We start from the raw sequence: 288,358 nt of genomic DNA, 5'->3' as shown, positions 1-288,358 counted from the left end.
AGTACGTCAAGGCTGTATATTGTCACCCTGCTTATTTACCTAAATGCAGAGTACATCATGTGAAGTGCTGGACTGGTTGAAGCACAAGCTGGAATCAAGATTACAGGAAAAATATCAACAACCTCAGATATGCGTATGATACCACTTTAAGGGCACAAAGTGAAGAGGACTAAAGAGCCTCTTGATGAAGGTGAAGGAGGAGAATGAAAAGCTGGCTTAAAACTCAACGTTCAAAAAACTAAGATCATGGCATCTGGTCCTATCACTTCATGGCAAATAGACGGGGAAAACGTGGAAACAGTGTCAGATTTCTTTTTCTTGCACTCTGAAATCACTGTGGATGGTGACTACAGCCATGAAATGAAAAGACACTTGCTCCTTGGAAGAATATCTATGACAAACCTAGACAATGTATTTAAAAAGCAGAAACATCACTTTGCCTACAAAGATCCATATAGTCAAAGCTATGGTTTTTCCAGTAGTCGTGTGTGATGTGAGAATTGGACCATAAGGAAAGCTGAGTGCCGAAGAATTGATGCCTTCAAACTGTGGTGCTGAAGAAGACTCTTGAGAGTCCCTTGGACTGCAAGGAGATCAAACCAGTCAATCCTAAAGGAAATCAACCCTGAATATACATTGAAAGGACTGATGCTAAAGCTGAAGATCCAATACTTTGGCCACTGAATGCAAAGAGCTGACTCATTGGAAAAGACCCTGATGCTTGGAAAAATTGAGGGCAAGAGGAGAAGCGGGGAGACAGAAGCTTAGATGGTTGGATGGCATCACTGACTGAATGGACATGAGTTTGGGCAAACTCAGGGAGACAGTGATGGGGTCGCATAGAGTCAGACATGACTTATCAATTGAACAACAGCAACAAAACACAGAGAGGGACTCTGGCTTTATGGGCAAAGTACTAAAGTAGATGTTCAGCCTCTGATTTGAGTATTGAGATACTAATTTTGTGCTATCTTGATACCCAACCTTAGGCCATTGTTTGATAACTCCACGGCTAGGTTTGTCCAACAAAATTGGAGATAACTGTCTATACCTTCTCTTTGTCAGCAAGGAATGGTTCGAGGTATAGTGATTTTTGTTGTAAAAAAATGGCCTTTGCTAAATGTAGGGTCATATTATTTTTATGAGCTAGAGAATCACTTGGGAACATATAGCTGACAAGGTTAAATCATCTCATTTATTTAAAGGCAATCTTCTTTCTTTTTTATTTATTAAATTATGAAAGTATGATAACATATTTACAGGAGACTTGGAAAGTACAGAACAAAGTTATAAATAGTTCCACTATTTATTACAATTATTTTTAAGCAGATAAATTAAGATTTTTAGTTGTAATTTTGATATCAAGCTCTCAAAAATTAATAGAATGAATAGACAGAAAGGTAGAAGGATATAGTAGACCTGGAAAGCACTATGAACTAATTCAACATAATTAAGATTTATACAATTTTCACACAAGAGCAGGATACAAATTCTATTCAAGTTCCCATAGACTGTAAACCGTGAGACACTGGAACATATCCAGGTACATAAAATAGGATGTGAAACTTTCATGATCTAAAGGTATTGAAATTACAGTCTGTTCTCTTATCACTGTGGAATTATGTTAGAAATCAGTATCAAAATGTATTTTAAAATAAACCACATATTTTCAAGTACAATGGGACATTTACTGTGAGAGTAAATTATCTCACTTTTTATATCAAAATTGAGATCTCTGAGAGTTCTTGAAGAGGGATGTTAATTTTTAATTTAACAGGGAACCACTGATGATCTAGGGGGCTTCCCTGGTGGCTCAGTGGTAAAGAATCCACCTACTAATGCAGGAGATATGGGTTCAATCCCTATGTCAGGATGATTCCCCTGGAGAAGGAAATGGCAACCCACTTCAATGTTCTTGCCTGGGAAATCCATTGGACAGAGGAGATTGGCGGGCTATAGTCATGGAGTTACAAGAGCCGGACTTGACTTAGTGACTAAACACACACACACACATTAATGATCTATTACCTTTTCCTTGTTGTTGCCATTAAACATCTGTTTTTCTGCCTCTAGATAGGATTTCTTAGAGTGTATAATTTGCTTTTCTGGACAAGTTGTGATTTCTACTCTTGTGAAACTGAGCTTCTCAGTTCTTGTTCAGTGTTTCCCCTTGTTAAGTTGATTCTTAATCAACTGTAAAACTGTGGGACTGCTAAGAATGGAAAGAATGGTGGAAGTGGTGGTTGTAAATCTTCTATCATATCTAGATTTTATAATGATTGGATCTTGAGCAAGAAGAAGGAGTCATAGAAGCTTTATGGGATCAACTGGATGTTTCTCCTGGCATCCAAGAGCGTTGAGCTGTTACCTGTAAGAGGGAAAGAACGTAAATAGATAATAAAGAGAAGAACTTGAGAGTCTATTAGACAGACTCAAATTTCTGTCTACGCCTGGGAGGTCTGATCTCTCTGCCCCATTCCCTCGTGTCTCTCTATCCCATAATTCTCAAACCAATTTCTAATCCATACTTCTCCATAGAGTCCCAACCCAGAGATATCCAGCTGTGGGTTGTCCCATAGTAACCTTATCCATGTCCCAAACTGGACTTAAGAACTTTCTCTACCTCATGCTATTCTTTCCCTTGTATTTTAGTCTCTCAGTTCAATCAACCGTCTCAATACCCAAGCTTAAATATCTGTAGCCATGTTTAACAATTTCTTCTCCTTGACCCTGCAACATTCATTCAGTAGACATTTACTTACCATTTACTACAAACGTTAGAAAGCATCACTACGAACAAAGCTAGTGGAGGTGATGGAATTCCAGTTGAGCTATTTCAAATCCTGAAAGATGATGCTGTGAAAGTGCTGCACTCAATATGCCAGCAAATCTGGAAAACGCAGCAGTGGCCACAGGACTGGAAAAGGTCAGTTTTCATTCCAATCCCAAAGAAAGGCAATGCCAAAGAATGCTCAAACTACCACACAATTGCACTCATCTCACTCGCTAGTAAAGTAATGCTCAAAATTCTCCAAGTCAGGCTTCAGCAATACATGAACCATGAACTTCCAGATGTTCAAGCTGGTTTTAGAAAAGGCAGAGGAACCAAATTGCCAACATCCGCTGGATCATCGAAAAAGCAAGAAAGTTCCAAAGGCCAAAGCCTTTCACTGTGAGGATCATAACAAACTGTGGAAAATTCTGAAAGAGATGGGAATACCAGAGCACCTGACTGGCCTCTTGAGAAATTTGTATGCAGGTCAGGAAGCAACAGTTAGAAATGGACATGGAACAACAGACTGGTTCCAAATAGGAAAAGGAGTACGTAAAGGCTGTACATTGTCACCCTGCTTATTTAACTTATATGTAAAATACATCATGAGAAACGCTGGACTGGAAGAAGCACAAGCTGGAATCAAGATTGCCGGGAGAAATATCAATAACCTCAGATATGCAGATGACACCACCCTTATGGCAGAAAGCAAAGAAGAACTAAAAAGCCTCTTGATGAAAGTGAAAGTGGAGAGTGAAAAACTTGGCTTAAAGCTCAACATTCAGAAAACTAAGATCATGGCATCTGGTCCCATCACTTCATGGCAAATAGATGGGGAAACAGTGTCAGACTATTTTTTTGGGCTCCAAAATCACTGCAGATGGTGATTGCAGCCATGAAATTAAAAGACGCTTACTCCTTGGAAGGAAAGTTATGACCAACCTAGATAGCATATTCAAAAATGGAGACATTACTTTGCCAACAAAGGTCCGTCTAGTCAAGGCTATGGTTTTTCCAGTAGTCATGTATGGATGTGAGAGTTGGACTGTGAAGAAAACTGAGCACTGAAGAATTGGTGCTTTTGAACTGTGGTGTTGGAGAAGACTCTTGCGAGTCCCTTGGACTGCAAGGAAATCCAGCCAATCCATTCTAAAGGAGATCAGTTCTGGGTGTTCTTTGGAAGGAATGATGCTAAAGCTGAAACTCCAGTACTTTGGCCACCTCATGCGAAGAGTTGACTCATTGGAAAAGACTCTGATGCTGGGAGGGATTGGGGGCAGGAGGAGAAGGGGACAACAGAGGATGAGATGGCTTGATGGCATCACCGACTCAATGGATGTGAGTTTGAGTGAACACCGGGAGTTGGTGATGGACAGGGAGGCCTGGTGTGCTATAGTTCATGGGGTCACAAAGAGTTGGACACGACTGAGTGACTGAACTGAACTGAGCTGACTGGGCTTCCCAGGTGGCACTAGTGGTAAAAACCCCGCCTGCCAGTGAAGGAGGCTAAGAGATGCAGGTTCAATCCTTGAGTTGGGACGATCCCCTGGAGGAGGGAATGGCAACTCACTCCAGTATTCTTGCCTGGAGCATCCCATGGATAGGGTCACAAAGAGTCTGACATGACTGAAGTGACTTAGCAGGCATGCACGAACCATTGCTAGACATTATACCTTAATAGAAAAGACAAAAGATGATTAAAGACATGACCGGAATATAAGCAGCTCAGTTCAGCTAAAGCAGCAAACAGGCAAACACAAAACAGTCAGATACAAGTCCTTTTTGTTCTGTTTCTTAAATAATTCTGTCTCTTAAATAATTCCCTCTCCATTCTCACTGCCAGTACTTAAGCTCAGACCTTTTATTTGGCCTGGATTACTGTAATTATCTGGCATAGTTCCTTCTTTTCTGCTCCTATTCTGGAAATACCCTACTCCAAGAGTAATTGTTTTAAAGACACAATCTGCCTCAGCACACACACCTTTCCATTTTTACCTCCCAGCATTCCACATATCACTCTAGACACTGTGTGTGTGCGCTAATCGCTTCAGTTGTGTCCGACTCTTTGCAATCCTATGGACTATAGCCTACCAGGTTCCTCTGTCCATGGGATTGTCCAGGCGAGAATACTGTAGTGGGTTTCCATGTCCTCCACCAGGGGATCTTCCTGACCCAAGGATTGAACCCGCTTCTCCTGCACTGCAGGGGATTCTTTACAACTGAGCCACCAGGGAAACCCCACTCTAGACACTATCCCTCACCTAATTTTAGTCATAAGAACTTTTGTGGCCTTGAGAATACTATTTCTATGCCTAGAATTCCCTTCTGTACATAGTGGATTTCTATTTGTCTGGTTTATGTCCATTCCCCCATGAAATATTTCTCAACTATTTAGACAGGACTTAATGCCCCCAGAGAACTCTTTATACCTCCATTTATACCATCAGTTATGCTACACTTTTTTTTTGATTCATATTGTTATTATTGTTTTGTACTTTTTTTTTTTTTTTGTATTTTCTTACTGGCCTGTGCCCTCCAGCCATCTCATCCTCTGTCATCCCCTTCTCCTCCTGCCCCCAATCCCTCCAGCATCAGAGTCTTTTCCAATGAGTCAACTCTTCGCATGAAGTGGCCAAAGTACTGGAGTTTCAGCTTTAGCATCATTCCTTCCAAAGAAATCCCAGGGCTGATCTCCTTCAGAAAGGACTGGCTGGATCTCCTAGCAGTCCAAGACACTTGCAAGAGTCTTCTCCAACACCACAGTTCAAAAGCATCAATTCTTCGGCACTCAGCCTTCTTCACATCCAACTCTCACATCCATACATGACCACAGGAAAAACCATAGCCTTGACTAGACGAACCTTTTTTGGCAAAGTAATGTCTCTGCTTTTGAATGTGCTATCTAGATTGACATAACTTTCCTTCCAAGGAGTAAGCGTCTTTTAATTTCATGGCTGCAATCACCATCTGCAGTGATTTTGGAGCCCAAAAAAGTAAAGTCTGACACTGTTTCCCCTGTTTCCCCATCTATTTCCCATGAAGTGATGGGACCGGATGCCATGATCTTAGTTTTCTGAATGTTGAGCTTTAAGCCAACTTTTTCACTCTCCACTTTCACTTTCATCAAGAGGCTTTTGAGTTCCTCTTCACTTTCTGCCATAAGGGTGGTGTCCTCTGCATATCTGAGGTTATTGATATTTCTCCTGGAAATCTTGATTCCAGTTTGTGTTTCTTCCAGTCTAGCGTTTCTGAGTCTGAGTGAACTCCGGGAGTTAGTGATAGACAGGGAGGCCTGGTGTCCTGTGATTCATGGGGTCGCAAAGAGTCGGACACGACTGAGTGACTGAACTGAACTGAACCCTCATTAAAGGAATATATCTTGCTCCTATTTCAGTCCCCAGCAGCTAAATTAATAACTTGAATAGAGCAAGTGCTCACAAATGTTAGAAATGTGAATGGCTTTTTATGAAGCATGGATGTGAATGAACCATGTGCATGGTTCTATACTAAGATTTGGAACTGGGAAATACTGACTTCTCAGACACTGGGTTCTGGAGTTGTCTTCTGGCTGGGATAAGGTCACCATTACTCTGAGCTTCCTTCTACCCTCCCACAAATGGAAAATATAGCGGAGTCCAGTTTTCAATAGGAAGAGCCAACTGCTGACGCCTCATGTGCATCATTTAATATAGTCCCAACAGCCCTTTGAGGGAGAGGTTCTTATTTTCATTCTACAGGGAATAGAAGCTCATGGAGTTAAGGGGGTTATTCAAGATCCTACAGCAACTAAGGGCTGAGATGGGTTTTGAACCCATCTCGCGGAAGCTGCATTTTTTGCAACATTCTATACTGCTACAAATTATAGGTTGTGGTTTGAGTACTTGATAATTGTTACTACATTGGGGTAATAAGATTATCATGTAAATGTCATTGGAAAGCAAAAATTTTAAATGTTGAACAGTCCTTTTAAAAAATTTTTACTGGAGTATAGCTGATTTACAAGGTTATATTCATTTCAGGTATGCAGCAAAGTGAGACAATTATACATATACATAAATGCACTCTTTTTTAAGATTCTTTTCCATATAGGTCAGTACAAAGTATTGAGTAGAGTATTATTGTGCTAAATAGCAGGTCCTACTTTTTAGTTATTTATTTTTGGCTGTACCATGCAGCATGTAGGGTAGGATCTTAGTTCCCCAACCAGGGATTGAACCCACACCCCCTGCAGTGGTAGCACAGCCTCTAATAGTATACAGTCCTTGAATATGTATTGTGAGTCCCAGTGAGCTGCACAATTTGGCTTATACATATTTAAGATTTTTGCATTGAGAACATAAGTGAAATTTGCCTGTAGTTTCTTTTTGTGTCAGTCTTTGTCAGATGTTGGTGTTGATTTTGTGCTGGTTTTGACTGGTAATAAATTGACAGTTATTTGGTGAATTACTATCCTGTAGAGTCTCAATCTGGGAAATTAAAGATTTCTAAATTTGGGTATCTATATCACACAGTTATTTCAGCTCATGCTCTAAATTGCAAGCAATAATTCTGGATTACAGAGAATTCAGGTGATAGAGTAATGCCCTTGTTTGCCACATTTATAGACCCTAGTTGAGTTCCTCTACCATCAGATAGAATATCAGTAGTTATTTTTCATGTTTTAAGTGATATAGGTAAGCCATCATTATTAACTAGGAAATGAAGATTGATAATGAAGGCGTGAAGAGCAAATGAAGTATTAAACTCTCAGGATGCTAGACTCGGCAGAACATTAGGGATCATCTAGTCCAGCCTCATTCTACAAAATGAGGCTGACAGAGAAAGGCAGGGACGCATCTGACGTAGCTACATCAGAGCCAGGCCTTATCATTAGAATAATGCTTGTATTACTAAGTTCCCTTTGTAAATCTAGAAATAGTTTACAACAATCTGGGTGTATTAGTAGAGAAGCGTACTTGTTTTCTTAAAGTAAATTAACTTTTTGTTGTTACATTTCCTCATGCCTTGGTGACTTCATCTATAGATGTCAAAAAGTTAACAGTTTTTATACTCTATGTAGGAACAAAATTCCATTCTATGGATGTAACCAGACCTACTCTCCTATTGATTGATATTTAAGTTGTGTTCAATTTTTAAAATTGTAAACAATGCATATGGTGAACTTTTTAAATTTTAGAATTTTAAAATGTTAGCTTACAGCTGGTTCATTGATCATCTGATCATTTATGAAGCATTCATTCCATGCCTGGTACTGTACTTCTTTTTCTTTTAACAACATCAACAACTAGCAGGACAAGCTCTGCCTGTCAGTTGATAAGATGAAGATGGGATTTCTAGATACACTGCTGAACCCATAATAACCTTCCTCATAAGAGCTATCATTTAAGAGAGTCTTCTCTGTATTGCCACTGTGCCAGAAATTTTATAAGTGTTTATACATAGATCAGGTCAGTTCAGTCGCTCAGTCGTGTCTGACTCTTTGTGACCCCATGGACTACAGCACGCCAGGCTTCCCTGCCCATCACCAACTTCCAGAGTTTACTCAAACTCATGTCCACTGAGTCAGTGATGCCCTCCAACCATCTCATCTTCTGTCGTCCCCTTTTCCTCCTGCCTTCAATCTTTCCCAGCATCAGGGTCTTTTCTAATGAGTCAGTTCGTTGCATCAGGTAGCCCAAGTATTGGAGTTTCAGCTTTAGCATCAGTCCTTCCAATGAATAGTCAGGACTGATTTCCTTTAGGATGGACTGGTTGGATCTCCTTGCAGTCCAAGGGACTCTCACAAGTCTTCTCCAACACCACAGTTCAAAAGGATCAATTCCTTGGCACTCAGCTTTCTTTATGATCCAACTCTCACATCCATACATGACTACTGGATAAACCATAGCTTTAAATAGATGGACCTTTGTTGGCATGTCTCTGCCAACAAAGTAATGTCTCTGCTTTTTAATATGCTGTCTAGGTTGGTCATAACTTTTCTTCCAAGTAGCAAGCATCTTTTAATTTCATGGCTGCAGTTACCATCTGCAGTGATTTTGGAGCCCCCCCCCCCCCCAAAATAAACTCTCTCACCATTTCCATTGTTTCCCCATCTATTTGCCTTGAAGTGATGGGACCAGATGCCATGATCTTCGTTTTCTGAATGTTGAGCTTTAAGCCAACTTTTTCACTCTCCTCTTTCCCGTTCATCAAGAGGCTCTTTAGTTCTTCTTTGCTTTCTGCCATAAGGGTGGTATCATCTGCATATCTGAGGTTATTGACATTTCTCCTGGCAATCTTGATTCCAGCTTGTGCTTCATCCAGCCCAGTGTTTCTCATGATGTATTCTGCATATAAGTTAAATAAGCAGAGTGACAATATACAGCCTTGATGTACTCCTTTCTCAATCTGGAACCAGTCTGTTGTTCCATGTCCAGTTCTGTGTTGCTTCTTGACCTGCATACAGATTTCTCAGGAGGCAGGTAAGTAGTATTCTCATTGTACACATGAAGAAATTGAGTTCTAGAGAGTAAGTTCTGCAAGGACATATAATGAATATGTGGTAGAAATGAGTTCATTGATTCATTCACAAGTTTTCTCTTGTTTTATTTTTCTGGGAGGGCCCACTAAGTACCAGTCATTATTATAGAATCACATTGAGAAGTACAATGGTAAGTAAACCAGATATGGCACTTACACTCTGGCTGGCAGACAACAAATAAGTAAATAAATGTAGACATATATAGTGCATCAAATTGTGACAAGTGCTATGAAGGAAATGATTGAGTGCAATGGCAGAGAGTACTGGGGGCAGGGTGAGGAAGACAGCTGTTTTAGATTGGGTGGTCAGAGAGGCCTTTCAAAGGAGCTGACATTTAGCTGAAACCATGAAAAGTGTAGGGGGAGTTCTTTCAGCAGGGGCCGCAGCTGGTTTGAAAGCCAGTGATGGGAAAAATCTTGGCATACTCTGCTGTGGCTGCAGGGAAGCTGGCAAGGTCAGTGTGGCCCAGGATGAGTGCAGAGAGAAGGCAGCTTTGATGCTACAGAATTCCCTGACCATGGGTAGGAACATCCATTCTATTTGCCATGGAACGGGACTGCCATCACAGGTTTAAGCAGGAGGTGAAATGGTCTTATTTATATTTTTAAAGAAACACTTTGACTTTTCTGTGAAGAAAGGTTAGAGAGAGGAAAATTGAAGTCCTGAGATAAGTAAGGAAGACATAGCAATAATCAGGTGAGAGATGACCAGAGCCTGGGCTTCTTCGGTGGCTGTATTAAGGTTGCAGAGGAGGGAAGGTAGACCCGCTTGTTTCCCAGTGATGTAAATGGCAGGGCTTTGTGAACTTAGAATCTGCCCCTTCCAGTGCCACAGAAACTGCAACTCACTGGCTGAGAATGGAGAGACCTTATGGAAGATTCTTATTTCTGGAATCTTTTAAACCCTCTATGTTGGCTTCTGAAAGTTGAATACTCTTTTTTTTCAAAGGACTTGCAAATGTCTTTGTCAGTTTCACCACCCACGTTTGTGATGCATTGGGAAAACATTTCTGCAAACCAGGGCTGTTGCTCACACTGACTCCTGACTTCATGCATTTTGCAAATGCACAGCTTAGTAAATGTGACTTCCTGCTGTTTGTGGTTTACAACACTGCAAGGGATGACTCAGTTCAGTTCAGTCGTTCAGTCGTGTCCAACTCTTTGCAATCCCATGGACTGCAGGACGCCAGGTCTCCCTGTCCATCACCAACTCCTGGAGTTTACTCAAACTCATGTTCATTGAGTCAATGATGCCATCCAACCGTCTCATTCTCGGTCATCCCCTTCTCCTCCCACCTTCAATTTTTCCCAGCATCAGGGTCTTTTCCAATGAGTCAGCTCTTTACATCAGATGGCTGAAGTATTGGAGTTTCAGCTTCAACATCAGTCCGTCCAAGGAATTTTCAGGACTGATCTCCTTTAGGATGGACTGGCTGAATCTCCTTGCCATCCGAGGGACTCTCAAGAGTCTTCTCCAATACCACAGTTCAAAAGCATCAACTCTTCTGTGCTCAGCTTTCTTTATAGTCCAACTCTTACATCCATATGTGACTACTGGAAAAACCATAGCCTTGACTAGATGGACCTTTGTTGGCAAAGTAATGTCTCTGCTTTTTAATATGCTGTCTAGGTTGGTCATAACTTTTCTTCCAAGGAGCAAGTGTCTTTTAATTTCATGGCTGCAGTCACCATCTGCAGTGATTTTGGAGCCCCCCAAAATAAAGTATGTCACTGTTTCCATTGTTTCCCCATCTATTTGCCATGAAGTGATGGGACCAGGTGACATACATGACCTTAGTTTTCTGAATGTTGAGTTTTGAGCCAACTTTTTCACTCTCCTCTTTCACTTTTATCAAGAGGCTCTTTAGTTCTTTGCTTTCTGCCATAAGGGTGGTGTCATCTGCATATCTGAGGTTATTGATATTTCTCATGGCAATCTTGATTCCAGCTTGTGCTTCATCCAGCCCAGCATTTCTCATAATATCCTCTGCATATAAGTTAAATAAGCAGGATGACAATATATAGCCTTGATGTACTCCTTTTCTGATTTGGAACCAGTCTGTTGTTCCATGTCCAGTTCTAACTGTTGCTTCTTGACCTGCATACAGATTTCTCAGGAGGCAGGCCAGGTGGTCTGGTATTCCCATCTCTTTAAGAATTTTCTACAGTTTATTGTGATCCACACTGTCAAAGTCAAAGGCTTTGGCATAGTCAATAAAGCAGAAATAGATGCTTTTCTGTAACTCTCTGAGACAAAAACTGATAATCATCTCTTAATTTAAGTTACAAAGAACTGGGTGGCAAAAGGAGTGAAGAAGGAACCCCTAAATGCTTTGGATGAATTATTGGATTTATAGTTTAAATGCCTAAGGTTACATTTCTTTTTTCTTTTTAAATATGCTTTTGAAAATTATTTTCCCCTTTTCTCAAAAACAATGAATATTTATTACCAGAAAATAGGAAACTACAAAGAAGAAGACATAATTCCACTTACCCAGTGATATCCCACTTACTCAGTGACATCCCCTGTAATCTTTTAGTGTACATGAAGGTGACTTTTAAATAATCAATTTGTTTTATTTTTACTAATATTAAAAATCAATCATGCTCATTTTAGCCAATCTAAAAAATATAGAAAATTACAAATAAGAAGGTAATTTGCTATCCAAGGGTGGACATTGGTAACATTTGAACATGTTTTCAGGTCTTTTTAGTGTGCATGTTTTATATAATTGATATAGCATCTATTTTCCACTTAATGTTACAATCAAATAATTTTTCTGTGTTATTACAAGCTCTTCATAATGATTGCATTTAGTCATTACATAAAACTACAATCTTATTTGCTACTATGTGCCTTGAATTTCTAACTACAAGGAGATCCAACCAGTCCATTCTAATGGAGATTAGTCCTGAGTATTCACTGGAAGGACTGATGCTGAAGCTGAAGCTCCAATACTTTGGCCATCTGATGCGAAGAACTTACTCATTTGAAAAGACCCTGATGCTGGGAAAGATTAAGGTGGGAGGAGAAGATGATGACAGAGGATGAGATGGTTGGATGGCATCACTGACTCAATGGATATGAGTTTGAGTGGACTCCGGGAGTTGGTGATGGACAGGGAGGCCTGGTGTGCTGCAGTCCATGGGGTCGCAAAGAGTTGGACACAACTGAGCGACTGAACTGAACTGGAATATATGAAATAAAAATAATACCAACCTCACTGGATTATTGTGAAAATCAAATGAGTTAGATGAGTTGAAGAGCACAGACCTTGATGTGTGGTTAATATTTAAACAGCATTAGGAGAAGGCAATGGCTCCCCACTCCAGTGCTCTTGCCTGGAAAATCCCATGGATGGAGGAGCCTGGTAGGCTGCAGTCCATGGGATTGCTAAGAGTCAGACATGAATGAGTGACTTCACTTTCACTTTTCACTTTTCACTTTCATGCATTGGAGAAGGAAATGGCAACCCACTCCAGTGTTCTTGCCTGGAGAATCCCAGGGACGGGGGAGCCTGGTGGGCTGCCGTCTATGGGGTTGCACAGAGTCGGACATGACTGAAGCGACTTAGCAGCAGCAGCAGCAGCAGCAGCAGCAGCAGCTATCATCAATTCCTTCCTATGAATTTAGTCTACTTCATTTTTTTCATTGCTTTATGCAAATCCTTAGTGAAAATCTTATCTACAGAGCTCTTTATGTATAGATTATTTCCATTTCTTTTAGAGTTAATCCCCAGAAGTGAATTTACTGGGTCAGAGGGGGTGCATAATGTTAAGAAATTTAACACTGTGTGTGCAAGTGTCCCTACAGGATATGTTGAATGTATTGAGATTTGATTTGTGTTACAAGGGGCTGTCTTTTTGGCAATTGCCATGTGTAGGTGGGTGGTGTCACAGGAGATGACCCATGGGGTTAATATTCTGGATTTAGAACACTATTGACTCTTAATTGCAACGTAGAGGAGAGGGAGAAATGTTGTCCTAACTGAGTGAAGCAGAACCACCTAGGGAGCTTTTTAAAAATTTAATTCTGTCTTCCCTCTTTTCAGCATCTTTATGGACCCGCCATGGCAGCATGGGTTGTGCCTTTTCCTTCCGAAAAACATCTCACTATCCTCTCTTTCTAAATCACTGATAAAATAACCACTTTGCAGATAGAAGTATATCATTTCCTTTACGTGTGTTGGACAGGGGAAAATTCTGAGAAACAATCAGTGGTTTAGGAGACGGCAAGTAGTGGTTAGGACTCGGTCTTTAGCAAAAGCAGAGATTGCATCTGTCAACTTGGAGAGAGATGGCTTGATACATCCCTGTGGCTGTCTGTAGTTGTTCACAGCTTTATTCCGGAGCCCACTAGGAGACTATCTGCTGAATTTAACGTGTGTGGTGTTTAAGGCGGCTGAAAGAAAAGTGAAAATGAAAGTCGCTCAGTTGTGTCCGACTCTTTGAGACCCCATGGACTGTATAGTCCATGGAATTCTCCAGGCCAGAGTACTGGAGTGGGTGGCCTTTCCTTTCTCCAGAGGATTTCCTGACCTAGGGATTGAACCCAGGTTTCCCACATTGCAGGTGGATTCTTTACCATCTAAGCCACAAGGGAAGCTAAGGAGGCTATGGCACTGCAATTATCTTTTCATTCTGCTCTGAGATCAGTTTTCAGGCCCTAGGCTGTTCCCTTTATCCTACACCTCTACATGGTGGACTCCTTATCAAAGCCACTGTTCCTCCTCTTCCTCAGCTAGCCAGCCTATTGATAACACATAGCTTTTAAGTTTCCCCTTTCTAGGCTGTTTGAGTGGGGCTATTTAGCTTGTCCCAGCCCGAAGTCTAGCCAAACAGACTCTTCCATCTTCTTGTCCACAATGATTGGTTCAGGGGTGGCACAACTCAAACTGGAGGCTATTTTCTTGGAGCTATCAGGAAAGACAGAAGAGTCTTCCTCTGAGGTGCTGGCTGTATGGATGATGTAAGTGCCAGCTGCTGGAAGTCATTGTGAAGCTTTCTACTGTAGAAGAGAATGAGACCGTATGCAAAGAGAAGCAAAGGGAAAGATGGGAGGAGAGGTGGGGAGCTCAAGGACATTGTCTGAACTCCTGGTTTTAGTTGTAAAAGCTAAAGTTTTCTTTTAATACTTTTAACCCTCTTCATGCATTTTGCCCACTCCCCATCTCTCACCTCTGGCAACCACCAATCTGTTCTCTGCATCTATGAGCTTGGGTTTTTTCCTGTTTGTTTCTTATTTTAATTTTACATATATGTGAGATCATATGGTATTTGACTTTCTCTGTCTGACTTATTTCATTTACCATAATACTCTCAAGGTCCATTTGTATTGTCCCAAATGGCAAGATTTAATTTTTTTTTATGCCTGAATAGTATTCCATTGTATATACATACCCCATTTTCTTTATCCATTCATTCATTCATGGACACTTGGGTTGTTTTGTATCTTAAATATTATAAATAAAGCTACAATGAACATGGGGTGCAGATATCTTTTCCAGGTAGTACTTTCATCTTCTTTGGATAAATACCTAGAAATGGAGATGCTGAATCATATGGTGGTTCTATTTTTAATTTTTTGAGGGGCCTCCATACTGTATTTTATAGTTTGCATCCCACTAACAATGAACAATGGTTTCCTTTTCTTCACATCCTAAACAACACTTGCTGTTTCTTGTCTTTTTGATAATTGCCACTCTTATGTGAGACGATATCTCATTGTGGTTTTGATTTGTATTTCCCTGCTAATTAGTGATGTTGGGCATCTTTTCATGTACCTGTTGACCATCTGTATGTCTGCGTTATTTTTACATCTTGATGAGTAAATAATATTCACACTTATAATTCCTTGCAGGTTTGGACACAGGTAGCTGGAAATTGTAAGTGCTCAACAAATATTTGGGTATTAAGTATTAAATAAATGAATGAATGAGTCAGTGGCATAGTATCCTTAAGCAATTTCAGAGTCAGAGTTTTAAAGGTTAAATCATTAACCAGGAATGGACCGGGGAGGTTGATCCATGGCATTTAATGATTGCCTGTTGAGAGTTACAGATAGAATCAGAATCAGGTAAATTGAAATAAAAAGTTCCAGCTAGTGCCAGAATGGCTCAGAACTGCTTCTACTGTGCATCAGAGCAGCATTTCTAGAAACCTGGCACTTCTGTCATTGTCAGGACTGAATCTTAGGAACATTCCTATTTGTACCATAGTCTCTGTCCCCTCTTTGGTCTTTCAACTGTCCTGGGAGGCACTAACTGACAGAAGTGAGAGTCCCAGGACATTCAAACCATAAAGCTCTTCAGAGATCACAGCTGGTAAAAAAGATACGGACATATGCTGATGAGGGTACGAAGGCCCAGAAAGGTGGATTAACCTGCCCAAGGTTACACAGCTGGGCAAGAACTCGGCATGAACCTACATGCGATAAGGCTCCTGCCTTTCTACTGGTGGTTTCAAGATCTGTGCATACTCATCACCTGAAGGAGCAGTTGTGCTGCAGACCCGTTAACCTGAAGTTTTGGAGAACGTAAAGCTCTCCATTTGGTTTCAATAGTAACAGGTTTTGGAACCACTGCTGTATCTTGTGTTTTGCTCTTAAATTTCCAAGATCCTTTGTGACATCAACTTAAAGTGTGAGACTCAGTTCTAATTTGAGTAATGACCTGATTTAGGGACACTTGGTTTTCCTGTGCTTTGCACTTAGGCAAATAGATCATGGAAACATTTTATTACTTATAAGCAACCTCATATCCAATATCTCAAGTGTCCTCCCAACAATATTATATTACCCCTGTATTTCCCCAAAGAAACAAATACTCAGAGAGGGAAAATCACTTGTTTGAGATCATTGTGACAGTAGATAGCAGTTTGAGCCCAGCTCTCTCACTTCAAATGATAGATTGTTCCACACTTTTTTTTTAATGGTACTTATTTTTTTTTTAAATAGGTGCATCATGCAGAAGGTAAAAATCCAAGAGTGAAAAGCAAAGTAAGACCCCCCCACCTACCCTAACCTTAGTCTGTTGTCTGCCCAGTTTTTCTCTCTGAACACACCATTGTTACCAGTTTCCAGTGTGGGATTTCAGAGATTGTCTATGCATTTTGAAATTCATGGATATGTGTTTGTTTAGCTCCACCCTCATAAATGGTAGCTTAAAATGCACGCACAGCACCTTGATCGGTTTTTTTTTTTAAACAATATATTTCACCTTGGTATACACAGAGCTGCCTTATTCTTATTAAATATTGCATAGAATCCATTGTCTGTATCTCATGCTATTTGGCCAGTTTCAGTTTGAATAATGTATATGTTTTTAATGAGTTTTTAGTATCACAAACAATGCTGCAGTAAATATCATTATATACATATCATTTCAACATGTGGTAGTACAACTGTGAGCTAAATTATTAGAAATAATTTTCCCAGTAAAAGGATATGTGTACATTTTGAGTTTTGACAGATCTTGTCAAATTACCCTACACAGAGGTTGTGCTGTTTTGTCCTGCCTATAGCATTGTATGAAAGTGCATATTTTTCCACACTCTCGTCTAGAGTGAGTTATTAGTCTCTCAATCTTTGCCAATCTGATGGGTGAAAAAAATAGTAACTCAGTTGAATTTTAATTTGCCCAAAAGTACTTTTAAAAAGCTTTAGGGGATTGAACTACAGAGTGAGATTGTGAAATTCAGTGTACTTGAGCTATACTTTACTTCCATTTTGGGGAAACAGCTAATATAGTCCTTTTCTTTAAACTTTAGAACGATCTCTGAAATTTGGAATTTTGCAACCTTAACAGTTCCCTGGGCTCCCCTGGTCACAGCTGATAAATGTTAATTCTAAAAGGCCAAAACATGTGTAACCCTAATAAGTCCCTAAAGTCCATTCTATCCAGTTACATGTAAAGAAGAAACAAGTGTCCTTCTAAATGGAGCTATTAAAAATGAATTCTATTTTTATTCAAATCTGTTAAGGAATATTGAAGAGGTTCCAATTCCTAGCGTTGAATTGTACTTCTCAAAAAAAATTCCTCAAGCCCAATTCTCTTCCACCCTAAATCTGCTCTGGAGTCTCTCACATCCCATTCCTCCTTTATCCTCAGCTCCATCTTCTCCTCTTCCTCCATCTCCTCCTAGTTGTGATAAGAAAAAGACCATCCATACACATAATATGAGGTGTACCCTCTTAATAACTTTTAACAGTGTTTGTTGCTGTTTAGTTGCTAAGTCTGACTGTTTTGAGACCCCATGGACTGTAGCCCGCCAGGCTCCTCTCCCCTCTGAGAGAGGGATTTCTCAGGCAAGAATCCTGGAGTGTGTTGCCATTTTCTTCTCCAGTGGATCTTTGCAACCCAGGGATTGAACCCACATCTCCTGCATCAGCAGGTGGATTCTTTACTGCTGAGCCACCAGGGAAGGCCTTTTAAGAGTATAGTACATTATTAACTAATTAATAGTGTTAATTATTACCATTAGGCATAATGTTGTACAGCAGATCTCTAGAACTTTTTCATCTTATGTAACTCAAACTTTATACACACTGAACAGCAGCTACCCACCTCCCCTGCCCCCAGTCCCTGTCAATCACCGTTCTATCCTCTTCTATGACTCTGACTACTTTAGATACTTCATATAAGTGAAATCAAGTATTTGTCCTTCAATGATTCGCTTATTTCACTTAACATGATGTCCTCAGGGTCTGTTTTCCTCTATTTCCCCTCTTTCCACTATATCCCAGCTTTTGGGTAATTCAACTTGATATCTTGTTAGGTCCTGTCTCTGCTTCTAAGTCATATGTATCTACCCGTTCTACAGATTCTGCATCTCAAAACACAGGAATTGGCCAACCCAGGAGAAAGGGGGAAACTAAATGGAAAAGCACACAGATTCTTTTATACAAAGAGAAGATTATAAAGCTCACACACTTACTGAATTTTGTTAGAGACACTAATAGATATCTTAGACAGAAGAGTTAAAACTAGAGTTTTGACTGGGGAAATGTAATTAGTTCAATTAAGATGAGGTCACACTGCTTTGGGTTGTCCCTAAATCCAATGACTTGGTGTCCTTGTAAGTGAAGACACACAGAGAAAAAGACCATTGGACGATGGAGTTAGAGACTGGAGTGATGCAGCTGTTAGCCAAGGAATGCTAAGGATTGCCAGAAACTATCAGATGCTAGGAGAGAAGCATGGAGTGGATTCTTCCTCAGCTTCTGGGGGAACCAACCCTGCTGACACCTTAATTTTGGACTTTTGATCTCCTGAACTGTGAGAAAATAAATTCCTAGTGTTTTAAGCCGCTTGGTTTGTGGTAGTTTGATATAGTGGTCCTAGGAAATTAAAACACTGGGCAAGAACCAGTTTAGCTTAGAAATAACAATTGGAGTTAGAATTTTGAAAGTTTCATTAATTTATTCAACAGAATATCTCTTTCAGTAGAAGAATGGTAGCATCAGTATACCTTACACAGTGGTATTACATTCTCTTTTTAACAGTGTTAATAGGATATTCACTGCAACACTGCTTTTAATAGAAAACATTGAAGAAGCATCGAAGACTAATTATATAATTATAAGGAGCAGGAAAATCAGTTACAACGCATTCATACTGTAGAATAATAACCAAGCTAAAAAATTCACGCCTTTGAAAAGCTTTAATGGCATGAAAAATTGCTCATTTTGAGTTGAAAATAAGATATGGGAGTTGTCAGAACTCATCACATTGTACATGTTATATGTATGCATTTCAGTGACTATGTCACACACTGAATGTATCTTAGAAAAACTCTATAAATATATTGAACTCTAGTCAATAGATTTGCTTTTTGTAGTAGCATGAGTTAGCAATTCTGAAACTATGTATCTTAGGTTTAAGCAAGTGAATAGATATACTGAGGATATGGAAGCTAGTTTTTTCACTTGAAAAAGGTAGTTACAGGTGTGAATAGGTGGAATTTCAGAATATTCTCTGAAGTGTTGGGTTGAAACTGGAGGTGTTAGTTTCAATTAATGTTTTTTAGTATATACTTTTAAAATATATTATGTATAGAAAGATGAATATAGAAGAATCATAATTATATAGGTATAGAAATAATTATATATACATAGATAATTTTTAGCTCTGTCTTCTGAGAGGGCCTAGGAGAAATGACTCAGTAATAAAAGTGAGCACACCTCGCACACAAAACTTGGTATCTAAATATCACTTTCCAATGAAAGGAACTGAGACTCCTTGGAAAAATAGCTGGTTCCAAGAGTGGGTTGGGAAACACAAGATAAGTCTGGATCATCTTGTGTAAGAAAGAAAGGAATTTCTTAAAGAACAGCAAGAACATTTCAAAAGAATGCAGAAACCAGCTTGAAAAGCTCTTACTCAGTAAATATGGGACAATTTGTGCATAAAAATAAATAGTGATAGTAATGGATTATAACTTGTTAAATAAAATCTATGAGGCCATATTTTTATCAATAAAGGAATAAATGAATAAATAAAAAATGAGAAAGGAGGAGAGTTCTTTCAGTAGAATACTGACAAATATAGAAAAGAGTGATGGAGACAGAAAACCATTAATGAGTGCTAAAATTAGTGGATGAATGAGGTTCACTAGGAGGTTTAATGAAGAATGGAATGTTTATGTAGTTTCAAATTATCTCCTCATAAATCACTTATTAATTTTAAAGGCAAATAGCCATGTTAGAGTGGCGACAAATTAGCAGACTCTACTTTAACTAAGTGATCAAAGTTAACAAAACAATATTATTTGTCTACTGGTGAGATGCACTGAGAAGGACACAGCATTACTTTGGTGGTATTCCTGCCAAAAAGGCAAAATCTGAATCTGATCAGACAAACCCAAATCAAAGGACATTGTACAAAATAATTGGCTTGTACTCTTCAAAAATGTCAAGGGCAAGAAACACACACACAAAACAGTGAGGAACTGTTCCAAATGAAAGGAGATTGGAAATTGTGAGAATTAAATGCACCTAAGATTTGCTTTTAGACCAAGAGAAAACAATCTATAGAGGACATTTATGGGACAACTGATGAAATTTGAATAAAGATTGTGGACTGTGAATTGCATCAATGTTAAATTTCCGAGTTTTGATAGTTGTACTGTGGTTATTATACAAGAGAATCAATGACCTTATTCTTAGGGAATATGCACTGATTTCTCCAACTTACTCTCAAATGGTTTATATCAAAAGCATGAATACACATACATACATCTGATAAAACAGATGAATCACATGTATTGATGAATCTGGGTAGAGTATATGAGTATTCTTTTTGTTTTATTTTTAACAACATTTTTGTAGGGGACATTTGAAATTATGCTAAAATAAAAAGTTATAAAAATAAGGTACAAACCCCTGTGTAGTATAATCATAAGTTTGAAAGATTAAAACTTTAAAACATATTTATTTACCTTATTTATATACATAGGAACTGGAGAGAAATACAATAAAATATTGTCAATGGTTATATCCTCTTTTAATTTTTAAGGGTTATTATAAAGTTTCTTATTTATATTCAAAATGTTCTGTTTTCTTACTACACTTGGAATAAAGTCCAATGACTTTAAAAGTCCATTGACTTCTTCAGGGGGAGGTATTGTCTATCACTACATCTAAATAGCTACTCTCCTTTTCCCCATCACTTCCTATTCTCCTTTTCTGGGTTAGTGGTGTCAGCTCCGTTTAATGGCAGAATGTTGGAAACAAGCATACAGTCTCTAGGAAGGATTATATATATTATAATACAGCCATTGTCATAACTACCAGGCAATCTACACTCTGGAAAATCTTTTCTATGTGTTTTTTCCAAAAAAAAAAAAAAGAGCTTGGCTGTCCTGCTTCCTGGCTTGTGGTCAAGCTACCAGAATAAATTCCTTTCTTCTTCTAGTTTCTTCCCTTACCTTTTGAGCAACTGGACATAGCCAAAAAAATCCAGAGTTCAATTCCTATTGTTTCTTTGCTTCTTCAGTTCAGTTCAGTTCAGTCATTCAGTCACGTCTGACTCTTAGCGACCTCGTGGACTGCAGCACACCACGCTTCCCTGTTCATCACCAATTTCTGGAGTTTACTCAAATTCATGTTCATCAAGTCGGTGATGCCATCCAACAATCTCATCCTCTGTCATCCCCTTCTCCTCCCTTCTATCTTTCCCAGCATCAGGGTCTTTTCAAATGAGTCAGTTTTTCGCATCAGGTGCCCAAAGTATTGGAATTTCAGCTTCAGTATCAGTTCTGCCAATGAATATTCAGGACTGATTTCCTTTAGGATGGACTGGTTGTATCTCCTTGCAGTCCAAGGGACTCTCAAGAGTCTTCTGCAACACCACGGTGAAAAAACATCAGTTCTTCAGCGCTCAGCTTTCTTTATAGTCCAACTCTCACATCTATACATGACTACTGGAAAAACATTAGCTTGGACTATATGAACCTTTGCTGCAAAGTAATGTATCTGCCTTTTATTATGCTATCTAGGTTGGTCATAGCTTTTCTTCCAAGGAGCAAGTGTCTTTTAATTTCCTGGCTGCAGTCACCATCTGCAGTGATTTTGGAGCCCAAAAAATAACATCTGTCACTGTTTCCACTGTTTCCCCATCTATTTGCCATGAAGTGAGAGGACTGGATGCCATGATCTTCATTTTTTGAATGTTGAGTTTTAAGGCAGCCTTTTCACTCCCCTCTTTCAATTTCATCTAGTGGCTCTTCAGTTCCTCTTCTCTTTCTGCCATAAGGGTGGTGTCATCTGCATATCTGTGGTTATTGATATTTCTCCTGCAATCTTGATTCCAGATTGTGCTTCATCCAGCCCAGCATTTCTGCATTCAGATGGTAACTTTGCTTCCTAGCCTACAACTTTAGTCAACTTTCAAGTAATTCAGACTTTGAACTGTTGTTTTTCCATCCATAAAGTAGGAAAAATAGTAGTGCTTCATGACATTGTACAGGAGGCAGGGATCAAGACCATCCCCAAGGAAGAGAAGTGCAACAAGGCCAAATGGTTGTCTGAGGAGGCCTTACAAATAGCTGTGAAGAGAAGAGAAGTAAAAGGCAAAGGAGAAAAAGAAAGCTATACCCAATTGAATGCAGAGTTCCAAAGAATAGCCAGGAGAGATAAGAAAGCCTTCCACAGAGATCAATGCAAAGAAATAGAGGAAAACAATAGAATGAGAAAAACTAGAGATATCTTCAAGAAAATTAGATATAGCAAGGGGACTTTTCATGCAAAGATGGACACAATAAAGGACAGAAATGGTATGGACCTAACAGAAGCAGAAGATATTAAGAAGAGGTGGCAAGAATACACAGAAGAACTATACAAAAAAGATCTTCACAATTTAATCATGATGGTGTGATCACTGACCTAGAGTCAGACATCCTGGAGACTGAAGTCGAGTGGACCTTAGGAAGCATCATTATGAACAAAGCTAGTGGAGGTGATGGAATTCCAGTTGAGCTATTTCAAATCCTGAAAGATGATGCTGTGAAAGTGCTGCACTCAGTATGCCAGCAAATTTGGAAAACTCAGCAGTGGCCACAGGACTGGAAAAGGTCAGTTTTCATTCCAATCCCAAAGAAGGACAATGCCAAAGAATGCTCAAACTACCACACAATTGCACTCATCTCACACGCTAGTAAAGTAATGCTCAAAATTCTCCAAGACAGGCTTCAACAGTATGTGAACCATGAACTTCCAGATGTTCAAGCTGGATTTAGAAAAGGCAGAGGAACCAGAGATCAAATTGCCAACATTCCCTGGATCATGGAAAAAGCAAGAGAGTTCCAGAAAAACATCCACTTCTGCTTTATTGACTATCCAAAGCCTTTGACTGTGTGTGTGGACCACAATAAACTGTGAAAAATTCTTCAAGGGATGGGAATATCAGACCACCTAACCTGCCTCTTGAGAAATCTATGTGCAGATCAGGAAGCTACAGTTAGAACTGGACATGGAACAACAGACTGGTTCCAAATCGGGAAAGGAGTATGTCAAGGCTGTATATTGTCACCCTGCTTATTTAACTTATATGCAGGGTACATCATGAGAAACGCTGGGCTGGATGAATCACAAGTTGGAATCAAGATTGCCGGGAGAAATATCAATAACCTCAGATATTGATGACACCACCATTATGGCAGCAAGCAAAGAAGAACTAAAGAGCCTGTTGATGAAAGTGAAAGAGGAGAGTGAAAAAGTTGGCTCAAAACTCAGCATTCAGAAAACTAAGGTCATGGCATCTGGTCCCATCACTTCATGGCAAATAGATGGGGAAACAGTGGAAACAGTGACAGATTTTATTTTGGGGGCTCCAAAATCCCTGCAGATGGTGACTGCAGCCATGAAATTAAAAGATGCTTGTTCCTTGGAAGAAAAGTTATGATCAACTTTTTAAATAGCATATTAAAAGACAGAGACATTGCTTTGCAGTAAAGGTCCATATAGTCCAAGCTAATGTTTTTCCAGTAGTCATGTATAGATGTGAGAGTTGGACTATAAAGAAAGCTGAGTGCCGAAGAATTGATGCTTTTGAACTGTGGTGTTGGAGAAGACTCTTGAGAGTCCCTTGGACTGCAAGGAGATCCAACCAGTCCATCCTAAAGAGAATCAGTCCTGAATATTCATTGGAAGGACTGATGCTGAAGCTGAAACTCCAATACTTTGGCCACCTGATGCGAAGAACTGATTCATTTGAAAAAACCCTGATGCTGGGAAAGATAGAAGGTGGGAGGAGAAGGGGATGACAGAGGATGAGATGGTTGGATGGCATCACCAACTCAATGGACATGAGTTTGAGTAAACTCCAGGAGTTGATGATGAACAGGGAGGCCTGGTGTGCTGCAGTCCATGGGGTCGCAAAGAGTGAGACACAACTGAGCTACTGAATTGAACTGAATTGAACTGAGGGGTTATTGTAGGATATAGGGTCCAGATGCTGCAAAACCTTAAGGAAAGCACCCACTTCACTGTGAGGGTTAAACGTCATTCTCTTGAAGATTCTTGTTTGCCCCTTTTTGTGCTGTCCTGGGGGGCCCCCAGGCAGAACTAGCTGCTTACTTCTCCATGCTCCAGTTGCTTTTTATTCTTTTTCTTTTGAGAGCATTTACCAGGTTGGGTTGAGATTTTTCTTTTTAGAAGTTTCACTTCCCTGGCTGAGCTGAGAGCTTTCTCATGAGCACCAGTGTGCCAGTTTTATCTCTGCATCCATAGTGCCTGGCACAGAATCTGACGAACTGCAGAGCACATTACATGCCTATAGAAAGTGGGGAATTCCAGTTTTAGCTGTGTTTCTCCCACGAAATCTTTTGATCCTGTAAATAGGAGTAATTTTTGCATCTGGTGAGAACTGAGCGCTCTGAACGCCTTCTGCCTTGTTGTTGTTGTTCAGTTGCCCAATTGTGTTCAATTCTTTGTGACCCCATGGACTGCAGAACGCCAGACTTCCCTGTCTTTCACCGTTTCCTGGAGCTTGCTCAAACATGTGTCCATTTAGTCGGTGATGCCATCCAACCATCTCGTCCTCTGTCATACCCTTCTCCTCCTGCCTTCAGTCTTTCCCAGCATCAGGGCTTTGAATTGTAGTTATCTGTCAGCATTTTTTCTTTTTAATTTACCCTCCCACTCCCTCATGCAGGGCCCCAGTCACGTGATTGCTGAAACTGCATCTTGTTCATCTTTGAAATCTGAGCAGTGTCTGGCCTATGCATTCCATCATTTGTTTAAGATACAGTTCCTGAGCAAGGAGCAAGGGGTATGACTCAAGCATTTGATGTACAATACAGTTCTTGCCTTTTTTACATAAGCCTGCTCAGCAAACCACTTCCCCATTGCACAATGAATTGGAGGGTGGGGCTGCCTTCAATGTTAAAATCAGTCAGGGTTACCAGAAGTCTTTTATCTACCTCTGACTAGAAAGCATTAATTCACAACTTACTTCAAATCAAGGCCTATCTCTTTTACCAAGAATGTCAGAGTAAGAATCTGAATCATTATACATGTGCAAAAAACAATGCAAACTCTGAGCAGGACAAGGATTGTTGGAACTGATGGGAAGATAAAATCCAGAATAAATGATTGGATTATAGTTCCCATGGTCACAGAATCTTTAAAAAAAGTTTTCTGACCTTTGCCTCTATTATGTTCCACTACTGCATATGGCTATTCAAGATTAATTGCACTGGTTGGCATTACATTATATTAAACTTATACTGTAGATATATGACAGTTGAATAGAAGTTTTGCCAGAGTCCCGTACCAACTTGGTGAGTTTTTTTATTTGCTGAACAAATGTCTACTGAGCTTATATCATATGCCAGCTCTATTTTAGAAATGGCTGATAGAGAGATAAACAGGACAGACCCTGCCCTTGCTCTCATTTGTTTTTTTCTTTTTTTGCTATTAAATAATCCATGTTGACTCTATTTATCCTGGTCACTAAACTCGCAAAATTGCTGTGGGGAATGGAGAAAATGTTTATATAGCATTCAGATGTTTTGATAGGCACCATGTACTATGTAAGAACTCTATGTGATTAGTCTCCAGCAGAATATTAATGTGTTAAAAATCAACCATGAAATTACATTTCTAAGGTCCTTTTGCTTTTGACTTTAATATTTCTTAATAGTCAAGTCCACTGATTTTCATTTGATTATCGGTTTTTAAAATTAAACTTGTTTGCACCATTTAACAGAGAAATAGTGTTTTGATTCCTCTTGGAATATAAATGCTCCATTCTGAGTAATGTTTTGTAGAGTTGTTTTTCTTTAATATCCATATTTCCTCCTCAATCTCACAGAACATTAGAACTAGGAGGAAATGTGAGTATCATCTAATCTAATGCTGGTTAAACATTTTCATTCTTTTCATAATATTTGAAAGTGCTTCTTTTCTGAAGACTCAAGGTCTGGAAAATTTTTGCCTGCCAAACTGTATTTCATTATTAATTACCAATATTTCATTTTTCTCACTTTCATTAAAGATGTTACTGCTAATCATAACTTGCAATTAGTGTGAGGCAGTTGGAATTATGGCAGGTGGCTATTGATTCTGGAGCCCAAATTACTTGGGTTTGAATCTTCGTTCCACCATTCACTAGCTGAGCAACCTTGAGCAAATTTCTTAACTCTCTGTGCCTCCGTTTCCACATCTGTACGTGAATGATAATGATGTACGTACTTCATATTGAGTTGTGAAGATTTCTGCATTATTGCAGCCCAAACAAAGAAAAGCCCCCTTTACTGTCTTGTCAAACCAAAAGAGGCTTCTTTTAATATTAGATTTCTAATAAAATATTATTTTATTTCTAATAAAATAAAATATTAGAAATATTTTAGCTTGTGAATACTCATTACTATAGCTTTTAAGACTCCAGTGAGTTTCTAAGGAATTTCTATTTGAGAATAAACTTCTCTTTGAGGATGACAAACTTGAAATTTAGAGAAGTGAGGTTCTTGAGGACTCCCAGCTAGTCAGGGTTAGACCAGCCCTAGAACCTGGAACTTTAAGTTGGAGAATTGTGCATTTATCAGGCTAATTAGAAGCCTGTTCATAAAGGTCACAGATCCTCCCAGATCATGAGATGTGGAATAGACATATGATGGGAACATTAGAAGCACTTACTATCAGGAATTCTGTGCCCACTGACAGAAACCAAGCATTGGAAAGAATTCCAAGTATTGGAAAGAATTCCAAGTATTGGAAAGAAACCAAGTATTGGAAAGAAGACATCTATAAGGAATGTCTCCCTTATTTGGAGATTCCAAATTATCATATATCACTGAAGAATACAACTTCCTCCAGAAAATGCATTATAGAATAACCGAGGAGTTGAAGTAACTCCATAAAGACCTTATTTAGTCTGCAAATATTTTCCAGGCAAGAATACTGGAGTGGGTTGCCATTCCTTCTCTACAGGATCTTCCTGACTCAAGGATCAAATCCATATCTCTTGCATCTCCTGCATTGGCAGGGTGATTCTTTACCACTGTGCCTCCTGGGAAACCCCTATAAATACTAGACTTTTAAAATAGATTCTGTCACAGAAACAAAGTTGACTCCATACGCTGATATCATTACTAAAACAAAGCAAACTATGAGCTTACATGAATGTACAAAAATTCAGTAATGATGATGGATGCCAGTGACCACTGCTGCCTGGTAAAGGGCTGATGGATGTAACATGATCAGAAGTGGCTACACTGCAGGATGAAGGCCCTACATAGAGCTCCCACACTGCCCTCAGCTAGACCTACTGGGTGCTAAGTGAGCTTCTCAGTCAGTCTCAACAGTTTCCCAGTCCTGTCTCAGCCTACATGACAACAATTACTTGTCATGAATTTTCTGGGAAGCACCTGAGTAGTAGAGATCTGGGAATGATAAACCCAAGAATGCCTAAGCACTATTCTCAGGGCTGGTTAATATTTGTATAAGCTTCTGAGGGGACTGTAAATGGATACACGCTTTGGGGAGGACAATTTAATATTTAATTATTATAAGTTTTAAAATTGTTCACTTTCTTTTATCAGTAAATCCACATCTATCAATCTATTATATGTATTAGGGACACATGGACAAAGAGATACTTAGAGCTACCTAGCAGTGTTACACAATAGCAAAACAGGAAATAATCTCAATGGTCATCAACAGGAAACTGATTAAAAAATTATTGTGCATTTATACAATGAGAAAATACACAGCCATTACAAATGATACTTTAGGATAAAATTTATTGATGTGGGAAAATACTTAGGATATGAAAGTGAAAGTAGCTCAGTCGTGTCTGACTCTTTGTGACCCCATGGACTGTATGGTTCATGGAATTCTCCAGGCCAGAATACTGGAGTGGGTAGCCTCTCCCTTCTCCAGGGGACCTTCCCATCCCAGGGAGAACTCAGGTCTCCTGCATTGCAGGTGGATTCTTTAACAGCTGAGCCACAAGGGAAGCCCAAGAATACTGGAGTGGGTAGCTTATCCCTTCTTCAGCAGATCTTGCCAGGAATCAAACTGGGGTCTCCTGCATTGCAGGAGGATTCTTTACCAACTGAGCTATCAAGGAAACCCTATAACATGGAATAAAAAAATAAGAATACAAATTTATACCATGTACATATGATCCCATTTATATGAAAAAAAATTATGTCTTCATATAGAAGGAAGATTGAAATGAAATACACCAAAATATAAACAATGGTATATTTTAGAGGTGGGTTATAAGTAATTTTAATTTTTCTGTATATTGTATGGTTTCTACAATAAGTATGTAGTACCTTTTAAATCAACTATCTTTATTGAATAGTACATGGATATATTTACAAAATTAAATATGGAATGGAAAGAAATCCAGACACTTAGTTCCTCTTTGCAGAAAACAACAATATCAACAGTTTCTCCTGTATTATTCCAGAGATTCTATAGGGTAGGAGTTGTGTGTAGTGTATGTGTATGTGTGTGTCTTCACATTCACTCATTCACAAATGGAAGAATACTACAAAAACTGTCTTATACTTCACTTCTTTTACATAGCGATACATTTTAGAGGTCATTCCACACTAGTAAATATACATCTGTCCAATTCTTCTTTTTTTTTTTCCTTTTAACTGGCTATCTTGCATGGCTTGTAGGATTTTAGTTTTCTAGTCAGGGCTGAACCCAGGTCCTGGCAGTGAAAGTACGAGTCCCAACTACCATGCTACCAGGAAACTACCCAATTCTTTTTAATAGCTGCAAAATATTCCCTAGAATGAACAAAACATAATTGGTTTAATCGAGTCTCCATTTATGGGCATTTAGTTGTTTATTATCTTTCACTATTATGCACAATGCTACTATAAACAGCCTTGTCTATGTGTCTTTAAGCACAGGTACAGGTATCAGTTCAGTTCATTCACTTAGTCGTGTCCGAGTCTTTGCGACCTCATGGACTGCAGCGGGCCAGGCCTCTGTCCATCACCAACTCCTGGAGTTCACTCAAACTAATGTCCATCGAGCCAGGGAGACCATCTAACCATCTCATCCTCTGTCATCCCCTTCTCCTCCTGCCTTCAATCTTTCCCAGCATCAGGGTCTTTTCAAATGAGTCAGCTCTTCGCATCAGGTGCCCAAAGTATTGGAGTTTCAGCTTTAGTTTACATCTGTCACCATTCAGTTGATCTCCTTTACCCAGTGAATATTCAGGACTGATTTCCTTTAGGATGAACTGGTTGGATTGCCTTGCAGTCCAAGGGACTCTCAAGAGTCTTCTCCAACACCACAGTTCAAAAGCATCAATTCTTTGACACTCAGCTTTCTTTATAGTTCAACTCTCACATCCATACATGACTACTGGAAAAACCATAGCCTTGACTAGATGGACCTTTGTAGACAAAGTAATGTCTCTGTTTTTTAACATGCTGTCTAGGTTGGTCATAAATTTCCTTCCAAGGAGGAAGCATCTTTTAATTTCATGGCTGCAATCACCATCTGCAGTGATTTTGGAGCCCCCCAAAATAAAGTAAGCCACTGTTTCCACTGTTTCCCCATCTATTTCCCATGAAGTGATGGGACCAGATGCCATGATCTTAGTTTTCTGAATGTTGAGTTTTGAGCCAACTTTTTCACTCTCCTCTTTCACTTTCACCAAGAGGCTCTTTAGATCTTCTTCACTTTCTGCCATGAGGGTGGTGTCATCTGCATATCTGAGGTTATTGATATTTCTTCTGGCAATCTTGATTCCAGCTTGTGCTTCATCCAGCCCAGTGTTTCTCATGATGTACTCTGCATATAAGTTAAAATAAGCAGGGTGACAATATACAGCCTTGATGTACTCCTTTTCCTATTTGGAACCAGTCTGTTGTTCCATGTCCAGTTCTAACTGTTGCTTCTACAGGTATATCTACAATGAATTTCTTGATATAGAATCATTGAGTCAAAGGCTTATACACAGGAAAAATACATACTCAAATTTTGAACATTTATTTAGTGATCATAGCACATGATCAAGAAACACAAGTTTTGAAAAATCTAAATAACCCTAAATTCTTCTCACTTAAAAATATGATTACTTTATTTATCATGATGTATTTCCCCAGTGTCCATATTAGTAGTGGGCATGCAGAATAGTTGGGGGCATCAACAGGAGATCAACACAACTACACCAACTCAACCTTTCTATGCACAAAAAAGTTAATTTATAAGTATACTCGTGTTACCTAGCTATTGATTCTAAGATTCCTTACTCCTTATCTAATACACATATATGTTGAGAAAGGTAAGCAAACAAATTCATCATTTCCCCTAAATAATAAAAATAGGCACAGTATTATCCTTTAATAAAATGTGCTTACTTCCTTTAAAAAATATGCTTAACATACAACAAAATAAATAAAATGTTTAGCAAAAAAACTGTTAAATTCAGTTCAATTTTTGGCAAAGAACTAAATAATACTTTCTTTGTTCTCAAGTATGTATTTTCCTTAATTGGACTTTGTTATTGGATTGTGATTGGCAATTGTGCTTAAATTTTGACAAATGTCATTGTTTTTTAAAATTTTATTTTATATTGAGATAACTTTGGTTTATAACATTATATATTTCATGTTAGAACCTTCTATTTCTACTTCTGTATATACTACAATGTGAAAAGTGAAAGAAAGTGTTAGTCGCTCAGTTGTGTCTGCCTCTTTGAGGCCCCATGGACATGCCAGGCTCTTCTGTCCATGGAATTCTCCAGGGAAGAATACTGGAGTGGCTAGCCATTCCCTTCTCCAGGGGATCTTCCCAGTATCCTGCATTGCAGGCAGATTCTTTACCATTTGAGCCACCAGGGAAGCCCACTACAATGTGCTCACCAACCAAAAATTTTAGTTTACATTTATCACCATTCATTTGATCTCCTTTACCCATTCCCCATCCCCATAGACCTTCCCCTCTGGTAACCTCTATTCTGCTGTTTATATCTGCGTGTTTTTGTTTCCTTTGGTTTGTTCATTTATCTTGGATTCATTTGTTTTTTATATTCCACATATGGGTGAAATCATATGGTATTTGTCTTCCTCTGTCTGAGTTCAGTTCAGTTCAGTTGCTCAGACTTCACTCAGACTCACATCCATCGAGTCAGTGATGCCATCCAGCCATCTCATCCTCTGTCGTCCCCTTCTCTTCCTGCCCCCAATCCCTCCCAGCATTAGAGTCTTTTCCAATGAGTCAACTCTTCACATGAGGTGGCCAAAGTACTGGAGTTTCAGCTTTAGCATCATTCCCTCCAAAGAAATCCCAGGGCTGATCTCCTTCAGAATGGACTGGTTGGATCTCCTTGCAGTCCAAGGGTCTCTCAAGAGTCTTCTCCAACACCACAGTTCAAAAGCATCAATTCTTCGGCACTCAGCTTTCTTCACAGTCCAACTCTCACATCCATACATGACCACTAGAAAATCCATAGCCTTGACTAGACGGACCTTTGTTGGCAAAGTAATGTCTCTGCTTTTGAATATGCTATCTAGGTTGGTCATAACTTTTCTTCCAAGGAGTAACCTCACTTATTATTAGTATTTTTATTTATTTATTTATTTTAATCGGAGGCTAATTACTTTACAATATTGTAGTGGTTTTTGCCATACTTTGACATGAATCCACCACAGGTGTACATATGTTCCCCATCCTGAACCACCCTCCCTTCTCCCTCCCCATCCCATCCCTCAGGGTCATCCCAGTGCACCAGCCCTGAGCACCCTGTCTCAAGCATCGAACCTGAACTGGCAATCTATTTCACATATGATAATATACATGATTCAATGCTATCCTCTCAAATCATCCCACCCTCACCTTCTCCCAGAGAAGAGTCCAAAAGTCTATTCTTTACATCTGTGTCCCTTTTGCTGTCCTGCATATAGGGTCATTGTTACCATCTTTCTAAATTCCATATATATGTGTTAATATACTGTATTAGTGTTTTTCTTTCTGACTTACTTCACTCTGTATAATAGGCTCCAGTTTCATCCACCTCATTAGAACTGATTCAAATGCATTCTTTTTAATAGCTGAGTAATATTCCATTGTGTATATGTACCACAGCTTTCTTATCCATTCATCTCCCGATGGACATCTAGGTTGCCTCTGTGTCCTGGCTATTCTAAACAGTGCTGCAATGAACATTGGGGTACACGTGTCTCTTTCAATTCTGGTTTCCTCGGTGTGTATGCCCAGCAGTGGGATTGCTGGGTCGTATGGCAGTTCTATTTCCAGTTTTTAAAGGAATCTCCACACTGTTCTCCATATTGGCTGTACTAGTTTGCATTCCCACCAACAGTTTAAGAGAGTTCCATTTTCTCTGCACCCTCTCCAGCATTTGTTTGTAGACTTTTTGATAGCAGCTGTTCTGATTGGTGTGAGACGATACCTCATTGTGGTTTTGATTTGCATTTCTTTGATAATGAGTGATGCTGAGCATCTTTTCATGTGTTTGTTAGCCATCAGTATGTCTTCTTTGGAGAATTGTCTGTTTAGTTCTTTGGCCCATTTTTGATTGGGTCGTTTATTTTTCTGGAATTGAGCTGCAGGAGCTGCTTGTATATTTTTGAGATTAGTTCTTTGTCAGTTGCTTCACTTGCTATTATTTTCTCCCATTCTGAAGACTGTCTTTTCACCTTGCTTATAGTTTCCTTCATTGTGCAAAAGCTTTTAAGTTTAATTAGGTCCTATTTGTTTATTTTTGCTTTTATTTCCATACTCTGGGAGGTGAGTCATAGAGGATCCTGCTGTGATTTATGTCGGGGAGTGTTTTGCCTATGTTCTCCTCTAGGAGTTTTATAGTTTCTGGTCTTACATTTAGACCTTTAATCCATTTTGAGTTTATTTTTGTGTATGGTGTTAGAAATGTTCTAGTTTCATTCTTTTACAAGTGGTTGACCAGTTTTTCCCAGCACCACTTGTTAAAGAGATTGTCTTTTCTCCATTGTATATTCTTGCCTCTTTTGTCAAAGATAAGGTGTCCATAGGTTATGGATTTATATCTGGGCTTTCTATTTTGTTCCTTTGATCTATTTTTCTGTCTTTGTTCCAATACCATACTGTCTTGATGACTGTAGCTTTGTAGTATAGCCTGAAGTCAGGCAGGTTGATTTCTCTAGTTCCATTCTTCTTTCTCAAGATTGCTTTGGCTATTCGAGGTTTTTTGTATTTCCATACAAATTGTGAAATTATTTTTTCTAGTTCTCTGAAGAATACCATTGGTAACTTGATAGGGATTGCATTGAATCTATAGATTGCTTTGGGTAGTATACTCATTTTCACTATATTGATTGTTCTGATCCATGAACATGGTATATTTCTCCATCTATTTGTGTCATCTTTGATTTCTTTCATCAGTGTTTTATAGTTTTTTATATATAGTTCTTTTGTTTCTTTAGGTAGATTTATTCCTAAGTATTTTATTCTTTTCATTGCAATGGTGAATGAAATTGTTTCCTTAATTTCTCTTTCTGTTCTCTCATTATTAATGTATTGGAATGCAAGGAATTTCTCTTTGTTAATTTTATATCCTGCAACTTTACTATATTCATTGATTAGCTCTAGCAATTTTCTGGTGGAGTCTTCAGGGTTTTCTATGTAGAAGATTATGTCATCTGCAAACAAGTGAGAGTTTTACTTCTTCTTTTCCAATCTGGATTCCTTTTATTTCTTTTTCTTCTTTGATTGATGCGGCTAAAACTTCCAAAACTATGTTGAATAGTGGTGGTGAGAGTGGGCACCCTTGTTTTGTTCCTGACTTTACGGGAAATGTTTTCAATTTTTCACCATTGAAGATAATGTTTGCTGTAGGTTTATCATATATGGCTTTTATTATGTTGAGGTATGGTCCTTCTCTGCCTGCTTTCTGGAGGGTTTTTTTTTTTTTTTATCATAAATGGATGTTGAATTTTGTCAAAGGCTTTCTATGCATCTATTGAGATAATCATATGGTTTTTATCTTTCAATTTGTTAATGTGGTGTATCACATTGATTGATTTGTGAATATTGAAGAATCCTTGCATCCCTGAGATAAAGCCCACTTGGTTATGATGTATGATCTTTTTAATATGTTGTTGGATTCTGTTTGCTAGAATTTTAAGGATTTTCATATCCATGTTCATCAGTGATATTGGCCTGTAGTTTTCTTTTTTTGTGGCATCTTTGTCTGGTTTTGGTCTTAGGGTGATGGTGCCCTCATAGAATGAGTTTGGAAGTTTACCTTCCTCTGCAATTTTCTGGAAGAGTTGAGTGTTAACTCTTCTCTAAATTTTTGGTAGAATTCAGCTGTGAAGCCATCTGGTTCTGGGCTTTTGTTTGTTGGAAGATTTCTGATTACAGTTTTGATTTCTGTGCTTGTGATGGGTCTGTTAAGATTTTCTGTTTCTTCCTGGTTTAGTTTTGGGATGTTATACTTTTCTAAGAATTTTTCCATTTTATTGACATATAGTTGCTGATAGTAGTCTCTTATGATCCTTTGTATTTCTGTGGAGTTACCTCACTTAGCATAATGCTTTCAAGGTCCATCCATGTTGTTACAAATGGCAAGATTTCATCTCTGTTTATGACTTGGTAGTATTCTATTGTACATATATATCACATCTTTTTTATCCATTTATCTGTTGATGGGCACTTAGGTTGTTTTCATTTCTTCATTTTTGTAAATGATGCTGTGAGGAATGTAAGGGTGCATATATCTTTTCAAATTTGTGTTTCTGTATTCTTTGGATAAATACTGAGAAGTGGATAGTTCTAGTCTTAATTTTTTGAGGCATCTCCATACTGTTTTTCATAGTGGGTGCACACTTTACATTTCTAGCAATAGCATATGAGGGTTCCCTTTTCTCCACATCCACACCAACAGTTATTTCTTGCCTTTTTGTTAAGAGCCATTCTGACAGGTGTGAGGTGATATCTCATTGTGGTTTCATTTGCTTTTCCCTAAAAATTAGTGATGTTGAATTCCTTTACATGTGTCTCTTGGTGATCTGTATGTTGTCTCTGGAAAAATGTCTATTCAGCTCCTCTGCTCCAAATGTCATTTTTTACAGATTTCCTTATTCAGATTTACTTATTTCTGAGATATTGACTTCTAGTTTCAAAACACTCCCTGTTTTGGCAGCAGGTAGCATAATGCCAAACATATACCAGAGGTAACTGATAATTAGAAAGGAACCTAAAGATCGATTAATCCAAACTTCTAAGTTTGTAAGTTCAGAAACTGAAGCTCAGAGAAAGGAAATGACTTAGTTCAGGCTGCATGTTGTGTTAGAAGTAGAAACGGGGTTGGACCCTAGTCACCTGTTTCCCTTTCTTGAAATGACTGACTGCTGGTTCTCACAGATTTACATTAAGCCCCTGAAATGGGTTTAGCTTGGATTAAAACTTCTTGTTTCTTTTTTATAGCATTGACAGTTTTTATTCCCAGTGACAATTAACTCTGGGGGGAAAAAAAAAAACAACTTTGGGAATTAAAATTTTTTGTATACTCTCTACAGTGTATTCAAGTGTGAAGTGGGACAAAGAGCAGAACAGGTTAGATTTGGATCTATATGGGGAAATTCCTTGACACTTGAGCATTTTGGATTATTTAGGAAATGCCTCAGAGACTTGGCTTTCCTCTGTATTGTTGTTCTTGGAATTGCCATGAGGCCAGGGAAAGAAATGGGGCTCACACTAATTATTTACAACAACTTTCCAGGGGGACCAGATTTTATCCTTGGTGAACAGATTGTAAGATCCCAGTCCTTCTTCCTCTTCACCCTAAGGAGGCTGGGCTCTGACAGGTTACCCTGTCTCAAGGGAGCGGTGGAAGTCTCAAGGCGAGACAGTGACACAGAAGGGTAATTACAGTCTTTAGACAGAATAGGGTTATGCTTAACTAACAGAGTTGCTTGGTTCCCAAGGGGTCAACACTTGCACAACTTTTTCTACAGATTAAAAGGAAGAAAGCAGACATTTCTAAATCTAGGAGGATGTTTGGAAGTCTTTCTTGGGCCTCTAATTTTAAGAGGGCTGTGTGGTTAAATGCAAATGAATGAGCTCAGCCCTTTTGAACTCTGACCTTCCAGGAAGCAGAAGAAAACCATTTTATAGACAAGGAAACAGGCATGAAGGGGAGGTGACCAGGCAAGGCCACAGAGCTGGTAAGCAAGTCAAGCCTTAGCCATAAAATCTTAGCGGCTACTTTTGCTTCCACAATGACCAAGATGCATTTCCTAGTGTTTTCTTTCTTAAAATCTAGAGAATCAAAGAAAGCATTCAGTATAGTCACAGTAGGATTCTGCCTTGTTTTTGTTTTATTGTTTTTTGCCAAAAGGTGTAAACCCATTTTGTTTTTTCCATATCTGAGGCAAAATGGACTCCAACCTTCATGTCTCTGCCAAAGCCTACCTCCTGGTGAATGTCTCATTCCCCCCTGTGCTAGGTTTCTCCCCTTTTAAACCTTCAGATCATTCTGTGTTTACAAACTCTATATTTATATTAGGTCTGCTCTGGATTTTCGGGGTCTGGCATCCAGTAAAGGCTCAATAAATGCTGGCTGTAATGAATTCAGGCTGCCCTGAGTGGAGCAGTGGCACAATGAGCACTGTGAGACAGCAGAGTTCTCATGGATCCCATGATGCTTCTTCCTCTTGCAGCCACTGGAGCCAAGTGACATATCCATAGCCCCATATGGGAGAGGTAGATAGGCTCTAGGCTCAGGCACAGGAGGCACTTGCTTAGCTCCTCTACTGTTAATGGGCAGGACAACCCTGCTCCTCCATGCTCTATGCTGCCTGGAAATCTTCCAGCCTATAATCCTTCTTAGATTTCAAGTGTACAGCTTTCAGTTCCTCTTCCCTTTAGAGGGCTAGGCTTGGCTTTTGGGACAACATGCCCCATATTCTCTCTGAATAAAATAAAATTAATAGCCTTTGCCCAATATCACTTGCAACTTATCAATTCCTCCTTTTAAATATATATATTATTAAATTTTCTTGCTATTTTTAAAATTGGGCTTCCCTGGTGGCTCAGACAGAAAAGAATCTGACTGCAATGTGGGAGACCTGGGTTTGATCCCTGGATTGGGAAGATCCCTTAGAGGAGGGCACGACAACCCATTCCAGCCTGGAAAATCCCTGTGGACAGAGGAACCTGGCAGGCTATAGTCCATGGAGTCACAAAGAGTTGGACATGACTGAACGACTAAGCACACACACCTTTAAAATTACCCTGTGGGGTAATTTGCACCCATTTTACATATAGGAAAGTCAAGGATTGCTGAGGTAAACTAATGTGCTGAAATATGCACCCCAGTAAGAACAGGGACTCAAACCTGAAACACTTGACTCCAAATCTCATGTTTTCCCCACTTGGGAAGAAGGACCATATCTCATGCACTTTGTAATCTGTGTAAGCTTCATAAAAAGGCCTATCCCTTACTGAATGGAATGAAAGGCCTTTCCTATTGATAGAAGCCAGCTGCACAAATCATACCTAAGAAGCACCCTGAATTGTGGACCAGGGCTTGACTATATCCATTTTCTGTATATCTACTGCTAACCTTCTGGGGCCAGTAAACCTTTCACCAATGGTTCAAAAAGAAGAATTTCAAATTGTAACAGGTCTATAAACCTTATCAGTGAGCTTGAGGCTGAGAAACTGTTTTCCTAAAATATTTGCACCTCACATTGAAATTCTTCCACTCCTTATACTTTGATTTATTCTTCCTTCTTTATTAACTCATTTGGTAAATATTTATTGTTTACTATGTGCCAGGTACAACTCAAGGCACTTCATCGCACCTCATCCTTCACCTTCATTCATTCATTCCTCTCTTAAGTCACGTATTAATGGTGTAAAAGGCACAGGTTTTCATTTGCTGTACATTTTATTGAACTACCTCCGGGATAATTAGGAAAGAAAGAAATTTAGCAGCAGTTTTCCCAACCAGCCCCAAGTACCTGCCCCACTGGGTGAGGAGGGACAATCAGGGTCAAATGCATACAGCAGTAAGAAAAGTTGAGTTTCAGCCATGCCTTTTACAGATTATGTGATGTCAGGAAACCATTTACCATCTCAAGAGTCTCAGTTTTATCCTGTGCAAAATGGGGATTACTGTGTAGATCTGTGGAGGATCATATGGGAATTTAAGTAAAAGTGTCTATTCTAGCAAACGGCTCACTGTGGCCAATGTTCTCAGCACATGAGCTGATGATGTCAGTCCCCAAGCAGCTTTCTTCCTGCCAACACCAGCAGGCAGGCGGTTCAGAGGCATCTTGACAACATCGGGCAGCACATGATCTCCCCTAGTCACCTCGGGGAGGCTGCGATGCAGGGTTATGTTAGGGCAAAACACAGTCCAATCACAGCCTTTGTCTTTATCAGCCTGAGCAGCAGCGCAGTCTTGGAGCACAAGGCGGTGACATTCCAATTCCCTGACTGAACACTTAAGGAAGGGGGTTCTTGGAAAGAGATGAGGGTGGGAGGGGGCTGACTGGCAGATCTGCAGCCTTTTCTGCTCCCCTTGCACTTCCCTTTTTAGCCGTTGCCTGTTTCCCAGGCCTCTTGTGGAGAGGAGCTGAGCTGCTATCATTTTTCTGATTCTGAGGCAGGTGGGGGTAGGAGGAGTGTGATTTGTTTCCATGCTCTTCCCTGGGAGATGCACTTTTGAGCTGACAGGAAATACAATGGTTTCCACATGCATGGAGGTTGGCCAATTCCCAGATGGACTCAGAATGGAATTTTCAGGAAAGCAAGGCATTCTTGCCCTTTGAAGCCCCCATCCTGTTTTCCACCTGTGTGTACAGCAGTGTGGGTGCTCAGGCTCAGTATGTATGCTGAATGAAAGCAAGAGTTCTCATCTGGGAAGAGTCACAGGAAAACAGTCCCTTCACCTACTGCCAGACACTATTGCAATTTCCCTCTGGTCTAGTCTGGGGTTGAAAATGTGTTCAGTCAGTTATAAACTCACCCAGTAAACACGATTTTCAACAAACCACGAACAGTGCACTCTGTCCTTGCCCTGGATGAGCTGCTGCTGCTGCTGCTGCTATGTCGCTTCAGTCGTGTCCAGCTCTGTGCAACCCCATGGAGAGCAGCCCACCAGGCTCCTCTGTCCACGGGATTCTCTAGTCAAGAATACTGGAATGGGTTGTCATGTCCTTCTTCCACTGGATGAGCTAACAAGACATATATCTGCTAGAAGGGGTGGGAGGGTCACTTTATACTTCTGTAATGGAAACATCAGTGGAAACCTCCAATGATGAAAACATCTTTGTCTTCCTCATGCCTGGTCAGCTCATCCCATAAAACTTGAAGCTCTCACATAGGTCTCTGGGACAGTGGGTGGGGGAACCTGACCTTGAGGTTTTTATCCCTCTGAAATGGGACACATGATCTCAACTCTGCTGGTCTCTGTGTGATCACAGGAAAAAAAAAATTAAGTCAGTTTCCCCATATGCAAAAGGGAAAGAGTATTAGTTTCATACTTTTCAGGTAAGGATGGAACCAGGAGGGTGCCTTGTAAAATGCTCTAACACATTGGTTATTAGCACTATGGCAAAAAAACCTCACTGCAAACTAGTGACCATTTGTGGAAACTACCCTTTAATGATTGGATGGCCTTGAGCAAATTACAAAAACTCGCTGCACCTCAGTTTCCTCTTTTGTAAATAGGAAGCTACCTTGTATGTTGGAATACAAGAATGAAGATAACACCCAGCACGGTGTCCACCACATGCATGGCGCTCAGGCGGTGGTTTTCTCCCCTGCACCATGCCTGGAACTCATTTCCCCATGCAAGACTGAGTGACAAGCATTTTCCAAATCTGCTCGATGCCCGGCCGCCCAGCTGCCTCTTGAGCCGCTCCCTGCCACCCCCGCAGCTCCATGACGTGCAGACTTGGAGAAATCTGCGACGGAGGGAAGCAGCTACCAGGCCCGCGCCCGCCCGCCTGCCAGCACACGAGCGCCGGGGCAGCCGCCCGGAGCAGCGTCTGCTAGTTACCTTTCACCTAGTTCGCCCGGCTAGCCGCGCTGGGTAACTCGAGGGCAAACGCGGAACCCAGTGCGCCTGCGCACAGCTCGCTCCCAGTCGCAGTGGGGTGGCCAGAGCGTTTATTTTCTGTTGGTTTCCGTTCCCTTCTGAAATGAAGGGTATGGGCTTTGCTGATGTGCGCTAATATCTGGGTCTGTAAGGGGCTAGGCACAATCTCAGACTAGGGAGGGGGATGGTGGCGACCGAGGCCCCCTGAGCCGTCACCCTTCGTGCATCTCCCCGCCTCGGCGGACTCCTCTTAATTTCTCATCCACCTCCTATCAGATATCTTCACGTTCCACCTTCTTCTACAGCTGGCCCCGATTCAGCTCTGTCCTCTCAGTTCATCGTTTTTCTCAAAACGCGGTTAGGAAAGGAGTCCTGAGCTTCTGAATGGAGCACACGCCCGCGGAAAAGCCACATAGGCACAAAGTTAATGTTCCCAGTTCTGTCAGGGAGGGGCCCGAACCTAACAACAGGTTTGAAGTGAAAAGGAACACATTCTTTTTTTTCCCCACTTCTCAAATGGCTATGTTGAAGACGGCCGAGGCCGCCGCGAGTCTCGGGGTTACTACCGGGCACCGGGCGGGGCGTGCGCGGCGCTGGGGGAGGGAAAGACTTCGAGCTCAGAAACCGCAGTCGCAGAAATGCTTTTAATCATCTAAGGAGGTTTTCAGTTCCCAATCACACAATCTCGTCGACGATTCTCAGGGGGTCTTTGTTGTCTCTTCTGCTTCAGGGATCCTCCTTCTCTGACATCCCACCGACTTAGGAGCAGGGAACATGATCTAGGATATAAAATAAGAATCAGATGTGTGCAAAAAAAAAAAAAGTTTCTTTTCTTCCTGTGGTCTGATCCCCTTGCTTCCTTCCTCTGGTTCCTGTAGTTTGGTACAACCCCAAAAGAGTGAAGGCCAACCAGGGTTTGTCCAGGCTCTGCCACCGACCGGAATGATTTAAAATAAGCTCGTTTCTGTCCCCAGAATGGGTATCTTCTCGTGTAAGATGTAAGGGTTAGCCCTCATGGTCCCCCTGGCCCTACATCATTAAAGTTTAGGTGAGGAGTCCTAAGATTTTCAATTCCCTAATGTCACGTGTCCTCCATTTCAGATAGGACCAGCAGGGAATGCTGTTAAAGAGAATTACCGTGAGAGTTACAAGGTTGTTCCATGACTGGACATTTTGAGGTTTTCTAGGTTTCTTAAAAGGTTGTGCAACTGTCAAAAGACATTACATTTAAGGTTAAGTACATAGATCATTTCCTCTATGTACTAATAGTCATGAGAGCACCTCCCCCTAATTATCTTTCTTTGACTCTGCCTTTGACTCCAGCACTGTGTACAATGCAGCCAGTTTATTCTCTTACTGAATAAAAGAAAATTTGTGACTAGCAGGGATATGTGTGTGTGTGTGTGCTCAGTTGTGTCTGACTCTTGGTGACCCCATGAACTGTAACCTGCCAGGCTTCTCTGTCCTTTGAATTTTTCAGGAAAGAATATTGGACTGGGTCGCCATTTCCTCCTCTAGCGAATCATCCCAGCCCAAGTACCAAACCAGTGTCTCCTGCATTGACAGGCAGATTCTTTACCACTGTGCCACTTGGGAAGCCCCAGAGGGGTCTTTTGCTTTCGTTTTAATGTGAATAGATTTTTAAAACTCATGAGCTGATAAATGTATCACATGAAAAAAAAAGTGAAGGCAGAACATAGAGAAACCATTAAAACAGTGTTAATCTGATAAACCCTAAATGAGTCTATACATTTTAACAGAGATTAGTATAAAGTCCAGCACTCAGTTTAAAAAAAAATTACTGACATACTTTATGTGGAGGATGGAAATAAAGTACCAATAAGTATATAGCTCCTTTATATCTCTACGTTATGTAATCCCTATAAAAATACTGTGAGTTAAATGTGTACAAAGTAATGGTTTCCATTTTGCAAAGGAAGAAATAGACTAAGAGAGGTTGAACATCTGGCCCAAGGTCACACAATTAGCATGTGATAAAGCGAAATCTGGGGTTCCTAAGACCAGGCCTTCTACTTTAGGAGTGTGTGTGTGTGTTTATACGTGTGTATTCAGGCACACATGGAGGTGGCGATGTGGAGAAGTGCTGAGAACAGATTTGATTGGAGATAGACAAGAGGATTGGCATTTATAATTATTATTATTACAGCTGATATTTATTGAACTTTACAATGTTCCAGGTAATGTGTTAGCACCTTTCATGCATGAATTCATTAATTCTTTTAACAGCCTTATAAGGTGGGTAATATTATTGTCTCTTTTTGAGCAACCAAGGAAACTGGGACCTAAAAAAGAGAGTTGCCCAAGCTCTCACAGGAAGTGGTGAAGCAAGGATTCACCTTGGGACTGATTCCAAAGCTCAAGGAGGTCCTTTGTTCTATGGGTTTCTCTTGGCTGAAAACGCGGGATGAATCAGCAATGAATGTGGATTCAAGTAGCCAAAGGGACCCCAGGTTGTGTGACTAGAAATCCAGGGTAAAGAATGAAGTGAGGGGTCCTTCTCTCCTGTGTGGTGGTCATAGGTTACCTGAAAGGCTGAGCTCAGATCTGGGCACCATCTATGAAGACATGGACACTTACCATAAGATGACAGTCAGGAGCTTAGGGTTTATCCAAGATGAAGGGCCTGTAGAGGAGCTGCATTTGGCTTCTCTGACCTTGGCCACCACCTTGGTACATTCTACATCCCCAAGGCCAAGTGCAATATAGAGGCAATGTGGTGTAGTGACAACTGCAAGGGATTCTGAGTTAAACTCACATAGTTTTGACTCTGTTTATCTCCTCCAAGCTAGGTCATTTTTAGTGTATTCCTTAACTTCTCTGAGCCTCAGTTTTCCCAGTTATAAAGTGAGGAGAATCAGACCTACCTTGTAGCATTGCTAAGAGAATTTACTGAGATACTGTATGCTTAGTAACCATCCTCTTGCTGTTTCCCACCTCCATACAAACACAGAGCAAGGATGAGTTTAATCTTTGGCCAATAATTTAACGAAGTCCTTATAAAGGATGATTTCCCATCTTTAGCAAGGTATTTATGTGACTTGTCTTTGAGGGTTAGTCAGGTTTTTTTTTTTTTTTTTTAAGTAGTGGACTGGAAAGAATGTAATAGATTTGTCTGTGTAATGGAACAAGAAGAAATTGGAGTCTCAGGCAATCTGAAGGGAGGGACTGAGGAGGATAGTATGGAAAGGGAAGAGAGAGGAGGATTAAAGATGCTGACAGAAGGCTGAATCCTAATATGTGGATGTGGTCAAAGGCCGTTTAAAGAATAGGGATGACTGATATTAAATTTAAAATTGATTGGGTGTTGTAACATAACCTTCCCTTTCCCTGAAATTTCAGTAAAGTTTGCTACATATGAGAACACTTTGATAAATTTTGTGTGTATATTAGATTGAGTTAAACATTTAAACTTATATGCAGAGTACATCATGAGAAATGCTGGACTGGATGAAGCACAAGCTGGAATCAAGATTGCCGGGAGAAATATCAATAACCTCAGATATGCAAATGACACCACCCTTACGGCAGAAAACAAAGAAGAACTAAAGAGCCTCTTGATGAAAGTGAAAGAGGAGAGTTAAACAGTTGGCTCAAAATTCAACATTCAGAAAACTAAGATCATGGCATCTGGTCCCATCACTTCAATGCAAATAGATGGGGAAACAGTGACAGACTTTATTTTTGGGGGCTCCAAAATCACTGCAGATGGTGACCGCAGCCATGAAATTAAAAGACGCTTGCTCCTTGGAAGGAAAGTTATGACCAATCTAGATAGCATATTAGAAAGCAGAGACATTACTTTGCCAACAAAGGTTTGTCTAGTCAAAGCTATGGTTTTTCCAGTAGTCATATATGGATGTGAGAGTTGGACTATAAAGAAAGCTGAGTGCTGAAGAATTGATGCTTTTGAACTGTGGTGTTGGAGAAGACTCTTGAGAGTCCCTTGGACTGCAAGGAGATACAACCAGTCCATCCTAAAGGAAATCAGTCCTGAATATTCATTGGAAGGACTGATGCTGAACTGCAACTCCAATGCTTTGGCCACCTGATGCGAAGAACTGACCCATTTGAAAAGACTCTGATGTTGGGAAAGATTGAAGGTGGGAGGAGAAGGGGATGACAGAAGATGAGATGGTTGGATGGCATCACCGACTCAATGGACATGAGTCTGAGTAAACTCTGGGAGTTGGTGATGGACAGGGAGGCCTGGCGTGCTGCAGTCCATGGGGTCACAAAGAGTTGGACATGACTCAGTGACTGAACTGAACTGAAACATTTGGGAGACACAATGTACAGATGAAAACAGTCCTCAAAAAGAATAATTCTGAAGAAGCTGGTATTTAGAGCCTAAGCTAATCAAGAAATATGAGGTACCCTTGGAAATTGAAGGAGGTATCCAAGTATGTTTAGCTGTACTTGGCTTTACTTTGTACTGCCAAACTGAGGCAAGGCTGCTCCCTCTCCTTTTCATGTAAACCCAATATTAAGCTTATTGACCACTGGTAATAGAAGAGGTTCCCTCAGACCAGGAAGTTATTAGAGGAGGAAGTGGAGAAGTTGCTTCAAGTCTGGAGGCTCTCTGCCTACAGATGAAGAAGCGTATATTGTTATGGTTAAGGAATACCCATCCCTGGGTCCTTTGTTCCCTGTGTTGGAAATTCTCTTAAGGAGAAGGTAATTTGCAATAAATGAGTGCTCTCCAAACACTGGCTGAAATGTCCTGAAGGAGGTAGAAGTAAGAGAGGCTTTTGAGGGATGAGATGCTTGGGATGACTACAGAGGGCAGCCTAGTGAGTATAGGGAGACAGGTGAGAGGGTGCTGCAGGAGGTGTGAACTGCAGGGAAACAGGGACACCAAGAACACAGGGTCCTCCAGAGCCCGGGGAAGCTGTAGCATGGCTGCTGGCACGATTGCACTGCTCTGTCCCACTCGAAGCACCTGGCCGCATTGCAGGTTCTCCAGGCAACCTCAAGTGGGCTTGGAAGGCCTTTGAGAATTGTCAAGGGCCATGGAATTGACCTGGAGCAAAAAACATTATTGAAACCTAGGAAATGCTTGGCAGAGATGGGTGCCCCCCATCCCAAAGCCTTTGGTGGAAACTGTAGCTGTAAACTGACATTTATTGGAGGAGCCAGAGAAAGGTAGTATGGTAAGACAGACCCTTGTATGGATACTGCTATTAGTTACTTTCTCTAAACCTCAATTTTCTCAAGTATAAAATGACATTTACCTCACAGGGTTATTTATAAGATAAAATGCGACATTGCAGGTGAGCATGTTTTGAAATATAAATAAACTACAGAAATGTTATTCCTATTGCTGAGAAGCCATTATTAGGGCATTATTCATAATTAGTCATCTCAATTTCCAGCTACATTTCAGTAGTGAATATCTAACCTCACTCCAAAGGAGAAATCAGTAGCATCAGCTGGTTCACTATCTTTTATTTCATAATTAGTTACACTGAATCTTTCCACTGTGCTGCAATACAAAGAGAGAGATGAGGTGAGCCAGCTGGCCACTGGGGAAAGTGCTTTCTCATCTATTAAAGTATCTTCCTCATCCATTAAAAGGTTTACCTGTGATTGGATGCTTTTTTCATTTGCTCCCTCCCTTTCTTCCTTTGGCAAGTCTCTTTATCCTTCAGTCAAATTATAAATAATTTCCCAGATGCAGACAACGTTCTCTTGAGTCCTTCTCCACCCATCCCATCAACCCTCCTTTAAGTACTGATGCATTTTCCCCTCTCACATTCTGGCAACTTCATCTCCCAAATAGAGATATTTAATAGCCATTCTGCTCTATAACAAAAAATCGATATACTAAAGGAAAATATAGATTTCCAGGGTGGAACAAAAAGGTTCTAGGAAGCAGAACATCTGTCACCTTCATAAGTTGTGCCAAAGATGCTCATGAGACAATCTCAGAGTTTGTTGGCATTTTCCCTTCTTTTACTTCATGAACATTTAAGGTAAAGAGCTGTGATGACTTGTTTTGTATTCATTTGACAGATTCAGAATTACAAAATACACTTGTGGGAAATACAGGAATTTAAAAATATACAACTTGGAAGCATCAGTCATAAACGCAGCATCATCAGAAGGCAAATTAATTGTACCCAGTGTGTAAAGACTGGGGGCCTGAGGAAGATGGAGTATACTTTTTTTTTTTAATTAAAGTTGATATGAAGTCTATAAACTGATAAACATTAAAAACAGTTAATGTAGGTTATTGTATTCCTACTTTAGTGACCACCTAAACCTGCTATTGCTTTAACTTCTACCTCATTCCATCCATAACCAGACTTAATAATAGCTGTAATTGTTGAACATTTGTTTTCTTCCAAGTGTTGGGCTTATTTACATACTTGATCACATTTGATCCTCATATTACCCAATGAAGTCTTATTTCTCTCAATCTTGAGAATGAGGAAGTGCAAGCAAGGGGATGTTAAAGAATTTCTCCAGCATTACCATTCTCATGAGCAGCAGAGCTGGCAAGAGGACTTGGCTTGTCTGGCTCCAAAGTCCCTGCTCTGCAGCATTTATTTAGAATTCCTTCCTTTGTTGCTGACACAATAGCTTCAATTTCCCACTCCATATCTATACTCCTCATTCCAATAAGCTACTTTTGTAATACTGCTGTCTTTTTGAACAAACCCAATCATAATTATAATAATAACAATATTAGTTACACAGGAAGTTCTACTATATTCCTATTATGGGGCTAAACTCCCATACAGTTAAATTCAGGTCTGGTGAACCCCCTCACTCCTGTCCCTTCTTCATTATCATCAAATGTAAGAAAACCAGGGGAAAAAATGAAAAAAAAAAATTAGACTGAGAATCAAAGACCTAGACTCCCTTAGTTGCAAAATTAAAATAACAACCACTTTCTGTGTTCTTCACAGGGTAATTGTGAGGAATAAATTAGATAATGCATATAATAGTGCTTTGGAAACTGGCCTGGTCTCTACAAAGTATTTCTGTATGCTATGTTAATGTCTAGCTTTGTGACCTTGACAAGTCAACAGCTCCCAAACTCAGTTTCATTACCTCCAATGGGAATCAAAGTTCCTACCACTCAGGGGTGTTACAAGGATTAAGAGCTGCGTGATTCACAGTACACGGCATTTGAATCTGTATTTCACTGTAACTCTTTTAAAGTGTGTTTTCAAGGCCACGTTCTTTCCAAGTTTCTCAAGCATCTCTTCTCTTCCCCTTCCTCATTCTCCTTTGCTGACAGTCTCTCCTACTCACATCCCTGAGTCATCTGAACCTTCAGCTCTCTAGCCTGTCTCCACATTCACTTCCACTGGGGGCTTTCCACCTTATGGGAGCCAAGCCACCACTTTATCACTTCTAGTTCATGTCCTATGCTACAAGTCTCCCCAGTTTCTGACCTTTCTTTGACATCTTTTAGCTCAGTGCTGGGCAGAAAGTTAAAATGCAGATTCTGATTCACAGGGCTGGAGTGGGGCCTGAATTTGCATTTCTAACAGTCTTCAGGTGACATTAATGCTGCTAGCCTGAGGACTGTACTTTGAAGAGCAAAAATCTAGCCTGTGAGCGACACCCAGAAATCACCTGACCAGCACGGCTCATCTTGCAGGCTTCACAGCAGCTTCCAGAGTCTTTTCAGCTGGACTTTATCCATTCTACCCCTTTCTCCCTGTGACAGGGCCTCCCCTCCCCATCTTTAGTGGGTACCTGGCCACGGAATAAAGACAACATGTCCAAGTCTCCCTTCCAGCTATGAATGGCCATGGGACTACACTCTGGATGTGAGCAGAAACATTTTGTGATACTTTCAGGAAGAATTCTTAAAGGGAGAGGACGTATCCCCTTCTCCCTTTCCTCCTTCCTGTTGGTTGCAGTGTAGTCATGGTGGCCGAAGCTCAACAGTCACCTTAGTTTGTGAGGCAGGTGTGACATGCCAAGCATAGCAAAGCGACAGCAGAGAATGAGCCTGAGTTCCGGGTGTCACGGAGAGCTGCACCCACTCTGCATTGACTGCCTCCAGACTCCTTCCCTGTGAGCAGGAAATGCAAGTCCTGCATTACTGATGTTTAGATTCTTCATTGTTCACAGTTTAGTCCTAATTATCAGGTCCTGCTCACCACTGAACTCCTCTCCTTGCTTGTGTGGAGGGGTGGCAACTGATGTGCTCCACCCGAGCCTCTGAGAAGTACAGTGTTTCAGTCCACCTCCATGCCCTCCATGAGTCACATCTCCAGCCCAGAGGTCTTCCTTATTTCCCTAAACTTGTTTTCTCATCCAAACCCTGTGCCAATGGTCCTCATCTGGTGTCTTTTTTGAGATACAGACTGTTGGGCCTGGGCCAGGAGTTTCTGGTACTAGGGGAGGGGCCCCCAGCAATCTGTATTTTAACATATACCTTCAGTGATTTTGGTGCAGAGCATTTGTGGGCCACATGTTGAGAAACACTGCCCAACTTTTATTTTATTTTGCTAATTTATAACATTATGAAACATTTCAATCCCATACAGAAAAACAAAATGAATATAATGAATACCTACAACAGAGTTTTGTCAAATTTTATTTAACTGTTGTAAAGTATTTCATACTTTTACAAACCTAAATTTATTCTTCTGTTGATGGACATTTAGGTTTTTATCAAATTTTGGCTGTTACAAATAATTCTGGAATGAATGAACATTCTTAAATATAGCTCCTTATGTATACTTGGGGGAATTTAAAATTTAAATCTTATAACCACCTCAAGAGGCTGCCTGAAGGCATAGTAATCTCCACGAAACCTTTTTAGCATCTTCCTCCCATTGTTCTTAATACTACTCACCATTTCCTTTCTCTGCATCATGCACTTAAGTGTCTCTGTAATTCATGTTAAAAACAACTGGCATGGTGGATATTGCTAGTTCCTGTTTCATATCCATTCACCCTCTTTTCATTATTACCAGAACATCAGTTTGTTTGGGATGGCAGCATGCCCAGTTTTTGAAAAAACAAACACATTACTCTCTATCTCCCACGCAGCTGCTTCGGGGGTAGAGTTGGGGTGAGGGTAAAGTGAGGCTACTTGGGGATCTGCTGGGGAGTCTTCTGAGCAGTTACTGAAAAGTCTTGTTTTCTTGATACCTGTGCTGTTCCCTTTCTCTTCTTCCTCCCCTTCTTCCTTCTCCTTCTTTTTGTCTAAAACAAGGGTGAGACGCTGGAGGTAGGCCCCCTGCCTTGACCCATATGTGGATTCTGGTGAAGCAAAAAGACAGAGGGAGTCTGAGTGCTTGATGGCATTACGGAGCCTCCATACAACCCCAAGTGCTCACAAGAGAAAGAAACCTGTATTTGATTAATCCTTTTGTACTCAACTTTCTGTTCCATGCAGGCAAAACAATCCCTATCTGCTACTAAGAATTTCACTTTACTTCTTTGTGTTTGCCCTATCTTTCTCTCAGTCTGTTATGGACTGGAGCTTTCCCTTCCATCACAATAGATTCTAGGAGTGTGCCGGTCTGAATATAGGTCATGATAGGTGAATGGTTTTGGCTAATTAACTAAAATGTGATCTTTAAAAATGGTAAATTCCAGGCAATTTGAGGGTATCTTGAAACCGTTTCATTGAATAATTCAGATTCTCTGCCACAAGAGATTCTTAACTTTAATCTGACTCTTACGAAATAGCTCTGGTCAACAAGTGAGTTCTTACAGCTGAAGTACTGATTTAAACATTGTCTTCATAAACTTAAATTTCTGTGTGCTTAAGTAAAGAGATGGGAATACCAGACCACCTGACCTGCCTCTTGAGAAACCTATATGCAGGTCAGGAAGCAACAGTTAGAACTGGACATGGAACAACAGACTGGTTCCAAATTGGAAAAGGAGTACATCAAGGCTGTATATTGTCACCCTGCTTATTTAACTTATATGCAGAGTACATCATGAGAAATGCTGGGCTGGAAGTAGCACAAGCTGGAATCAAGATTGCCAAGAGAAATATCAATAACCTCAGATATGCAGATGACGCCACCCTTATGGCAGAAAGTGAAGAGGAGCTAAAGAGCCTCTTGATGAGAGTGAAAGAGGAGAGTGAAAAAGCTGGCTTAAAGCTCAACATTCAGAAAACTAAGATCATGGCATCTGGTCCCATCACTTCATGGGAAATAGATGGGGAAACAGTGGAAACAGTGTCAGACTTTATTTTTGGGGGCTCCAAAATCACTGCAGATGGTGACTGCAGCCATGAAATTAAAAGACGCTTACTCCTTGGAAGGAAAGTTATGACCAATCTAGATAGTATATTCAAAAGCAGAGATATTACTTTGCCAACAAAGGTCCGTCTAGTCAAGGCTATGGTTTCTCCAATGGTCATGTATGGATGTGAGAGTTGGACTGTGAAGAAAGCTGAGCACAGAAGAATTGATGCTTTTGAACTGTGATGTTGGAGAAGACTCTTGAGAGTCCTTTGGACTGCAGGGAGATCCAACCACTCCATCTTAAAGGAGATCAATACTGAGTGTTCATTGGAAGGAATGATGCTAAAACTGAAACTCCAATACTTTGGCCACCTCATGTGAAGAGTTGACTCATTGGAAAAGACTCTGATGCTGGGAGGGGTTGGGGGCAGGAGGAGAAGGGGACAACAGAAGATGAGATGGCTGGATGGCATCACCGACTGGATGGACATGAGTTTGAGTGAACTCTGGGAGTTGGTGATGGACAGGGAGGCCTGGCGTGCTGCAATTCACGGGGTCGCAAAGAGTCGGACACGACTGAGCGACTGAATTGAACTGAACTGAAATTTTAAGTAGTAACATAAACCCTAACACTTAGAAAAAGATCTAATATAATAATCACTTATTTCCTTCAAAATTAGGATTCACTTTTCAGGTTAGAAATTCAAATGATATGGAAAGAGGTTTTGATAGTTCTGCTGAAACATATCGATATCTAGACAGATTGTGCCATTTTGAATGGTGTGCATAGTGTCCATTGACATTTCATTTGGGTCCTATCAGCATCTTCCCAATAAGTGCACACTCACTTTTCTGCTTGGCTTCAGTAATGCCAAGCTACCTCACAGGAAGGCTCTGCAGAAATAGTAAGGAATATGATTGTCATGCACTTTAAAAATATAAAGTGCTACCACAAGGCACTAAGCAATGATATGGCACCATTTGTCTGAAACATATCGTTCAATGCAACTCTAGAAAAGGTACTAAAGTCATAAAATAGTCATCTAGCTATGTTCAATGGACAATCAAAGCTAAAACAATCTGGATTGTTTTGGAAAACTTTAATTTTTCATTTTTAATTGTTACTTTTAAAAATGTATCTTTATTTATTTGATTGCACCGGGTCTTAGTTGCGGCATGTGGGATCTAGTTCCCTGACCAAGGATCAAATCCTAGCCCCCAGCATTGGGAGTGTGAGTCTTAGCCACTGGACCACCAGGGAAGCCCTAACTTTTCCTTTTAATGATGTTTTGGCATCATCTTACCTCTGATTTAAACAATAATTCATGTGAGAATGTAAGGTTCATACTTACAGTAAGTCATTTGAATGAATTATACTCATAAATGAATTAATAGTTTAAAATTGGTAATAGGTACAGATGAATTGTTACTTAAGGAAATTTAAAAAAATTGCAATTCATCTTAAAAAACAGAATCTCCCTCCAAATAAGGCATTCTTTGTTTTTCTAGTAACACAGTTCATTCATTAGTTGTACAAAGAGTTAGACGACTACTTCCATCCAGGCTTGGGGACAGGAACTAGGGAGAAGTGTTATGGGGATAAATGGGGCACAACATCTGTGAAAACACCTGGTACTCTCTTGGTTGCTACTCAAGAGAACCAATAACAAAGGGGCCTCAGGGTAATAGAGGAGGCATCTAGAATAAGGAGAAGATGGGAAAGATGCCATGGTCTGTTCTGATAAGGGCTTTGAAATGGAAAATGGGAATGTGAGGATTGCTCCTTATAACAGTGGGCAAATCACTGCAGTGCCTGAGGCCAGGGAGGGCTACCACTCAATGGATTGAGGATTTGTGATAATGAATCAAACATGAACTTCTACCATGTGTAGGTTACAAACATGTTTGCCAGTGAACACCTACCCTGATCAAGAGGGCTTTAAACTGACCCTCGTTGGGGAGGGGGAAATGCCCAGATCAACCTGTTAAGCAAGTAACCATGAAGTAATACACAGTCCTGAGAGAAGAAAATAGGTGTGGGAGTTGCCTAATGAGTCACATGAAAGAATAATAGCGGAGGGAGTTGGAAACAATACTTAGAACTTCAGATATCCATATACCAATAGAATGTGCATAGGTAATAAATAACATGCAATGGACATGATAACAGGACAGTAAATCAAGTGTCTCAAGGTGCCTTGAGCTGTCCCTATTGCATCAGATATAAGAACTTCTCTGATACCAAATGTGAGTCATTTATTAATAGCATGGTGCCTAACACAGAGTTGGTTATATAGAAAAATTAGCTTGAACCCTAATTCAACCCTTATAGAACCCTTTTAAATTCTTGATCTTCTCTTCACCCCTACTTCCATCTCAGTAAATACACCATAATCCATCCAGTTTTGCAAGCCCAGAAATCCAGCACCCTTCTAACTTTTAAAAGCATACACCACATCTTGTTGACTTTACCTGATACATATGCCATCAGGTCATTTCTGTCTCTCTACTTTAGTACATCACCACCATCTCTGGGTCTATTCCAATAGTTTCTCAGCGAGTCTCCCCAGGTATACTCTTAACCCCATTCCCATCTATTCCTTACCATGCAGTCAGGGCCTTTGTTTTAACGAAAAATCCATTCATGCCTTCTCTTATGTTTCCACTGTTTTTCCATCCACAGTTTCCCATCACTTAGGGTAAAAAAGACAAAAGGCTAGACTTTAATATAGCTGACAGTGTCTGTGTGTTCTAGCTTCTGCTCGCCTCTCCAGTCACATCTCTCTGTCCTTGCCTACCAACTTTTAGTTCTTAAAATATGCCAGGCTCCTTCTTTCCTTAAGATCTGTGAAGACATTACTTTGCCTAAAATGCTTTCCTCTGTCATCTTTGCCTCATTCACTCTTATATCAGTTTACCTATTGATTTTCTCTTAGAAAGTCTTCCCTTACTAACGGGTAAGGGAGTTTTCCTAGAACACATACTTGTAGCATTTTCATCACAGTTTGGAACTAGTTTTTGTAAAAGTATTTCTTTAATGGCTGTTTCTCCAACAAGACTTATAAAAACATGAAGAGCAGGGACTATGTCTGCTTTGCACACTGTTGTAGCCCTGCTGCTGCTGCTGCTGCTGCTAAGTTGCGTCAGTGGTGTCTGACTCTGTGCGACCCCACAGACGGCAGCCCACCAGCTCCCCTGTCCCTGGGATTCTTCAGGCAAGAATATTGGAGTGGGCTGCTATTTCCTTCTCCAGTTGTAGCCCTAAGAGCTAGCAAAATGCCAAGCAAATGGTGAATACTCTGTATTTGATAAATAAACAAAGCATCTATACATCAGTGTCTCTTTTGCTGTCTCATATACAGGGTTATTGTTACCATCTTTCTAAATTCCACATATATGTGTTAGTATACTGTATTGGTGTTTTTCTTTCTGGCTTACTTCACTCTGTATAATAGGCTCCAGTTTCATCCACCTCACTAGAACTGATTCAAATGTATTCTTTTTAATGGCTGAGTAATACTCCATTGTGTATATGTACCATAGATGCTTGGGGCTGGTGCACTGGGACGACCCAGAGGGATGGTATGGGGAGGGAGGAGGGTTCAGGATGGGGAACCCATGTATACCTGTGGTGGATTCATTTCGATATATGGCAAAACCAATACAATATTGTAAAGTTAAAAATAAAATAAAATTTAAAAAAATAATAAAAGTGATAATACATAAAAAAAGTAAAAAACAAACAAAAAACAAAGCATCTATGATATACATCAGATTTAAATATTAAATTAAAAGTTATTGTACAGGATGTTGATAGAGTGAATACTATGAGGTGATAAATAAAGCACCTATGATATACATCAGATTTAAATATTAAATTAAAAGTTATTGTACAGGATGTTGATAGAGTGAATACTATGTAGTTGATAAATACAGCATCTATGATATACATCAGATTTAAATATTAGATTAAAAATTATGGAACAGGACTGTGTGTTTTGGGGCAGGTAAGCAAGGAGTAGATGAGAACTCCCTACTTTGAACTCAATTTTGCTACGAATCTAAAACTACTCTTTAAAAAGTCTATTAAAATTTTTTAGGCTACTATGCAAAATTTCAAATGTATACAAAATTAGAGAGAATGAATGGATCCCCATGGACCAGCCAACTTAAAGGTGACTAGTGAAATAATTTATTTTTAAATTGGCTTCAATTTTACAACTGACATAAAAATCGAATGATTTACATTTATATATTCTGTGGAAATGATAAATCATAATTTTTAAAAAACATAATATAAGCCTTCACATTTGGGACTTTTCAGTCCCGAAAGGGTCCTAGTGCACTCTCACAGCTCTCTAATTTCACAGGGCACATAGCACTGGCTACTTCACTCTGTCATTTGGACATCAGAACGCACTGGTCCCCACAAGAGCATTTGAAACCAACACAAAAACACTAATTCATTTCAATGACCACTCAACCTCACACTTCAGCAGTTTTAGACAAAAGTAAGACAATTAATAATCACTGTGAGTTACACACAAACACACACACACACACACACAGCTTTGAAAACACAATAAAATACTTACAGTTCCTTGAATGTGTTGGGCTGCTTCCCATCCCCAGGTCTTTGTACTTGCTGTACCTCTGCCTAGGTAATGCCCCTTGCTTCATCAGTAGACTTCCACTTATCCTTCGGTTCTCAATTTGTGACTCCTCCCCTGAGGAGCCATTGCTAATCTTCATACTTCCCCTCTGACATCAATGGCCTTCTCTGTGTTCCATGTTGTCTCTTGCTAACCTCTGACCCTGCACTTGATTTAATTTGCTATCTTTCCAGTTGTCTGTAAGCTATGTGAGAACAGAACCAATGAACTGTATAGAGAAGCATTACAATGTAGGAATTAAGCAACAACATGTAAGTTTCAGAGTTTATGAAATATGGCTTCAAGTTATGATCCCAGCAACTATTGGCTTTGAAACCTTAGGCAACTAAGCTGAGCCCCAGCTTCTGTCCCATTTTAAGTGATGATCCTAATAACTACATCACAGAATTGGAACAGGGTTATGAGAGATTATAAATATAAAGCACTTAGAAGAATGAGTACCACAGACATAGTTAATGCTCAGTGAAAATATGTTGAAAGAAAGAAAGAAAAAGAAGAGGAAAAAGAAAAGGAAAGAGAGGAAGGAAGAGGAATGAAAGCCCATGCGAAAAAGCAAATGGATGAAAAATCCCCACAATTGATAATGGTTTCTAATATTGAGGATTGCTCTTCTCTATTTAGTTATGGTGAAATTATAGGGACTTTAATGTTTTGAAGTTGAATTTCTTCCAGTCCCCTCTGTCTTTTTGTGAAGAAAAACATTCCTTTTAATTCTTTTTAAGCCATTGCCCTGAGGGGGAGTGCACGGATCTGCCTTTCCATGTGTTCTTATCGGCTGATATGATTTTCATCCTTCAGCTGTTCTTTTGTGTCCTTTGAAAAGTGAAAGTGAAAGTGAAAGTGAAGTCGTGTCCGACTCTTTGCAACCACATGGACACCAGGCTCCTCTGTCCATGGGATTTTCTAGGCAAGAGTACTGGAGTGGGTTGCCATTTCCTTCTTCAGGGAACTGGGAACTGGGATCGAACCCAGGTCTCCCACATTGTAGACAGACGCTTTACTGTCTGAGCCACCAGGGAAGTCTTTTTGATGGGCTTCATATGCTTTATTGGGCTTCCCTGATAGCTCGGTTGGTACAGAATCCACCTGCAATGCAGGAGACCCCGGTTTGATTCCTGGGTTGGGAAGATGTGCCGGAGAAGGGATAGGCCACCCACTCCAGTCTTCTTGGGCTTCCTATGTGGCTCAGCTGGTAAAGAATCCGCCTGCAATGCAGGAGACTTGGGTTCTATCCCTGGATTGGGAAGATCCCCTGGAGAAGGGAAAGGCTACCCACTCCAGGATTCTGGCCAGGAGAATTCCTTGGACTGTATATCCATGGGGTTTAAAGAGTTGAACACAACTGAGTGACTTTCACTTTCATTTTCATATACTTTATTAACCTGAAAATTAGATTTACTGAGCATCTACTAGTAAAGAGAATTACAGCTAACATAATATTGAAACAACATGTTCTTTTCAACTCTGCTTTCCCATCACCCAGGAGTTGGCAACGTTATGTGTGAGGTGAAGTGGTGAGTTAGATGACCCAATGTGTGTAGGTCATATACTTAGTCATCTTGTGGCTGGAACAGAGCCTCTGAATGACAGGTACTTTTATCTTTCTCAGAAAAGCTCAATTTTGAGCTCCTGCTATATGTCCAGCATTGCAGTAGATACCGCAGTGGATAATAAGGGAAGTAAGACCCAACTCTTGCCTTCAAGGAGTTGACTCTTGAGTAGACATGCAGATAAGTGCAAGCTAAAGAAAATACCACAGGAGAAACACAAGAAAGTGCTCGAGATTCCAAAGAAGGAAAAGGGTATATCAGATTGGAGATATTACAAAAAACTTTATTTGCTCATCTATTCACCCATTCAGTGGAAAATACTTACTAAGTGCCTATTATAAGCCAGGGACTAAGGTTTTTCCAGTAGTCATGTATGGATGTGAGAGTTGGACTGTGAAGAAAGCTGAGCACTGAAGAATTGATGCTTTTGAACTGTGGTGTTGGAGAAGACTCTTGAGAGTCCCTTGGACTGCAAGGAGATACAACCAGTCCATTCTGAAGGAGATCAGCTCTGGGATTTCTTTGGAAGGAATGATGCTAACGCTGAAACTCCAGTACTTTGGCCACCTCATGCAAAGAGTTGACTCATTGGAAAAGACCTTGATGCTGGGAGGGATTAGGGGCAGGAGGAGAAGGGGACGACAGAGGATGAGATGGCTGGATGACATCACTGACTCGATGGACATGAGTTTGAGTGAACTCAGGGAGTTGGTGATGGACAAGGAGGCCTGGCGTGCTGTGATTCATGGGGTCACAAAGAGTCAGACACGACTGAGTGACTGAACTGAATTGAACTGAAGGTAGCTATTGAGAATAAACGATAAATGACCCAATATTCCTAACCTCAAAGAGTGGGAGGGATACATATTAAAGTGGGAGGGATACATATGTAAGTAAACTAAACCATTAGTCCATTCATTCATTTATTCAACATTTATTGAAGTGTCTGTTAAGTTCTAGGCTCGAGGATGAAATAAACATGATCCCTCTGGTAAAAAGAACCCATAATATAGTTCAGGTGATAGGTGTAGTAAAAAAAAAAATTCAGTAGAATGTGTTAGGTGCCATGTTAATCATGAAGTCACATAAGGGTGAAGGTACAGTTAATTCTTTCTGGGGTCAGGGAAGTCTGAGGGGAACAGAGTGGAGTGGATATTAGAGGATGAAGGACTTTGCCAGGTAGTTGTAAAGATAGAGAAGGGCATGTGAGGCAGGTTGTATGACACAGCTGGAGTAAGAAGCAAGAGTCGAGATGTGTTGGAGATGGAGACCAGACTGTGGAGGACTTTGCAGTCCTGGAGCTAGAGGAATGGAATGTCAAGGAACTTGTTAGGAGACCAAAAAGATAAAAGTATTCAATTAGGAAGAAACAGCATTACTCAGGAAGAAATGCTTCTTCTTGGATTTTAACTGGTGCAAATAATGGAGAGAAGGAATTCCAAGAAGAGAAAACCACTTAAGCCAAAGGTAGAAAGCTCACACGTACATACAACTGAAGAGAGTAGAGAAACCTGTGGAAGCAGCTTTTCCTGTGTGTCTAACCTCAGTTCACGCCACGTGTCTGGTCCTGACTCTGACCATTGTACAAAAGAACACAGCAGGGATATCCCCCATTCACTCCTCTCTCTTCTTCAAGGTTCAGTCTTGTGGATTCAGAGGGGTTTTTTTGAAGTTAAGAGACTAAATTTGTTTTCAAGGTAGCCAGATCACATGGCTTGAGAGCCCTGTGACAAAAAGGTCCCTGAGGCTCCAATGCAGAGTGACCACTGGGCCTGACTCCTCCTTCCAGACTGACCTAAACCAAGGCCTCTGCCCTGCGTTGGGGGCTGGAAGGGTTGAAAAGGAACATGCCTGTTTTCTCCTTCTGAGTTTGGAAGTGACTGAGAAATAAGACCAGGAGGCAGACCACTGGATATCAAAATATCATTTTTGTTTATTAATAAAGCTGACCTGAACAATGTGGCCTGACCTGCAGCCAGATGGGTTCCTGAAATGCCCCTCCTGATCTGTGCTTACCCTGCAAAGCTGGTTTAGCCACGCTCACATGACAGACATGAATGCAGGTGTTCTGTGTACAGGCTAGCTCTAAAAGAACACACATAGAGGGAAAAGGCAGGGGCAGATTCACCAGTTGCTAAGTCATCCCTTCCCTTGGGAGTAGGGAGAAACCAGAGAGTTCCTCCATACTTTTCCACTTCGGGGAAGTGACTTTGAAATTCTCTTCTTTCTGTGGAAAAGCAGAGAATAACTATGGACCCCACCCCCCATCCCACCACACACACACTCACACTAACTTTTTTTACCCTTCATTGCCTCCTAGGATTTTTATTTTTTAGTGCCCAACTAAGCACTTATATTTACTTCTAAGTGGGAAAGATGTCTCTCAAATCTGCAAACTCCTTAAAGTCAGAAAGCATCATTTGGTGTTTTTTGTTTTTTTAAATCTCTTCCCTCTCACAGAGACTAGGAAGAAAGAGGGAAGTGAGGGAGGAAAGGAGGGAGAGAGGAGAAAGTGAAGGTGGGAGAGAAGAGTAGCCCTAGGCTGTGGTGACTGAAGTGACTGGCTCCTCAGCTTTTCCTAGCTCCAGCTGGCCCCCAGGCTTTCTGCCCCCACAGCTGGAGGCATAGTCTTCTGCTGCAGGCTTTGGGACCAATCCAGAGGACTGTGACTCCTGACCTAGTCACAGGTCACCTTGTACCTAGAATGGGTCCCCTGCTGCCTGCAATTCAGTCCCTGTCAAATAAATGTCTTGCTTAAATTCTGATTATTCCAATTGGCCCTTCAGGAGGTTGAGTTTTCTAACAGAACTTTCAGTCATATGGCAGAACCTTGTTTCTGGACTCCTGTGCTGCCTCTCTGGTCTGATTCCTGCCCCTGGAAGGGTGATGCCCTAGCACCCCCTTCCCTCTTTCCAAGCTCCCCCTTCTTGATGAGCCCTTCCCTATCCATTTGTACTAATCTCAGCAAGTCTTGCTAGTTTTTGAGCTCCCACCTTTCCTCTCTGATTTGGCTTCTTTGTTGTCCCTAGAGTCTGATCTCATTGAACAAGCACAGTAGCACTAACACACAACCAAATTAGGGCTGTCATTCGAAGGAGTCACCTGGGAAGGCTGCATCACATGTCTAGTCCAGGGATGATGCTATTTGTTCTACTCTGTATGTGGGGACACTGAGGCTCTGGGAGCTTTCAAATCCATCAAGGTCACACATCAAATTAGAGGAGCAGCTGAAACCTGCCCTCTGCTCTCCTTCCACGTGATTTTCCTTCAGAGGAGCTTACAGGTCCCAGAAGAAGTGATCTCATAACTGTACAGCAGTAGTTGTTAATCTTTTTTAAATCATGAAGTCCTTGAGGAATCTGATAGAACCTAAGACATGATCTCTCAGGAAAATACACATCCACTCAAAACATCCACTTTCCAGGATGAGACCCTATAAACAAAAAAACACCTTCTCCCAAATTTCAACAACTATTATGCAGCATGACTCTCTTTCTCATCTTATAGACTTTCATCCAAAGTGACTTCTGGCTGTTCCCAAATATCAAATCCCTGAAGGAACGAGATGTTCCAGTGCTGAGGAGGTGCAAAACAATGTGCTGTAAACTCAAAAGGCATTTCCACAAAGAGCATTCCAAAGATGTTTGAAGAAAGCCAGGGTCCCTGGAAAGCATGGTTTCTCCAGATGACCACCTGGAAGAGGGTAGCCTCTGTGTTTCGGTCCTGTTTGGCTCTTAAACATTATCAGCTTTCCCTGTTAGGCAAAGCTCATAGAGAGGCTTTGGTGTGAAAACTTCCTATCTGCTAAGTCAATGAGGGGCATTTCCAAAGCTTAGCAGATACTGCCTCCTCCATGCAGGCTTCAGGGGCCTCTCCAGGCAGTTTCATGCTGCTTCTTTCCAAATGTTGTATAAATCTGCATCTCTACTCGCATCTGCACTTTTGTTAACAGACTTGGAGCACAGACCTAAAAGGCTTGTGCTTTCGACGGATTCACACATGTCATCACTGGACCTTTTCTAAGAGACCACCATCATGTTAGCACTGCAGACACCATGGTGAACAAAAGTGTTGCAGACTCTCAAGAAAAGCAGGCAAACAAGACATAGTGTGATTAATACTTTCCTAAGGGAAATATAGGGTGCTTTATGGTCCAACCTGTCCCTGGGGAGGGGCACATTTTAAGCTATAATGTGATGCATATCTTTTCAGAGCCCAGCACAAAGTATGTGTTCAATCTTAAACATTTCCCTCAGCAAACTTCCCTCCTCTGTGTTTGCTGGAGGGCTTACTCCTTGAGGGCAACTGCTCACTAATTTAAGAGTGACTTTTGTCAACCAGAGCTTGATCATTCTGAAAGGCAACTTGCATCAAGTTTAGCTGGTTACCTCCTCTAACTGTTTGTGAGACAACTGTGAAGTGGTGGGAAAAGCAGTGGATTTAGAACTCCTGGAGGCTGTAGTCCTGAGGCTTTGTCATCAGTTACATTCGAGAGTTCGTGAGTTCCTGGGTCACTCAGTGTCTGTCCGTATACAGTACTGATGTCCCTTTCCAGAACAAAGAAAGCTCTGGAAGCCCTTTTCAAACTTAAGCGCTTAATCTATCTATCCATCTATCTAATCTATCACCTAGCTTGTTCCAGCCTTGCAGGAGGAAAGTTTCAGAGAACTGCCCAAGGGTATTGCTTTGTGGGGCCTGTGGCTCAAGCCTTTTGCTGCCTCACATGACCTGGATTTGGCAAGAAAGGGGCACTTTGAATTCCAGGCGGGCTAAAAGGCCTTGGCTGAGAAGCTCGAACAGATTTCACAACATAGCGGGAAAGGTTTCCCAAGGAGAGATAGGAGAGGGCGGGGATGTGTGTGCGGCTGCAATTCTGCAAACTGTATAAGGGTAGTGGGAGAGTCCTGAAAGGCAGGATGAGGTAGGGGAAGAAAATCGGGCAGCTTTCATCATCTCCTGGTTAACAAATGCGGCCCACAAGCCACACCATCTCAAACTGGTCTTGGGCTAGTGTCCTACCAATGTCCCCCACCCTGCAACGCGCCGGGAGAGGTGAAGGTGGAGCAAGGCCAGCTTGCGCATGCGCGCCGCTGCCGCCTAGCACTCGACAGAACCTATAGCCTCTCCTTTTATCTCCGGTTGTGTCTCAGAGCACAAAATCCACAGCACCTTCAGAGTCTGTAGGCGGCGGGACGCGGTGGAGGGAGGAAAAAGCCTGTCAAGAAGGGCTAGGGCCTGGAACTACAGCTCCCAGCAGACACCGGACAGGCCACGCCTCTTGTGGGCGGGCTAGAGCCCCGCCCCCCTCTCCTCCTACCCCCGCGACTCGGCTTAAAGCGGCAAAACCACGTCGCCGCAACTGCTGCGAGACGGCCCTGCGCTCTTTATCCCAAACTGGGCAGCGTGGGAAGCGGTAGTGTTTTTTCATTTTGCATCTAAAGAAACAACGCAAAACAAAATAACTGTAGTTCTAGCATATTTAGAGGTTCCTCTCAGATTCAGCATCTTGTTCCTACTTCACAAATCCTGAATTGTCGATTTAGCAAATGAGAACCTAAAAGATAGCTCGTGTGTTAAATTTCTGTAAGATAAATTATTTTCCCAATTATGTGGGAGCAACTTTATTTTCTTTTCTAGTTTGAAAATGGCAGTGGCTGATGTCTAGTCTCACTTTATTTATTTATTTTTTTTGTAAAGACTCAGCACAATCAGTAATACAGGAATCTGTTAAATCCTGCAGTAAATCATCTTGAAAAAGTGAAAGCTTATTTGTTGATTTGATGAATGTTCTACTTGATTTTCTAAGTTTTAACTTTTGTAATGAAGTGTTTTTAAAATGCAGCATACTTGAATTATGTTTTAAGGTGTAGATTTTAAAATCTATTTTTAATTGTAACCTGATTTTTTTTAATAGGATGTGGAGTGAGGTTTAAAACTGCTACTCTTTGCTTCCTGCTATAGGGAAGCGAAAAGTGATGACAGTTAGATGGCATGAATAGTTACCAGAATAGTGCTACTGGGGTCCAAGGTCCTCATGGCTATACTGGGTTTCTTGAACAAAAGTTTCTTGTATTGAGAACTGACTTAATTTTACTGTGTTACAGCAATAAAATTTAAGAACTTTCCTTTTGTCTTCCTACCTCAAGTTCTAACCCTGATTTCTCACAGTCACTAATAAGCCACCTCCAAATGCCAACAATGAACTTTTGTTTTTTGCAAACAAAAACTTTTTAAAGGCCTCAAAGGGAATCAATTCAGAACTTGAATGCAGAAGAGTTTTCTGGGGGTTGGGGGATGTCTCAACTTGAGCCTGCTGAGGTTTATGACTATGTATGCTGCCAGTCTGTGTAGTGTGGCATTTGAGGACAATGTGAAATTGACCAACTTTGCCAAAAATTAATAATTTGTATAATTTTTGTTTGTTCTTTGTGTTGGGGGGGACCTCAGTAATAGGCATACTGAAAACTGGAAATAATAGTTGGCGTATAGTGATTTTTTAAAAGATTAGAGAGTAGCTATTGTGCTCTAAACAAACCCTCCATACATTCTGAAACATTAAATAGGGGAGAAAGCAATACTCATGATATTTGGTAATATTTAAAATTTTCCCAAACCTCAAATGTTCTCTTTATAGTCATGAACAGAACATGTTTTCTGGCTATCAGCTCTTCAATTAAACATTCAGTTTATCAAGTCTTAGCCAACACAGTAAGACAAAAAAGAATAAGATCTAAAACAATGTTTTTGTGAACAAGAAAATTTCAAGAGAACCTGCAAAGTATTAACACTTTTTAGAAAAAGCAGCTGGAAATAAGGGCAATATACAGTAATCAATTTATTCCCATCACTGTCAACAAAGGACAAGCTTCAGTTTGACAAAAGATGCCACTAACAAGAGCAACAAACCTAGAATAAATCTGAAAAATGATGTGCAGTATTTTAATGAAAGGAAATATAATGTTTTATTGAAAAACATTAAGAAAATATTTAAATAAATGGATGGATACATTGTATTCATGGATGAAAGGACTCTATTTTATAAAGCTATTAATTCTTCACAAATCTATACATTGAATGTAACCCAAATCAAATTCGTATTCCATTTTCAGTGTATTCATCTTTACATACACAAATATTTAGTGAATTTAGAATTATGTGTGTGACTTAACAAGATTATTCTAAAATGTGTGTGGAAGATCAATGGTTCATGAATTAGCAAATTTTTTAAGAATAAGGTGGGGCCTTAATACATATTAAGACTATAGTCATTAGATAATGTGGTATTGTTGCTGGAATAGGCAAATAGAGAACAGATCAGGGCCTGGGCATATAGAAGAACTTATGTGATAGGTCACTGGGAGAAGATGTTCTATTCAATAAATGAACATATGTCTCTCAACATATTAATTAATAAATAAATACATTCTGATGAAATCTTAAATGTAAAAAGGAAAACTAAAAATTTAGATGTTCTCCTATGTATCTTTATTAACTTGGTCTTTGAAAGGATTTCTTAAACAAGCTACATACAGTTAAAACCATGAAGGAAAACATAGGTAAATCTGACTATATTTAAAATAAGTAAGAGGGAATTCCCTGGAGGTACAGTGGTTAAAACAGGCTTTCACTGCTGTGGATCTGGTTTTGAACTAATATCCCATAAGGGAACTAAGATCCCATAAGTCACATGGAGCAGCCAAAAATAAAAATAAAAGCAAATAAAGAAACAAATGAAACTTTGTACATTAGAAAACACAAGTGAAAAGGCAAGGTGCACACTTGGAAGGCATTTACAACTCAGAGGTGTAAGATTAGCATTCAGAACATTTAACTACTAGAAATCACTTAAAGACAATTGATACAATGTAATGATACAATATAATAGTGAATGAAGATATGGCAATTTCTAGAAAAGGAAAACAGAATGGCTAATAGTGAGAAGATGCTCAGCTTTCCTGGTAATCAAGGAAATTATAATAAAAACAACAAGAAGACATCATTTCATGTTTATCTGATTGGAAAAATTAATAAGACCAATAATATCCAATGTTGTCAAAAGTGTTGGGCAACAGGTACTCTCGTCTACGGCTGACGTTAGTATAAATTGGTTGAGTTTGACAGTATCATGAAAAGTCAAGGTTACAAAACAATTCCACATTGGATATATATTCTAGAGAAACTCTTGTACATACGCATAAAATAACATGTTGGAAAATATTCATTCATGATGATGATAGCCCCAAATAGAGTACAATGAAAATGTCCCTCAAGAGAGGAATGGATAAGTAAACCAAATTTAATGGACTACTATAAGGCAGTGAAAATGAATGACTTACAACTGCATTGTCAACATGTATAGAAAACATAATTAGTGCAAGAACAAGAAGTTATAGAATGATGTATATGATGTCAATCTGTTACCACTTAACATAAAGTTTGGAACATATAATACAATACTAGTTATTGATTATGGATACTTTCATATGTACAGAAAGTATAAAAAGCATACATGGGATTAAGAAACACTAAATTCAAGAAGAAGGAAGTAAAATTGGAAGTAACTTCAAATGTGTCTATAACATATTTCCTTATTTCTTGAAATTTTCCACCAAAATAAGAAATGGAAAAGATGGACTGGCCTATTTGCTGAACTGAAGTTACATTTTCAGATAACTTTCTGAGTTTCCTTTATAATTCACAGTGAGCCATCACTCTCTCTGTAGGATCCCTTGGCACTGAGGACTAAGGCGTGTTGGAGTCTTGCTGACGGCCGTCTGCCCAGCTTTCTGTCTCCACATTTCTACAATGCAATGAAACTAGTGGAGATAACATGCTTAGCTGGCGTTGAAGAATTTAAATCTGGCTGAGAATTCTTATTCTAAGAGTAGGAAGGGTGCAGGCTGAGAGCGTGGCTCTTTACTGCTGATCTCTGGTGGATGCCGATAAAAGCTGCAGTTTTAAGCACTTAAACACCTCATCTCTCTGTAGGCATCTTCCAATCAAAATGGGTAAATTAATCCATTGGAATCCCAGATGCTAGTGGGATTGCAGCTGAGCCAAATTCTTAAACGAGGGTCTCTTCATGCCTTCCCTTTTCTTCCACTGGTTTTAAGTTTTAGAAAAGGTGCTTTTGGGGATAGGCAAAATGAGTTCAGTTGCTCAGTTGTGTGCAACTCTTTGTGACCCCATGGACTGCACCACGCCAGGCTTCTCTGTCCAATACCAACTCCCGGAGCTTCCTCAAACTCATGCCCATGAAGTCTGTGATGCCATCCAACCATCTCATCCTCTGTTGTCCCCTCTCCTCTTGCCTTCAGCCTTTCCCAGCATCAGGGTCTTTTCCAATGAGGCAAAATGAGTGAAGGTGGTCAAAAGGTACAAACTTTCAGTTATAACATGAATAAGTCCTAAGGGTGTAATATACAGCACAGTGATTATAGCTAATTCTATTGTGTTGTTTATTTGAAGGTTGCTAAGAGTAGATCTTTAAACTTCTCATCACATAGTTACAGAAAAAATTCTGTAACTATGTATGATGATGAACTTACTTGTGGTGATCATTTTGCCACATATACATATCATCATGGTGTACACCTGAATTAATATAATGTTATATGGCAACTATATCTAATTTAAAAAAAAAGAAAAGGTGCCTTTAGAATCATTTTAAAAGGTTTGAAATGGTGAGAAATCCATGTTCACAGAGCATAATATACCTTGCTTTACTGAAGATACTTAATTGTGAAAATTTAATTTGGCTGAAAATTTTTAATTCTTGCTTTCTTATTATTTAGGCAGCACAAGTCACAATCATTGGCTACTGAAAAGTGTATCCAGTCTTTTTCTCCCTAAAACAAGAGCATTTGGAATGAACACTTAGTAGGACATATTGGCTCTTTACCACCTTTACCTTTATGCCTTGACTCACAGGTCCTCCTGGATTCTCGAGTGATGTAAATGACCTTGGAATGCTTTTATATTTATCAGCAAAGACATCTTATTAATTAGACACCCACATTGGCACCCGCACTGATACAATGCTCTATTGAGCACCTGACAGATAAGTTTTTAAAGGACAGCCTTTGCCTCAAAGGCTTAAACTCAAGTAGTGCCAGTTGTATAGGCAGTTGGGTCTTCATCTTTGGCTACACTGTTCACCCCTTTCCCTCCAGATTGTTGGAGCTGTTTGAGTCCAGGACTATAGGGTCTCCACCACCTTCATGAGCCACGCAGTGGGTATTCACTACAGGCTTTGGCTGAAGGTGGTAGCAAAGAGTTTCTCTGTCTTTAGGAAAAGTCTAATATGCCTTTGCCATGGGCAGATGGCTTTTTAACTTCTCAGCTGTTTGTTTTTCTTTTTAATTTTTTTGTACTTAATTTTTTCTAATTAATTTTTAAAGATGACAGACAATATTATATTAGTGATTTGACATTTGTATACATTACAAATTGACTATCGCAAGTCTAGTAACCATCTGTCACCATATAAAGTTAGTGTTAATACAATATTATTGACTACATCCCTATGCTGTACACGACATCCCCATGACTTATTTATTTCCTAACTGAAAGTTTGTACCTCCTTCACCTGTTTTGCCCTCTCCCACCTTCTCAGCTAGTTTTAATCACATGGTTTTCTATGGGCAAAAAGCTAGCTGTAACTTGTTTCAATAGACTTTCACCCCAGAGAGGGGAAGTGTGTATGTATGCACATGTGCGTGCTCAGTTGTGTCCCAACTATTTGAGACTCCATGGACTGAGCCTGCCAGGCTCCTCTGTCTATGGGATTTTCCAAGCAAGAATATTGGAGCAGTTTGCCATGTCCTGCTTCAGGGTATCTTACTGACCCAGGGATCAAACCTGTGTCTCTTTGGTCTCCTGAATTGGCAGGCGGATTCTTTACCAATTGCAACCACCTGGGAAGCTTGTTTCGTTAGAGTTGCATGTAGGAAAGGGGAAGTAGTTCATTTTAGCCCACAGTATAGAGCTCTACCAATCAAAAATCCCAAAGGCAGTACTGGGAGCTGATAACACCCACTCACATACATACTTGAATTCATTTTTTATGGTTTTTTTTTTTTTCCTGTAAGGGCTTCCCTTGTGGCTCAGCTGGTAAAGAATCTGCTTGCAATGTGGGAGACCTGGGTTCTGTCACTGGGTTGGGAAGATCCCCTGGAGAAGGGACAAGCTACCCACTCCAGTATTCTGGCCTGGAGAATTCCATGGACTGTATAGTCCATGGGGCTGCAGAAAGTTGGACACAACTCTTTTTCCTGTAAGGGGTGAAGCCAAAAGCATTCACCTGTGTAAACATGATAAAGTTCTAGTATCATACAACTGAAATAAATAGCAGCAGTTTAGAGAAAGAAGTTCCTGGTTAATAGAGATGTGATCAACACAGTTTAATGAGAGGATTCAATTTCCACCAAGACAGGAGAGTGATGGTCTTAAGAGTGGGTTTCTATCTTCTAGCTTATTACATTAGTTAATCAATTTACAGCCCAGGCTGCCTCTTTCTTGATGAGGATGGCTTTCACAGTTTCAGACTCTTAGGAGATTTAGGAGAAGGACTTAGCACTCTCAAAGAGGTCATGTGGGGGGACTTTCTAATTTGAAAGAATAGGAAGTCAGGCAACTGATACTGAGGGTCATGGTGACTTGTGCAGCCATGTGTGTGGATAGAGGGGGCCTGTCAACAAACTGCACCAGATGCCTCATCATCTTCCCAGGGAGATGTTAGAATGTGGTTGTTTCTCTATTTTCTATTTTTTTGCTGGTGGAATATAAAGTATTATTAATCATCAGATGCGAACTATTCACATGCATAGTAGAATCCTAGGTGAATGGGGGTGGGGAGAACTTATGTCTTTGGTTTCATTCTCCCATTTAGAGAGCTAGGAAATTAAATGTGCTTCACAACATGACCATTTCTGGTTTACAAGCAATCCATCCACATGATATAAGAAAGAACTCTTTCCTTCTTTCTTTCCATTTTTTTCTTTCCCCTACTTCCCTTCCATTTTCCTTCTCATTCACCTAATCATCATCCATCACCCATCTATCCACCCACCCAATATTTACTGAGTACTTTCTATGTGCCAAGCTCCTTAGACTAGTAGCTCTGATCCGGGAATAGAGAGAGTGGAGGCCTGTTCAAGGGCAGGGCAGTTGGGATAGAGAGTAGAGCAGAAAAGTGAGGGAGTTGACAAGACATGAGACCCAGCAGGAGGTGAAGGATGATGATGATGGAGAAGTCAAAGACAGCTCCTCATTGGAGGTTCTTTCTCCTCCCATTTTGCAGAGTTCTACAGTCTCTGCCAGGAACTCTGGAACTTGCGTGCCACCTGAAACAAACAAAATATGGTAAGTACTGCAGTCTTTCTACGTATAATTTATAGTACTTAGACTTGCTGCCTCCAAGTTCTGCTGGGCAAGGTTTCACTTGATATGCTACCACATAGTGACTGTGTATTGCCTTACATTATTAAGAGTTATAAGAAGCTTACATGGCTGAAAAGTATAAACTTTAAATAAAATTTTGAACCCCCAAACTCATATAAGAAAAACTAGTGAAATATTACAGAACAATTGGATAGTTCAGGAGACCAACTAAAGACTGAGAACATTGATGGCAGAGAAAAGGTATTGGAAATGAAATGTAAAAATTTGCTGGGACTAGTCAGATAGAAATCCTGAGGGCAAATCATTAATGACGATGGAAAAGTAGTAAATATTCTTATTACAAAGACTCTTCAATGCAGGAGTTAAAAATATACTCTAAAGATGATCGTGGTAGGAGGATTTCTCTGGCCTCTCTGTTTGAGACATTGACTCTATCACAAGAGCCTTTACAGGAGACACAGGCAGAGCTCAGAGAGTATGCACAGGAGGACAGCTCTGTACTGACATCTCTGTGTGGCTGTATCTAATCACAAACAACCATATGTTGCTCTCTCAAGAGCCTGATTACTGAACTCATTAAGTGCATCTAAGAACATAATTGTTAATTTTGCTTATAATGAAATGTATGAATAAATAAGTGCATTAATACTATAGTAAAATCTATTAAAATATGTTGGCTGGTGAAGGTGCAAAGCACCAGAGGAGGACAGGGAAGGGAGAATATTCACCTGGGAAAGGTTGTGCCCCGGGATGTGGCACAGACATTGATGCTTGCCAAAGAGTGTTGACATTCTCCCCCTGCATGTTCTACTTCCTAAGGCAGACATGTCTTCTAGAGTAATTTTAGAATGATTTCTAGTAAATAAAAACAAAAATACCTAGAAAGGGGAATGCAGCTAACAGAAGTGGATGGTAAATCACTAGAATTCCAACCCAGCAGTCTTCTTTCTGCTTCATACAGCAACTTAAACTTCTACGTCATCTGTTTTTATACTCATCTAAATGCACTCATTTTAGTGTTCAGTTCTATAGGTTCTGAAAAATGGCCTGAGCCATGCAACCTCATCAAAGTTAAGATGCAGAACTGTTCTGTCACCCCTCGGAATAGCCTGTACTTCCCCCTTGTAGTCAACTGTTCCTCCCATCTTTAACCCTGGAAACCAGTGATCTTGTCTCTGTCTCTTCAGTCTTTTCCAGAATGACATGCAAGTGGAATTATATAGCAGCATAGCAACTTTTAAATTAAGGGTTTTAAAGCGAAGTGAGTGAGCAAGAACAAAACCAGAGCCTATTCCCTGAATATTCTAGTCAAATAAAATTTACTGTGCCAGACTCCTCACACCTTTCTAATATCCCTCAAAATATTTTTCCTGATTAAAGCAACTTTTATTTTTCTTTCTCTGGGTCCTAACCCTCCGTTGCTTAAGAATTTTGGGGGTAGCTTTGCAAGTGTTTTCTGTTTGGTGATGATCATGAGTCTGACTCTACAGAGGAGACTTGCTTGGCAATATTTTTTCTGGGAGAGATGCATTGTTTTTCTAGAAATTTTATAAAATCTGAACTAAAGAGAAGAATTTATTTCAAGGAGTTCAATTAGGATTTCCCTGAAAGAGAACAGACAGCTAGAGTGTGGGAAGTACAGTGAAGCACATAAAAATGAGAAAAACTCTAAGCATCCTCTTTTATAAAGGTCAACCTCATACATAAAGGAACATAAAATTCCTGAAACATAAAACAGGGAGGCATATAAAGGAAAGCAACACCTGTGGGTTTGTTGGGATGCATGCAAATGCCATGAGGCAGACAAGCCAGCTCTAGGTGCAGCAGGAATTCATTGCCTAACTCTCTTTCGCCCCTTCTACTCTTGCTCTTCGTGACCCAGAACATATTAACTATAAAAACAGATAGTAGGAGAGCTGGATTTTACCTTTAATTTCCCTTGGCTATTATTGGTTTTCTAACAATGGGTTTGGGGATATGGATTTGTTTTGTTCCATTCCATGAAGTATGGGATTGATAATGCTGCCTGTCAGGGATAAGGATGGGGTGAAATACAGGCTGCTTTCTGCCTCCTTCTCCTTCACTGGTAGTATTTATTGTGCATTCACTCTGGACTAGGATAGTTGCTGTTTGGCTGGTGCTATCTTAGTATAGTTAACTTCTTCCTATTATGTCACCGTGCTTTCCCATCCAGTTGTTAAATCATTGTATCAAATCACTGTGTATGCCTGCTGGTTTGGGGTCCGCCACTGTGCTTGTCACCAGTATTAGAGGACTAGTCAAGGGGGGCTGACAGTAAACAGCTCCCCTTAAAAATTATATAAACAGAAGGGTGGAGACAGTGGCATCGTAAGCTATGGGGACAGCATATGCATGAGATCTTGTATTTTCCTCAACTCTCAATTTGTGATAAAATCAAGGTCCTGGAAAGACATTAATATTTTTGTTTGCAAATACATTATATCCAAAGTCTTACCCAAATATGTTACGATTTGTTAATAAAAATAAAATTCAATTCTGTATGCAATAAATCTAACTTTTATATAAGAAAAAGTAAATTCATGAAAATGATGGGTTTGATACACAATCTCTGGCGTCAGATGGTGAAACAGATGGTTTGTAAGCACATAGCAAGGAAAACAGCATGGGTTTACTAAGAGCAAGTCATGCTGAACTAACCTTGTTTCCCATTATGATTTTGATAGGGTTGACACTGATATAAAAAAGAAATTCCTTAGAATCAGTGTATCTTGATTTCAGTAAGGTTAAAATAGTCCTTGAGGATAAGATGGAGAAAACGCACCGAAATGGTAATGCAGTCGATTTGTCACTATTTAAACAAGTGGTTTATGGACCAGGACAACCTTGAGGGAGGTCTACAGTGGTATGTCAGGGGACTCTAATTGTTCCTTCATTTTATCAATAACCTGAAAGAAATCTGCACATTTTTGAGAGATACTGAATACAATGAATATCAAAATCAAGTTTTTTTAAGAAGAAAAAAAGCAGATTGGAACTATACCCCAAACTAATAAAAGATTTTTAATAAAGACAGATGTAAAGTCCTAAATCTGTGCCTTAAAAAAATGTACACATATAGAAGGGGGTAATCGACTTCTTGTTAGTTCATGAAGAGAAGACATGGATATTTAAATCAATTTCAAAAGTCAGTCAGTCAGTCGGTCAGTTCAGTCAGTCAGTTCAGTCGCTCAGTCGTGTCCAACTCTTTGTGACCCCATGAACCACAGCACACCAGGCCTCCCTGTCCATCACCAACTCCCAGAATCCACCCAAACCCATGTCCATCAAGTTGGTGATGCCATCCAACCATCTCATTCTCTGTTGTCCCCTTCTCCTCCTGCCCTCAATCTTTCCCAGCATCAGGGTCTTTTCAGATGAGTCAGCTCTTCACATCAGATGGCCAAAGGATTAGAGTTTCAGCTTCAACATCAGTCCTTCCAATGAACACCCAGGACTGATCTCCTTTAGGATGGACTGGTGTGCGACGCAAGAGTGGCAGCTGCGTGGCACAGGAGCGGTGGAGAGGAGCTACCCAGCATCCAAGGTCAGGAGCAGCATCCAAGGTCAGGTGTGACAGCCCTGAGGAAATACCCCACGTCCAAGGTAAGAGAAACCCAAGTAAGATGGTAGGTGCTAAGAGAGGGCATCAGAGGGCAGACAGACTGAAACCACAATCACAGACAACTAGCCAATCTAATCACATGGACCACAGGCTTGTCTAACTCAATGAAACTAAGCCATGCCATGTGGGGCCACCCAAGACGGAAGGGTCATGGTGGAGAGGTCTGACAGAATGTGGTCCACTGGAGAAGGGAACAGCAAACCACTTCAGTATTCTTGCCTTGAGAACCCCATGAACAGTATGAAAAGGCAAAAAATAGGACACTGAAAGATGAACTCCCCAGGTTGGTAGGTGCCCAATATGCTACTGGAGATCAGTGGAGAAATAACCCCAGAAAGAATTAAAGGATTTCAAAAGTAATGTGAGTCAACTGTATAAAATGGGCGCTGAATAATAGAATAGTATCTGTATCAGATGAAAATGGTCATCCCACTGTAGTTTCTGTTGCTCACATCCATCAGTAGAATTGTTTCTAGAACCACATGTCTGATTTTAGGAAAGACATTAACAAAGTGAAGCCATTTCTGAAAATCTGACTGTGTTGATTTGAGTCTGAAGATTCCATCATGGGACAAATAGGGGGGAAGGAACAGCATGTACTGAATGTCTAGTTAGAGCATAAGAAAGAAGATGAAAAGGTTGGAGGTAAACAGGAGGATGAAATAAGAATAGGTTAGCTTCCTAGGGGTTTAAACAATTAGTAAATGTGTAGGAAATGGCCCCAGAACACAAGTTATCTGGGATAAGGAAAGAGTCAAGTAGGGCATTCTACCCCTCTCTTGTTCTGAATAAGGGTGAGGAGTGTGTGCGTGTGTACTTATGTGTGTGTCTGTGTAGGTTCAGATAAGTAGGGAGCTAGGTGGTGATCAAAGAGTATGTCCTGGATCATGGAAAAAGCAAGAGAGTTCCAGAAAAACATCTATTTCTGCTTTATTGACTATGCCAAAGCCTTTGAATGTGTGGATCACAATAAACGTGGAAAATTCTGAAAGAGATGGGAATACCAGACCACCTGACCTGCCTCTTGAGAAATTTGTATGCAGGTCAGGAAGCAACAGTTAGAACTGGACATGGAACAACAGACTGGTTCCAAATAGGAAAAGGAGTACATCAAGGCTGTATATTGTCACCCTGTTTATTTAATTTCTATGCAGAGTACATCATGAGAAACGCTGGACTGAAAGAAACACAAACTGGAATCAAGATTGCCGGGAGAAATATCAATAACCTCAGATATGCAGATGATACCACCCTTATGGCAGAAAGTGAAGAGGAACTAAAAAGCCTCTTGATGAAGGTGAAAGTGGAGAGTGAAAAAGTTGGCTTAAAGCTCAACATTCAGAAAACGAAGATCATGGCATCCGGTCCCATCACTTCACGGGAAATAGATGGAGAAACAGTGGAAACAGTGTCAGACTTTATTTTTCTGGGCTCCAAAATCACTGCAGATGGTGACTGCAGCCATGAAATTAATAGACGCTTACTCCTTGAAAGGAAAGTTATGACCAACCTAGATAGTATATTCTAAAGCAGAGACGTTACTTTGCCAACAAAGGTCCGTCTAGTCAAGGCTATGGTTTCTCCAATGGTCATGTATGGATGTGAGAGTTGGACTGTGAAGAAGGCTGAGCACCAAAGAATTGATGCTTTTGAACTGTGGTGTCGGAGAAGACTCTTGAGAGTCCCTTGGACTGCAAGGGGATCCAACCAGTCCATTCTGAAGGAGATCAGCCCTGGGATTTCTTTGGAAGGAATGATGCTGAAGCTGAAACTCCAGTACTTTGGCCACCTCATGCGAAGAGTTGACTCATTGGAAAAGACTCTGATGCTAGGAGGGATTGGGGGCAAGAGGAGAAGGGGACGACAGAGGATGAGATGGCTGGATGGCATCACTGACTCGATGGACATGAGTCTGAGTGAACTCTGGGAGTTGGTGATGGACAGGGAGGCCTGGCGTGCTGTGATTCATGGGGTCACAAAGAGTCGGACATGACTGAGCGACTGGTCTGATCTGATCTGATCTGAACAAAATGACACAGACTGGGTGGCTTATAAACAACAGAAATTTATTTCTCACAGTTTTGGAAGCTAAAAGTTTGCAATCAGGGTGCCAGCATGGATAGGTTTTGGTGAGGGCCCTTGGCCAAATTGCAGACTGCTGTCTTTTAGTGTATTCTCCCATGGCAGAGAGAGGATGAGAGAATTCTCTGGAATCCCTTTCATAAGTATGGTATAGAGAGGGCTGCACTGTCATGACTTAATTACCTCCCAGAGGTCCTACCTCCTAACACCACCACTTTTAGGGTTAGGATTTCAACATGTTTTGGGGTGGGGGTAGACACAGACATAGTAGCATGTGCTCCTTCTCCCCCTTACTCCCACCATGCCTTCCCCCAGGGCAGTCCAGTTTGTCCTTATCATTCCATGTTCACTGTTGTCGCTAATTTAGTGCCAAGCCTCATTGTAGGAACTGGAGACACAAGGTTGAATAAATCCATTTTCTACATAAATTGAGCTCACAGTCTGGAGGGGACAAATGGGCATTGTGCCTACAAGTCGGCCCGCTGAGAACTGAGAAATGAAGTTAGGAATCTAGAGTCACTCAGTCATCAGTCCAGTGACTAAGTGTCATCTGCACAGACTTTCATAGCCGAAGGGGATTTTGGACATCTGCTTAGTGTGTTGTTTTCAGACAGTGCCTCGTGGAATCTTTGGGCTCTTGTGAAGCTTTCTTAGGGGTTGCTATGTACAAGTGTGTGCTAAGTCACTTCAGTTGCGTCTGACTCTTTGCAACCCTATGGAATGTAGCCCACCAGGCTCCTCTGTCCACAGGATTCTCCAGACAAGAATGATAGAGTGGGTTGCCATGCCCTTTCCCCTACTTGTAAGGGGGAGATCAAATCAGAAGATGTCAGAGATCCTCCTTTACTCACATTTTAAGCAGAGCAGTTCTACTTCTGTTTTATTTGTTCATTATACACAGATGAATTAACTTGAAGAAAGGGTACTGGTACTGCTAAGCATTTAACCATACTCTAAGGCCATGCAGGGGAAGAGAGAACAGTGGCCAAAAGGTATTAGAATTTGTTTGATGCAATTCAAATGTTTTAGTTTTATACCTATTATGTGTTTATAAAGACTATTCATTCAGTGACTATTGAAATACCTGATAAGCTATGATCCCATGTGCTTCTAAAATCATCCTAAGATTTTCCTTTAGAAGTTTAGCTTTTTCATAGGACTTCAGACTCCCTGAGGGCAAGACTTTGCCCTATCCATTTCTGTTTCTCAAATGAATAACATTGTGCCTGATACTTATGGGTGTTCCCAATGTTTCCTGAATGTATAAGGAAGGAATTAAATTACTGTATTAATTGGACCCAGAACAGATCTTCTAACCGGTTATGGAAAAATAAAACTCTGAAACCTCATTCAATTTTAAATAACCTAATAAGCTGAAAAAACATATATACATACACATTATACTGCATTAGTAATAACTATAGCAATCATCGGAGAAGGCAGTGGCACCCTATTCCAGTACTCTTGCCTGGATCATCCCATGGATGGAGAAGCCTGGTGGGCTACAGTCCATGGGGTCGCTAAGAGTCAAACACAACTAAGCGACTTCACTTTTCACTTTCATGCATTGGAGAAGGAAATGGCAACCCACTCCAGTGTTCTTGCCTGGAGAATCCCAGGGACGGGGGAGCCTGGTGGGCTGCTGTCTCTGCGGTCGCACAGAGTTGGACACGACTGAAGCGACTTAGCAGCAGCATAGCAATCAAATTACATATTGATTGGTGTCGGAGAAGACTGAACATTTGGTTCTGAAGCAGTGTCTTTTCTTTCATCTGTGAGCACTCAGTCTCCCATCCCTTCCTCGTGAATCCTGAAATCTAAGTTATAAATAATGACAGAATTCTGCCAAAGATATTTCTCACAGGAGGGATATGTAACTTCCTTTCCTGTTATGCACTGACTTGCTAAACAGCTACGCGTGTGAATTCCAATTAACAACAGCTTTTGTTCTTTCTGGTCAGACTTTCAGGCAAATATAAAATCTTCAGGATTCCTGTAGCCATTTCTGAGTGTAGGCTGGAAGCATTCAGACCCATCCAGAGGTACTTGGTAACCAGCTGATACATGACTATCTGACTTGGGTTTGGCCAGACCGAAGCCTGGACACTGGTTTGCCTCAGAGAAGGTGCATGCTGGGTGTGCAATGAACAAAACACTACTAGATAGTGTGTGGAGAGGGTGCTTTTCTCAGTTTTACCAAAAGTGTTAACCTGTAAAGCTGGCTAGTACTGCATACCTGCCCCCCCCCAACACTGACGTATTCATTGAAAGAATCTTTAGTAAAGAATGGAAACCAAGGTTTTATGTAGACCAAGAAGGGGAGGATTATGTTCTCAGCAGGGAGTTGACAAGCAGTAGCTATGAATTATCCCAGGAAAACCAGGGAAGTCTCCTGAAGATATGGGAGTGATTAAGGGCCCTGCTTTTGATTGACAATTCATAACTCTTAAATTTCCTATGGTCCTTTAAGGCACCCCTCTTATCTAGAGTAAATGAAGTAACTTTAACAAATTGTTCCTTAGACTTACATTTGGTGACCATGACTTTATAGGAGAATGTAATTTTCCTCATTCTGGATAACTGAGACAAACCTTGTAGTCAAGTGTAGCCGGGGCATATTGCTTCTTCCCTTATGAATGTGAAATGGTGCGGGAAGCAGAAACCCACTTTTAGACATGAGATTTATGTCAGTGGTACTTGTTTTCCTCAAAAGAATCCCATCTCAAAGATGGCCTCCATCTTGTCAATGAAGTCCATCCTCTGAAATTGCTTTTCAGAAGGTGGATCCATATCTTATTCTTCCATCCACATTCCTTACATACAGAGCACGCATCATATGACAGGTTGTGCAGATACATTAGTTAACTGGCCACTGCCCTTATCTTCAAGAGTTACTGGGAAGAGGCACAAGTGTTTCTAGTATATATTACTGCCCAAGAAACTACCCAAACCTAATGCTGAAAACAAAATCAGCGATTTATTTTGCTCACATATCCCTAATTTTGGCAGAGAGCAGAGCATGAGCTCATCTCTGTTCCACATCTTTTGGGGAAATTTAAAGGGGCAGGGATCACATGAAGGCTTGCTTCACTAACCTGTCTGGAAGTTGATGCTGGCTGTAGGCTAACGTCCTAGCTGTGGCTATGGCTATAACACTGCAGTATGACCCATCAGTATATTCCTCCCACTTCTTCACTGTGTGGTGATCAAGGTCCAAGAATGAGGAACCCAAGAGAAACCAGCATAAATTGCATTTTCTGGCCTTGCTTAAAAAGTCACACAGCATCACTTCCAGTGCATTCCATTCCTCTGGGCAAAATCTCACTCTTGTTCAATAAGAGGAGAATTAGACTCCACCTCTGGATAGGACAATTGTCAATATGCAAACATGGTTTAAAACTACAATAAGAAAATAGAAAGTTACCATGAAATGGGAAAGTAGAAAGGGTAAGCACTGGGCTTGGGTAAAACCTAGGGTTAATTCAGTGGTGGGGAGCAGAAAAGACTTCCTAAAATAAATTATATAAACCTCACTCCTGGGGAGTTAGTTGAGATTAGTCAGGAGAATGGGATAGCATGATGGGAAGAGCGGTACATGTAGAGGAAAGTAATAATAATAGTAATAAAAACTGAGCAAGCTGGCATAGCTACAAGTAGTTTGGGAGAACCAGATGTAAAGTATGAGAAAGACTGACATGGTATGAAGCTGAAGAGGTGGCTACAAAAGCCCTTGTAAATAATTTTATGGGTTTGGACTTTATCCTGCAGTCAAATGAAGGAGTCATTGAAGTGTTTTAAGTAGGGAATGATATGATCAGATTTGTAGTTTATTAAAAAAAAAAAAAAAACCCACTCAGCTGTAGTGCAGAGAGCTTATCATAGAGGAGAGCTTGGGGTAAGCAGGCAGTAGATAACTAGTTCAAAGGCTGCTGGAGTATCCAAATAAGAGATGATCATGGAGTAGGTTAAAGTCATGGTGGGGGTGGGAAGAAAACGCAAAGCCAGGAGGTCTGAAGAGTTAGAATTAAAGGGACTTGGTGATTAATGGTTAGTTGTTGGGAGAGAGAGAAAGGAGTCAAGGGTAAGAATAAAACTTTTGCCTTGCATAAGCAGGTGATATCATTCACTCTTTTATGGGACATGAGGAACAGTTTTGGGAGATAGGCTTATGGGATGCTGATGAATTTTCTTTTGAATTTGGTGTGAATGTGGGACATTCAAGTGGGACTGTTCATTGGGCTGTTGGATATGTGAATAGAACTTATACAGAAAGACTGGGCTTTGAAAAAAAGATTCAAGAGTCATCAGCATACTGAATTTGTAAATGGCAATTGCAGACTTGGGTGAACAGAATCAAAAGAAAGCAAAAAAGAAACCTGAATTGCACCAGTTTTTGAAAGAATGGGGAAGAGGAAGAGAACCCCACAAAATGGATGATAAAATAAGTTAAGCAAGTTGCCAGATAGCCAGGAAGTGTGGCATCATGGAAACCAAGGGAAGAATGTTTCAAGAATAGTGAACAATAATAGAGGCTGTAGAGAAGTCAAGTAGCTTGAGAGTTACAGAGGCCCCTGGGTGACTAAGACAACTGGGCCCCTGACATCCTCTTTTTCTCCTGTACCTTTTATGAGGTTAATCTCAGAGCAATGGGGTGTCCCATGTAACTGTGAAAATCAACTGATAAGTAATATGGAATGTAACTGAAGGTTTTGTGGGCAAGTGGGGATGTAGTTATACACTACCTACTGAAAAGATGAAAATCTTTACCCATCTCTGTTCTTTCTCCAAAATTTCTCTTCCTTTATCTCTTTTCTTTGTGCACAAGCCTCTTTCTCTAGCTTCTTCAGTACCACCATCCTCCAATATTTTATTTCTTTTCTTATCTTGTTCACTCTCCCCTTTGCACTTTGTAGGGCCATTAGTAATAAACAGTTTTAGAAGTAGAACAGTTATGTTTAGCAACCTGGAGTTTCAAAACTAACTAGGCCAAGAACAATTTTAGTGTAGTGATGGGGATGGAAGGCACATTATAGGTGTTAAAAATAAGTTAGACTTCTTGTTAAACATGTTAGACCAACCATATACTTTTATCTCCATTCCCTTTTCAAACCTCACTAAAATGACAGTTACGGCTTCCAGGAAAATGGGCTCTTCAGATCCCCTGCTCTCAGGAGCATAACTCACCAGTGGCCTTAGTTGCTACCACTGCCTTGATGTCAAGACCACACTTTCTGTGAGCTGTTCCTGATGGTACATGGTAGGGTTATTAGGGTAAGTAGGATTGGAGAAGAACCTGATGCTGGGAAGGACTGAAGGCAGAAGGAGAAGAGGACATCATAGGATGAGATGGCTGGATGACATAACTGATGCAATGGACATCAACTTGGGCAAACTCCAGGAGACGGTGAGGGACAGGGATGCCTGCTGTGCTGCAGTCCATGGGTGACTGAACAACAAAGGGTTACTAATACAACCTCATACTATGATGCTTCCCTGGTGGCTCAGATGGTAAAGAATCCACCTGCAATGCAGGAGACATGGGTTCGATCCCTGGGTTGGGAAGATCCCCTGGAGGAGGGCCTGGCAGCCCACTTCAGTATTCTTGCCTGGAGAATCCATGGACAGAGGAGCCTGGTGGGCTACCATCCATCGGGCCGCAAAGAGTTGGACACAACTGAGTGACTAAGCACAACAGTGCAACCTCATTACTACGAGACTCCTCCAGTGGCAGGATACTGGTTTGACGGCTCCTCCCTGGCCTGATCAAATCTTTCTTAGAACCACAATGTAGTTCTATATTCTTCCTACACAATCCTCAATTCTTTCCCTCCTTTTTCCTGCAGACATCCAAATTTCATGGCAGTTGGAAGCCTCTGCTGCCCCCCTTTCCTCGAAATAAACCTCTTGTATGTATAAGCCAATCTTGACATCTGCTTCTCAAAGGACCCAAACTAACACAATTGTAAATTTAGAAAGGTGGAAATTCACAAGGAAAAGGAGATAAGATGACAGAAGGAGAGAAAAATTTGCAAAATTCAGCAAAATCAGCAAAAATTTGCAAAAATCTGCAAAATTCTGAAAGATGGAAAGTTGGTAGATGAGAGTTAACAGTCTTACCAAGGAGAAACCTAGGTACCAACAGAGGGGCTGGCCAACCAGATGGGAGCTGACATGAGTGGCAGTCTTCAAAAGGCTGAAGAATTAGAGGCATAAAGCACTGGGGTAAGGCTGAAAATATGAAGAAATAGGTTGAAAAGTCTGCACAAAGAGCAGTTGGCCACCAGATTCCTTCTTTCATGACTAGAATGAACTACCTCTCCTGTAAGGAGACTGAAGATGCCAGTCTTGGGAACACCAGACACAGTGGGAGGGTGATTAATTGCAAGTCTATGAGCTGGTGTGAACTCCCCCAGTCTCTAACAACTGGCAGCCTTCTCCTTAAGAAAGGATCTCAGAACGTCTATAGCCATAGTAATTAATATACCTCCCAGATGGGAAATTAAAGACCTTTTCTCTGGTCTACCCCAAAGAAAATAAGTGATATCATCTTTTGGAGTACCCCCAACACAATCACCATCGACAGGTACAATCATCATATAGTGAAATCCACCAGTCCATATACTGACTCTCTAAAAGACATAGACAGACAAACAGAAAAGATAAAAGCAAGTCAAAGGAAAAAGAGAAACAAGACAGTGGCTGGAGAAACATTTATGGATAAACCTTTTAGTTACTACGTTCAGAGAAATGAGTTGTTTTGTAACCATGAAACAAAAATAAAACTCTATAACAAAGAAACGGTCAGAAAATACACAAAATATAAAAAATATGAAGGCAAAAAATTTAAGTAGACAGTTCAATGAATAAAATTGTGGAAATATCCATTAAAGTAACACAAAATGTCAATGAGATTAAAATGGGGGAAAAAAAGCAAAAATATGGGAAGATCAGTCCAAGAAGTTCAAATCTGAGTAAAAGCAGCTTCCAGAAAAAGAGCAAAAAAGAAAGAAAAGAAATAAGGAGGAGGAGGATATGGGCATTATCAAATAGGAGATAATGTTCCAGAATTGAAGTCTATGTCTCCAGGATAAAAGGGCCATATGAACGGCCAACACAATGAATTAAAAAAAACCCGTACCAAGGAACATTTTTGTGAAATCTCAGAACATTGTCTCAAAGAGAAGCTCTAAAATCTTCCAGTGGGAGAAGGGGAGGAGAAAGAAAAAGATACCAATCATACACAAGGCATTAGGAACCAGAATGCCATCTAACATCTCAATGGCAACCCCAGACTTCAGAAAACCATAAAAGCAATCTTTCCACATTTTTAGGAAAAATGTTTTCTAATCTTAAATGCTATACTCAGTTAAACTACCAATAAAATTTGTCTGAAATAAAGTTATATAAGATCCTTAAAAAGGTACTTTTGATGCAAGTTTTTTCAAGAAGCTCCTGAAGGATATACTCCACCAAAAAGTGAATAAACCAAGAAAGAGGTAACCAAGTGTAACCTAACCCAATACAGGAAAGATGTGAGTCTCTGTGTTTAGACCTCTAGTTAACTCACACATAAGACACATCAGAAGACTCCCTCTGCTACCCACAACTTAGACTCCCCTTTGTCCAGTTACAGCACTGAAAATTTGAGACCCTACTTCTTACACAATTCTTTTTTTAATGTCTAAATCCCTTACTATCAATCCACTATTATAATGACCTGGTCCAATAATTTCCTTAGTTATCAATAATCTATTAACTCATTCATTTATTAAGTGCCCACTGTAGTATAGTTGAATTTGAAGAGAAACAATGGGGAAAAAATAAGTGTGAACAATTATTTTCTTTTCTTTGTGTTTCTTTTTGTTAAGCCTTCCTTTCCCTGAGGTCAAGGTCTAGTTTGAAAGAGGAACAAAAAAATGTAGATAAAGGGATTTCTCCCACTCTGAATTTTGTATAAGATAGGTATAAGCACACATATCCTTTGAGATAAATATGGAACCCACTACATGTGCCAAAGTCCTGAAGAATGGGACTTTAAAAATGACCTTTCTTCTATGGAAACTATGAAGACCCAAGTGATGCTGCAAGTCGTGTTAATTTTCTAAAGCTCATATATTTGAAATCCTGTACCTCTAAGTGCAGAATATTTTTGCCTTCAACCTGCTTTGGGTTTGAGAGATTATCTGAGTTATAGGTGGCCCAAATATTTAACACTATTGGGGTCTGCACATGAACTTCATAATTTTTATGTGTTTTTAAGAAGCTGCTGGTACTTGTAAGGCATGTTGCAGATGCAACTGATGCCATGCTTCTATCCCCTCTGTCCACCCATGCTCACCGATTCCTGCTGAAGAGAATTTCCACAACATAGACAGATTCCCACCCAAGCACCTGGTTCTTTTTTCTCTGTGTAGGGGCTTTCTTGGCACCATGAAGGGCTTACAGAGCCTCAAACTGGCTCAGCCCAGAAGTCCAGGGGCATCAGTATCCATGGGGCACAGGGCAATTCTCAAGCAATGGGAGATGGAAATCAGTGGATAAAACCAGTCTTCCCTTCCACTCATGGAATAATTCTGGGCAGGGCTATCTCTGCTTTCGCATGATAAGAGCAAAATTTGCCACCACAAAATGTGTCTCTTTGGCATGAGATTTATATTAGGTTGGTTGTTTTTAGGAAATACAGACGATATAGGAAATTTTGTTTTGTTTTTTGTTTACCTCCCCCTTAACTGACTAAAAGAATTCAGATAAAAGTCCTGGTTCCAGGAAGAGCACTAGCGCCAGAGATATCTACAAAGAATATGGGCCACATGTGGTAGGGCTTTGAGAAACAAAATCCTCTACATTGTCCCATTGTCCCTGAGTGGCATAAAAGCATATGTTTACCAAACATTTGTTTTTCACATCTTCCTTTAAATTGTTTTTCTCCGCTTTGAAGTCCCAGCCTCCTACCCTCTTCTCCTGTCAGATGGCATGTAAATTCAATTGCCTAACTTGTCCTTCAGAGAAGGCAATGGCACCCCACTCCAGTACCCTTGCCTGGAAAATCCCATGGATGGAGGAGCCTGGTAGGCTGCAGTCCATGGGGTTGCTAAGAGTCGGACACGACTAAGCGACTTCACTTTCTCTTTTCACTTTCATGCATTGGAGAAGGAAATGGCAACCCACTCCAATGTTCTTGCCTGGAGAATCCCAGGGACGGGGGAGCCTGGTGGGCTGCCGTCTTTGGGGTCACACAGAGTCGGACACAACTGAAGTGACTTAGCATAGCATAGCAACTTGTCCTTGGATCTCAAATTCTCATGGAGTTCCCATATGTACATACATTTGGTTTTTCTCCTATTAATCCATCTTATGTCAATTTAGTTGTTAGGCCAGCCAGAAGGACCCAGAAAGGTATAAGAAAAGTTTTTCTCCCCAATAGTTGGCATAGTTGGCAGGATTAACTTTGTTTACTGACACTACTTGCTCTGAGGCTATTACTGCTAAGAGATTCAGCCGACATATAATAAGATTCTTACCACATCAGTCTCCCAAATCTCTGCCTTCAGGGTCTATTGAAAGCCATAATGGTTAAGAGTCCTTTATTTTCTTTTTCTAAATTTAGCTTAGCAGGAGAAAACATTTGTAGAACTAGTTCCTTAAGTCACAGCGACCCTGGTGAAAGTTTGGTTAATGACTACTCTTGATTTTTATTGATACTTTTCATCCCAAAGATGGTCACTGCTTTTCTTTGTGTGTTGTGCTGTTTGTCTTGTTCTGTATGTTGAGATCTTAGCTTTATGACCAGTGGGAGTACTCTGATCTCCACCAGCTGAAAGGTACATGTTCCAGCATGTATTTGGTGGTCATTGTAGTGGACTGAGATTCCAAACAGCTGTAGCCAGTTTGTTAGAAGCATAGTTAACAACCTGGGCTTGCAACTTGTGTCTCTTTGCTCCATGGTGCTAGCTCTCAGTGGGAATTTGTCATAAGTCCAATAAGGGACCTTGTCTTGTCAACCTTTGTTGTCTTATTAGTGCTGGAAGAGTCAAATAGCACCTACCTGCTGCCACAGACTAGTGGGTTTGTGACTGGAGATGTCTTATATTCTTCTGGGAAACTAGAGATACCATCTGCACTGCACCGTTCTTAGTTCATGTGACAACATGGTCTTTGCTTTTTTAGACTAATTCTGGGAGTGAACTTTCTGGATCTTTAAAGGACTGCATCTTTTGCACTCTCGTGTGGGATGCCTCTTGCATCTTTGTTTAAACTATAAAAAGATTTATTAGTTTGAGTCACTATTTCAGAGGTCCTATAACTCATCAATAGCTGTTATATAAGATGATTATATAAGACAATTGTTTACAATGAGAGGTCTCTAATTTTTTTTCTTTCAAATATAGCCAAACCATTGGGTCCATCATCTGGCCATTGATGAGTTATGGACTTCCCTGATGGCTCAGGCAGTAAAATGTCTGCCTACAATGCGGGAGACTCAGGTTCAATCCCTGGGTTGGGAAGATCTGCTGGAGAAGGAAATGGCAACCCACTCCAGTAGTCTTGCCTGGAAAATCCCATGGAGGGTGGAACCTGGTAGGCTATAGTCCATGGGGTCGCAAAGAGTGGCCAGATGATGGATCCAATGGTTTGGCTATATTTGAAAGAAAAAAAAATTAGAGACCTCTCATTGTGAACAATTGTCTTATATAATCATCTTATATAACAGCTAGCCTAAGGGACATCCTTAATAAGGTAAAAGGACAGAAATTAGAATTAAAGTAAAAGTTTACTTAGACCTGTTCCTATTTGCCTTCAGATATTTGCAGATACTATGAAAAATCAGAACACTGGAATTACAATTGTCCTGCACTTAAGAATAAGAAGGAAAAGGAACAAGAGGAACTGTTTGGAAATTGGGCAGATAAAAATAATTTTAAATGTCTAAGAACTATGGTTTAGTTCTACCAAAAAAAAAAAAAGATGGCCAGACAAAAATGTGGGTTCCACCCTGTTTGTAGCTGGATATAGCTGAACAGAAAATGTGAGTTAAACCCCAGTTGCAACTAGGGCCTTACCAAACTGCAGCCAGCCCTCAAGGAAATTACAACCTAGAATTACAATGGCCATTTTGAGGAACATTCCAATTAGATAAGATCATTTAAAGAGCGCACTTAAAAGCAAGGGCTCCCGAATCAAACAAAGAGAAAAGGATCCCTATTTTAATTGGTATGCAGGAAACTTCAAAAGGTTTCTAAATTCCAAAATAGCTTTGTTGAAAGATTCGTTATAAAAGGCAGAAAACAAAATAGATGGCCACTGGTCTGACTGAACTCATGACCACAGCTGATATTCAGAGCCTACTAAGAAAGTTTTACACCTCATCCCCTAAGTTCAGTTCAGCTCAGTTCAGTCACTCAGTCATGTCTGACTTTGTGCGACCTTATGGACTGCAGCACACCAGACTTCCCTGTCCATCACCAACTCCCAGAGCTTGCTCACACTCCTGTCCATTGGTTCAGTGATGCCATCCAACCATCTCATCCTCTGTCGTCCCCTTCTCCTCCTGCTTTCAATCTTTCCCAGCATCAGGGTCTTTTCCAGTGAGTCAGTTCTTCCCATCAGGTGGCCAAAGTACTGGAGTTTCAGCTTCAGCATCAGTCCTCCCAATGAATATTCAGGACTGATTTCCTTTAGGATAGACTAGTTGGATCCCCTAAGTTAAATGCACCCAAAGAGAAAGAAAAGCATTACAACATAAGTGGATAGATTTGTCCTTTCTCAAGCAACTCAAAAAGGCTTTTAAGTATTCTGGTTTTAGGAAACCAAAGCCTTTCCTGAAGAACCTACATTTCTTCCCTGTGCCTCTGAGATGTAAATGTTCTACAAACTTCAGGGAGGTATATTCTCTTTTTTTCCTTCTTGGCCATGCTGCACAGTTTGCAGGATCTTAGTTCCTTTACCAGACTCTGAACTCATGCCCCTTGCAGATTCCTAATCATTGGACCATCAGGGAATGCCTAGGGAAGTGATTCTTTTTTAAAATTTATTTATTTTTAATTGGAAGATATTTGCTTTACAATATTGTGTTGGTTTCTACCATACATCAACATGAATCAAATGTTTTTCAAGTTCTTGTGATCTAGGATTAATCTTTAGAAAATAAAAGCAAGTTTATTGATTTCATGAAAACAAGCATGTCTTTAGCATTACCAGTGCTTTGTTACTTTTATTCTACTTAGATTTACTAAAAGTCAAATAAATTCATGTTATGTCGATTACAAAATTTGTCAGCCAGAAAAAAAAGCTTGTGTTGATGGTTGACTTTGTTTAATGTCTCAGGAAGTATTTTTTTCTGTAGGTAATATAAATATAATCATCTAGAATAAATAAAATTAAATAGCTATAAATAGGATCAATGTTTTAAATAATAATTACATATCATTGCATATATACTTTAAAATAGCTTCCAAAATTTTTTTGGTTACTAGAAACTTTAGTGTTCTGCTAAGTTGAGTTAAATTAAGAAACTTAATGAGTTAAGTTCCTTGAATATCTAAATCACTTCCAAATAAGATAAAATACTGAAACATTAATTGCTGAATAAGTCTAAGTTTACCTACTTTTGATCTCTTATTAGAGAGGAACTAAAGATGTTTATTTTCAAATTGGCCACAAAACGGGGCCAATTTGAAAACATTGCTATGAGGAAACATATGTTTTTAGAAATTTCTAAATGTATTCATACATTTGTCAATAAAAAGAATGCTGGTATATTCGCAATTGTTACATCTTAGTTTTTTATTATAAATTAAGGTTTCTAAGGGTTAAGTATTCTAGTACATGATTAAAGCTACTAGAAATGATGCGGTAAGCAATTCTGCATACATGGAAAGTAGAATATATTTTGGGGTAAGAAAAAGTGTGAGATATGGAGATACTTTCTTTGTTGGGTGATATGAAAGTGAGTTTGTCCTAAAACTGATTATTTCTAAATGGAAAAGAAAACAAGGGACAAACTAAAGTAGGCACAGAAAGTTGTAGAAGGTTTGAGGAAAAAGGAGTATTTGGAAAGAAATTGTATGTGTGGTCAGGACTAGATAAGATTGGAATGAATTTATTTAAGTAAATGAATGTTAATATCAGAGGTAATCGAGTGCAAAATTAGAATTGGGTTTTCTCTGTTAAAAGGATAAAGTGTTCTTGAACTATTGGTCTGCTCCCGATAAGAAATGTAAAAGGTTTTTCTTTATTTTTAAAAACAGCCAGCCTAGAAAACAAGGATACTATGCTTTGTCAAATAATTTCCTGTGTTTTCTGTCTTCATCAAGTCTTTGATTACTTAAGTAAACCAAGTCTTCTTGATATGAAGAGTAAGTTTGCTTAGAACTATGTAACTTTCTGTATTTGCCTATAAAATCTTAGTATGATTAAGTGGATAACTAAATATTTTTCACAGTCATCTATGATTCTATTTGACCAACTGTTTTAAAACCTTTTGATGTTTTTGACAGACTTCCCAAAACCAAATTCTAAATGAAGTTATTTTTGATCTCAGATTAACTTTGAAATTTTTAAGACTTTTCCTGGAACATTGTGAAATATGTGTTTTCTCTCTTTATAAAAAGGGAGAAGTTAAGCTAATTAATCTTATTTGGTATGTTAAATTACATGGGAACCATTGTCAAATAAGAAGTAATACTAAACCTTCTGTATGTTACATCTGTATTATAAGTGTTTCAAAAATTATGGGAAATTACTAAAAATCCAGTGTGTCCTGGTGTAATGTTGTCTTCATAAATTCAGTTATCTTAAAATGTTGTACATCACAAAAATAACTACACTTCCTTATCAAATGAACTCTAACAATAGGCATTTAAGGTCTTTTATAATGTATAGCGATCTTCTTCAGCGATCAATGCAAAGAAATAGAGGAAAACAACAGAATGGGAAAGACTAGGGATCTCTTCAAGAAAATCAGAGATACCAAAGGAACATTTCATGCACAGATGGGCTCGATAAAGGACAGAAATGGTATGGACCTAACAGAAGCAGAAGATATTAAGAAGAGATGGCAAGAATACACAGAAGAACTGTACAAAAAAGATCTTCACGACCCAGATAATCACAATGGTGTGATCACTGACCTAGAGCCAGACATCCTGGAATGTGAAGTCAAGTGGGCCTTAGAAAGCATCACTACGAACAAAGCTAGTGGAGGTGATGGAATTCCAGTTGAGCTATTCCAAATCCTGAAAGATGATGCTGTGAAAGTGCTGCACTCAATATGCCAGCAAATTTGGAAAACTCAGCAGTGGCCACAGGACTGGAAGAGGTCAGTTTTCATTCCAATCCCAAAGAAAGCCAGTGCCAAAGAATGCTCAAACTACCGCATAATTGCACTCATCTCACACGCTAGTAAAGTAATGCTCAAAATTCTCCAAGCCAGGCTTCAGCAATATGTGAACCGTGAACTTCCTGATGTTCAAGCTCGTTTTAGAAAAGGCAGAGGAACCAGAGATCAAATTGCCAACATCCGCTGGATCATGGAAAAAGCAAGAGAGTTCCAGAAAAGCATCTATTTCTGCTTTATTGACTATGCCAAAGCCTTTGACTGTGTGGATCACAATAAACTGTGGACAATTCTGAAAGAGATGGGAATACCAGACCAACTGATCTGCCTCTTGAGAAATTTGTATGCAGGTCAGGAAGCAACAGTTAGAACTGGACATGGAACAACAGACTGGTTCCAAATAGGAAAAGGAGTACATCAAGGCTGTATATTGTCACCCTGTTTATTTAACTTATATGCAGAGTACATCATGAGAAACGCTGGACGGAAGAAACACAAGCTGGAATCAAGATTGCCGGGAGAAATATCAATAACCTCAGATATGCAGATGACACCACCCTTATGGCAGAAAGTGAAGAGGAACTCAAAAGCCTCTTGATGAAGGTGAAAGTGGAGAGTGAAAAAGCTGGCTTAAAGCTCAACATTCAGAAAACAAAGATCATGGCATCCGGTCCCATCACTTCATAGGAAATAGATGGAGGAACAGTGGAAACAGTGTCAGACTTTATTTTTCTGGGCTCCAAAATCACTACAGATGGTGACTGCAACCATGAAATTAAAAGACGCTTACTCCTTGGAAGGAAAGTTATGACCAACCTAAATAGCATATTCAAAAGCAGAGACATTACTTTGCCAACAAGGTTCATCTAGTCAAGGCTATGGTTTTTCCTGTGGTCATGTATGGTTATGAGAGTTGGACTGTGAAGAAGGCTAAGCGCTGAAGAATTGATGCTTTTGAACTGTGGTGTTGGAGAAGACTCTTGAGAGTCCCTTTGACTGCAAGGAGATCCAACCAGTCCATTCTGAAGGAGATCAGCCCTGGGATTTCTTTGGAAGGAATGATGCTAAAGCTGAAACTCCAGTACTTTGGCCACCTCATGCGAAGAGTTGACTCATTGGAAAAGACCTTGATGCTGGGAGGGATTGGGGGCAAGAGGAGAAGGGGGCGACAGAGGATGAGATGGCTGAATGGCATCACCGACTCAATGGACGTGAGTCTGAGTGAACTCTGGGAGTTTGTGATGGACAGGGAGGCCTGGCGTGCTGGGGTTCATGGGGTCGCAAAGAGTCTGACACGACTGAGCGACTGATCTGATCTGATCTCTGATAATGTATAGACGACTTCCCTTGTGGCTCAGACAGTAAAAGCGGCTGCCTACAATGCAGGAGACCCGGGTTCGATCCCTGGGTTGGGACGATCCCCTGGAGAAGGAAATGGCAATCCATTCCAGTACTAATGCCTGGAAAATCCCATGGACGGAGGAGCCGGGTAGACTACAGCCCATGGGGTCACAAAGAGTCACAGCTGAGCGACTTCATTTTCACTTTCACTATAATCTATAGACAGGAGTCATTTTACTCTTATGCTTTTGCAAATACACTTCATCTTCAAACAGATTCATGGAGAGGACTTCTCACACATATTCCAGAATACAAGTTTCTGATAAACTTTCAGATTTTTAAAAATTAATTAATTAATTTTATTTTTGGTTTTATTGCTATGAGGGGGGAGGGCTTTCTCTAGTTGCAGAGAGTGGGGGCTGCTCCCTAGCTGTGGTGCACGGGCTTCTCGTGGCGGCTTCTCGTGTTGCAGAGTACAGGCTGTGACTGAGCACACGGGCTTCGGTAGTGGCAGCATGCACACTCAGGTGTTGTGGCACACAGGCTTAGTTGCTGCACAAAATGTGGAGTCTTCCCTGACCAGGGATCAAATCTGAGTCCTCTGTGGATTCTATACCACCAGGGAAGTCTAAACTTTCAGATTGTACCACTGACCTGGGTAAGAATTTACGGAATCCTAATGGAGAAATTGATAACTTCATAAATCTGATAATAAAAGATCAAGATCAATAATAATTACATGGGACTAAAGGAACTGATAAAGATGATTATAATTTTTTTGCAGTTTCTTTTTATTTGAAACATTGCTGATTTTTAAAAATATTTTGTTTTCCAAATATAAAGAAGCCTTTCCTCTTAAGCTAACTATAAAGAAGCTAACTATGACCTAGAGTAATTTGGTAAACTATATCTTTATAAGTAGGATAGAAACATCTATCTTTTTCTCCCTACCTGATTCCTCCAGAATTCAGAAACTCTCCATGAGTATTCTTATTTTCATGGCAATGTCGTTATTTGCATAAGTTCAATAAGAGTCTGTTCTTCTTGAAATAGGACACAATAAGAAACATTGGTTGTATTGCCAGGGCTTTGACTGCAATGTCCTATTTGAGAGAGCATGCTTAGACTCAGATATTACCAGACAGCCTTAAGGAACTAAAGTTGGCTTTATGAAGCCAAGTAAAAGCCCCTTGGAAAAACAGCCTAGTTCCTTGCTTAGGGTTCTCAGCAGTCTCACCAGGTGAGTAAAGAAGGTTACTTCTGGGAGGTGCAGGAACTGCAAGCTGTTTTGAGCATCTCAAGAAGAGAGAAATTCATCCAAATCTATAGGTAGTGCAGGTAAGTCTAGTGGCAAATTCTTGACTTGGCTTCCTAGCATTGCTGTTGTTCCATCACTAAGGCATGTGCAATGTGAAATTCCTTTGAAAAATTCCAGCAAATGTAAAAGTCTATATGACCAATGACTATTATTCCTTCACTTTTGTAAATGACTAGGCCATGTGCATTGAAGCTAGACCTATTTTTGCAAACAAATTAGTCTTAATTTGGCTGTCATTTTAGAGAGAAAAATTATGTTTCAGTGATACATTTGTGGATATTAAATTCTAATATTGTCTATTGTCTTTGAGGTTTGTTTTCTACATGTGAACTGTTCTAGATCATGAGGATTATTCTAGTTGTCTCATATTTGGCTATAAATTTCCAAGTTAATGTTCCCAATTTCTCCCATCCTTTTGACTTGAAATCACTGAGAACTAAAATGGCCCTTTTCCTGAAGTCCTACAAACTGAAGCTAGTCAAAGCTATAAACTTCAGAGAAATCATCACAACACTTCATGCTTATTGTTATTTTTATTATAATATAGTTGCTTTACAATGTGTTAGTTTCTGCTGTATAGCAAGGTGAATCAATTATACATATACATACATCCACTAGTTTTTAGATTTCCTTCCCGTTTAGGTCACCATGGATCATTGAGTAGAGTTCCCTGCGCTACACAGCAAGTTCTCATTTCTTGCCTATTTTATACATTATAGTGTATATATGTCAATCCCAGTCTCCCAATTCATCCCATTACCCACCCCACCCTTGGGAACCATAAGTTAGTTCTCTACATCTGTGACTTTATTTCTGTTTTGTAAATAGGTTCATTTGTACCACTTTTCTATATCTAGATATTTTTCTCTTTCTGACTTCATGTATGACAATCTCTGGGTCCATCCACATCTCTGCAAATGACACTATTTCATTCATTTTTATTGCTGAGTAATATTCGTGTATATACGTACCACATCTTCTTTATCCATTCCTCTGTTGATGGACATTTAGGTTGCTTCCCTGCCCTGGTTGTTGTAAATAACTCTTCATGTTTAGACAATTTTCTTTGTGCCTGTTGCTGTGTGAATCAGTTAGCATGTTTACCAGTATGCCTGATAACATCATTAGAGACATTCAATCAATCTACAAACCAGGGAAATCTGATTGTCACTGCCTGCCCTCATTTCATCTAAATGCTTTGAACTGGACATCTAGAAATCTTCTCAACTGGTTGCCTTCAGAAGTTTGAAAATAAGATTATGGTCTGCTCCAAACACTAACCATTGTTTTTTCTTTTGTTTCCACAGAAATGCCCCTAATTAAATACCCAATTGCTTCTCCCATAGGCCTATCTTGGGGAACCTCACTGCATCACGGTCTCCTGAAATGAGTTTAACTGAACTAACTTATTTTCAGGACTAAGAGACTGATTCATTAAGATGAAACAGTCTACCAATTCAACTTCTGGACTGGGAAACTTCTTGGGGAACTTGCAGTGGTGGGACTATAGGGGAAGAAAATATCCTTCCCCACTCCTAAGATGTGTCTCTTTGACAGGAGGATTATTTTAGGATGATTGTTTAAAGAAACAGAATACTGGAAAAGTCATTGTTTTTGCCTCCCTCTTAACCACCTGAAAGAATTTAGATAAAGGAACCAATCCAGACAGGGAACTACCAATAGAGATATCTACAAATATGAGCTCAGGATTACAGGGGGAACTTGACGGGGCCTGGAGGGCAAAGTCTTCTTTGTGTCCTATTGTCTGCGTGGCAGAGCAAACATTTGTTTACAAACATTTGTTTTCCCCATCTTCCTGTAAATCATCTTCCTTCTCTCTCAAGCCCCAAACCTCTACCTGCTTCTCTTCCTCTCAGATGGCATGTAAGTCTTGATTGCCTAACTTGTTCTTGGGCCTTATATTCTTAAGGAGTTCCTGTACGTACATTCATTTGGGTTTTCTCCTGTTAATTTGTCTTATGTCAATTTACTTATAGGTCATCCAGAGGAACCTAGAAGAGTGGAGGGAAAATATTCCTCTTCAATAAGAGTGATTGCTCTTCTTGAATTTTGCACCTTGACTGCCTCATTCATTCCTCCCAGGTCCTGGTTCTGATTCTGAGGCAAGTTCCTCATAGTTTTTGAGAGGGTTTTCAGCAGAACTGAGCCCTCATAGCTCACAGTTAATAACCTACTTATTAACATACCTTTTACTGTTTTTCCTCTTTTCTTTGTCATCATACTTTCTCACTGGTGCACTCTGGGATTGCCTTTCACCCATTTTCTCCTCAGCTTCTACTCCTGAGGGAATGTAAGGTAAGACAAGCATCTCTTAAAATGGCGTTTCTTCTCCCCACCCCCAATCCACCAGTGATTTATTTAAGCTTATGATCAGCTCGTGGTATCATTCCATTAGCTGTAGAGGTTTATCTTCTCTGAGACAGATCTGGGGCTCAGATGTTCTGGTGCTCAGGGTTAGGCAATTACATCCTTTCAAAGACCTCATTGTACAAGTTCAGACACATACGTGTGGGCACTTTTGTTTTGGGGTGATTGAGGAAGGAGATGTTGAATGTTGTTGCTCCTGTTTTGTTTCTGGTGGAGAGGCGTGAGGGAAGATAAAGACCATGAAAGGATAAGAAAGCAAGAATTGGCTGGATAATTGCTTCAGACTTTCCCTTCACTTTGGCCTATGGCTGAGGGCCTGGCTGTGAGCCCCTGTGGGACTGATGCCAGAGCAAGTAACAGAGTCCTTGTTCAGACAGACTGGAAGCTTGGGGTACACACAGTCCTGCTTTAGGACAAAGGTGGCCAAAGGCAGCACACATTGAGCCACACATGCCCTGGCCCTCCTTTCCCACTTCAGCCGCACCCCAGTCCCCCCAGACCACAGTGTTCATTCTGGATCAGAGGTCAGTCTGCAGAAATAGAACCAGTGGAACATCAGGCAAGATCCAGGGCAGGGCAGCTGGACTAACCGAGAGCCTATATCTCCCATAAAGAGCTGGTGCACTGCAGTCTGTCTATGAGCAGGACAAAGCAAAGGACCTTTTGGGAGGGGGTTAAATTCCTGAATGAGCGGGTAGAGGAATGGGACTGACAAAGTTTAGGAGACTTTGTCCATATGACCTAGTTTGTACTCACAGGCAGGTGAAACCTGGGCTATTTAGCTAAATGATGTTTGCTATAAGTTTGCTGGCATTCACATGACTTAATCAACCTGTCCAGCAAAAAGCCCTTGAGTCAATTATCCTGGGCTCTAGCCCTGTCACCGATAATAACCTTGGGCAAGTCACTTGACTTCTCTGTGCTTCAGATTCCTTCATCTTATAATGACCTCATTGGGAAAGATGAATGCTGAGGTTCTTTTAAATATTAAGAAAACCAGAGTTCTTTCTCCAGAAATTCCTAGTGATCACACAGAGTCCTAGAGAATGTCACACCATGTGGCTCCTGTCTTGGAGTTCAGAAGTGGCCCGTGAACCTGGGATCCTCTTTCTCTTACAGTGCTCTTGGATAAAATGTCAGGTTATGGCCAGATATGGTGGAATTGAAAGGGAATGTCAGCTGCAGCTTTTGTGAATGTCTACTTTGGGACTTTATTTTAAATGTTTAAGAGACAACTCTTAAATTGATATTTTATTGTCTTTGGGACACCAAGCCTTTATTAAGTTCATTGTAAATCATACATTTGAGCATGAAATATAGGTTGCCAAGGTGGCAACTAACTGCACCCATTTGTGGTTAGCATCACTACAAACAAAGCTAGTGGAGGGGATGAAATTCCAGCTGAGCTATTTCAAATCCTAAAAGATGGTGCTGTGAAAGTGCTGCACTCAATATGCCAGCAAATTTGGAAAACTCAGCAGTGGCCACAGGCCTGGAAAAGGTCAGTTTTCATTCAAATCCCAAAGAAAGGCAATTTCAACGAATGTTCAAACTACTGCACAATTGCACTTATCTCACACTCTAGCAAAGTAATGCTCAAAATTCTCCAAGGCAGGCTTCAATAGTACATGAACTGAGAACTTCCAGATATTCAAGCTGGATTTAAAAAAGGCAGAGGAACCAGAGATCAAATTGCCAACATCCATTGGATCATAGAAAAAGCAAAGAAGTTCCAGAAAAACATCTACTTCTGCTTTATTCACTACGCCAAAGCCTTTGACTGTGTGGATCACAACAAACTGGAAAATTCTTCAAGAGATGGGAACACCAGACTACCTGACCTGCCTCCTGAGAAATCTGTATGCAGGTCAGGAAGCAACAGTTAAAACTGGACATGTAACAACAGACTGGTTCCAAATTGGGAAAGGAGTCCTTCAAGGCTGTATATTGTCACCCTGTTTATTTAACTAAATGCAAAGTACATTATGCAAAATGCCTGGCTAGATGAAGCACAAGCTGGAATCAAGATTGCCGGGAGAAATATCAATAACCTCAGATGTGCAGATGACACCACCCTTATAGCAGAAAGTGAAGAGTAACTAAAGAGTTTCTTGATGAAAGTGAAAGAGGAGAGTGAAAAAGCTGTTTTAAAACTCAACATTCAGAAAACTAAGATCATGGCATCCAGTCCCATCACTTCATGGCAAATAGATGGGGAAACAATGGAAACAGTGACAGATTTTATTTTGGGGGGCTCCAAAATCACTGCAGATGGTGAGTGCAGCGATGAAATTAAAAGATGCTTGCTCCTTCGAAGAAAAGCTATGACCAACCTAGACAGCATATTAAAAAGCAGAGATATTACTTTGCTGACAAAGGTCTGTCTAGTCAAAGCTTTTTTCCAGTAGTCGTTTATGGATGTGAGAGTTGGACCATAAAGAAAGCTGAGTGCCAAAGAACTGATGCCTTTGAACTGTGGTGTTGGAGAAGACTCTTGAGAGTCCCTTGGACTGCAAGGAGATCCAACCAGTTCATCCTAAAGGAAATCAGTCCTGGGTGTTCATTGGAAGGACTGATGTTGAAGCTGAAACTCCAATACTTTGGCCACCTGATGTGAAGAACTGACTCATATGAAAAGATTCTGGGAAAGATTGAAGGCGGGAGGATAAGGGGTCGACAGAGGATGAGATGGTTGGATGGCATCACCGACTCAACAGACATGAGTGTGAACAAGCTCTGGGAGTTGGTGATGGACAGGGAAGTCTGGCATCCATGGGTCGCAAAGAGTTGGACACGACTGAGCAACTGAACTGAACTGAACTGAACTGGAACAAACTAAAAAATGCTTCTTACAGCTATCTGCTTATGCCCTGATAGACTGATTTCTATCCCGTGCTTATAACTGACACCGTTTTTATTATTTTCACTCCCTACAGAGTTGGCCACCTGTTGTTTCAGAAAGTTAAATGTCTTGCCTCCAGTGTAGTTATTACAGCATGGTGTCATTGCTTTTGAAAGTAGAAAGTCCACCTCCCCCATGCCATAATCTGGGGGCCCTAGGCTGAGACTTCTCCAAGTGAGCAGCCTCTCCTTGCCCAGGTTTTGATCTGGGTGGTACAGCTGAACTGGCTGTGAGCTGTCCATTCATTTCTTATTAGCAGCCAGGCTGGACAGTGATCAAACAAGACCAGTCTGACGATACAACAGACTGCTCTGTTTCAGAAGTATTTTTTAAGAAAGGATGTTGTCCTGAGGCTGCCCAGCATGGATGCTGAAAGCAAACAAAAATCACATGTGGTCTAATCAGAGGATCAGTGGGAAGGCACAAGATGAAAAAGAAACTTTTTAAAAGCATATTACTAGTTTCTGAATATGCCAATACAACCTAATAACCCAGTAATATCTAATACTTATTGAATGCTGACTATTTATCAGCTATGTTCCAAGTATCTCAATGTATGTTAACTCATTAATCCTTAGCACAAACCAGGGCAGGTACTATTGTTTTCCTCACTTCATAAATGACAAAACCCAGCCACAGAAATGGAAAATAACTTGACCAGCCAGCTGCTGAAGGGTCAAAACTGGGATTTGAAAGCAGACCACTTAGTTTCAATGTTCACACTAATGGCTATACTTCAAGAACAGGAATGTTTTTGTCTGTTTCGCAAATGTAGAAAGGAATGTTCATTTTAACTATTTCAGGCCAAATTAGAAGTGGAGGAGATATAAGGAAGAAAACATGTTTTTTCTTTTGTATTTATATGGGATGATGGCAGTGAACTAAGTGTGGTAATCATTTCACAGTATGTGTAAGTCAAGTCATTATGTCACGTGTTAGTCACTCAGTTGTGACTTTTGTGGTGTCACGTGTTAGTCACTCAGCTGTGTCCGACTCTTTGTGACCCCATGGACTATAGACTGCCAGGCTTCTCTGTCTATGGAATTTCCCAGGAAAGAATACTGGAGTGGGTTGCTATTCCCTTCTCCAGGGTATTTTCCCTACTCAGGGATCGAACCTGAGTCTCCTGCATTGCAGGCAGATTCTTTACCATCTGAGCCACCAGGGATACACCTTAAACGTACACAATGGTGCATGTCAGTTATATTTTAATAAAACCGAAAGAACGAAGAAAAATAGAGGAAGAGAGTTGAACCAAGCGAAGGCTCCAGTGAACCAAGCCTTGTGGCAGAGCGTCTCAGCCCTCCCGAGCTGGTCTTGTCCAGCCTCTGGGCCTTGTGTGCTGCCACCCGAGCTGCGTGACTTTCCTGAGCTCCGGCCATGATAGGAGACTGTCTGTACCCATCTTGATTTGTTCAACTCCCGGTAATTTTATGCCTTTATACACCCTCCCTAGAAAGCTTTTCTTCCATCTATGCTTGGTGAAATTGTCAGCTTTTTAGACTCAGGTCAAATGTTTTAACTCCTTTTTGAAACTTTCTCAGACTTTTCATAGTAGCACCAAGTACCCAAGTGGTACTAAAGAACTTGCCTGCCAATTCAGGAGACATGAGAGATGTGGGTTCAATCCTTGGGTTTGGAAGATTCCCCGGAAGAGGGCATGGCAACCCATTGTAGTGCACTTGCCTGGAGACTTCCAGTGACAGAGGAGCCTGGTGGACTACAGTGCATAGTGTTGCAAAGGGTTGCACATGATTGAAGTGACTTAGCACACAGACTTTTTATCCTGGGCTGTTGCTTGTTTGTGCTTCCTCATCACCTGGCTTATCCCTTTGTCAAAGCTTGTTAAAAAACAAAAGTTCAACTGAGTAATTGTGAAGATCTAATTGATTTTATTGGGCAGTTCATGAATGGGGTCGCATCCCATCTAGCAAGTAGATGGGCACTCTGAGGGGGTTATACAGAATAGAAGGCTTTTATAGAAAGAAGGGTGGGGCAAGGGAGCTATTAGCAAAAGGAAAGAAAGATTTATTTTTTTGGATAGGAAATCTTTTTGGTGGGATGTGGAAAGGGAACAGCAGATTTTATCATGCAGACTGACTCTTCTTGTCTTAGGTGTAGAGAGGGTGTAGATTACTTCATTGGCGCTGAATAGAAAACTTCAGATGGGTTGATTGAGTACATTTCTGGTGTAAGTTGAAACTGCAATTAGGTTAGATGTTAAATCTAGGTTTGGTACCATGGGCACAAGTAACACCATTTGGGCCTATGTTTTTTATTGTTGTTTGGTTTTGGTTCTTTATTAACAGTTTGTTTCAGGTAATGTTGAAATTGTTTTCTCTCTCCTTACTAAACTGCTTCAAAGAGCTTAGTGGGCTCCTTCAAATCATGGTAGCATCTAGCAAAATGTGTGCTATAAATGTTTCCTGAAAAAAAAGTCTAAAGGAAGTATTTCTATAAGCAAATAGGGTAGGGGATCCCCAGAGAAAGAGAATCAGGCATGACTTTCTTTACGTAAGATAAGCCAATTTTGGCCTAAGCCATTTTGTGATCTAAACCTGGCCAAAGTGTTTGCCCTTGAACTAGTCTCAATAAATCTTAAGGGAAATGAAGGAATACGGGAACAAAGGAAAAATAGTCAAGAAACCAGAATTTAGCAATAAAACAGAACCCTAGATGGCTCAGATGGTAAAGAATCTGCCTGCAGTGCAGGAGACCCAGGTTTAATCCCTGGGTCAGGAAGATCCCCTGGAGGAGGAAATGGCTACTCACTCCAGTATTCTTGCCTGGAGAATTCCACGGACGGGCTATAGTCCATGGGGTCGCAAAGCGTTAGACACAACTGAGTGACTAACATTCTCTCTCACTCTAATTCCTCCTCAAAGGACATACATCAGAATCTGATACACATTTTTGAGTTCTGCAGGAACTAAGGTTCCCACCTGAGTGGAGACTGGTAACTACATGTTGAGATCCTAGACTGGTCAGAACCTGAGGAATAATGATGCTGATCTATTCTGACCCTCCTGACTTCAGTCAACTAAAGCTTGTACTATGTCTACCTTCGCCCCAGTTCTAAGCTGAAGTGTCCTCTGTCCAAACCCCTTCATGAAGGTGCATGTACCATTAGCTTAAAACTTCCCCAGTTCTGCCATGGGAAAGATCCCTGCTGTTCTCCTTATTTGCTGCAAGTAATAAATCCATCTTCACTTTTCTGGCTTGACACCCACTAAGAGGTGAACCCAGTTTTCAGGTAACATTCCCATCATTAGATAACAATGGGCATTCAGAGATTCTGTCTTCAGGCTTATGTAAAGAACTTAATTTTTGGTTCTGATTATCCTAATAATTTTGTCAATCCTTTCACTTATTTTGGCTTGTTTGCATAAATTATTGACATTTTATAAATATTTGACTCTTTGATAACATACAAATTAAGCAGTGACTCTAATGATGGTAATGTTGATGATAAAGCATATATATATGTATGTATATATATACACACACACACAAGTAACACCCTTATTTTCAGGATCAGCTGTAACACCCTCCCTTTTCATTTTACCAGGTAGGCAGGTATTCAGGTAAAACCTGTTGGAAGATATGCTGTTCCTATCCTGGACTTGACAGGAGTTTGGAATTTTTGACATAACTAATGAGCCTTGGAGGTTCTTAGAGTCTTTAAAGAGAGATTTGAGCATAATTTATAAAATGTAGAGAAACCATTGCTTGATTTTACTAAAGAGTGAAAATGACAATTGATTATAATTTCTGCCTTTGCTTGAAGTATAGCTCTACTGTTTTCCTAAACAGTTGCTGATCTTATCAAGGACGCTTGGCTCCTTGTGACTCAGGCCCCTCAACTTCGTTTATCTTTCCTTCTCCTCCATCAGAGAGTTACCATCTCCTGCTGCAATGCTTTCATAGTTGGTCATCTGCTTTGCTGCAGATCCTTAAGACTCCTTCTTCAATCATAGTTTTTCTTTACTATGTTCAGTTTACTCTATTGTATATTAATATTTTTCTCTTCTATAGTTTGTTTCCTTAGTTCTCCCCAACACTGGACCCCCTGCCTTGGAACCATCTTTGTGTTTATCCTTCAGATCACCTTTAAGGCCATCTCTGCTTAGCTCAGTGTTAATCCTATTTAGTCACTAAAACTGTTCTTTGAGGTATGTAGCATCTAAATCAGGACTTCTAGTCATTAACTCTTGATTTAATTTAAAAGGTTATTTTCTTTTTCTTGGGGTTGGGGTTTTTTTGGGGAAGGAGATGGAATTTTTAGCAAAGTTTCACCAGGAAGAGCCTGTCTCCACTCTCACCTCTGTCCTTCTCCAATCAGAACAATCTCCTTACCCATGAAATGTCTTGGCTGTTTTACTTTAAAGCCCAGCAGAACATTTTACGTAATGTTTTGGTGTGGCTGTAGAAAATTGATCCCTGCTGATAGAGAAATATTTTTGAAAAAAAGCTTTCATTTTCAAACAATGAGTGTAAACTGGCTGCCCTGACCTTTACCCCACTTCTGAGCCTCTCCCCACAGAGCTGGGGTGAAGGAGACTGGGTGAAAATAAATTAAATGTTTAGTAATTTATGTGAGTGTTTGAAGAAATTTTATTGACTATTTCTATAATCTTGAAATGTAGAAAGAATCTGTAAACATCAGAGCCAAAAACTCTAAAGGAAAAGATTTATAGACTTAACAAAGTTAAAAAAAAGATGACAATCTTGGAAAAGTATTTGTAATATGAGTAGCATTTGAGCAGTTAAAACACTTGGTTTACAAGAGTTTAACAAAGAAGAAAAGGATGAACACTAGGATACAAAAATGTCAATAAATATATGAAAAGATGTTCAATCTTATTAGTAATAAAAGAAAATATAAATCAAAACAATAATAAATTAGATTGGATTTAATTTTAACACTGATAAAAATGTTGATAAAAGGATGAAGAACTAGGCATATTCATACCAATATACACCTATTAGAAAGTCTAAAGTAAAAAATTCTGACATTATCTAGTGCTTCCCCTCCTAATACAGTGTAATATATACATTTAAAATGGTATAATCAAAATGTCCGTAACATATTACTTGGTGAAAATAATTTCCAAATTATTAGTAATATGCAAATATATCAGTTTAGTCAGTTCAGTCACTTAGTCATGTCTGACTATTTGTGACTCCATGGACTGCAGCACGCCAGGCCTCCCTCTCCTGGAGTTTACTCAAACTCATGTCCATTGAGTTGGTGATGCCATCCACCCATCTTATCCTCTGTTGTCCCCTTCTCTTCCCACCTTCAATCTTTCCCTGCACCAGGGTCTTTTCCAATGAGTCAGTTCTTCCACATTAGGTGGCCACAGTATTGGAGTTTCAGCTTCAGCATCAGTCCTTCCAATGAACATTCAGGACTGATTTCCTTTAGGATGGTTGGCTCTCCTTGCAGTCCAAGGGACTCTCAAGAGTCTTCTCCAACACCACAGTTCAAAAGCATCAATTCTTCGGCATTCAGCTTTCTTTATAGTCCAACTCTCACATCCATACATGACTACTGGAAAAACCAAAGCTTTGACTAAACAGACTTTCGTTGGAAAAGTATTGTCTCTTCTTTTTAATATGCTGTTTAGGTTGGTCCTAACTTTTCTTTTCTTCCAAGGAGCAAGCATCTTTTAATTTCATGGCTGCAATCACCATCTGCAGTGATTTTGGAACCCCCCAAAATAAAGACTGTCACTATTTCCACTGTTTCCCCATCTATTTGTCATGAATTGATGGGACCAGATGCCATGACCTTAGTTTTCTGAACGTGAGTTTTAAACCAACTTTTTCACTTTCCTCTTTTACTTTCATCATGAGGCTCTTTAGTTCTTTCTGCCATAAGGGTGGTGTCAAATATATGTTTGACATATGTGTGTGTGTGTGTGTGTGTGTGTATGTGTGTGTGTGTGTGTGTGTGTGCATGTGCACTCAGTCATGTCTGACTCTTTGCAAACCATAGACTGTAGCCTGCCAGGCTTCTCTGTCCATGGAATTTTCCAGGGAAGTATACTAGAGTGGGTGGCCATTTGCTACTTCAATGTTTATATAAAGTATGTTTATGTAAAAATCATTTACAAATAATATATTTGGCATGAAACTGTTTTTCAAAATGAGAAATATTGGGTTGGTCAAAAAGTTCATTTGCATTTTTCTATAATATCTTACAGAAAAACCCAAATGAAGTTTCTGGCCAACCCATTGTATTCCAAATACACATTTATTCACTGAAAAAATATCTGGAAGAATGTACACCAGGCACATTGACAGAAGTCATCTCTGGGTAGTGGGATTATAGTGATTCTCTCTTCTTTGTACCTTTTTCATAGTCTTTTAATCTTTATACTTTTTATAGCCTGAACATTTGACTATGAGCATGTATTATGTACTTTTAACATTTATTTTGACTTTTACAAAAACCCATGCAAAGGTTTAAGGTTTTAGTTTTAGACCATGACAAAATTTTCCCAAGTCAAAGCAGACATATTCAAACATTACATACTCCACAAAAGTATCCTGACCAAATCTACTGTAAAAGAGAGAGCATTTGGCTGTTTATTGCTAGGACTGCTGACACTAGCAATATTATTTCCACTGTTGAACTTTTCACCCTCCAGATATGTGTGGGTCACTAAAACACTTCCTCATCTTGAGAAGTTGTCTTTGATATTTGAAATGTAATTCTTAGACTCAAGGACCATAACCTTAAGGTGTTTATATGGTTAAAAACCAAATAATGCATCTTGTTTAGTATAAAGTATGATTCTATGTATATGGTGATTGGGAAGATAAAACGGAAAGATTATCTGTTACTAAATTTAGAAATTATGTCCTGATAGATTGATGGTTGATTTAAATATAACTTCTTGTCAAGCATCTGTTTTTAGAATTGAATTACTATGACTCTACAGTTTCCTTGAAGTCTCATAGTCTCAAATTTCTGTTTGCCTTTGTATGGTTTTAAGAAAATGAAGAGTGAAAATGCACATTTAATTTTCATTGTATCATATTTTATGTGACACACTGTAGTCATTTCATAGAAATATAAGGTGACAAACAAATTGCCCAAGAAATAATTGTCATTACCTCATTGAATCTTAAGTCATTCAGAACCATGTCCCACATACTGAAGACTCGTTTGGGAATGCTTTTGTTTCCCCAGCTGCCCTCTTCTCCAGCTTTGCCTTATTGACCACCTCCAGTGGAGTGCTGACTATTTTTCATCTTGCTTTCTATGTTTATCTCCAGGGTTTAATTCAATAAACAAAGTGGCCTGGATCAAACTCTGGGCTCTCACGGGTTTGGAATGTGTTCTTTGGTCTCAGTTTTAGTTACCAAAAGGGAGTGTTGTTTCTGACCTCTTTGACTCTTCCCTGCTGATTTTACTAGGCCTTTGATACTAGTAAAGGGTGAGATTTTTGAGGAGGTGGTCTTGCTTTTGTTAGAGATGGTACTGCCTTTTATTGCTTTGTGACTCAAGTTGTGTTCAGTTACAATCACAAAGGTGTTAAAAAATCAAATTAAAAGTAGCAAAAGTAGAAACCAAGGTTTTGATCTTTAAGGAAACAAGTGACTCATTATTGATGCAAAGATAGCAAATAAGAACCCTCATCTAGCTTTCATTTTGCCAAGCTTTAGGTCATTCATTGCCGACTACACTGACAAGCTCCACCACTTCTCCCAACACATTCTCAGGGTGTACAGGGGACTAGCCTCTCCCCTCTATCATACTCCCCCAGGAACTTCCAGGTCAAAGGGCCACAAACTCAGAAGACTATAGGAGCTGGGCAGGTAGTGCAGAAGAGTAAATAAGACTGTTTAAGAAAAACAGGAATTAGTGGGGATTTGGCCAAGGTAGAGATAGCATGTTCCACCTAGAGACACTTCTTTTTTTTTTTTTTTGGACAGAGAGCCTTTTTTTTTTTTGAAGATTTATTTATTTAATTTTTGACTGTGCTGGGTCTTTGTTGCTACACGCAGTCTTTCTCCAGTTGCAGCAAGCAGGGGCTACTCTTCATTGCAGTGCTCGGGCTTCTTACTGCAGTGGCTTATCTTGTTGTGGAGCCCGGGCTCTAGGCATGTGGGCTTCAGTAGTTGGGGCACATGGGCTCAGTAGCTGTGGTGCACGGATTTAGTTGCTCCATGGCATGTGGGATCTTCCCAGACCAGGGATCTAACATAATAAATGCCTGCATTGGCAGGCAGATCCTTAAGCCCTAGACCATTGGGGAAGTCCTCGAGAAAACCTTTTCTCACAATCAGCCAGTTGTTGCTATGTGGGAATAGGCCTTGGGTGATCAGAGCTTCCACCTTTTCAACAGAAGCAAGAAATAAAGATTTTTGTGTGACATTTCCAATCTCATCAACCATTTCCAATGAAATACCAGCACACTTTAGCCCAAACCATGTGTCTAAGAGCTGGATGTGACTATGGGCTGCCAGTGTGCAACTTCTGATAAAAACTAAAGTGTATAAACTTCGGGCGTCCAAAATTAGGGTACTCATGGAGGCTGTTCCGAGGTCAGGACCAGCACAGATACAATCCCAGCAGTGAACAAGAGTAACATGGGACTTGGAGGCACAAATCAGTGGTACTTCGGTGGTACTGCTGTGTGCTAGTGGACAGGGCTATTGGATGCTGAAAATTAGAGCCTAATTGGCTTTTTTAGATCCCAGTGGAAGCCCCCAGGGCTTTTAGGCAGTTCTGGGGGAGGGAGGAGAAGATGGAAATCTCAAGAAAAAGATACTGGACTTCCTGCTAATAGGCAAGTGGGGATTTGAGTGATTAAATAAAAGATGAAAAAGAGATATGATCGTATTTGAACTGTAAGCTGGGAAAGTAGTTTATACTGGTTAATCTAATTGAAAACATCAATTTAAAAATCCACAGATTGGAATTTTGGAAAGAAGTCATATTTATGACGTTATTATTGGACATTGCAGAAAGTTATATTGTTATTTGAAATAATAATAGTGCAATATAATAAATGGTATTAATAATAACAACAGGTGTGTTTTATTAATTTATTTTCACCTTGGAGCATGTGGGATCTTAGTTCGGACCAGGGATCAAACCTCGTGCCCCCTGCAGTGGAAGCAGGGAGTCCTAACCACTGGACTGCCAGGGAATTCCCAATAATAGTTGTCTTTTTTTGAGCTCTTACCATGTACCAGGCACAGTACAAGCACTTCACATGTACTAACTCACCAAATACCCATAGAAGCCGTAAGAGGTAGGTTCTACTATTATTATCTACCATTGACAGATAAGTAAACTGAGACACAGAGAAGTGAAGTAACATTCCCAAGGACACACAGACACATTAGACAAACAAGGAGTTTTCACTTAGCACTGTACTCCTGTTGCTGCTAAGTCACTTCAGTCGTGTCCGACTCTGTGTGACCCCATAGATGGCAGCCCACCAGGCTCCCCCGTCCCTGGGATTCTTCAGGCAAGAATACTGGAGTGAGTTGCCATTTCCTTCTCCAATGCATGAAAGTGAAAAGTGAAAGGGAAGTCGCTCAGTCGTGTCTGACTCTTAGCAACCCCATGGACTGCAGCCTACCAGGCTCCTCCATCCATGGGATTTTCCAGGCAAGAGTACTGGAGTGGGGTGCCATTGCCTTCTCCGACTAGGTTTGGTTTAAAATCCTCTCACTTTCACTTTTCACTTTCATGCATTGGAGAAGGAAATGGCAACCCACTCCAGTACTCTTGCCTGGAGAATCCCAGGGACGGGGTAGCCTGGTGGGCTGCCTTCTATGGGGTCACACAGAGTCGAACACGACTGAAGCGACTTAGCAGCAGCAGCAGTAGGAGCACTTATTTATAAAGATACTCACCAAAAAGTTCTGTCTTAACCATTTCATCTTTTGGTATTCTCTTCTGTTCTTCATTACTGAGTGTACATTCTTCTAAAATACATTAGAGTTTACTGTTTCCATACGGTAATTTATGGTTTGCCTTTCTGCAGTTGTAAACTATCTCCTCACTGCTAATCTACAGACTCCGTCTTTAATGCCATTTTCCTTAGGTAAAAAATAGCATATACTTATCCTAGAAATTTTGTAAAATACAGACACATATGACAAAATTTCTCCTAATTCCACCATCCACAGGAAATTGCTGTTAACCTTTAGGTGACATTCTTTCCATTTGTTTCTATGCACATATATATTCAATAAAAAAGACTGCAAATATACTACCATTTTTACAGACTATAAATCATATATACACATAACTATTAGCTTTGCTTTTTTCAGTTAACATTTGTCACACGCCATTTCCCATATCTCTACGTTTGAAAACATTATTTTTATTTGTAATGGCTATACAGGATTCTATCATATGAGTTTACCAGAATTTATTTTAGAATCTTTTAACCATTAGATGATTAACTATTTTAAAAATACTCACTCATGGGGATCGTCCCTGGTAGTCCGGGAGCTAAGACTCTGCACTCCCAATGCAAGGGGCTAGGGTTCAATCTTTGATCAGGGAACTAGATCCCACATGCACAACTAAGAGTTGGCATGCCACAACTATGATTCTGCATGCTGCAAATACAAAGGTCCAATATGCCACAACAAAGATTGAATATCCCAAGTTCTGCAAGTAAGACCAAGTGCAGACAAATAAATCAATATTTTAAAAAAAATGCTCACTTCTGGAGAAAACATAGTGACAAACATAAGTCTCTAACTGGATTTTTGGACATTTCCCTAGGGTAAATTCCTCCAAGTAAAATTAATGGGTCAGTAGTTCTTCACATATGTTGCTACACTGCCTGTCAGAATGTTGGGCCAATTCACATGCCATCCTCAGTTTTTATGATCTTCACTTTTGCAGCACTTTCCTATTTCCTTAACCTCTGAGTTTATTTCCTTATTTGTCAGAACTGGACCCTCCACTGAGCTTTCTTCTCTCATCCTAGCAGTGTGCTGAGGGCCTCCCATCTCCAGCAGTAAGTAGACAGATGTGGGGACTTCCTGCTGCTGAGCTCTGTAGGGCAAAAGAGTCAATCCAGAGGAACCAGCTTTAGACTCAGCTCTGTGGGAAGCCCTAGGCATCTGGGAATGGAGCTCATCCCCCACTAACTTACATACTGTGGATAATTCTGCAAGGGGAGGGTTTTGGGACAAGTAACTGGGCTAAGAAATTGCTCAGATTTCACTGGACATCAGTCACTGGAAGCATGGCAACAAAGAAGGGAAATGAAGGTCTGCTTCCATGGCTGGTCACAGCACAACATCTGGACAGTGTTGTCTTTGAAGAGGCACAAACATTCCTTCTGTCTAAACAACCTCAGAAGCTATGAAAGGCACTGGTGCAAGGACAAGTCAAACCAACACAAGACCACCAAGGGGACAATAAAGGGAAGACCTTTCACTCCTAAAAGGACTGTCTTCAAAATGCTGAAGTGGAAAAAGAGGCTTGCCTCTCCAGCAGCGCAAAAGAGAACGGTAATCTGGAACATTTCCTAGGATTTCTTTGTTTTTTAATGACTTATTCTCTTATTAATATGTCAGAGAGAAAAAATGCTCCTGGCTAAGAAATAATGGCCCCTAATCCCAGTAATCACAGCCAGCAAAATGGATTCTTACGTGTCAAAAAAGCACTCTGAATGAGGAGAGAAGAATACAAATACATCACTTCTGTTATAAAAAATGCTTGATTTCTTTTAATCCCCAGAGTCCAATTCTTTTCTTTTCAAATTTAAGGATATTGTCTGCACTATTAATTAAGGGTTCAGTTCATTTCAGTCCTTCAGTCGTGTCTGACTCTGCAACCCCATGAACCGCGGCCAGGCCTCCCTGTCCATCACCAACTGCCGGAGTCTACCCAAACCCATGTCCATTGAGTTGGTGATGGCATCTACCCATCTCATCCTTTGTCATCTCCTTTTCCTCCTGCCCTCAATCTTTCCCAGCATCAGGGTCTTTTCAAATGAGTCAGCTCTTTGCATCAGGTGGCCAGAGTATTGGAGTTTCAGCTTCAACATCAGTCCTTCCAATGAACACCCAGGACTGATCTCCTTTAGGATGGACTGGTTGGATCTCCTTGCAGTCCAAGGGACTCTCAAGGGTCTTCTCCAACACCACAGTTCAAAAGCATAAATTCTTCTGTGCTCAGCTTTCTTTATAGTCCAACTCTCACATCCATGCATGACAACAGGAGAAACCATAGCCTTGACTAGACGGACCTTTGTTGACAAAGTAATGTCTCTGCTTTTTAATATGCTGTCTAGGTTGGTCATAACTTTCCTTCCAAGGAGTAAGTGTCTTTTAATTTCATGGCTGCAGTCACCATCTGCAGTGATTTTGGAGCCCCCCAAAATAAAGTCTGACATTGTTTCCACTGTTTCCCCATCTATTTGCCATGAAGTGATGGGACCAGATGCCATGATCTTAGTTTTCTGAATGTTGATTTTTGAGCCAACTTTTTCACTCTCCTCTTTCACTTTCATCAGGAGGGTAGTTACCTATTGAGTACTTAAAAAAATATCTATCTATAGTATTTCTCTCTTTCTCTTTTATCTACTCTCTACTCCATATATTTTTTATCTAATGAATTCTAATCCTCTCTCTTCTCTGTCCCTTTTGTCTCCTGCTTCTTGAAAAATAGCACAGCAGAGTTAGTTATTTAATCCCATCTCTCTCCTTCAATAATCTTATACAGGAGGCCAGGGATGGAGATGAGAAGAAAGATTTTCAAGTAAGGGAACTATATGAGATACAGTGTTTGTGGAGTGGGGAGTGGGCAAAAGGAAGAAAGGAATGGGGAGATGGAGAAGATCCAAAGGCCTTCTGTGTAATGTTTGCAAAAGTCTTTGTAGGTTTTCTAAAGGAACTTTGAGGGATTGCTTCTTCGTAAGCAATGGAGAACCATAGGAAGTTTTTTGGAGGGGAGATTTGATTAGATACTTTTTGGCTTTGTGTTGATTTGATTAGATTTTTCCCTTCAAGCAAAAATTACTCAATCGTGGTAGGAAAGATAAATAGGAAGAAGAAGAAACTAAAGGCAGGGATAACAATTTGGAGGTTACCCAGAACTTTGGTGTGATTTTAGACAAGTGAGGATGAAGAGGACAGGGCAGATTAAAGAGATATTTAGGAGATTCAATTGGCTTGGGTGCTTTTTAGAATGAGAAGAAAAAGATGGGGACACAGAGAGGAAAAGCCAAACAAGTATGACTATAATTTTCCACAGTCAATATGTGGATCCATCATTGAATGAAATTAAAACACAAGATGCATATGGAGAAGGGAGATTTGAAAGGAAGATTAAAAAATTGGTTTGAGATTTAGTTGCAGAATATCTTGTTTAGTGTTGTGCTGGTAAATGTTAAAACTGGCTTTCAAAAAAAAAAAAAAAAGAAAGAAAGAAAAGAAAAAAGAGAGAGAGACTGAAAGACAGGAAGAAAGGAAAGCCCTGATTGTATCAGATTTCAGTGGTGTTAATATTCCCATGATGGGCTGATTGTAAGTTCACTCTATGAAAGTTACTTATTGCAGAGTTGGGAAGAGATATACATACACAGTAACCAATTACGAGCTGGAATGAGCGCACCACTGGTCTTGCTGGATGCTCCATGCTGTATGGGGGGTGCAGGGGGCACCGTCTCAGAGAACAGCAAAGAGATGAGAGCTGGGGATACCCAGTTTACCTGAAGCCAAGGGAGTGGATTGTGTTTAAAAAAAAAGAGAGAGAGAGAAAACCAGTATTAGAGACATTATATAAGGACAGAGAAAGTCAGGGAAAGAGTTATGAAAGAGGCAGGAGAGTCAGAAGAGAACCAGATTCAGGAAATTCAAGAGAAGAACTAGATTCAGGACTGAAGATGTGGTCATTAGTGTTGAATAGCAGAGATCAGGTAGCCCGGGGACTTAAAGGAGGTCATCAGCATTACCCATTCAGTGGTCTTTCTATGCTTGAGGTATTTTCTATTTTTCTACATGAAAGTACTTTATATGATAAGAATGAAAGCACATATACCACTCTCTCTCTTTTTGAGAAAGTCATTAATGGATCTGGAAAGTGGTGGGGGCCAGAGTTTGCCTGAAATGGGCTGGAGACTGAATAAAAGAGAGGGATTACCGAAGAAATTTTTTCAGCAGTTTGGCTCTTAAAAGCAGGAGAGCTTGAAGGGAGAAAGGTTAGAAGGATGGCTTTTAAAAAGAATTATAGTTCATTGATCAACTGGTAAATCAGGGGAATATATCTCTCTATAATCCAGACTAACTGGTTCATCTTAATGACAAGCAGAACAAACTCAGGACCAGAAGCAGTAATGGTTTTGAATCTTGCATGTGTCAATAAGAGTCACATTAATAAAGAAGGGTATTGCACTGGTCTGATTATGTTAAACTTGTAATATTGAAAGCTTATGCAACACCTGGTTTAGTCTACAAATAATGGTGATTCCTTTTCTTTTTTTTTTTTTTACTATCTTTAGCTTGAAAATTTGCTACTAACCATGTATTGGAATTAAACTGACTCAAATATGAACTGTAGGTCCTTTAATTCCACTTTACATAAAAGAAGAATTGTCTTTTTTTCTTCGTTAATTTTGAGGCACCTGTCATTCTTCAGGAATTCTCAAAAAGCCCAGCTATCAGGTCTTCTTAATTGTAACAAGTTCTGCTAAGGAAATTATTTTTAGAATACTTTCTGTTTTATTCTTCATTGACTTCCGATAATACTCTTTTTTTCCCCCAGAGTTTCCAGGAATCAAACAGCATGGTATGCATACCAAAAATACATGTGTGGTGAAAATAATTTATATTTTAAATAATTTTTACATGCACATTTATGTGGGGGTTTCCCTAGTAGCTCAGCTGGTAAAGAATCCTCCTGCAATGTGGGAGACCTGGATTCAATCCCTGGGTTGGGAAGATCTCCTGGACAAGGGCATGGCAATGCACTCCAGTATTCCTGCCTGGAGAATCCCCATGGACAGAGGAGCCTGGCAGGTTACAGGCTATGGGGTTTGCAAAGAGTTGGACATGACTGAGTGACTAAGCACACTTATGTGAACCAGCTAACGAGTGTTATATACCAAAGCAATTTCCAAGCAAAGCCTTTTGGGTAATTCCTAATTTAAAAGGTCTCAATAGAATGATAATCTATAGAGCCATGACCTCTACCAGGGTCTCTAAGACCACAGCTACCTGAATTCTGTAATTAGAAGATGCCAGAGTCATGTCAGAGTAGAACTTCAAGACACTCAGGCTGCACTGACAGAATCATCTTCGCCAGAGATAGCAACGAAGAAGGGCCATTCTGCTTGTTTGGAAAGAGTCACCTAGGGTGGAGACCCAGAGTGCTGGTGTCGGTGTTAGCAGGAACTGAAGGACTTGGGGGGAAGCTTACTGAAGCATACTCAGGAACAAATTGACCTGTGACATTTGAGGGAGAGAAATTCACACTTTTATACTCCCCCAAGGGACACATTCTTTTAACCTCTAACTTTTGAAATTCAGCATATTTTTTCATATGAACCTATCATACTCACAAAGTGTGGGCTTGATGAAGGCAGAATTAGGTGCTTGTGTCCCTTGGCCAAATCACTTAGTCTTTTTGGGGATTTAGGCTCTTTTATTGGTAGAAACGAACACATCTGATAAGCTTATTTCAGACATTACAGTGTGTACTGAGATGAGCAGATTCTTGATATCATAGGTTGTTCTCAGTTATAAATGATTACATTTGACTTTGGGGCCATCAGTTCAGTTCAGTTCAGTCACTCAGTCGTGTCCAACTCTTTGTGACCCCATGAATCGCAGCATGCCAGGCTTCCCTGTCCATCACCAACTCCCAGACTTCACTGAAACTCACGTCCATCAAGTCAGTGATGCCATCCAGCCATCTCATCCTCTGTTGTCCCCTTTTCCTCCTGCCCCCAATCCCTCCCAGCATCAGAGTCTTTTCCAATGAGTCAACTCTTCACGTGAGGTGACCAAAGTACTGGAGTTTCAGCTTTAGCATCATTTCTTCCAAAGAACACCCAGAGCTGATCTCCTTCAGAATGGACTGGTTGGATCTCCTTGCAGTCTAAGGGACTCTCAAGAGTCTTCTCCAACACCACAGTTCAAAAGCATCAATTCTTCGGTGCTCAGTTTTCTTCACAGTCCAACTCTCACATCCATACATGACCACTGAAAAAACCATAGCCTTGACTAGACGAACCTTTGTTGGCAAAGTAATGTCTCTGCTTTTTAATATGCTATCTAGGTTGGTCATAACTTTCCTTCCAAGGAGTAAGCGTCTTTTAATTTCATGGCTGCAGTCACCACTTGCAGTGATTTTGGAGCCCAAAGAAATAAAATCGGACACTGTTTCCACTGTTTCCCCATCTATTTGCCATGAAGTGATGGGACCAGATGCCATGATCTTCGTTTTCTGAATGTTGAGCTTTAAGCCATAGGCCTGTGTATTTAGAATCAATGGCTTTCTTCTCTGGTGCTTTCATCTCCTTCTTGGCCCCATCTCCTTTCTCCAACAGCCTATCCTTGTCTCATGTGTATAGGACTTACTGTCAGTCATTCCCCAGGAAAACAACCTGAGGGGTTACTTTAGTAGGGTGCTCTTGGAAACTATAGCCTTCAGTTTCAGAAACTGATTCAGAAATGATTCTGGTGGTGGGATTTTAAGCACCGTGATAGGTAGGTGGTGGGGTGGGGTGGGACAGGGGATGGAGAGTCAGAGAGTCATAATCACTTCCACAAATCACACTTGGAGTCATAACACATCCTCCAGGAGCTTTCCTTTATATCTAGAGGTCAGAGAGATTACTTTGAACTCTTTGCTAGACTTGGAATTTTAAAATTTTGGCATGGAAAATTCTTTATAGGCCATAATTGGTACCAGAAAATGACATTAATAGGCAGCTATCAATAGGCTCTTAATTTTACAGAGCCATTCTTCCCAAGAGCTCAAATGAACAAAATTTACTTTCAGAAAACTTCATTGAGTCAGGGAGAGCATTTGTATAGTCTCTTTTGTGGATATAGAAATGGAGGCAGTTAGTTAGTGGATCATGTGGTTGTCAGATTTGACCCTGGAACCTAGGGACCAGGGTCTCCTCTTGTGGGCCCTGGGCTTCAGAAGGTTTGATTGACTCTGGCCCACCTCAAACTTCATCCCTTCCTAAGGATGAATGGTCCACAGGACCCAGGGTCCAGGTCACCAAGTTATGAGTAGCTGAGACCCCAGAATTGTCCTAAGGCCCTTAAATGCTCTTCCAGGTCCTGCATGGGGCTCCTCACTGGATCCATCCTTAGTGTTGACAGAACCACTGACATGTGGACCTGCATTTAAATCATGGTCTGGAGGGGCTTGTGCAGCTGGGGGTCCAGATGCACACCTGCAGGTTCTTCTGGAATATGATGGAACTGAGGATGGGAAGCAAAGTTGTCCAGGAGCCTGCTCTCCTGCTCTACCACTTTCTTGTTAAAACTCAAGTCAAACCTAAGGAGTCTGGTCGTGAATCCACCCTTCCCAGTTGCTCCAAAGGTATCTCTGTCAAGTAGGAGGAACTTATTTTCCAGTTTGTTAGCTTTATTTATGAGTTAAATATTAAGAGTTAAAGTATGTGGGCCTCCATTTGTACACTTGCTTCTGTTCCTCAAATGTTATGGGCCCTCTTGCTCTTGACTGTCAAGGCCAAAGCCAGAGGAAGAATCTGGAGAACTGGAATGGTTATGTAATTTTACAAGACTGCGATTCTCTAGCCGTAATTTGCGAACCGGTACAAACCAAAATACAAGCCCACGTGTATTTATCTATTACTGCTGACTGAAATGGTGAAAATAAAAAGGAAATTAGTCCACATTGCTCGGTTTTCTGTGGCCTCCCTCCTTCTCCTAGTTTGCCAAGGGAAGGAGCAAGACAGTTTTCAGGGGTCCTCCTGGGACTTGGGAGGCCCCAAATTGGGAACCCCAAAGGCTCTTGAATTCCAAAGTCAGAGTTTGCAGTGGAAAACAAAACCAGCCAATTGTCCAGAGGACTGTCCATCTTCTCCCCACTCTGGGCATTTAAAGGAAAAAAAAGACTAAAGGGTTGGCATCCTTCGGGGTTTTAGCCTCTCTTTCTCTTCCCCTTTCCTCTCCTCTCTCCGCCCCCGAGTCCCTCCAGCTGAGTAAATTAACAAAGGAAACAAAACTTGCTGAAAGAACTAGTTTAGAGAAAGCGATTTTCACTCGTGCTGTTGGCTGCCCTGAACCTGGATGAGAGTCTCTGGAGGGCACAGCCACAAGACCGGCGTTTGCCCCTGTTCCTGCGCTGGCGGGCCGGGCTGGGGCGAGGGGCGCGGACCTACGCCGGGGGTAGGCCGGCTGCACCCCACTGGCGCCCTCCGCCCCCAGCCCCGCGCGCCGCTGGACGTCGCCCGTTTAAGGGGCGGGACGCGGCTCCACGTGCTTTCTACTGAGTGACTGAACTACATAAACAGAGGCCGGGAAGGGGGCGGGGAAGGAGGGAGAGAACAGGCTTTGACCGATAGTAACCCCAGCGCTCAGCGCCGCCGAATCTATAAAAGGAACTAGTCGCGGCAAAACCCCGGTAATTCCGAGGCAGAGTGAGTGCTGCCGGGGCCGGCAGAGACGCGCCGACACCTCTCTCTCCTCGGGCCCAGGTGGGCAGAACAGGGTGCGCCGTGCAACCAGCGGCGCCACAGCCAATTTCTCGGGGCGCTTTGCTCCCTTTACCCCACTTCTTTCCCGAAGGGTTTTTCAAGGGGTTGGGGAAAGAGCCACAAACACAAAAGTGGAAAACAGGTAAGAGTCTCTTGAGCGACTTGGACGTTATTGTTTCGTTTCGGGCCGAGGGGACTTTGGGAAGCTCTGGGTTTCGGGGACTTTAGTCCGAACCCCCACATCCCCACCTCCTGCAGCACAAACAGGGGCTCGTAAATGTGGAGAGGACGTCCTAGGAGGAGCTCTGGCGACCCAAAGACGGGACATCGCTGCGCTCAGGGTTCGCCCGCGGTGGAGCTCGGGGAGCATCTCTGGGCGCGCGGAGACCCGAGCGTAGTAGCTGGGGCGCAGTGGAATCGGGGGCTTCTGGTGGTGCTGGAGGCGCTGCTGCCGGAGTAGGGAGAGTGGCAGGTCTGGCACTGAGCTATTCCCTTTGTTTGGAAGCGCCTGAGTCGGTTGGAACCCTCTCTGGCTGCGGGTCGGCTGGCGCCCACCGGGAAAAATGCCAGCCGTCAGAATCCCCTCTGTTCCTAAGGAGCTAGTCCGGGTTGGGCTCTGATCTGGGAATAGGTCCCCCGCGCCCCCGGACTGGAGCAGCGCTTTCTGGCTCACCAAGAATGCGAGTGGGAGGTGTCCCAAACAGAGTCCTTAGCGCTAGTGGTCTTTTGAGGCCTCGGGGGCTTTGTTTGGTCAGGGGTTCCTGTTCCATAGTCTCCATACGCTTCCAGGAGCTACTGTCTCTGACGCTGTGGGAGGCTGGGGATGGGGGTGGGGGAGACGGGCAGGGCGGAGGGACGAGAGTTTTGTTTCTTTAACAAACGTTAGAAGGGGGGTCTGCGGAAACCAGGAGCTGAGGTGACCATTCCCCTGCCCACCCCCCACCCCCCCATCTTCCTGCCCTTTGCTGCGTGTCTCTTGGAGCAGCTTCAGACAGGGCACGGATGGGGAAGCTAGGGCGAGACGGTGCAGCAGAATGACCGAGAGTAACCCCGGCGCGCGGTGCAGAGCTCGCAGCTCCGCGGGCGGGCTGTGCTTCGTGGTGGGGGGAGGGAGGGCTGGGCGCCGGCTGCTGGTAGCCACCGAGTGGGGTGGGAACTGATCTACAGCGCCTCCTGGCCGGGTGGCCTGGGAATCGGCTCCTTGACCAGAGTGAGCCCAGGCTGTAAGAGGCTTTGTCGCCTGCTAGGGTTCCGACCGAGATCCGGTGAAGACGGGTGGTTGTAAACTGGGAGGAAACCTGGGGGATCAGGCGAAAGGGCTTCTGCTTGTGTTTTAGAATGCTTCCCAACTCCCAGAGAGTTGCTAAATGGAAGGTTCTTGGGGCGTGGGCCAGTGCTAGGGTTGTGTGTAGGTACCTGTTTTTCAGCACTCAAAGAAGGAAATAAACAAGATAAAAGAAAAGATAAAACAAGATAAAAGAAAACAGAGAGAGGGAGAGAGAAGGAAAAAGGGAGAGAAAGAAATGTAGCACTGGAAATAATTGGCCCTTGTCTTTTGCAAAAGCGATACCATCAGCTTTTAAAACCAGGACTTTTCGGTGAAACAAGGAAGTGAGTGCGTGGTATATACATTCATATAATAGACGATAAATTTGATATTAAAAAATTCCTTGGTGATAAAAATCAGCAAGTCACTTCCTAAGGACCGGTTCCCACCTCCCATCAAAGAACACCTCATAAAATTTTGCAAGTTCAAAAGCAGAGTTTTAATGGTCCTTTAAACAGTAGTGTGGGATTTCGATCTTTTCAGACAAAATTTAAAACTCAACTAAAGAAGTACTTAGTTTTTTATCTCCCCTTTTATTTCAGCCCATTTTCCTCATACTTACTACGAAATTAATGGAGGCTTTCTGTTGTTCATGTCATTCTCTTGAGACACTTAGCCTAAATCAAAGAAAGTGTGAGAGCAAAGGGAGAAGGTTCTGGAGTAGAACCTCTTCTGGTGGTAAATAATTTTCAAGTACAAAGTTTTCCTTGTCAGCCTGTTCCCCAAGTACTCCTTTTTAAAACAAAACAAAACAAAACAAAACTTTTAATTTTACTTTTAAGTATAACTGATTAATAATATTTGATAGTTTCAGGTGACAACAAAGGAACTTAGTCACACATACATGTATCCATTCCCAAATGCTCTTTTTATAGGAGCTTTAATGCTTTATGCATTGAGTTAATTCATGATAGAGTTTTGGGAAAACATTAGATACACAGAGCACACTCGTATTTTCTTGAGAAAAAGCGGTAGAATCAGAGTGACAGCCTTCGATGACCACAGTTCAAGGGGTAAGACTTGCTACTGCAGTCAGAGTAATTCTTGAGCCCCCTTGCAAGGACCAGCCTGGTGTTCCAGAATGATGTATCTGATGGTGAAATGGACACTTGTGATATGTGTCTCCCCTTCAGATGAGCATTTAAAATCTCAGCTCTCAATTTACATCTAAATAGAGGCCTATAATGAACCCTGGACACCTTTTGACTTAGGGCATATTTACAGTTCATGTAAGACTAGCTTAGATTGGAAAAGGGTGATTAGAGTTTGATGGTTTCCAACCTCTGCTCTTAATGCTTACGTTAAAAAGTCTTAATGCTTACATTATTAAAAATGAATGAAACCAAATGAAACTCAGTGACACAGTTTTTTATCTTCTGTAGTATTTATCTTATTAAAAATTTTTTTAGGGGCTCTTCCTTCCCATAAGCTAAGTTGCTTATGCTATATTCCGCATGATTGTAAATTGTTAATATCTTTGTATTTTTATTTTCAGCTCCTAAAAAATTAAATGGACATTGCCTTAGATTTCTTAATAACCTCTTCCTTAATTCCTAAACCTCTGACAGTCTAGAAAATTCCAATAGACATGTTGTTTTAGCACTTCTAAAATACTCTAAATTCCAAATACATTTTATTTACCATCTAGATGGTAAAGAAATAATGGAAATTTAATGCTCTTTATGATTAATTACCTCCATATTAAATTTTAAAGATCTTGCTGAAAATTTGTTTTAATTTAACTGTTCTGGAGGAGGGCTTACACTAAAACTGAAACTGTCTTCATATCTGCATGTGGAAATTATCATAAGTGTGGAAGTTACTGCAATATTTATTTAATAGACACTGTTAAATAGCACCAGGTGCCAAATACTATTACAAATGCTTTTCAAATACTATTTTAATTTTAACCACAAATCCACCTGTTATCCCTATTTTGCAGACTAATAAACAGAGAGAGTTTCTGGCCACACACCTTGCAACTGGCAGAGCTAAGTTTTGAACCTATCCAGTGAGCCCCAGAGTTCTTTGACTCCCACACTAAGCAGTGAGGTGGTACAGTTTCAGTTGCTGTGGTCACAGGACTTTGCGAGGATGCTCGCTGAGTTCTGGTAGATATATCTGCTCTAGTCCTTCACGGAATCTACAGCCTGTATGTTATTTCCCTTGTTGCTGTGAGTGGGCCAGACAAATTCTCTTTAGCGTGTTGGGACATTGATTGCATAGGGATTGCAACACCATGGAAAGGACAGACAGTAAAATTTGCTCAACTTTAGCTCTTGGTTTAAAATAAAAAATTTACTGTTGTTTCAGTCAAATATTTGTAAGTCTATAATGATGTCCAAATCTTTCCCCATGTAATACATAAAAAGTGGATAGACAGTTTGGTTGTAAAAGGATAAGGAACAAAAGAAAAAGGGAAGGGAACTGTTAGCTTAGCTGTCAATCTTTGGCGAATTTTTAAAATTGCTTATTGTACAATATGATTTCTGTTTGTTTTATCCTTCAATATGTCAGAGACCTTCTGAAATAACCTGTTTTTCTGTTACTGACATTACTGTCTAGAAATCAAATTTAGCTCTTTTCTTATGGCATCTTTCTCTGAGCAAATACATTTTCAAAGTCAGCTTAAATAAAGGTGAGACAGAATGGGAAACTTCTTATTAAATTGGTGTAGCACCTTAGACATAAACTCTTAGAAAAGATTTTTCTTGGTAAAAAGTTATGCTTATTATTGATTTACCTTATGCTGGGTGTTTCAAGCATTTTACACATAATAATTTAGTTCACTCTGTTGAGAACCGCATAAGGTGGATTCTGTTATTATTTTCATTTTACAGACAGGGAAACTGAGGTGTAGACAGGGTAAGTAGCCTGACCATGGAGTTTGTAAGTAAGTAGTGAAGCTGAGGTTGCATTCCAGGCAGTCTGGTTTCCATGAATTTACCAATAATAGGATAAGGGCTTTGTTAAAATATTGAATTTTGACAAATGAAATACTCGCTAAAGGCAAAGAATCAGTCTCACTTTTCATTTGGGTATTTTACGACTGAAAATAGTTCCCTGGATAGGTAAGCAGCACAGATGTTGTTAGAGAGGCACATTTTAGAAATATCTGAAGTCAGAGTAAGAAAATCTTGTATGTAAAATTGTTTTCAGGTAGAGCCTTTGGTTATTCTGCATTCTGTTGAGACAGTAAGCTGTTTTAAAGCAAAGAGCATTTACTCCGAGGAGCATCAGACTTGGTTCCTAAAACAAAAGAAAACTTGAAATCCTGTCTTTTTCCATTTTGAAAATTTACCCTAAGACCTGATTTAAATGCCATCCTTCTCATAAGCTCTCCTGGATTCACACCTTCCTGCCAACACTGAGTTAAAATTAATTATCCCTTTCTGTTTTGCTCCCATAGGGTTGGATCATAGCACTATTCATGTCATGGGATTAATTGCATGGTTTTGTTTTTTTTTTTTTGGTTATAGTTAACATTTGTCTTGTTCTTGAGTGTATGCTTCTCTAGGAGGAGGTCTAGGATTCTTCTAGGGTTAAGGTCCTAGAATCCTAGAGAATCCTAATTCTCTAGGATTAAGGTCCCAGTCCTTAATTTACTCTCCTTGATATGGAAGGGGATTCAATAAATGCTATCTTGAATAAGTCAAAGAGAATGGGAAGCTAATGTTGGTTTTCTATATTCTGAAAGATGAATTAAAATGATGTGATAATCACAGAAAAGCATTAGAAGTAGAATTATATGAGAACTAACTAATTAAGGTTGGGTTTATGATAGGTTGAGAAATATTAGTGTGTACTTAGACCAGCTTACTTTTTGTAGAACAAACAATTCTGATTCCACTCAGTTTCATTTCTCTTTTTTGAGGCAGCTGTGTTTTGAGAAAGTGTTCTAGTCTGTTACATTTCACATTAAACTACATTTATTTGCACATTAATTTATTTCTAAAAAAATAAGAAAGAGATAATTCACTAAGTAATTTAGAATTTAATTACTTAAAAATCAAAATAACCTTTTATGTATAGAATCTTTTCTTTTATTCATTCTTCATGTGTGTGTGGGTCTGTATGCATATATGTGTATTTGTTTAGAATTGCAACATTTTCTATGCTAAATCCAACTTCTAAGAAGCATTTGGAAGTCAAAACATTTTATTTGGCTACTCTTGAAGTCAAAATGTTTTATGATAACTGGTGTTTAGCACCAGACACTTTTTGGGAAGAATTTTGTATATATAAAACCAATCAGTGGTTATTATTTATTGGGACAGTATTCTGGACTACATGGAGAATATGCTGAAAGCTATGGATTCCCTTTTCATAAAAAATATACACAGGCATGTACACTCCAAATTTTACATATAATTACATACAATTTGATGTAATTATATTCTATGTGTAATTCCAGAAACCCACTAAGCAGTCATGTGGCCCTGGGCTAGTCATTTTACTTTTCTAAGATTTAATTTCTTGATGAAAGAGGCTGAGTACATGACTTTTGAAGAGCCATTCAAGCTTTTGTATTCTCTAGATGTGTGTTCTTGCCTGGAGAATCCCAGGGACGGAGCAGCCTGTTGGGCTGCCGTCTATGGGGTCACACAGAGTCGGACACAACTGAGGTGACTTAGCAGCAGCAGATGTGTATTTAGGAAAAAGAGGGATTCTTTGATAGGAGCTGCCCAGAGAAACGTCCTGAGGGACATTCTCAGTATTAGTGTAAGAGATTGTGTGGGTTTTGAGAGGTAGAATGGAAATACCCATGGAATACATAGGAGTGTTTTGATGATTGTGATGACGGAAGAAAAGAAGATGGTGGGAGGAGAGGAAGAAGAAGTGAGATGGGGTTGGAATTACTTATTTATCCACATTAGGTGGATGAAGACTTGATTCATAGAACCCAAAGAAGAATTTTATCTTAAATGCAAAGGAAAAAGTGGTTGGTGATCTCAGTAAGTTTCAATGGAGCAAACATGATGGAATGAGACATGATGAGACATTTGTCTCATTTCCGACTCACCATCTGGAGATTCTCTCTGAAAGAAAATATTCATTTGGACTCTCCATTCTGGGCATTTCCATTTTGAGTGTAGATTTTGTTTTTTATAGTGCAATCCTATTAAGCCAATATATAATAGAAAGCTAACTGACTTTTGAGATATGTTCATCCTCCAAGAAAGGATGAGAAATAGACTAACCTTATAAGGATATTTCTAAATATCTCAGAAGACTCTCACTGGGTGCAGATGGGCAAGACACAAAGTTTTCTAAAGCATTGCTTTGAGTTAGTTGTTTCAAAGATCATAACAAATTAGGACTGGAAGGAACCAGAAGGGAAAAAAAGGAGCAAGAGGTTTCATGATTGAAACAGACATGGGAAGAGGGAAGGAACTGCTAAGAAGTTGTTTGGGTTTCATATCCCTGTTTACTTTTGCGTTGCAAAATTTCTGTAGGATGCCAGGTTGGGAATAGTTTTTGTCAAGAGTCAAACCAAGCTTGTTTTTTGGAAGAAGCAAGTCCTCAAGGGTATGGCAGCTTGAATTTGATTGGATCTGGTATTTAGATGGTCCACGTTTGACATAAAGGTAACACTAATGGAAGCAGCAGCTTTCCTTGGAAAGGCAGAGAGGATGAAAAGGCCCAGAATAATGGCTTTTAGACTGATCTGTAGACTCTTCTCCACTCCCCGATGCAAGGCTTTGGGATGGAAGTGGCAGTTTACTTCAGCTGGAGTGAGGTGTGATTTCTGGTATTGGAAGGAAAGAAGAGGAAGATACCATATTTTTAAAATGTGTGTGTGTGTATCTATTTGTTTATGGCTAATATACAAAAAATACCATTAAACTGAAATTCATTCCTTTAGCAAATATTTTTTGAACACCATGTAGAGTACTAGGTGTTGAACAAATGTCAGAAGACATTAAGGATCTGACACCATAGTAATCTTGGCATTCAAGGCTCTTCCAAATAAGACTCTGGTTTGGATAGCTTTGTCCTGGACCGTACGAGGCATCCACTGCACCGTGTTTTCTCACTGGTGATGAGCACATAGTCTGGCTCAGTAACTGTTAACTGACTCCCTCTGTGGGTTTTCTTCTTTTCTCTGATTTCTACTTTAAGAACCCCTTCATGCTTTCTCTGAGCTTATTGTTCTGGAATCTTACATCCATCCTTCGTGGTTGATGGATCTTGTTTACACTGTACCTTCTCCTCTGATTCCTCACTGACAACATTTTGCCCCTTGACCGCAGGTAGATGAGCACAGTGTGGGCTGGGCCTTCCCCTCCATTACCTCATTTACTCCTCACTAGAACCTGGAGACAGGCAGCATGTAAACCCCTCAGATTCTTTCAATGGACTCACACTTTTATAGTTATCAACACATATATTTTTAAAAAGTTAACCTTATATTGGTTCTCTAAATTGAAAACTGATGTCAGTTGTCTGAAATAAAAGGTAGTTTTAAAAATAATTAGAATGAAAATGAATTGTTTTTTAAAGCCTGTCTATAAAATAAGCTTTTTTTGGGCTCCAAAAATCACTGCAGATGGTGACTGCAGCCATGAAATTAAAAGACGCTTACTCCTTGGAAGGAAAGTTATGACCAACCTAGATAGCATATTAAAAAGCAGAGACATTACTTTGCCACCAAAGGTCCGTCTAGTCAAAGCTATGGTTTTTCCAGTAGTCAGGTATGGATGTGAGAGTTGGACTATAAAGAAAGCTGAGCACTGAAGAATTGATGCTTTTGAACTGTGGTGTTGGAGAAGACTCTTGAGAGTCCCTTGGACTGCAAGGAGATCCAACCAGTCCATTCTGAAGGAGATCAGCCCTGGGATTTCTTTGGAGGGAATGATGCTAAAGCTGAAACTCCAGTACTTTGGCCATCTCATGCGAAGAGTTGACTCATTGGAAAATACTCTGATGCTGGGAGGGATTGGGGGCAAGAGGAGAAGGGGACGACAGAGGATGAGATGGCTGGATGGCATCACTGACTCGATGGACGTGAGTCTCAGTGAATTCTGGGAGTTGGTGATGGACAGGGAGGCCTGGCATGCTGCGATTCATGGGGATGCAAAGAGTCAGATATGACTAAGCGACTGATCTGATCTGATAAAATAAGCTTGCTTTCTAAAGGCACTGACTCTGAAACTTGTTCTTACTTTGTTAAAAAAGGGAAATTAAGCACATGTTATAGAAGCATTGAAAAGAAGATCAAACAGAAACTTTCTCCTTAATACAGTTTTTACAAATCTAAAGTGCTGAAAAGAACATTTTCTCATTGTGTGATTGAGTGTTTAATACTGTGCCTGACCATCCCCTAAAATCTTCTAAGTGGAATTTAAATATTGCTTAAATTCATCTCATAAACTTTCCTGCAATCGGGGAAATATTGAGGCTGCCGCGTTTTTCTGATGGTACACCTGATACAGAGACTAGTTAAATAATTTGTTCCTGGTTCACGTACTTCAGTAATGGCAGAGCTGGGGGTTCAAACTTGAGTCTGAAACTCAAGCTGCAGGCAGTTTTCTTAGACTCAGAAGATCTTTTTTTAAATTTTAAAGTCTTTATTGAATTTGTTACAATTTGGTTTTGGTTTTCTGGTGGCCAGGCATGTGGGATCTTAGCTTCCCAACCAGGGATCGAACCTGCACCCCCTGCATTGGAAGGTGGTCTTAACCACTGGACTACTAAGGAAGTCCCCAGAAGATCTTCTACTCCAGTCTCCTTATATTCTGTGGCTCAGAGTGGTAGAATGGCTCACCTAAATTCATTCCCTAGCAGTCAGTAACAGGAATTTAAAATCTTAACTTTTTGCTTCTTTAATCCAAGCTTCTTGCTACTGTATCAGAATTTAGGGTGGTATTTACAGTGTCCCTTTAGGAGAAAAAAAATTCAGTCTATAGGTCTGTCCTTTCAGCTTACAGTGGACACTGAATCTTTAATATTGAACTGGCCTCATTTATTCTATTGGTCCAATTTGAATCTTAATGGGTTTTTCAACTGGATTTTCTTTTTCTCTCAAATAAACACTGCTCTTTGGCTGTAAGTTCAAATCAAGGAAAGGCCCACAAAAGTCCCGAAGGTTGAGTCTTTCCCTGGGACCATTTTCTTCATGCAAAAGTAGAAAAACCTTGTGCTAATTTTGGCTGTTTAGGATTAATTGTGATTACCAGCAGTTTTTTAGCTTTTTAGTTTTCTTTTAACTTTAATGGTTGTGTTAATTATAGGAAGTACCTCGAGTTCAAGATAAGGAAAGCCTTTGGTCAAGTTGTGTTTCTTCAGTTGCCAGTCCTGTTACAGGACTTGCAAATTTAGTGGAATTAGTGCCATTTCCCCATTTCCAACTCTAGTCCCATTTCACATGGTCTCAGCATGGCTTTCTCCTTGGCTGTCTGACACTAGGTTCCAATGGCCTCCATTGAGGGGAGTGGATGTCCCCCTGGAGGCTGCAAGGACCAGCAAGGCACACTGTCCTCAGGTGGAACTCCACTGGGAACTCCATGCTCAAGTGATGTAGACACTTAGCATACAGTCGCTTGGGAGATGAGAGTGTGTGCATTTTAAAATGCCACTGTCAACTGCAGTTGATAAAAGAGGCTAGCAGGAGTTCTACCCAATAGTTTAGTTGCATCTTTCCTTGAGCATTTTGTTATCTGGCACATAAAATGTTTGATTTGTGAAGATCTTAATGACAGTAGCACTTTCAAGAAGAAGTACTCAGAATCATGATAACATTGAAATAATTCAGATCAATTTCCACTGGGAACATCCTTCCAGACCTCAAATAATGGAGCTCATGTTGCCAGTATTTTTTCTTTTTAAAAGCTAACATCCTTCATTTTTTGTTTTTCAGGTCAACTTGTGATCTTATTCCTCTGTAATTTAGCAAGGCAGTCAACAAAGTGGCTTGTTAGTTCAAGAGAAGGAGTTCAGTTTTGAAGTTGGGAGGGCAGGTTCGACCCTGTGCCTCTGTGCCTGTCCTGGAGCTCCAACTACATCCTCACCTAGCTGGTCAGCTGGTTCTCACTGGGTTGCATCTTGGACACATGAGGCACCTTGGACAAATGATCTGTGCTAGCACTATCTCAAGAGCTGGTTGGTGAAAGGGGAGGTTCTGGACAAGATTGCCGGGTTTGGTCACATGTGAGCTAGAACTGGGAAAGAGCCACAGGTGAGATTACTTGTTTTGGCAAAAGTAAAAGGAATAAAGTGTTGAGGTTGAAAAATAGTATACAGGTTTTGATAAGCTTCATTGAGTGAGTTCTTGACTTGAGCCTATGAGTTTAGAGTTTGAGGCTCCTGACCAATGTTGACAGTTTTGTATTCATGGTTGAACCCCTAGGGGAGGTGTTCTTGTTAGTTGGCATGTTTACAGGGGACTGGAGCCTCAGTCTGGGCAAATTACAGATTCTCCTTTGCTCACAAGAAGTACATGAAAATGAACGCCCTTACCAACAAATTTGAGTGACTTTGGGGAAGACCAAATTAGATGCAGTCCTGTTTAATCTGAATTGCTTTGAACGCAGCTGGAAAATTTGTCATGAGAAAAAGTTGATTCAGTTGACTTGGAACTCCAAATTTTACCTTGCATAATCAGTTAACTAACCAATATTTGTAACGTCAACCAATGCCTCCTGTGTGTCAGGATATAAACTCAAATTCCTTCAAGGGCTACCTGAGCTTGTCCTTTATGACATTTCTGATTTGCTACCGTGGTGAACCTGCTTTAACTAATTTTTCTCATCCCTGAGGTCTGACTTCAGAAGGCTTCACTCCACAAATGTGTACAAGCACCAAGTGGCTCTGGGCTCAGTGTGGCGTAGGACAGTAAGATGTTGAGATGGTCGCTTGCAGCCTGACTTACTGTGTAGCAGGGACCGTCGGAGTACTTAGTACACTGGAGGAGATGGTGGGAGAGCTGAAGAGATGAAGGAATAGATATAAGGCCCAGATCACAAATAGGTAATTGACCTGGAAGCTGGAGGAAGTAGTCTGGAGAACAAAACTGAGTGAGGTGCTGAAGACATGGAGGAAGGCAGCCTATGTGGAACAGAAGAGCTGACTGCTCCCAGAGCAGAAGAATAGTATACATATGTGGTAGGGGTCCCCAAATCGGGGGAGTTATGGTAAGACACTGGTAGAAATGGTACCAGGATACCAGCAAAACCCTTTCACATCTCCCACAGATCTGGGCATGCAGAAAGTTCCAGTGTGTTTTGGAAAGTCCATTGGGGAAATAGTCCCTTCTGTGGACAGAGAAGGAAGAAGAGAGATTGCTTTAATATTAATAAACTGCCCACTCTGTGCCCCACCCAAGTGCTTTGGGGAAGCCCAGGTAGCTCAGTGGTAAAGAATTCACCTGCCAATACAGGAGACGCAGGAGACATGGGTTCGGGAAGATCCCTTGGAGGAGGAAACGACAGCCCACTCTAGTATTCTTGCCTGGAAAATCTCATGGACAGAGGAGCCTGGTGGGCTAGAGTTCATGGGGTCCCAAAGAGTCGGAGATGACTTAACACACACGCTGAGTACTTTACACTGTGAAGTCAGCTGCACTAATCATAGCTGCCATTTACTGGATACTTCTTTTGTCCCAAATAATGTTTTATATACATTATTTGTTCTATTTTATGGAGAGAATGCAGGGACTCAATGCCTAGGGTCCCTGAGCTGGTGAGTAGCAGAGTCAGTATTCAAACCCCACTTTCTCTGACTCCAAAACCTCCCTTCTGTCTACCAGGCTATTTAATCCATGAAAATAATTAAGGACATCTGGGGAAGCTTGCTGCACGGCGACATAGGTCTACAGGAAGGGGAAGGCAGTGAAGGGATTTGGGTTTGTCTGTCCCCAAGTCCTTTGAGCACTTTCATAAAAATAAACTTTTTAGGCTGGGAGAAGTTTGAACATCTGAAGATGTTGACCCTTCCAAGATGTAAAGCAAACAAAATGGTTTTTGCTGATATAGTCACTAAGCCTTTTATCCTAAAATGCTCTTGGAAAGCCCTCGTCCAACAACAGGGAACATTATCCAGTCAAAGTTTTCTGCAAATAAAGGATTGCTCATGGAGGCAGACTTGCGTGTGTTTCTGTGTCACTCAGGGTGTTTGTCACTTTTATAGTTCCTTCCCCGAGGACCCTCTAACTTTGGCATTATGATTGTGGTTGAGAAAAAAGTGTTTTCTACGTCATGTAATGTTGACAGGTATTTCATTTCTAGGGGAAAGGTTCCTTTTTCCTATATGCTACACACCTGCAACCAGGGAAAAAAGCAAATAGTTGTATTGTTTGCTGAAGTCTTCTTTTCAGGGTTGCTCTGTGTTTGTTTAGTGGAAATCAGCAGCATAAGAAGGGCTGTCTCTAACATTTTGTCAGAATTTCTCCATAATTCTACAATGATGAAACAAGAACTTGAGGACAGGATGGATTTGCTTTCAGAAACTCTGGTTGTCAGTTTTGGAAGTTCTGAGACTGTTTTAGCTGCTAGCAACTGGACTGTTGAGAGTGATAAATAGGATCTTTGGTTGTCCAAATATCAGCAACATGATAGAAATAGATTTAAACTTTTTGAATCCCCTTTAAAATAGAATTGTTGACAGCATGAGGATTGTGCTTCTCAAAGGCTCATTATGGATTTGTACAATATTCAGGTATTTCTTCTAACTTTTCAGTTTTTGTGTATTCCTGTCATAGCCCTCATTTTGAAAATTAGCCATTAGCAAATACTTTCATCCAGGAAATTGAATATATGTTCCAGGGTGAAACAAGAATGTGCAGTTATATATAAACTTACTGTCACTAATAATCAAGTTATGATACATTCGGTACTTAAAATTCCCCTTGAGTTACAAATTGTTATAATTAATAAAATTCATTAGATCTATATATTTTTAAGATATTTATTTATTTGGCCGTACTTGGTCTTAGTTGCGATATGTGAGATTGAGTTCTCTGACCACAGATCCTACCTGGGCCCCCTGCATCGGGAATGTAGGATCTTACCCACTGGACCACCAGGAAAGTACTGAATCTGTATTTTTAAAACAGGTCTTGTGATAGCAGAGCCTCTTCTAGAATGACAGGAATCTTCTAGAATGATAGAATCACTTCCTTTTATCTGTGACTTTTATCTTGGAGGATTTCTTACATCATTTTTTCTCTTTAAATTTGAGTATTAAGATGTTATGGTATAAGTAGGAACGCAGTTTCAGGGGTCACCAAGTACCAGCCCATGACCTTTCTGCAGGCCTCTAAGGGCTTAGTGGCAGCTAAGGACAGTTTCCCTGAGTCGTGAGTCTACAGTGTGTCTGGAGAGTGCGAGGGGATAGAATTTAAGGATTAGCATGAATGGCCTATGGGTAGAGAGCTCGGTGACAACTGGAGGCCAGAAAAGAAACTAAGGCAGTTAAAATAACTTCAGGCTTAATAAAGTTGATGGCTATCTTGGGAGAAATCATGGGGAGACTTTCCAAGTCACCTTCTTCCACCACGGCAGGCATGCCCTGTCATCCATCAGCCACGGGTGCAAAGAGCCTGTTCCAGCCTGGTTTTAACCTCACTATCATTTTCCATAAATGTGGCTACTGATCTGGAGACATACACTCAGAGAGGCAATTAAAAAACAGACCTTTTCCAAAGAAGCATGCTCTGGTGGTCTTACAGGTTTCTTATCTTCAATTCTACAGAAAGCTCTACATCTCTCTGGAGATGAGATGCAGCAGTACCTGTGATCCTTGAATTTGCATCAGCATCTGAGGAAGAGGTCATTAGTTGAGCTTTAGTGCCAACACATTTACTACAGTTCGTATGTTATATAGTTATATTCTGCCTTAAATCTACCTCTTGCTTTTGTTACTGGCTAGTCATTTATTGGCATAGGATATCCAGAAACAGTTTCATCAGGAGAGATTTCAACTTCTGTCTCACTTCTGGAAACTATAGGGAAATTTATCTAACAAAGAAGAACACACACATACTTATTTATTACTTTGTTTAGAGAAAGAGCTATCATAAAACCACTGTTTTTGAAAAATGAAAGTCAGTTGCTGGCTGCATATTCTGTGTATATGAGCTATTTGGGTAGAACTGATAGGAAAAGTGTGTTCAGAAGAATAAACAGAGTTGTAGGAGGAATGCAGTAGTGGGAAGCTAGGAGCAGTTGTTGACAAAGTTATTTCTGGAGAAACCTGGAGGCCAGTTCCAACTCTTGGGGGTGAGTCTGGGCAGGCCCCTTGCTTTTGGTGGGCCTTGGCTTCTCTGTAAGATTGGGGTGTGGTGGGAGTGGGTCTCCAAAGCTGCAATGACCTCTTTCTATCAGCTTGGGATTGGCCTTGTGCAAGCTTGTCCTCTTCTGCTTCGAGGGGCCGACTTCTCAGCTCCAGTGAGAAGTGGCAGTTGTGTGGTTCCCAGTGGAGACTGGCCTTTCTTGGAGTGAGCAGGTAGGAGGTTCCCTGCCCCCCTTAGATGGAAGCTCAGCCTATGTGCTTGCAGCGCTCTTGTAGGAAGGAAAAAGACCAACCAACCCTTTGTTACTGCACAAACTGAGTTTTGGATGGTAGTGAAAACATGTGTGGTTTTTTTCCTTACTGCATTTCTGTAGACAGATTTAATGTTTTGGAAGGGTAGAAGGCAGTCACGGGATATAGTTCCTGTTTTCCTTTTGACATCAGTCAGTGGGAAAAAATCTTCCCACCTTGTCTTTTTAGCGTGTCTGCTTCTTTCTCTTCCTTTCTTCTTCTCTCATCTCTCTTTGAAACTTACGTGTGAATTCAAAAGGGCTGAACATTTTGGTGAGGATGGGAGTTGGAGGAGCAGTGCAGTAGCTGCTGACTGGGGTCATCATTGCCCCCTTGGCACCAGGCTTCCTGTGAACCTCTATTTTTTCTTTTGCCACAATTGCTGAGTCTGCCTGGCAGTTCATATTTTGATTTAGGGAAAAGTTAAAAGAATTCACAATCCCAGCTGTCACTCGGTGACCCCTTTGCCAGTAGCATATGGCACATTCTCATTTCACTAACCTAAAGAAAAGAATTACCCACCTATCATTACTCTCTTTGCTCTGCTTTATTTTTCTTCATTATTCTTATCACCCACTGCCTTAACAACAATCCTACTGTTATTTGTCAGGTCTTCTTCCACCTTGCTAGAAGTTCCGTGAGAACACTTTTGTTCATTGCTGAATCTCCAATGTCTGGGACAGCACCTGCACATAATAGGTATTCAATAAATATTTGCTGTGGCTAATGGAAGCTATTGGAGAAGGAATTGGCAACCCACTCCAGTGTTTTTGCCTGGAGAATCCCAGGGACGGGGGAGCCTGGTGGGCTGCTGTCTATGGGGTCGCACAGAGTTGGACACTACTGAAGCCACTTAGTAGTAGTAGTAGTAGTAATGGAAACCTTGCAGAGTTAAGGCTGCAGTTTGTGGAATGAACAGGAGTTGAAGATTTTAGTCATCATTTACTTTCCTAGAGAATCACACAATACTCAAGCTTTACACCATACAGTTCTTATTTCTTCCAAGGCATGATTTGACTTGTGGAATATGTTAATTATTATCATAGAACACATTTTTTTGGGGGGAGGGGGAGGAGATCATTGACATATAATTTACATGTGGTTAAATTTAGCCTTTTTTACAGGTATAGTTTGAAGAGTTTTGATACATCCGTGTGGTATATGTATAACCACTGCCACAACCATGGTGTGGAATATATCTATCACTCAGTGCTTCTGACAGTCTGTCCTCTCCCCTACCCACTGGCAACCAGGGATCTGATTTCTGCCCCCATTGTTTCACCTTTCCAGAATGTCATATAAGTAGATTCATATAGTATGTAGTCTTTTGTGTCTGACTTTTTTCCCTTAGCATAAGGCTTTTGAGATTTCTCCCATGCTGTTGAACGTATTAGTAGTGTGGTCCTTTTTTATTGCTGAGTAGTATTCCATTTTCAGAGAAGGCAATGGCACCCCTCTCCAGTACTCTTGCCTGGAAAGTCCTATGGACAGAGGAGCCTGATAGGCTGCAGTCCATGGGGTCGCTGAGGGTCGGACACGACTGAGCGACTTCACTTTCACTTTTCACTTTCATGCATTGGAGAAGGAAATGGCAACCCACTCCAGTGTTCTTGCCTGGAGAATCCCAGGGACGGGGGAGCCTGGTGGGCTGCTGTCTCAGGGGTCGCACAGAGTCGGACACGACTGAAGTGACTTAGCAGCAGTAGCAATATTCCATTTTAATTTATTCACTGATTTATGGATCTTTGGATTGCTTCCAGTTTGGACTATTCTGTGTAAGACTTCTATGGATGTTCACATACAGCTCTTTGTGTGAACGAATGCCATCATTTCTTTCAGGCAAATACCTAGGACAGGATGGTTGGGCTGTATCATAAGTCTGTGTGTAATTTTACAAGAAACCACCAGAGTATTTCACAAAGTGGCTGTTCCATTTTCATTTCTACAAGCAGTATATGATAGTGCCAGTTGCTACTCATACTTTAAAATTTAAAAACTTGTAGTAGTTCCAATGGGTATGTAGTGGTATCTCATTGTGGTTTTAATTTTCATTTCTATGCAGCTAATAATTGCTTATTTGAGAAGGTCATGGTTTAGCAGGCTGTGGTATTCTCTAGGTATTTAATAATTTTAAAATACCAGTGGCATTTGAAGTGAAAATTTCTTTTAAAAAATTGGCCAAAGATCTAATTGGTCACTTCCATGAGGTCATACTGTACAAAAAAGGTTGGGGTGTGGACACTATGTCAAATTTTGGCCACGGGTGATTCACCTGGGTGACTGATGTGGAGACCAGAAGAGGACATGCCTAGGACTTGGCATGAAGGTGGGGAAAAGCAGGTTTCTTGGCTCCTCTGGCCTTGGGAGGGCCTGCTCCATCCTTAGCTAAACCGGTGTTTGTGGGAAGCCAACCTAGATTCAGTGCCACTTTCCTGGATATCCCAGGAGTCACCAGCAACCCTCGCGGCTGTCCCCAGTGTGTGATGAACATAGAGCCCCCTCCCTGCGGACAATTTGTCTTAATCAGTTAATCAAGCTTGAGAAATCGGTTACCACAGGCCCAGGAGTGCCACCACCCTTCCATCCTGAATCCCTATTTCTCATGTCCATCTCTTAGTTAATTAATTAAGCAAATAGTCCCTGAAGGCTTACTGTATGCCTTATACTGTTTTGCATGTTGGGGAAAACTGCGATGAAGAGAAATTATCCCGTGGACTCAGAAAGTGGCAAAAACGATGCAAGGGAAAACAGAGGCTGCTGTGAGTGCATCTCGGAGGGGTTTTTAACCAGATGTCTGTGCAGGGGAGGTATCAGGACAGGATCCTACGGTTGAGGAAGATTCAGCCTGGCTGACAGTTCTGGAAGCAGCAGTTTAGGACAGGGAACATGCAAGAGGCCCAGTGGTGGGAAAGAGGGCTGCCCATTTGGAGCCATGAGTAGTTTTCTGGGGCTTGGTTTAGAAAGTGGGGAGTGGTGAGAGAGGAGGCTGGAGTCATTGGGGAGACCAGCTAAACCAAGGTGAGGACTGCACTTTATCCCCAGGGCAGTGGAGTGCTGACAAAGGCAGTTTTAAGTGGGAGAGTGGCTTGTTTGGAGCTTTGGTTTAGTGGCATCACTTTGGTTTCTCTGTGATAAATGGATGGAGGGGGCAAGACAGGAGGCAGGGAGTTCAGGGAAGTGGCTGTTGTGGTCGTCAGGAGCCGGAAGAGGGTGGCCTATTGACTGGCCATGACTGTGAAGTGGGACGCTTTCCAACCAGTAACTGGAAATGTGCACAGGGGCAGAAATGAGTGTGCTACTAGCTTTGAAGCATTGAGAAATCTAGTCAATACATAGTACGGCCTTCTTTTTGGTTTTGGTTTGTTTGTTTGCTTCCTTGGAAAACTGATGTAGAAATGTCCCTTTGGCCCCAGTTACCTGAGAAGAGGATTTGGGCATTGCCAAAACCTCCTCTTTGGATAAAATTGCTCCCAGCAGTGGTCACCATGTTCTGAGGTGGGAGGAGGGAATTATGCAAGAGGCCCAGGGCTATGCCAAGGTGGGTAGGAAAGCGGGGCAGGTACCCAGCGAAGCCGGAGCGATACCTTCCACCGCTGCATAGGCTACTTTTGCTGACGTCTCTGCGTGTCTCCTGGAGGGTCTCTGAAGCCAGGATCTGTGTCTGGAAATGCAGAAACCCCGCTTTAGGAAAACACTCTCCAGAAAGCTTCCTCCTGGCCGTTCTCGTCTCGCGCCCATTCTGCAGAGGTGTGTCTTCTTTTCTTCTGAGATTCTCCACTCAGATTTAGGGGATTCTGTGTCCTGGTTTGAGCCTGAGGGTCTTTAACACTAGGCCATTCTGATTTCAACCTGGATTCAGTGCCACTTTCCTGGATATCCCAGGAGTCACCAGCAACCCTCACGGCTGTCCCCAGTGTGTGGTGATCATAGAGCCCCCTTCCTGCAGACAACTTGCCTTAATCAGTTAATCAAGCTTGAGAAATCGGTTACCACAGGCCCAGGAGTGCCACCACCCTACTTCGCCCCTCCTACCTTGTCAGAAACCCATGATGGGTTTGCTAAAAAATGCTGCTGTTGCTAAAAATAATGGAGTAGAAAAGAATGTTTGGACAGGAGATAACCATTTCTCTGTAAGAGGTAGGGATGGACCAGAGAAAGAAGAGTGGGGAGGAGGGAGCTCATTTCTTTGCCACTTACAGTGTGCTGTGTACTTTGCTGGGGAACTTATATGTTTATTTATATTGTCTCATTGACGATTGAATATCCATTGAATATCCTGCAAGGTAGGTATTGTCACCCCCATTTTACACTGAGGAAATTGATACTCAGAGGGCATAAAGTTTTGGCTAAGGGCATGTAGTTAAGAAGCTGGGCCTAATTCCTGTCTAAGCTGTCTTTCTTTTTTAAATTATACACTTATGTTCCAACCTCCTCATTGTTACCTTGGGGACCTGAAAAGATGCGTGTAGCTTCTAAATCAACTAAGTGATTCCTGGAGAGCACCTTTTGCATCTGGAAAATCTAGCTAATTATTTATTTCAGTGTTTCTGGGATGCAAGCCCTGTCCCAGGCCACTTACAAAATGATTTAGGATTATAAGCACGGAGCTCACAACCAAATTCTGGCTCTCAGTGCTCAGAGAGACCAGTGGCCATCTTTAAATAACAAACTGTGGATGGATACAGTGCTAGTTTAATTATTTTTAGTGAGAAATTTTGGGGGGAAGAGCATTTGTGTCCATCTACAGGTTTGCTGAGCAAGTGATAAAAGAAAGGTCCTAAGGCTTGACTCTTTCAGAGGAATCCCTGATTTGTTGGCTTATCAATGAGTGAATTAAAATATATACTAGTAGAGTCAGTGATTCTTTTCAGACACTGTAGACTGCTTACATTCCCTTTTCTTTTGTAGAAGTTTTTAATCCAAGTCCTTGTGGTGTGGGGGCCAAGAGGGCAAAGTCCTGCTAGAGGTTGACCTTTGCGTTGAGGTCCCTTTGGACTCACAGACTTTTAGTCCAGTCCTTAATTTTGTATCCACAAGCGGACACTACATTCTTAGCCCTTTCTGCTGTTTGTTCCTCCTGCCTAATCTCCCATCCCCACCTCCATTCCTCCAGAGACCACAATGATTAAATGAGCCATTTTAGAGGTAAAGTTGGTTTCTTATTTCTGCTAAAAGTTCCTGGCTGTGAAGTGGTATCAGGGCTTAGCTTTGACCTATGTATCCCTCCCTTCTTCCAGTTTCTATTTTCTGCCTTTTCCCTAGCTTTAATTTTACTGTGACTACTGGGATTACTCCAGCATTAAATAAGTACTGTTGTTGAGGGGCAGCTGGGACACACAGAAAGTTGTATCCCCTGTATATGAGAGCCTCCCCTTCCCCCAGCATGGCAAAACAGTCCTCCAAGGAGGCATCTGTGACACCTGGCGAGGAGTAGGTGGGCCCTGCATGCAGGTGCAGGTGGAGCAAGGCCAGAAGTGTGCATATGTCCAGACAGTGGGAACTTGTCAGTTTCACGGGCGATGCTCTCTGCCTGCCTTGGCTGCCTTGTTTTACTCCATGGGATATTGGTTTCTCTCCACACACATAGAATACTAGGGGTTGTCCTCCTCACTTGGGAGCTGGGTGTCTATGGCATTTCCTTGGTGTGTACTCACAGTCATCTAAGACACGCTGTGATGTTTCAGATTAGGAAACTTTCTATCAGTGGTGCCATTTATCATTGGAAGGACTCAACTTTGTGGCGAGATGAAAATGTAGTCTGCAGCAAATTTCAGACAATAGTGTTAAGTCACTCCAGGTTCAAGGCAAAATTTATAAATGCTGCTGACATTTTCTGAGAAGGAAGGCATTTTCTTAGAGAAGGGAGGCAGGTCTCTGGGATTCCAGTATGCCATTTGCAGCTCTGATGTTTTGGGCACATAAGATTGATCACTTAGGTCTGCCTTCAATTTTTCATTTTTTTCAAGTTTTCATTCCCAGTGGTCACATCAGTGGAGCTCAAGTGATTTGGATAATAATGACTTACTCACAGGCTAACGCCAGAATAGCTCCAGCATCCCTATTTAGCAGAGACCCAAGGCTGGAAGTCGGGGACTCATGCCTTATGGAGAGGCAGTCATGAGACAGAACTGGGTGTTGAAGGCTCAGGTGAGGGGGCTGGTGCAACAGCCCTCACTGGCGTATGGCTTTGCAGCAAAAACTAACATCCCCTCTTGCTTTATCTTTCAGTTAATGACCAGCCACAGCGTCCCTGCTGTGAGCTCCAGCCACTTCCTTCCCGGGCTCCCGAGCCTCACGCAGGCTGCTGTGGTGCTGGCTGAGGTAACATGGCTTACTGGCCTCAGCTGAGATTGCTGCTGTGGAAGAACCTCACTTTCAGAAGAAGACAAACAGTAAGCCTGGGTTTCTCCGGGAGTGAAGAAGGGGGTGGGAAAGAGATTCTTATTTATTTATTTTTTTTAATTTACTTATTTTAATTGGAGGATAATTCTTTTACAGTATTGTTCTTCTTGGTTTTCTTAAGGTGATTGAATGTGTCTGGCCCTGGTGGACCCAGGACTGGGTGGGGTCCTGATTTAGCTAGCCCTGTCTCTTATCATAGGAGGCAGATTTGCAACCAGGTGGCGATCATAGCTTTGGTTTGTGCTAGTGCCCAGGCCTAAGTTCAGACCCCTGGAACCTGGCACACATGCCCCTTGGCCATCTTACTCCTAACTTTTGCTGCAGCCCTGGGGGCTGCTTGGCTCTTCAAGAGCTCCTAATGGTCTGGGTGGTGGAGTTGAAGTGAGTTCATGGCCCAGCTCTTAGAGGTCAGAGACTGAATCTTTTAGTATGGACTTCCCCCTTTCAGCTTGGACTGTGAGCCTGGAGGAATACAAAACGGATTTGTTTTATTTCTGCGGAGGGTACTATGCCATTCACTTCTGGATGAGACAGTGATCTTTTCAAGAACCCTGAGAATACCATCTCTGCTGCTGCTGCTGCTGCTAAGTCGCTTCAGTCATGTCTGACTCTGTGCGACCCTGAGACGGCAGCCCACCAGGCTCCCCCATCCCTGGGATTCTCCAGGCAAGAACGCTGGAGTGGGTTGCCATTTCCTTCAATGCATGAAAGTGAAAAGTGAAAGTGAAGTTGCTCAGTCGTGTCTGACTCTTCGAGACCCCATGGACTGCAGCCTACCAGGCTCTTCCGTCCATGGGATTTTCCAGGCAAGAGTACTGGAGTGGGGTGCCATTGCCTTCTCCGATACCATCTTTAACACTCGGTAAATGATATTTTTCTGTGAGAAGGTACAAACTATAAGGCCCGGAGATTTCTCTGAAGCTCTGATATCAGCTCTTAGCTTCTTCCTCCCTGAACACCCCTAGAGATCCTGTCTGGTCTCCTGCGTTTAGCCACACCTCTCTATAGTTGACTTCTAAATGTCTGTTTCCTGCCCTGCGTTTTTTCCTGAATTCAAAGCCTATATCCCCTTTTGGCTGTCCTCATGAAGTGTAACACATCTGCAACAGAAATGACCATCCTCTTTAGACTCAAAGAGCCATAAGGGATCTTGGAGATAACTTAATTCACTGTTTCTGAAACTAGACTAATGCCGGCCCTTCTTTAAAAGAACAAATATGTCAAAGTCCCCTCATGTTCACTAAACATTTTTTATTATAATGTTACGTGAATATGTACGTATGTGAAACTAGATATAAGCCCCTTATTCATATAGACTGTCATGGAAACATATGACCTATACAGACTTATAAATTAAGTGCAAACAAAACTGCAGAACCAGTACAGTTCAAATTAACACTGTTAATGTAGTAAGGCGACTGACACTGTTTGAAGCCATATTTGACACTGTTTGAAGGCAACAGTGTGACTATGGTAGTGAACACTTATTTGTTTGAGTTTGGACAGTATATTACCATACACTTTTCCAATGATTTTGGAATTTTTCCAAGTCAGTTTTCCAATGACTTTCCAATTTTTCCAGCGACTTTCATTGGTTATCATTTGCTTTCATTTGGTCCAGTCTCATCATTCACAAATTGCTTCTGCATCTGTGCCTTTCTCATTGGTCTACTGCAATTATATTGGTGCTAAAGTGAAGTTGCTCAGTTATGTCCGACTCTTTGCAACCCCACAGACTGTAACCTACCAGGCTCCTCTGTCCATGGGATTTTCCAGGCAAGAATACTGGAGTGGGTTGCCATTTTCTTCTCCAGGGGATCTTCCCAACCCAGGGATCGAACCCGGGTCTCCCGCATTGTAGGCAGACGTGTTTACCATCTGAGCCACCAGGGAATATTGGTGCTAACACAATGGCAAACACAAATAGAAACTTAGACTCGTGATCTTGTGCCAGATCTTGGTTGTAAAGTAGGCATTCAGAAAATCCAGGTATGTTTATTCATATTTCCTTAGATAACCATTGAAATGAAAACACAAAGTGTTGAAAATTCTGACAGAGAACTCATATAATCCCTCATGAAATTATATATATTATTTGTATATATATACTAGTTTGAGAAACACTGACTTTTCAGTCCCTTATATTATATGTAGGGAGCTGAATCCCAAGGTCACTTAATGAGACAGTAGGAACTAGAATTTATGCATCCTATATGTCTTGATAATAATAATAATGATATTAAAATATAACAGTATATAATATATATATAGTATAAATATAATAAAAGCAAACACTTAGATTGCACTTCCATGTACTAGCCACTAAAGTGAATTGTTAACTAGATTAATCCTTTTAAGATCCACAAAGTACTGTTGTTTCCTTATAACACAATATGCTATTGTGTTATAACTGGGGAACTTAAATCACAGAGAGAATATAAGTAATTTGTCTGAGGTTCACACTGCTAGTCAGGGGCATATGTAGTGTTCAGTTCTAAATAATCTGACTCTAGAGTTGGTTCTCTAAATCACTATGTCAGATTGCTCTTCAGTGGTATTATTATTTTTTCTACCTTCAGTCTCAACATCTTGAAGTTTCTGACCTCTTCCTTACCTTTGTCCCCGCCTCCCACAGCTGTGCCCAGGCCCTGGTGTATTCATTTCCTAATCTCATTTCTTAGCTACTCTGTGGTCCCTTGTCTCTTCTTATCATGTTGGCAGCAGCCCATGTGATGGGGAACTGTCTTTGCTGTGCTGTGTCTGTTAGCCAGTGAGTAGTGGAAAGAACTGTATCATCTTAGTAAGGCAAGGTCTCAAGCCCAAACCTGTCATTTTACAGATAAAGCGGGGAAGGGATTTCCCCACAGTCAACTAATGAATCCGGAGCACAGGGTCCCAGAACAGAACTTGGGATTGGGCCATCCAGACTGGGCTAGTGTGTGTTAGTCTTGCTGCTTCTTGCTCAATATTGCTTATCCGTTTAAAAAGAGCCACAATTAGAGAGATAGGCAGGCTTCATAAAAGGCAATTTTTGGCCCTGTGGCAGAGTTCTTATTGAAGGGGAAGTAAGACATAGCATCCTGACACAGAAGGACTTTTTTAGATATACACCTACCGTCTGCCAGCTTGTCTGCCTTACCTCCCTTCCTGATGTCTACAGGAAATGTGTTTTGCCGAACTAGAAAAAAAAGGTGGTTTATTTCAGGTTGCAGAAGTTTAGGTTGTCAGGGTTGGAAAGATCTGACCTGACCCTTGTACAGTTGATGGGAATGGGGTTTCAGCTGTGGGGCAGGGGGTCCAGAGTGGATCAGTCATGGAAGTAGCACCAGATTCAATTTCCTGATGGCCCTAGAGGCACAAGTTCTTTTGAGCAGGCTTTGCCTTATCTGCACAGGAGGTTTAATACCTATGGATCTCAAGTGCTGGCTGTAGCTATTTCCCAGTCCAAATAGCTTGGATCTATAGATATATTGATTGTAGACAGTGAAACCTGTTTAGGGTCTTGGTTCCACATTGTTAGCTCAGGACATGCCCTGCCCTGTAGGCAGGGGAAGGAGTTAGCAGCTCCATGACAGTTCTCACCTACAGTGTACAGAATCCTTGCTTAATTTTCCCCTTCAGAGATCCTGGATGTACTGGCTTGGCTCCATAGCCTGGCACTGGGGATATGCTTAACGAGCGTTTGCTCAGTGAGGGGTGAATGTGTTAAATGGGCCATTAGTTTATAGGTCTTGAGGAGGCGCCCCTGCTAGAGGGGCCGCACGTGCAGGGAGACAGGAAGATGTAGGAGCTGGGTGCTGAATAGTAGACCCCAGCGCCACCTTCTTGAAAGGTGGCCATTTGCTCGTTCACTCTGTGTCCTCATTTGCTAATGAATTTGGGGGACCTCTTTTCTTGTGCCCCCATTATGCAGACTCATGGGGACCATCAGCCAGGGATAGCTTTCCGCTGCTCCTGCTGCTCCTGTTAGGCAAAGAATACATTGAAAATGAGTTGCATAAGTGGGGTGCAAAGCTCAGTTTGGGTCCAAAGTAACAGTTAACTTGTGTGGGTGGTGGTCAGTGAGCACAAACAGGGCTTGGGACAGGAAAGGTGAGGGGCTTCGGAGTTCTCCGGATCCCCATCTGGTTTTAGGCTGAGCCAGAGACAAGGTCCCTGTGGAACAGATGGGACAGAATATGGCCGTATGGCCTTTCTTTTTTGCCTTTGCTGTTAATTTTCTCACTTAGATCTGTTTAGCCATGTGGCTGAGGAAATAGACAATTTTAATTTCTGCGTATTTTAGAGTACCAATATTTGGGCACTATTCAGTGACAAGGAATAAGCAATCAAATAAATACAACTTGAGTCCTCATTTAAGAGCCACTGGAGAATTTTACAGTGTACATGCAAACTTTCAGCATTCCCTCCCAGCTTCCAGTTTCACCTGATACATTTCTTCCCTGTCCTTAGTTCTGGCTTGGCAGTGCTGGTTCAAATCCAGCTAATAATTCTAATTACTATCTGATTTTAATTCAATTCTAATTCCAGCTTGGCCACTATCTGCCTTAATGGCTTAGGGAAACTCATTTTCCCTGATTTTTAGTTTCCCCTTCTATGGAATGAGGACAATTAGCACAAATAGCCATTTATTGTTTCCTTTGAATAAATATTTACTAAACATCTACTGCATGTAAGACAGTGTCCTGGGTGTACAGTGGTGAAGCAGACAGGCAGGATCCCTGCTGTCATAGAGCTTACAGTTCAGCCAGGAAAGCAGATATGAAGCGTGTTGTCCCATAAGTAGAAATATCATAGCTGTGGTAAGTGCTATGAAGGAAAAAAAAAAACTGTCCTACTATGTCAGTTACCACTAGGCTGTGGGTAGGGACTTAATTTAGAATGAAAGGTCATGACATTTAAGCTGAGAGCCTTGATGTTTAAGCAGCAGTTAGCCAGGGAAAGATCAGGAGTTCAGCCATCCAGGCACTGGCTTCCGGGCAGAGAGACAGGGTGTGAAGGCCACGTGCCTAATGCATGTCCTGGAGCCAAGGGACTGGGGCACCAGTGGCACTGAAGGAAGACTGGCTGCGGGTGAGTTGGGAGTCGGCAGGGTCAGGTCATGGAGCTGGCGAAGGACAGTTGAATTTTATATAATGTGCAAAAGGAGTCCCTGAGGTAGGTAGGTCATAATGACGAGGGTCAGATTGTGTGGTCCTTGGCATTGAGAGGACTTGAAGGATGACAGCCTAAGCATATACATGTACCATTTTGTGCTCTGTTTTTGGGCTTCCCAGGTGGCCTCGCCGTAAAAAATCCACATGCCAGTACAGGAGACACAAGAGACTCGGGTTTGATACTTGGGTTGGGAAGATCTCCTGGAGGAGGGCACATATTCTTGCCTGGAAAATTCCATGGACAGAGGAGCCTGAGTGGCTATGGTCCATGGGGTCATGAAGAGTCAGACATGACTGAAGCAACTTAGCATGGCATGTATGTTGCGTATTTCCAAATAATCTTCATATTATAATAATTATGATTCTTGATGTGTAGGTTGTGTTTTATACTTTTGAAAGTACTCTTGTACCTGTTATCTTCTTGATTTTCACAGAAATCCTGAGAGGTATTCATTACAATTTCTGTTTCATAGATGAAGGAAGTATTGTAAATTAGTACATCATTAAGAGGAGGGACTGGAAGTTTTGACCCCAAATCTACCATGGGATAATGCCAGTGACATTCCTGGTACCAATACAGGGATCCATGCCGTTTTCATTTTATAACCTCATGCATTATTGCCAACACTGAGATATTTCTCGTGTTATAGTAACTTTAAGTAAGTTACTATAAAGATTTTATACATATAGCCTTTTCTTATTTTTATATTATTTCCTTAGGCCAGAATCTCAGGAGTATGATTACTAGGTCAAAGGGAAGTGGCCCTTGACATATATGGTCAGATGTCCTTCCAAAGATCAAACCAATTGAAAAATCCACTGTCACTGCATGAGGCCTTACAGTTCTGGGAGGATAGGCCTGGCTTTCATATTTGTTTTTCCCTTCAGCATTCCTCTAATTTGATCTTTCAAGATTTCAGTTTAATTTAATTGAAGTGTATGTTGATAAGTGTTCGCTGTGATGCTGACAGAGCCTAGAGTGTGCCATTGCTTTGATGAATTTTCTGTTATCTTGGGAAACTCACTGTTTCATGTACACTTCTTTACCTCTCAGAATCGTCTTCCTTATTTTCATCAGTTTCTTTTCCCCATTGAATCCTGTTACCTTATCAAATTCTAAAAGTAGCCTAGTGGTATTTTACTGTCCCAGGGACATTGGATAATGTCTAGAAACATTGTCTGGTTGTTACAGTCCTGGCTAGGGGTGGTTGGTGTCGACTGGTAGAGGCCAGGGATGGGGGAAACATTCTACCATTCATAGGAGAGCCCCTCACAACCATTATCTGGCCCCCTGTGTCAAGAGTTGAGAAGAACCCTGCTCTAGAAATGCTTGTGCATTGTATCCCCATGTTGTTGCTGAGGAGTAAGGAGAGGGCAAGTCCCCAGAGCAGTTCAGGGTAGCTATTTACTTAATCATCAGAAGTTTAATCTTAATACCAATCTGAAATAGGGTTTCTGAGTTTCTGACTTTGTTAAGAAGCACCATTACAAAAACAGTGTTCCTCTCCATTTCTTCCACTCTGTGGTGGGGGCAGGCATGGAGGGAGGTGAATTCATAATAGAGTAAGATTCAAAAGTATGTAACCATGGTGTGTGTGTAACAAAAGTGTGGGTGAGTTTAACTCAGGTGACCATTATGCCTACTACTGTGGGCAGGAATCCCTTAGAAGAAATGGAGTAGCCATCATAGTCAACAAAAGAGTCCAAAATGCAGTACTTGGATGCAATCTCAAAAATGACAGAATGATCTCTGTTCATTTCCAAAGCAAACCATTCAATATCACAGTAATCCAAGTCTATGCCCCAATCAATAATGCTGAAGAAGCTGAAGTTGAATGGTTCTATGAAGACCTATATGACCTTCTAGAACTAACACCCAAAAAAGATGTCCTTTTCATTTTAGGGGACTGGAATGCAAAAGAAGAAAGTCAAGACATACTTGGAGTAACAGGCAAATTTGGCCTTGCAGTACAGAATGAAGCAGGGCAAAGGCTAATAGAGTTTTGCCAAGAGAATGCACTGGTCATAGCAAACACTCTTTTCCAACAACACAAGAGAAGACTCTACACATGGACATCACCAGATGGTCAATACCAAAATCAGATTGATTATATTCTTTGCAGCCGAAGATGGAGAAGCTCTATACAGTCAGCAAAAACAAAAGCAGGAGTTGACTGTGGCTCAGATCATGAACTCCTTATTGCCAAATTCAGACTTAAATTGAAGAAAGTGGGGGAAACCACTAGACCATTCAGGTATGACCTAAATCAAATTCCTTACGATTATACAGTGGAAGTGGGAAATAGATTTAAGGAACTAGATCTGATAGACAGAGTGCCTGATGAACTACGGACGGAGGTTCATGCCTTGTACAGGAAACAAGGATCAAGACCATCCGCAAGAAAAAGAAATACAAAAACACAAAATGGCTGTCTGAGGAGGCCTTAAAAATAGCTGTGAAAAGAAAAGAAGCAAAAAACAAAGGAGAAAAGGAAAGATATAAGCGTCTGAATGCAGAGTTCCAGAGAATAGCAGGAGAGATAAGAAAGCCTTTCTCAGCGATCAATGCAAAGAAATAGAGGAAAACAATAGAATGGAAAAGACTAGAGATCTCTTCAAGAAAATTAGAGACACCAAGGGAACATTTCATGCAAGATGGGCTCAATAAAGGACAGAAATAGTATGGACCTAACAGAAGCAGAAGATATTAAGAAGAGTTGGCAAGAATACACAGAAGAACTGTACAAAAAAGATCTTCCTGACCCAGATAATCATGATGGTGTGATCACTCACCTAGAGCCAGACATCCTAGAATGTGAAGTCATGTGGGCCTTAGAAAGCATCACTATCAACAAAGCTAGTGGAGGTGATGGAATTCCAACTGAGGTACTTCAAATCCTAAAAGATGATGCTATGAAAGAGCTGCACTCAATATGCCAGCAAATTTGGAGAACTCAGCAGTGGCCACAGGACTGGAAAAGGTCAGTTTTCATTCCAATTCCAAAGAAAGGCAGTGCCAAAGAATGCTCAAACTACTACACAATTGTACTCATTTCATGTGCCAGCAAAATAATGCTCAAAATTCTCCAAGGCAGGCTTCAACAGTACGTGAACCATGAACTTCCAGATGTTCAAGCTGGATTTAAGAAAAGGCAGAGGAACCAGAGATCAAATTGCCAACATCTGTTGGATCATCGAAAAAGCAAGAAGGTTCCAGAAAAACATCTGCTTTATTGACTATGCCAAAGCCTTTGACTGTGTGGATCACAACAAACTGTGGAAAATTCTGAAAGAGATGGGAATACCAGACTACCTGGCCTACCTCCTGAGAAATCTGTTTGCAGGTCAAGAAGTAATAGTTAGAACTGTACATGGAATAGCAGACTGGTTCCAAATCGGGAAAGGAGTATGTCAAGGCTGTATATTGTCACCCTGCTTATTTAGCTTATATGCAGAGTACATCATGAGAAATGCTGGGCTGGAAGAAGCACAAGCTGGAATCAAGACTGCTGGGAGAAATATCAATAACCTCAGATATGCAGATGACACCACCCTTATGGCAGAAAGTGAAGGAGGAACTGAAAAGCCTCTTGATGAAAGTTAAAGAGGAGAGTGAAAAAGTTAGCTTAAAATTCAACATTCAGAAAACTAAGATCATGGCATCTGGTCCCATCACTTCATGGGAAATAGATGGGGAAACAATGGATACAGTGACAGACTTTATTTTCTTGGGCTCCAAAATCCCTGCAGATGGTGACTGCAGCCATGAAATTAAAAGACGCTTGCTCCTTTTAAGAAAGGAGCAAGAAGAAAAGCTATGACCAACCTAGAAAACATATTAAAAAGCAGAGACATTACTTTGCCAACAAAGGTCTGTCTAGTCAAAGCTATGGTTTTTCCAGTAGTCATGTATGGATGTGAGAGTTGGACTATAAAGAAAGCTGAGCACTGAAGAATTGATGCTTTTGAACTATGGTATTGGAGAAGACGCTTGAGTCCATCGGACAGCAAGGAGATTCAACCAGTCAATCCTAGAGGAAATCAGTCCTGAATATTCACTGGATGGACTGATGCTGAAGCTGAAACTCCAATACTTTGGCTACGTGATGCAAAGCATTGACTCATTTGAAAAGTCTGATGCTGGGAAAGATTGAGGGCAGGAGGAGAAGGGGATGACAGAGGATGAGATGGTTGGATGGTATCACCGACTCAACAGACATGTTTGAGTAAGCTCTGGGAGTTGCAGAAGCCTGGTGTGCTGCAGTCCATGGGGTTGCAAAGAGTTGGACACGACTGAATGATTGAACTGAACTGAACTGAACCATAAAGTGTTGTCTTATTTCCAAGCTATTTATGAAGGCCTACTTGAAGTAAAAATGCTGTTTAGAAATGGGGGATGAAATCTGATTTTGATAATAAGTGCAACCAAAATGGCATTCCATATGTGGAACCAGAAGTCAAATTAAGTTTCAAGAGGGAAGCTATTGGTAAAGAAAAACCTGGAACATCTCCCTGAGTTTAGAAGGCAAATTCTGTGTTCAGTGACAGAAATCATTTTAGAAGTTCAGAGTAAAAGTGCATGGGTAGAATTGTGTCTTTTATGAGTTCTCTGGTTTGAGTGCTGTCTCTTGGAGACAGTCTCTTCATTAATACATGTTAGTGTCTCAGCTCACTAAGGCTTATAAGGATCAAAAATCTAGATACTCTAGTAATGGGGCAGGGGATAAGGAGATTGGGGTACATAGTGGTTTAAAACACACCCTTGAGTTGGACTGGTTTTGAATTCTGGCACTATTTACCAAATTTGTATCCACATTTATTAACTCCTTGAACCTCATCTGTGAAATGGGATTTATAATAGTATTAACAGGGTTGTTTGATGATTAACTGAGTTTACATATGTAAAGCACTGAGAACACTGATGCATGAATTCTAAGTCACTTCAGTTGTCTCTGACTCTTTGCGACCCTATGGACAGTAGCCTGCCAGGCTCCCCTGTCCATGGGATTCTCCAGAGAAGAATACTGGAGTGGGTTGCCATGCCCTGCTCCAAGGGATCTTCCCAACCCAGGGATCGAATCCGCCTTTCTTAACATCTCATGCATTGGCAAGCAGGTTCTTTACCTCTAGCACCACCTGGGAAGCCCTGCACTGATGCATCATGGTAAGACCTATTTAAGTGTTAGCCATCATTATTATTGTCGGTCTCGTTCTTACCTCTTTGCCTAATCTGCTTACACCCAGTTGCTGGGAATGATTTGCAAGATATACTTTGTATTCTTTGCTGTCAGTACCATGGGAAAGATCCATTGTTTTTTTTTTTTTCCCCCAGTCAATCAACATATTTTGAGCATTGATTCCCCTGCAGTGTCCTAGATGTGGGACTGCAGAGATGTTAAGGAACCTAAGACTTGATTCATTGAGTCAGATCAGTGCCTAGGAGGGCTGGTGAACACCGGACTCCTTTTAAGTGGCTGTCTTGAAAGGTATATGTCCCGAACATAGCTCTATGAGAGGCAGCATGAGGGGTGCAAAAGCATGTAGGAGTCAGTAGACCTGGGTTCAAACTCTGGTACACTCTTTTACCAGGCTATGGCTCAGAACCTGCCCCAATCTAATGATACCAGCTACCTCACAGAGTTATTGTGAAAATTAAATATTAGAGACAAGGTGTATATAAAATCCCCGGTGCAGAGTAGGTGCTCAATATTGACTGTCACTATTATAAATCTGTAGGCCATGAGCTTATTTTACCTTTATGGAACCTGTTGATATGCTTTGATCATGACTTAGTGGGGTTATTTCTCAGCTGAGCCACTGGTTTCCTAAGTTGGGCAAAACTAGCTGTTCCTCTCAACCCTGCCACTGACTGTCTCTGTGACTTACCCTTCCTTGAGCTTTAGTTTTGTCACATATAAAATGGAGATGATTATGCTTCTCAGGGTTGTTTGCAGGATTAAATGAAATAATCCATTTATAAGGTGCCTGTTACACACTGGACTCTAAATAAGTGGTAGCTACTATTTATCCCCAAAGTGTACATGGCAGTTTCAGAGCTTCAAGGTTGATGACTATCTTACTCATACTCTTTAATTTTGGTTTTATTTTTTGGAGTTCTTTTCTGAATTTATTCACAGTTAAACTGCTTTTTAAAAGTTGTACTCCCTTTTGTTAATATTTGTAAGTGATTTTATTTAGCTGTAAGCTTGGAATGCATACAATTGTGTTCTGCTTCGTTCAGTTACTATTATATGGTTAATAGTATATGTGTTTCATAAACATTGTTGTAATAACTGTATAAGGTTAAGTAGATGTGCCATAATTTAATCATTTCCCTATTGCTGTGCAATTAAGTTGTTTCCAATATTTTCCAATTATACTGTCTAAATGAACGAATAACTAAATGTATGTAGCTTTTTGACATTTTAAACTTAGTTCTGTGGGATGAATTCCTAGGAATATTCTTTGGTCAAAGGGGATAAACATATCTTTTGAATACATATGGCTAAGTTGCTTTCCTAGAGGGCTCAACTGACTTACATTTCCAGCCTTATTGTTTTGTAAACTCCAGTTCATTCTCTCGCTCAACATACATTTTAAAGCCCTTATCTTGAGGCAGGCTTAGAGAGAAAAAGGTGACACCAGGGGAGAAACTCCTGCTGTGCCAAGTGCTGATAGAGGCTCAGGGTACCTGGGGAGCCGCAGAAGGGACCTGCAGCTCAGTTGGTAGAATGTCATTTGAAAGCAACACTGAGTGTTGCTTCTTTGGGATTATTTACAGAAATACTTAGCAAGACCAGCCCATCTTTGGTCTTGGAAATCCCATAGATAGCATGCTTTCTTCCAAAGAAAGACCTATGTGTCTGTTTTTTCCTGATGTGCTATCTAGAGCAAATTATTCTTCATAGTTATATGGTAGCAGTGTTTTTTGTTCAAAAAAAAAAAGTAATACATGCTCATTATGGAAAATTTAGAAAACACAGGAAATGTTTTAAAAAAAATCACCCATACGTGTTCTTACCATCCTAGGACATCCACTGCTGTCATCCATATATTTCCTTCTATAAAGAAGATTTAAAAAAGAATTTAATGTATAACCATATCAAAGGTCTTTGGAATCTAAAATACCAGAAATCCAACAACAAATAAAAAATGAAACCAAGCTGAAGCAAGGTTAAATTAGTTATGATCTATTCATAGTGTGGAGTATCAAGTGGCCATTAAAATCTATATTTTAAGAGAATATTATATGTCATGGGGAACACTCCCAGTATGATATTCAATGAAAAAGCAAAATATAAGATTATATATGCTGTATAATCTTAATTTTGTAGAGAAAAAATATTATTTATGTATGAATAGAAAAGAAAGACAGAAATATTAATGGAGAACCATTATTAGCTTAATTTACTAGGGATTATCTCCAGGAAGTAGGATTAACAGTGATGTATATTTATTTTTTTCTACTTTTCTGTATTTTTTTAATTTTAAATTTTCCGCAATAAAAATATACGGACTTGGGGATCAAAAAAAATCTATTTAAATAAAAGGAAAGATTTCATATCTGTGTTCTCATGGCTTTATGTCTCTGAAGACACAGTTGTAGTTACCCTCACCCACAAGGCCCCGAGGCTCTCCTGGGCTTTTGGTGTTCTTCCTAATTAGAACATTGGAGTCTAGAGCTGAAAGGAATGATAGAGTGAGGCTTCAGGCAGTGGAACTAGCTGTCTGAACACCACAGGTTCAGTTAGATTATGTCTCATGATTTCTATCCTGTCCCTGTGCTTACTTATCCCCTGGTAGCTCACTGAAGCAGATTTCCTTTAGAGAAACCCCATTGCTTTAACCAGTGAATAACACTTACTTACGTTCAGTTGTCATCTAACCCATTGGAGAAGATGGTGACTGGATTTTGACGGATGGGGAAGGACTTTGCACTCTTCCCAGATATTTCCAGCCCTGATGGCACACAGGTCAACATGGAACTGAGTGTGACTTTCCATTGTCCTTTGGAGCCTTCTTCTCAGCCCCACAGGGGGCAACTTCATTTGTTCCTTTAGAGCTGAGCTGGTTTGTATTTAGCATAGCAGTTTGCACAGTCTTCTTTCACCAAATGGTCATAACATACCTGACACTGTGCTAAGGCTGTGGAGGTGCAAAGATGAGTTGATCCAGTGCTTGCTTTCAGGTGCTCATATTGTAGTGAGGAAGCCAGTAACAAAAACAGGATTTCAGGGGCTCAGGGAAACTGTTATGGAGGAGGATTCATGGGTTACTCTGGGAGCACAGCAGAAGGGCTTCCCGCTCTGCCTGAGATTTTAGTAAAGGAAATTGTGCCTGGTTGAGTCTTGAAGGGTGAGTGGAAGTGAGCCAGATGAAGCAGGATGGGAGGCATCTTCCCTTTCTTAGGGGAAACACAGAGGTATGGAATAATAGTAAGGTGTATAAGGTGAGAACTACAAACAGTTCAATATCATTAAAGCTTAGAGCGTGGTAAGAGAGGCCGGATAAGTAGGTTCATTGTTTAATTCATCTTTTCATGGATTTCCAAATGCTCAATAGTGTTAGGCATCCATGTTTGTTTAATTCACAGTGCTTTGTCTTGTTTCCTACTCAGTGTCAACTGTTTCTTGAAGTGGCCTGGCCTCTATTCATCTTCCTGATCCTGATCTCCGTGCGGCTGAGCTATCCACCCTATGAACAACATGAATGTGAGTATGTGAGCATCCCGCCTGAGGCTTACCACTGGCAACCGAAATTCAGGCAAAGGGCAGGGACTAAATGTGACCTTTCCCATAACTCTATCTTTAGGAAACACGGAAAATGGTTTGGAACAGAACAGCTAGGCTTCCGATTATTTGATAAGCCATCAACTCAGGAAACCATTTTCAGCCCTAGTGAATGGTGATAATAGTAGTTATAAAATAGCTGACATCTGTTTCATACATTTTCAATCATGAAAATAAAATAGTCTTACTGATAGCTCAGAGAGGGGTGATTAAAAAAGCTCCCTAAGGCAATACCTTAACATCACTGTCATCTGGTCCCTGCCAGGCTTTTTCACATACATTATGTTTTTATCGCACAGTTGTAAATCATGGGACATATAATTTTAAGCAGCATTTGTGTAGAATATCTCAGATCGACTAATATTATTCCATTTGATTCTCATAACAACCTCGTATAATGGACTTTATCCTTGTGATCATTTGCTTTAATTTCTTAATAAGTAACTAGGGACTCAGAAAAGTTCAGGGGCTTGTCTGAGGTACATCTATTAAGTGACAGCGATGCAATAAAACTCAGGTCATCTGACTCCCAATCATATGTTTGGATGATGGCCTTTTCAGTGAGCATAGAGAATACAATAGTGGCTAAGAACACATGCTCTAGATGTCAGGTTACCTGGTTTGACTCTTGGCTTCAACACAGGTCACCTTGGGCAAGTGACGTAGGTTCTTTTTACTGAGCTTACTCATCTCTATAAAAGGGGAATGATGCTTACCCCATATGTTTGTTGTGGGGCTTCCCTGGTGGCTCAGACAGTAAGGAATCTACCTGCAACACAGGAGACCTGGGTTCAATCCCTGGGTCGGGAAGATTCCCAGAAGGGAATGGTTACCCACTCCAGTATTCTTGCCTAGAGAATTCCATGAACAGTGGAGCCTGGTAGGCTACAGTCCATGGGGTTGCAAAGAACCGACTAACACTTTCATTTTATTTTTTCATGGTTGTTGTGAGTGTTATCCCACAATTTCAATCTTTCTCTCCTGGCTGAGCTTGCTAGATGGATTAACACTGCAAAAGTGCCCCAATCTTAAAGATCAGCATTTGTTGGGGAGTTTAGCTGGGACCTTTATTCTATGGCCCCAGTGACTTTTCCTGTAATTATCCAGCTCCATCCACAGCCCATCAGCCCCATCAGTTCAGTTCAGTTCAGTTCAGTCTCTCAGTCGTGTCCAGCTCTTTGTGACCTCATAGACTGCAGCTATCCAGGCCTTCCTGTCCATCACCACCTCCCAGAACTTGCTTAAACTCATGTCCATTGAGTTGGTGATGCCATCCAACCATCTCATCCTCTGTTGTCCCCTTCTCCTCCCACCTTCAATCTTTTGCAGCATCAGGGTCTTTTCCAATGAATCAGTTCTCACATCAGGTAGCCAAAGTATTGGAGCTTCAGCTCCAGCATAGTCCTTCCTATGAATATTCAGGACTGATTTCCTTTAGGATAGATTGGTTTGATCTCCTTGAAGTCCAAGGGACTCTCAAGAGTCTTCTCCAACACCACAGTTCAAAACCATCAATTCTCTGGTGCTCAGCTTTCTTTATGGTCTCACATCCATACATGACTACTGGAAAAACCATAGCTTTGAATAGATGGGCCTTTGTCAGCAAAGTAATGTCTCTGCTTTTTATTATTCTGTCTAGGTTGGTCATAGCTTTTCTTCCAAGGAGCAAGCAGCTTCTCTAGTAGCTCAGCTGATAAAGAACCAGCCCCATAGGTGTACAGGATACAGTTCTTCAGGGAAGTGGTGGGGCTGGGGTCACATTTGAATTGTGTTCCCAGTCTGATCCCATGTATTTCAGGGCACATACTGACAGTTATTCATCTGCTAATTTGCTACACATTATATATATTCAAGTTAAAAAAAAAACAGTACCTGAAAACATTCTACCAGATGTGATTTTCTGATTTTACCAAAAAGGAAAAGCACATACAAGGAAATATACACTCAATTTGTGGGCCTGGGAGGTAATTCTGCTTTTGTGTTTGGAACCTCAAAGGTTGATGAGCAAATGCACATTTGATTTTATATAAATGTTACCCTAAGCCCTGCTGATGTAACCATTTTAGGGAAAACTCAGCTTTTTCATCTGTTAGGCTAGTCTCTCTCTGGAATTATCACAAGCAAGGAAGGCAGTGTAGTGGAAATCACAGAGTTTAGTATCAGAAAAGTTGGGATTTGTTTGGATGCCACTTCCTGGCTCTGCCACTTACTGAGATTGTGATCTTGGGCAAGTTGTTGAATTTTGACCCAGATCTCTTTGAATCCAGACCACTGATTCTCAGAAATGTTGTGAAATTCCTATACCTAACATAAGACTTTTCAGTTCAGTTCAGTTCAGTCGCTCAGTTGTGTCCAACTCTTTGCGACCCCATGAATCGCAGCATGCCAGGCCTCCCTGTCCATCACCGTCTCCCGGAGTTCACTCAAACTCACATCCATCGAGTCGGTGATGCCATCCAGCCATCTCATCCTTTGTCATCCCCTTTTCCTCCTGCCCCCAATCCCTCCCAGCATCAGAGTCTTTTCCAATAAGTCAACTCTTTGCATGAGGTGGCCAAAGTACTGGAGTTTCAGCTTCAGCATCATTCCTTCCAAAGAAATCCCAGGGCTGATCTCCTTCAGAATGGACTGGTTGCATCTCCTTACAGTCCAAGGGACTCTCAAGAGTCATCTCCAACACAAAAAGCATCAATTCTTCAGCACTCAGCCTTCTTCACAGTCCAACTCTCACATCCATACATGACCACTGGAAAAATCATAGCCTTGACTAGACGAACTTTTGTTGGCAAAGTAATGTCTCTGCTTTTGAATATGCTATCTAGGTTGGTCATAACTTTTCTTCCAAGGAATAAGCGTCTTTTAATTTCATGGCTGCAATCACCATCTGCAGTGATTTTGAAGCCCCCAAAAATAAAGTCTGACAGTGTTTCCACTGTTTCCCCATCTATTTGCCATGAAGTGATGGGACCAGATGCCATGATCTTAGTTTTCTGAATGTTGAGCTTTAAGCCAACTTTCTCACTCTCTTCTTTCACTTTCATCAAGAGGCTTTTTAGTTCCTCTTCACTTTCTGCCATAAGGGTGGTGTCATCTGCATATCTGAGGTTATTGACATTTCTCCTGGCAATCTTGATTCCAGCTTGTGCTTCTTCCAGCCCAGCGTTTCTCATGATGTACTCTGCATATAAGTTAAATAAGCAGGGTGACAATATACAGCCTTGATGTACTCCTTTTCCTATTTGGAACCAGTCTGTTGTTCCATGTCCAGTTCTAACTGTTGCTTCCTGACCTGCATATAGGTTTCTCAAGAGGCAGGTCAGGTGGTCTGGTATTCCCATCTCTTTCAGAATTTTCCACAGTTTATTGTGATAAAACTTTTGCCTTCCATCAATGCAGTTCTTGCAGCTTTATTTCCTGTTCTCAGCACTTTCTAGGGACCTGGCTAGAAGGGCAGAGAGTTAAACTGATGCTTGCAGAGGTGTCTTGTCTCTGGGAGCAAGGGGTTGGTATATAATTCTTCCCCATTAATCTTTCCCAGTTTGACCCAGACCCATGAAAATCCTAATCGCTTCCCTGGATCATGAGAGTCCATCATCCTGTGTACCTGATGCCAAATCCTCATCCTGGTTTTGTCTGGAAATCAGATGGGACATGACACATGGGGAAGGGTGTGCCCACACCCACTGGGCTATAGTCTGAAGCACCTTGTCAGTGTGCTGGACCAGCACCACCCTGTCTTTGGTGCCAGCATTTCCTGGAGGTTAAAAGGGGACAATCCCTTGGTCCTTCGAGTATTTGGTTGGGTTACATAAATCTCCCCTGAATGAGGAGCAGCTGACTCAGGCAAGGGACCTTGTTTGGTTTTCCTTGAACTATTAACAGGGAGATAAGGGGATTAACTGAGTAAATGCTCAAGAGGCCAGAGTCCCTGCAGAGGACCAGATCTTGTTTCATCCTTGTTTTGGATGTTGCTTCTCTGGTTGGTATGTGGACAGAAGAAAAAGACAGATAAAAGGACCCCAGTAAGGAAAGTTATGACCAACCTAGATACCATATTCAAAAGCAGAGACATTACTTTGCCAATAAAGGTCCGTCTAGTCAAGGCTATGGTTTTTCCTGTGGTCATGTATGGATGTGAGAGTTGGACTGTGAAGAAGGCTGAGCACCAAAGAATTGATGCTTTTGAACTGTGGTGTTGGAGAAGATTCTTGAGAGTCCCTTGGACTGCAAGGAGATGCAACCAGTCCATTCTGAAGGAGATCAGCCCTGGGATTTCTTTGGAAGGAATGATGCTAAAGCTGAAACTCCAGTACTTTGGCCACCTCGTGCGAAGAGTTGACTCATTGGAAAAGACTCTGATGCTGGGAGGGATTGGGGGCAGGAGGAGAAGGGGATGACAGAGGATGAGATGGCTGGATGGCATCACTGACTCGATGGACGTGAATCTCAGTGAACTCCTGGAGTTGGTGATGGACAGGGAGGCCTGGCGTGCTGCAATTCATGGGGTCGCAAAGAGTCAGACACGACTGAGCGACTGATCTGAACTGATCTGATTGAAATGCAAAATGTCGCAAGTCCTGGCTATGGGTGAACTTCTGGGGAGACTCTGTTAGCCCATTTGCATGAAAATGTAAACTGAAAAAAATGGGTTTATGCCTTAGAGGGAGGTGGGGGCTGTGAGATGGAAGGAGTGCTCCTAGCTGGGCAGGTGTTGAGGAAGTATTGTTGTAGGCTGGCCACCAAGTGCTGCAGTAACTCTAATGGGCCCATTCGCTGATCCTTACCCTGTGCCAGGGACTCATACTTTGCCTATAAAAACTCATGTAATACTTACTATGGCTCTGTGAAATGGGTTCTATTGTTATCACCATTTTATAGATGAAGAAATTGAGGCTTTAAGGGGTCACTGACTTGACCAAAGTCTCTGTTTAGCAAGTTGCAGAAACTGTTGGTCTAACCCTAAACCCTGTGAAGCTCTATGGCTCTTCACCACCTACAGCCTTGGTTCTTAATGACTGTCAACTCTTTGGGGGTCACAGGTAATCCTGAGAATATGATGAGTGCTGGAGCCTCGGCCTTTCTGTCACAGGAATCCACACATGCTTGGACTCAAGTTAAGAGACTCAGGTTCCAGGGCACATTTATCTTGATCTGCTTAAGCAACTCCATGGCTCATGTCCATGAACCAAACTGTATTTTGATGCCTCTCACAAGTCCCTGTACATGCAGTCCTGCTGTTTGTAAGAAGCTCCTCTGTAGTGAAGGGAAGGGAAAGAGAGGAGATGGCCTGCAAGAGGGGGCTTGTTGTTTTGGTGGATAGAGAAGCAGCAACAGCAGCTAATGTAGCTTCACAGATGACATTTGATCCTAAGTCAGCACCTTCATCGAGTGCCTTTGAGGAGCTTGGGAACTAGTAGAGAAGGTGAACAGAGGTCCACAGGGGACAGTAATGGGGGTGATGAGAAGAACCAACAGATAAAGGAGTTGTTCAGTTGCTAAGTCATGTCCAACTCTTTGTGACCCCATGGATTGCAGCGCACCAGGCTCCTCTGTCCTTCACTGTCTCCCGGAGTTTACTCAGATTCATGTCCGTTGTGTTGGTGATGCCATCCAACCATCTCATCCTCTGTTGCTTCTTCTCCTCCTGCCTTCAGTCTTTCTCAGGATCAGGGTCTTTTGCAATGAGTCAGCTCTTTGCATCAGGTGGTCAGAGTATTAGAGCTTCAACTTCAGCATCAGTCCTTCCAATGAATATTCAGGGTTGATTTCCTTTAGGATTGACTGGTTTGATCTCCTTGCTGTCCAAGGGACTCTTAGGAGTCTTCTCCACAACCACAATTTGAAAGCATCAATTCTTTGGCGCTCAGCCTTCTTTATGGTCCAGCTCTCACATCCATGACTACTGGAAAAACCATAGCTCTGACTATATGGACCTTTGTCAGCAAAATGATGTCTCTACTTTCTAATATAATGTCTAGGTTTGTCATAGCTTTTCTTCCAAGGAGCAAGCATCTTTTAATTTCATGGCTGCAGTCACCATCCACAGTGATTTTGGAGCCCAAGAAAATAAAATCTGTCACTGGTTCCATTGTTTCCCCTTCTATTTGCCATAAAGTGATGGGACTGGATGCCATGATCTTAGTTTTTTTTTTTTTTTTTTTTTAATATTGAGTTGTAAAGGAGACCACAGGTATAAGGCAAGGAACATGACTGAGATCACAGAAGCATGGGTTCTACCCCTGGTTCTGCCCACTGAGTCCCTGAGTGTTCTTCATCAGCCACTTTATCTCACGATGGTTTCTTCTTTCAAATATGAAGGAAGAGGATTAAGTCATCACCAGGGTCTCTCTGTGTCTCAAAAGGGTGAAGTGGGTGGTGGAAGGTGAAGGAATGAGGGTCTCATACTTGCTGCCCTCCAGGCACCTTCTGTGTACGATCTGGTCACTTCTCCAAAGCTGGTGTCATGAATCCAACCCTACAGATGATGTCAGGCAGATTAAGAACTGCTATCTGATGCCACATTTCCCACTCATGATCAGTCTATGGTGGCAGATTTCTGGGATTCAGAGAATGGGACAGGTTTGGGATGGAACAATGTTTGGGTGGAACCAAAAGAGAAAAAGATTGCTATCAAGTCCCAAATCCTTCAAAGTATTAATGTTTCTCCTTGTGTTTTTCTCTTCCTCAATTTCAACAGGCCACTTTCCAAACAAAGCCATGCCTTCTGCAGGAACACTTCCTTGGGTTCAGGGGATTATCTGTAACGCCAATAACCCCTGTTTCCGTTATCCAACTCCTGGTGAGGCTCCGGGAGTTGTTGGAAACTTTAACAAGTCCATGTAAGTACCGGATCAGGTTTTCTTTCCCAAACTTGTCAGTTAATACTTCTTCTTTCCTTTCTCAGACTCCGGGGAATTTTAAATGGTTGGGTTTGAGTGAAGGTGCTTTTGTGAAGGTTTATGTGATAAAGTCCAAAGAATGAGACCAGGGAGAATTGCTGCCAAAATTTAAAACATTGTAAGCTCATTTTGGTAGATTTTTTATATAGCTGACAGTTCTGTGGTTGGGGGCCTTTCCTTAAAAAACTGGCAGGTTAGAGAGGTAGGGAGAGGGGAGGAGAGGGTGAGATGTAAGGAAAGAGTAACATGGAAACTTACATTACCATATATAAAATAGTTAGCCAATGGGAATTTGCTGTATGGCTCAGGAAACTCAAACAGGGACTCTGTATCAACCTGGAGGGGTAGGGTGGGGAGGGAGATGGGAGGGAGCTTCAAAAGGGAGGGGATATATGTATACTTATGGTTGATTCATGCTGAAGTTTGACAGAAAACAGCAAAATTCTGTAAAGCAATTATCCTTCAATAAAAAAAATAATTAAAGAAAAAGAAAAAAACCCCCAAAAACCTGGCAGGTAAGTAGAGAAGGGAGACACGCACATCAGCCTCATGCATTAATGAGCAAACACTTATTTAGCAAACGTTTATTGTGTGTGGGAGACCGCTGGTCCAGAAGTTGGGATATAGAGGTGTGTAGAGGATGTGGCCTGTCCTCAGGGAGCTTAGCCAAGGCTGGGGGAGCTTGGTCCTTTCTGCTCCCGGATCTCCTTTCTTCCTTCATGGGTGCCCTGTCACACTGCAGTGTCTGTCCTTCTGTCTACAGGTCTTTTTTGGCCCTGGGTGTAAGCTCCCTGAAGGGCATCTTTCATCACTTTTGTATTCCTGGCTCATGGTTTCAACAACAGACATAGGTAGGGCTGAGTAAGTGTTTGCCAAATGAGCCATTGAAGATTCTTGGAAGACACAGAAGCATGGCAGGAGTTAGAAAGGACTAAAGGCTGCAGGAGACGCAGCAGGACAGTTCTGAGGAGACTGAGCCAGGCAGGCAGGGCTCCATCACAGCATGCGTGGGCCTTAGGCTTCGAGACTTTCATGAGCCCCTTTTTCCGTGAAACAGCATTAAAAATTTTATTTTTTAACTGTGTTGGGTATAAAGATTAGTATATTCCGGACTAAATTAATGATATGCATTCATTCAGAAATTTTTTCCTGATTTTAAAAGAAATTTAAAAATGTTGTGGACCCCTAAGTGTATCCTGGGCCTTAGGTACTGTGTCTGCTGTGTTTCATGGATAAGTTGGTCCTGGGGGCCTGTGTGTGTGTGTGTGTGTGTTTGCACGCGCATGTGCATGTGAGGGAGCGCTTCCTGCAGAGGCAGCATGTGGACTGGGCCTTGAAGGCTGGTAAGGTTTGGTTGTACGGATACATGAGGATGAGTGTTTGGGGCAGGGTGGGTGGGTGGATGGGTGGGTTGGAGCATAGCATCTCAGAGGCTGGGTGAGGGGGCAGCTGGAGTGGGTCAGGGGTGGCCTGCAGGGTCCCTGCAGCCAAGCTGGGTGTTCCTGGCAGATACTTTGTTCGAACTGGAGAGACAGCTGGTCTAACCAGGACGTTTCTGCTTTTCTTGCTCCCCCTGCAGTGTGTCTCGCCTGTTCTCAGACGCTCGGCGGCTTCTCTTGTACAGCCACAGAGACACCAGCATGAAGGACATACGCAAAGTTTTGAAGACGTTATACCAGATCGAGCGTTTCAGCTCACGTAAGCAAAATCCGTCTGTGAATTGGCTCATAATCGGAAATGAACCTGCACCGGGGAGAGACAGCAGCTGACGCGTCCTGGCACTTGTTCCTTTTAGCTCTTCCCTGTGGGGTTTTCCTCCTCAGTGGCTAGGCTGTAAGGCCTCTCTGCAGGATGTATTTGAGAAGAAAATACAGAGATTATGAGTGCCCTGGCCTCCTCTGGGGACATAAAAGAAACCCCCTAGAGAGGAATGGCACTGGCCTGGCTTATGGACAGTTGGGGTGCAGGTTGCTGCCAACCTCATTTTATGGAGATGGCCATATGGTTGCCGTGAATGGGCAGATGCTTCTGTGCATATAAGAGCAGATAAAGTTGCAACTTGATATGGATAAGTGAAAGTTAAGCATTCACTTCTAAAAGAAAAACTCAGTTCATCATCCCGCTAGTCATTTGATTTAGTCAATGAGCATTTGAACCTCTGATCTCTAAAAAGTGACATGCTTATCTCTGATCTGGTGAGGGCCTGGGCAGTTTATTGCCATCTAGGAAGTGGCTGAGAGCAGGCAGCCTGCTGGCCGAGGCGCTGGCTGCAGAAGTCACCATGGAGCAGCCTTCCAGGCAGTGGCCAACCAGGGGATGGGGGTGGTGGGAGCATGCCCCCAGGTGTGGGTTGTGATGGCCTGCATGGTCTGTAGAGAATTCAGAAGCGGTAATGAAGCTGACTAAGAGTCAGTCGCTTTTTATCGTCTCCATGCACTGGTGGTTCTAAACAGTGTTGAGTGATAAATTACCCCATCACCAGTCAGCTGCCACCACTGCTCCAGGAAAGTGCTTTTTTCTTAGTTCGGTGTTTGGGAGGAATAGGTGGGCTGGCTTTTGCTGAGAGGCCTCCCAGTTTGCTATCCACTTGGTGAAAACAGAAATAGTGTAAAGTGCTGGAGTTTAAACCAGGCTTGTATTGGAGCTTTCTCTTGGGTGGCTGGACTGTGCTTTACCTGGAGGCAAACTGTATGGGAAGTGGTGAGCGGGAGGTGTCGTTTCACAAGAAAAACAAGTGTGGCCGTGCCTGGGCTCCGGGTCAGCTCTGAGGAGCTTGCAGCTGCTCTGCTCCTAGGTGCATGGCCAGGCCATCTGGATGCCATTTCCTTGCCCTGTAGGCCCCCATCCTGCACACCTGTCTGTCCCAGCACAGGACGCAGAGAGACAACCACCACCACTCAAGGCATTTGTCTTTCCTGATCTGCAGGGGGCCCCCTGCCTGGTAGACCAGAGGCAGTCAGGGTTATTTCTTCTACTGCAGAGACAGCGGGACCCAGAGGAAAGAGTGCTACAGTGTATTATTTTGTAGCTTGGTGACTTTGTGAATAAGTCCTTTCAGGCCTTTTGGGGCCACACTTCTCAGCTGTAAAATGGAGCCAGTAGGAGAACTTTAGCTCATAGGATTGTTGTGAGGAGTAGAGGAGTTGAAACATGTAACTGCTTAAAAACTGCATCTGGCACCAAGTAAACACTTAATGAATATGAGCTATGATGATTTTGGAGTGCTATCTTGGCCAGGATGTTTAACCTCTCCACGCCTGAATTTCTTCAGCTATGAATAATAGGTAACTTGCAGTGTGAACTGTGAACCTCACACAGTGTCTGGCGCATAGTAGATGTTCAATAAACAGGAGCCGATTTTACTCCTGTGCATCAGTAATGTATTTCTGAGCACCTGGCCTTGTTCTTCTGCCTTCCACTGCATGGCTGGAGAAAGGGACTGTGAATGGGGCACAGGGCGGGGAGTAGTTTCAGATCTCGGTGGGTGCTTCCTAAGACACATATAAACTAGAGACATGAGTCAGGGTTGAGAAAAGAAGCCAAACCTGCATTCAAACAACTTTCTCTCCACAGCTCTGAAGAGAGATCTCTGATTATGGTTGTCTCCTGTCACAGCTTATCTCTCCGTTCACCTTTGTCTGCCCTGCAGCTACTTCTTAGGGCCACTTCTGCCCTGCAGCTTCCACCTTTCTTGGCTCTCTTATAGCGCTGAGCCCAGCCTCAGTCCAGAGGGAGATGTAGAGAAATGTTGCTTCTTCCGAGGTGGAATCAGTAACTTTTTGCTGAATTTGAATAACACTCTAGATTTCAGAGGGGTTTCCCAGGTGGCACCAGTGGTAAAGAACCCGCCTAACAATGCAGGAGATGTAAGAGACGTGGCTTTGATCCCTGGGTCAGGAAGATCCCCTGGAGGAGGGCATAGCAACCCACTCCAGTATTCTTGACTGGAAAATCCCATGGACAGAGGAGCCTGGAGGGGCCTGGAGGGCTATAGTCCATAGGGTCACAAAGAATCAGACACGACTGAAGTGACTTAGCACGCACACATGCATGCACTATATTTCAGAGAGTCCAAGGCTGGGGTATATCAGTGTAGATCCTGACTTGGAGACCTCTGTTTCTCTGCAGTGAAAGCCCTACTCAGAGCATGATGGGCTCAGCTCTCTTGTGCTGTCACACTGCAGATGGACAGGATCTTTGGTTGGATTCCTGCCCCCATCAACTTTCTCTGCCTACCCCAGGGATGGCAGGTGGCAGGGACCTGCCTCTCCCACAGCAGCTCATTTTGGGTATTGGCAGAATACCCAAAATTAGAATATTGGTATTCTAATTATCAGAATATATTCACTGATCTTCCGTACCTCCCAGAGAAAGAGGCTAACCTATTTCCCTTGAAGTGTTTATAGACAACTCTTGTGTTTCTTTCCCTCTCTTCCTGAAATCTGTTGTCTTTTTAGGCTAAAAGTCCTCCATTCCTCTTCTGGAATGTCTACCACACCCCCCACTTCCTGATTTCTGCCTCTCAGAGGAGGCAGTTGGTTGTGTTTCAGTGTTTGTCTTTCTTGAAGTTTATCAGAAATTACAACAGTCTTCCAGCACAGAGCAGGAAGGGACTTTCACTCTCTTGCTCTGAGCACCATATTTCTGTAATGTAGCCTTGGATTGCATGAGGCTTTTTGGCATCCACGTCACACAGTTGACTCATTCACCACGTGCAGTCAACCTGAGCTGCAGAGCCTTTTAAATACAGAGTATCGCAAGTTACTTGTTCTCCATTTCTGAATTGTGCTGTTGGCTTTTGAACCTAAAGGGAGAATATCTATCTCTTTTCTGTTTTACATTTTTAGATTCCCTATGTCATCTCTTCCTACTCAAACTGTTTCAGATTCTGTTTCTGCCATGTATTATATTTACTAGTGCTGCTTGTTCCCTGTCATGTAGAAATTTGATAAATAGCTCTCTTTGTTCTCATCCAAGTCGTTGGTGGTTGTGGGACCAGCGTTGGAGGTTTGGATCAGTCTGCTGGAGACTAACAGCCCCTTTGGACAGTGCCATTCAGGCTGTTACAGACCTACCAACCCATGTCGTCTTTGTGCTGGGCACCAGGCTCCTGTGATCTGGTTAGAGGACTTGTCTTGTTCTTCCTTTTCACTTCACCTGCTAACTCCATTGATACATCCATGGATAATTTGTGGATAGGGGGATGTCTGCTCAAATACTCTTTTCTAGTCCCATGGTTTACTGGGCTAGGGCATTGTTTTATTTCCACTTGTTGGATGAGACCTTAGACGTCCGTTAGTTCATTTATAGACAAATGGGTTGATTGAATCAAATGTTCAGCCAGTATTTATTGAACACTTGTATGTCCCAACCAGTGTTCTAGGTGCTGAGACATAGAGGTGTACAGAACAAATATGGCCCCTGTCCATATGGAGCTTCTATTCTAGAAAAAAGACTGTGATCCAGCCAGGGGTGGGGGAGGGACTTTCCCAAATTTCCATAGCTACCGGAGGGATATTCTGGGAATGGAATACAGCTAAAGCTCTGCTGCTCCATGCAGTGCTCTTTCTACAGTGCTCTCTCATTCTGTTCTAGCTGTTCCATTAATCTCCCACCTGGGAAGATCTCCAGTTCAAGAGTTAAGTCACAGTCAAGCTGTCATATCCTTGAAACCATCCTTATAAGCACGTGCAGGAAGCTTTACAGAGGGGCCTCACTCAGTTTTCTCATCACTGGAACTTTTTGGACATTTTGTTTTCTTCCTAAATGTATATCCATCCCGGTTGGACAGGGATTAAATTACGTTTGGGAGTCTAGGTGAGGAGCATTCACTCTTCTTAAGTCCCCGTCATGACTCCAACCCAGTGGAAATGTAAAAGTTGCACAAGTTCTCAAAAGCTCTAGAAAAAGTGACAGGTCTAGATTCTGTCTTTCTGAGATGCAGTCTGGCAAGAAAGAGCATTTCTTTAAGTGAATCTTGTATGATATCTGAGATGGTTTTGAGCAGTACACAGATGACAACTTTTAATTTTAACTCACCTCAAAATAATTTCACAGTATTATTGCTTATGAGGCTGTTAAATAGGGAAAAATTACTTAAAGTTAATTTAAAGACAATATCATTTTATGTGGGTGTGGTGAAACTTGTGTGAGTAGTTTTGTAGAGATGGGAGACTGGAAATTGCTGCTGTAAAAGAAAGCATTTTGGGTTTTGTATTAAGATTTGTTTGGGAGGTGTGATGTCACCAAGATGGTAAAAATAGGTCTTTGCTGACTTTGCTCCCCCCACAAAAAGAATCCTTTGGGGAACAAAATCAGGCTCTGTCCCTCATTAAGTGTGAAACTTGGGCATGCTTTGATTTATTCTGACCCTCAGTTTACCTGAAAAATGGAGATCAGGTATTCTGTGGGTTGTGTGTAGTTGCTCAGTCGTGTCTGATTCTTTGGACTGTAGCCCGCCAGGCTCCTCTGTCCATGGGGATTCTCCAGGCAAGAATACTGGAGTGGGTTGCCATGCCCTTCTCCAGGGGATCCTCCCAAACCAGGGATCGAAACCATTTCTCCCGCCTTGCGGGAGGATTCTTTACTATCTGAGCCACCAGGGAAGCCCTGTGGGTTGTTGAACATTACATCAGATGACATTGTGTGGATGGATGACTGATAGCGAGGTCATAGCACACAGCTGACATGGAATTAATCTGAGTCAGTTTACCTCCCCATCTGTTTCTGGCTACCTGTTTGGCTTTGCCAGTTTGTTAATCTTATTTGGGCCTCAGCTTCCCTTGCCTTGAAATTGGGACTTCGGCGAAATAACCTGAACATATTGCCTCTTGGAAACTTGGTACCTGGGTGGGGGATCACCTGGGACTGAGCAGTGCTGTGGGCTGGCCCCTGCTTGTGGCCCCTGGAGGGCAGGGTTGGGCCTTGTTTGTAACTCTGTCCCAAGCATCAGCAAGATAGCACAGTACAATCAGGCACAAGGCAAGCAGCCAGGGAATCTTTGCGGAATGAAGGTGAGAGATGATACCTGTCCTTTCTCCTTCACAGAGTATTTTGAGGGTCAAATGAAAGCACCTTGAAAAGTATAAAATCCCAGCACATGTCATTTTCAAGTTGATCCATTGTGTGAACCCAGGTCCCCAGGGGTTTCAATTAATAATAATGACAAAAAAGTCTTAAGAACAATCTTGGCTTGCTTTGCTTTCTTCTACAAGGTTTACTTTCCAGAAAAAGTGAAGATGCTCAGTTGTGTCCGACTGGGATCCCATGGACTCCTCTGTCTATGGAATTTTCCAGGCAAGAATACTGGAGTGGGTTACCATTTCCTAGAAAGCCTGCTATGAGTCTTGAAGTGGATTGAAGTGGATTTACTGAGAAGCTAAAGGAGTTTCACTTTCAGAACTCCTTTCCAAGGCCCTGGTAGGGATCTCAGCAATCAAAACTTGCCGAAGTAGGATGTTTAAAAAATACTGTTTTTCTTAAAGAGAGCCCTCTAAACTGTGTCAGCCTCAGGCTTCACACAGCAGCCCTCCAGAGACTTTGGGGCATGGGAAGGACTGTCTTCTTCCCTGGCCTCTTCCTCCACACCACCCTCCAGGCTTGTGCACCACTCCAGCCTCCTCTTGGGAATCAGGCATTTTCCAGTGGAATGACCAGCAGGCTGGCCAGAACTAAGGCCTTTTGGATGGGGCCAGAGCTGCTCAGATCAGGACTGGGCTGGGGAAGGAGGTGTCCCTTTGTTTTCTTCTTCACCTTTTACTGTTTATTTCCTTTGTGCTGTGCTGTGCTTAGTTGCTCAGTTGTGTGCAACTCTTTGTGACCCCATGGAGTGTAGCTGGCCAGGCTTCTCTGTCCATGGGGATTCTCTAGGCAAGAATACTGGAGTGGGTTGCCCTCCTCCAGGGGATCTTTCCAACCCAAGGATCAAACCCAGGTCTCCGGCATTGCAGGCAGATTCTTTACTATCTGAGCCACGAGGGAAGTCCTTATTTCCTTTAGAACTATTTAAAATGAGTTGCTCACTGATACCTAATGGGCTCATTAGCTTGCTTCCTGCTGGATGTTTCTGCTCTAACATTGATTTTGCTCCAGTGCCTTGCTCCTTTCTTGAATCCTGGCATCTGGACTACAGCTTTCCTTCATCTCCATGGCAACATGGGCTTGGACCCTCTCGAGTTTATACCATATGTAGTGGTTAATGACTTCCCTGGTGGCTCAGACGGTAAAGCATCTGTCTACAATGTGGGAGACCTGGGTTCGATCCCTGAGTCAGGAAGTTCCATGGAGAAGGAAATGGCAACCCACTCCAGTACTCTTGACTAGAAAATCCCATGGATGGAGGAGCCTGGTGTCCATGGGGTCGCAAAGAGTCGGACACGACTGAGCGACTTCACTTCACTTCACTTCACTTCAGTGGTTAATACTTCCTACTTGGCTGGAAGTTGGGAGGGGCGCCTCCTGGGGTGGGCCACCCTCACATCTCCTGCAAGAAGTTCCCCAGCTCGCCACTGTCTCTCATTTTCGTAGGTAGCTGGGCTCTTGTCTCCTGGGTTCTTGTCTCTTGTCTCTTAACCCTAGATGCTCCCTCAGCCTCCCCATTTCTTATGCTGGTCCAGGGACAATTCCTTGGCGTGAAGTTGTTGTTCAGTTGCTCGGTTGTGTCCAACTCTTTGTGACCCCATGGACTGCAGCATGCCAGGCTTTCCTATCCTTCACTATCTTCTGGAATTTGCTCAAACTCATGTCTATTGAGTTGGTGGTGCCATCCAACCATCTCATCCTCTGTCGACCCTTTCTCCTCATGCCCGTAATCTTTCCCAGCATCAGGGGCTTTTCTAAAGAGTCAGTTCTTTTCATCAGGTGGCCAAAGTATTGGAGCTTCAGCTTCAGCATCAGTCCTTCCAATGAATATTCAGGGCTGATCTCCTTTAGGATTGACTGGTTGGATCTCCTTGCAGTCCAAGGGACTCTCAAGAGTCTTCTCCTTCTTGGCTTGAGGAGGCACTGTTGTTTCTCTATCATTATCCACGGTGGCCTGGTGCAGTGGACAGGGCTCTGGCTTCTGTCCTGTAGCTGGAGGGCCAGACCCCAATCTCCCCTGTGCATGAGATTCAGCAGCTTTCATTCTCAGCCAAGATCTTAGGTCTCTATGTGTCTGGCCCTGTCTCACATTATAGCCATAGCAGTCCTTTTAACAGAAGCCCAGTAGGTACTAGGGCTTCCTTTGTGGCTCAGCTGGTGAAGAATCCACCTGCAATGTGGGAGACCTGGGTTCAATCCCTAGGTTGGGAATATCCCCTGGAGAAGGGAAATGCTACCCTCTCCAGTGTTCTGGCCTAGAGAATTCCATGGACTATATAGTCCATGGGGTCACAAAGAGTCAGACACAACTGAGCACTTTTGCTCACTCACTCAGTAGGTGCTATGTGGGACTTCAGAAGATCGTTTTTCTGGACCTGCTGAATTGGACCAAGTGAGGTAGGTGGGGACAGTTAAGGGAGGTCTTTCAGGCTTTACTTAGGCTGCCAGGTCACACGTTTCTGAGGATGCCATGTATACCACAGTCCGTGTGAATGACACTTCCCATGAGAACAGTGCTCCATGAAGTTGGGCGCCTTAGCTCAGCTTCCCCTGATGAGGACTAGGTTTACAACTGTCTCCCCACAGCTCCTGATTCAAGGGCTTCTGTAATGCCTTCTATCCAGAGGGCATCCTCTGAAGCTCATGAGAACTTTGCCAGGAAAGAAGAGCAAGGAAGAACTTTGGGCACTCTGTCGCTGCACTGGAGATGTCCCTTTGGAAGACATCCCATATTGTTGAGGTCAAGGGTCAGAAGAGGGAAGGACTGGAGGGGAGGCCTGGGGCAGCACTGATCCTGACCTGGCTCTTGAGTCTGTCCATCCTTTCAGCAAGACTTTTGAGTGTCAGTGGTCTGGCTGTTATTTGCTATGTATTCATGTTACAAATCTGGCTTGTTTGGCTTTTTTGATGTGGCTCTGACCAAGAGTTTTGTGAAAAAAGTCCTGAGGGTTATGCTGGTGTTTACTTAGGGAAATGAATCATAACTTTCTGGCTGTTGGGTTTACAGGTAATACTGAAAACTCACTGCATGGACCTTTAATTCTACTTTAATCTTTGAAAGTCAGAAAGACCTGATCCCCTGAGGGCAGGACAGGCTTTAGTGACATGGCAAGGTAGCTGGCTGTGGCAGGGAGTTGAGGGAAGGAGGTTGTAAAATTATCATCTTGTAAACATACACTTGGCAGCCAGACTGCCTTGGTCCAGATCCCGGCTTTGCTTAGTGACTGTGTGACCTTGGATAATTCTGTGTCTTTGTGTCTCAGTTTTCTCAAATGGAGGTAACAGTCCTCCCTCAGGGCTATCATGGGGAATCATGAGCTAATAAGCATAAAGCATTTAGCACAATATTTGTCACATCATAAGCACCTTATTTATACTTCAGTTCATTATATGACCATCATGTGAGATAGGGAATTTTGTTCCTCTTTGTGTACACAAAGGAGCTGAAGTTCAGAGAGGCTAAGGAAGCACAGCTGGCAAAGGGCGAGAAAAGGACTAGAACTCCAGACTTTGACTCCCTGCTAGTACGTTATTACAGTCTATAGAGAGCAGCCAAGGGTAGCCAGAAAATTTCTCAGGTCGCAGGATACTGGGCATGGATGGACTGGGATCAGAGCGGAGACAAGAGGGCTTCCGAGAGAAATGCCAGACTTCCTCCTCTTCCTGGCTTCATGGTAATAGACATGGGTGGAACGTTCCCCAAGGCCCGTGTAGAAAGAACATCCTGTGACTCACAGCCACTTCTCCTTCCCTGCCTAACCCCTTTCCTTCCATATGAGCAGCTGCTGAAGTAGAGGCTGCAGCCTCAAACTTTCTGAGGCCCCTTATGGGTCATCTTGGGAGATCAGATGACCCGTGTGTCAACATTATATCATCAAACTGGAAATCCTTGAAATTTTTGGCTGACTGCAATTCACATCCATATGCACTTATCAGAAGTTCTGACTTGAGACCTTAGAGTTTCACAATGTGGAAGTTCCCCAGACCTGTCAAAGCCAGGCAGCATCTCAAAACCCAGCCTGTTGGTTGCCATCCAGGGCAGGGTCTGGCCCCAGCTTGGGCTGCCATCAGGGGGATGCAGTGCTGTACTGCTGTATGGAAATATTGCTCAAACTAAATTGAATCAAAGGTCAGCTCTGCCCAGACAAGAATAGAAAGCACAATTGTACTCGACTACTGGACGGCATGTACCACACGATATCAGACTGCCTTTAGAGAGTTTGGATTGTTAACATCAAGAATAGCGTTTCATGTCTCTTGCTTTTCCAGTATGAGGTTTATTTACTCTGTGGGTGGCAAAGAGCAATATGGAACTCCAGTTTGTTTCTCCTTGAAACCTTTCCATTTCTGGCGCTCTCATCACTGTTGCGTTTAGGTATAGAGGGGCGATCTTAGAGTGACACTTTGTCCAACAGACTAAGTTGTACCAGGTAATGATGCCATTTTACATTTAAATATGTTATTACATTCAAGTCTTACAACACCTTGGTATTATTATCCCCATTTTATCGATGAGGAAACTGAGACTCACAGGTTACGTCTTTTGCCCAAGGTGACTGAGTAAAGCCGTGAATTTAATCTGTGTCTATCTGATCTCCAGGTTCAGCATCTTTGCACCATCTCATGTTGCCACGTTGCCTTATTCCACGAGTAGCATGGCCAGCTTTTGATGGCAAAATCATTATAAAGCATTTTAAAAGAATAAAATGATTTACTTAATTCCTATATAGTTGAAAGAGCTAAAGGTGTGTAAGCCAGAGCTGATTGGGTTCAAATTTACCACTTGCTTGCTCTGTGGCCTTGAGCAGGATGTTAACATCTCTGGATCTGTTTCCTTATTTGAAAAATGGGAAAAATAATACCTTTCCCATAAGCTTGTTTTAAGGATTGTAGAAAATAATACATACAATGTGTCTGATGCTCAGTACACGTTGATCCCCTTTTGCTGCCAACAAAGCACTACCATGTCCCTTAAGACGTGTTGTTAATTTTAAAAATAAGAGAAACTTAAACAATTTATACCTTATATATGAACAATTCTTCCTAATCCAGGCCTGGAAAGAACCCATTCTCAGCCCCTAATTCATAAACTTATCTTCCTTTCCCCTGTTCCCTGGCTTCTCAGGGCCCTGCAGGCTGATTCTGATCCCTCACTCATGGTGCTAAGAGCCTCTGGCCTCATTTTTAAGCAAAACACATGAATTCCTCCAACTCTCCTCTTTCTTCCCAGATCATTTTCTGTTGGCCCATTCTGTTTGATTTGGTCTTTCTGTTTCTGGACTATGTTTCCTCCTATTTTGATCTCACCTTCTCTCTGCTCCTTGCCTTTTCCGGGCATCCTCCCCTTCCTTTCTACCTCCCTGGCCTTCAAAGGGGCCTCCATGAGGTGGTCACCCAGCTATTTTTTTACTTTGTCTGATGATGGCTTCTTGTCTCTTCTTCTCTTTCTCTTTAGGTCTAGAACTCCCTGGGGCTAATGCTACCTCTTCAGTGTTATCTTTCTTTTCCTTCTGGGCCTCCCAAGCCAGCCTGACTGTACCTCCCATGCCCACTGCATTTACAGAGCTCCTGACCAGTGTGAACAGCTCACCCACTCTCTCCCTCTGGGGCCACAGTCTCCACTGGCTGTTTGGGGGCCTGTTTACCATTCAGCTTCTTATCAGCTGTCATGAATCCTTGTTCCAGGGGCTCCTGACCCCTTCTTCCACCTTGACCCCTTCTCAGTAAGACAGGTATGCCGTTGCCTTAGCAGATGGATCCAGGAAAGATGTGTCAGGTCTCTTCCCATCCCCTGATTTCAGTGTTGACCGATTCTGTAGTGGCAGAGCGGGCTGGGAGGTTCACAGCTCTGTTCTGACCTTCTGTCCCTGTCCTCTTGGAAGGCAAGGGCAGGGATCCTGTCTTTGTACAGCATCTCTTTTATTACAGATTCCTGCCTTCAAGGAGCACCGAGAAATATTACTACTTGGAACTACAGCTCTAGTGTTTTGACTTCAGTAGCTGTCTAGAAATTTGTTGATTAATTAATTAATCAAATTAATCAAATTCCATTCTATGTAGAATAAGGACTATGTAGTTCCTGGAGCTGTGATGGTCCTGTGGGTCTCAGAAGACTCTGGCTTCCCCAGGACTTGCAGATATCAGGAAGCACAACCCTAAATATTGTAGTTTCTCTAAGGAACTCTTCACTTGTGTCATCTACGACTTTATCAACATTTGTTTTGTTTTGAACTTGTTTAATTTCTCCACTTGTATTTTCTGTTTGGGCAAATTCCAGGAGATAGTGAAGGACAGGGAAGCCTGGCTTGCTGCAGTCCATGGGGTCACAGAGAGTTGGATATGACTGAGCAACTGAATAACAACAAATATTCTCTTGCAGTATGTGTGAGTCAGTATTCAGGGCATTCTATACTGTCATTACTGTTTACCTAATCCACCCCCTAGTATAGCTGATCTCCATTTACAGAAAAATGTAGGGTTGGAGAGTTTAAGCCTCCAAGGGCACATAACTGGAAAATTCTGGAACTGAGATAGGAATCAGGTTAGCCAGACTCTAGAACTTGGGATCTTTCACGAGTGTGTCAGTTTCCTTGGCAAGCCCTCACTGTAGAGAAGGAAACTTCTGGGTTGGGAACCCTGGCTCAGATGAACAGCAGGAGTTCCCGAAGCTGTGTACACCCCGGCTCCCAGCCTCCTCTCATCTGCTCTAAGGAGTCACCCCAGGGAGCAGCCAGGTCACCCTGTCTTACCCCCTTCTCCAGAACCCTGAACTTCCCAGGCAAGCCCTGGTTTTCCTGGGGAGGGTCCAGCTGTCTCAGTGAAGCAGGCGGGAGCTATCCTTGAAGAAGAAAGTGGAGCCCTAGCATCAGGAAAACAAACTGAAACAACAAAAAATACCCCAGAAGACACCTGAGTATGTTTGTTCCCAGCTCTTTTCTGGCAGAGAGATGTTTTGCAGTCGTGTTTATACAAGGTCCTGCTTAAGACGAATAAAGCCAGGAGTGAGAATCTGGCCGCAGTTTCTCTAGGCCATTGCCCCTGGAATAGGGTCAGGGCTGGGAGACCCTCCTTGGGTCCTTTTAAGAAGAGTATCTGGGCCTTGGAAGCTGACATGATCTTTCTCGACTTCTCTCTCTCTCTCTTTTTTTTTTTTATTTGTCTCTTCCACCCACTTCTCAAGCAGCTGATCCCTGTGGTTTCTTTTCATGTTAAACAAAAGAGACTACAGCGATCTTGAAACTGGAGCCGGGGACGGGAGGGCACTGACCGGGAGTAACCCCGCTGCAGACTCTGCTGAGGACTGCCCTCCTCCGCCTTCCTGGGCTGCTGCCCTCCCTCCTCCCTGCTTCTCTGCTCTGCTCAGGCAGGCTGGGAAGAAGCAGAAGGAACACTAAGTGGCCATGAGAGCATCCCCCCACGCCCACCCTATGTATCCCCCTGGCGCAGTGATCCTCCCCGCCACACCCTTCTCCCCTGCCATGAAAGTGTTTCCTTAGCCTGCTCAGAGAGGCCCGGCACTGAGGACTGGCAAGGAACTGAGGATTCTGTCCTGTTTGTCCTCAGCCCACAAACACACATTTCACTTGTTTTGTTCTTTGGACTCCAAGCTCCTGAATTGGTTTCTTTTTTTTTTTTTTTCCCCTCCTTTTCTTTGCCCTACCTCCCCGCATACAAAGCAAAGCTCTCTGGAAAAGGACAGACCACTGCTGGCTTCTCCAGGCAAAACCAAGGAGGCTGATTTCAGCTGATCAAGAATTTTGGTCCACATTGGAGATATGGCAACAGGAGAGCTCTTGGGGCCTTTTGCTGGATGGTGACTTTCAATCTTCTCTTTGGGCAGCAGGGACCCATTTTTAATTTAGTGACCGGTCCAGTTCCCTGATGGCCGTATTCTGTGACAGTATTTATAGCCTCTCAGTTACCCTTGTAAACTCCTGAGGCTCTTTCCCTCCAAAAGACTACTTTCACTTTCTTGATCTTTGTTTTCACAACAACTTATGAATGTTACTAGCCCATCTTACATCTAAGAAAACTGAGACCTAGAGAGATTCAGAAACGGAGAAAAGTGAGGTTCACAATTGCACAGTTAGGAAACAGCCGAGCTGGGACCTGAATTCAGATTTTCTAATGCCAGTCCAATGCCGATTTAGTTTAATCCCAAGTGTACCTTTTAGTACCAACAATAAGACGATCCCTGAGATCTTCTATAACCCACACATTACAGGTAGGAAAATCGAGGTCATGTCAGCTCACGTGGAAAGAGTTAAATGGCCAAGTAAGTGGCTGTCTTTTCCATTAAGTGTTTTCTATCTAGCGTCCAATGACTGGTTTTTCTTACTAGTCATCTTCTATCTATGCCATCCCTGCAGTGATGTTGTAGAGGTGATTATTCCCATTGATTCTCTGTAAAATGCTAGATTTCTTTATTCTTTTCTTAAGTTCTGATTAGGCAAACCAGTCAGCTTCAACCTTTTCTTCACCTTATAACAGTGTCAGCAGAAAGAATTCATAATTCTCTCTGACTCAGGAACTCAGCCAGGCAAATACATAATGCACACATACACACACACATACCTTGGATCATAAATTCAATATTGACTTGGTTGGCAAAGTCACTTCTGTTCTTATCTATTCTGAAAGCATATACTTTAGGATCAGACTAGCATTGAAGCTAATGAGGTGTCTTTCCTGAAAGTGATGATGGTATTAGCCATCTTTATTGAGGACTTTCTTTGGTTCTAGGCTTTATGCTATGACTTCAGGTACATTTCTCTTTTAACCCTCAGCTCAGTGCAGTGAGGTAGATGCTTGTCATCCTCATTTATCCTGTTATGGACACTTCTCATGTCCTGCTTCCAGCTCCCACATGCCTGACTGTCTTCCTGACCCTGGGCTGATGTAGCTGAGGAGGTTCACTGTCTTGACCTGGTTCGTCTCACACGCATGTCCTGTTTCACCCGTCCCTACCCACAGCAGGTCATCTCAATTCATTACGTGATTCACTCTTATGTGTTCATCCACCACTGATGGGATGCCTCCTCAGTGCCAGGCACTGCTGTCCTTTTGAGTAAGTCCTGGCCCTCGAGCACTTCTGTTCTTCTGGAGAAAATGATGTGGTCCCAGACAATTGTAGCTCGGAGGAAGCATGCATAAGAGGCTATTAGGGTATGGAGGAATGGCCAACTGACCCAGCTTGAGGGCATCATGTCAGGACAGGCTTCCTGGAGGAGAAGACTCATGGCCCGAATCTTAAAGAAGGGTAGGAATCAGCTAGGGCAAGAGGAGAAGGGCCATTTCAGATATTGGGCTTTCTTGATATTATTGGCTTCTCCACTCATTTTCCTGCCAAGAAAAAAAGTGGAAAAAACTTGAGACCATAGGTACAAAATCACTGTACTCTGGCCTCACAATGTACCTCGTCCTCTTCCTTTTCCCATCCTACTCCCCACATCTTAGGTTCTGAGGAAGCTCTTCTATGCTTATCTGCTTGTGTGTGTGTTTATTCATTCAGAAACATTGAGAATCATGTGTACATAGCACTATGTCTACGGGGCGTCCTGGTCCCTGCATCATGGGAGGTCTTCCTTACCCTCTCCTCATCAGCCACAACCTCTAGAGATTTCTGGCTCTCTGTTCTTTTCCAGAACCTGGCTTCAGTCTGTTCAGCCTGACTCCCCCCTTGAAACAGATAAGCCTCATCTGGGTCAAATGCTTCCATGAGTTGCCTTCCTTTGTCTCTGTCATCCTTCGCTCTGCTTTTTCTATTGATTTGCCTTTTCATCACCCTTATCATCCTTGGGCGTTCCTTGAGGGAAATGTCTGTGTCCCTACCTTTTCTCTATACATCATTGTGGTACGCTGGTCAAGGTGAGTGAAGTAAACCCTTCTCAATAATCACAAGATTATTATCATTTTTTGAGCAACTACCATGAACCCCTTGCTCACTATTCATGCATTAGCTAATGTTAGTGAAAGTCTCTCAGTCATGTCCGACTCTTTGTGACCTCATGGACTGTAGCCCTCCAGGCTCCTCTGTCTATGGGATTCTCCAGGCAAGAATACTAGAGTGGGTTGCCATGTCTACCAGGGAATCTTCCCAACCCAAGGATCGAACCCAGGTGTCCTATATTGCAGGCAGATTCTTTACCATCTGAGCCACCAGGGAAGCATTCATGCGTTACATGCAAATATCTCTAATCCTCATACCTTTGAAAAGTGGGTACTGTTACCCTTACCTCCTAGGTCAGAAATCTTGGGCTCTGGAAGGCAAAATGAATTTCTCAAAGCCATGCAATTAATAAACACGAGAGTCCAGCATCAAAGTTAAGTTATTCTGTCCCCATACCCCTGAACTTTTCATTTCACTAATGTTTCCCAAACTTGGCTGGAATCATCATGGCAGATAAAATTCTGATGTCTGTGTCTTAGCCCCATAAGTTCTGATCATGCAGAAGTTGTTAGGGGGTGTGGCCTGGGCATTGGGATTTTTGCAAAGCCCCCTCAGGAGTCTCATGGGGACTGAGGTTGAGAAACAGTGCACACTGCACTGCCTTCCTGCGCCCATGCTGGCTGCAGCTTGGTGTTGGTGGCATGCAAATCTGAATCCATGTGTGTGGTATCCGTGTGACCAGAATGCAGGTTCTTCGTATCCAGGGATCTTTGGCATTCCCTGCTGCCACCCCGTATAGCTACCTCACCACCCTGTGCGTGTGCACTGCCAAAGGTTGTTGACTGTTTAATTAGCCTCTTGGCTTTTCTGCCTCATCCAGAGGATTCACAGAGAGGTGGTTGGGGTTTGATCACATCCAGATGTTCTCATCAGCAGAGCCTGTTGCCTTAGCTGAAACGTCATGTAAACGCACTGCGCATGCTCCGTTGACTAAAGCATTGTTGCTTGTGACCTAGACCCATCGCATGTGCAGTGGAGTCAGCCTTCCACCCTTCAGCAGCCTTGCTCTGGGGGAAGGAGGTTATTCTGAATTTGTCTAGCACAGTGTCGATTCCTGCTCTGGCTTTTCACTCTCAGGAGTGGCCTGCCTGGTCACAGACCAGGTTAGCTCATGTGCATATTCTGTTCTGCCTGGGTCTCAGGGAAGTTTTTTTTTTCCCCCACTCCTCCCTTTACAGATGAGGCAGTGGAGACACAGCTAGGTGAGATGCCCTGGCAAGTAAATGGATGCGGAGCCCAAGTTTTCTCACCCCTCAGTGTGGTAGTTTTTTCATTGTTCCACAACAGTCAGTGTCAGGCTTTCCAGGTCAGACTGCAGTTGAAGCCACTAACTTTCCTGTCTTCTTCCTGTGTACCTCTACCTTTGGGATACTGGGACACCTAGGGTGTCACTTTATGTCTCTGGGAATGCAGTTCTAGTGACTAGGGGCCCTGTTTATCTTGGGGTGCAGCCTGGGGGTCGCCCCAATATCTGCAAGCCATTCTTGGACCTGTACAGCTGAAAGGAAATCTTCTTTGATGCTTCTCAGATACTTCTGAAATCTTCCCAGCCTTGATCCCATCTCCTGGTACTTATTTTCCAGTCATCATTCATTGATCAGTAATTCTTTGCCTGATCTGGGCACTGGGATGCAAGGATAAAAGACATATTCTGTGTCCCAGAGGCATAGTCTAGGGGAGATAATATGTAAATAAAACAACAGTCCTAAAAGGATGGTCCTCAGAACCCTTGCATTAGAAATACAGAAGATGCTTATTAAAATGTAGATTCTTAGGCCCCACTCTAGAGCTACTATTTCAGGATCTCTGGGAATCCAGCCCAAAAAATTACATATTAGCATGTCCGTAGGTGAATCTTCAATGCTCTGAGGTTTGGCAGCTACAGAAGTGAATGCGATGGTGAGAAGGCAGTATCATATGTGATGGGGAGCACCAGGCAGGTGGCAGCCTGCAGGAGCATCTTTTCTCAGGAGGACACTCACTCGACCAGGCCCACTTCTTAAAATGTGTCATGGGGAATAACTGGGAGTTAGCCAAATAAGGTGTAGCCAGAGAACTGTTTCTCTAGAGATATGAGTCATGCTCAGTGTACCCTTCTGTGGTGGTGGTTTAGTAGCTAAATCGTGTGCAGCTCTTGTAACCCCATGGACTGTAGCCCACCAGGCTCCTCTGTCCATGGGATTTCCCAGCCAACAATACTAGAATGAGTTGCCATTTCCTTCTCCAGGGGATCTTCCTGACCCAGGGATTGAACCCTGGTCTCTTGTGTTGCAGGCAGATTCTTTACCAACTGAGATTATTAAAAGTTTACTTAAGCAGAACATACCTGAATCAGACAGCACAGATGAGGGTCTGGCTGGATTTTGAGACTTCCTTCTACTTTATCTCTGCACATCACCCCCTTAGCTCCCAGGATTAACTCCTGTCCTCTTTTTAAGCCTCACCTCACAGCCCTGTTTTCAGATCAGACGTCTGTTTCTCATCAGTTAAGTGATTTGAGTTTGCTAGGTTTGCCCCCTAGGGGTCAGTTTATGCCAGGGCCTGTGCGCTGCAGTCTCTCAGTGATGTCTGGCCAGTCGTGAGGTCCTGATGTTGGGTTATTGTGAGAGAGGGGCAGAAGGAGAAGTGGACACTCAAATGAAATATGGCAGAGAAAATGAGAGCATTTCAGTAAGGGGGACCCACGAAGCATCTGGTCACCTCACTGTTTGGAGATAAAGAAGCTGAAATTCGGAAAGATGATATGAAATATCCAAGTGATATCACTTAGGCACAGCCTCCAACTCTAGGGACTAAAATTGGATTTCTGGCTAGTGCTTTTTCTGCTGCACTACACTGGATTGGAACCTTTTCTAAATATACCTGGAGGGCTTATTATTTAAAGTGATTCTGTAAGAAACCCTGCAGCAATACAATCATTTAGTAGTGTTGATTTTTTTAAATGTATGCGTACATATTTTCTTAAAGCAGGGGCCGGCCTGGGTGTGGGAGCTCTGTATCACGTGTTCCACGTCTGGACCTGAAATGAAATCAGGCCTGTGAAAGCACTTTGATATGCATAATGCTCTGCACCCGTGGTTCTCTAAAGGTGGGCCCCAGACCAGCGGGTGACAGCATCGCCTGGAAGCTTGTTAGAAATGCAAATTATCCAGCCTCACCCCAGGCCGCTGAATCAGAAACTCTGGGGGGTAGGGGACCAGTTTTCACAAGCCCTGCAGGTGATTCTGATGCCTCTTCAAGTTTCAGAACCACTGTTTTGCATCAAGAAGAAACCAGCCCTTTGGGCTTGTGGGAATAAGGTTTTAAATATCTCTGAATTTAGCTGTCTGAGATGGCATTGGGGAGATAGGAGCTGTGGGGTCAGGGTCACAAATCTCAGATTTGTTTACTTATTCTTGGAAAAGCGAGAAAAGGCTACGGGTATGTGTATGTGTACAGAAAAGGCTATGTGTATGTATACAGCAGTGCCACACTTCACAGCTTCAGAAAGCACTCTTTTCATGTCTCTGCTGTTAAGGTAAAACTCTCGGAACCTCATTTCTCTGTGTGCTCAATTGGTTTAAAACAAGGCAGTATTAGGATATTTTGCTCCATTGTGCTTTTTTTTTTTCTTTTTAGTTACTCATGAAATGAAAATGAAACACTATTTCTCCTGCAGGCTTGAAACTTCAGGACTTCCTGGTAGACAATGAAACCTTCTCTGGATTCCTGCATCACAACCTCTCCCTGCCAAGGCCAACTGTGGACAAGATGCTGGGGGCTGATGTCAGTCTCCGCAAGGTAAGCTGCAATCTTCACCTTCCCTGGTGAGGCTCGTGGCAATGACATTATACAAGAGCACCTGGAAGGAAATGAATAAACTCCTGTCTTGGTAACAGTGCTGAAGGAGGTTGGCGGCTCCAGTGCAGCGTCACCTATTTTTACCTCCCTGCTCGGGCTGGCCCCGCCACACCATCCAGAGAGTGGAAGGTGCAGCCGCGCATCATGGGCCAACTGGTTGAAATAAAACTGATTTCCTGCCTGTCTGTCAATTGGCATGTGTTGATTTTGTTTTTTTATTTTGTTTGTTTGTGAAAGTCGCTCAGTCATGTCCGACTCTTTGAGACCCCATGGAATACAGTCCATGGAATTCTCTAGGCCAGAATACTGGAGTGGGTAGCCTTTCCCTTCTTCAGGGTATCTTCCCAACCCAGGGATCGAACCCAGGTCTCCTGCAGGTGGATTCTTCACCAGCTGAGCCACGAGGGAAGCCCAGGCATAACGTGTTGATAACGTCTTCCTAAAGGGAAGATGAATTTAAGATGAATTAAAAAAAAATCTCACAGTTCTGAAACAATAACTTGGGTTGAGGATTGTTACCCAAAGTGTCTCTTGTCTATAAAATCTAAAACAGATTTTAAAAATGTAGTGCTTTCTTTTTTAAAATTTAAATTTTTTTCCTTTTAATTGGAGGATAACTCTTTATAATATTGTGTTGGTTTCTGCCATATATCAACATGAATCTGCCATAGGTATACATATGTCCCCTCCCTCTTGAACCTTCTTCCTACCTCCCACTCCTTCCCACCCATCTGTATTGCCACAGAGTACCAGATTTGAGCTCCCTGCATCAGAATAGCAAATCCCCACTGGCTATCTATTTGTAATGTTTCTTTTAAAGATAGATGAGAAAGATATCTAGAAAATATAGAATAGAAATAATAAATAAATAGAAATTAAATAAAAATAAATAAGTAAAAATATTTAAAATTAAATAAATAAAATAGAAAGTATCTATTATTAAGAAGAATATGCTTAATTTTTTTTTAATTTATAAAATCAGGAAGTAATATTAGTGTTTATGTAAGATTTTAACCTTAGATTTTAAAGAACCTTCCTCTGGCATTATTAGATAATCATCCGGCTCCTATGCAGTGGGCAGCAGGCCCAGATTGCATAGTTATTGATTTCCAGAGGACCTTTTCAAGTTTATTCTCTGGCAGAAAGGGGAACTGCTTCCTTACCCCGTCTCATGTTTACATACTAGCTTGACTTTGCCATAAGCAGAAGTAGTGGAACTGTTTATGCACCAAAATAAAATCTTTGCTTTACATGATATAGAATTTTTTAAATTAGAAAAATGTGCTGACTGCTTGCCCTTATGAAACTAGGAAAATATGCCTGTGTTTACCAGTTGTGCGGTTGGGAGATGGGCCAAAGGCAGCAGGCTTATAAAAATCATTAGCATGGTTTCCATTGCCCCCTGCCAATTTCTTATCTGTCACATCCCACTAGTTTAAAATAAGGGGCATCCTAAATATGTAAGTGGTCCATTCAAGGTGATTAGTCTCTGTAGTCACTGTTTTCACCGTCTTAAACACAAATACTAAGGGTCGGCTGGCAGCAAGGGCTAGTCAGAGAAAAGAAGAAAAGCAGTGTGTATTTGAGTATCTGGCAGTGGGTAGAAACTTAATGGAAACCATGACAGACCAAGTGCTCTGCCGTGTTAGAAAGCTGCATGGGTCCTGAGAAGCTTCTGGTGCATCACTCCCAGGAGGTTGTACCACCAGCAGGTCAGGCTGCCTTAATTGAAACAAACAGAGAATGTTGTAACAGAGTAATAGAGTCTGAATCGTTCATTCATTCGTTCCACAAATATTTATTGTCCACATGTTCCAGCACTGAGGACACAAAAGGAACATGAAAAAACAAGGTCTCTCATCTTATTGACTTTTGCCTAGTGGACAGTAAGGGCCATATGTGAAGAAGTGTTTATTTAGATCCAGTAAAGCTAGTTACATAAGATATGGCCAAGGAGAAGTTCTTTGCTATAATGTATAGACCAGTTCTAAGTCATTCTTATCTGTCAATGAGATAAGAGGCTTGACTTTCTAGTACTCTGCTTTGATACAAGTAAAAGGAAGAGTTCCACATTCTGAAATTGTTTGAACATAGTTATTTGCATTAGTTAAATATCTTTATCTACAAATAAATAGTATAAATACTTTTCCCCCTGCAATTTAGCCCAACCCCAGTTTAAAAAAATATCATTTATTTCAAAATAATGAGAACTTTCTATTTTCTCTAATAAGAGCGGTTTGGGGAGTTCAGACTCCAGATTTCTATTTGCTGAGTCATGTGTCGCACTTTTGAGAAAAAGAATTGGACTCAGGATTTCCCTTCCCAAGGAGAAGAGTGTGGAGGTGATGAGTCGAATGCCACATTCTGGTGTTGAATGTCCTGTAGCATCATGCCTTGCTTCATCCTGAAGTTCGGTAGAGACCCAGTGCTCTGGACAGGGTATAGTAGTGTCCATTCCTCAAAGCAATATTGATATGAAGTTCCCCCAAGAGGCTTCAAGGACCCTGCTTCCCATCAGTGTAATCCAGTTTTACTTCTCTCTCTTTGCATGAAATGTTTATAGGTATTTTTGCAAGGCTACCAGTTACATTTGAGCAACCTGTGCAATGGATCAAAATTGGGAGAGGTGATTCGACTTGGTGACCAAGAAGTTTCTAGGTTTTGCAGCCTGCCAAGGGAGAAGCTGAATGCAGCAGAACAGGTTCTTCGTTCCAACCTGGATATCCTGAAGCCAGTCCTGGTGAGTAGGCTTGCTGTGTAGGGAAGCTTTGAGTACTAATGCTTTTAGAATGTGACATTTTTCCCTGGACAGCAGGACTTTGTTTTTGTAGAAACATAGGGCTGGCTGGGAGTGGTGATGTGATTGGCTCTGTGGTATTGGCTCAGATTCTGAGCCATCTCCCCAAGAGTCAGTAAGGGAACAGTGAGTTGGGTGTGGCTCTGAGTCCAAGTCTGTTTCAGAGAAGACCTACGTTTTTATGGTTTTTAATGCTATAAGGGTTCATTTGAAGAAGGAGTTCTCTAGATTAAAAAAAAAAAGTCTCAAAACCATTAATGGGAAGATGGATGTCCATTTAAAAAAGCCTATCAGAAAGGAAACACTGAGATGTCTCAGTGGGAAAACCCTGGGATTGAATGGGAGCACATGCAATAAGTAACTTAAAAAATGACAAAATTGCTTTCAGAGGTTAAAAAATACCAACAAAGTCTGATTATCAATTGGGAATCACTCGTTCAAAGAAGCAGTCCATGAGAATACACCTTCATTTCTAATCCAAGAATAGGACTAAGTCTGAGCATTCTGGTTGTCAGTGCTGTGCCTAGTTCCAGAATAAGTATCTTTCTTTAGGTTTTCTGGGAGCTCTGGTAAAATCCCTTGTGAACAACATCCTTTAGCATCCATCCAGCATTCAGATTTCCTGCTTACCAGACAGCTCCCTGATTGTCAGTAGGCTGTTCTAAGACCAGGAGAAAAGCCCTGGAAGAAGAACATGCCTGGAAAGAGATGTTCCTCGTTATAATAGAAAGACATTGGAAACTTCTGGGACTTTGCGCACCATGATTTCTCTAGAGAAAGATGGGCCCTCCTGGGGGTACTAAGAAGTTTCGGTTTCTAGACCCTGTACCTGGATCATCTCCTAGAATGTTCCTTAGAAACACATCCCAGAGTTTACACTCTTGACTGACCATTGAAGAGTCCTTGTATCCTGTTTGATTCTCTGACTAAAGTGAAGGTAGTAGTAAAACTGAATTCTGCTGCTTCCATGGCAGGTTTTATTGTGGCCCCCATCAGTGTGAAGGGCTTAGCCCCAATACTTAAGATCTGTTTTTGTTCTCTTCCAGAAATAGTATTTTCTATTTCAGTGTTTTAAAAAATGTACTGAGTTGTTTTTTTCTAGTGGTCTGTGATTCTGTAGTATAATTTACAGAGATGTTTGCAGCCCCAGATAACTGGCCTAAATAGTCAGATAAGCTCACCTGTGAAGACACTTGCAGCCTGTTGGCACTTTCTGCATCCTGAGTCAGAGTCAAAGGCTGTTGCAAATACTAGCCCATTTCCTTGGACTATTTTGGTTGTTTTGCTTTGCTTCACTACAAGACAGAAATGTTCACCCTTTCAGCTGGGATGATTTGAACTTTGGAAAGATGGGTGTTTTTAGAAGACAGATAAATTTATTCTGGCACCCATTCATTGTTTCATTTCTGTTTACTCATTAAACACCTATTGTGTGCACAGCCCAGTAAAATCCTTCCAATTATGTAATTTCTGAATTACTCTCTAAGTAGAAAGACAGCAAAGCCTTCATAATCTGACAGTCAACAGCTTAGGGTTTGACTTGAAAAATCTCTCCCTAGTTGGGAAAATTAGTGTGATGGGGAGTGTGGAAATGTACTGTCAGAACTGTCAGCTGCTTCACAGCCCATCCTGTCGTGTTGTGGTGGAGCCTTGTGGACCAGTTGGTTCATGGCAGGTGTTGATTAGGGTGGCTGCCATATGCTTCCTGCACGTCTCTTGGGCATAGGAGCATTTCAGGTTCTGCTCCTGCCTGTCAGCTGTTATTGTGAGATCTCTCTTCCTAAAATCAGAAAATGGGGCTCTTGAATTAGAACATGGTGAGTGGCCAGGATGTGTAAAAGATGTTTTAGGAGATACCATTGGGTTGAAATGACTTCCAAACATTTTGAAATGTGACTCTTTTAGCAGTGCCTTAATTGGAGCACTGGGATTGATGTTTGATTTATATTAAGCAGCCTTTTGCTTCTGCCATTTGGTTGAAATTTTGGTATTGGTGATGGTAGATGGGTGTGTTGTGAGACCTCCTTGTACACAGACAGTTAAACTGTGCCAAGAAATACAATAGGAGCAGCAACCAACATTAGGGGTGGGAGAGACAGAAACTATTCTGTTAATATGTATTTCTGCACCAAAAGTGGATTTTGAGGAGAGACATGCTTTGAAACATTTCTGTTCTCTCTCTCTGTCTCTGTTTTTTGGTGTGGCTATTTCTCTGTTTTTCAGCCAAGATATTCTGATTCTTTCTCCTGGTTCTCCTTCAGTCCTTTGATGACCACTGGGACTACAGTATTTTGACAACAGTGGGGAAGTGTGGCAGGGTAGAAAGGGTGTAGGCTTGGGGTCAGCTGTTTCTGGGTTCAAATACTGCCTCAGCATTTTACCAGTTGTGCTACCTTAGATAAATTAAGCCTCAGGTTCCTATTCTTTCACATAGTGATAATGTAGTTTGCCCTTTGCTGTGATTATTGATCACATATATGAAGAGCCTGGCATAGGGCTAGTACACATTAGATGCTCAATAAAAAGTTAATAATTTAATTTATGGGAGTAATATAAATTATGTGCTTGAAAACAGTGGCTGGTAATGTAGACATTTTCTTCTATAAATCAGTGCTAGGAATCAGTCATTAATGTTCATTACTTTTTACATTTGGATACCGCCCTTATGGCAGAAAGCAAAGAAGAACTAAAGAGCCTCTTGATAAAAGTGAAAGAGGAGAGTGAAAAAGTTGGCTTAAAACTCAACATTCAAAAAATGAAGATCATGGCATCTAGTCTCATCACTTCATGGCAAATAGATGGGGAAACAATGAGAGACTTTATTTTTGGGGGCTCCAAAATCACTGCAGATGGTGACTGCAGCCATGGAATTAAAAGATGCTTGTTCCTTGGAAGAAAAGCTATGACAAACCTAGACAGCATATTAAAAAGCAGAGACATTACTTTGCTGACAAAGTCTATCTAGTCAAAGCTATGGTTTTTCCAGTAGTCATGTATGGATGGATGTGAGAGTTGGACTACAAAGAAAGCTGATCACTGAAGAATTGATGCTTTTGAAATGTGATGTTGGAGAAGACTCTTGAGAGTCCCTTGGACTGCAAGGAGATCCAACCAGTCCATCCTAAGGGAAATAAGTCTTGAATATTCATTGGAAGGACTGATGTTGAAGCTGAAACCCCAATACTTTGGCCACCTGATACAAAGAACTGACTCAGTGGAAAAGACCTGATGCTAGGCAAGATTGAAGGTGGGAGGAGAAGGGGATGGCAGGATGAGATGGTTGGATGACATCACCGACTTGGTGGACATGAGTTTGAGCACGCTCTGGGAGTTGGTGATGGACAGGGAAGCCTGGAGTTCTGCAGTCCATGGGGTTGCAAAGAGTCGGACATGACTGGATGACTGAACTGAATTGAAAGTGCATTTTATCGTATGATATAACTGATAGACATATTCTAGAGATTAGCATGTGGACAGCTTCAGGGAGAGTGTTCATTCTGCCATAACGGCCTTTGGATTGGAACATACATTGCAACAATATTTCATTAAGTCTTTGAAGTGTTTCTTCAGTGTCCTTGGCTTTTTTTATTAGTCCTGTTCCAGCCCTGTGTACTTTCTTGCTTGTATTCTGAGAGTGACTCTAAAGCACAGTAAACACTACTCATTAAAGTTTGTCACGCATAACTGAATAGATCGGTGGAAGCAGAACATCTCTAAACAAGGTATGAGATATTAAACAACAAAATGAACACATATTTACTGTCTGCTTTGTACCAGTTACTGCTTGAAGGCATTGAAGTTTCAGCCATGAACAAGGCAGACAAGGTCCACACGGTACTTTCATTACAGTGGACACTGAGAACCGACTTTAAGGCTGAGAATGGGAATCTGAGGAATTCTTCACAGGTTCTGGGTTCTGTAAAGTGAGGGCTGCCCTTCCCAGCAGCTCCCTGACAACAGTCTTGTTCAACACGGAACACCGTGATCCCCAGTGAAAGTCTGTGTGGTTAAGTAGACTTGGGCTCTAGTCCTGTCTCAGTGATGTGAAGATGGTGTCTGATCCTTGTGGCAAGGGAAATGGTGTCTGATTTGAGTTAGCAAGGACAGGCATACAGACTGACCTTTATTTCAGGAACAACTTAGACATCGCACAACCGTGTGACTAGATTGTCTTGACTTCTGGTGGTACCTTCACCCAAAAACAGGAAAGTTCTGTGTCCATGGGACAAAGTGTTCTGTTTCTGTATCTTCTGATGTGTGTAGTCTGCTCTTGCAAAGGTGGAACTCTGTTCATGGGACAAAGGAGGTAGGGTGAGTGGTGCCCTGAAGTGCCCAGAGCACTAGTGAGCTCACAGCTGGACTGTGCAGGGATAGAAGGAGCAGGCAGAAGAGGAGTGAACAGTCATTCTTGTCTTGAAGGATTTTTGTTTAGCGTCTTCTAGACCCTTTGATAAGGGCTCAGCTTGGCTCATAGCTTTTGGGGATTAGGTATTTCTCAGTTTGTCACATGCAGTGACAATGTTTTGCAGGAGAAAACACTTGGTTTTCCCTCTCCTCCTGCCTGGAACACAGACTCTTGTGGGAAGTATCAGGTTTTGTTTGGTTTTGTATAATTTTGCTGCCCACCTGTTTACAACATGTGCTTTTGCCTGACAAGCAATTGCAATTGCTATCATTTGGTAAATTGTAGAATGACATGTCTCAGGGATTTACTGTTTTAGACTCTGTTCACCTAATTCCTGGGAGAACAAGGGAAGCACAGAACTGGGGATAAATTACTGAACTAAGCAGTGTGTTAATATAATGACTCAACTCCAAATAGATGTTTTTGCCTCAAATATACTATTTTTTCCTTGAAATAGTATAATTAGTTTACTTGAAATAGTATAATTTCTTTCTTGCCATGTCTAAGATAAAGGCTTGACTTTTGATCCTGAATTATGTGGTAGTAGATATATTTAACTATGTTTAGAAATAGCAAAAATGAAATATTTTAATGTGTTAATCACATATAATTTAAAATTTATTATTTAAGTTGTTGAATTGCTTTTAAAAGATTAGTGCTGTCCTTAGACATGAGTTATAATTCCCTACTTCAATAAAAACTATTAAAATGTTCCTCAAAGGACAATTTTTATTGTCATGTAAATGACTGTAAAGAGACAGTAATTGCTTTGGGTGATAATAGTCTTTGTACCTGGTATGTGGCTTACTTATTTTCAATTTGAAGTAAAACATATAAATCCTAGCCCTGAGTTGGCTTTTCTGAATATGGGCAAAGTGAAGCAGAGATTGTAGTCTGCTTTATGAGAGTATTTCAGGGAAGTTTGAAATGTACAATGACCACATTAAAACATGCATTTGCAGGGAGGAAACAAAATTGTGTCTTATATTGAGAATACTATTCAAATATATGTACAAGCACATCTCATTGTAGTAGTGGAGTCCCTGTAAAATTTTGAGTGTGGATAAGATTTTTTTAAACTTAAAAGGCTTTCCAATTCCATTTTAATTTCACAGATGCTCTGTCTTGTATTTCTATCTGGCTACCACTTCTAATGCATCAATAGTCATCTCTCCCACTTGTCCCTTTGTACAGCTATCATCTATAAACAAACACTTCATTTTTTCAGGAAATCCCCACACACTGGGTCAGGGAGACAGTGGTAAACAAGGTAGAGATCTGTGTTCCCTGCTGCTGGGGAGAGGAGGGACAAAGAAAGGAAGAGATGCTATTCAGAGGGATAGCCTCTGCTGGGTGCTGTGCATCAGGAGACCTCTGATGGGGTGTCCTAACCTAGACTTTGCCGGTTAGGAAAGAAACATCCTCTAAGTTGGAACCTAAAGAGTAGAGGTTAGCCAGGTAAAGACAGAAGAATCTTCCATGCAGAGGACATGATGTATGCATGGGGCCCAGAGGAAAGAGGCAAGAGAAGGTGGCATTTAGAGGAACTGTGCATGACTGAGTAGTTCAGAGTGGATCAGATGTAGCTACGGGAATTTTGATGGGGAGAGGAATGGTAAGACATGACACTATAGAGGTGCTGAGGGAAATGTTCATGTAGCCTTTGTAGGCTATTGGGTCTCATCCTTGGAGCAAGGGGAGCCACCTTAAGGCTGCAGATGTGAGTGACTTGATGAGGTGAATATGAAACGGTATATTTGTGAATTTGAATGATCTTTGAAGCAAGACTCACACTAGTCCATTTCTCACCCTCCTAATGTGGTCTTTCCTTTGCTTTTTACTTTTCTTCCACATTTCTTGGGTGCCTAGTTATTATGTGCCAGGGACTGTGCTGGACAGTGAGTTGAAATAAAACATCAACTCAGAAATTAAAATCAAATTGACTTTGATAAGTTATTGCCTTTAAAAAAGAAATTCAGTCTTTTACAATGTAAACTAAATTTTTGGTGGGGCACATGCTGCAGCATACACAGAAATAGAAATATAATGTTGAACACATGAAAGTCATATAATGTTATAAACCGTTGTTACCTCAGTTTTAGAAAAGAAAAAGAGAATTCATGTGGAAGGAAAAACTTAGGGAGGATAAAAAGAATATAAAGAAATCATCTATTAGACCCAGAAAGGATGGCATAATGGCTTTTGTCATTATGGAGCCAGTGCTCCAGAATGTCATGGTTTTAGGAAATGTTGCAATGTTGTGATTAACACATATTACAGAAATGGGTTGGGGCTTTGAGTAATATAATACTGTTGTCTGTTCTTCTTATAATGCTAGTATAGTATTTAGTTATGATCTAAAAATATTGAATAATACATGAATTCCTGTTAGTGTAACACAGAAAGTACAGTCTTCACTAAAGATTTAATTTTTCCCCTTTTCCCTGTTTTCCTTCATACAAGAAAATCTTGCCTCCTGTGCGGGGGGGCTCAATGGGGACCTCTATGAATTTATAGCCAAGGGAATGCTTTTGGTTATGAAAAATAGTAGTAGAAATTCCAAACTATGAATGGCTTACTGGAGCTCTTTGGAAGTACTATTGGCAAGCTCTGTCTGCCTTTGTCAAGTAAATATGAGCAAGAGACCACAGTTAATAGTTGGTGCAGGCACTTGGTTCTCAGATTTCATTGTGTGGCCTCGTTTCAAGGCATATTGCCTGGGGTTAATTTTGTTCAAGGAAGTTAGACATCTTTCGAATCTGACATGTATTCAACCTAACCTATATTCCTATCCTTCATTCCTGCCAATCTCCTTCCCTCTTCCTTTTTTCTTATTTTTCCTTGAATTAAAAAGAAAATTATGAAATAGTTCCTTTCAAGAAATAAGACACTACAGATATAGTTGCTGTCGTCTGTATATTCCTCTCTTTCCTCAAAGATAGCTGGTATCTTGGAGTTGCATGTTTTTATCCAACTGTATATATATTCGCATTCGGTTAATAACAATATACTGTATTGGTTTGCATGTGTTCACATTGTATACGTGTGCATGTTGATCTGCAACTTGTCTTTTTCACCCAATGTTATGTTTTTGAGATTTATGTATGTTGATAAATGTGGCATCTGGTTAATTTTAACTGATGCTTGGTATTCCATTTTTATTCTAAAATTAAAAAAAATCCATTTTTCTAGTCTTTGGCTTGTTTTTTCACTTTGTTGATGGTGTCTTTGGTGCGTAGTTTTTACTTTCAGAAGTTTAATTCCCAGTTTTGATTTGGACTTCTGTATTTTAAGACCTTCCTTACCCCAAGTTCATAAATACATTTTCTCCTATATATCTTTTAACTTTCATTTTTAGTTTTAGCTGTTCAATCTACCAAGAATTTAATTTCATATAGTGGCATGAGATGGAAAAATTACTCTCTTAGATGAGTAACTACTTGTCTCAGCAACACTGGTTGAATAGCCTGCTGCTGCTGCTAAGTCTCTTCAGTCGTGTCTGACTCTGTGCGACCCCATAGACGGCAGTCCACCAGGCTCCCCCGTCCCTGGGATTCTCCAGGCAAGAACACTGGAGTGGGGTGCCATTTCCTTCTCCAATGCATGAAAGTGAAAAGTGAAAGTGAAGTTGCTCAGTTGTATCCAAGTCTTCGTGACCCCATGGACTGTAGCCTACCAGGCTCCTCCGTCCATGGGATTTTCCAGGCACGAGTACTGGAGTGGGGTGCCATCGCCTTCTCCGGTTGAATAGCCTATCTTTCCTTATTAATTTGTAATATTAAATCTGATTTACATCAGTCTCCTCTCTGTATTTTATAGTATCCAAGCCCCCAAAAGTGAAAGGAAATAGTTTTTACCTCCTATGTCTCCCAATTAAGGCCTCTCAGTTTGTAAGTTTTCCTTACCAAGGTCTCTCTGTGTAGGTTCAACTTTTAGTGTGGTAGCCTTTAGATATAATGTGAACTTTAAGAGAGAAAGGCAAAGCAAACCAAAAGCCCCCCACCTGGTTTTGCTCATGGTTGCTTCATGGAGGGAATGAACATTAACACAGCCTGTGAGCTGTGTCACAGAGACCTACTGGAGTGTGTCATTTATAGGAAAGCCTGGGCCCATCAGAGGACTGGGAGTGTGGGAAGGCTGGTCTCTGGTGAGTGAGCTGTTGTAGGAGAGCTCACTAATCGTGCTGGACAAAATTATCCATAGAACTTTTAGACAGATTTTATCAGAAAGGAACATTTGGGGTTATGCTAGGATATTATGATGATCATGATACTTAGTCTTCTGCATCTGCTGTTTCCCAGAGCTAATGATGAACTCCATCTATTCATACTTTCAGCCGTCTTCTGTGTCGTCTGCCATAGGATTTCACAGCAATCTCTGAGATAAGAGACAAGTATTAAAATAATTCAGTTTTCTCTGGATATCCAAGGATCTGATATTGAGCAAAATGATGCTTATAGAATTGCCAAAGAAGGATGGGCTTTTCCCTGAGATTTTTCTTTTTTTTTTTCCTATTGGACAAACAAGAATGATGAAACTGACCCTGCACTTTTTTTCTTTGGAAGCCTGAAAACTTCAAAACCAATTCTGGCCTCAGAGTCTGTGCATCATTTTTCTTTTTCTTCTCTAGCTTAGACTTTCTGTCCTAACCTATCTTACCTTGGGCTTAAATTAATTATTTTCTTATATTGGCTATGCAGCTAAGTGGCATATAATAGCAGTATGTCAATGAGTAAATATAGTGATTTGACTCAAACTAAATATGAAGCAGATATTTGCAAATTATTTTAAATTAATTTTAATATATATGAAAACAATACATTTTAATATATTAAAATGAGTTTTCATATATTTAGAAGTAAGTAAATTTACAGTGTTAGAGACAGTGCTGACGAGTAGAATAAAAGAGAATTCCTTCTTCCCATGCTTTTGGCAGTTTTAAATATTATCCTTTCTTCCTTTCCTGTGAACCATCACAAACTTGTTTCTCAAGGCCATTTCCATGTTGTCTTTCTAGCAAAACCATAGACAGAGTTGGGAATTTATGGTCAGCTTTACACTGGGCACATGCACATCAGACATTTTTATCTATTATGTAATCAACTAGTTTGAAATACAAATTCCTACACCATTTAAAAGCATTCATCAAAAAATTAGTAATTCTTATCTGAGATGAATAACCTACAAACATACAGTTAGAATAATTTTAGTGTCTTGTTTTGGTTAAGAGTGGGTTTCTTGTGTTTCAAATTGAAGATTGTGAATAGTTTTAATCAACTTATTTATTTTTAAATAGAGATTTCAGGTTTACATTGAATTTAGAAACAGTTATTTATTTCTCGTTGCAGACAAAACTAAACTCTACATCTCTCTTCCCGACCGAGGAGCTGGGTGAAGCCACAAAAGCTTTGTTGGATAGTCTTGGGAATCTGGCCCAAGAGGTAAGTCATATCTTTTCAGTCTGAGGGTGCAGACCATCCATTATGACTTTTTTACACCCTGAATTTGATTCAGAGAGTCCACTTGATATGAATTTCATAAAAAATGTAAAATCAACTTTAGAAGCATCTGTGACCTTAAAATTACTTGGTTTGATCTCCTTACTTTAAAGATGAAGAAACCAAGACTCATGGATGTCTCAGGGTCAATTAGCTAGTAGCTAAAGGCCCGACGTCTAGGACTTTCTCCAATTGTTACTCTTGGTCCCGAGTTAATGACTCATTAGTAGAGGAGATGATTCCTCCACGTCCTCCACATACTGTGTTTGTCTTACAGCAACTTCTCCTTATTTCTTCTTCGGTAATAAAGCTGGACAGTCTTTTTACCAGAACGTTTGTTTACTAACTGAAGGGGAGAAGCTGGTACCCCTAATTTGGATCTTTGCCTTGTGAACTTCTGGCCCCTGAGTTCAACTTTGGGAATAGAGTCTCCTGATAAATGTTGAGTTTGCTTTCGGGTCCACATGTTTACAAGTGTATTAGAATTACCTAACTTCCTACTTAACAGAATCACCTTTGTCATAAGATCAGAAGGCCTGACTTACAAAATTAGCAGTTAAGCACTTCTCTGCCTCCCAGTCAGCGTGTGCTTGCCTTTCTGACACCCAGCTTTGTTTCAGAGTAGACTGGAAAAGAGGAACCAATGCTCTGGAGCCCGTGGTGTAGAGAGCTGAGCCAGGGAGTGATGGTCAGAAACCACACAGGCCTTATGTATAAAACACTGGGAATAATTTGTGGCAAAGTTTTCTCAGACTTGGTCCAGCCTTATTATGAAGTGTTTCTTTAACTCATTTTTTGGTGTTTTTATGGTTTTTCTCAAATATCAAAGCTCACTTTATGTCTTCTAAGAATAAATACTTAGAATACTTTGGCTACCTAATGTAAAGAGCTGGCTCATTGGAAAAGACCCTGATGCTGGGAAAGATTGAGGGTAGCAGGAGAAGGGGGCGACAGAGGATGAGATGGTTGGATGGCATCACTGACTCAATGGACATGAGTTTGAGCAAACTCAGGGAGATAGTGATGGACAGAAAAGCCTGGCCTGCTGGAGTTCATGGGGTTGCAAAGAGGTGGACATGACTTAGCGACTGAACAACAGCAGCAAGAATGAAGTAGTGCATGTTCACAAAGGAGAAAGCAGAATGTTTGGGAAGTACAGAAAACACCAAGGTTCAGCTCTGTCAACATGTTACCTAGCGTGTCACTTTCGATCCTTTTTTTTGTCAATCCTGCTGCTGTGTGTCTGACTGAAGAGGACTGGCTTTCAGGTTCCTTTCAGGAGGAGAAGCCCTCTTCCAGGGTGCCATCTGTTACTCTGGTTATGAACGCTGGTAACCTCTCTGTAGGTGGAGAAGTTGGGTCTCCTGGGGTTCTTCCAGGAGGCAGAATGAGAAACAGAAACTGCCCTGCAAGTCCATTGCCATCTCTCTTGAGTCCCGTTAGCTGACAGTGACTTGCCCTGTGCTCTCTGCCAGCCCTAGAAAAGGCAGAACAGGGATCTAACATTTGAAGCTGCCTCTAAACTCACAGTCTGGTTATAGTTGTTTCCTCTTACATCACTGGCCTGCCTTTTGTCTAGGGTTAAAAAATAATTGAAAGCATGTGATGTTCTGTTGCTCACATGGTAGAAACTCTCCAGCTGAACAATATACATTTTTCTTGGCAGCTGCTTCCTTGTGTCCTGCTTACTCCCTGGCCCTGGGCAGCAAGGGCCACCCACTCCTCTCAATGGAACACAAAGTCAAGTCACTTTTGCCACCAGTGACTCATTATCTAAGAGTTTCTCTGGGACAAATGGGAGAAGATAAATACATAAGTGCACTTGTTGATCTGCTCAGTGTTTGGAAAGAAAGTTGGTTGTTTTGACTAAACCACAAGCCTTGAAAGGAACAGGGGGGTAAGCTGCCATGTTTCCTGTAGCTTCCCCGGTTTCCCCGTGTGATCCACATGACAAATGTGATGAGGCCTCCTACGCCTATTGCACAGGTGACACCGAGGCTCAGAAAATCTAGACTGTTTGCCCATAGTCACCTAGTAGGTTAACTGGCAAGACTGGGATTTGAACCCAGGGTGGTTGGCCTCTAAAGCCCACATTCTTACAGCTTTAGCACTTTTTTGTCTGAACCCTCATGGTAACTGGAATAGAGTTGGAAGGAGACTATTCAGAGAAAGAAACTGGACTAACAGGGTCGGCAGTTGTGAGGGAATGGGGACTTTCAGAGCCAGAGGGATGAAAGTGGGCATGAGATTCACTTCTGGAAGGTGAGCCTGGGGAGGCAGGGCAGGGAGCAGTGTTTGGTTATCTGTCCACACCCGCTAGGACCCTGGCACAGCTGGGTGCTAGGGACTCAGCAGTGAGCACACTAACTTCTCTGTTGCTATGGGACTGCAGTGGGGCAGGAGATAGAAATAAACCCTTCTGTGTATAATGGGATAGCAGGGATACCTGCAGTGAAGGAAAACGAAGCTGGGTAAGAGGGGTGGAGGGGTTGAGGTGGTATTTTAAAGGGGAGGGTGATTCATGAAGTCCTGTCTAGTCAGGTGCCATCTGAACATGGAGGAAATGATACTGCAAGCAGGAGGAACCGTAGATCCAAATATACTGACGTAGGGCATGATCAAGAGATGTAAAGACCAGGGAGGAGGCCGGTGTGGCCTGAACAAAGAGAGCAAGTGAGAGGGGAGTCAGAGATTAGGTTAGAGCAGGAGGTGAGTGCCGTGCAGCCCTGGAAAGGCTGGATTTACACTGAGTAAGATGGGAAGCCAGTGGAGGGTCTGGATCAGGGGTGTCTGGTGTGGCTGAGAGGATGAGAGTTGTTTACGATTCCAGTGTTAGGCTGAGAAGAGACTGTGATGGGGCAAGGGCAGGAGAAAGCCAAGGATTGAGAAAGCCTCAGTGGTTCATTCACTCTGTAGATGATGATCAGATGCCACCGTCTGTGGGTTGGAGCCTGAGCGGCTGCCTTCCCTGTGGTGGGAGGCACTTCATGGGGAGGTGTGGGGCAGGAGCTGAAGTTAGAACAAGTAGGAGTCTGCCCCTAAGGCAGGTTCTGGGAAGAGCCAAGAATTTGGAAGAACTCAGTTGCTTACAGTGCTTCTATCAAAGATGTGCTGACTTTATGTTGGAAGAGATTTGTCCTTTTGATTGGGGGATGGCAGGATGGTGGTGGCGAGAAAGACAAGTGAGTGGCTTTTGTGCTGTCCTTCAAAAATCTCTAGGGCTGTTGCACCCCCCCAGCAAAAGGAAAGATGGCCTGACTGCCTATCCCCCTCCCTGTCTGTATACCTCAGAAGATAAAGTCAGGAAAATCTGGCCACCTAATTGTGTTTTCTGGGTGTCAAAGCCTACCTCTCTAGAGGGAAGAATCTTTGTGACCTCTGACCACCCCCGGAGCACCTGGTTCCCCTTTGCAGGCTGAAAGCAAAGGCAGGGTCTGTGGCACCCAGGACCTTCTCACTCACAGGGATCAGCGGGCTCTGTGAGACAGAAAACCGGGTCGTGGAGTCAGCCTAGACTGCCTCCAGAGCAAGAGTGGCGTCCCGCAACCCCTCCCCTCTGCTTGCCACACCTCAGCCTGGACACGCAGTGACAGGGCAAGTAATGGAAGGGTATATTAATGATTCATCGTGAAATGTGTGGAAATACAAAGTGCTCTGTGAATAGTTAGTCATAAGAGCCACTGGGCCAGGAAGTCCACAGGGTGCTGGAGTGCATTTGTGTGTGAGACAAAGAGCTGATCACATGTAAGTCCCAGACTCAGCCCCCGGCTGCCTGGAGCCTCTGCATCTTCCAGGCAGCGGCTGTTCTGTGCAGGGCCCTCTTGGAGAGTGGATATTGTGTGATGTTCTTGCCACGCTCCATTTTAGCTTCATCGTCTTGATGAGAAGTGGGGCCCTCAGAAAAGTGACTTTCCGAAGGTTGTGAGCCGGTGAGGACGTGGCTGAGATTCAAAGTCGAGCTCTCATCGTGTGCTCCTTCCCAGTGCCTGGCACTTAGCTGAGACGAGGGTGGGGATTTCACACACAGTGCCTTTTCTGCCAAGGGGCAGAGGGTACCTCAGTTTCCACACTGGAGTTTGAGGTGTTTTAGAAATGAGGCCATGACCGAGGATGTGAGCGGTTCCTGATGTACACATGTGAACACATAATTCTTCAGGGAAAGCATCCTTTTCTATAAACCCGATGATAATCTGAATGAGATAAAGCGCATCACCGGGGGCTCCACCAACTTCTAGGCTGTACTTCAGTCTTTAATGTGTATGGGAATCACCTGGGCACCTGGTGACAAAGTGGATTTGAACTCTAGATAGACCAGAATCTGGATCTCAAACAGTCTCTCAGATGACACCAGTACCTCTACCACAGAGGGGTAGCATGGCTCCGGCGGTCCCATCACCAGGCTTCCGAGAGGCGATGTCAGACAAGTTATGTTCTGGGATAAGGCTTTATAGAGGTGAAGGAACTAACCTGTTTCTTTGTCTTCTGTGTCTTCAACCTTCCCCCCTCTTTCCTTTCCTCTTCCGCCTGCTCCCTCCCCCAGCTGTTCAGCATGAGGAGCTGGAGTGACATGCGGCAGGAGGTGATGTTTCTGACCAACGTGAACAGCTCCAGCTCCTCCACCCAGATCTACCAGGCCGTGTCCCGCATCATCTGCGGCCATCCCGAGGGCGGGGGCCTGAAGATCAAGTCCCTGAACTGGTACGAGGACAACAACTACAAGGCCCTCTTCGGAGGCAACGGCACGGAGGACGACGCTGGCACCGTCTATGACAACTCTACATGTGAGTGTCTACGCAGCCAGGCCCTGGCACCACCTCCGTCCCAGACTCAGCCCTGTGGGCCCCTCTCTCCTGCTCACCCTCGTCCTACATAGCAGCAGTGGGTACTTGTCTGCATGTCTATTTGCCATCCAGACACACCTCCTAGAAGAGGGAATCTTCTCCTAATCAGCGAACTATCCCCACTTGTGTGAAAGGGGTCTTGGCACGTACCAGGCATACAGTGTTTTCATCAAGTGAATGAATGATTGAATGTCACTCTCTCCAGTTTTCTGGGGTATGTCTGAAGGTGGTTCCCAGAGTGCTCAAGGTTCTTCTCGTTCTCCCCATCTCCCTTCCCTTTCCCCCCTGCTCTCCTTGAGATATGCTTTATAATAAAAACTTAACAATAACAACAATAATGAAAGATAGCATTTAGGGAACATTTCCTATGTCCTTTGCATTTTTTTTTTTTAAAGTTAACTCATTTAACCCTTATGGTAACCCTGCAAGGAAGGTTTTTTTTTTTTTTTTTTTCTTTTTTGACTATGCGGGACCACAGCTTGTGGGATCTTAGTTCCCTAACCAGGGATGGAACCTTGACCTCTGTCAGGGAATTCCTTGCAAGGAAGGTTTTATAGCCCCACATTTTGTAGGCTTGGAGAGGTTCAGTGACTTGGTCAAAGTCACACTGTTGTTAATTCACAAGAACCCAGATGAAACCTGGTCTGCCTGGCTCTATGCTTTTTGTCCATAAACACATGACCTCCAGAATACCTGTTCATGGTGGCGTATGTGCCATCAGACTCAGGCATTTGATCTGCTGTTTGTTTTCGGTTCTTAGCTACAAGGTGTCATTAGAGAACCTTGTTACACCCTATCTGCTCCCCACGCTTGGGCAGTTTTGTGGTGATGTGTGTCCTGTGCCTGTGGCAGCGAGGAGCCGGTGTTACAGCTGTAGACAATGGCATTGTTTTCCTTGAAAACATGATGCAAGTGAGCCTTTCTCCATTTCTAACCGCAGGTGTGTCTTTCAGACACTGAGTGAGGTGGATTTTAGTGCATTACTGTAACATAAGAACCTTTTATTCTTCTCTGGAGTGAAGCACTCCAGCCGTGGCAGGTTGCTTTGTGAGCCTGAAGGGAAGGGCGTTCTGAAATGCCATCCCCTCTGCTCCCTCTCTTTGTAAGTCAACCTGAGGGAACCTTCATTTTCACAACAGCTACAACTGTGAGCAAGTCCTCTTTTTTGTTTTTGTTTTTAAATATTGTCTTTGCAGCATGTAGAGGATACTTGGAATCTAAAAGAACCCACAGTGAAATTTTTTAAAAATTTGGGAATCTTTCTGGATAATCAAACCTTATTATCTATTATGACTATGTATTTTTCACTTTGGGATATTCATTACATTTATTACAGGTACTTGTTATGAGACTTAGTAATTGAAGGGAGATTTTTTATTTCTGCTTGAAAACTAAAGTCTGAAATTCAACCCTCTGTTTCCAGTGGAAACAAAGTGTTGCAGGCTGGCGTTAAGTCATCTAGAGTTGCAACTCTAGGCTTGTGCATAGTAAAAAGTATTTTTCTATATTGTCTCAGTTGTGACATCATCAGTGTTATAATAAACTTTGATTATTTATCCAGCATTGTACTAGGTATCATCTCAGTTAATCCTCTCCACGTCTCTCCTAAGTAGATGTCATTAACTTTAATTTTACAGAGGAGTCAACTGAGGCACAAATCTGAAGTTGTTACATAACCATTAAGTGGCAGAGCTGAGATTTAAACCTATGACTGACCAGCTGGTTCTAAAGCTTTTGTTAGTTTCTACAAATATATGACCATGTATACAAATATTTGCCTTTCATCCTTTTCACAGCTCCTTATTGCAATGATTTGATGAAGAATCTGGAGTCCAGTCCTCTTTCTCGCATCATATGGAAAGCTCTCAAGCCCCTGCTTGTTGGAAAGATCCTGTATACACCTGACACTCCAGTCACAAGGCGGCTTATGACTGAGGTAAGCCACCTGGGCCCAAGGAGCCCTCAACAAACGCTTCGTAGAATTAAGAACAAAAATATAAAGGTGGCTTCAGATGGAGTGTATTGAGTATACTTTTCTGGGATTTCCAAGAATGAGGACCTCCAGTCTGACCTAGGCCCCAGCTGACTGTTGAGGACCAGCTCTCCAGTCTTGGGTGTTTGAATCCCTGCTGCAGGCAGGCACTTCTTGGGGATGGGAAGGGCAGGAAAAGGGCTTCTATGATGGAGTGTCTTTTCGGGGAGTAGCTGAGTTTCTCATGTCTCTGCCCCTCTTTTATTTTTTGCTGCTCCTGGCTTCCTGGTTGACTCCAGGTGAATAAGACCTTCCAGGAACTGGCTGTGTTTCATGATCTAGAAGGCATGTGGCAAGAGCTCAGCCCCAAGATCTGGACCTTTATGGAGAGCAGCTCAGAAATGGACCTTGTCCGGGTGAGTGTCCCTCTGATTATTGTGTGCCTGCTTGATGCTCTTTACTTCCCAAGAAGTGACTGAGAGGAGAGTTATTTACATTGAACCCAGTACAGAGGGACTGAGCACAGCTCAAGCCCCAGGGCTGTCACTTGGCAGAGGTACAGGTGATGGTGCACAGATTACACCATCTCATGCACATTAGCATCAAGGCATCTGATAGTCAAAATCAGAGTTCCAAGAAACTTAGGACTGATATTTGGAGGAAGAGTTTGGTGATTACAAGACCTTAATTATTTTCTGGCTGTAGAGCCACAGCACCTTACTCAGCCCTACTGTGTCCTGGTAGGTCTTGGACAGAGGTGTGCGAGGAAAAGCCTGTTCTGCAGACTCATCACAGATACTTGCTCCCCAAGGCGCTGTGTGAGTGAGGAGCCGCTGTTACTATGTGGAGGAGAATTTCACTTAGTGCTTCAGAACTACTTGAAAAGGGATAAGTGCTCTGAAGACAATTGGATTCAGAAGCAGAGGAGTCTGAGCAAGAAAGAAATGTCTCCTTTGCTTGAGCCTGAGTGCCATTTAATCACATCATCCTGCCTTGGGCTGAGTCAGAAAATCATTAGACTATTTCCTGTCTCCATGGTGAGAGAGGCCTCTTCCTTTTGTTCCTGCTGCTATTAAGCATGAATGGATTTTGCCAGGTTTCTTGTCTTGACACATCATTGATCAGAAGGGCAGCTGGGTGTTACAGGTGGTATATCTACCCAGAGAGGTACTCTCACAGGCTGAGGACCCTCCCGAGATGCCCTAGGAGGGACCATACCCTGGGGGGCCTTCCAGTGATGGGAAAGCTGAGTCATCTTTGTTGCACTGGTCCTGCAATTTAATTCTTAAATTGGGAGCCTTTAAAAACCAAGGGACTTTAGTCAGGGAAGCATGAACAATAATTTGTATGGATCGAGTGAATAATTCCTGTCTAATAATAACAGCAACAACTTATACCCATCAAGGATGGTCTCTATTGAGCTCCAGTCTCTCCTCCAAAAGGGATTCATGTGGTTCAGCCACAAACAGTGTTATAGATCTTGGTGTGGTCTCAGGCGTCTTGGTCATCTCCTTGGGATCTACATTCCTACTTGTTGGACTTCTCTCCTTCTGAGTCTCAGAGGGTGATGAGGGGCCATGTTGAAGGAACTCCATGACTTTTAGTTTGTAGGCAGATAGATGCTTACCCTGCTTTTAAATAGGGAGTTTGACTTGGATGCTCCAGCAGGTCACAGGCTGTCAGTTCTTGTGGGATGAGGCCCTTGTCAACATGGCCATGGCATTCATTGGGGATCCTGCTGGAGAACCCAGGATGTGCAATAGGAAATGGAGCTGTGGCTGGGGAGAAAGGCGTGGTGTGTGGTTGAGAGGGCCTTGGGTGTCAAGCCAAGGACTTGATTTTAAGCTCTGACACACCATTACCAAACCCATGGAAAGGTTTTTGGCAATGTATACATTACTCTGGTTTGACAGGTGGGTTGAAGAGAGGAAAGATGGAAGGCAGAGACCAGGGCAGAGGCTACCCTGGTGGGGTAAAGCCTGGTGACTGATTGGTTGTGGAGGGGTGAAAGAGAGGGAAGTTTTGGGATGATTCTTAATTTCTAGCTGATGGATGGTAGGGATGTCCAACAAGTCAGTGGATACTAGGGCTTGGAGTGTAACTGGTTGGTTAGGCTGGAGACACCAGTTAGGGACTCATCAGCCTGTGGGTGGAAGTCAAAGGAGCTTCCTCCACCTGCTTTCTTTTCTCTACTAAGGAGGGTTTATTTCACTGCACAAGCTTGGGCATCTCAGTCCTGTGCACCCCCTGCAGCTTCACATCTGGTACATGAGGCAGTGCCTGAGACTTCTGGTTCTGTTGGGGTAGCTCTTTCTTTTTTTCAACTTTATTGAGGTACAACTGACAAATTAAAAGTGTATGTATTTAACATATACAACTTGGTGTTTTGATGTATGTTTGCACTGTGAAATGATCACAGCATTGGAGCTAAGTAACATGTCCCTTCCTTCACCTAGTTACCTCTTAACAAGTGTCAAGTATACAGGATGGTATCACAAACTGTGGTCACCATGCTATACGTTAGATCCTCGGATCTAATAATGGGAACGTCATGCCCTTTGACCCCCGTGTTTCCCCAGACCCCCCGGCAACCACCCCTCCACTCTGTGATAGCTCGTATCTTCTGCTTTGTCTGGCTCTGTCTGCACCTGTTCTGTCCAGAGGCACCCACAGATCTGGAGGCACTTCTTTGTTGGGTCACGGAACCCATTGATACTCAGTTGTTCTTTCTGAGCTGCTATTTGTTTCCTTCACCTTCAGCCTCTGCTTTCTCCATGGACACTGCTCCTGAGGGTGATCTTCATACCCTAGAATCATGTAGTCAGTGATCCCACTGGGCACATCTCTCAGGCCTTGCTGCTCTCCTTGGCTGTGTTGCTCAGAAGCCGCACCGGGCAGGGCAGACCTCACCTCAAATACCGCATGTCTTCACTCAGGTTTTATTTGTTCAGTTCAAGTCTCAAATGAAATCATTTTGGAATCGCTAACCCATCCCCCTGTGCACCTTTGTGAGATACAATTTTGTATCTATTATGTTAATAAAAATACATATCCTAACTGATGGCAATCTAATTTGTTATTCCCTATAGGAAAGCAATTTGGAATGAAAATTGTAAGAACCATAAAAATTGTGTTATCCCATGTACTTCCATTCCACACACCCTCAGGGATGTATCCCATACAGAAATAATTTTAAAGAAAGAAGTCACCCTATGAAACAGAATGTTATTGCTATAATAATTGTTTTTTGTGAAAAATTAGAAATGGACTAAATGTTTTGCAGTATGGGAATAGTTAATGAAATTATAGTTTGTATACCCTATAAAAACTATTATGCTCCCATTAAGATAATAAATATGAAGCCACATGGGGAAAAGCTTATAATGTTAGTAGAAATGAGACTGATTTTAAGAATAGCAGAGTTTGGCCTTCAGAGATTCCATTTCAGTAGAGTCAAAGTTTCATCTGCCTTCTTGAAGGTATGACAGGAGTTGTGGCTGATTCTCTTTTCCATGAGCTGAGGTTGAAACAGACCCATTTTTCTGGCAGCATATCTTTGCAGGCCTCTGCCCCGGTCCTCTGCACCTGCTGGTTGAGTGCCTGATTGATTTTCCTGCTCTTCCATGTTGACCCATGGGGAGAGCCAGCCAGCTAAGGAAAAAGAAATGGAAGATAGGCCTCCTTTTCATCATGACCCATGCATCCTGTAATTGGGAAAGATCAGGTTTCACTTGGTTTAACAGCAGCATTCTTTCCCTAAGCTAAATAGGTTTGTCTTAATTCAGTCTAGAAATTAAGGTCTTTATGAGGAGTTATCAGCCTGGGTCTCAAAAGAAGAAGATGATATAATGCAGGGGGAAGGTGCAATAGAATCTGAGAGCCCATATCCTGACTTTGTTACTTATTAACTGTGTGACCTTGTGGTTAGGGACTTAACTTCTATGAACCTGTTTTCTCATCTGTGAAATGGAAACTGTTAGACGTACCTTCCTTATAATGTTGTATGAGGTGAAGTGTTTAACCCAACAGTAATTGTATAGAGTATAAGTATGATTATTGTTGTTATTGTAGTTAATAGCGTTTACTGTTAAGCTATACTGGAAACTAGATTCAGACTGGACTGATATTGACTGGTCAACTCCATGCCTATTAGTGTATGATTCATCCTGGTAAAAAGTTATTTTTTTCAGCCTCAGTGGTCTCACCTATAAAATGGAAACACTGTTACCTACCTCACAGTTTTTATAAAGATATAAAAATGACAATGTATGTGAAAGGGTTTTGTAAATCATATAGTGCTCATCAAGACTTAGTTGTACTTTGTCATTGGAATGGCAGACACTGTTGGACAGCAGAGGCAATGATGACTTTTGGGAACAGCGACTGGAAGGCTCAGACTGGACGGCCAAAGATATCGTGGCATTTCTGGCCAAGCACCCAGAGGATGTGCAGTCCACCAACGGCTCTGTGTACACCTGGAGAGAAGCCTTCAATGAGACCAACCAGGCAATCCAGACCATCTCTCGTTTCATGGAGGTGAGGAACTGTTCCATGGACCATTTAGAAAAGGCTTTGGCTTCTTTCTCTGAGATGATGCAACATGATTCAGACTGGAATAAAGTTTAGAAATTTTGTATAGTCTTATTTACAGTAGCATCCCTCCAACCTAATACATGTTGTGTATGAAAAGACACTTAAAAATACAGGTGGTGTATGAAAAAGCACTCAAAAAATTGTTAGTTGAATGAATGAGACAGACACAGACCTAACTTCTAACTTTATTCTGTCTGACTCAAGAATATCTCTATCCATTGTCTTCTAGTTTTTCCTATGTTTTGATATCCAACTACCTAATGGCAACAAAGCATTCCCTTAAAAAAGCATTACTTATGAAACTTACATAAAATCTAATAGGACTGATTACATTTAAAAAATTTGAGTCCTAAAAATGATGTGACTTAGTAGAGACAAATGAAAGTTCTTTTGGTCTGTTTGATTCGTTGTTATGACTCAAAATTACGAAGAAAGCAGAAGAAAATGAGGCCTGATCATTGTTTAAGTCCCTTTCCCTCCACAAAAATCAGTATGAGTAACTTATCTCTAAAATACATTCAACATTTCTCTTAAATTGCTAAGGTGAAAACCCAAATAATCCATTTTCAATTGAATATTGGAGAATGATGTGAGAGGATGAAGATTAAAAAAGACATGCAGTTAGCACTTCTCTCTTAGCGTAGATGCTGCCGTGGCCACGGCTTGTTTTCCTGGCCGTCAGCATTCTCATGATGGCTGTTCTTCCTTCAGTGTGTCAACCTGAACAAGCTAGAACCAGTAGCGACAGAGGTTCTGCTCATCAACAAGTCCATGGAGCTCTTGGATGAGCGCAAATTCTGGGCTGGGGTAGTGTTCACTGGAATTGCTCCCGGCAGTGTCGAGTTACCGCATCATGTCAAGTACAAGATCCGGATGGACATTGACAATGTGGAGAGGACGAATAAGATCAAGGACGGGTAAGTGGAATCGCATTGTACCAGCCAGTCTTAGAGAAGTCAAGAGCAGCTAATGTGATTGGAGATACTTTAATAATTTTGTAAAAATTTCAAACAAAGATAAATCGGTGGCATGATTTTTGTGTAACTGGCACATTCGTGGTAGAGACAGCTGTTTCAAAGGTCATAAAATATCCTTGTCTTTTCGTTTTGCATTTCCATTCAAGGGAATTAGTCCTAAAGAATTAAATCAACTGGAACAAAGAAAGAAGGAAAAAGACATTAGGTTCCCTGTGCTAATGCTATCCATTTCTATAAAAGGGGGCAAATAACCAAGATAAAAAATGATAAAGTGAATTTTGACACATCCACTTGTAGTAATGTTAGGAAGCAATGGAGGAGGGAAAAAAACCAAACCAATAAGTGGTTTGCTCATTCTGATTATATCTATTTAAAAACGTGTACACATCACTGAGGGCTCCCCAGGTGGCGCTAGTGGTAAATAACCCACCTGCCAGTACAGGAGACGTAAGAGACACAGGTTCAATCCCTGGGTTGGGAAGATCCCCTAGAGGAGGGCATGGCAACCCACTCCAGTATTCTTGCCTAGAGAATCCCATGGACAGAGGAGCTACAGTCCATAGCATCCCTAAGAGTCGGACAAGACTGAAGCAATTTAGTGTGCACGCACGCGTCACTGAGACCACAAAGTACGATGCAGAAATAAAAACAGTGGCTCTGAAGGCTTGTGGGTGATTGAAATTTTTGTTGTGTGGTTCTAAGGAATGTTCAATCATCTGTGGCTTGATTTAAGGTACTGGGACCCTGGTCCTCGGGCTGACCCCTTTGAAGATATGCGGTATGTCTGGGGAGGCTTCGCTTACTTGCAGGATGTGGTGGAGCAGGCAATCATCAGGGTGCTGACGGGCACAGAGAAGAAAACTGGCGTGTACATGCAGCAGATGCCTTACCCCTGTTATGTTGATGACATGTGAGTTACCAGTAAGCTGCCACCTTTACTTAACTGGTTAGCACTGTCCCCAGGTGGGGTGTGTACACACACACACACACACACGCCAAGAGAGGAAACAGAATGCTTTGGTTAAATTTATTTTATATGTGTGTTGATACTGGTCAAAAAATTGATGAAAACAAGACTATGGCTACTGCAAAGCAGCTGTTTTTGAAGTTGTGTGGAGATTTCAGGAAATAAGATGCTAGATGTAGGTAGTTGACAGTTTGAGGCACAGGCACACATGAACACACACCACACACCAGTAATCCTCACTCCTTTCTGGTCTACGGTTACTAGAACTTTTATTTTTCATATCCTATCCTTTTGGTCAAAATTGGCCCAATCTCCAAGTTTAAAATGTGTCAGGACGAGCACATGCCAAATATATTCACACATCCACACGTCCCCCAAATACAGAGGCACGGTGTTACGGACCTTGAAGAGCTAACTTCACATCAGTTTTTCTTCTTCTCTCAGAAGGTGGTAAGCCACATTTTCAAACAATGCAAATAAAACTGAACAAGTCCATTTTATCTTAGACTTTTTAGATAACCTTTGAGTGCTTAGTCACTGTGCTGCCAAGTAGGGTCTGTGGCTTTATGGCTCATGATTTCTTGTGAGAGAGCAAGAATGGGGCAGAGGTGTAGTTATTGCAGGCATCTGAAGTATGTCATGTCTCTTCCAAATTCTGGAAGCTCTTTCATTCTCTGTTGTGTGAGGGTGAGAGTGAGTGTGTGTGTGTGTGTATAGAGATCAGAGTGCAGAAGTAGCAGGGTTACTCTCCTTGTATCTCTCCCAGCTTCTTATTGAACCACACTTTTACTTGCAGGGTTCATTCTAGCTGTTCAGTTCACCTGGATTTATCTTGTTTTTCACCTTCAGAAAGACTAGCCAGTATTTTCCAATGACGCCCCTAAGCAAAGCTTTACTCTAGAAAGGACATATTAAGATGGGGACACGCCTGTTGTCACATACCCTGTAAGTGCATAAGTGGTAAAGCTGAGACTTGAACCTTGAGTTTTAGAGTCTAGATTCTGTATCCCTTTGACTTCGCTGCATTTCATTTTCTAGTTTGGAATCTGAAATCTGAAATGTTACTGACAGGAGCTTCCTAAAGTGTGTTTCTGCACCATCTGTCGTAACAGTTGTGCAAGGCAAGCTGATAGTGAGAAGACCTTGAAGATGTTGAACTTTCATGAGACAATGAGTTGGGTTTTTGGTTTTGTTGGCTTTGTTTTAGTACTTTAAAACCACATTTAGTTTAATGACCTCTGATAGTTATCTAGCTACTAAAGCAAGCCCTCAAAGAACTTTGGCATCACTTTGTTAATAGTTTGTAATCACTGCATTGCCCCGCTCACGAAGCATTCTTGTCAGGGTGCACAGGTCTGCCCATCTCGGGCTTGGTCCTGGTGATTCCTCTTGCATGCCAGCCCAGAGTTGTTGGCCCAGGAGCCTGGCTCACTCTTGCCTTTAATCCTCCCCTACCCTTCCAGCTTCCTGCGGGTCATGAGCCGGTCCATGCCTCTCTTCATGACGCTGGCCTGGATCTACTCAGTGGCTGTGATCATCAAGGGCATTGTGTACGAGAAGGAGGCGCGGCTGAAAGAGACCATGCGCATCATGGGCCTGGACAACGGTATCCTCTGGTTCAGCTGGTTCATCAGCAGCCTCATCCCTCTGCTCGTGAGCGCCGGCCTACTGGTGGTCATCCTGAAAGTAAGACTGCTTCACTGGCTCCTCCCTCTGCCCCCCGGGCTACCGGATCAGAAGAAAAGCACAGGTTGTTTGGGAGGGATAGGATCAGAGGTGCAGTTCCTGTAATTCTTTCATTTTATAATTGGGAAAAGTGATGAAACTTGGAGAGACCCTGAGAAGGGCAGCAACTTGCCCAGTGTCAACCCAGTTGGTTAGTATAGCTAGGCTGGACTGAACCTAGGAGCCTCATGTCCTAGGTGAGCATGTGCTTAACTACACCATGCTGTCTGCTTGGCAATGGCTTGTGACAGTATCTGAGAGTTACTCATTTTCCTAGGTGCATGTATTGGTTGATGATTCTGCCAGAATTTCTAAAAACCATAATCAGAAGGATAGATACTGTTTACGTTTAGATTTTCTGGAAACAGAGGCTGAGATAAGAGTTTGGTGTATGTTTATTTCTTAGGGATCTATATCTATACAAGGAACGGAGAGGATGCAGGATTGAGCACAGACAGGAGTTGAACTGTGGTGCATGGCTAAGCCCCTGGGCACTCTGGCCATGGATTTGAAATGTCCAGCCCTTTAGGTTACCCCAAGGCCTCCCTCTCTGACAATCCATTGTCCCAGGCCCCTCAATTAGTAACTGGAAAGATGTGCCCCAGGGCTGGGCAGCTTTCTGCAGCTGTGACAAACCCAGAGCAGTTGCTGCCTGAGGCTGTCCACTGACAGCCAGTCAGCAAGCCTTTCCATGAAGGGGACTCTGTACAGTGCGGTTCTGTGTCCACCCCTTACTTTAATAGACTTATGTGCCAATTTTTTTCTCAACTGTTTCATTAAAGAATACATCTTTTAAAAATAAATGTTTTTAAAAGCAGAGGGGTACCAAGGAAAAGGAACTAACAATTGAAAACTAGCTACTAATCATTACAAGTGAGCACTTACTGATTGCCAAACACTATTTAAAACACATGCGTATGCTTAGAAGGAAATGGCAACCCATTCCAGTGTTCTTGCCTGGAGAATCCCAGGGACAGGGGAGCCTAGTGTGCTGCCGTCTATGGGGTCGCACAGAGTCGGACATGACTGAAGCGACTTAGCAGCAGCAGCAGCAGCAGCATGCTGTCTTATGACGTCCTCACTAAGGAACCCATTTAACATACCAGGAAATGAGGCCAAGGAAGGTTAAGGACTTCATTGAGGTCACCTGGCAGTATGGCAGAGCTGTTCTTGCTGAAATCAAGCCCCCCTCATGCTTTGATATCTGACTGCCAGGCCTGACCTCTGTGGCCAGGATGGGGGTCTTGTGGCTGGTGGGTGTGAGCTGCTCTTCCAATTGTGTGCTGGTAGGTCCTTGTGATGGAGAAGGCAATGGCACCCCACTCCAGTACTCTTGCCTGGAAAATCCCATGGATGGAGGAGCCTGGTGGACTGCAGTCCATGGGGTTGCTAAGAGTCGTACAGGACTGAGCGACTTCACTTTCACTTTTCACTTTCATGCATTGGAGAAGGAAATGGCAACCCACTCCAGTGTTCCTGCCTGGAGAATCCCAGGGATGGCGGAGCCTGGTGGGCTGCCATCTATAGGGTCACATAGAGTTGGACACGACTGAAGTGACTTAGCAGCAGCAGCAGCAGGTCCTTGTGAAACAGAACCAACTACTTGGGAGAAACTTGACAGGTCCACAGAGTTTGGATGGTTATGTGGCTCCAGAATCCATGGCACATTCTTACAGGGGATGTTAAGATGGCCTGGCCATTTTTCTTTGCTTTCAGAGAGAGAGGTCATGTAGGATGCTATCTCTTGCAATTCTTTCTTGGTGCTCATAGTCCTTATAAAAGGTGATATTATTTCTTGGAGAAACAATGAACAGAATTGTCTATTGAGGTGAACCTTGGTGAATATCAAGCCTGGACTTTGTTCTGTTTCTGACTCTACTGTTCGTTTGCTGTGTGGTCTTGGGCTGGTCATTTCCCTTCTGTAGACTTCATTTCACTCACCAGAAAAATGAACAGTGCTGTTTCTCTATATTGTCTTTTAAGATGACTTTAATAAGCCCTGGCTGCTTCCCACGGATCATTGCTTATTGAGAGTCTTACTTGGTCTCTTTCTTCCCAGTTAGGAAACCTGCTTCCCTACAGCGACCCCAGCGTGGTGTTTGTCTTTCTGTCTGTGTTCGCCACGGTGACCATCCTGCAGTGCTTCCTGATCAGCACGCTCTTCTCCAGAGCCAACCTGGCGGCCGCCTGTGGGGGCATCATTTACTTCATGCTATACCTGCCCTACGTCCTGTGCGTGGCATGGCAAGACTACGTGGGCTTTACCCTCAAGATCTTCGTGGTGAGTCCCTCTGGCCCTTCGGCAGTACCTGCAGTCGCAGCCACCCCTGGTATTTCACCTCTGCTTTGTAGTCCAAGCTGAGAACAGAAGATAAGAGATTCTCTTTCCACGGGGACTTAAACCTCAATTCTAGATTGTATGCTCCTTGAAGGCAGGGACTGTGTCTTACTCAGTAGTTTATCTTTAGTCCTCTGAGTGAACAGTGGTTGAATTGAATCGAATGATAATTTTGAGGGAGCCAGACTGCACCATGGGCCAGCTGGGGGTAAATGGCCCTGGGGAATGACTTTAGAGCATTCCCTTTTATCTGCCTTTTATCTCCCAGCTCTGTTGGCCATGTTAAGCTCACCACAAAGTCACAGTCAGAGATAGAACTGAAAGTTCTTGAGGTCAGAGCTGGCTCGTTCTGGACCTTTATCTTCCTTGTGTCCAATATGGAGTTTAACTTGAGTAACATTTTCTAAACTTCAAGACTGAGGAACAGGTGCCCCATCTCCCCACAAATCCCTGCCTTTACTCCCTTCCCTTGTACAGAGGAGGAGAGGCCTTTGAAAGTATGCAAGTCCCAGTAAGAGTGAGTTGTTTTCTGAGTTTTCTATAAGATGCTCCAAGGCATCCATTAGGCATCAGCAGCCCCAGACAGGTTCCTATGACACTGAGCCCTTTACTGACCGAGCCGGGAGCTTGAGAGGACCCTGACAAATGCCTGTGTGTGTGTGTGTGTGTGTGTGTGTGTATGTGCGTGTATAAGGTACAGTTGCTGAGCCCTTGAGGCATCTTTAGAAGCATAAAATTCTAAAAGTTTTATATGCCATCATATATGCATTTCTGAAATGTGTGTGCATAATGAGTGCTTATAAATAGAATCACTTTATATGCTGTCAAGGAGCCCACTCCCCTGAAGGGACTCTGTAGATGAATATTTCCATATCTTGTAATTGATCCATTTTGCAAATTCACATTTCTCCAGGTGGCATTTACATTAGCAGTGATAGGAAAATGAGAGACAAGGAGATGGATGAATGAATTTTGCCTCTTTTGTACAGAGCCTGATGTCTCCTGTGGCTTTTGGGTTTGGCTGTGAGTACTTCGCCCTTTTCGAGGAGCAGGGCATTGGGGTACAGTGGGACAACCTCTTTGAGAGCCCCACAGAGGAAGATGGCTTCAACCTCACCACCTCCGTCTCCATGATGCTGTTTGACACCTTTCTCTATGGGGTGATGACGTGGTACATCGAGGCTGTGTTTCCAGGTACACTGGACTTCCACACTGCTTTTGTCTTCATCCAGGAAAAAGAAATTTCTAACCGTGTCATTTTCCTCACTTTGTGCTGGAATTTCTGCAGGGCCCGGGTCTCCTTGGAAAGTGGTTAGGGCTTTAGACCTATGGCAAACAAATTATCTCTAAGAAGAAGCTACTGATGCTAAAAGTACAGCTTTTACTACTGACCTAACTCTTATTTCTTGAGCACTGTGTGCCAGGCACCTGATGCTTTGGTTCAATTTAATACTCATAAGACTGCTGGGAGGGAGTTGCTGTTCTACCCAGTTTTTGCAAATGAGAGAAGTATGATGCAAAGAAGTTAAATAACTTACCTGTGGCCACATAACTGGTAAGAGTAGGTGCTGGGAGGTGAACCCAAGTGAGTTACACTGAGTCAGCTTGCCCAGCAGAGTCCTCTCAAGCTGAACCAGGTCTCGAATTCTGTTTCCCCTGAGTTACCACCAGCAGAGGTTCTGTTTCCTGAGTACAGCTTGTGAATAACAAGATACATATTGGTGCTAAGCCCTTGCCTGTGTTTTAATCAAGAGTCATAAAAGTTCATTTTTATACTTCCATAATAAGTCTTCTTGACTGAGACCTCCCTTGGATATATTTTCATAGAAGATCAAATTCTGAGAGAGCGAGGTTTAACCCTTTCTGGTTCACTTTCTGATTTTTCTCCAAAGGAGTGGCCATGGAATATTGATTACCCATCCCTACTTGGACTACTTGAATGTCCCACACTGAATGTGCAATTTTGTATTGTACAGATCCGGATTCAGATTCTGAGTCCTTCACTTCACTGGCTGAGTGATCTTGAGTGGGCCACTAATCCCTCAGTCTCCTCCTCTCTAAAGTGGGAATGATAACCTGCCTCACGGGGTTACTGGCAAGATTCAGAGAAGTGCAGGGTGTTTGTCATACATAGTAGAGTTCAGCAAATGTTAGCCCCTCCTCCCCCACCTCCATTCCATTCTGTCCTGTCTCCCAACAGCTGTGTCAGGGGGAGACATCAAGGAAGCTGTGGCTGGGATACCTGGCTGGGATACCTGGGGGTTGCTGGGGCATTACAGAATTTGGCTCACATCTGTGCTTGGATTTTAGGCCAGTATGGAATCCCCAGGCCCTGGTATTTCCCTTGCACTAAGTCCTACTGGTTTGGCGAGGAAAGTGATGAGAAGAGCCACCCTGGTTCCAGCCACAAGGGAGCATCAGAAAGTGAGTTTTACTGACCTGCGTCCCCCTGACTGCTGTGCTGCTTCCCCTCCTGGCCCTCCTTGAGGGGGCAAGGAGTGGCTTCCTCCCTGAAGAGTCTAAAACCACCTTGGGGGCAGAGACATCACATGAGGTGTCCCTTTCCAAATTCTTGACTGCATTTTTGTCCAGTGCTGTTGACTTCTGGGGGAGTTGCTCTCTGAGTTCCTAAGGGACATTTCCTTTGCTTTCTTGGCTTCATTAAAAAAAAAAAAAGTGACTTTTGATCTCTCCCTTCACCTCCACCTGTCCCTCACACACATATACACGTACTTTGTGCCCAGTATGGCTTCCTAAATCATTCAGAAGTCCCTCCTCTGCTGAATTCTTCTGTGCCCTGCCCCCATTCACCAGTGGTGACGTGTGACGTCCTTGGTATGGCTTATGAGATCCCTTACCACCTGCCCCTGCCTGCTGATCCAGCTGCTCCTCCTACCATCCCTCCTCTTCTTCCCCAGCCTCTCTGCACCTTTCTTACTGTATTCCAATCACCAACACTAGTGCCCAGTTAGGCCCTAATTAAAGATTTGTTGCCTGCTTGCCTGAGAAACAGAAATAGCCATGGAGAACGGACAGTTGTAAAATTACAAGACCCTACGTCTTGACCTCCCACTTGTTAGTGTCTTCGGTGGTCTCATTTGTGTCCTGTCTTCTCGCAGTCTGCATGGAGGAGGAACCCACCCATCTGAAACTGGGTGTGTCCATTCAGAACCTGATGAAGGTTTACCGGGATGGCATGAAGGTGGCTGTGGATGGCCTGGCCTTGAATTTCTACGAGGGGCAGATCACCTCCTTCCTGGGCCACAATGGAGCTGGCAAGACCACCACCATGTAAGAAGAGGGTGTGGCTGTCTGAGAATCAGCCGCAGGAAGGGTCTTGCCTATAGTCAGAAACTCATACCTAAGGACTGCTGCTGCTACTGCTGCTAAGTCACTTCAGTCGTGTCTGACTCTGTGCGACCCCATAGACGGCAGCCCACCAGGCTTCCCTGTCCCTGGGATTCTCCAGGCAGGAACACTGGAGTGGGTTGCCATTTCCTTCTCCAATGCATGAAAGTGAAAAGTGAAAGTGAAGTCGCTCAGTCATGTCCGACTTTTAGCGACCCCATGGACTGCAGCCCACCAGGCTCCTCTGTCCATGGGATTTTCCAGGCAAGAGTACTGGAGTGGGGTGCCATTGCCTTCTCCATACCTAAGGACATTGTGTTGCTTACCCAGGCAAGGGCAGAGTGCATAAGGAGTTGATGAGTATAAAAATATCACCTAATCACGAGAATGTTTTCCAAATGCTGGATTTTCCTATCTTTGGGTTAAAATAGGCTGGGGACCTTTTGATGACCTTTGCCATTTGGTTCTCAAAATTCTGCAGTGTTTTAGAACCTGATGTTGTGACAGATCTGAGAAAGGGTTTCTTTGGGACTGGTTTGGTCAGGATTAGGAGGCAAGAATGTGAAAAGGAAGATAGGCTGTGTTGGAGAGACGAGGCAATTTCTGGAAACTCTGTCTCTAAGCAGATGTGAGGAACAGCTGGGCAGCTGGCTGTAAGACTGCCTTCTCTGGGACCGATAAGAACCTTAATAATGAGCAGTTTCAGAAGGGAACATGGGCCATAAACATACCAGAGTTACCCTCAGTGGCTTTCAGTGTAGCCCATCAACCATTTCAGAGGGTATGTTGGTGGTGGGGGAGGTAACCTCTTTTTCCTGTTATGTATTTTTTAAATGCACAATTAATATATTGCAAAAATTGCAGAAAATCTTTAAAATCTAAAAAATCCTAACACACAAATTATTTTCGTCTTTAAATAATTGGTTTTACTTTGTCCATTTGACTTGAACATGATTTTAGGCATAAAAAATGTGTTTTAAAGTGTACTTCCCATTGCAAATTGGAATCTTTATTTAAAAAATGTGTGTGCTAAAATTGCCATTTCCAACACACAGGCCCACCCCTATCTGTTCACTGAGGCAAAGAGTCCTTTGCTGTGTGGGTGTCCCTTGGGGTCTCTTAGGAAGGAAAGAGGGTGGAGGGTTGCTGCCTCTGCTTTCCTCCAGGGCTCTGCAGCCTAGAATGGAGCGTCTCCAGGGCAGGAGGGCTAACGCTGACTCCTGTACTTTCACATTTTTTCCTCAGGTCCATCCTAACTGGGTTGTTCCCTCCCACCTCGGGCACTGCCTACATCCTAGGGAAAGACATACGCTCCGAGATGAGCACCATCCGGCAGAACCTGGGGGTCTGTCCCCAGCATAACGTGTTGTTTGACATGTGAGTACCAGCAGCTCCTCTATGGAGGTGTGTCAGGAGTGATGGGCAGAGTTGGACTTAAGCATTTTTACCACCTTTAGGGGTAGCAGGCCTCACCTTCCTGGACATGTTGAGACCTGGTTGTCCTTCAGTTTTGGAAAAGTGAGTTGTGGGGTGAGAGGTGTTACATTCGTCCAGCGGTGGATGAGGACTGGGGAAACAGTGCTGTCTATCGCTGTCCTTCTAGAGTAAGGAAGCCTCTCTCCCCACTCACCCTCCCTGAGGCTGCCACAGCTTTCACCTGGTGGTACCCCAGGGCCCTCAGTGTGTGGGCTCCGTGTTTCCTGCTCAGAACTTTGCTCCCATTCAGCTTGCCCATCAGCAATCAGGGAGCCCCTGTGGTGAGCAGACAGAGACTTGAGCTCTGTGACCTTGGGCAAGGGCACCCCCTTCTGGGCCCCGGTTTTCTCTTATCTAAGTGGGCAGCTCAGGCTTGTGTCCTCTACAGGGGTCCTTCTTCTGTCGGGGCTGAGGTCCTTTGAGGTTCAAGGGAGTTGCTCCAGGCTAAGGCCGGGCAGCTCCTTGGTTGGTGGGACCATGGAGAAAGGTTCTCTGAGGACCTGCTGCTGCCTGATGGGTGGCCATCAGGCCCGCGGGGAATAGAGTGGATGTGACCTGTCACAGTTTTGGTGGTGTTTCTGGAGCAGCTCATGTGGCTGCTTACTGTGGTTCTGCCTTGAATCCTTCCTTGAGATTATCTTGCAAAAATGAATAAAGTTAACAAAAAAAAAAAGTGGGAAAGAAAAATGTGCCTGTCGTGTTCTGGGTGAGGAGGCACTGTTCTGTGCGTCCTGGGGACCCAGAGTGACCTGCCCCTCCGTCCCCAGGCTGACTGTCGAGGAGCACATTTGGTTCTATGCCCGCCTGAAAGGGCTCTCCGAGAAGCATGTGAAAGCTGAGATGGAGCAGATGGCCTTGGATGTTGGGTTGCCGCCCAGCAAACTGAAAAGCAAAACAAGTCAGCTGTCAGGTGAGGCCCAGAGATGCCTTCCTCCTCCACCTCCCCTTCTACACACACATACACACACACGAAATATGGCTGCCCTAGGGTCCCCTGCTTCGAGGGAGGGGAAGGGTGGGTCAGAAACATGTCCCGGACTTGTCCCCAGGGAGGTGCCTCCACTTGTCTCTTGCCCCCCCTGCCATCATTCACTGGGCTGTTCTGGGGCCTGTTTCCTCTCGCCGTAGGTGGAATGCAGAGAAAGCTGTCTGTGGCCTTGGCCTTTGTTGGGGGATCCAAGGTTGTCATTCTGGATGAGCCTACAGCCGGTGTGGACCCTTACTCCCGCAGGGGGATATGGGAGCTGCTGCTGAAGTACCGACAAGGTCACTGACGTGTATTTACTCTGTCTTCTGGGCTGGGAGCGGGGAGAAAGGGGGAGGGAGGGGCTCTCAAAGACTGGCTGTATCTCAGGGCTGTTCCTGCTAGAGCACCAGAATTGCTTCTCAAGGAGAATATGAAGCTGAATTATGAGATCAGCCCTGGTCTGCAAGTAGGAGGCCTGGTTTACAAGACACTTCAAGTTTCACTTCAATCCCTAGGGGCCTGCATGGGGGAGGGAAATGGGGACAAGGGACGTCCTCTGTGGGGCCCCTGGGCCCCCTCCAACATAGAACTTTCACTTGCCTAGTACAATCATGGTCCCCCGCAGACAGATTCCTGAGAGCCGAGACTGTGTCGACCTATATCTCTGTCCCCACGTGGTGCACTACGCTTGCATGTTGACAAAGTAGAGGAACACTTGAGTGGATGGGAGAGTTGCAGTCAGTTTGTGTGACCCCATGGATTGTAACCTGCCAGGCTCCTCTATCTGTGGGATTCTCCAGGCAAGAATACTGGAGTGGGTTGCCATGCACTCCTCCAATGGATCTTTCCGACCCAGGGCTTGAATCCGCATCTCCCTGGGGCTCCTGCATTGCAGGTGGATTCTTTACCGCTGAGCCACCAGGGTGGAAGATACATAGGATGGTGTGGTACAAGGGGCACAGGTTTGGAGTCAGCTCAAGTTGGCCCAAGACTTTGGAAAAGCCATTAAACTTGCCTCAGTGTCTTTATCTATAATGGTGGTTAATTCCTACCTTATGAAAAGTGGAAGTCGCTCAGTTGTGTCTGACTCTTTGCGACCCCATGGACTGTAGCCTGCCAGGCTCCTCTGTCCATAGAATTCTCCAGGCAAGGATATAGGAGTGGGTGGCTATTCCCTTCTCCAGGGGATCTTCCCAACCCAGGGATTGAACCCAGGTCTACCACATTGCAGGTGGAATCTTTACCAACTGAGCCACCAGGGAATCCCATCTTATGAAGGATTTAGTTAAATGAGGCCTAGCATGTAGACCACCTAGCACACTGCTAGCCTGAAGCTAGTTCCCAGATAAACATTCCCGCCCTTTGTTCTATGAGGATGCAGAGCTGTCCTCACGACATTACCCGCCTGGGGGTCACAAGCACACAGCCTTGGAGTATTTCTCCCAGGCGTCCCGCCCCCCCCCCCCTCCCCGGCTCTTATTTCTGTAGCTTCAGCCCCTGTGAGCAGTGAAGATGGCCAGCCTCACCTGTGCTATGTCCCTGTGTTTGTGCCTGGCAGGCCGCACCATTATCCTCTCCACGCACCACATGGATGAGGCGGACATCCTGGGGGACAGGATCGCCATCATTTCCCATGGGAAGCTCTGCTGCGTGGGCTCCTCCCTGTTCCTGAAGAACCAGCTGGGGACAGGCTACTACCTGACCCTGGTCAAGAAGGACGTGGAGTCTTCCCTCAGCTCATGCAGAAATAGCAGTAGCACTGTGTCATACCTGAAAAAGGTGAGTTGCAGTCTCAGTGCGTCTGGGGAATCAGGACTCTTTGGCTATGACTGGTTTGTTCATACCTGCCCCAGTCTGCCACCTTGAGGCCACCAGCTCCCTGCTCTGTGCCCTGTGGAGTCATGTATCTCCTACATGGAAAGCTACAGAGACTTCTGTTCCCATCGTGTTAGCTCTGCTGAATCCCGTTTGCTTTTTCTAATGGAGACACAGTGAGTGTAGGAAAAGGTCCTTAGAGGACTTAATGTTGTTGAAGAGAGGTTTGCCAAGAGTTAAGAGCCTTGGCTGCAGAATGCCCTGCTGAGTCTGCTCATTACCTTTAAATCTTCTCAACTTAAACTTTTAAACTACAAAACAGCAAATATTTATCGAACACTGATTTCATGCCAAACACTCAATCTAGCAGACTCTGGACATAAAAGAAAATCATGATAATAGTTGTAGCATTGTTATCGTTTGTAGGCCTATTTTTTTTTTTTTTTTTTTTAACATCGTCTCGGAGTACAAAGCAACCCTGGGAAGAAGGTACTGTACTTATTATCTTAGATGATGGAAGTGAGGCTTGTAGGGATTTAGTTCGTTCAAGGTCATCCAACAAGTGCATTACACAGGAGGGACCAGAACCCAATAACAAAGTACGTTCTCCCCTGTACTGCAGTACATGCCTGAGATTTATTTGTGTTTTCCAACAGTGGCACTCAAAACACTTACCAATATATCCCATCCTTGACCTCCTGTCCACTTATTTACCTTTTAACTGGTGTCTGGTGAGTCAAAGTGTAGTCTGAGGCCAGTGGCATTGGGATCACTTGGGAACTTGTGAGAAATGCAGAAACATGGGCCAAAATCAGACTTGCCAAATCAGAATCTGCATTTTAACAAGGTCCTATGGTGAAGAGACACAAATTAAAGTTTGAGAAGCTCTGAACAACACAACCAGGCAGGTAAATCCCTTGCCCAAGACTGTTGGTGAGGGCCTGGTTACAGCACTCATAGGTTTGTGGGGGGGGTTTTGGCCATGCTACATGGCTTATGGAATCTAATCCCTTGACCAGGGATTGAACCCATGCCCCCTGCAGTGGAAGCGCAGAGTCTTAACCACTGAACCATCAGGGAGGTCCTTACAGTATGCATCGGCAGGCCAGAGTTCGAGAGCGCTGCTTCCTGTGCACACAACACACACATGTTAGATCAGACAGTGGCTTCAGAAGCCAAGACTGCCTGGCTGTATGCCCCTCAGGAGAAACTTTTTGCTCCAGTTCTCACACACAGAAACCTCTCGGAAGCCCCGCTCCGGTGAAGGTGGTGGTGGCTGTACCTTGCTCGGTCCCTGACCCATTCTCACCTCCTTCTTTGCCATCAGGAGGACAGTGTTTCTCAGAGCAGTTCTGATGCTGGCCTGGGCAGCGACCATGAAAGTGACACACTGACCATCGGTAAGGACTCTGGGGTTTCTTATTCAGGTGGTGTCTGAGCTTCCCCCAGCTGGGCAGAGTGGAGGCACAGGAGGAGAGGTGCAGAGGCTGGTGGCGCTGACTCAAGGTTTGCTGCTGGGCTGGGGCTGGGTGGCTGCGGGAGCAGGCGCTGCTTAGAGGCGGATTGGCCTAATGCTTGCTGGGGAGCCTGGGGCTTGGTCTGGGAGCCGGCAGGGCAGTGTCCCAGATAGCTGAGATGATTGGGGTAGCGGGTGGTTGCTCCTCACCCATTCAGCTGAGATGAATGGGTCTGGCTGGACACTGGACACCTCCCTCAGGAGCGATGTCTAGATGTCCAATGTCCCCAGTGACACATATGGAATGGAAGCCTTTACCTTGGCCAAGTCTTCTCTGCCCTAACAACTGGCTCTTCCCAGGAAGACCTCTCTTTCCATGAACTGTTTGATTAACCCTCTATTGAGATAAATATAGGATCCTCCTTGAATAGATTAAGAGAAAGATGAAGAACCTCTTAAGGTTCCTTTAGTCAAGTTTTTCAATGAAGAATCCTAGCTTTTTGGCAATAGACATTAGGCTTTCAACCTCAGAAAGTCATTCATCCAGCCACCCCCCACCTACCCACCATAAACTGAGGGCCTGCACGGTGCCCAGCTTTGGTGATGCAAAGGTGAATAAGACCCAGTCCATGCCCCCAGGAACCCTTGGGCCAGAGATGAACCTGTGGAATGATTTCAGTATCTGGGCCAGCTGTGGTGTGCAGGCAGTGGGCTTCTGAGGAGCTGGCAGAGGGTGAAGGAAGGGGGCCTCTGAGCCGGCCAAGCCGTATCATATCTGTGCTGTGGTCCCTACAGATGTCTCTGCGATCTCCAACCTCATCAGGAAGCATGTGGCTGAGGCCCGGCTGGTGGAAGACATTGGGCATGAGCTGACCTACGTGCTGCCCTACGAGGCTGCCAGAGAGGGAGCCTTTGTGGAACTCTTCCACGAAATTGACGACCGGCTCTCAGACCTAGGCATCTCCAGTTACGGCATCTCAGAGACTACTCTGGAAGAAGTAAGTTCAGTGACCGACTGTCAGAACTGAGCAGGGCCCGCAGTCCTGGGGCCAGACAGGCAGCCTGCATGTCCACTGGGAGTAGGATCACCATGGACGTAGGCACTGAGCCCTTAGGTCGTTGGCATCTGGGCAGTGTTGGTCCCAGTTAGACCTTTAAGATTTCAGTGGGAGATGGTAGGAAAGAAATTAGAGGATTGATCCTGGTGTGACCAGGCATGGCCATGCCTAGGAAAAGTCCAACATTTATGGAAAACCTACTTATGCCTTGGGCTAACCTGGGTGTATTTTGTTGTGTTCAGTCATTGTAACTCCTTTAATCCTCATAACAAGATGAGAAAATTGACATGAAGGGATGCTGAGCGGATTCAGATCAGGGGTTTTGAGCTCCAAAGCCCATACTCTATTACTGTGTAAGCAGTGCCTCTCTTTAGGGAAACCTTGAGGGTTGGAAGGGATATAAAAGTTGTCTGTCCCAGTAGTCCCCAAGTTAGCCTGTGCAGCAGAATCTTCTGCGAATATTCTAAAAATGTCAAGGCTCAACTCCAGGGTCTTTGAATCAGAATTCCTGGAGGTAAGACCTTAATATCTGTGCTTTTATTGCATGCTTCCTGGGCAGCATCTCTGTAGATCAGAGTTTGGGAATTGCCTGTCTAGTTCAGGTTGCCTTCTGGTGTTAGAAACCCTGCCATAACATTTCTAGTGACAGGGAACGCCTCTTCTCCTGATCATCCTGTCTTGGAGAGCCTATTTTCATGCTTGCTTGTTCAAAGATTTCGGGCCAAAGACTTGAAGCCCACTTGGCTCATTCCCTGTAGGTTCAGAACAAATTCCACCTTATGCAGTGTCCTGATGTCATAACTTTAATTTGAAAATGACTTTCTGAATTGATAGCTCTCACCACTGGGGAAATGTTCTCTGGTATAAATAAATGGCTTCTCTCCCAAGTGACTCTGACAAAGTGTTATCAATAAATGAAGCTTTTACGTTATGTCTTTAGGGGCTAGTGTGTTCAGTCATGTAATAATCATGACAGTTGCTCTCATACTGTGGTGCTTATTATAATCCTCTCATTCTCATTTTTCAGATATTTCTCAAAGTGGCTGAAGAGAGTGGAGTGGATGCCGAGACCTCAGGTAACTCTCCAAAGGGACTGCATGCCCTCTGGGCTGTGCCACTTGTAGGCTCTCTTAGCTCACCAGGGTTTTGCCTTTCCCTTCAAATTGTTTTATGACATTCTTACTTTCACTGTATAGACTTTTAAAGATGTAGATAATTTTTTTTTTATTACAAATAAAACGTGGAGTTCCTTCCTTTTGTCTCCAGATGGCACCTTACCAGCAAGACGAAACAGACGAGTCTTTGGGGACAAGCAGAGCTGTCTTCGCCCTTTTACTGAAGACGATGCTATGGATCCAAATGATTCTGACATAGATCCAGGTCCGTTTGGGCGAGATCTGTGTTTTGTTGCTTGAAAGTGAATTTCCCTCTTGTGTTCTCTGGTGTTATCTTTCAAGGCCCTTGAACCAGGATGATAGATGCCTACAGGGTCTAAAGAGAAGAGAGAGAATGAGAAAAGCCACTTTCCCCTTCTGGTGCTGTGCATATGATCAGACCTGAAAGAGCCTGTCCTCCCCACTTCCTGCACTGCACTGAGACCTCTCACTCGAGATACACATCAAAAGACAGCCCTTTATTCCTCTGAATCCATTTATTATCATTTCCATAGAGTCCCAGTTTTCTTGCATTCATTAGGTGTTTAATTTTGGAATAAATGTTCTTTGAATGGGTGGATGATTTTGAAAGAGTGAGGTGAATTTGCTACTAGAGTTGATTGTACCCTTCAACTTAGCTGTTTTCGAAGACTGTATCCCTGTGTGTTTGGGATGGAGAAGGAGAGACAAGAAATCAAGCAAATATTGGTGAGACGTCAGGTCACCGCAGTGAGAAATCATTTGTATAAGTGAGGATTTCTATAAAACTGTTCTGAACAGAAACCTTCCGGGCTCTCCTGTCCAATGTGCAACTCTCGTGTTCTCTGTCACTTTATACATTGTTAGCACTTGGATCACCTGAATGTGTCCACCTTTTAGCCAGAGATACAATAGGCAGGAGACAAGTTGCTGTTATGTGTTCTCAAAGTATGTCAGCCTACAGACATGGCCTGTTTTACAGAATATTCTGTAAGAAATTGAGGATGACTCGATTCATTTGAATGGCTTGATGTAACTGTTATGAGTGCACACATCTCTTCAGTTGTCTCAAGCCACCTTCATTTTTCTGTGCTCATCAGACAAGAACCAAAGGCAGAGCCTGCTAGTGTGGTACATTTGGGGTCATACCTTTTCCGTGGACGTCAATGTGTCATAAAAGCCTTTCATTCCTTTACTTCTACCTCCAAACACAAGCCTCCAAGGTGGTGGCTAACGATGCTGGAGGGAGGAGGCTGGGGATGTCAAAAATGCCTGGTATAATCGATGACCTTAGTGATGGCTTTTTGCAGAATCCAGAGAAACAGACCTGCTCAGTGGGATGGATGGTAAAGGTTCCTACCAGGTGAAGGGCTGGAAGCTCACACAGCAGCAGTTTGTGGCCCTTTTGTGGAAGAGACTGCTGATTGCCAGAAGGAGTCGGAAAGGATTCTTTGCTCAGGTGAGAAGTGTGTTCCTGGCCAAGGACTCAGGCTTCCTTGGTGGACTATAGGCTCCCAACTAGTGAAAGCAGGGTAGCATCGTTGTTATAAGATGGACACTGGAGCCAGATTATCTGTATTTCAATCCCAGTTTGCTTCTTGTACTTATATATCTGTTGACAGATTACTTCTCTGAGCCTCAATCTCCTTATCCATAAAATGGGGATGATAATAGTACCTATGATATGTTATGAGTAAGTACTTGGAATGGGTCTCAAATTAGAAATTTCTGTGTGTGTTAATTTTCTCTTAGAGGAGAGTGTAACAAGGACAAAGTCTAGAAAAACTGGATGAGCAAATTAAACTTTCAAAACTTCAGAGATGCTATGCCCAGATACACTCAACATATGAACTTATTGGGGACTTGATTTTTCTCTAAGTTGATGTTTAACTGCAAACTGATAGAAAAGATAACCAGGGGTCAGAAAAAAATAGTAAACAGAAAAGACTCATTATACTCTGTTTGCATGCTAACTTGTGTTGGGAGGATTAAATTATTTCAGTCTACAAAATCAAGAAGTATAAAGAAGTTAAAGAGATTCTTTCCCACAAGTTATGTGGGTAATGCAAAGAATATGAGTTTGGAGCATATAGATTTATGTGTGAATTCTGGTTTTGCTACTTCTTGGCTGTGTGGCCTTGGGCAAGTTGCTTAGTCTTTCTGAACCCCAATTACCTTGTTTTTTGATTGGTGATAATTATATTACTAGTTAGGGTTGTAGTGATAATTAAATGAGATAATGCTCATACAGTATTTTCCCATGGAATTAATCACATAATGATTAATTTTCTCCATTGAAACTTGAGAACATTAGAACCAGGAGCATTATTTGAATCTTTTTTTCTTTTTTTTAAGGGTAAATGTCTCAGGAATAAATGGAAGGAGCTTAGAGTTTGCTTATAAAATATGTACAAGTTGTTTTCAGAAAAGGTACAAAGTTTAAGGTTGTTCAAGTGCTAAGTCACTTCGATCGTGTCCGACTGTTTGCGACCATAGCCTGTAGCCTGCCAGTCTCCTCTGTCCATGGGATTCTCCACGTAGGAATAGTAGAGTGGGTTGCCATGCCCTCCTCCAGAGGATCTTCCCGATTCAGGGATCAAATCCGCATCTCTTATGTCTCCTGCCTTGGCAGGCGGGTTCTTTACCACTAGCACCACTTGGGAAACCCTCTTAAGGTGGTTTAGTAAGGATTAATTGTGCTTTTTGAGGCCATCAGATAAAGACATGGCAGCTGTTCCCTTTCCATGGAGGCAGTGCTCTATAGTGATTTTCTCAGAGTATGGGAGCTGAATGGGTAACCTAGTGTGTCTGCAGATTACAGACAAGAAGACTGAGGCCATAGGGGTTGTGACTTCACATGGATACACGAGAGAGACAGAAAGAAGGAGAGACAGAATGAAGCTGCAGTTCTTCTGGCTTCTGGTCCATGCTTGGGCTCTCGATTTTCCTCAGAGCTGAGCTGGGCTCATGGCCACTGTGGTCTTCCTCGGGTTTTCAGGGAGAAGAGGGACCCAGTGTTCTGAGTCACCCTGACATGTGACTACTGTTTACTCTGTGAAGTCCTCAGCTTGGTGCCCCTGCCAGGTGGCCACAAGCTCAGGCCTTGTATTGCCAGCTTCCAGAAATTCACCCAAGGGAAGGGGTTTAGATTTCAGCCTCTACTTCTTCCAAGCTGCCAAGAATGTCTTGATGGAACTAGGCCCTGCACACACCCCAGTGCTGGCTGGTCTGAGGCTACCTGGACTTGAAGTGGTCTTCTTTCTAACCTTTGTCCTTCTCTGGCAATTCTTCTCCCTCCTTGCCTCCTGGTTATAGATTGTCCTGCCAGCTGTGTTTGTCTGCATCGCCCTGGTGTTCAGCTTGATTGTGCCACCCTTTGGCAAGTACCCCAGCCTGGAGCTTCAGCCCTGGATGTACAATGAACAGTACACATTTGTCAGGTATGCACTTGCCTTCTGCCTCCAGGGGGAGAGGAGGGCTCAGGCTGACCAGAGTGTTTACTATACTGAGGGCCAAGGGGAGGGGGACTCGGTTACACAAGGGCACGGATTGATCAGCTGTGGCTGCAGCCCTCACACAAGCTCATGCTAGATGCGAGAACAGCAGTGAACCAAACCTGAAGTAGCAGGGCTTTGAACTCATTTCCTCTCTATTCGTTGTTGTCAGGAACATACATGCCTTATGTAAATAATCTGCCAATGCAGAAGAATCTTCTTGAACTATAATATACTTGGATTTTTATACTAAGTCTTTATTTTGCAGTTGAACACAGGGTTTCCATACACTCAGACCCTCACACCTCCAAGTTCTTGTTTTCTACATAGTGCAATTCACATATTTATTATTTCATCTTTGCTAAGTCGCTTCAGTCGTGTCCGACTCTGTGCAACCCCATACAGGGCAGCCCACATATTTATTATTTCATCTTTGCTAAGTCGCTTCAGTCGTGTCTGACTCTGTGCAACCCCATAGACGGCAGCCCACCAGGCTCCCCCGTCCCTGGGATCCTCCAGGCAAGAACACTGGAGTGGGTTGCCATTTCCTTCTCCAATGCATGAAAGTGGAAAGTGAAAGGGAAGTCGCTCAGTCGTGTCTGACTCTTCGCGACCCCATGGCCTGCAGCCTACCAGGCTCCTCCGTCCATGGGATTTTCCAGGCAAGAGTATTTCATCTTTAGGTTACATATAATAGCTCCTGTTTTTTTAGACAAAAATACAGCTATCCTGTGACAATCCAGTGCTTCAAACAAAAGAACAAAGGAATTTCTCCATCTCCTTATGCAGGAGTTTTCCTCAGTCCCACAGTATTTGCAAACCTTTCTATGGATAAGTGTGCCAGTGATGTCCAAGGGAAGCTTCAGGGAAGCTTTAAAAAGAAAAAGGAAACATAAGCATGCAAATCAGCTTCCTGTTCTCTGATTCTGTGCTTTCTTCCTATTTTGTGCGGGTTTACCTCCTTCTTTTCTTTCCCAGCTGCTGACCTTGTGTTGCCCAGGGCTGTGGAGCATGGGCTTGTTTTGTGTTTATAACTTCTGCCCATCATTATTTGTGCTTTCCAGTTGTCCACGCAAATGTTAAGCCCATAAAATCTGCCTTCCTTTTCCTAGAAAACCCCTCTTGTCTATGCCTAATGATTAATTGTGAAAGTACTTTTGAAATACTGATCTTTAATGAATTCATGTACTTCCCACTAAAATAGATATATGTAAATGTATGTGGGTGCACGTGTACGCACCCCTCCATATTTATCACTTATTTACACAAGTTCCACTTTGGAGTTCTGTATGTTATCTTGACACCAAATAAACAACCAGAGGCTGAGTTACTTGTGGGTGGGTTCTGTGTTTCTATTTTAAGAGCTTGGCAGGATTTGGCACACAGGAAGTACTTAATAAAGTGTTAAATTTGAAAAAAAAAAAAAAAAGTGCCTTTTCTTCTCCCATTCATGGTTTAAATTCATTGCTAAGCTGACTGCCTCTCATGTATCTACAGTAATGATGCGCCTGAGGATGTGAGCACCCAGGAACTCTTAAACGCTCTCACCGGAAAGCCTGGCTTTGGGACCCGATGTATGGAAGGAAACCCGATCCCGTGAGTGCCACTGAGCTGTGAGCCCCTCCACAGCTGGCTTCTTGTGTTTGTCACCTGGTTTTCTCTCTGCACTGGTTTTGTCACTTGTATGCCACCTGGTGATGACCATCATTTACCCTTTGAAACAGTTTTTATTTTAAAGGAGCTAATGTAGTGATTTAACCCTAGCATCTAGGAACAAACGTAACAGACCAGTAGACTCTTCTAGCATCCTGCCAGGAAAATGACCATGGACATTTGTTTTCTGCTTTAGACATTAATATTTAATTTAGATAGTACTTCATAATGATCCCTTTTCCCCAGCTCCTATACCTGACCGCAGAGATAGGCTCCTATTACGCGTAATTTGCAGTTTTGCTAATCAGTTTCTTCACTCTAAAAGCCTGAAAAGTTGACATAATTTTTATAAAAATGGACATTTTCTTCTTTCAGAGTTGCATATTTTTGTCATATTCTCCTTCAAAGTCCTTTTTTAAAAAAAAAGGAGGTAGCATATAAATAAATTCAGTGAAATACTCATTTGACTGTCATTGTATATGGGGAGAAGGCATGTCCAGATATCTGTGTGAGTAAAAACAGTGAAGAGTGGTGAGGAGCTTCTGAGAGCTCAGTGAAGGTAGAAGCGGGTTCAGGTTTCCAGGCTTGGGTAGAATTTGCACTTGAGGTTGTTAACCACAGATTCAAGGATTATGGAGAGCGTGGGAAAGTTTAGGAAGACTGCTGCTGCTGCTGCTGCTGCTGCTGCTAAGTCGCTTCAGTCGTGTCTGACTCTATGCGACTCCATAGACGGCAGCCCACCAAGCTCCTCTGTCCCTGGGATTCTCCAGGCAGGAACACTGGAGTGGGTTGCCATTTTCTTCTCCAATGCATGAAAGTGAAAAGTGAAAGTGAAGTCGCTCAGTGGTGTCCTACTCTTAGCGATCCCATGGACTGCAGCCTACCAGGCTCCTCTGTCCATGGGATTTTCCAGGCAAGAGTACTAGAGTGGGTTGCCTGGAGAAGGGCAAACTTGAATTCCAGGTTTTAGAGGGAAGATAGTGAGCCTGCAGGTGACAGACCAGTGAGCATATCACCTGGGTGTGCAAGTTTTAATGTGTGCTCGTTAAACATATAGCTGTTATATACTTGTTGGCTCTAATTAACTCTGGACACTTACTGAACATTTGCTAGTATTTAGTACTTAATACGGAGAAGGCAATGGCACCCCACTCCAGTACTCTTGCCTGGGAAATCCCATGGATGGAAGAGCCTGGTAGGCTACAGTCCATGGGGTCGCTAAGAGTCAGACACGACTGAGCACCTTCACTTTCACTTTTCACTTTCATGCATTGGAGAAGGAAATGGCAACCCACTCCAGTGTTCTTGCCTGGAGGATCCCAGGGATGGGGGAGCCTGGCGGGCTGCCGTCTATGGGATCGCACAGAGTCGGACACGACTGAAGTGACTTAGCAGCAGTACTTAATAAGTGTAAATCCTGACGGTTAATATCAGTTCCTAAAGAACAAGATGACCAAGGTGGAGAAGGACAAATTTCATAAGACTTGTGATGAGATTCCACTTGGAACCAGAGAGCAACCCACAGAACTGTTTATTTGGTGTAAGAATTATCTAAATGCTGGGGCTCGGCTTCAGATGATAGAGTTTTAAAAGTGGGAGGGATATTAGAAATGCCTTGTTGAAATGTGACCTATTGAAATAAGTCATTTTACAGTTTTGTGGAGAAAATAGGCTCCAAGAGGGCAAGTGACTTGATGGTCTCACAGTAGTTCAGAACTCAGACATAAATGCTTGACTTGCCACCTGGGGTGCTTGCAAACAACCTAGCTCTTCGTGAGCCAACAACTCTCACCTCGGGTCACTCCCCCAAATTCTTTACTTGTTTTAAGACATGTAAAAGTGAATCTTGACATTCTTCCCAGATTTTCAGCATCAAACATATGTCTTCTGACTCCTGCCTCCCTCTTCTCCTCATCTCCCATCACTCTTCCTCATAGCTCATCACATGCCAGCCCTGCTGCCTTCCTGTGGTTCCTTATTCGTAGAACACTGGGGACCTTTTCACCTGCGCTCTGTTGCTTCTGCTTGCAATGTTCTCCCCCCCAATCCCTGCCTGGCTTGTTCTCTGTCATCATTTAGGTTTTGGCTGAAATATATGACCTCTTCAGGTGGTCCTTTCTCACCAGTCATTCTCCCTTTATTTTGCTTCCATTTTGGCCATCAAAGATTATATTATTTGTTAATTAATCTTTCCTGGGAACACAAACTCCATGATGGCAGAGACTTTGTCTCTTCACCCCAGATTCTCAAATATGCAGGACAGTGTCTGGCACATAGTAGATGCTCAGTGAATGTTTGTTGAGTGAACCCGCGCTGAGTGATTGAATGCTGGTGATTGGGTTGACTTGAGTTCAGTGTATGAGCACTTAGGCCTTCTTTGTGTTCTGTGGTATTTAACTGTAAAATGAGTCTGTAGCTGACAAGTCTGTGGGACGGATCAGTAACCCGGTGGTGAGGGGATATATGTGTATTTGCAGTTGTTATTGATTGGTCCTGTGCTCTGAGACAATAGGAGAGGCCAGACCCTCTTGGGTGAGCCTGTCCTTGGTGTCCCTTTGCAGAGAAACGCCCTGCTTGGTGGGAGAGGAGAAGTGGAACACTGCCCCAGTCCCCCAGACCATCACGGACCTCTTCCGAAATGGAAACTGGACAATGGAGAACCCCTCCCCCACCTGCCAGTGTAGCAGCGACAAAATCAAGAAGATGCTGCCTGTGTGCCCCCTGGGGGCAGGGGGGCTGCCTCCGCCTCAAGTGAGTCCTTTCAGGGTGTGACTGAGTAAGTGAGGTATAGGGTGGACTGGGAAGAGGGAATGGATGACATATTTTGAAGTCAGCCTAGGTCCTTGTTTGAGATACAACCAGAGACAACACTCCCGATCAGTGGTCGGTGGAAGTCACACTGCAGCCTCTCCTGCAGTGGTGGTGTCCCAGGACAGACTGACAGATGCAGCTTCATCTCCACCTCTGCCCTAGTGGAGCTGGTGACCTTGGATGGGTCACTCTGAGTCCCTGGGCCTGTTTCCTCACTGCTGAATTAGGGAGGCTGGCCCGTAAAACTTCTGTGAGGGTTATAACTCTGACAATCCTCCGAGACTATGAGTGAGAGAAGCAATTCTGAATCATTTTTTTCCGAGAATTTCAGGAAGAGGCTTGCTTGTGATGCCTCTCTGCCGCTTTATCAGCATCCAGGTTGTAGGATGAGGACAAGGAATTTTAAATAGTGTTGAAAAAGTAGTCCTTAGTGGTTACTGCTCCTTAAAATAGCACTTCATCTCTTCATCAGTGTAACTCCAATGAAGAAAATTCACTAGGCATAGTCAGTGGTGCTGCTCCCTAGAAATCTTTTGTAACCGTGAAGAATGATACTTCATGGTCTATTGCTTAGCTGTTCAGAGTAATTTGCTGGGAATCACCTTGACTTGGCATAAAGGGCAGAATGGACCAGGCCTTGGTGATCGGCTGATGACAGTGTCCAGGCCCTGCGGGCAGGGTCTGCTCACACTGTGGTACACGTTTGAGGAACATGTGTCATTTTTGTTCTTGATTTGTTTTCTGTTCCAATTGTGGCCCATAAAGACACATGCGCTTGGTTTTTCTGATGACAGAGAAAACAGAATACTGCTGACATCCTTCAGAACCTCACGGGAAGAAACATTTCGGATTATCTGGTGAAGACATACGTGCAGATCATAGCCAAAAGGTCATCATTTACAATCCTTGGCCCCTGCTTAGCTGTTACTGATCAGAGGAATTAAAGTCCTAAAAAATCGGAGATTGAGTAGTGGTGGGAAACATCACAGTTTGGCTTGATGTTGTCCTTTTGAAGTTTGGGATATTCTTTCAGATTAGAAAAGGTAATGGGAAGTATTATGAATATTCAGTTTGAAGACTGAGGTTTCCTGGCTCCAGAATGAAAATAAATCTGGATTTAAATTCTAATTCTTCCACTTATTAGCTGTTTGACCATGGCGACCAGTTATCCTTTTAAAGCCTTAGGCTGTATATAATGTGATAATAATGTTGCTCTCAGTAGTTTGTTGTAAGGATTAAATGAAATGATACACGTAAAGTAGCTCTCATGGATGGAATGAGTGATAAATATGAGGCGTTATCAAGATAGCCCTGAGTTCTCAGGACTTCTCGGTGGAGCCTTAGAAGAGCCATGTAGCTTCCTGGGGCATCACTGCATAGCCCTGAGTGCATTAGCTCCCCCATTATTTGCAGTTTTGCTTCCCTCAGTTTCAGTTACCCATCATCAGCTATGGTCAGAAAATACTAAATGGAAAATTCCAGTAACAAACAATTCATAAGTTTTAAATGGCATGCTTCTCTGAGTGGTGTGATGGGAATCATCCCACTGTGTCCCTCCTGGGATGGGAATCATCCCACTGTCCAGCACATCCACACACCGTAAGTGCTCCTTGCCCTGGCCCTTTTGGTGATCAGATGGACTGTCACAGTATTACAGAACTTATTTCCAAGTAACTTTTATTTTACGTGATAGTGGCCCTATTGACCTTCAAAGAAAATGACAGGTGATAGGAAAAAATAGTATACATAGGGGTTGGTATTATCTGTAGTTTTAGGCATCCATTGGGGGGTGTTGGAGTGTGTCCCCTCCAATTAAGGAGGGGACTGCTGTACTTAGCTGATGCCCAGAAAATGTTTGTCCTAGCTTCCTTCCCATCAGCTTGGTTATATTTGGTCCCCTAAGTTGGGAGTTCTAGTGACTTTTAATAACAAGGGTATGCTTGAATGACAGTTACTGTTAGTTTCCAAGAAAGAAGCATAATCTCTCCATATGTTAGCCATAATTGAACTATTATTTTTGAATTTAAAAACTTTGTAGTTTGATCACGTCTTTGTTGGTTTTTTAATTGTTTTAATACAAGGCATGACCTTCATAAAAATAATAAGGTTTTAATATGGGGAGAAGAAAAGACATGCTGATTAGGGCTTCTTTCCAGTGGCAAAACCCTACCACACCAGCCTGATTGTAGAGTTATTTCTGTCCCTTTGTTGTATCCCCAGGTAGATATTTCTAACTTTTGTATGATCAGGAAAAGGATCAATGTTTCTTTGGACTGATTTCTGGTTTCTTTGTCTTTGGCCCTCACTACAGCTTAAAGAACAAGATCTGGGTGAACGAGTTTAGGTAAGTTGACTCCTCTGTGCTTTTCTTTTTGCTTCCTTGACTCCTAAAGCTCATGAGGATGATTTTGATGCAGTTTTCTTGGACCCTGGGAAGCTGTTGGTTTAGGGGTGGTTTTGCTCTTAGCTCAGTGCCCAGCTGCCACTTCAGAGGCCTTTGGAATTTTCGCATATTGATTTCCTTGAGGAGATTTAGAAGTTCCTTGTGGGTCTCTAGGGATTTGACAGGAAGCACGATGTGAGGGAAACACCTATGCTAATTAAAATTATCAAATCAGATTCCTAGGAGACCTAGGGGCTTAAGAACTATTTTTCAGGTCTTTGTAATAACCAAGAAGGTCTTAGATGAAATAGGAGGCTTCAAAACCATCTATGTTCATTGCATTTCAACTCATTTATCCTTCTGAGTTTTTTAAAATAACAATGTTTCTGTTAGGAAATAAGACCAGAATTCCATCAGAAAAGTAAGAATCATTTTCTCCTCTGCTGCAGTCAGGCTCTCTCCTCTCCACCCTCCACCACCACCCCTGCCCGTATCCCTCTGAGTTTTGAAGAAGCAGATGGGACTGGGGAAAAAAAACAAAGGAAGCATCCTTGAAGCCCATTATTACTCATGAGAAATGAGAGCCTTACATGGCTGCCTCAGAACTTTGTTTTTTGACCCTATCTCCCACCTTTCTTCTTTTCCTTTTTTCCCAAGAGCTAGGACCTACTGAATAACTGAGTAGAGTGGATGCAGAAACTTCTGTGGTTCTCCTGTTATGAAAGGGCCACAGCCCATCTATAAGCCCTCCCTGGCCTCTCTGGCCAATGTCTTCCCTCTCATCCAGACTCCCCATCTGCTTGCCTTGAGACTCATGTTCAGGCCTGAGCCACCAGAGGTGGGAGGAGCATCTGTGAGATGAATGAGCATTATTTCCTCAACATCTCAGATGTCTCATTCTGTGTATAATCAGACCCAGGTCCCTCCAACTTGGGCAGAAGCTGTATAAGAATTAAGAGATTGCCAGGATCCATTAGAGGAGACCAAGGTGAAACTTTCTCTGAGTCCTATTTTGGTCCTACTTTGAACATACAGTTCCTCTAATTGAACATTACATCCTCAGGCAGTGTCTGCTGCTGAGTGACAGTGGGCCCCACACTGCCTGTGTTTTAATGTCAGGCTATTCTTTTAGGTACGGTGGATTTTCCCTGGGTGCCAGTAATTCTCAGTCACTTCCTCCGAGTGAAGAAGTTAATGATGCCATCAAGCAAATGAAGAAACACTTGAAGGTGGTCAAGGTACAGTACCCATCCTAAGACATGTCAGACAGAAATTGAGTTGCTGGTACATGGGAGTAGTTGACACGTAGATCTGATCACCTGGTAGCTTATTGTTTAAGATTTTCAAGAACAAAACCATCACCGATCATAGAGATCATGGGTCAGCCAAGACTGAGTCACTCAGGATGTACTTACTATTTGAAAGTGCAGGGACTTCCCTGGTGGTCCAGTGGTTAAGACTCTGCACTTCCAATGCAGGGTGCCTGGTCAGGGAAGTAAGACCCAATGCAGCCAAAACAAAACAAAAAAAAAATGCTTGAGAAAAAAAGCAAGTTCAGAGATTTTAGATCTCTCAGAATAACTTAAGTATAGCCAGTGAACAGAGAAACTGGGCATCAAACATACTTTTCTAAAACAATCATTGGTTAAACAGGAAATGAATCACTTTCTTTAAACCGGCAGCTAGTTTTAGGACTTGATAAACATTCATTTTCTTTATCTGTATCCCAAGTTTCCCATTTCTAAGTGGGAACTGGAAGTCAGATGATATGAATTCCAGGGTCACAGACAGCAGGGATTGTCCTAGAATCTGTCCCTTGAGGCACAGACCCCATATCTGATGCATCTACATGTTTGTAGCTGGGGGCTTTCAGGTGATGTTAAGGGAACATGGTGAAGAGCCCTTACCACCAGTTACAGACTGACATCTGCCTCTTGGGACTTTGAATCACAGGGTTTCCCTCTGGTTCCTTTAAGACCTATGACTGTGGCAACATCAGTGCTTTAGATTTCCAGTCACTTATTTTTCAGGAGCCAGTTATTATTTAGAGGGTTCAAGTTGCATTTTAGTGAATGGGGCAGTAGCCGTGTTTCCCTTCACAAGGTTGTCCCGTTGTCCACAAACTCCAGACTTCCTGTTGCTCCTCCTCTGTGAACCATCCCAGCTCAGGCAGCTTTTTGTTGTTCATAGGACAGTTCTGCAGACCGATTTCTCAGCAGCTTGGGAAGGTTCATGACAGGACTGGACACAAAAAATAACGTCAAGGTAAAGTTCTTTGTTCCAGTGGCTTAATGAACAATAATTCCTGTGTTGCTGTGAAGTGTCAGCTCATGATAATGTTGATTCATGACAGAAAAGTCTAGTAACTTTATCGGTAAGGCTGTAAAAAGAACTTGCTTTGCTGCTAGTCACACTAGGGGAACCATTTTGAACATGACTGAGATACTTAACCTGTTTAAGCCTCAGTTTCCTAATCTATAAAATGGAGGCAATAACCATGTCTACCTCAAAGCTTTGGTGAAGATTAAATACATTAAAGAAAGTCAGCATATTGCCTGACCTCACGGTCAGTGCTGGGCACACCCTGCCTCTTTACCATGTTCTCTGATCATGTTTTGTCTTTGGGTGTGACAGAAATTTCTGGAGTTTATGTGCATGTTTTGTGTGTGTGCACCTGCCTTCGGGAACAGAGGTTAGGAGCAGTACTTTGCATCTGGTATGTTTTATTTCAGGTGTGGTTCAACAACAAGGGCTGGCACGCCATCAGCTCTTTCTTGAATGTCATCAACAATGCCATTCTCAGGGCCAATCTGCAGAAGGGAGCGAACCCCAGCCAGTATGGGATTACTGCTTTCAATCACCCGCTGAACCTCACCAAGCAGCAGCTCTCAGAAGTGGCTCTGTAAGTGTCGCTGTGTCTGATTTGGGAGAGGGGAGGTGTTGGGGGAATTGTGGTGCAGGGGAGAGAAGTGTGAAGCTGGTTGTAGAGTAACAGCTGGGGAAGTAGGTACGTTATGTATGTCTGGGTTGGTCCAGGCTCTGGACAAAAAATGATCAGTTTATGAGTTGGCTGGGTAGAGATTAAACTACACAAGATAGATGCCTCTGATATATTAAAGCCATTAGTACATTTAGTGAATTCATTTAAAGTAAGTTAAATTGTTAATATGATTCTAAAATATTTTAACTCACTCTTAATGTTTAATTAAAAAATCAATTTCGTTTGTTTCGAAACAACTATTTTTAAACTTAGTGAAACACACTTTTATTAGCTTGTGTGTTTATTAATTCCTGGAGAGGGAGAGAGAGAGACAGCATGTATGCGTGTATAAGTGTGTGTATGTGTGTATGGAGTTAAAGCCAGTATGATCTAGTTCAGAGTGTATAGCCTTTGAAATCAGAGATCTGGGTTTAAGTCTGGTTTTTTAAACTTTCTAGATATATGGTATTAAGTGAGGCATTTCATGTAAATGGACAAGTCCGGCCTTCAGCACAAGGTTGATATTCAATACATGTTAGGTTCCTTTCTTGTTTATGGACTATGGCACAGTTATAGTTTCTGGTTCACTTGTATGGACTATCAATGTATGTCACTAGGATCTTTATACTAAGCTTATATGAAATTTATACAAAGAAATAATTTATATTGCATCCCATTTAATGGGCTTATAAGGCTATTTTTCTTATAATAAGGATCTGATGGAATTTTTGTGTTAGATTGATATGCCATGCTCTTTTGTTGTCAAACTCATTTACAGCCACAAATTGTTGTTTGAATAGTTTCACACTAATATTTCTGCTTTATTTAGTTTTCAAGCTACACTACTCCCTTATGTGTGAAAATTTATAGCTTGTTTGTCATAAAAGATCAAGAATAGTAGAACAAAGTGAATGTTATTAGGCCACTCTTAGACTTCCTTTAATAGTTTTGTTTTGGCTGTGGACTCTCTTTGACCTCAGTAGAAGCAGTTTTGCATTTGAATTATCAAGATTTTTTTTTTTTGCTTGAAAATAATCATCTTTACCCCTGAATGAAATATATGTGGTGAACAGATCTTTTTCCTGGGGTATGCTTCAGACATTCGTGTGTGTGTGTGTGTGTGTGTGTGTGTGTGTGTGTGTGTGTGTATGCTTCAGACATTCGTGTGTGTGTGCGTGCGCGTGCATGTGCGTGCATGTGTGCACATGTGTGCTCTGATTGTGCCCTCAGCTGCACTGTCTTTTTCAGGATGACCACATCCGTGGACGTCCTCGTGTCCATCTGTGTCATCTTCGCGATGTCCTTTGTCCCGGCCAGCTTTGTCGTGTTCCTGATCCAGGAGCGCGTCAGCAAAGCGAAGCACCTGCAGTTCATCAGTGGAGTGAAGCCTGTCATCTACTGGCTCTCCAATTTTGTCTGGGACATGGTAAGACCACCCGTCTGCTGCTGCTTCAAAAACCTCCATCAGGGCTCTAGATTGGATGGGTGGAAGGGCTTCTGGCCTTCACCAGGAAATGTTCTAGCTAATCAAAGATGAATGAAAGAGGATAAGGCAGGCACAGTTGTACACTTTCATGTCACCAAACATGACCTTCAGCACACAGCTGATCTTACACCAGAGAAAATCAGTCCAAAGGGACTGCAACGGATACCACCACCACCTCATTCCCTAAGTGACAACCTTTTAAAGAACTGAGGTGGAACACTCTCAGTCAGAACTCTAAGTCAGTGCCTCTAACTTGTCTGATAGATTTTTAACTTCCAGAGTCAGGATATTCTTTGTCTTACCAGGAACTCAATCTGTCATTTGAAAACATCTTCTGTTTTACTGGAAGCTGATCCGTCCATTGCAAATCTGTTTTCATGTCAGCTGTAATATAATGCTTCTGTTTGAGCCAATATGGAGGATGTCAAAGAATTCTGAAGTGCAAATTATTTTTATAAAGCAGAGTTGAAATATATCTCCCTATGAGTTCCATTAATTGTAGGCCACACAGAAAATTTAATTCTTCTCCCATTGGCTATACCCTCAAATATTTGAAGACACCTATCATTTAACCTAAATCTTCCCCAGATAAGATGATATATGAGAACACACTTTGTAATCTCTGAAGCACTGTAGAAGTGTGAGTGATGATAATGATGTCTGTGTTGGTTATAGCAAGCCTCTCAGACTTGTCACTCTCTGACCTGATTGCCTCTCTGTGGCCCATACTCCATAGTGTTAATGTGCTCTTTGAAGAACAAAGCCTAGAATTGGCCTTATAATCAGTCTGTCATCCAAATGGTTACGGGTCTAGAGGCAATCGATCTTTATCCCGTACTCCTCTTCCTCAGCCCAAGGATATTGCATTTTGGAAGTAGTGTGGTCTTTTTGGCAACTTGTAGAGAACTGAAACCTCTGCTTCATAGGTATTGTTAAATGGGGTCTTTTTCACTGTTTACTAATGCAGTTGACTTTTTTCAACCTTTATGTATAGCTTTATTTATAAACATAAAGGTTTTTTAAAGCACATATAAAACTTTTTCCCTGTTAAACTGAATTTTACGGGATGTCCATTTGTTTTGTTTTTTGTCTTAATCCAATGATTGCTTTATTGAGTAAGCGCATACATACTGACTGGTCACTGTATCTAACTCTGCCAGGTATCACAGATTCAGAGATGAAAGATCAAGTCCCTGACTCAGGAACACTATTATCTTCCTGTATATTATCCATCTCTCCCTGCTGTAGAACCTCTGAAATTTGCTGTAAGCGTGTCTTCATCTAAGTTGTTGAAAAACACAGTTGAGTAGGATGGGACTGAGGCATAGAGCCCTGCAGTCTGAAGCTACAAATTCTCCTAACAGCTGGCAAGCCCACTGCTACCTCCCTGCCTGTGCTCTGCTCTGCCAGCTGTGAATTCCTGTAATTGTCTTGTGGCCAAGTCTTTATTTCTGCATTTTAATGCTTGAGACACTGTCAGGACAGACTTTAAAATTAGTCTTGGTGTGATGAAACTGTCCTGACATTGATGTTATAAGTGCTTACCTCATAAATAGATTACAAGAGAGCTTGAACTTGGGCAGACTGTAATATAGCATTAATGATGAAACAGACACAATCATCTTCGGGAAGAGTAATGGCAGCTTACTTGCTGCCTGTGAAATTGAAATTACTCTGACTGCGAATCCATCCTTCAGTAAGTTTACTGAGCGTGACACCTTGGCTTATCTGTTGGAAAGACAGAAAGGACATGCAGTTTATAAAATCAGCCGGGGGTAAAAGGCTTGTCAAAATGTGCTGTCCGGTATTTTGATTAATAGTTTTTGTGGCTTCATTAATTCAGAGTTATTCTTCCATATGCTTATCTGCCCTTTCTTGTCCAGTGATGGTGAAGACTTGAGATGTGCTGTGTCTTTGACTTAGGGGTGACCTTGGTTTCCTTGTTTCACTTTTAGTGCAACTACGTGGTTCCTGCCACGCTGGTCATTATCATCTTCATCTGCTTCCAGCAGAAGTCCTATGTGTCCTCCACCAACCTGCCTGTGCTCGCTCTTCTACTTTTGCTGTATGGGTAAGGCACCTCTGGATGGGGCATAGGGAATCCTCTGTCAGAAAGACGGTGGAGGACACCCAACATGTGTCTTTGTGCCTCACCAGGTGGTCCATCACACCTCTCATGTACCCAGCCTCCTTCGTGTTCAAGATCCCCAGCACAGCCTACGTGGTCCTCACCAGCGTGAACCTCTTCATCGGCATCAATGGCAGTGTGGCCACGTTTGTACTGGAGCTCTTCACCAACAATGTGAGTTCGGGGGAAAGAGATGCTGGGATGACCATATCTGGAGCCAGAGGATAGTAGTTACCATGATTGTATTCTACTTGCCTGTGGCGTTGACCGCATGGACCAGTCTGAACTTTTGCAGTCTGTCTTTCCTGGGTTTGCAGAGCATGTCTTGCTTCTCCTTTTCCTTATGTGTCTCTGATCAAATCTTTCTGTTTCTTTTGACAAGTTCTTTTATACTCCTTTCTGTTTAAATGTTGCTTTCTCCAATATTTGGTCCTCTGCCATCTTGTTTTCCACTGTAGGTACTGTCTCTGGGTGATGTTGTTCATTCTGGAAGCTTTTACCACCACCTCTCAGTGTCTCACATTGTTCTCTCTCGGATCTGTGCCTTAAGCCCTGACTCCTCCACTGAACTCTTGCCCCACAGTCTCACTTGCCCATTGGGTGGCTCCGTTTAGATTAACTGAAAGATACCCTAGACTGGTCACATCCCAGTCATCTTTCCCTCAGAACCCAGTATTTCTCTTGCCATTCCTGTCACACTGGATGGCATTACCATCCCCCCAGTCACCCCAGCTGGCAGTATTAGAGCTATTTATATGCTTTGCTTTTGCTTATTTCTCCCACATTCAGTTGGTGACCTTGCCAGTTCCTTCAATTAAAGATTCTCTCAAACAAGGTTTCCTGTCCACTCCTGTTGTCATTGCTTTTGTCCAGACACCTTAACTTAACCCACAAGGCCTTTCAGAGGTGTGTAATCCTTCCTGGACAGTCCCCACCACACCCTTTCCCAACCTGGTAGGCTTCGACTGGTTCCTTCGAATGGTTCCTTAAACCCTCCGTAGTCCCATAGGCCTGTTTCAGGATCCCCAGCCCAGCCCACATGGTCCTCACCAGTGTGACCTCTTCATCAGTGGCAGTGTGGCCACTCTGTTGTTGGAGCTCCTCACCAACAATGTGAGCTACCACCCAATTCTGTCAAAACTAAGCTTCAACCTAAAGTTTTGCTTACCTGCCGTATAGCAGGTACTCTCTCTTCTCTGTGCTTCCAAAGCTCACACAGTTCATGCCTCCAGGACAACACATCCAATTATGTAGTAATTTCCTGTTTCCATATGTCTTTTCTTCAGAGTAGAGACTGTTTCTTATTCATCTTTATCTCTCCTATACCCTAGCCCAGTGCATCCAGCACTTAGCAGCTTACTTAGTTGTTAGGTATTTGGCCATTGCTGGATTGATGTATTTGAGAAGAATTATTTAAATTCCAACAAAATCCTGAAACCGAAATATATTGACCCAAACATGAGCAGTTTGCTTTTAAAATGCTAAGCAAATGTTTTGTGTTGGATTTGCTTTTGATTAAATGCAATCATATTTCTAAACTTTGCTCATTTTCCTCCCATACTTGTAACATTATTCCAAATTTTCTAAAGAGCAAAAATTTTGCTACATTATATATCATTAGTTATGGCTGCTGCTGTTTATTGGTATCTGAATCAAAGATTCAGTTTGACCTCAAGGAATCAAACTTTTTCTTCACTCTTATGTTTTAGACCTTGGTCAATTTTTAGCCTGAGTCACAAAAGACATACAGTCTGTCTCTTATTTTTTTTAGAAGCTGAATAACATCAATGATATCCTGAAGTCAGTGTTCTTGATCTTCCCACATTTTTGCCTGGGACGGGGGCTCATTGACATGGTGAAAAACCAGGCAATGGCTGATGCCTTGGAAAGGTTTGGTGAGTGACAGCAGTGGCTACAGGATGTTTTAATAGGGATGGGAGTTTTTATGGGTCTTGAGACTTTGGCCTTTATTTTGGAAAAAGGCTGGTGATTGGGCCTAGGACCTCCCTCCGCTGATAGGGCTCATGTCGGCACAGTTGGTTGTGGCTTGGGTCTTGTCTGATGCAGCCTTTTGTCTGAAAGGTGAGAACATGGTTTTGGAGGTAGGGAAAATACTGGTTTTAGCTTGGACCCAGTGCCTGATACCACTGGTGGGGTTTGTCAAAGTCATTGGAAAAATCAAACCACAGCTCTGAGAATTAGGTACAGGCCAGAGAATCAAAAGGAAAGATGCAAACTTTGGCTCTATTAGGAAAATCATGGACGTGCAGATGGGGTCATATATTACCTTTTATACAGTCTATAAAAAGATAATTTACTGCAGCTCCTTCTACCTTTAGAGTCTTTAAAAATCTCTCTCCTGTGCCCACATTACTATTCTTTATCGACTTGCTCATATAGTTAGGTGGGCCATGTTATTTAATGGGCATAGAAGAGGGACTATTTTTTTAAGCTTGGAGGTACAAAGGAGATATATAAGGAATTTAAGGAATATTTATATAAAATGAGGTGAATTGAGTTACTAGCTTACATTGTGCTGTGCTTAGTCGCTCAGTCCTGTCTGACTCTTTGCAACCCCATGGACAGTAGCCCACCAGGCTCCTCTGTCCATGGGGATTCTCCAGGCAAGAATTCTGGAGTAGGTTGCCATGTCCTCCTCCAGGGGATCTTCCCAACCCAGGGGCAAATCCAGGTCTTCTGCATTGCAGGCTATTCTTTACCGTCTGAGCCGCCAGGGAAACCCCTAGATTACATTATATGCTACTGAAAGGAGCATCTTTTAATGTGCTTTCTAATCTTTCTTAGTGAAGCTAATAATTTGTTAAAATACTGACCCTAAAAATTACCCTGAATTGCTTGTCTTTTCACAAAGAATTTTTGGCATGTCTCATTCAAAAGGAAGCATTAGATTTCTTAGATGAAGTTACAGATCTAATACATGTTGACTTTGAAATTCTGATTGATACTGCATTGCAGTATGCTTCCCTAAAACCTTACCCTAAGTCAGACTTGGAAACTGATGACTCCTTTATTTTTTCGTCCTTATACCAAGTGGCTTCAGTCGTGTCTGACTCTTTGCATGTCTATGTCTATAGCCCACAAGGCTCCTCTGTCTATGGGATTCTCCAGGCAAGAATACTGGAGTGGGTTGCCATGCCCTGCTCCAGGGGATCTTCCTGACCCAGGGATTGAACCCATGTCTCTTACATCTCCTGCATTCGCAGGTGGTTTCTTTACCATGTGTGCCATGATCAGATCCCTATCATGGGTGATAAACATTTGTAGAAACAGGCTTCCCTGGTAGCTCAGTTGGTAAAGAACCTGCCTGCAATACAGAAGACCCTGGTTCAATTCCTGGGTTGGGAAGATCTGCTGGAGAAGGGATAGGCTACCCACTCCAATATTCTTGGGCATCCCTTGTGGGTCAGCTTGTAAAGAATCCGCTTGCAATGCAGGAGACCTGGATTCAAAACATAGGTAAATTTGAGCCTGAATTTGAGCAAGGGCTTTGGTCTTTGGTGCCTCCATTCTGATTGGATATCTGCACTGTGTCCAGGGGAGAACCGCTTTGTCTCACCACTGTCTTGGGACTTAGTGGGACGAAATCTCTTTGCCATGGCTGTGGAAGGAGTGGTGTTCTTCCTCATCACTGTGCTGATCCAGTACCGATTCTTCATCAGGCCCAGGTGAGCTTTCTTGCAGAACTCACTGAGCACCTGGTTGAGGGTCACAGTGGACGGAGCACAGGGAAACACTCACTGGTGGTTGGGTTGACTTGAACTCAAAGCAGATAATCAAACTGATTCTCCCAATGTGGGCATCCCCTGACCAACAGTACTGACAATGCTGGAGTGAGGATTTTATAGGACTGATGTAGAAACTGGGTCTTGGACTTATAAAATAACTTGAAAGGTTGATTTTTTTCTTCTTCTTAATTTTCTTCCTCCTAAGACCTGTAAAGGCAAAGCTTCCTCCTCTGAATGATGAGGATGAAGATGTGAAGAGGGAAAGACAGAGAATTCTTGATGGTGGAGGACAGAATGACATCTTGGAAATCAAGGAGTTGACTAAGGTGAGACAGTGAAGACAGGCTACAACTTGCCTTCAATTTTTTCAGCTTTATATGTTAGAAACTAGCATTTTGCTGACTCACTTAATAAAAGGAGCATGCTTCCTAAAATGTGCATCTATACCAAGTTTCTGTCAATTTAATTTTACTTAAAATACACCATGGAGACTTCTCTAATTAAAGAAATCCTACTGAGAATAATTGTAAAGTGAATTCTCATTCTTGAGTATGTTTGTTCTTCATGCTTACATTTATGTGTTAGTTATTAAAACATCTAATATTGTATATCGAGTCAAAGCTGAAGTTGGGAGAATAAATGATTGATTTTGAATTTCAAAAAAGCTGGTAAATCCCCATTGATTAAAAGGAGGATCTATTTCCACCCTTTCTAGGTGCCATAACAACAACAATTCACTTTTTTGTAATATGTTCAATATTTGCAGTGTTTTGATAACAAATTTTTATCCCATAGAATTTAATTTTAAAAATATCTGCAATGTCTTTATATTAAATAAAAATTATGTAGATGTTAATGACAAATATATTTTTTAAAGTCTGATATTTGATTAAAAAAATACAAAGAAATTCATTTATATTTTGAGCATCAGGGTTATTCAAAAGCCAGTTGCCACAGAGACAGACCAAGGCTTTGGCACATCAAGTATCTGATTTAGTCTTATCAATGAGTTGAATTTCGTGGTGTGTTTAGGTCACAATTCCCTCTCCCACAGTTGCCTGGGCTAGCCATGAGTCACTGCAGCTCATGACTCTTTGCATTGTGCTGGTTGCAGGTATACAGAAGAAAGAGGAAACCTGCTGTTGACAGGATCTGCGTTGGCATTCCTCCTGGTGAGGTAAAGGCACTTTACCTACATTGTGTTTGCCCCTATTAATTCAGACTGTCTCTACTCCAGTCAAGCAACAATGTCTGTAAGAAGTTAAAAGTGATTTAAAAAGGCTACTCCATTTATAGCTATGTGTAGCAGTCAGTCATTGAAAGTTTGAGGGCCCCATATATCAGATGGAGAAGGAAATGGCAACCCACTCCAGTATTCTTGCCTGGAGAATCCCATGGACAGAGGAGCCTGGCGGGCCATGGTCCATGGGGTTGCAGAGAGTCGGACATGACTGAAGTGACTAAGCACGCACGCATGCATATATCAAAACTAGTGGCCCCGTGTATCAACAATTTTGGATAATCTCAGACAATTTAAGAAAAGTATGTTCATCTAGAAAGTGATTTTATGATCCATTCAAGATGATAATGAATTCAAATAGATTTTAAAAAAGATTTTCTCTTTATTTATGTTTGTATTCTTGTATGCCCTTTAGCTAGATTCGATGGTGAAATTTGACTTGTTGGCTTTCATTACTCTTTTTCACTCATTAACTTTGGCTTTAACCCAACAACTCAAAGAATATTTACAAACACATCCACATTTAAAATGATTCCATTATAAAATGTATGATTAAACATCGATATGACTTCTGAAAACCTGGAAAATATTTTACTCTTCATTAAGAGTGACATTTTAGGATCATGTTACATAAAAATGAAGCTGACGTGACTATTTATGAGTCATTTATATTCAGATTTTTAGTAGTTTGCTAATATTACTGATCCAATCATTTTCAGTGCTTTGGACTTCTGGGTGTTAATGGAGCTGGGAAATCATCAACTTTCAAGATGTTAACGGGAGATACCACTGTTACCAGAGGAGATGCTTTCCTTAACAAAAATAGGTGAGAAAACAAGTCTGCATTTTGCCACAAAGACTTTTTTAAACTTTATTTAAATGAATATATTGTGATTTTGTTGATATAACAGCACTGTATAGTTTCTAAAAATGTTGAAATATAGTAAACTGTAAAGAAGAAAATAAAAATCCATAATTCCAGTACCTACAGATAACAACTATTTGCATTTCCTTTTAGTCTCACTTTATTTTTTTTAACAGATTTATTCAGGTATAAGTTATGTACCATACAGTTTGCTCGTTTTAAGAGTACAATTCAGTGACTTTTAGGCAATATGCAGAGTTGTACAACCGTTATCACAATACAATTTTACAACATTCCCATCAAACCAAATCTCTATTTTATATACACATATAAATACATTATAAAATTGAGATTATATTAGATCTAGATTTTTAAATTAGTTTTTTGTTGCTAGTGACTGTATGATGACTTTTTCCCAATGGGTTACATATTCTAAGATGTAGAATTTTACATTGCTGCATAAAATGCCTCTATGTACATGTACCTGTAGTTTATTTCACTATTTCCTTATTGTTGGGCATTTATTTCACCAGTTCCTTAATTGTTGGATATTTGTTTCTGTTTTTCACTAAGTATGTCCTTGTATTCATTTTGATTGTTTCATCAAGATAAAAGGTTATATACTTGTGAAACTGCCCGCTAAAGTTCATAGCAACAATGGATGCTACCACTGGGCTATTACTTGAGAACGCAGAGATCTCTGAGCAGTCTGATCTTAAGGAGTAAAGTATGCCTACAGTATGGTCCTGCTGGGCAACTTTGAAAGTGAAACCCTCGAGCGTTCTAAATATGTGGAACTTCTCTGGGCTTTTTATATGGAGAAATGGTACAAATCTGTGGCTTTCAGACTTTTTGATCATGTCCTATAATAGCAAATACATTTTACCTCTCAGTCAAGTAAATGCACAAAAACATGTAAACAGGCATACAGCTTAAATAATTTGGTAAAATACTCCCTACTCTTACTGCTTGTAGTGCATTCAGTATTTCTTACTCCACTCTCTGCCATGCCGTCTTAATGATACTAGTTGTGACCCACTCAATTTATTTTATAATGTACAAATGGGGGATGGATCACAATTTGGACAAAGGGCTCCTAGCCAATAAAATTGAAAACATCAAGGAACTTAATGTACTCATGACTTTTCTCTGCATCTTACATTTGTTTTAGTAACAGTGTAAAGGCGGTTTAAGAGAACAGAATTTCTAGAATAGCAGGCCTGAGGCTACATACATGCTTCCCCAGGTTTGTTTCTAGTACCAGGCTCCTGGGGTATATAGCAATAGTAGCAATAACTGGTCCAAACTAAGGTTCATCACATTGCCTGGTTCTGAAGACTGGTATGGGCAGTGTAGCTGTGAGGTCTAGGCACAGGGTCTGTGAGCACTTCAATTCTGGAAAACATTGGACCTGGGCCTACTAACTGATGTGCAGAGAGGAATGAATACTGCTGACAGGCTGAACCCATGGCTCTCCAGAGGTGACTGAAGTGCAGCCATCAGACTGGATGTGACACTGAGCTTCCTCCTACATCAGGGATCCTTAACCCTAGATTGGCTTCATGGGGCCTAAAAGCTGCCCCCACCAGTATATGTAAAATTGTATCTGTAGGTACATTTTTTGTTGTCATCAGGTTCTCATGAAAACCTTCAAAAGCAGGGGAGTTTCTGCATTGAATATTTAGCAGTACTATGGGGTTTGGATCCTGCTGTGGCCAAGTCAGTGTATAGGCAGCAAAAAGCAGAGGGAAGTCACCCAAATTGCTGGGCCTCCTCTGGCTTAAATGACGCAACAGAGCACATGGTGCATATGACTGGGCCACAGAATTAAGTCAGGAATGGACACTTCCTGTTAAAGCCCCTGGATAGCGTGACTAAGATCGTTGATATAGATAGCGCCGCAGTTGGGGTGGACTTGGGAATTCTGAAATGGGACCAAGCTTGCAGATTGAGGTGTTGGGGGAACCAGGGGAAAGGACTAGGCAGGATGGAGGCAGGAACCCTGACTTCCAGGAGGGGCTGGCATCCTGAGGGCAGAAAGGCTGTTCCTTGAAGCTAGAAGCAAGTGTGCTCACTGGTCTGTTTGTCACGCACAAGCACACTGAATAGAATGTTAGGCAAGATGGTCTGACCAGAGTACCAAGATGCTTAAAAGCCTGACCAGTTTTGCTTTTCTTTGCAGTATCTTATCAGACATCCATGAAGTCCATCAGAACATGGGCTATTGCCCTCAGTTTGATGCCATCACAGAGCTGCTGACTGGAAGAGAACACGTGGAGTTCTTTGCCCTTTTGAGAGGAGTCCCAGAGAAAGAAGTAGGCAAGGTACTGTGGGCACCGGAAAGCCAGCCTGCCTCCTTTGGCATCCTGACAGCCTGCCTTTTGGCTGTGACCTTCACACATGGCCATTGGCTTCAGGCTGTTCATCCTTAAGGACGCAGTGACAGGAAGTGCTGGCTCTTTGCAGCTCCTTTCAAAGGGGGAAGTTGCGGCGGTGGGGTAGGTATGGGAGATCAGGCTTACTCTGGAGGGCAGAGAGGGAGTGCTGCTCCCTGTGCTGCAGGCACTGTCCAGGTCATGATTGTATAGAATCTGGTCCTGCTCAATGAAAGAGTTCTCACACGCAAGTGTAAGAAAGCATGATAAAATTACCAAATGGCGCTTTTTTATCACTCTTAGGTTGGCGAGTGGGCGATTCGGAAACTGGGCCTTGTGAAGTATGGAGAAAAATATGCTGGGAACTACAGTGGAGGCAATAAGCGCAAGCTCTCAACAGCCATGGCTTTGATTGGTGGGCCTCCAGTGGTGTTTCTGGTGAGTGTGACTGAATGGAAAACCCTGTTCTGGCCTGAATGGAAAGCATCTCTATTCTAAAGTCCTGGATGTCCAGGATGTGCATGACTGGCTTGGCAATGGCAAGCCCCACCTCACCCGATGAGGAATAGCCTCAGAGAACCAGAGGGAAGCTCCCCGTCCCTCTTCATAACACACATGGGGTGTATCTGCCTTACCCTCAGATGTTCCAGAGAGGGAGATACTCCAGGGACCTTGTTTCTCCAGCATGGAGAATCCCAACAACTGTTACTGAGGCTGGGTGTAGGATTTAACTTTCTTTGGACCATTCTGTATGCCATCTATGTGTTCATCCTCTGGAGATGGAGAATGTTGTTACAGCTTCAGGATTCCTAAGTAGCACCTTTGGGTCATAGTTCCTTAAATATGGATAAATGGAAAACAGAAGATCAGACCAACAGTGGCCTTTGACCTTTTTCTTCTGTAGAGGAGAAGGGCACTGAAGTTATTACAGGAAGAAGCCTTGGACTGAGGCTTTAAAGTTATCCAGAGTGTTTAGATTTAGAATTTGTTTCTCTAAGAGCAGCAAGTCTAAGATCATGGCATCCGATCCCATCACTTCATGGCAAATAGATGGGGAAACAATGGAGACACTGACAGACTTTTTTCGGGGGGGCTCTAAAATCACTGCAGATGGTGACTGCAGCCATGAAATTAAAAGATTCTTGCTCCTTGGAAGAAAATCTATGACCAACTTAGACAGCATATTAAAAAGCAGAGACATTACTTTGCTGACAAAGGTCCATCTAGTCAAAGCTATGGTTTTTCCAGTAGTCAAGTATGAATGTGAGAGTTGGACTATAAACAAAACAGAGTGCTGAAGAATTGATGCTTTTAAACAGTGGTGTTGAAAAAGACACTTGAGAGTCCCTTGGACTTCCAGGAGATCAAACCACTCAATCCTAAAGGAAATCAGTCCTGAATATTCATTGGAAGGACTGATGCTGAAGCTGAAACTCCAATACTTTGGCCACCTGATGTGAAGAAGTGACTCTAGAAAATACCCTGATGCTAGGAAAGATTGAAGACAGGAGGAGAAGAGGACGACAGAGGATGAGATCTTTGGATGGCATCACCAACTCAATGGGCATGAGTTTGAGGAAGCTCCGGGCGCTGGTGATGAACAGGGAAGCCTGGCATGCTGCAGTCCATGGGGTCACAAAGAGTCAGACACAAATAGTGACTGAACTGAACGGAACTGAAGACCAGCAAGTAGAGTATAACAGGCTAAGCCAGAGTGAACTAGAATAAAAAAAAAAATTATTCAATTTTTGAACTGACTTCAGTAGCATTTCAGACAAAAATAATTTTTAGTATATGCTTTTCAGTCATGAAAAGATGATTGAAACTAAATGACTTTTCCCTTTTCCTTTCTGTTTATTTGGAGAAATTTAATTTCACCAAAATTAAATTTGAGTTTTCTACTTCAGTGACAGTTACAAAAGTGAACTGGTTAAAAACAAGTATGAAATATGCTTTTATGTAAGGTCTGGTTTTTTGATCCATCAGGAAATAAATAGAATGGTAAGTTAAATCTTAGGCTATTTCTAAAATGCTTCTGCATTTAAGACCAAACCTATCTTTGATTTTTTTCCAACACATAATAAGACTTATTCTGTTCTGTTTACAGGATGAACCAACCACAGGCATGGACCCTAAAGCCCGGCGCTTCCTGTGGAATTGTGCCCTAAGTATCATCAAGGAAGGGAGATCAGTAGTGCTTACCTCTCACAGGTCTGTAGTGAAGAGTCGGCTTGACTTCGTTGTTGTATAATTTTTAGCTTTTCCAAGTAGTATATATGATCACTGTGTAAGAACAGAAAACACAGAAAGGCAAAGAAAAAAAAAATTATGATCACCTGATGTATCACCAGGAGACAACTATTATTATCACTGGGCAATATATCTTTGCAAAGTTTTCCTCTGCAAATCTATACACAGTGTATATGTTTTTTACAAACAAAAATGCAAGCTTTGGCATATATACCAAGTTCTTTTTCACTTAACAATATTGAGAACAGTATTCCAAGTCTGTTTAGTTGAGATGTGTCATCATTTCTTATAGCTATTAGTGAATAGTATTCCATTAGCATATACCCTAATTTACCTAACTGTTCCTCTTCTGTGTAGACACTTGGATCATTCTCAGCTTCTTCACAATTGTAAACGACATGGCAGTGAGCATTATTTCCCCTACATCTTCATGAAATTTCTAGCAGGATGCAGTTATACTCTAGGAAGCTAAGAATCTGTTTCTCTGAAACGCCAGATGTCATGGTGATGTTCTGATGGTTACAGGAGCATCTTTCTCGGACTAAACCTCATTCTGTGTCCCCACAGTATGGAAGAATGTGAAGCTCTCTGCACTAGGATGGCCATTATGGTCAACGGGCGGTTCAGGTGTCTTGGCAGTGTTCAACATCTGAAAAATAGGTAACAAAGACAATTTCTTTGGGATTCCACATAATGAGAAATTGTGTATTTATTCTTTTGTGAATGTATACATGGTGGTTCTAAAACCAAGGGAATAAACTGAACAAAATGGTGTAGGGCAAAGAATGAGGACTTTGAAGTCCAGCAGAGCTGTGTGCAAATTCTCTCTTTGCCTTTTACTGGTTGTATGCACTTGGGCAAGTTATTTAACCTCTCTGAGAGTCGGTATTCTAGGAATAGCTACTTTCTGGTTTTGTTATAGAGATATAATGGGAAGATTTATACGTGCCAGTAAAGTTGGAGCATAGACTTTGGAGTCAAACACACCAGTTGGTTTGACTGGTGTTGGGTCCACACCCCAGCCCTACCACGTCTGAGTTTTGTATCATGAGCAAGTGACCAACTCTCTAGGTTTCAGTTTCTCCGTAACATTTCACAGGTCCAAGTGTGGATTAAATGAAGTCATGTCTAAAGCACTCGGCAAGGCAGCTCAAATAGAATAGGTTATTCAGTATATGACAACTGGTTCCTTTTCTCTGAAACTGATTTCTGGGTCTGGCAGGGACCACTTTCTCTTTCAGGACCCAAGAGTTAAGTATTCTTTTGATAGTTTCCCCAGAGTCTTCAATTTGATTTTCTTTTGCCTGCTTTCAGGATAATTTTTTCCCCTGCTTTTAGGATTTTCTTTTTCCTGCTTTCAGGTTTGGAGATGGTTATACAATAGTTGTACGAATAGCAGGGTCGAACCCTGACCTGAAGCCTGTACAGGAGTTCTTTGAACTCGCCTTTCCAGGAAGCGTCCTGAAGGAGAAGCACCGGAACATGCTTCAGTACCAGCTTCCGTCTTCACTGTCTTCCCTGGCCAGGATTTTCAGCATCCTTTCCCAGAGCAAAAAGCGACTCCACATAGAAGACTACTCTGTCTCTCAGACAACACTTGACCAAGTAAGCTTTGAGTGTCAAAAGTAGATTTGCTTTTCAGGGTGAGGACTCCTCCCCCTTCATTATGGGCCCTAGAACAGTATAGATTATCTGAGCATGAACTCCTGATTGTCTACTGTTAGTTATGCTTTTTACCTAACCTCCCTGAATCTGAAAAAGGAGATGATGCTACTGATTTCATAGGGTTATTATGAGAATTAATTGTCATACTAATCATAAAAACTGCAATTTATTGAGTATCTGCCATGGGCAGGTATTAGGCCCAGTACAGTATTCCATTTAAATTAAATGACATCAGGTACAAAAGAGATCCTGGCCCTTAGTAGCTATTCAGCAAATGTTAGTTTTCATCCCCCTTCCCTTTAATCATGTCTGTATGAGTCAAAGTAAATAGATGATTGAGCAGTTGGTTGATTTGGAGGGGCAATATATAAGGGCAGTTTTTTACTTTTTAAATGATTAATGCTTTTTCAATCATTCCTTTCTCCGTCCTACACAAAGTTTTCTAGTTAATCTATTTATTCAATCTCAGATTCTTCTATGTGGCCTAATTTCCACATGGGGAAAAGTGCAACTTGAATAAAGAGAGCGCAAGTTAGAGGTGTTTATAATGGTCCGTCTTTATTTTGACAGGTATTTGTAAACTTTGCCAAGGACCAAAGTGATGATGACCACTTAAAGGACCTGTCATTACACAAAAACCAGACAGTAGTGGACGTTGCAGTCCTCACATCTTTCCTGCAGGATGAGAAAGTGAAAGAAAGTTATGTATGAAGAATCTTGTCCATATACGGTGGCTGGAAGAAAGGAGAAACTAGACCTTCCTTTGTACCATGTGAAGTGTTCCAGAGGAAAGAGCTAGAAGATTTTGTGGGAAGAAGTAAACTGGATACTGTACTGATACTGTTCAATGCAATGCAATTCAATGCAATGAAAACAAAATTCCATTACAAGGGCAGTGCCTTTGTAGCCTATGTCTCATATGGCTCTCGAGTGAAAAAGACTTGAATTTAGTTTATTACCTTATACTCATGTGAAACTCTAGTATGGAACCCAGTGGACATATGAGTTTGACATACTTTTTTTGTTCCTTTGTATTTTTACTGGGGTTGCAACAATAATTCATCAAGTGATCATGGCCAGTGATTATTTTTCAAAATCAAAGGCATGCACATGCTCATTCATTATGCCATGCCATGCCAAGAGACTGGCTTCCCGGTGATATAGCCACTGCTGGCAATGAGTGTGCCAGAATTACTAGTGCCAAGTTTCTCAGAAAGCCTGAAGCACCATGGTATGCCTTGCACACTTTTGTGAGAGCTGCGCTACTCAGTCTGTTGACATCATCAAATACGGGTGATGAAATAGTGCCATGTGTGGGGAAAGTCCTGCTTTGATTCCCTCTTTGAGCTGCTCTGGTGATGGTGACATGCAAACTGCATGATGACATGCAAAAGCAAAACTTGGTTTCATTGTTGTCCCTTGCTTGGAACCATGAGTCTCTAAGATTATCTTTCTGGGACTCTAAGTATATTTAGATCCAGGTAAGAAGCAAAGAATCAGCAACGACATTGTTGGGGCTGCAAGCTGGGGAGGCCATGGCATGTGATGAAAGAGATGATGTATTTGGAATCAAGGGAAGTCTGTGTCCATTTGTCTTGCTTGTCTACTAACATGGTACAGTGCATCTCAAGATCTTGTCCTTTGACACAAGCATAGTATTATTTCTGGCTTTTTGAATTAATCTAGAATATGAAAATATGGAGTTGTATTTTGAGAACAATCTTTGTACTTTTAACCTTATTTGGAATTGTAAGTTCTATTAGTGACTTCTGAAAATTTAGAGTGGCCTCTTTGTAGAACCCTGTGGCACAGAGGAGTATGGCCACACTGCCTCGCTAGCTTTAATTTTTCACGTATGTTTGCAAATGGATTATCTGACTAATGCCTAGTGACTTGAAAACAGTATGATGGCCAAGATGTTATGACAACATTATATTTAAGCATCTTTAAGATCGTTAAGCATACTTTTAGTATAAGCTCATTAGTCAAGTATTCTTTGAGTGTATGTTATAACTGAGTGAGTATGGATGGATGGCGTGGGGAGAAATTAAGTTTCAGTAGATTTCCTGTGCCATGTTCATCAGATAACTGGTTTACAAATACAGGTTTTGTTGTGGTTGTGGGAACCCACTGAAAGAATATTGAAGCCCACTTTTTGAAAATAACAACAATGTAAAAGGCAAGAAAGCTTATGTCATAGGGTCACAAGATTAGCTTCAAAACTTGTTGAATAACATAAAACTTGTGCTTATGGCATTTAGTACCTTTGAATATTGGCTTTGAAAATCTCAGATACCCCATTCTGACAATCTCAAATTTTTTCTCTCTTCAGTCACTATCCCGGGAAAAAAAAAAAAGCAAATGCCCCCCCACATGAAAATTATTTCAGACTTTTCCAAGTCAGTTTAATTGTTTATAGTCAGTAAATACTTGTTAAAAATAATGTTATCTGTCTTGAGACAACAAAATTATGAAAGAAATACTGTTTGAAGTTAAACTGATCTTTTAATATCATTACTAATGTCTTTTCCTTTTAAAAAATTAGGTATTAATTCTAAAGTACAAGATTTCAGATCTATTCCAAGTATACATTTTTTCTTTTAAAATTTACTGCATGTTATCATGCGACTTGTTGCTTGGAGAAAAGAAAATGACCGTTAGAGAGTATTGACAATATTTTCTAAAATGATAAACAAGTAATAAAGACATTTTCCCAATAATTATTGGCCTAACCTCATATTTTATGCTGTCTTTAATGATATAAAATTCATAGAATGATTGTTTCTCCTTGTTTAGTATTTTCCAAAATTAAGCTTCTGCTAGATTCCCCATTTCAGCAGAATCATGTCCTAAATCTGTATTGTATTAAAACCATGAACAGCTCCTTTTTTTCGATTATTCTACTTCAAGGCCATATTAAAAAAAATCAAAAGATACTGTGAACTACTTTGAAAAATGCAACATTTCAATATGGATTTAAAAGCTATCTTAAGCTAGAAACAATCTACAGCTACTCATCTACTTCATTAGTACTGTTATTAGATATCCAAATTGCAGTCTTTAAAATTTTTCTGGGTAAGCCTAATTATAGTAGAGATTTTTACCAACTCTGCTCAGTCAAGTAAAATTTCTATATCATCCCTGTGGAAATGTAACCACGTGAGTTTAACAAAAAAAATTTTTTTGTAAGTGTTCAGAGATTTCTGCTTTTGCTTCTTTTGGACACCTGAAGCCTTATTAACTGTGAATATGAAAAAATACAAAAGAAGACAATAACAAAGCCCTCTATATACAGATACCCAGCATAGGTCATTGTTAAAAAACCAATAACCAAACCTCAAACTACTGTATTTCAGTATCTGTACTGAAGGCATATGCATTGTGACTATTAAATGTTGCACAACATTCACTGCATAGTAATCATTGACTAAAGGGATTTGTCTGTTTTCTTCTTGTGGTTGTATATATCAGGTAAAATGTTTTTTCCAAAGAGCCATGTGTCATATTATATTGAACCACTTTGACATTGAGATATTAATTTCTACTCTTGTTACCATTTACTAGTAATATAGTATTATAGAAATATTGTTCTAATTCTCTTCAGAATTGTTGCATCCCTTTTTATAGAATGTTTATACTTCCATAAGTTTTAAGAATTCTGTTCTCCCTTCTTATACCCTAGGATTAAACCATGTTTTTGTGCTTTTTCTTTATCATTGACCCTTCATTCCAAGCACTTTATGCTGTCTGTAATGGGATCTATTTTTGCACTGGAATATCTGAGAATTGCAAAACTAGACAAAAGTTTCACAATAGATTTCTAAGTTAAATCATTTTCATTAAAAGAAAAAAAAGAAAAAAAATTTTGTATTGTCAATAACTTTATAGAAAGTATTAAAAAAAGGCATATTTCTATGTTGTTATAAGTCACGAAATAAACCTGTGATGGTTCTATTGTGGTCTATACTAATTTATTTTCGTGCATTCATAGCACCACCTACTGTTAAAGCTTATAAAGTCATTACAGAAGTAAGAAGTGTTTGCTTGGAGAAGGGAGGATACTTGGATCAAAAGCAGAAATTTAGAAAAGACTAAATGTCCTGTTAATCACAAGAGAATCAAGGGGACTACTTGAAAATAGAGGGTGTTTGGAACTTTCATGATTCAGTTTAAGAGGATTTAGGTAAACTTATTCTGCTTAATGATCATGAAGCTGCAGAGATCTCCACAATTACTCTGTAGCTAAGCCATTTAATAAAAATGTCATTGCTTCCTTGATACTGAGGAAGCACAAAGGCAGCAAAATGGAGCTTTTGTTTATTCAACCAAAAGTACAAGGACTGTCATGGGTGTACCCTCTTTGTATACAAACATTTACAGATTAAAAAAAGCTCTGGAAACTGGAATGCTAATGTGCACATTGAATATGAAAAACCTTGAGATGATTAGCTACCCTTTTCAAGTGTTTTACTGTGTTGTCAGATATTTCATTTAATCCTCAGAACCTGGCCTATGAGGTAAATAGTACCATTTGACATAGGAGTAGACTGCGGCTCAGAGAATAAGGAACTTGTCCAGAGTGACACCGCTAGTAGTTAGCAGAGGATTCTTTTGGTGAAGTTAGGTATCCAGTTAAAATTGTCCTTGTAAAATCACTTCAGTCTCATTCTGCAATAACATAACAAATATTTACTGAACATTATCATGCACCAGATACTCTTACAGTTCTGGGGATACAGTGTTGAAGAAGACAGAATTCCTGCTCTAATGGACTTGAATTTCATTGAAGAAGTTATAGTCACAATGGATGTGTGGGCAAATAAATGTAATAGCACTAAGTGCTAAGTAGAAAATATCGCGTGGTGACAGAGAGGAGTCAGGCTTCTGCGGAGTGACATTTAAGTTCAAATGTAAACAAAACAAACAGGAGCCAACATTGGAAGGTGTGTAGGAAGAATGTAGGATGAGATGGTTGGATGGCATCACTGACTCAATGGACATGAGTTTGAGAAAACTCCAAGAAATGGTGATGGACAGAGAAGCCTGGTGTGCTGCAGTCCATGGGGTCACAGAGAGTCAGGCACAACTGAGCAACTGAACTGAACTGAACTGAACTGAGGAAGAATGTTAATTGAGGAAGAACGCTCCCAGAAGAAAGAACACTCTGTGCAAAAACCACAGGTGGGAAAGAACTTGGCGAGTTGGAGAGAATTCTAGTGTCCGAGTTATAGGGGATGGAATCAGAGATGGTAGGACCCAGAACTTGTGGGGCCTCATCGTCCAGGTCTTTAAGGTACTTGGATTTTATTATGAGTGCAATGGGGAGCCACTGGCGAGTTTTAAACAAGGTAGTGGTTTGATCCAATCTTTGTTTCAGAAAGAACTTTGTTGGTTATATGGGAAGAAAAGACAGTAGGGGGATGGGGGCGGTGCTCAGTAGGAGATGATGGTGGTTTGGACCAGGATGATAGCGACAGAGGGAGGGATGGTAACACTGAGGATCTATTTAGAGACACAGCCAACAGGACCTGCTGACAGGCTGCATGAAGGAGATGAGGGAAAGAGAGATATCAAAGTGATTTCTAGTTTGTCAAACTAGGCAGTTGGTATTTCAGTCTGGAGCTCAGAGGCAAATATGGGAAAAAAGATAAAAATGTGTCAATCATATATATGATTAAGCCTCGGGAGTGAAGGAGCTTACCTGGAGAGAAGGAAGAGAACATGCTTGAGGTCTGAGATGCTACCCACATTTAGAAGACAAGCCAGCAAAGAGAACAGAGGGACTGGCCAGTGAAGAGGAGGAAGATCTAAGAGAAAGATGTGAAGAAGTGAGAGTTGTTCAGTTGTGTCCAACTCTTTGCGACCCCATGGACTGTATAGTCCATGGAATTCTCTAGGCCAGAATACTGGAGTGGGTAGCCTTTCCTTTCTCCAGGGGATCTTCCCAACACAGGTATCGAACCCAGGTCTCCAGCATTGCAGAAGATACCATGCATTGAAGCGCAGAATCAAATACTTTCAAGAAAGCAGAAGTGGTCAACTGTGTCCATTACTGCTGAGAAGATGAGCAAGGTAAGGGCAACTGAATTTGGCAAGAAAGAGGGCTTTGGTGATCTTCAGAAGAATCATTTCAGCAGACTGACAAAGATACAGACCTAATTGGATTTGGTTCAAGAAAGAATACGGGGTAAGGAAAGGAAGATGGTGAGTATGAAGTGAAGTGTTAGTTGCTCAGTCATGGCTCTTTGCAACTCTATGGACTGTAGCCTGCCAGATCCCTCTGTCCATGGAATTCTCCAGGCAAGAACACTAGAGTGGGTGGCCATTCCCTTCTCCAGGGGATCTTCCTGATCCAGGGATTGAACCCCAGTCTCCTGTATTGCAGGCAGATTCTTTACCATATGAGTCACCAACTCTAAAGGAGGTTTTTCTTTGAAGGGAAACAGAAAACATGACAATAGTTGGATTACAAAACTCTTTGGATTCTTTTCTTGTCTGCTTATAGTATAGACAGCACCTGAACACCATCTCACCTTTCCTTTAGACATTTCTTTTTTTAATCCTTTAGACTTTTTTTTTAATCCTTTAGACATTTCTTCTATCAGGAGCCTAACACACTGTACCTTGTTTTCCAAATTTCCCTTAGCTAATTCATTATATACTATTTTACATTTACAATCTGTTTTAGAAATTTAAAATAATATAGCTATAAATACAGACTATCAAAAGAGCTTGGATTTACCAAACCAAGTTTTAGCAGACAGAGGTACACAACTAAAATGGAAATTAAAGGTGTTTCAAGGAAAACGAGCATGTCTGTGGCAGTACTAAAGAAACCCTCCTTCTGGGATTACTATCTGCTATTTTCTTGATGTAACTTAACATTTACAATAAAGTTAGTAAATTATCACTGTGTTACCATCCTATGGGTGAATGCATGTAAAGTCACATCTCTTATGTCTCCTGCATTGGCAGGCGGATTCTTTACCGCTAGTGCCACCTGGGAAGCCCATCACCATCCTATAGCAATACAATAAAAGCTCCAGAGTTGATAATATCAACATAAAATGCAAATTAAGAAAAAACAAAACAGATATGTAGGCTTTTATTAGAGCAAGCATTTCCATAAACATGAAAGTGAAAGTTGCTCAGTCATGTTCGACTCTTTGCGACCCCATGGACTATACAGTCCATAGAATTCTCCAGGTCAGAATACTGGAATGGGTAGCCTTTCCCTTCTCCACGGGATCTTCACAACCCAGGGATCAAGCCCAGGTCTCCCGCATTGCAGGCAGATTCTTTACCAACTGAGCTCACAAATAGATGTCCCACAGATCTTCATTAAACAGTGATCCAAAATGAACAAAAATTAATAAAACTGTAAATGAATGCATTTCAGGATATAAAACAAGTCTTCTGAAGTTTTTAAAAAATTATTTTCCAAGTGAAAGTGACAAATAATGTCAAAACCATAATTAAAACAGGTGATATTGTACTTTCCCAAGCTAAAGAAGTGTATTTGATGTAATATTCTTCTGGATCCCATTTGATATCATAAAATAAATTTTACTGGGCAAAAATCTTTTTAAAAAGCTCAGATATCACAGATATGATTAAAAAAAACCCATAGCCATTGTATATAAATTAAAAACACTGTCAGGCACAGAAATGTAAAATCATCATATGCATATAAGAAAATCCTATAGAACAAAAGGTTATTAAAATAAGAGATAGTCTGAAACAAATGAAAATCATGATCAAGAAGTAATGGCAACTACATATTTCTAAAATATAATAGATACTGAAATGCTTCGGGGAAAATGAACAGAACTATCCTGAGGTGGTAGTGACAAAGGACAGAGCTGGCTTTAAAAATGTAGAGGCATAGCAAATTAACTTACTACTTTCTTCAGACAAAAGTGAGAATCTCTTTGAAGAATTGAAGCAGATTAGCAGACACATGACAGTTAACGAATGCTTCTTATATCAGTGGAAAACTATTTCAGTGGTGACTATGACATAGGAATCAGAAGCATATTCTGCTGAGACACTAGGCAATTGACACTTTCTCGAACTGAAAAAGAAATTCATAAGAAGGCATATAAAGTTATTGACTAAATCTGATTTGTTGTAAGAATAACTTGTGCCTAGTGAAATAGCTTACCAGCTGCCACCACTCTGGGGTCCTCATGAGACTGATGTCTCCCAGCTGCATGGCTGTCTGCACTCTCGTTCCACTGGAAACATGAACTGCAGAAATAAACCAGAAATAGATGCTAAAGACTGTGGCATTACTACCACTAAGAAAGACAGAAACATTAACCCAAAACTGAAAGTCCTATTCTTTCAATGAAAATAATGAATATCAAAAAGGCAGCACTAAGTATGCTGGTGATGAGATTTCAGAGAGGTCAGAGATTTGGGTGAGAAATTTGTAAATGAATTAGTCAAACCGGTTTTATAAATGAAGAAACTGAAAGCTTTTACTTTATTTTAAAAAGCGAGATTATAAAAAAAAAATTGTATTTACTGAATATTTGACTGATGCCCAGAAGCAATTAAAAAGTAGCCGAAACTTAACCTCCAAGGGAAAATCTGTATTAATATTTATTGCATTTCTTTGTAAAGATAAGAAGTAGAAAATAAAGGTCTTGCTGTTATATTTAGTAATAGATTCTAAAAAGTCAACAAAGAGAATTTTCTATGGCAATGATATTCGTTTTTAGCACTTATTTGAATTTCTTCTCATAATTATAACATCTTTTTATGCCAACCGCATATTGTTTATTATTTGTGTTCTTCAAAATAGTGTGGTATTCTAAAGAAGATTGAAATACATGTTCTTGTACTTAAATTACTTAAAAAGTTAAAAATACTTATAACGTGGTACTTGTATAGATTTTGGAAAATGCAGATAAACAAAAAGAGAAAGCAGGAATAGTTTCTAATGCTACCACCCAGGATTAATCCTACCACTTTTCTAATTTGGGTTTCCCTGGTGGCTCAGATGGTAAAGAATCCACCCGCAATGCAGGAGACCTGGTTCAATTCCTGGGTTGGGAAGATCTCCTGGAGAAGGGAATGGCTACCCACTCCAGTATTCTTGCCTGGAGGATTCCATTGACAGAGGAGCCTGGCAGGCTACAGTCTATGGGGTCACAAAGAGGGATACAACTGAGCAACTTTCACTTTCCATATTTATGTATGCTGCTGCTGCTGCTAAGTCACTTCAGTTGTGTCCGACTCTGTTCGACCCCATACACGGCAGCCCACCAGGCTCCCCTGTCCTTGGGATTCTCCAGGCAAGAACACTGGAGTGGGTTGCCATTTCCTTCTTAAATGCATGAAAGTGAAAAGTGAAAGGGAAGTCGCTCAGTCATGTCTGACTCTTAGTGACCCCATGGACTGCAGCCTACCACGCTCCTCCATCCATAGGATTTGCCAGGCAAGAGTACTGGAGTGGGGTGCCCTTGCCTTCTCCGATATTTATGTATATGTGTATATATTTTATATGTTTATATACTTATCTACACACAGAATATATGTTTATGCTTATATAACATACATGATATGTATGATGTATGAGTATGTCTGAACTCTCTTTGTGGACTCTGGGAGTTGGTGATGGACAGGGAAGCCAGGCGTGCTGCAGTCCATGGGGTTGCAAAGAGTTGGACACAACTGAGTGACTGAACTGAACTGGTATCTTTACTTGGTGAAAATGGCATCTCATTATTATCTTCTTTAAAAAATAATTTTGTTTATTTTTGGCTGTGCTGGGTCTTTGTTGCTGTGCTGGCTTTTTCTAGTTGTGGTGAGTAGGGGCTACTCTCTTGTTGCAGTGCGCAGGCTTCTCACTGCAGTGGCTTCTCTTGTTGCACAGCACGGGCTCTGGGGCATGTGGGTTTCAGTTGTGGCACGTGGGCTCAGTAGTTGCAGCTCCTGGGCTCTGGAGCACAGGCTCAGTAGTTGTGGCACCTGGGCTTAGTTTGGCATCACTGACTCGATGGATGTGAGTCTGGGTGAACTCTGGGAGTTGGTGATGGACAGGGAGGCCTGGTGTGCTGCGATTCATGGGGTCTCAAAGAGTCGGACACGACTGAGCAACTGAACTGAACTGGGCTTAGCTGCTTCATGGTATGTGAGATCTTCTAGGACTAGGATTCGAATCTATGTCTTCTGCATTGGCAGGCAGGCTGACCTGCCAATGCAGATTTCTCAGGAAGCAGGTAAGGTGGTCTGGTATTCCTATCTCTTTAAGAATTTTCCATGGTTTGTTGTGATCCACAAAGGCTTTACTGTAGTCAATGAAACAGCTGGTTCAGTTCAGTCACTCAGTCATGTCTGACTCTGCAACCCCATGGATTGCAGCACGCCAGGCTTCCTTGTCCATCACCAACTCCCAGATCTTGCTCAAATTCATGTCCATCAAATCGGTGATGCCATCCAATCATCTCATCTTCTGTCATCCCCTTTTCCTCCTGCCTTCAATCTTTCCCAGTATCAGGATCTTTTTTAAGAAATCAGTTCTTCACATCAGGTGGCCAAAGTATTGGAGCTTCAGCTTCAGCATCAGTCCTTTCAATGAATTTCAGGACTGATTTCCTTTAGGACGGACTGGTTGGATCTCCTTGCAGTGCAAGGGACTCTCAGAAGTTTTCTTCAATACCTTCAATAGTTCAAAAGCATCAATTCTTTGGTTCTCAGCCTTCTTTATGATCCAGCTCTCACATCCATACATGACTACTGGGAAAACCATAGCTTTGACTAGATGGACCTTTGTTGGCAAAGTAATGTCTCTGCTTTTTAATATGTGGTGTAGGTTTGTCATAGCTTTTCTTCAAAGGAGCAAGTGTCCTTTAATTTCATGCCTGCAGTCACTGTCTGAAGTGATTTTGGAGCCCAAGAGAATAAAGTCTGTCACTGTTTCCATTGTTTCCCCATCTATTTTTCATGAAGTGATGGGACTGGATGCCAATGAAGAAGAAGTATTTCTGGAACTCTCTTGCTTTTTCTATGATCCAATGGACGTTGGCAATTTGCTCTCTGGTTCCTCTGCCTTTTCTAAATACAGCTTGAACATCAGGAAGTTCTCAGTTCACATACTGTTGAAGCCTAGCTTGGAGAATTTTGAGCATTACTTTGCTAGTGAGTAAGATGAGTGCAATTTTGCATTAGTTTGAACAATCTTTGACATTGCCTTTTTTTGGGATTGGAATGAAAACTGACTTTTTCCAGTCCTGTGGCCACTGCTGAATTTTCCAAATTTGCTGGCATATTGAGTGCAGCACTTTCACAGCACCATCTTTTAGGATTTGAAATAGCTCAACTGGAATTCCATCACCTCCACTAGCTTTGTTCATAGTGATGCTTCCTAAGGCCCACTTGACTTCACATTCCAGGATGTCTGGCTCTAGGTGAGTGATCACACCATCATGGTTATGGGTCACTAAGATCTTTTTTGTATAGTTCTTCTTTGTATTCTTGCCACCTCTTCTTAATATCTTCTGCTTTCTGTTAGGTCCGTATCATTTCTGTCCTTTATTGAGCCCATCTTCACATGGAGTGTTCCCTTGGTATCTCTAATTTTCTTGAAGAGATCTCTAGTCTTTCCCATTCTATTTTTTTTCTCTATTTCTTTACATTTATCCCTTAGGAAGGCTTTATCTCTCCTTGCTAATCATTATTATTATTATGTTTAATTACAGATGCAACATGAAGGACATTTAAACCATCCAATTATACTGCTGCTACTGCTGCTAGGTCGATTCAGTCATGTCCGACTTTGTGCGACCCCATAGATGGCAGCCCACCAGGCTCCCCTGTCCCTGGGATTCTCCAGGCAAGAATACTGGAGTGGGTTGCCATTTCCCTCTCCAATGCATGAAGGTGAAAAGTGAAAGGGAAGTCGCTCAGTCCTGTCCGACTCTGAGCGACCCCATGGACTGCAGCCTACTGGGCTCCTCGGTCCATGGAATTTTCCAGGCAAGAGTACTGGAGTGGGGTGCCATCGCCTTAATCAATTCTTTTTGTATTAGACAGATGCTTACTACATAAACTTTGCTCTGTTTAATATCCAGAGACTTAGTGAACTTAACTTTAGGTAGGAAATGCCCTGCCAGAAAGTATCCTCTATGTATGCCTATGTGTGTGTAAATAATGTGTATATATACACACTCATATGGCATTTGTGGTTATAAGTCTGATTGTTTCGGATATCCTGTGCCAATTTCTGAAGCTGATTAATCAGATTTGTCTATTACAAGTATTGGTACAAACAAAGCTATGGATGATTTGGAGCTTATGTTGTCTAGGGGATATGTCAGATTAAACCAGTAGGCTCCTTTCACCGATATATTTTTGGTTTTGACACACAATTGCCTATGTATGTGATTTAATTATGTATAATGTCCTATTTATAATATGAGTTCATTCTGCTTGTGTCTGCTACAAGTTATGTTCCTAGTGCCCAAGTGCCTAGTTCCTATGCCCTAGTACCCTAGTGCTACAAGTTAAGTTCCTAGTGTAAGCCTAAGCTTACAATGAGAGGAGGTGTTCCCACCAAAAACAACTGCAGCTACTCCCTGATTTGGTGGACATGTTTGCTGTGTCATTTTATCCAAATAAAAGTAGACAATGTTACACAAATAAACAACTTCTTGGTATAATAGTTTAACAGGTATTATAAATAAAATACCTCAGAAAATGAGCTAGTAGGTTATTTGTTACTATTGCTTTTTCAGTTGATTTTCAGGAATTTGTATTTGAAAACAAATATATGGACAAGGCACCCATAATTTTGTTATTTTCAACAGGGGGAGCCCAGGGAAAACTTAAACAGCTGTGAGGTAAGTCTGTGTGCTTGCCTGGAGGTGATTTTTGTTGCACAGCAGGAACCAGAACTGTCCTGGAGGAAGAATCATGAGTACTTCAAGTTCCCTTATATTAAGTTGGGGCTCATTTTCAGCAGCAGTAACTTCCAAGTCACCTGTCAGATAGCATGTGATCAACACTTAGTAAAATCAAATTCAGAATAACATTGTGAGGGATACTTTTTTGCTTTGCCCCAGTAGAGAGACTCAGGGTAAAGACTATATGGTGAATCTTAAGTGAAGGGACCATGATGGCTCTGCTTCAGTTTTTACAGAAGGTTGTCTCTTTGTAAATCCCCTTCCTCCCCTATCCTTTGAGAAAGGACTACACACCTAAACATCAAAAGGAGAAAAATCTGTTAGATTCACGCATTAGTCCAATTCCCCACAATTAAAGCTGTGTATTTTGTACATTTCTCAAGTTTAAATGAGGTTGTCATCTTATGTCCTGTGAGGTTCCTGACCCTGCTTGAGTTGGGCACTGACCGCAGGAGACAGGGGCAGCTGAGCAGATGCCCCATCTCCTGTACCCCCGGCCCCGTCTTTAAAGTTCTCTGTCTGCAAAATGCTGGGAGGTTGTGTATTCGTTTAAAACGGGGAGGCCAGTTCTGTTGCCATCGTCTGGCTGACCTTTTTCTCCTTCCCCCTTCAGTCTGGAGGGGCTTGTCAAAAGACAAGTCAAGAGGCTGGATGAAAACGTGTCTCAGGCCACTGAGGCGACAGCCACCGCTAGGGGTGGCAAGAAGGCAGCTGCTACCCCTTCAGGGGTGTCCTCAGGGCCGCTGGGCACCGAGGCTAGAAAAGCTTCTTGTCCATGGCAGTTTGCAAGCCGGTCCGAGGCGATCCTGGCAGAGGGTCTTCCTCTGACGCCACCCTTTCCTCCCTCATCCCAGGCGTCCCGGGGTCCCTAACCCCAAGGTTGAGACTTGCACTATACGTTGCACTGCCGAATGGAACTCGCAGACTCCTGGCCTCTGGCTCGTAAGCGCATGCGCGGCCCGTGCGCTTACGTCAGAAGACTCTCCCGGCCCCTCCCCTCCCACAGGAATCTCTGTGGGTGTCTCCGCGGCACGTACCTGAGGCGTCGGTGTCTGAGCGACCAGAGCTCTAGTCAGCCTTCTCTAGAGGGCAAGCATGTTGAGGCTTCGAGCTCTGAGGAGGGCAGCGGCTGGTATGCTCCCTCATGTTCCTCCTCCTGTGACCTCTGGCTGGCAGGGTGCTCCCTGCATCAGGGTAGGTGAAGCTTCGGGGTGGGTCCGCTTGTCCTGTGGGGACTGGGCGGCAGGTCAGCCTAGTCAGGGAGGCATCTGCCTCTGGCCCAGAGCCAGGAATTTGGTGTTGGTCTTGACCCCTTGGTGTCCTTTTGTTCCTTCGACGGATCTTACCCCCAGTGACAACTGTGTGACTTTAGAGTTAGCTCAATTTCACCTCATCTCCATGCACACCTGTGTACAATTAGTAAAAGTTCGTGTAAAATGCAAGTGTGTAAGATAACTGGGAAGGCAGTATGGATTCCTGTGCGTGTCATCAGTTCAGTTCAATCGCTCAGTCGTGTCGGACTCTTTGCGACCCCGTGCACTGGCACACCAGGCCTCCCTGTCCATCACCAACTCCCGGAGTTTACTCAGACTCATGTCCTTTGAGTCGGTGGTGCCATCCAACCATCTCATCCTCTGTCATCCCCTTCTCCTGCCTTCAATCTTTCCCATCATCAGGGTCTTTTCAAATGAATCAGTTCTTTGCATCAGGTGCCCAAAGTATTGGAGTTTCAGCTTCTGCCTCAGTCCTTCCAGTGAATATTCAGGACTGATTTCCTTTAGGATGGACTAGTTGTTTCTCTTGCAGTATAAGGGACTCTCAAGAGTCTTCTCCAACACCACAGTTCAAAAGCATCAATTCTTCAGTGCTCAGCTTTCTTCACAGTCCAACTCTCACATCCATACATGACCACTGGAAAAACCATAGCCTTAACTAGATGGACCTTTGTTGGCAAAGTAACGTCTCTGCTTTTTAATATGCTATCTAGGTTGGTCATAACTTTTCTTCCAAGGAACAAATGTCTTTTGATTTCATGGCTACAGTCACCATCTACAGTGATTTTGGAGCCCTGCCCCCCCCCCCCCCCAAATAAAGTCTGTCACTGTTTCCACTGTTTCCCCATCTATTTCCCATGAAGTCATGGGACCAGATACCATGATCTTAGTTTTCTGAATAATGAGTTTTAAGCCAGCCTTTTCAGTCTCTTCTTTCACTTTCATCAAGACGCTCTAGTTCTTCACTTTCTGCCATAAGGGTGGTGTCATCTGCATATCTGAGGTTATTGATATTTCTCCCAGCAGTCTTGATTCCAGCTTGTGCTTCTTCCAGTCCAGCATTTCTCATGATGTACTCTGCATATAAGTTAAATAGCAGAGTGACAATATATAGCCTTGATGTACTCCTTTCCCGATTTGGAACCAGTCTGTTGTTCCATGTCCAGTTCTAACTGTTGCTTCTTGACCGGTATACAGATTTCTCAGGAGGCAGGTCAGGTGGTCTGGTATTCCCATCTCTTGAATAAATTTCCATAGTTTGTTGTGATACGCACAGTCAAAGGCTTTGGCATAGGCAATAAAGCAGAAGTAGGTGTTTTTCTGGAACTCTCTTGCTTTTTCAAAGATCCAGTGGATGTTGGCAATTTGATCTCTGGTTCCTTTGTCTTTTCTAAATCCAGCTTGAACATCTGGAAGTTCATGGTTCATGTACTGTTGAAGCCTGGCTTGGAGAATTTTGACCATTACTTTGCTAGCATGTGAGATGAGTGCAATTGTGAGGTAGTTTGAGCATTCTTAATACTTTGCATTTAAAATATGGGTCGTGTTTGCCAGGGTTAATTTTTTTTTTTTTACTTTACAATATTGTATTGGTTTTGCCACACGTCAACATGAATCCGCCACAGGTGTACATGTGTTCCCCATCCTGAACCCTCCTCCCTCCTCCCTCCCCATACCATCCCTCTGGGTCATCCCAGTGCACCAGCCCCGAGCATCCTGTATCATGCATCGAACCAGGGTTAATTTTTACTCTGGTGATTTATGTGTGGATAAAGATCAATGAGCCTTCACTCTTCATTCAGTGCATTCTCTCTCCATGTCACCACCTCCAGTCTAACTTTATTCAGCACTAATTACAGAGAGGATTTCTCAGTTACTCAGAGGAATGGGGGCACCGATCTAGATAATGAAAATTTAAATTTATAGATTAATATTTTGAAATCAAGTAGTTTGTAAGCTTTGAAAACAGGAGCCAAAAAAAAAAAAAAAAAAAGGAACAGACCTGTGATGCTGTCCTTATTCCTGTTATTGGCCCGCAGGGTAACCCCTTTCATAAGTTTCAGCTGTTTTTTCAATGCTCTTTTCCCTTTTTATGAATTATATACACTTCCTGGTGCTTCTTGATATTTTCAGTTATACATATTTCCTATTGCTGGAAATTAATTTAGGTCTGTTACATACCACTCCACCCAAATATACTTCCTTTCCCTCATCTGATTAATCACATTAAGAATAGTTACTTTTATACTGTATTGATGTTTACACTTTTATTTTTACATTACCTTGTTTCACACATAACTAGACACATAATACATAACTAAATCCAGTTACACAATAATTACATTTATGCACACACTGAAGTGATATACTATTAAGGCTATGGAATTACTGCAGGGCTATGGTCTGTGGTTGTATTGATTGTGCGTTTGCAAAGACTTTTGAATCTTGTGTTCAGAAGAAGGGAGGCTTTTAAAATTAGTAATCCCAAAGATGATGGGTCAGTTTTCTAGTTGATAGGCATCCGTATCTAATCAAACAAGATAAAAAGTGTCATCTGTACCTGGACTGGATCTTTAATTTCTTAGACTTTTTCCCTCTAGAATTCTCAATTCTCTCATTCAACTGGTATTACTTAAATTCTTTTATTCTTCATGCACTTTTCCAAAAACTGGGGTGCAAAGTTGAACAAAAGACAAAGTTGGTGTCCTCTTGGTTTCCTCAGGTTAGAGGAAACATGTGAACAAATGAAGGAAATATATGTTGAAAGTGAAAGTCACCCAGTCCTGTCCAACTGTTTGCGGCTCCATGGGCTATACAGTCCATAAAAATTTCCAGGCCGGACTACTGGAGTGGGTAGCCATTCCCTCTTCAGGGGATCTTCCCAACCCAGCGATCAAACACAGGTCTCCCACATTGCAGGTGGATTCTTTCCCAGGTGAACAAGGGAAGGTATTAGTAAATATGATGAGGAAAAACAAGTAGGATATGAGAAAAAAACAAGTCGTATATAAAGTGCTGAAGGGAGGTAACATAGACTGGTACCTATTTTCAATGGCAATTCTTCTCACACCCCACCTTTTTTGAAAGTTAGCAACAGCCATGTGCTAACAGCCATGTGTTGCAGCCATGTGCAACAGTCATTGCAGCCATGTGACTAAGTCCTGGCCAGTGGGATGTGTTAATGCATTTATGACCTACTGTACCGATCTTAAAGCAGTGTTGGTTGTTGCCCTCTTCATCTCTTTATTTCTGCTTGCTGAAATTGGATGTAATGTCTTGAGTTCTTGGAGTATGAGGGGAAACCACATGCTGAAGATAGCAGAATGATGAAGCAGCCTAGGTTCTGACATCATGGAACACCATACTAGGAGCCCTGTATTGCCTGTCTCTGTACTTGTTTTTTACATGAGAAATCATTTTCTAGTTGTTTAAACCTATGATCTGATCCACTGTCGTTCACTCAGTGTACCCTCTTAATCTGGGCACTCTACAGGCCCCAGAGTATTTGTGTTTCTTGGAGTTTTTCCTTCTCTTGCCAGTCTCTGGAACTTCTGTGATTGAAACATTCTGCCTCCACTTAATCTTCTCATTTTTTCTACTATATCTCTACTTTTTTAAGTACTGAAATTTTATCTTCTGAGTTGTCTACTGAATTTTAAATGTCTACTTTCTTGATATTCCCCAGAATATTTTTTTCTTTTTTAAAATAATATTTTTTTCATGGCTTAAATATTTCTGTATCTTGGACATTAATTACAGGCATTTATTTTAGTCATTGCTTTAAGGCCTTCTTCCTGCAGTATTTCTTTTTCTTTCAAGTTTTATTATATTTTCTCATTGATTTCTTTTCTCTCTTGATACTGGGTTTTTCCTATAATATTTTTATGTTTGTGATCCTTGTCAGTCAGTTCACATTTTGGACAGTGACAGAAAGCTGAGAGCTCTTTGAGTACCTGGAGGAAAGGGGCTGTCAAACAGTGGTCCTCACTGTAGGGTTTTCTGACTGGATCATTTCAGTGCTCGGGAAATGGCCTCACTGTTACAATGTGCAAGTCATTTCTCTTAGCCTAGCCAATTACCCCCATGAGGAATCTTCCAGAGTCCCATCTGTGAGTTCTAAGCCTTACTGCCAATTTCCTATGGCTGAGGAAGGTAGAATGCTGACTATCTCGGTCTTTGATTGATATTATTCACATAATTTACTTGTTTAAGACTAGTTTTGACACTGTCAGTTATATCTGGTAATCTAGAATGTCATTCAACCTTTCAAGAATGTATTAAATAGGATATGCTAAACTGCTATAATAAATAGACACCAACATGTATGTCTCAAACATAATAGGATTTTATTTCTTGATCCTTAAGATCTAAAATGGGTTTTCCTAGTTGGCAGGTAGCTCTTCTGTACATGGTGAATTAATGACCCAGTACTCTCTACTCTGTGACTCTTCCATCCTTAGAGCCCCATCATCAACTGCATCTAGTCAGCAGAACAGAGAATTTCCAAGGAGATAGTACTTACCAGATAGTGAGGAGTAAAATCCATGACTGCAAGTTATAGAAGGAAAACATTGCTAAGTGCTAAGAAAGTTTCCTGTTTCTCACAGGTTTTAATTATCCTCAAAACCCTGTGAGTTAAGCTTTATCTCCAAGTGAGAAAGCTGAATTTCTGAAAGAGCAGTAATTTTCTCATTTTGACTGCTGCTAAGTGGCACATCCAGTGTTTAAGGCCAGATTTTAAACCCTAGTTGTTTACATTTATTTTAAATCAGTTGAGTAATCAGTTAACTTGTTAGTTTTATCTTTACTTGACCATCATGGATTGTTTTTACAGCATCTTTATAATTTGTTATGCTTTATTATTCTCAACATTTTATGGCAGACCAGAGTATTAATAATGCAAGGGGCCAATAGGATGTATCCAAATCCATGGGACCCGTTGTCTCTTTTGCCCCTTGTTATGTCCTTCAGGATATTGCCAAGGGTTCCTTCTATCTCTTGTGAAGGTTGGCAGAGACATTGTTTATAGCAAAGCAGCACTACTTAGATTAAAATTCCCTCAAAATCATTGTGCTGTCTTCTGAAGATAACTTAATGGCATTAGTTGAAGTAGTTTATATTTGCGATAATTTTATTCTTATATAGACACTGGACATTAAAAAATATAGTTCCCAATTTACCCAAGTTTTTGGAATCATTGGAAGTTCACACTTACCACAAATAAACATGGAAAATAGTTAGGGAAAAGTCATAACTTTACAGGCTGCCTCAATATAAATTCTATCTCATGGTATTTCTCATTGAATAAGGGTCCTGAGCCTGTTGGTGTGGAATGAGGTCTGTTAGTAGGTTCATGTGACTAGTTTCATTTGTGATTACCTCTTCAATGAGAGCTAGGCCCTAATTTGGATGGTTAATTCTTTCATCATTTCTATTTAGCTGCCCTTCTCATTTTAAGAGTTTCTAATAAACATTCTTTTTTAAACATTATTTTCAAACCATATATCTTATTATTCTATTTCAGAGAACATCAGTGATACCTATTTCACAGATAAGAGTACATCAAATTCATGTAGGAGCTGTCATGTGTATTAATGACTTGTACTTAGTTTTTTCTTTCTTGTTCTCTTTCATTTCACTTTGTGAAGCTGATATTTCCATTTTACAGATTAAAACAAAAATAGCGACCAACAAACTGAGAGAGGCTAAGAGCCAAAGGTAACGAAGTCATTCAGAGATGGGTCATTTATTTTAATACTCCCCAGTAATCCAGTGTTGGAGTAGACAGTTGGTATGCATTGGTGTGTTCCACTTTACCAGGTTCTCTACCTGCGGATCAAAAACATTTAAAAATAATTCCAGAAAGTTCAAAAAAGGAAACATGAATATGCTGCCCACAGGCAACTATTTACCTGGCATTTACATTTTATGTACAACTAATTCCATAGCATTTGTATTTTAGTAGGTATTGTCAGTAATCTAGAGATGATGAAATCTAAGGAGGGTGTACATAGACTGTATGCAAATAGTATACTCTTCTATATAAAGGACTTGATCACTGTAGATGTGGGTATCTTCCAGGGTCCTGAAACCAATCCCTTGAAATATCAAGGGACGTATGTACCATAACTGTTATTTCTCCCCATTAAGTGTTTCCATATGTTTATAAGTATTGTTTCAGTGAGTACATAGTACACGTGAGTAGCTGACAGGTAAACAGGATCACCTAACAGTTTATTATTTAAGACTTTAAGTAGAAAGTCATCACTGGCATTTAGTGATCTTATACCAGTTCAGACTGAGCTCTAGTTAACACTTGAAAGTGTAGATCCTATATTGCTTCATGGAGCATGGCAATTAGTGTTTCTGCTTATCTTCTACAAAATATCAGTGTAGTCACTAGGAATATTATATGACCATGCATAATGGGTGTATAAGACTGTTCTTATAACAGGCATCTGTTAGAATTTTTGTTTCTGTTTGATTAGAGTTGGGCTGTAAAAAAAGCTGAGCACTGAAGAATTGATGCTTTTGAACTGTGGTGTTGAAGAAGACTCTTGAGAGTCCCTTGGACTGCAAGGAGATCCAACCAGTCCATCCTAAAGGAGATCACTCCTGGATGTTCATTGGAGGGACTGATGTTGAAGCTGAAACTCCAGTACTTTGGCCACCTGATGCAGAGAGCTGACTCATTTGAAAAGACCCTAATGCTGGGAAAGATTGAGGGCAGGAGGAGAAGGGGACAACAGAGGATGAGATGGTTGGATGGCATCACTGACTCGATGGACGTTGAGTTTGAGTGAACTCCGGGAGTTGGTGATGGACAGGGAGGCCTGGCGTGCTGCGGTTCATGGGGTTGCAAAGAGTTGGACACGACTGAGTGACTGAACTGAACTGAATATGCTGTATGTTTCTGCTTCCCAGTTTACTTACAGCCAGAAGAATTTAACTTATTTGGGTAATTTCACACTAATATTTCTACATTTAAGTTTTCAAACCAAAGCAGTCCTTTGTGTCTGAGAATTTACAACTTACTGCTCTTATAAGGTAAAAAACAGTGAACCAAACAGAACCATCATCAGACATTGGTGGTTCAAATCTGTTAGTTTTGAAACTCTCGAACTTTAAAATTTTATTCTATGTATCTATTTATTCACTTTTGGGCTAGGCCATTCCAGACCAGGGATGGAACCTGGGCTCCCCCCAGGGAATTCCCTCTCAGACCTCTTTCAATAGTTTCACTTTGGTATTGGACTCAGAGAAATCAGTTTTGCATTTGCCAAAGCTGTCAGGTTTTTGACTTGAAAATGATGTTTTAACTCTGAATAAAATAATTTTACTTATTGAGCAGGTGTTTTTAGAATATCCCTGGGATATTCTTCAGATAGACATGTGTGCATGTGTATTTCCGCCTCTAGTGAGTTCTTAATTGCATCAGTGATCCCTCAGATCCTCATTAACTTTCTCTTCGCAGGACAGAGCCCATCTGTGTCACTGTTGTAACATCCTTCTTCCCAGCCAGCTTTGTTGTGTTCCTAATCCAGAAGCTCATCAGCAAAGTGAAGCACCTGCAGTTCATCACTGGAGTGAAGCCTGTCATCGACTGGCTCTCCAAATTTGTCTGGGACATGGTAAGACCACCTGTCTGATGCTACTTCATAAACCCCCATCAGGGCTCTAGATTGGATGAATAAAAGAGCCTCTGGCCTTCAGCAGAAAGTGTTCTAGTTATCCAAAGATGAACGAAAGAAGAAAAGGTAAACAGAGCTGTAAACTTTCATGTCACCCAACACGGCATTAAAAACAGAGCTGATCTCACACCAGAGCAAATATGTCCACATGGATGGCAGTTAATACAACTACCACCTCATTCCCTGAGAACCTTTCAAAGAAGCTGAGGTGGAAGACTCTCAGTTAAAACTCAAAGCTAATGCTTCTACTATGTTTGATGGATTTGAAACTTCAGAGTCAGGGTGTTCTTTGATTTACTAGGAAACTCATCTGTCCTCCAAATTCCTGAGGACCAGGTAACTGAGAGGTGATCGAGCTCCCTGTTTTTTCAGTTTCCCCATGGAGAGCTAATTCACAATTTACTATATTCTTTTTGCAATGTGTTAGAAACATTAAATAACATAGCTGTAAGTACAGATTACCAGGAGAGCTTGGTAGTACCAAATCTAGTTTAAGAAGGCTGAGGCACTCAAACACTAAATTTGTTTGCAGGAAGATATTATATTACCTGTGACGGTACTGAAGAAATTCTTTTAAGGTTACTAGCAGGGTATTTACTTGAGGTGACTTAATATTTACAATAAAGATAGTACGTTATTATTGTCTCATTACCTTATGGCAATACAACAATAGCTCCAGAAATGAGGATAAAAATATAAAACACAATAAAAACAATCAGATTGTATATGTAGACTTTTATTAGGGCAAACATTTCCATAAGCAAAAATATCTCATTAAAACAGATGACCAAATATCTTTATTAAAAGTGATCCAAAATGAAGTAAAAATTAGTAAACTGACTATAAATGAAGATACTGCAGCATATAAACCAATGATTCATCAATGATGTTTAATACCAGGACCTAAGAACATTTTCCAAGTAAGTAATTAATGTGATAAACATTATTAATACAGATGACACAGATAACATTGTACTCTTCCATAGTAAAGAAATATGTTTAATATTTTTATGAACCCCATTTGATATTATAAAATAAACCTGACTGGACAAAAACGTTTAAAAATCTCAGAAAAACAGACATGATGAAAAAGGTAATAATGTATACAAATAATTTAAAGATATTATCATAGATATGGAAATGTAATAATCATTTGAATGTAAGAAAATGCTACAAAAGCAGAGGGTTATCAAAAGAGAGAATGAGAGATATTCTCAAACAAATGAAAAATCAAGATCTGGTAGTAAAGGCAAATAGTTTTAATATATGACAGATACTAAAATGCCAAGGGGAAAATGAACAGACTGTTTCCTGAAGTGGTAGTGACAATGGACAGATGTAGCTTTTAAATATGCAAAGGACACAGCAAATTAACTTACCACCTCCTTCAAAATAAAGCGAGACTCTCTTGGGAGAATTTAAGCACCAATAGCAGATACATCTTATGACAGTTCATGAAATGCTCTGTATATCACTGGAAAACTATTTCAATGGTGAAAATGATGTAGGAATCAGAAGCATATTCTGCTGAGACTCAAGGAAGTTAACACTTTCCCGAACTGGAAATAAATTTGTAAGAAGGCATATAAAGTTATTGACTAAATACGATTTGTTGTAAGAATAACTCATTCCTAGTGAAATAGCTTACCAGCTGCCACTACCCTGGGATCCTCATGAGACTGATGTCTCCCAGCTGCACGGCTGTCTGCACTCTCGTTCCACCAAAGAACATGAACTGCGGAAATAAACCAGAAATAAATGTTAAAGACTGTGGCGTTACTACCAATAAGAGACAGAAACATTAACCAGAAACTGAAAGTCCTATTCTTTCAATCAAAATAGTGATTATCACAGGTAATGCTAAGTATGTTACTGATAAGATGTCAGAGGGGCCAGAGATTTGGGAGAGAAATTTATAATTAGTCAAACTAGTTTTGTAGATGAAGAAAGAAAAAGCTGGAAAAGAGAAGTAAAATAATGCAGCTAAAGACATAATTAGGCCAAGATCCAAATTGTATAACTTCCTAACACATGTTAACTTTATTTTAAAAAAGCAAGGTTATAAAAAAGTTGTGCTTACTATTGAATATTTGGGTGATGGAAAGAAAAAAAAGTAGGATATTAAGTGTCTAAGGAAAAATTCTATTAAGTGCATTTGCTTTAAAAAAATGGGAGTAAAATCACATTAGGATCTTGCTGTATATTATGCTTAGTCTTAGTAACAGATTTTTAAAAATCAACAATTTGTACTTCCTCTGGAAATAACATTAATTTTTAATGGTTATGGAAATTCCTTCTTGTAACAACATTTCATCCCAACCCCTTATTATTGGCCAATTAAATTATTTTCACTAATTCAATATTCTTTGAAATATTGGGATAATGTTCTTGTGCATAAATTTTTATAATATCTACTATCTATATAGGAAAATGCAGAGAAAGAGAAAGTACGAGGCATTTCTATACCACCCAGAACAAACTGTTTTAATACTTGGTGTAACTCTTGTCCACAGTTTTGCATATATATTTGTATTTACACACACACACACACACACACACACAGGCTTCCATAGTGGCTCGATGATAACAGGTATGCATACATGTTTATGTTTACACACATACACACACACACACGCACACACACATGTGCTTCTCTGGTGGTTTTGTGATAAAGAACCTGCCTGCCAAGGAAGGAGATGCAGGTTCAGTCCTTGGGTTGGGAAGATCCCCTGGAGAAGGAAATGGCAACCCACTCCAGTATTCTTGCCTGGGAAATCCCATGGACATAGGGGCATGGTGGGCTACAGTCCATGGAGTTGCAAAAGAATCAGACATGACTTAGCGACTAAACAATAACAATACATATAAACATGTATAAGAATATATATTTATAGTTATATATGACACATATTTATATATCTTTTTTTTTTTTTAAGCTGACTTACACAACAATAATCAGAGGAGGTTATTCAACAACCTACCTACCCATAAATGTATTTTCAAGGCTGAATACTGTCATTTTATGGGTAATGAAAAGTGATTCAAAATGAACGCAAGAAAACGCATGCTTGCATTCGAAAATGTATGCAATAAACAAGGCACTAAGCAAGACTGATGGGTTTCTCAGGTTGCTCAGTGGTAAAGAATTCACCTGCCAATTCAGGAGATGTGGGTTTGATCCCTGGGTCAGAAAGATCCACTGGAAAAGGAAATGGCAACCCACGCCAGTATTATTGCCTGAGAAATCCCATGGACAGGGGAGCTTGGCAGGCTATATAGCCCATGGGGTGGCAAAGACTGGGACACAACTTATGGACTAAAGGACAGCAGAGCAAGATGGACAAATCTTTGCTACACTGTAATATTATATGCTCTGTAGAAAGCTGTAAGCAAAGGGTAGCAGTGACCTTCAATACAGGCCTCTGTTAGGCAGACTAGAGCCTAGCTAGGAGCTGGGCCCACTCCTCCAATGCAAAGGCTAGGTCTTCAAGAATGAAGAGATGGGGTGCGTTAGGCTGAGGCAACAAGTAAATGTGGATAGGGTCAGGAAGACAGTGTCTCTGAGGAATGGAAGTGCCCAAGCACAGGTCAAAGACCCAGAGCTCACCTTAGCTCTATTTATGTATATCTATTATGTATCACATGTGTATTACATAAAGAAGGTCATACAACACTGTTTCCAAAATTTCCTTACTATAAACAATGCTGATATAAACTTGATTAGAGCAGCAGTACATGTACATCTATGATAAGAACATTTACCACTAACATTTGTTGGGTGCTTGCTATGGTGCTGGGCCTGGTTTAAATTTTGCATGTGTTAACTAGTTTAGTTTTCATAATAGCCTTAGGTACAGGTTATTATCACTTCTGGATGAGGAAAATAAGTAAGGCACAATGAGGTTAAGTAATTCACTCAAGGTCATAGAGTTTTAATTGGTAGAGCTGGGATTCAAACCCAGGCAGTCTGGATCTGATTATTTTCTTCATATAAACAAAAATTTAAACTGAGAAGCAAAAAGTATCTAAAATGAAGATTATGGCATCCGGTCTCATCACTTCATGGGAAATAGATGGGGAAACAGTGGAAACAGTGTCAAACTTTATTTTTTTGGGCTCCAAAATCACTGCAGATGATGACTGCAGCCATGAAATTAAAAGACGCTTTGGGACCTAATTAACCTTAAAAACTTCTGCACATCAAAGGAAACTATTAGCAAGGTGAAAAGACAGCCTTCAGAATGGGAGAAAATAATAGCAAATGAAGCAACTGACAAACAACTCATCTCAAAAATATACAAGCAACTCCTACAGCTCAACTCCAGAAAACAAATGACCCAATCAAAAAATGGGCCAAAGAACTAAATAGACATTTCTCCAAAGAAGACATACAGATGGCTAACAAACACATGAAAAGATGCTCAACATCACTTATTATCAGAGAAATGCAAATCAAAACCACTATGAGGTACCATTTCACACCAGTCAGAATGGCTGCGATCCAAAAGTCTACAAATAATAAATGCTGGAGAGGGTGTGGAGAAAAGGGAACCCTCTTACACTGTTGGTGGGAATGCAAACTAGTACAGCCACTATGGAGAACAGTGTGGAGATTCCTTAAAAAACTGGAAATAGAACTGCCTTATGATCCAGCAATCCCACTGCTGGGCATATACACTGAGGAAACCAGAAGGGAAAGAGACACATGTACCCCAATGTTCATCGCAGCACTGTTTATAATAGCCAGGACATGGAAGCAACCTAGATGTCCATCAGCAGATGAATGGATAAGCAAGCTGTGGTACATATACACAATGGAGTATTACTCAGCCATTAAAAAGAATACATTTGAATCAGTTCTAATGAGGTGGATGAAACTGGAGCCTATTATACAGAGTGAAGTAAGCCAGAAGGAAAAACACCAATACAGTATACTAACGCATATATATGGAATTTAGAAAGATGGTAACAATAACCCTGTGTACGAGACAGCAAAAGAGACACTGATGTATAGAACAGTCTTATGGACTCTGTGGGAAAGGGAGAGGGTGAGAAGATTTGGGAGAATGGCATTGAAACATGTAAAATATCATGTATGAAATGAGATGCCAGTCCAGGTTCGATGCACGATACTGGATGCTTGGGCCTAGAGCACTGGGACGACCCAGAGGGATGGTATGGGGAGGGAGGAGGGAGGAGGGTTCAGGATGGGGAACACATGTATACCTGTGGTGGATTCATTTTGATATTTGGCAAAACTAATACAATTATGTAAAGTTTAAAAAAAAAAAAAAGACGCTTACTCCTTGGAAGGAAAGTTATGACCAACCTAGATAGCATATTCAAAAGCAGAGACATTACTTTGCCAACAAAGGTTCATCTAGTCAAGGCTATGGTTTTTCCTGTGGTCACGTAGGATGTGAGAGCTGGACTGTGAAGAAGGCTGAGCGCCGAAGAATTGATGCTTTTGAACTGTGGTGTTGGAGAAGACTCTTGAGAGTCCCTTGGACTGCAAGGAGATCCAACAAGTCCATTCTGAAGGAGATCAGCCCTGGGATTTCTTTGGAGGGAATGATGCTGAAGCTGAAACTCCAGTACTTTGGCCACCTCATGGGAAGAGTTGACTCGTTGGAAAAGACTCTGATGCTGGGAGGGATTGGGGGCAGGAGAAGGGGACTAGAGAGGATGAGATGGCTGGATGGCATCACTGACTCGATGGACGTGAGTCTGAGTGAACTCCGGGAGTTGGTGATGGACAGGGAGGCCTGGCGTGCTGCGATTCATGGGGTCGCAAAGAGTCGGACACGACTGAGCGACTGAACTGAACTGAACTGAATTGAACACACTTACAAATATACAGTGTATATATTATACACTATCCTCAAGAAGTGAAGTACTGATTTATACTCAGCATATTATATTTTCATACTCCTAGTACACTGAGCATGAATTGAAGATTAAAAGATGTGTGTACACACATTTCAGTAGTTTTTTAAATAAAAAAGTATACACATTCATTATAGTAAATTAGAGATTTAAAAAACCTTTAATCTGATCATTTAAATATGACTATGTATTTTATGTCCTTTCAAATTTCCTTCTTGTAGAAGTAAAAACATTCATGTTTCCTAGAATGTAGGCAAAAACAATTGAAATAGTAAAGCTTTTTATTTATATTGCCAAATTACTGGAGGAGGGCGAGCTTAAGCCTTGCAGTACAACAGTATTTGTTTTTCCCTGGCTCCTCTAATACTGTATCTTTAATACATTTTTATTAGGTAAAAAATGGCATCTTATTATTGTTTTAATCTGCATCTTTAATATATATTAGTCACCTATGTCATCTTGGCATAAGCTTTTCTTTTGGATTTTTATATATATATATATATATATATATATATATATAAACACACACACACATATATATACACACACACACACATAAATGCACAAAATTTGAGCCTTTGAATAATAAAATCATCAGTTGATTATTTTTTTCTTCATAGTTTCTTCATTTGTTTTTAGCTTACAAATGTTGTTTTCACATATTAATAAATTTATCTATATTTTGTTTCCATAATTCTATGAATTCAGTTTTTAACTGAGATCTATAATCCACCTTGATTTTATTTTAGTGTATGGTATGAAATGGGCATTTAATAATTATCATAATTTTTCTTTTCTTCTGTATTCTCAACTGGGACAAACATGTGTTTTTGCACAGTCCAACTTTTTTATTTCTTTTTTTACAATATATTAACAGAATCTGAATTTCTGGGGAATGATTAAGTCAGTTTTTGCATATGTTAGGTTTGAGATGTCCATTAGACATGAGCAACTGGATATTATGGATTTTTAAATATTAAAAGCCTTAATCAGTTATTCTTTCAGATAAACTTTATAAACATTTTCTGAGTTTGCCACACACAAAAAAAAACCCACTCAAATTCTGTTTGGAGTATCTTTCAACTTTAAAAGTTAAGTATCCCAAACAGATGTTTTTATTAAATAAATCAGTATGATATATATACTATGTGTATCTAAGTAGTGAGAGATTGGTTAATTTATTTCTTTGGGTTTGTCTGTGTTTTTAATATTATAATAACTATGTATTACTTTTCACCCCAAAACAATCTCCCTACGTTAAGTAATATTATTTTCAAAAAAATCACAAAAGGTACAAGCTTTTATGTATAAAATAAATAAGTTGTTAAGACAGTAAATTTTAAAAGTTTCCATCATAAGAAAAAAAAATTTGTAACTATGTGAGATGATGGATGTTAACTAAATTTATTGTGGTAATCATTTCACAATATATCCATACGTCAGATCATTATGTTCTACACCTTAAACTTATACAAGGTTATATGTCAATTATATTGCAATAAAACTAGAAAAAAATAGTAAAAGTACATTAAGAAAATGATGAACAGGTGATTTCTTGAGATTCTTTCCAGTTTTTAAAAATTTTATCATTTTGATATATCAGAGAAAAGAGCAGGTCAATATATGAAAAAGGCTTCATAAGGTATTGATATTCTAAATAAGATTGAAAACAGGTTTACTTAACTCTTAAAATTACAAAAAAACTAATAATTTGGCAATAAAAAGTAAAATATACTCAATAATGAGAACAGAAACAAACTGACCCAAGGAGCTTAACAGTAGATCAACAGTATACTTTGTAATTTCATAGAGGAGATGGACAACTGTACCTCTGTTGAGTACTCCGTATTCTGCATGGAACACTCCAACTAATTTTGTGTAGCCTTGATTGACATGAGTATGAACTGCCCTTTTAAATGGGTCACCCCACAGAGCTGGCCCACCAGGTTTCATCTGAAAAGTAGCCAGTTCATAGACTCCTAGAATAGGGAGAAAAATATTTTACAGAACACATTCAAACAGTTTGTAGTCCTGTCTAGTTTGGTTCTGGTGAAAAGCTAATCTACATATATAGATTTGGAGGATCACACATATATACATGTTTATGTAGACATATTTATTAATAATTTGCACTGTTTTTCTGTGCTTTTATGTTTAGAAAGTCTTTGTTTCAGTTTCAGGACAAGTTGTTTTAGCTTAATGTACAGAACAAAGAAAAAGGGACTAGAAGATACAGGTAAGTTATTATCTAAAATATTTTTAACCTATAAAATTAATAAAATAGAACTTAGAATAGGACTTTTTAGCTGCCTGCATCTACACTTTCATAATAGAAATGAATAAGAAAGTATTTTCCAATTTCTTACAGCTCTACTCTTCTTTGCAACTTTCACTACTTTTTTGCTTTATATAATTGCCTCCTATAGGTTTGCACTTCTACCAGCAACAGCAGGCAAACAATGGACCTCAGAGTTTTTGAGGGAAAATGAACCCTAAAGGAGATGCTTTTTATTATTCCTAAATATCCAGGTAAATACTTGAAAAGCATTTTACCTTTGGACAGAAGTATAGAGTGGATGGACAAAAAGAAACCACAGGACTGGTAGATTTGAGAAGTAGAGGAAAAACATGCAAGTTACTGAAGAATCATGAATAACACAGAGGAAGAGAACCAAGACTTGATATTATCTTTGAAGTCCAGTAGTTCATTTAGATGGTGCCAAAAGCTGAGGGGGATCTCAGATAAGGATCTAAATAAGACTTTTCAATCTCTTGTAATCTAAAATGCACTATAGAATTGGGAATAACGGGGGGAATAAAATATCATTTAAATTAGTTTATGCTTTTTCTAATCTGACCTTTGGTTAAAACTGGATTGAGGTAATAATTTCTTTAAGTCAGCAAGAAGTGAAATCAGGAAGAAGACAAATCTTTAGGAATTATTTTCAAACTGAGAAATAAGAAAGAGGAAGACACAAACGTTAGACTACAGTAATATAGCTTGGCAGTTTCAGTTAATTCATTCCCCCCAAACAGTCAGCTTTATAAGCAAATTTATACTTAATGATTTGAGATTAATAGTGATTTATAGAAGATACTTTTAAAAGTTTATATTATTTTAAAATTATGATAAAATATCATACATTATCCCTCATTTATCCACGTGTTCCTTGTTCCCAAGGCCCAAATTCTCAACCTTTAGTGACCACGTCAACTTTTTCTATAACCAGCTAAATTTTAAGCATCAGTACAATACTAATTTGGAAAAATAGTTCATTATTTAATGCTCATTTTTAAAATTAAGAGCTCCAATTTATTTTTATCTCAACAATCAACATATATTCTTATATTAAGCAAAAGATTAACTTCGTTTTTCCCACCAGAAGTTTAGTTTTATAGTTTAAAATCTTAAGTAGTTTCTCTATCAAAGTTCAAAGTGAGTAAGACAGAAGGACTTACCTTCTTTTGGAGGTTTTACTAATTTGCACCATGGCACCAGATAAGTGATTTCACTCTCTTGTTTATCAATAAGAGCCAAATTTGGAATGAGAAATTGTTCTTGCCATTCCTTATCTTTGGCCAAGGCCTTCCGAACTTCACTTCGATGAGCAAAATTGTCTGTAGGAAGGAGTAAGAAAAATAAAAATGTTTGATTTAAAACTACCTCTACTTTTTCTGGGTTTCATTCAATTTTATAAACATTCATCAAGGCCACATAAGAACTGTGCTATATTACTGGCAATACCAACATTGTTCCCAATTGTTCATGGTCTTAAGCAGAAGCAGCTATGTAATCAATTAATGATAATGTCATACAGTAATGAGCTTTATATGCTCTATCCACTTACTAGGTAGTTGTGAGAGTTAGGTAAGTTATTGAATCTTTCTGTGTCTGTTTAACTCCAGGGCTGACATGAGGATTAAATGAATTAGTACATGAAATGAGCTCAGCACAGCAGAGTGTTTGATACCTAGTGAGTACTCAATATACGTTAACTATACTTACTAATTTTATTGAGGCATTTAAATTATAGTGCTGGTTTAGAAAAACAACTTTTTCTTTGTTAGTGATGATGGTGAAGAGTGGTCAGGTCAAAGTACAATTGAATTAAATTTAACATGAAGTTAAATTAACATGAAATGAAGTTAAGATTTGCTTTTTAGCCTCTCTGAACAGCTTCTAAAGAAATAATGCTCCTTCTCTTACTTGTCACCCATTCTTTTTTACCCGTTCTTTTTTACCCATTCTTATTTCTCCTGTTTGTTACCTATATGTTACTAACATATGGGCCTAGAACTACTATATTTAGTAATAGGACCTTTTAAGACTAATGGTAAAAGAGTCTTCTATGGTTTATGCTGTGTAGATAAGGAATAACAGTTATCTTAGAGCTAATGTAAGTTATAACAGGATGTTACTAGTAATTTTCTTAGTGGAACATGATTCAACTGGTGGTGCGTAAAGGCATAAGCTGTGTTTTAATGGGGTTTGTTCTATTACAACAGGGAGAGCCCCTAAACTATGGCCACGTTAAATACAGAATGAGTAAGAGTGCATGCGCAGTGGTGTCTGACTCTTGGTGACTCCATGGACTGTAGCCCATCTCCTCTGTCCATGGAATTCTCCAGGCAATAATACTAGAGTGGGTTGGCATTTCCTACTCCAGGGGATCTTCCTGACCCAGGGATGGAACTCAATTCTCTTGCATCTCCTGCACTGGCAGGCGGATTCTTTACCACTGCACCACCTGGCAAGCCCTTTGCATATAAAACTACTTTATGACTATTTGGACACTGATGACCAGACATTAAATGAAATTATTAAGTTGTGTCTGACTCCTATGACCTCATGGACTGTAGCCCATAGGGTTTCCCAGGTAAGAATTCTGGAGTGGGAATTCCTTCTCCATTTCCTTCTCCAAAAATTATTTAGGTATCATCAAGTCCTTATGTGACTTCACAAAGATCTGATACTGCAGCAATAAATATTCTGGGGATTCTTGTAATCGTTCTCCTTTTTCTAAACCAGGGGTTGGTCAGCTTCAGTATCAGAAGAACTCACTCAGTCCCTTTTCTTTTACCTCCATAGACTAGTATAATGACAGTGAATTCCTCGAAACTCTGGGGGCACAAAAAAATCAAACGTGGTCCTGAAAACAACAGAATTATTGAATCTTACAGGTGGATAAGTGGTTTGAAGTTAACTATCATCCCCTGAAAGTGAAAGTTGCTCAGTTGTGTCCGACTCGTTGTGACCCCATAGACTATCATAGAGTCCATGGAATTCTCCAGGCCAGAATACTGGAGTGGGTAGCTGTCCCCTTCTCCAAAGGATCTTTCCAATCCAGGGATCGAACCCAGTTCTCCTGCATTACACGTAGATTCTTTACCATCTGAGCCACCAGGGAAGCCCAAGAATACTGGAGTGGGTAGCCTATCCCTTCTCCAGTGGATCTCCTGGATCCAGGAATCCCCTATCAACTTCTATTTCCCTAAGGTCCCCTAGATGTGTGAATGATCCAGATATACCTTCAATATAAAGAAAAATAATTCTTTTCTTTATGACCCTAACCCACTTGGGTTCTTGCAATCACTGCTTTAAATTTTTCATAAAAAATCTTTACAATAAGTCACTCAAAACTTTTTTTTTTAGAGTTAAAGTTTAGTTCACAATATAAAGGTTCTAGTGATGGGCTGTTAGGTGTACTGTTGAGAAGAATAATCACTGAATTTATTTTTGGTATTGCTTTTTAAAAGTTTTACTTAACCTGTATGTTATTTAAAGTAACATAGATCCAAGAACTAAGTCTCATGTAATATCTAACAGAAAGGACATCTGTACTAAATGCTTAAGCCATTGACTCATACCATACTTCCAAATATGAAACACTTTATTCATTCTGCCTCCAAATTCTACACTCCAGTATCCAACCAATTCAGAGTGAACTGTCCGAAGATGAATGTTTTTCTTAACATTTTCCAGGAATTCATTCATCTTTGAGGGCTTAAGATAATAGGTACGAAATTCATAGAATGTTCCATCGTATTGTCTGGGGCCTGTAGCAAAAGATGAACACACCTGAAGAAAGATAAGGAAAATTTAAATATTCTGGGAAATAAGGGTTTATAATATTATGTTACAACCAAATCTGAGTCTGGAAACAAGGGACACACATTAAATTTATAATCTATTTGGACTTCTGTTGTCTTCTCTCCATAGAATTTGAGAGATATGTCAATAAAGATGCCCGCTTTTAAACATTCTATAGCTTACTGTTTCCTAGGAGGGAGTCCACCATTAGTCACTTTTTCATGAGAAGCTGCTCACAGGAAAGCACTGGGGCACTTTCTTTACCAAAGGACTACAATTAGGATCCTAATAGTCTTTACAAATAGTTTATTACCTTTTATCCGATATTCCATCTTTACTGAATAGTATATGTGTTAGAGTTAAAACATTTAAAACAATTTCTAAATAGACAGGTATTTTGGCTAGCACAATGAAAATGTGTTTGCTGGCAAAAATTCATTGCCAGTAAAACAATGGAAATTCCTGGTCAGATCAAAGTATTTTTTAAATCCAATGAAGTAGACCACTGGTCAAAAACAGGACAGGAGTTTAACTAACGTAACAGGAAACTATGACCTAGCCAATTGTATTGTAATATGGTGATATCCTGTGTAAACCTTAGGAAAAAAAAATCAGTGTCAGAATTGTCTGAATAGTTACTAGGTTTTAATTACAGATGCAATCTGCAGAAGGGCATTTAATCCACCCAATTATAGCAGGTTGATGTAAATATCAGTTAAGAACCATTAGTTACTTCTGTAATAATCATATGCTCACAATGTAAATTTCTAATTTGGTTCTCTGAGTGAACTTAACTTTCAGTAGGAAATGCTTTGTGTATTGTATGTGTTTGTGTGTATACATCAGATCAGATCAGATCAGTCGCTCATAAATACATACTATATATATATACACATATATATATATACACACACACACACACACACAAATATACACACACACTCATATTCTAGTTTACATATCCATCCTATTTAAGTTTTGTTAGCATGTGTGCACATTTCTTGAAGTTGATTATACCAGAATTATCTATTAAAATAGTTTAGGTACGTATAAAGCTATTGATGAATTTTGGCCTTATTTTGACTACCAGATATGTCAAAGAAAGCAGTACGCTTCATGCTGTGACATATATTTTGTTTACCGAACACAATAATACATATATTTTACTTAACTGTGTATAAGGCTTAATTATAATCTCTTTTGAGGTCATTCCAAGTCTATGATGAGTCATATTCTTATTGCCCAATTGACTACGCTTGCCATCAAAAACAAGTGCAGCTGGCCCTGCATTTGGCAGATGTTCTTTTGGTGCCATTTTACCAAACTTTACTAACACAATGTTAAGCAAATAAAAGCTGCCTACTACTTATAGTTTAAAAATATTATAAATAAAATATATCGGATATCAGAAAATGGGTCAATGGAGTAGATGTAACAACTTTTCAGGGAATTCATATTTGGAGATCAAAATATGTAATCAACGGCACACATTTTATTATCACTGGCAGAAGAAATATACAATAGGAAAGCTCAGGGAAAGGTTAACAGCTAGGGGTATGTGATTTGTGAGAGGTCATGAAGTGATTTTTGTTGCAAGGCCACTAGAACTGCAGGGAGAGGAATCATGAGTGCTTCCTTTTCTCTAAATTAGGGCTCATTCTCCTTAGTAGTGACTTTCAATTCATTTATAAGAGAACATCTGGTTGACATTTAATAACGTCAAAGTACAGAATAAAATTCTAAGGAATAATTCTTGATCCTGCCCCAGTTGAGAGAATCAGGATAAAGGCTGTAATGATAATCTCGAGTGAAGGAGCCATCAGTGGTTTCTCTTTAGTCTCTACCAGAAAGTCAGTTTGAGAAGGAAGTAAAAGCCTGAACATCAAAAGGAAAAATCTCTTGGTTAGATTCACAGAATAGGCCAATCCCTGACAGTTAAAGCTGAATCACAATAATCTATTTTGTACATTTCTAATCCAGATTAAATGAAGTTGTCATCATCATATTTGCTATGAGGTTCCTGACAGTGGCTGACTCGGGCACCAATCTCTGGAGACAGTGACAGCTGGGCAAATGCTCCACCACCCGAACCCTGGGCCCTCTCTTTAAGGTTCTCTGCCTGCAAAATGCTGGGAGGTTGTGTATTTCATTTAAAAGGGGGAGAATTGTTCTATTGCTCCTTCAGTCTGGAGGGGCTTGTCAAAGCATAGTAAGAGAGGCCTCTGGACCACTGCCTAGTACAGGCCCCAATGCGGCAACTGCAACCTCGCGGGTCCGCAAAGACGCAGCAGCTGGCGCTTCAGGCGAGTCCTCACAACCAACGGGCACCTAGGCTAGGCGACCCTGGCAGTGGGTCTTCTCGTCCCTTCGTCCTTCCGCGCGTCCCAGGGACCCCGCCTCCGGATTCCGAGACTTGCTAGAACTTCTCGTGCAGCACCACGCGGGCTAGTCTGGGACCACTGACGCATGCGCGGCCCGTGCTCTACCCCCGCAGACGCCCTCGCCCTCTGCTCCCCTCCCCCAGGAAACGTTTTGGGCGAGTCCCGGCGGCCAGTACCTGAGGCGCCATCGTTGGAGCGGCCAGGGCCCTAGTCAGGCTCCTTCGGAGGGCAAGCATGATGCGGCTTCGAGGGCTGAGAAGGGCAACGGCCGGCACTCTTCCTTAAATTCCTCTTCTTGTGTCTTCCTGACTGGCAGGGAGCAGCGCCTGCACAACTGCGGGAGGCCGGCTCTGGGCGGGTCGGCTCCTCCTCCAGAGGGGGTAGGGGGTGGGGCTGAGCGCCCCGTCAGCCCGGCGTCCTCCACAAGCTGAGATCGAAAGCGTTTGTTGTCAGCTCTGACCCTCTCCGTTTATTCTCTAAAACCTTCTTATCCTCAGCGTCAGAAATGATATTAGAATTAGCAGAATGTTGACGTCCTCGTTCCTGTACCACTTGTCTGGGCCCATCACCTCGTCTCCTTGCGCGCCTGCGTACAATTAATTCGTAAAAGCGCGCGTGTGGAACGTGAGTGTGTGACCAGGAAGCCATCACTTTTCTCAGTGCATTTTCATTCCCCGTCAGTACCCACAGCCTGAAGTTGTAAGGCTCCAGATAATTTACATTGTAATTTTCAGGAGCTCAGAGGAATGGGGGTACCGAGCTAGTTATGAACAGTTCAAAGATAAACATACGTTGTTAAAATTCTGCAACCCTTAAAAGTAAAACCTCTGGTCTAGTCTTCCCTATCCCTGATTATTGCTCACCTTCTAACATTTCGAGCTTTGTCTTCTAACGCCTGTTTCTGTCTTTTAAAATAATAGGCATACTCTGCTGTTTTTTTTTTTTCCTTTTCTGTTTAGATAGCATCTTTTGACTCTCTATGGAAGAAGAGAATTTACGTCTCTAGTATAGCACTCCCTCCCCCCAACTAATTTCCGTTCCTGCACCTAATTATGTTCACGCTAAAAAAATCAATTAACTGATTACATCATTAATTTACATCATTTACATCATATTAAGACTTCGCTGGTGGCTCAGATGGTAAAGCATCTGCTTACAATGCGGGAGACCTAGGTTCGATCCCTCTTTGGCAAGATCCTCTGGAGAAGGAAATGGCAACCCACTCCAGTACTCTTGCCTGGAAAATCCCATGGACGGAGGAGCGTTGTAGGCTACAGTCCGTGGGGTCGCAAAGAGTCGGAAACGGCTGAGCGACTTCACTTTCACTTTTCAATGTTGATGTTATTCTTGCTAATAGTTAACATTATTGCAAACATTAGTGTAATATTTCTTATACTATCAGGACTAGTGGGGTTAGTTGTACCTTGTGCAATGATTTGAATCATTCCTTCAGAGGAAAGGATGCTTTTACAAAACAAAGCATTATCTGTGCCCAGACTGGATCTTTATGTTAAAATTAATTTTCTTAGACCTCCCTCCTCTACGCTGGAATTAGCAATTCATTCCCTCATTCAACCTGTATTAATTAAATTTCCTCTATGCTGACTGAATCACTTTTCCAGAAACGGGTTCACAGGTGAACAAAACACAAAGTCTGTGTGTCCTTGGAACTTCCAGTTTAGGGGAGGCAGACAAATGAAGGAAAAATATATCAGGGATTAAAACAAGGAAAAACAGTAGAATAGGGAGACTAGAGAGTGCTGGAGGGAGGTAGCAGAGACTGCTGGCTATTTCCCAATAGTCATTCTTTTCCCAAATCCCCTTAAAAAAATACCGATAGAACCCAGGCATCTTGGTGCAGCCATGTGACTAAGTCCTAGCCAGTGGGATATTTTAGCACATTTATGACCTTCTGTAAGCTATCTTAAAACAATGTAGGAGGGGTTGTTTCACTCTTTTTCTTATTTCTGCTTGCTGGAATTTGGAAATAATGAGTTCTTGGACTTTAAGGTAGAAGCCAGGTGCTGGAGATGGCAGAACAACGAAAGAAGCAGCCTAGGTTCTGACATCATGGAATACTAGGAGCCCTGGCCTGCCTGTCTCTGGACTTACTTTAGGAGAGAATTCATCTTCTAGTTTAAGCCACTGCAATGTGGCATACACCTATGATCTTAATCACAGAAAGGTGATTGTTTCTTTTATTTCTTTTTCATTTGTTTCTCTTCTTTACCTTTTACTTATTAATCACCAAATTCTTTGCCCCAACTCAAAATGGTTGAAACTGTTAATCAGCTTTTAAGCTTCCTCTTCTAGAGTTATCTTTAAGGAGTCTTTTTGTCTCTTGGTCCAGTGTGGACTAAATGTTCTCTAAAGTGGCCCTGTAGTAATTCTTGGATCTCCTTTCACTTGTCTCCTGGGAAATCTCATTTGCCTTTAAGATATCCTTTTTCCAGGATCTTATATATATATATATATTTCCTCTTAATTTTAGGAGAGGGTATATGGGGATTAAACTTAGAGGCTTTCAGCTCTAAAAATTTGTCAACTTCCTTAATTTATAGTTTGGGTGGACATAAACTTCTACACTGGAAATAATTTTTCCTTTTTTTTTTAAAGTACTGCTCCATTGCCTTATAGCTTCTGGTGAGACGTTCTTCCCATTTTAATTCTTGGTCCTTTCTATGTGACTTGTCTGGAAGCTTTTATATTCTCACCCCTAAATTTCTGAAATTTCACAGTGATATTCCTTGGGATAGATCTTTTTTCATCCATTGTGTCTCATTCAGTTGACCAGCTGTCTTGCTGATCCTGTTTGTGATGCTGATTGTCTTACTGTATTTCCCTGTGCACTCTGCTTGCTGAACCCATGGTAGGCAAGGCATGAGGCTAGGAGGCTGG

General features: G+C 41.6%; 2 protein-coding genes and 1 long non-coding RNA gene across 4 annotated transcripts; 2 read left to right on the top strand and 1 right to left on the bottom strand.

Moving 5' to 3' along the window:
• Positions 1-115,663: 115,663 nt before the first annotated feature.
• On the top strand, positions 115,664-253,626 carry ABCA1 (ATP binding cassette subfamily A member 1). Of its 2 annotated transcripts, none has more exons than XM_027550430.1 (50): positions 115,664-115,963; positions 136,898-137,061; positions 150,845-150,938; positions 157,714-157,855; positions 159,495-159,613; positions 178,603-178,724; positions 181,348-181,524; positions 191,335-191,427; positions 196,025-196,265; positions 198,122-198,261; positions 198,597-198,713; positions 202,636-202,833; positions 203,602-203,807; positions 204,601-204,777; positions 206,298-206,520; positions 208,619-208,840; positions 209,887-210,091; positions 211,208-211,321; positions 212,017-212,188; positions 213,491-213,622; positions 214,489-214,631; positions 214,850-214,987; positions 216,247-216,467; positions 217,831-217,903; positions 218,755-218,957; positions 220,045-220,093; positions 220,284-220,397; positions 221,461-221,609; positions 223,466-223,590; positions 225,142-225,240; positions 227,859-228,048; positions 228,903-228,997; positions 230,420-230,452; positions 231,624-231,729; positions 232,682-232,756; positions 233,224-233,393; positions 234,720-234,897; positions 236,913-237,028; positions 237,115-237,259; positions 238,857-238,980; positions 240,642-240,771; positions 241,037-241,157; positions 241,946-242,008; positions 242,791-242,897; positions 245,119-245,260; positions 245,615-245,749; positions 247,419-247,522; positions 248,129-248,221; positions 248,923-249,166; positions 249,797-253,626. In XM_027550430.1, exons 2-50 carry the CDS (start codon positions 136,996-136,998, stop codon positions 249,935-249,937), a joined length of 6,786 nt encoding a protein of 2,261 aa, XP_027406231.1. In that variant the 5' UTR covers positions 115,664-115,963; positions 136,898-136,995; the 3' UTR covers positions 249,938-253,626. The 2 variants fall into 2 exon arrangements, with proteins under 2 accessions (XP_027406231.1, XP_027406232.1); XM_027550431.1 differs by lacking the exon at positions 115,664-115,963 and adding an exon at positions 133,840-134,416.
• Positions 253,627-263,119: 9,493 nt separating this feature from the next.
• On the top strand, positions 263,120-279,505 carry LOC113897616. The gene is made up of 4 exons (XR_003512378.1): positions 263,120-263,331; positions 270,886-271,042; positions 279,163-279,224; positions 279,415-279,505. It is a non-coding gene; the product is annotated as an uncharacterized LOC113897616 (long non-coding RNA).
• On the bottom strand, positions 271,823-286,022 carry NIPSNAP3A (nipsnap homolog 3A). Its single transcript, XM_027550429.1, has 6 exons — positions 285,637-286,022; positions 282,857-283,067; positions 280,448-280,606; positions 278,818-278,967; positions 272,751-272,837; positions 271,823-272,661 (listed from the first exon to the last, which is right to left on the bottom strand). Exons 1-6 carry the CDS (start codon positions 285,694-285,696, stop codon positions 272,585-272,587), a joined length of 744 nt encoding a protein of 247 aa, XP_027406230.1. The 5' UTR covers positions 285,697-286,022; the 3' UTR covers positions 271,823-272,584.
• Between the last annotated feature and the right edge of the window lie 2,336 nt (positions 286,023-288,358).

The sequence above is a fragment of the Bos indicus x Bos taurus genome, chromosome 8 (assembly GCF_003369695.1).
Source record: "Bos indicus x Bos taurus breed Angus x Brahman F1 hybrid chromosome 8, Bos_hybrid_MaternalHap_v2.0, whole genome shotgun sequence".
NCBI lineage: Eukaryota > Metazoa > Chordata > Mammalia > Artiodactyla > Bovidae > Bos > Bos indicus x Bos taurus.
The sequence above is the reverse complement of the archived record's forward strand: the minus strand, read 5'-3'. Positions and strand labels throughout refer to the sequence as shown.

What these genes read in the sequence shown, in the direction of transcription:
- ABCA1 (XM_027550430.1), top strand. Translation starts at nt 136,996, where the DNA reads ATGGCTTACTGGCCTCAGCTGAGATTGCTGCTGTGGAAGAACCTCACT. An exon ending in ATATCCTGAAGCCAGTCCTG is followed by an intron (nt 181,525 to 191,334) that starts GTGAGTAGGCTT and finishes TTCTCGTTGCAG; the next exon opens with ACAAAACTAAACTCTACATC. An exon ending in ACGAATAAGATCAAGGACGG is followed by an intron (nt 203,808 to 204,600) that starts GTAAGTGGAATC and finishes GCTTGATTTAAG; the next exon opens with GTACTGGGACCCTGGTCCTC.
- NIPSNAP3A (XM_027550429.1), bottom strand. Translation starts at nt 285,696, where the DNA reads ATGCTTGCCCTCCGAAGGAGCCTGACTAGGGCCCTGGCCGCTCCAACG. An exon ending in CTCCAACGATGGCGCCTCAG is followed by an intron (nt 283,068 to 285,636) that starts GTACTGGCCGCC and finishes ATCTTTCTTCAG; the next exon opens with GTGTGTTCATCTTTTGCTAC. An exon ending in GTTTCATATTTGGAAGTATG is followed by an intron (nt 280,607 to 282,856) that starts GTATGAGTCAAT and finishes TCCTTCCTACAG; the next exon opens with ACAATTTTGCTCATCGAAGT.